This window comes from Dipodomys merriami, unplaced genomic scaffold, assembly GCF_024711535.1.
Source record: "Dipodomys merriami isolate MVZ:Mamm:240054 unplaced genomic scaffold, mDipMer1.0.p SCAF_26, whole genome shotgun sequence".
Classification (NCBI taxonomy): domain Eukaryota; kingdom Metazoa; phylum Chordata; class Mammalia; order Rodentia; family Heteromyidae; genus Dipodomys; species Dipodomys merriami.
In genome coordinates this window covers 16641937-16899063 of record NW_027204048.1, presented here as the reverse complement: position 1 = coordinate 16899063, position 257127 = coordinate 16641937, and the positions used below count along the sequence as shown (strand labels likewise).

Here is a 257127-nt window from a genome sequence, read left to right as displayed (position 1 = left end):
TTTTCCTTCTTTCTTTCCTTCCTTTCTTCCTTCCTTTCTACCTTCCTTCCTTCCTTCCTTCCTTCCTTCCTTCCTTCCTTCCTTCCTTCCTTCTTTCCTTCCTTCCTTCCCTTTCTTTCTTTCATTTTCTTTCTCTCTCTTTATTTCTTCCTTCCTTCCTTTCTTTTCATCTTTTTCTCTCTTTCTCTTTCTCTCTTTCCTTTCTCCCTCTTCTTCCCTCTCTTCACATTCACTTTTCCTTCAATACTAGGCAATTAAATGTTCATTAATCCCCACAATAACACTTACTATATGATAGCATCTAGTGGCATGCTGGTTTATCAATTTAGAGTTTAAAAAAAGTAGAATCTATGCAAGCTACAACATTTTTATCAGCTTGGCCCATGGCAGTGTGTCCTGGGAGGCTTGACTTACAATCTGAAGGTTGCTTGAAAGCACATGGACTAGGAACAAAGAGAGGTAGATAAATCTAATTTTTAATGGAACAGAGTTAAGACATACTGTCTCATGTCATTTCTCCTGAGGGAGCACCCTGCCAGGGTGAGTGGGTTATGAAAGTCTGACGTCCTTCAGCCTCCTTCCGAAGGAGGTGGCAGACTTCAAACACCTCTTGGGTGAATGGTGGGAAGCGTGGGTGATGATGAGAGTATTCTTTCCTCCTCTCCCATTGTTTCTTCTCAGGGTCTTTCCCTTCTTCCCTCTTTCTTTATCTCCTCCCCCTCCATCTCCTTCCTTTATCTGGCTCTGTTTTCCTCTTTCTGTTGTATTTTTTCCCAGCACCCTGCCTGTATGTGTGGACAAGGACAGATCATTAAGTTTGCAAGTGAATCATCAGTTTCCCCAGAAACTGGTAGAATTAAACAAACTTTACAACTTTGGCGATGGTGGGGGGGAGGAGATGGGAGGGGAGGGATGGAGGAGGCTACAATGCTTGATAAGAAATGTTCTCATTGCCTTGCTCATGTCATTGTAACCCCTCTGTACAGTATTTTCACAATAAAAAACCTATTGATAATAGAAAAAAAGAAAAACAAGTTAAAAAGGATAAAGACAAATCAAGAGATTTTACCTCACCCAGAATTGATTTACCTAATGTTAGAGGAGTGACAAGAACTCAGACCTCTAGAGCAGCATTAGTTAGTCTAATAATGAGCACATTTATATGTGTAAACAAATGAAGGTATCTTTTTTTTTTTGTCAGTTGTAGGTCTTGAACTCTTAGCCTGGGCACTGTCCCTCAGCTCTTCAGCTCCAGGCTAGCGCTCTACCACTTGAGCCACAGTGCCACTTTCAGTTTTCTGGTGGTTTATTGGAGATAAAAGTCTCACAGACTTTCCTGCCCAGGCTGGCTTTGAACCATGATCCTCAGATCTCAGCCTCCTGAGTAGCTAGGATTAGAGGCATGAGCCACCAGTGCCCAGCTGAAGTTATCTTTTTATATTAAAGTCCTTCTGTTTACCTGAAAAATATTCAGATGTTTGCATGAGTATGTTTTTAACCTGGAACTTGTAATAAAAGTGTGACTAAGGTGCGTCAAATGAGTTTTTTTTGTCTGTGTTTTGTACTGAGAATATTTTATGAGGCATGTGACTTTAGAATGCTATTGCAAAATGCTATTGAAAATTAAATTATGTTGTTATTTTCCCTCGGCTTGGGTGTGTGCATGTGTTTTCATAAATATAATCTAGCTAGTTAGCTGAACATGGGAGATTTCAAGTCCAAAGATTCTGTAAAACTTGGATTTTAGCCAGGTGTGGTAGGGCAGGCTTACAACTCCAGTATTCAGGAAACGAAGGCAGGAAGGTCATCATTTTCAAGCAAACCTAGGCTCTCGAGTGAGTTAAAAACCAGTCTGGCTAAGCAGCAAGACCTTGTCTCAAAACAAACAAAACACTTAGATTTGTACAGATGCTTCAGATATTTCATTTTCTTTAGAACATTTGACATTACTTCTCATGGTCACAAAAAGCCTTTCAGTCATGAGGAACCTGTTCCTGGATGAGGCTACATGGGTGGGTAGGGAGCGCTGCAGACCTCTGCATCAGACGGATTTGAGTTGAACGAAAGGCTGGTAACTCTGGGGAGAATGTTTAGTTCCCCCCTTCCATCGATCATCTGGAGATGGCAGGATTACCTGCCAGGTGGTAATGTACTACTGATTTGTGTGGCTGCTCGTCACCATCTCAAAAATCGAAGTGCTTCGGGACAGTAATGGTAGATCTTAGAGTTTATGATGCCCCAAGATGACACCTTTTACTCCAAGATACGTGAAACACGGATGGAGGCTGTAACTTCCACTCTGGGAAAGAGAAGAGAGATTGACTCTTGGAGATGAGGAAGAAAATGATTGTTTTTGGAAGGGGGACTGGGTTAGTTCATCAATATCAGGATTAATGAAGAACCATGGTGTAGAAAATGACTGGGAACAATGTGAGACTATGCTAGCGGTGGAGAAGTTGGACAAATGGAGCTATGGGCTGTGTGGAGATTGGGGAGCTATGTTGGGATTTAGAAAAATAAGTTAATATACTATTTATTTATTTATTGTCTGAGACTGGGATTCAGATGCAATCTGATGCTTTTACTTTCTTATCCATGCCTGCTGTGAAGAAAATTTCTCCATAGGGTAATCTAATATATACCAATATATAATATATCATCTAATATATATATGTACTGAGCATAATACAAATTATATGTATTTATCTAAACTATACTGGAACCCAATAGGCATGAGAAGGAAATTTTTTCTTTTTTCTTTTTGTGGTTATGGGGCTTGAACTCTGGGCCTGGGCACTGTCCCTCAGCTCTTCAGCTCAAGGTGAGTGCTCTACCACTTGAGCCACAGTGACACTTCCAATGAGAGGGAATTTTTAATGATAGATTTTGCGGTTTGCTTTTGTTACCATAATGATCTCCCAACCTAAGATGGATGGAAATGGTACTGCCTCTCTCTTCAAACTGCAGACTCAGAAGATCATGACATAGCTCCTAGAATGCTAGAACTGAAAGAATCCTGTTTTATTATTGTGGGGCTAGGCAGTAAGTTCATACTCAAATGTACCATCTTAATACAGCAGACTTTGATTTCTTACTTAAAAAACTCATGTAGAGCCGGGCGCTGGTGGCTCACGCCTGTAATCCTAGCTACTCAGGAGGCTGAGATCTGAGGATCGCGGTTCAAAGCCAGCCCAGGCAGGAGAGACCGTGAGACTCCTATCTCCAATAAACCACCAGAAAACCGGAAGTGGCGCTGTAGCTCAAGTGGTAGAGCGCTTGCCTTGAGCTGAAGAGCTGAGGGACAGCACCCAGGCCCAGAGTTCAAGCCCCACGACCGACAAAAAAAAAAAAAAAAAAAAAAACTCATGTAGAGCTGGACACTGGTGGTCACACCTACAATCCTAGCTACTCAGGAAGCTGAGATATGAGGATCATGGTTCAAAGTCAGCCTGGGAAGAAAATCTGATGAGTCTCTTATCTCTCATTAACCAGCAAAAGCTGGGAATGGAAACAGTAAATGGAAACAAAAGGTTTTTTCCCCCCCTTTGTTGTTGTTTCTGTTTTCTTTTTGTCCTGTTTGTTTGTTTATATGACTTTGGAGGGGTAACAGGAGGCACAGAAATGGAAAGATAAAGGGTAAACAAATGCAGCAATGGTACTTACTAGACACTACGTTACAAATGAACTATGCAACCTGCGGGTTTGGATGGGAAGGAAAAACTGGGAGAGAGAGAAAGGGAAAGCGTAACATTGTCCAAACAGAAATGCATTTTATTTTTTGTTAGTCGTGGGGCTTGAACTCAGGGCCTGGGCACTATCCCTGAGCTATTTGCTCAAGGATAGCCCTCTACCACTTGGAGCCATAACACCACTTCTGGCTTTTCTAGTGGTTAATTGAAGATAAGAGTCTCATGGACTTTCCTGCCCAGGCTGGCTTTGAATCGTGATGGTCAGATCTTGTCCTCGTGAGTAGCTAGAATTACAGGTGTGAGCCACCAGTATGCGGCTCAAGAAATATACTCTTTACATGGCTTATGTAACTGTAACCCCTCAGTACATCACCTTTATAATAACAATAAAAATTACAAAAAACAGCTGGAAGTGGAACTGTGGCTCAAGTGGTAGAGTACCATCCTTGGGCAAAAAACAAAAACCAAGTGAGAGAACAAAGCCCTAAATTCATGCTGCAGGATAGGTACTAAAACAGTAAGAATTTACAGCGGTCTATGATGAATGGTTCTACTTCTCGTGGGAGCAGGCTGGCAAGACCCCTACCAACTTCAACAGATGAACCCCCAGGAAGCCCTGTCCCTAAAAGGGAGAGAAAAGTGGAAGCATCCCCATGGGGGATTTTGTGGATCGGCCCTCTAAGCGGGCGTCCATCCTTTCCTTCACATGTCACTATCCAGAACACAATCACAAGACCATGGCTATCCCCCAACCATGCCAGGAGACATAGTCTTGAAAAATGCCCAAGAAAAAGAGAAAAAGGATTTTAAGGAGCAGTTAGCAACATCTACCACATTAGGAATTATCCATCCTGTTGCAATTCTTCATTTGACAGTGACTCTGGAAGTTGGAATATGGTTTTCTGTAGAAGCACTCAACTACAGTTTCTTTTTTTCCTTTTTGTTGGTTGTGGGGCTTGAACTTTGGGCCTGCACGCTGTCCCAGAGCAGTTTAGTTCAAGGTTAGTGCTCTACCACTTGAGCCACAGCGCCACTTCTGGTTTTCTGGTGGTTCATTGGAGATAAAAATCTCAGGGACTTTTCTGCCTGGACTGGCTTTGAACAATGATCCCCAGATCTCAGCCTCTTGAGTAGGGTTACAGGTGTGAGCCACCGGCACCCAGCTAAAAAGTTTCTTTTATTTAATATATATCACATTTTGGTTTTTTTTTTGTGCCAGTTGTGGGGCTTGAACTCAGGGCCTGAGTGCTGTTCCCAGGCTCTTTTGCTCAAGGCTAACGCTCTACAACTTCCAGCCACAGAGCCACTTCTGGTTTTCTAGTGGTTAATTGTAGATAAGAGTCTTGCAGACTTTCCTGCCTGGGCTGGCTTTGAACCTTGATCCTCAGATCTCAGTCTCCTGAGTAGCTAGTATTTCAAGTATGAGCCACCAGCGCCTGGCAACATCATAGTTTTGACTAACTCTCCATATCTTCCAAATCAGAAATCCTCAAAATCTCCTTAGAGATGTTCTTGTTTACATTTCATTATTCATTTATAATGGTAAATGTATTAGACAAAAAAAGTGACATCTAATTGAAATCGGAGCATGTTGGCTTTGTGACAGCTATAAAATATGTCCATTGTCACTCTTGGCTTGCTGCCTGACCCTCACCCCACCAGCGCCTTTAAGCAGCATCGTGTGAAGTCAAACATTTCGTGCCCTCTTTTCTAAATTGCATGCAACCAGCTAGCAGGCAAATACTCAGTGAGGTAAGAGTAGAAATTTGCATAAGGAGCCTATTAATATACTATACAAATGAGGGTCCTGTGGAGAATGTTAACTCACTTCCTACACTGAATGGTCATGATCACTGTAAATTTCCATCATGGCGAGCGCTAAGATAGAAGTGGAGGGCTTGGGTATACATAAGAGACAGGAATTGACTACACTCTCTGAAGAGAGTTAATTATCTGGTGTTTTTTTTTCTTCTTCTACAAAGTACAAGACTTTAAAGCTTGAATGTTTAAGCCAGAAAGTGATGTCGAAGAATCAGTCATCTTAGATAATTTCTAGAAGGGATATTGATGGGGTGCTGAAATATTTTGTTAAACTACTTTATTATATTTTATAATGGGAAGTGTGTCTAGAGTACTATTGTGAAAATTTATGATCTAACTATTTTAAGGTCCCTGAACTATGATAAAGCACAGGATGACAAGTCATGTGATATTTTTGAGTGGTTACTTGATCCCTTTATTAATTCAGTCATTGCTTTATTGATTTAATAAGATTCATTTTGGCCTTCTCGTTTGCTAAGCACTCTGTCTCGATGATAAGGTGGGAACTCACGGGTCTTGAGAAGACAGTCATGTCTTCTAGCACCAAAAGCTACAGTTGAGACTTTTGTAACATCTTCTGGGAGTCCAGTGAAGGATGGCCTTCTTCTTCCAAGATGGGAGGAGCCACTTCCTAAAGAATGATAGGAAACATTTTATACATGGAGGAAGCCGGATGTGGGAGGGGAGATGTTTGGGGAAATAGCGAGTAGCTCACAGAACACATCCTGGATGAAGTTAGGAGGCAGCAAGAGAAGAAGTTGGAGGAAATGCTTGGGTAGCTTAAAATTAGTTTTTGTATTGGTACTAGGGATTGCAAACTCTCACTTGGCTTTTTTGTTCAAGGCTGGTACTCTACCACTTGAACCGCACTTCCACTTCCGGCTTTCTGCTGGTTAATTGGAGATAAGAGTCTCCTGGAATTTCTGGCTTGGGTTCGCTTCAAACTGTGATGGTCAGCTGTCTGCTTCCTGAGTAGACAGGTTTACAGGCATGAGCCAGCAGTGGCTGGCTATGTTTGGGTAGATTTTTCATATACTCATGCGGTTTTAAGTTTATCAGGCAGGCTAGGCAAGTTAGCAAATGTTTAAGCATAATTCTGGGTTAATTAAATTCATTTAGTAAACACTTATTAATCATCCACTTAGTGCAAATGGCTTGGCCTTACAATGGAATGAGATGCAGTTCCTGCCATAGGAAGGCAATAGTTGGGTAGGTTTTGGGGGGAACCATTTAATCACTATACCATCACCCCCTTTCAATTTCACTGCATGTTGATATCTTCAATGTGGCTGGTGGAAGTTTCCTCAAACTATGTGAAATGTAGCTTCAGAAATCTATTTAAAAGCAGCCAGGTGCCAGTGGTTTATACCTGCAATCCTTACTCAAGAGGCTGAGATTTAAGGATGGCTGTTTGAAGCCAGCTTGAGCAGAAAAGTCTGTGAGACTCTTAGCTCCAATTAGCTCCAATTAACTAACGAAAAGCTAGAAGTGCAGCTGTGGCTCAACTGGTAGAGTGCTAGCCTTATACAGAAAAAACATCCAGGTCCTGGCACACACACACACACACACACACACACACACACACACACACACACACACACACACACACACACACACACACACATGTTATACATAAACAATGAATTTAATTTCTTCAATCTGATTTCTTCCCTCTGACGCCCAACCTGTGCAGAATTTCTGGAGCAGCTAAGGACAGGTTTTACTAAACAGGAAGACATGGTGTTATACTATGGATCTTGTCTGCTAGGTTGGCAATACATTCCCCGAATCAATCCCTTTAGTACATAGCAAAAGGTGGTAAGTGGAGAAGGGGGAGGGAGGGAGAAAGAAAATAAGAAGAAAGAGGAGGAGGAAAAAGAGGAGGAGGAGAGAGATGAACTCCCTGAAGAAACTCTTCTGTGGCCACTGAGTGTGTGTGGTGGGGAGAAGCTTACTGGAGGAGATTCTGGAAGGAGGGGAAAAAGGCATTTTAAACAGAGGGCAAGCCAGGGAAGAGCGCTGGCTGGGCTTGTCTGGCACATCCAGTGTACTGGAATGACTGCTCTGACTGCCCTTGGGAGGTGTTATTGTTCCTGAGAGCGGGGAATGAGGACATCTGGATGAATGAAGGGTTTTGAGGACAGTGTCAGGTGAATGTGTCCAGTAGCGTTCCCCTATCATTATCCCATGAGTTCAAGGGAGCTGTGGGAAGGAGGAAGGCCACTTTTAACTCAGCCGAGCCCTCTCATTGGTTCCCATTCTTGCTCCAAGAAATCTCGTGAGAGCTGATGGTGGAACTTGGTGTGGTGCATGCACCTCACAAGTGTGAGGGCCTGGGTTCAATACCCAGAAACACACACACACACACACACACGTGCCTGCATGCACACATTTGCATTATAGTCAATGATGTCATGAGGGTGATGTCCCCATGTTCATGGCTCTACCAGAAGAGAGACCTGAACTATCACAGGTTCTGCGTCTTTCTGTGAAATGCCCTCCACCACGCTGCTCTTCAGGAAGGTCCTCTGAGCAGGTCTAGCACTTCACACGTGGACTTCTCAGCCTCTTTCACTGTAAACCAGATCAAGCTCCTATTCTTTTTAAATTCCTCAGACTCATTCATTTCATGATAGCCACAGAAAAGGAATAGGAAAAGTGTCAGATGTCTCTTCTGCCATGTGGCAAGCCTGGCCCATTTTACAGATTTCTTATACACTGTTTTAACCCAATGGTTTTGTGGTTACAAAAATAAATAGATAAATGGATGAAGTCAAAGGAAATTTCCAGCAAAACCTGCATGTTCTGTAACTCAGTGGATGTAGAGAAGTTCGGTCAGTTGTTTTTAAATCTTAACAAAGATCTGCTGAGTGTCTCCATGTCCTTAATTATGTGAAAAATCTGTCTCCACAAAAAGCAAATGAATGTGTAAAATGTAAGGTACAAATTATAGCAATCATTATATGCCCAGAAGGGCTTAATGTGAGACAATGAAAATTCTAGATTCGTTGAAAGGTGGCATGTCTTTAGTTGAAGTTGGGTGGAGTTATGGGAAAAAGATGAATCAAGCACAGATAGTATTTGAGATAAAGAGCATAAAGGAGACCCAGCTTTTGGTGAGCAGTATTAATATGTAAAGTGGTAATGTCTGCATGGTTTTGAGTTCGGGATGCTCAGACTTGCCGTACAAATGCTGTAGGTAAAGCCGAGTAGTTTTGAGTGTTGAGCTCTATGCATCCTTCAGTACTCCTGTGTTTTTCCTCAATGGCTGTATCCTTGGAAACATGGTATTCACAGATACCAAGCGTCCACTCTTGTCTACTTTTCAAGGTTTTTAGCATCTCCTCCATGACCTGCATGTCCTAGTCCGAAAAGCTACATTGCGCATTGGACCCTTGCTTCCCTTGCCTTGAATGGACCACCTGGATTAGTAACAAACTAATTTTCCTTGGATCACATGCGTCTGAACCTGGGACTCAGGAGAAGCCTGCTGAGAGGAAAACACACAATAGATATGTACAGCATTTGAGAAGATAGCAAGTGTAGGATTTTTAGAGGAAGCCAAGGAACTGCAGGGTAAGGACACAGGGATGGGTCTTGCCACTGACTGAGCCAGGTTTCCCACAACACCACACACCTCCAGCCCCTCCCTGGTCTCCTTACATACACACACACACACACACACACACACACACACACACATACACACACACACACACACACACACACGGCTGCCTCTGTCTCTGGTAAAGTTGAAGCTTGCTTGCTCTTTTCTCTTGCTCCATGGAGCTGAAGATCAAGTCCAGGGCCCAGTGCATGACAGTCCCAGTTTCCATCTAGACTTCCTTCCCCAAGGCCAGACCAGGTACAAGAATTTGCTTAAAGGAGTGATCAGAGAGACAGTGAACTATTCTTTTCTTACCCCCACCATGAACATCTAACCTGACTGTCTTTCCCTACTTCCAGTAGTGTCTCTTGAACTGCCTGTCTGAACAGACTGACCATCTAAAATGCCTCTGAGTCTTTGGTCTGGTCTTTGGATCTGTAACTCCTAGTGCTTGGTCCTGTCCTTCCCCATTCCTGGGACGGCCAAAGCCTGTCTACTGTGCACGTCCTGTGATGGACTTTTGAGTCTCTCTGGGAAGCATTTCTTTAGGCTTTGAAAAGTAATTGGAGACTCTGAACTGTCTTCTGGGCAAAGGAAGCTTCTCCCCTGCGGGGTTTTCCTCCTCCCAGCCCCTTGTCCCCGCTGGGAGAGGCAGGGGCTGCGTTGGCACTGGAGAGGGGAGAAAGTAGCAGCAGACTCGCTCCTGTCTGTGACACAGAAAGCTTCCGGGCCTTCTCATCTTATTTCTGGCCTCACTCGGGTTCAGTAGCCTCCTGCCGCTCGAGCCACGATCAAGACACTCACCTTAGCTTCCAGTCTTTGGCTGTCAGCCCCCAGCTAGGATTTGAACTCGGGGTCCTGGGTGCAAGGATGAATTCACAGCTCCAGGACTCCCGTCCTGACTCCATCGAAGGAGTGCATCTCCATTATGTCGAACAGCTCTGTTAACCAAACCTATTATCTTTCCCCCTTTGGTTTCCAACTTGAGGAAGGGAAAAGCAACTTCTTTAATGGCCCACAGATTGATGATTAACATTTTACACGTCCCTGTTGCTAAGTAAAAGAACTGCTTTGTGGACAGTGAAAATGCCTGGAGAAGCAAGCGGGAGTCAACTTGGTTTATTAAGTTGTGCCGCTTCATTAATCACAATCTTTTTTTTTTTTTTTCTTTTACGGCAGTGCTTAGAGGCCCATCCATTGTACTCCTGGCGAACTGGGTAGATCAGAAAACCGAGCGCTTTGCGCGCACCTCTGACATCTGGCAGCGCAGCCGGCTCTCTGCGCCATTGCGCTCCAGCAGGACGGGAGCCCTGCCCACCGCGGCCACGCCGGCCTCTCTGATTTAAGCGACTGCAGAGGGTAATGAATTACCTTAAAGGAGCTCCACGGCGCCACTCCAAGGTTTACGCCGGACCCCCGCCAGCTTCCCCCTGGCTTTCTGAGAATGAACAATCAGACAATTGAACTGATTTGACTCCACCACTCCTGGAGTTTCATTGCTGAGCAACCTGGGGGTGTAATGATTCCGAGGCCACGGCTAAGCGCCTGACTAGCGCAGTGCTCTACGTACAAGTAGGGCACCCATTCTTGTTAGCCCAGAACCGCTCTGATTTGCAGCACAGGGGGGGAAAATAGATCCCACGCAATCAGATTAACTCAACTCTGAATGTTATTTTCATTGAACACTGCGGAATCAGGCAGTGTCCCAATTTTTTTTTTTTTTAATGGTAAACTCATTAAAAGGCAGGGATCTCTGGCAAGGAGTCTTTCGGCACCCATGTGGAAGGCACCTGCTAAGTCCCAATACAGATTGCAGACAGACACTCGCCTAGAAACTTCCACGCATAACACACAGTGATATCTCTACCCCAGAAGGCTCAGGCTGTCTGCTTCAAAGCATCGGGACAATGAATCTTTGTTGAACTGATTAATTCAAGAGGACAAAACAATTCCCTTTCAAAGGACAAAAACGGCACTGACTTTTGCAAAAAAATAAAAAAAGTACAATGATGACGATGAATTGTGATCTAGCAATGCTTATGGAAAAAAAAATACCTCTCAAGAATCTTCTAGTCTACCCATCTCTCATATCTATGTAAAAGTGCAAAAAATTCCAATGTGTGAGATTTTGAAAAGATAACCAAGACCTTTCTTGAATAAGAGAAAAAAGCTTTCCTTCAAAAAGGATGAAAAATAAGCCAAAAACAGAGAAAGAAGAGAATAGCAATAATTACTAGTGCTTACTGTGTGTGAGACCTTCTTCTGGGTACATATAGCAAATGGTTTAAGTGTGTGTGGGCAAACCAGTGGTGTAGCTTCTACTACTCAGCGAGGAAATTAAGGCAGAGGGAAAGCTCACCTAATTTCCTGCTCAGTTCAACGTGTAAGAGGGCGTGCTAGGACTTGTACCCCAGCTTTTAGATGTCACATTTCCCATTTAGCCATCTACTGCTTTTTATAACCCTTTAACATCATTCTGAATGGGTGCTTTACGTGTTATTTTCAAAATTCAGTGCTAAAACCAGGGTTTCAAGTTGTAGGATACAGAACCTGAGAGAAAGATAGCAAAGTTAAAAGAAAATATAGTAAGACAGCAACAACAACAACAACAAAACCCCCACCAATCATCTTAGAACACTAACATTATCACTTTGATAGTGATGATTTGATTAATATGGAATTAGGCACATTCTGAAGGGAAAAATGCTTTACTATAACAATTCGTCATGAATGCAAAAGATTGTACTCTACCTACAGGCTTGATCAGACTCCTCTGAAAGGCTCTAAAAATCTGAGTAAAGACATAAGATAACCATACAAGAGTATCAGGCTTAATTAAGTAAGAATAAAGGCAGCTGGGCAGAATGAAACAGGAAACAAAGAAATCAGTCACCGTCACAATTTATGATAATCAATAGGAGCTGAAATTCTCTCATTAAAAGGCAACATACTGAATTTTTAAAACGATCTCACCAAACCAACCAACCAAACAAAAAGACTCATATGTTTATTGACTCATATGTTTATTTCTCTCTATTTCCACCCTGTCTCTGGGGACAGTATCTCACACGGAAAAGGGCATAGATAGTGGAAATGTGAAACAAGATGTATTACACTGGTTCTAAGTATAAGAGCTACTTCTATGCTCTGTGTATGTAGCAGTGACTGAAACCTGTGAGTTGGGGTGAGGATGGATGTGGGTAGAGTTTGATAAATAATCCACAGTGTCAGGTAACCGTAAGGTCTGAGGGAAGTGTTGCCCAGAGACTGCCTTCCCTTTGGACACCACGTGCAAATCTCCAGGCTTCTGGAGACCACTGCTAGGCATAGTCATTGTCTGGGACTCATGGAACTCACTAAGATCACGGTGTTTGGTTTATTACAAGGAAAGGGAGAGTTGCGTAGAGCAGAAGCGAGGAGGGGTTTAAACATGAAGCTCCTGGATTGGTGGAGGTATCACCTCTTCTCTTGTGATGGGTGACAATACAGATGGGATACTGCCAGCCATGGAGAGTCACCCAAGTCTTTGGTATCCAGAATTTATCCTCAGGCTCAGTCACCTACTGCTGGCAAAGTTCTCACTTTCCATGCACTCTAGGAAGAGACTACAATTTGACTTTTTAGTCCTCCTAGAGACCAGCTTTGATAAGGAATGGCCCAAAGTCCCACCTAGCCCTAATCACACGATCCGACTCTCCAATGGCTGACATCTCCAGACAGACCTAGACAATCTGGTCGTTGAGGATTCTTAAGTTCTTTTTTTGGAGGGTGGGTTGGAGGAGGTAAGGTTCATTCTTCACTGGATGCTGATAAAGAAATGTGAAATGCAGTGAAGAATAATGAAGGTAAGGCAAGAGAGAGAGGGAAGAGAGGAGAGTTTGTCTGGCAGATTGAGAGGAAAGGGAGGCGAGCCCTGTGGACTTCTTGAGTGATGGTCCCTGGGTGGGGTGGAGTCAGAGCTGGGGACAGGAGACTCTGGATTTCTCAGACTTTAAACAAAGAACAATCAGGAGTAAATAGCAGGAAGGTTGGATGTCTAGCGATTCTTTGCTGTATTTATTTCATCTTGACCTCCTTTTAGTAAATGCCTGAAACACAGGGACGTCCCTTTGTTGGCAATATCTGTTTTTGGCTTTCCATTGATCATTTGCTTCTTTTCTTTCTTTATTAGCCATTGCTCTGGAGTTGGGCTTTTTTTTTTCTTCGCAGTATTGGTTCATAAACTCAGGGTCTTGGTAGGCAAGCACTCTTCTCATTGAGCCCCATTCATTCCTAGCCCTTTTTACTTTAGTTTGTTTTTCAGATAGGGTGTTGTGGATTTTTTTTTTTTGGCCTAGACTTCAGTCTTCCTATCTCTGCTTCTCATGTTACAAAAACCACCACATTCAACCTCTCTTTTTTTTACTTTTAACTTTATGCAGTTTGCACCAAGAGGTTTCAGTTCAAGAAGTCAGAATATGAGGATAGTGCATCTTAACCAATGTCATTCCTTCCATCATCCTTCCCCACCTTTCTCCAGCTTCTTTCTTTCCTTTTCCCTTCCCTTCTTCCCTCCTCCCTCCCTTCCTTCTTCCTTCCTTTTCTGTCTTTTGCTTTTGTGGATCCTTGGGTTTGAACTCAGTGTCTGGGTGCTATCCCTGAGCCTCTTTGTGCTCAAGGCTAGTGCTCTACCACTTGAGCCACAGAGCCACTTCCAGCTTTTTCTGAGTAGTTTAATGGAGAGAAGAGTCTCACGGACTTTGCTGCCCTGGCTGGCTTCGAACTGTGATCCTCAGATCTCAGTCTCTTGAGTAGCTAGGGTTACAGGTGTGAGCCATGATAGGATCCATTGAGCTCCTCCTCCTCCCATCCCCCAGTCGGGGCTCAAACTGAAATCTCATTTTACCTCTGGTATAGCTGGGATTATAAGTGTATGCCACCATGCCTGGCATTGATTTATTCTTTATACCCAGTTATTATTTTCTCAAATCACTTTTTGCATCATTTCTTATTTTTTTCCCCCTGTATTCTGTTTCCTAGGTTTGTGCCTCATTTTTCTATATTGGTATCTATTTAACTCCTTTTTCTGTAGTGGTATCTATTTAGCTATTGGTGGCTATTTATTTTTGTAGCTGTAAGGGAGATGCGTAGGGCCAGGTGTGAGTTCGGTGGTTGCTTCTCCGCCAGGGTGGGCTGCAGTGTTGTGGCAGGATGCAGGAAGGGCGGGAGATAGACAATAGAGGGCCCCTGCCTTCAATGGGACGGGACACTCGCTGGAAAGGTATTACTTGTCCTATGGATGCTCCTCCTTGAGACAGAGCTCACTCAGACCCAGCTGTTCAGAGATGTAGAGATAGATAAAGGGGTGGGGACTAATGGATTCTATAATTTCTTCTTCCTGAAGACAGGCAGGAATCATTTAAAAATGATGTGGCTCAGAAGCTCAAAAAGAAGAAATTGATAAAACTTCCAGAACAGTTATATATCAAATTAAACCCTCCTACAAATCGTTAATGTCTATGACATAGTTTAAATGTATCCCCAGAACTGATATGTTCATGGTCCACGGAGCCGTTGGGATGTAATTAAGGGTAGATGAGGTCAGGAGGGTGGGGCTTTGAGTAGATTTGTTTTTCTTTTGGTTCAAGTCCTAGGGCTTGAAATCAGGGCCTGGGCACTGTCTTAGGCTCTTTTTGCTCAAGGCTAGTATGCTACCATTTCAGCCATAGCTCCACTTAGGGGATTTTTAGTAGTTTATTGAAGATCAGAGTTTTGATTGTCTCTCTTTCCTTCTAATCTGAAGGTCATCCAGAAGAAACTTTTAGGTGGTTTATTTTATTTTAGAGTGGCAGTAAAGTCTTCTTTTGGTTGTTAAATTTCTACTTTAGTAATTTCTTCTGTTTTGGAATTTATGGAGGGTGTCTTTTTGACCAATACATAACCAATTTTAATGAATGTTCTCTGAGTCTGAAAATAATGTACACTTTAAAATTTATTGGGTACAGAATTATGTATTATCTCTTAGATCAGACTTGTTAACTGAATTATTAAAATCTTCCCTAAATTTTCTTAGAAAAAAAGAATTTGACCTTCTGACCTGAAAATTCTGGTATTTTTATTTCTTGTGGGTTTTCTGATTTCTCCAAGGATCTTTGACTTATTTCTCTTTGTGTAGTTCAGAATTCCAACACACACAAGATTGGTTGAATCTGGTTTATGAGGCACTACTGGCTCAGGCCTATAATCTTAGCCATTCACAAGGCTGAGCTTTGAGGATCATGGTTTGAGGCCAGTAGGGCAGGAAAGTACAGGAGATTTTTAATCTCCAATTGATCACAAAAGAAAGAAAGAAAGAAAAAAGGAAGGAAGAAAGAAAGGGAAGGAAGGAAGAAAGAAAGACGGGAAGAAAGAAAGATGGGAAGAAAGAAAGAAAAGAACCAGAAATGAAGTTGTAGCTCAAATAGTAGAGCACTAGCCTTGAGCAGAAAATGTCAGAGACAGTGTCTAGGCCCTGACATCAAGCCCTAGAACTGCTACAAAAGAAAAACAAAAACAAAAACACAAAAATACAACTACATGGTTGGGCACATATTAAAATGTGCCCAATGTAGGGGACTATTGAATACTCTTGGTGGTGTTGTAACTTTTTCAAATATGTAATAACTCACACACTAGAGTGTCAATTTTATTTTGTCTGATTACTAGTTCTAACATGTCTTTCTGTTAGTGTTTATCTAGGACATTTGCTTTCATTATTTTATTTTCAGCTTTTCTGTTTTTACTTTAACTTTTCTGTTTTGTTTTCATCTTTTCAATTTGCTTTAATGTTCTGTTTAAGAACATTACAAGCTGGCACTGGTAGTTCATTCCTGTAATGCTAGCTACTCACAAGGTTGAGATCTGAAGATTACAGTTAAAGCTCAGCCCAGGCAGGAAAGTTGATGAGATTCTTATCTGCAGTTAACCACCAAACATGGAACTGTAGCTCAAGTGATAGAGCACCAGCCTTGAGCATGAAAGCTAGGGGGCAGCACCTAGGCCCTGAGTTCAAGCCCCAGTACCAGCGCCAGATAAAGTTTCATATTTAGATGTTTTGTAACTATCTTTAAAAAAGGAATTAACACTTGCTACACATTATTAATCTGCACCAACGTAATTTGGTGTCATTTAGTTACATTTCCATCATATTACACATCTATTGTTAGTCTTTGTTCAGTAATGCAGGAGTTTTATTATTTTATGATCAACGTTGATAACTTTGTTCCTATAGTTTCCACACTTTTCTAGTTAAATTTACTTTATGGTGCTATGTACTGTGAGTTTTCTTCTTTCATTTGATCTCATACTGATAAGGGCACTTTTTCTATCCAGGTATTGAGGGTTTGAACTCGGGGCCTCAGGCTTGCTGGGTAGACGTTGAATTTAGGCAGGTGTGGATCGTGTGCAAATAATGATCTTCCGTGAAACCTGTTCACCTGTTGAGGGGTTCCGATGAAGTGTCTGTAAAAGCTGTAAGATACGAGGACCTTGTCAAGAGTTCCATGGTGATTACATAGGTATTTAATCATTGTAAAGTTAATTCAATTTGATACCTAGCTTGGCAACTTTCACCACATTTCCATTTTCAATTATCTGGGCCTTAAAAAGTGAATATGAGATTATGGGCCCAAGGGCATCGTGGAAAGATAGCAAGTATTTATGTAGAAATGAGTTACAACATGCATCTGCCTTTGAAAGGCAGACTTTGTTGTTGTTGTTGTTGTCATTTTCCCTGTGGATTCTGACAACATCTCTGCGACAGCTCAGTTTCCCAGTGGTCACTTTGGTTAGACACAACGCTGAGCAGATGCTTACTGAAGCGCCAGACACCTGGCAGTCCATTATGTACTTGGCAAGAGTCTCCAGACTGGGAAATTGGAGGAACATATTTCACCCTGGCTAAAGACAGGATTATGAGTTGCTGATTTACTGTGAGACCCAAGGTTTACTACAGACGTCATTTGGGATGGAATGGGAGGCTTGGGGGATTTGCATTCATCAGGTTCAAGAACCAGAAGCCAGGAGGTGAGTTACGGACCAAAGCTGTTTCGCCAGCTGGTGAGACTTTAGAATTCAATATTCCAATGCAGGTAGAGCAGCACTCATTAACAAAGGACAATCAGGCAAGCTGGCAGAGATTTTTGTTTTTGCCAGGGTTTTGGACTACAGGGGAAGTATCTGTCTATGGGGAAAGTGGAGACTAAAATACCCTCTGATTCTCCTAAGTTGGGTTCTATGAACTACTTCTCAAGCAGAAAACTAGAATCTCAGAAAGTCTTTTGCTTTGTGGTCCTTGGATGTATTCCAGGGCCACAGTACCTGAAAGTCTTGTTTTTTATACAAAATACTAAATTCTATTAACATTAATATTTATTATAAAAATCTCAAGTTGTGTGTGTGTGTGTGTGTGTGTGTGTGTGTGTGTGTGTGTGTGCGCGCACGCGTACGCGTACGTGCTAGCCCTGGGCTTGAACTCAGGGCCTGGGTTCTGTCCTTAACCTTTTGTGTTTAAGGCTAGGCCTATACCACTTGAGCCACAACTCCACTCTTGGCTTTTTTTTTTTTTTTTGGTAGTAATTGGAGATAAGAGTCTCAGGAGCTTTTCTGTCCAGGATGGCTTTGAACCACGATCCTTACTTAAATCTCAACCTCCTGAGTAGGTAGGATTACAGGTGTGAGCCACCAGCACCTGGCTATATTCAGTAAATATTTTTAAAGAATATTATTCCAAAAACAATTAGATTTTGGTATAAACAATATTTAGCTAAGAGTTGCTTGAGATTCAGATTAAATACACTCAACTAGGCCTGGAGACACCTAACTCTCTTCTAAAGGTTTCTTTGACTTTTAAGATAGTATTTAAATTCATCACTTTGCATAAACCATTTTGAAGTTAACTCTACTGAAAATTTAGGGTTGCATGCAGAGTTGCTCATCCACCCATTGGCCCATGAGTGCCCAGGCTTTACCCTCTGATTGGCTCCTTTCTTGGCATCTCCTTTTGTTTGTACGTTTTCAGAAGTGCGTATGTTTCCTCACGTGGGTCTTTCCTTTTGGAGAGCCCTGGGAACGCTGAGCTCTTCACGACATTCATCAGTTCCATGTGTCATGTCTAAAGACAGCTGAGTGTTTTATAAGTAATGGAAACCATCTGTCTGGAGTGAACAGCCATGAGTATAAATAACACAGTATGTACTTTTCCCCTAGCATACCAATATCCATCACTGGAGCAGTCCCATGGCTTTATAGAAGAACCAGCCCAGGTAGAAAAGTCCCCGCGAGACTCCCAATGAACACACAGAAAGTGGAGGTGGTGCTGTGGCTCTAGTGGTAGAGTGCTAGCGTTGAGCACAAAGAGGCTAAGGACAGTGCCCAGGCCCTGAGTTCTAGCTTCCCAACTGAACAACAACAACAACAAAAAGCAAAAGCAAAAGCAAAAGAATCATGACGGACAGCCTGGTGCCCATGGCTCATGCCTATAATCTGAATTACTCAGGAGGCTGAGATCTGAGAATCACCTTTCAAAGCCAGGCTGGGGCAGGAATATACATGAGACTTATCACCGATGAAACATTAAAAAGCTGAAAGTGGAACTATGCTTCAAATGGTAAAGAGCTAGCTTTGAGGGAAAAAGCTAAGAGATAGCATCTAGGCCCTGAGTTCTAGCCCCAGTACTGGCCTACAAAAATAGAATCATGGCAGGGAACATGAATCAATGCTTTGCTCTGGCTTGTGGGTTGATGGGTGAGGGTGCTGAAGAAATATTGAGCCCTCCTCACTGCATACCAGGTCTTTAGCTGCCCAAGAGACAGGCAGGTAGGAGATGAGTGGAGAGGAAAGCTAGAGAAAACATTTCTAAAGGGAGAGACCTGGGCAGGGCACGAGTCATGTTTTCCTGGTGTTTATGTGGGAACAACGTGGCTAGATCTTCTGTGTTTTTCCTTTTACTAAAGAATCTGGAGATTTTGATTTAATATGAAATTTCCCAATTAGCTGAAAGCCAAGGAAAACATGGGTCATATTTGGAATGTAGTAGTTTCCATTTGCTCCATAATTTTATTTTTTCTTGTTTTTGCTCTATAATTTTAGATTCTCTCTCTGTGTGTGTTTCTCTGTCTGTCTGTCTGTCTGTCTGTCTGTCTTTCTCTCTGTCTCTCTCCCAATCTCTAATGCTTCTGACCCTAGATTTTCTGACTCTAATACTTAGGGTCTAATAGACTTACTTAATCACTGCTTTTCATTTCCCAGAATCCTCTCCTCAACACGTGTTTCAAAATGCCACCACGCTTGTTTGCTGGTCTGTCTGCCTTGTTAGATTATGTTAGCCTCAATGACAGAAATGATGTTAACGCTCAGTCATTGTACAATGCTCACCATGTAATACTCTCTCAGTTAGTGCTTGTTGACTGCATGGCAGAGGTAGATATGTTTTTGACCAGGAGTCCTGTGCTCAGACTTCTGCTTTTCCTTACATTGCATGTTCTTCTTGCCCAAAAGCAAGACCTGGCAATGTACTTTATTTATGTTTGATCAAAATATCTTTTCTCAGGAAAATGTTATCCCTGATCTTCAGGAACAAGCAGAAACATTGCCGTTACAATCAAAGTGAAAAACTAGTGTGAAAAAAAATTCCTAGCTGCTTTGAGCAAATGTCTGGGCAATTTCTTTTAAGGGCTTATTTTTAAAGTTTTTTTTTTTTAACTTTGCAATTCTTGGAGGGTAAGGGGGCAGATATTTGTTCTGACTGAGATGCTGAAGGAAATGAGCAAGAATGCTATGTATTGGATGGAATTGTCTAGAAAACACCCAGGACTTCTTTCTAAAGTGCTCTGACTGCTGTCATAGACCTGGTTGGATAAGATATTTAAATTCTGCTAAGAAGTAGATGATTAAACCAGATGTTGGTGTCTCACACCTGTAATCCTTGCTACTCAGGTGGCTGAGATCTGAGAATTTTGATTCAAAGCCAGCTCAGGCAGGAACGTTCGTGAGACTCTTATCTCTAATTAACTATCAAAAAGAGCTCGTGGGGGTGGGGTGTGGCTAAGGTGGTAGAGTGCCAGCTTTGAGTGGAAAAGCTGAGATGGTACCCAGGCTCTCCCTGAGTTCAAGCCCACACAGAACAAGTAGATGACTCTTGTCCTATAAAATGCTCAGAGTAATTAGTCATCTGAGAGTTGAGGTGTCCAAAAGTTCAGAAAAAATTACTTTAGAAATTTAAGTGCTAATGTCAGAGAGCATTGGTGATTTGGAAAGGAAAATGTAATGACCAAACCATCCTCACTAAGTAGTTCTCCCCATTCTACCCGCCAGCCTCTCTGTTGGCAGTATGCAATACGGGGGTTTGAACTCAGGGCCTTGTGCTAGCGAGGCAAGCATTCTACTACTTGAGACACACCTTCAGCTTCCCCCCACTCCCTTGGTTCTATGAATAAGAATCCCCTTCGCTAAGGATGCAGATGAGTGAACTGAGTGGACATCTGTGCTAATCGAGGTGTGTTAGAGTTGCTACCGTACCCTGAGTCAACCTCGTGCCACATGAAATAGATGTTTAATTTTTTTCAGAGGGAGAAGATCCAAACGTCATGAAAGCTGTGCATGTCTGAGGACTGCAGGGCTGCAGGCTTACAATGTGTGGTGAGCATGGGAAGTACACACAGAGAAGTTGCTAAGCAAGTCTCCATGGTACCCGCGTGGCTCCCTGGGGATTACGGCATGGGGGAAATGGGCTGTCATTTGGAAAATTGCTCCTGCTGCCACTTGGAGCTGTAAAAGGATTACTAATTCCCATCTCCATCCTCCTGGCTGTGAGGAGGTGTGGATTTTTTCTTGGTTTCATGTGGTGTATTTGATCCCTGGGAAAAATGAGGGGAAATTGGGGATTGGTTAGCCATGTTTGTGTTTCAGAATTCCCATGAAACCCAATCACTTCTCAGCTGCCTGTCCTAGCTTTCTTCAAATCACTTTGTTCTTTGCTTCCTCCCGTTGTGTTCTGATGCTGCTTTGATTCTTGTCCTGGGCATAACGAACTAGCTGTACAATTTGTGGAGCTTCAGTCTGTAAGTGATGTTGTTCAAGGAACATTTTGGTGTTCTTGAAATTCATCTGGAGCCTCATCAGCTCATCAAAAGGGCCAGAAGATTCAAAATATGCACGTGATGGTAGGAAAGGAAACGAGTTTTAACCTCTAGAAAACAAGAATGTCATTTTATTTGGAGATAGGTATACATGGTGGTAATTGAATTACAGTGAGCCCCATTAGAAGGTACCCTAAGCCAGTATGAGTTGTGTCTTTATAACAAGGGAAATCTGGAGTCAGAGAGCACACAGGGAGCTTACCATGTAAAAACAAATGTAGGAACCAGGTTCTGTTAGCTCATGTTTGTAATTCTAGCTACTTGGGAGATCTGAGGATCGAGGTTCAAAGTCAGGAGGTAAAGGAAATGTTGTGAAACTCTTCTCTTCAATTAACCAGCAAAAAGCCGGAAGTGTAGGTGTGTCTCAAGTGGTGGAGTACCAGCCTACCTAAAAAGGTAAGGCCCAAGTTCAATCCCTAGTACTAGCGCACACGCACCACACACACACACACACACACATACACACACATATAAGTAAATAAACAAATGCAAAGATAGGGTAATATTTCTTTAAGCCAAAAAAGAAATTCTAAAGATTGCTTGAAAACTAGCAGAAACTAGAGGAAAAGAACCAGTTCCACCAATGGTTTGACCTTGGATTCTCTCCTCCAGAAATGTGAGGCCATATGTTTCTCTTGTCAAATCCATAAGTTTCTGCTCCTTTGTTATAGCACCACGAGGCAAACGAATAGCTTGAGAAAGGCACACTGTCCATCCAGTTCAATGGCTCAGTAGAATGTGCTCAATGAACAAGAGCTGAACGAGTTAGTACACTGATGAACTCATAGGTGAGGCTTTCCTGTGGTAGAAATTGCAATCAAGTGCCTACGTACTACGTCATCATAAGCCAATGTATATTTCTTTGTGTGCCAAGTCTTAAAATTGAGAATTCCTCTCTTTGGTGACTATAGTCTTTGTTGGGGTAGAGAGCTCAAGAATCCAAGAGTCCTACCTTGTAGAAAACCTGAAGATTAACAATTGCAAGGAGGTTTAGATATGAGCTGGCATTTAGAGGAGGGAAAACAGAAAGAGCAAAATACAGATGAATGCCTCATAATATTTTTTCTGCTGCGATGGGCAGGTAGTACTCTGTTCTTCATATATAATGGCATTAGGTTATTTTCCCTCTGTTGAGGCAACATCAAGAAATCATTTTGTATTACGTATGATACTTTGATATCTGGGGGGGTCTTGCTGACCCTGAAGACTGGGCCAGAAAATTCTTTGTGATAGTAAATGCCTTGCCTACATGCCTGCTTTACATATGTGAGCCAGCAATCCAGAGCACAGACCCTCATTGTCTACTGTATTGAAACCTTGGCCTTAGAAATCAAGTGCCAGGTACTACACTGCAGAGGGACACTCTATGACTCTTTGTGCCCATTGTAGTAGAGTTTATAATTACTTCTATCAGGTGTCTATCCCCTGGTAAAACCACTTTTCTTGGACCTCTAGATTCCGTAACGACAGACTTGTTATCTGTTCTGTTCTACCATTGCATGTAGTAAACAGTGCCTGGTGCACAGATATGGTTCAATATGTACACATGAGTGAACAGCTTGAATAAATGTTTATTGAAAATACTGGATGGAATTAGAGACTTTCCTTAATGTGTGTGTGTGTGTGTGTGCGCGTGCACGCGCGCATGTGTGCTGTTACTGGGGTTTGAATTCAGGGACTGTCTGGGGCGCTACCCCTTAGAGTTTTTGCCTTAAGGCTTACACTCGAACACTTGAACCACAGCTTCATTTGTGGATTTTTGGTGGTTAATTGAAGATAAGAATCTCATGGACTTTCTTGCCCTGGCTGGCTTCAAACCATGATTCCTATATCTCAGCTTCCCGAATAGCTAGGATTACAGGCAGGAATCACTCTTGCCCAGCCTCCTGAAGGACTTTTACACTTGAATCAGGGCCATCACATTCAGTTAAGTTTCTCTTCTCTGGAGACAAAGAGCTAGAGGACATCTCTTGGTCATTTTTACTGGAGCCAGGGCATTCATTCGGAACGTGAAATGTAGAGACTCAGCCCCTGTAAACCAACAGTGTAATGTTTTTTTTTTTTTCTGCTTACTTTCCCTTCTAGCCCTACACAAAGACTCTAGTGACTAAGATGACATTTAAACCCCTGGGGCAGCAGAAAACACATGATCCCAGCTATACTGTTTTCCATCTCTTAAAAGATAGGACCTTCTTGCCAGACACGTAGGGCTCATGCCTGTAATTCTAGCTACTTAGCAAGATTCTTCTCAATCAACAATGTAGACATGGCGGTGTGTACCTGTTCTCCTACTACAAGGAAGGCATGAATAGGAGGATCAAGATCCAGTCTAGTCTGGCAAAAACATGAGTCAAAAGCAAAAAAGAAGGGATAGGGGCATGGTTCCAGTAGTCAAATGCTTACTTAGCAGGTGGAAGGCCTTGAATTCAAGCCCAAATAGTGTAACAGTCGAAAGAGTTCAACAGTCTTTTAGAATAACATTTATCCAATCAGTTATGCTTAGCCATCTTGGGAGTTCAGAACACCAGGGAAGAAAACTTGAATAGCATGGTGACTCTGTAACCCCTGCCACGATGGCACTGGAAAGTTAGTTCTACTTCTGCCTCTTCTCTAACGGGATCAGAGGTCTATGGCCACTTGAAGGATGGGGCCAAACCCAGATGACCCCTTTTATACCTGATACGCTTCATGTCTTTCAGTCTGGGTGGTTATGGGAATGTGTTCTGGTTCTGGTGCTTAAAGGCAAGAATCAAGGGCTGAAACAAAGCCTTGAGACACAGGGCTTACCTAACACTGGTCAATGCTTGACATGTCACAGGGTCCAAGATGAACTTAGAAGTAGTAAGAGTTACCTTGTAGGTCAATGCTGCCTAGGTCTGGCCAGCTTTGACTGTCACATGAAGAGCTGACTAGATGCCCAGGGACCTAAGTGGCCCTTCCACAAAAACAACCATGTGCTCTGTTTCTTTGTCCTCTGAGCCGGGCTCTGGATGCCAGTAGACAGACCATTTGGAACGGTAAGCATTTTCACTGGTTTCAAAAGGAAAAGAGTTGAGAGTAAACTAAAAGCCTTTCTAAGCTCATTGTGTTGTTGGAGTCAGTACTTAAAAAAAAAATCTTGGTTCAAGCTTCTTTTCTTGAAACATTTTGGCTCTAGGAATCGTAACCTGTCACAACTTCCAAATACCTGAAAAAAATTTCTGGCCTCTGTTAAGTTTACTCTGAGATTTCCTGCTACCACTACTGGCTACAGTTGGGTGCTAAATAAGATACAGAACATTCTCATGGTATGGGGATTTGCCCAAAACAATGGAAGTCACAGATCCAGGCACTTAATCACCAATGTAGATGTTGTTATGTTCATTTTCAACCTGTTGCAGCTCATTGCAACGAAGCATTTGTGGGATACTAGAAGTGTTGTTGAATGATGTTGCTCTCATTTTAATTGTAACTTCATAATCTATAGGCCTAGAATGGTCTGGGTCTTTTCTGACTCATGACGTGTCTACATGGACACAAGAATTTTTCCAAAGAATGTTGTTATTGTTTACTGGAAAAAGTACCACACTACAGGTCAGAGCCCATAGGAATATGTTTTATTGTTATTTTTGTTGTTGTTGGTCATGGAGCTTGAACTGAAGGCCTGGGCACTGTCCCTAAGATCTTCAGCTCAAGGCTAGCACTTTACCAGCTGAGCCATAGCACCACTTCTGGTTTTCTGGTGGTTAATTAAAGATGATCCTTCCTGGACTGACTTTGAACTGTGATCCTCAGATCTCAGTCTCTTGAGTAGCTAAGATTATAGGCATGAGCCTCCGGTACCCAGCTAGGATCATGTTTAAAAGGCCAAATTTGGCCAGGCATGTGTGGCTGTAATCCAAGCTACGCAGGAGGCTGAGATTTGAAGATCAGGGTTTGAAGCCATCCAGGACAGGAAAGCCTGTGACACTCTTGTCTCCAGTTAAGCATCAGAAGAGCCAGAAAGGGTATGTTACTCAAAGTGTTAGCGAGCTAGCCTGGAACAAAAAAGCTCAAGGACTACATCAGGCCCCGAGTTCAAGCCCCAGGACTGGCACACATACACACAAAAAAGCCAAACTTATTGTTTTTTTTCCCACTTTCTCTTTGTTCCCTGTAGGTTAAAAAAAAAAGCAGCAGACAAGACCTTTTTTTTTTCTTCTTTTAATTTTGTTCAGCATTAAAGGAGGGAACTTCATAAACATTGATTGTCATTTACAGAAAACATTCAGAAATCATCTGTGCATTATCTGGGAATGCTAACAATATTCAACTAATCATTTACAGGACATAAAATAAGGACAAAAACCTATTACATTCTAAAGTAATAGAAAACTCTTTTTTGAATTGTTAGGGTGCGCTGTTTTAATCTAGTATATTTATAATGAAAAAAAGAAAACACAAAACCTCAATGCTTACTTCCTAAGTGACTCAGGCTGCAGTTTTACTCACATACACAGAAATCAGGGCTTATATATGAAACAAGGAGAGAGAGATCAGAAACTGGTAGGTTTTCAAACTATATATGTCACTGGGTTTATGTGTAATTTCCTTTTTGCCTCTCGAGGCTGATAAGAGTACACAGCAATAATATAATTAAGCTCCAAAAAAATCAATGGTTGACTATCAGAGACATTATTCTTTAAAAAAGTATTAATTATTCTGTTCAGAGTGAAGACTTTTATTTTACAGATTGTGGCAATGCAACTTTTGGGGGTTGACAACCGTGCATGCATGTGAATGAGATGTGAACTCTACCCCTTGGTGCTGCTTTTCCAGGTCTGGCTGGGAGTGGCTACAGCACAACCCCAAAACAGTCCCACATTCCTGGAGGACTTAGAGTCACTCTGCACTGTACAGGTGTAGGTGGGAGCTAAGGTAAAAAACATTAAATCTCGGAATGCTGGAAGTATATGAAAATCATTTCTCTCAATCCTAAAAGCAAGGAAGCATTGTCAGGGATTTCAAAAATATTGGAACGTCTCATTTAAATCTAAATCTCTCTTTTTTTAAATTATTATAAATCGATCATCATAAAATACTAGTCTTTTAAAGTCATATTTGGAATGCAGGATAAGCGTCAGTTTTAGTGGACCTGCTCCTGCCCGGGTTTCTAGAGTCATGACACTTTAGATTTTTCACCTCCCTCTCTGTCTCTCCCCATCCCTCCCCCAAAGTTCTTTACAACATTTATTTGGTGAAGGTCAGTTATGGCTTCAGCAAGTGAGTGGTCTGACCTCTGGTTAGTAAGAAGAAATAAACGTGTACAAAAATATTTTGTTCCTCAGAAAGCGGAGTTTGTCTTCCTTCAGTTATTTCATGCACAAAGGATTTTGACCAAGCCATTTGCAATGAGGAAAGGTGATTTCACTTAGAGAATTTTTGCTTAGAACTTTCCTTTCTTGTACTGTGTAGTTTTTGCAGGTCTGAGGCCAATCTTCCATACAAATTCTTTGGAGCAGACCTAATTGACAGCCCTGTCCCTTTCTTGGTTGTATTATAAAAAGAAGAGTACACTTAACACCAATGGCCTGTCAGGATGCTTAAACTGTTACAATCAGTTTTCATTAAAAAAAAAAACAACTGAGAAGTTACATAACACTCAGAAATGAAGCAAGTACGCGTTTGCTCTTTGTTTTTTTCCCCCTCTAAAAAATTTGTTACAAAGTCTTATGCTTAAACAGAGACATAGAAAAATCAGTGTATTCACTGTCTCCCGTTATGTACAGCAAAAATTACAGAGACAGCATACATCGTATTAGACCTTCCACAAGCATATATTAAAAGTAATTACATTTGAAAAAATATTTTTATTTTTCCTCTACATTTCTACAATACATACTCAGTTTTCTGTGGGTGTCATTTTCATTCTTATGTGTGTATTCGTCAGAGGTTGTGGACGGTACTGTGTCTGGGTATGTGAGAGTTGTCGCTGGCAGACATACTTCAGTTGTGTCTACCTGGGGTTGTGACCACGGTCTCAGAATGCTGGCCCTTAGCCACAGCCAGAACTTCTAGAGTTGAATGTCAGAATCCAGCCGCCCAGCTGGGTGGTGGGGGACCAGTGTCTCCCTGAACTGGACTTAGTCATTTCCAGTTGTCCTTGTGCTTTTCTTTTTTCTTTTCTTTTTCTTTTTTTGGCCATGGGAACAAACATTGAGTTGCTCTATCTGACCCCATTGCAGGGCATGCCTATCTCATGCAGGAGGTGAAGATGATGATGGCCAGTTCACACAGGAGGTGGAAGTTCAGCAGCATAGGGGAAAAAAAGTGCATAAACAGACCACCCCATCGGCTGCATAGGAACCCGTGGTCTGCACTCTTCAGAACAGGGCAGAGACATGCAACCAAGGAAAGTGAGAACCTGCCGCAGATAGTGAAGCTGTCTATTGACTAACGCACGTGGAGACTCAGAAACACCAACATCATGCATTTGACTTTTGGAAAAAAAAAAAAAGTGGCAAGAACTTTAGCCCCCTGGTTCATGACAATGGGAGTTTGCACAAGATGAATTCAAAATATCTGGAAGTATCTTTGTTTTTAGGTGGTTATTTTGTTCAAGCAACTTCTTAGCTTACCACATCCTTGAGTAGTGATAGGCAAGTGAAGAAACGAAATGGAGAGCAAAGATCTCTTTCCCCTCAATTCTAGGATCACTCAGGTGTCATTCTTGGGAAAATATGGCCAGTCCTGCACTAGCTGAATGGGCAACCTAAGTATATCAATCTTATAGAAACCATACAGAAACCGGAGGTTGCCAGCTAGCGGGCTGTGGACCCTCTTTTGTTCGGAAATGTGTTGGTTTGGTCTGCGCTATGCGCTGAGTCTACGGCCATTATCCATCTTATAAAACACACATATTTCAACAGAACTTAGCCTCAGGCATAGCTAGTATCCCCTTTTATGGAAGAGTCTGCTTTGCCAGATTTGCTCACCTGCAATGACTCTGCCATCTTAGGTTTTTTACTTTTTAACCTCTACTTTAAATGGTCTGTGTATCTCTGGTCCCACCCTCTCCCTGTGCCCCTCAATTTTTTTTTAATAAATAAAGGAGAAAAAGGCTGTCAGCTGTCTTCTGAAAAAATTCCCATAGTTCCTCTCATCAGGCCTTTGCTCTAGTTACTTCTTGTACCAGCACTTGCCAATCTAGAATCCACTAGCACTTCATCTAAAGCAGATGGTGGGCTTCCCACTCCTTTATGAAGGGACTTTGTGCTAAGTTGCCTTCCAGATGCACACGTTACAGTGACTATGATACTATGGAACCAGGCATCTGTTACCCAGCACAGAGGTTCTTGTCTGAATTTACTGACCCTGGTAGTAACTTCACAGGACATACAAGTTTATAGTGGAAAAAAAAAGAGGAAGAAATGATCTCTTCCAACTTCCAATAACACTAGATTTTTTTTACATGCTTCTGTAATAAACAGAAATGAAGAACATGGTAGGATACTAACATTATTTGCATCTTACTGGTGTTTTTATAAAAACAAAAACAAAAACAAAAAACACTGGGAAGTTTTAGGCAGTCCTTGGAACACAGACTTATTTGCACTGAAGCCTGGTACACATAGCATGGCAGAGTCCTTATGAAGTGGCTATCTATCTGTGTGCTTTTCTATAGGTCAGCTTGGCTTCTGGAAAGGTATCTTTTAAAAGTTACCGGTATCTTTCTGGCTACTGCTAGTTAATATCTAGAGTTCAATACAATTTAGGGTCTCTCAGATTCTGTCAGAATAATGTGAAACTATGACCCAAGAGACCATTTATCTTCTCTATTTTCACATAATCATAGGTTCTTTTAATTCAGAGGCCTGAAGAAAGTGTTAAGACAAAGGAAATCCAGGAAGGATGTGCTTGTAAAGTACGTGTCTATCCTTAATCTTTGGGAATAAAAAGCTACAGCAAAAGGAGTACAAGGACCCAAGTCATAGACAACAGGGCCATCTACAGTTGTCAAAACAGAGTTGGGAATCCTTATTCTTCTTCCCCCAATTTCCCCCTCCCTTTCTTTTTATAGTCCAAAGATACACAGGAATTAGAATTTACATAGCTTCACTTCCCTAGTTTTTCCCCATACTGACTAGAAGGTGGTATTTTCCTTGATCAGGGATTTGGATAGGAAGCCTGGATTGGCTGTAAGAGAAGTCTCTTTTTCTAAGTGGAGCACCTTGTTTATTTGGTGCTCAGCATTTTTTTTTTTAAATAAAAATGAACGCTAAATTGTCCTCACTTGTGTGCAACTATTGATTGAGCAAGTCTGACTAAAAGAATTTGATTCTCTTTACAACATGAAGTTGCTACGCGTTGGCCTGAAAGCCGGGTCAGAGAGGTTTTTATACCATGTATATTTTGTGGTCATTTTCCTGTTGTCATTTTCTTTTTCCCCCTCCTTCTCAAGTATCATTTTTTTTTCTTCGTGAAATATCCCTGAGTGGAGACAGTGCAACATCTGCATCAAGCAGTGATTGTCATTTACAAAGCATGAAGTGAGAAGTTCGGATTACAGGGTTCTTCAGCTCCTGTGTTGTGTTTCTGGGTGGGTGGTGATCTTTCGCTAGCTTGCAGGGTGAGGTGGAAGGGGGCTGGGTGAAGTTCTGGGAAGGCCTGTGGTCGAGGGAGCTGTTCTTACCCAGATTTCAATATGCCAGGGCATGCCACAGGAGATGTTCAGAGGGCAGTGATCTTAAGGCTTTGTTACCATTCTACCCAGGATTTGATTCTCTGTGGAGGGAGGATTTGGCAACTGTAGCGCAAACTGGAAATCTCTTCTCTCCACTAAAGTAGACCGCGCCTGTACCGGTTTCCATGGTTTTGTTCTGCTTGGCTTGCTAGATCTACTTCCTGTCTCTTAGCCTCAAAAAGTTCCTGCCATCCCAGTAAAATGTTTGTATCTAGTGGAAATGACACAAATTCAAAACCAGTACCTCTGGAGGCAAATGGGGGGGAACAATCTTTTTCCTATACCACCCATGGGACCAGGAAGGAAAAAAAAATCTCAACTCCTTCATCAATTGAGCCGATTTAAATCCTCTAAGGTAAATTGGAGGCAACGAATGAATCCCTATGCAACTGAATGGGAATTGAAGGCTGACAGTGGGAAATACTAAGCCAAAAGAAACCAGGAAAACAAAGTTGGACGCGAGTTCAAAGCTCAAAGGGAAACACCAAGTGGACATAGTAAGCATCACCCATCACAAGCCAATCATAAAACAGACATTGCATTTGGAAATGGCTTGGTTAAATTGAGTACCTTCCATTACCCTGTTTTCCTAGCAATCACTAAAGTAATCTTTCCATTAGAAGGAAATATGACTCTTGGAATTAATTCTTTATACAAAGAGCTAGCAGGAGTGACATTTACACCAAAAAGAACTGAGTCCCTGTAGCAGCATAATAAGCAGCCTACAGCTGTCTTCTCAGAACCAAAGGTAATTTGGTTCAATGTAGTTAAATTAATTGAAGATAACAGTAGTTGAGCAAGAGATTCATTATTTTAAAGCCTTTTTGTTTTCCCCCTTGGGTTTGGAATTCATCAATCATGAGGTGAGAAAAAGGCCCCGTTTCTTAGTTTCTTAAGAGGAACAGACTAACGCCACTGTTTTGATCATCAATCAAAAATTCTGAGCCATCTTGCAAATGGCTCTCAACTATGAACTTCAGGAGAGCATCAGAGATAAAAAAAAAAATTCAGTTTCTACTGATGGAAGTTTGCAATAAAGTGTGTGTGTGTGTGTGTGTGTGTGTGTGTGTGTGTGTGTGTGTGAATTGGGGGTGGGCTACACTTACAGGAGATGATCATTTTAATTGTTTTATACACAACTTTCTTCCCAAGCTTTTCTTGGAGGAGTCGGTTCCCAAAGCATGGGCCTCCAGGATAGAACAAATGCCTTGGCATCCATGCAAATTTTCATGTGAGAACACATAGAGAAGAAAAAACTTGTATAAGTCACCCTTGGGTTCTATGTATTTTGACACAGCTAAAAAAATTAAAAGTTCAACCATGTGCCGGTGGCTCACACCTGTAATCCTAGCTACTCAGGAGGCTGAGAACTGACTGGTTCCAAACCAGTCAGGGCAGGAAAGTCAGTGAGACTCTTATCTCCAATTAACCACCAGAAAACTGGAAGTGGTGCCGTGACTCAAGTGGTAGAGCACTTGCCTTGAGCGGAAAAGCTCAGAGAGAGCACTCAGGCCCAGAATTCAAGCCCGACAACCGAAAAAAAAGAGTTCAGGTTGGATAAATGATAGTTTTGGCATTGGGGTATATTAGTTCCAAAGTCAAACCATATGTCCTTTTTTTATTTGGTTAAGTTCCTGCTACTTTTCTTTTTCTAGTAGTGTAGAAATTTAGAGTTGAAGAAAACTGAGGGCAATAAGCTAGGACACGGGAAGTCCTACCTCCCTTTATTGCTGCTCCAGAAAGTATATAATAGGATGAATATCAAGAGCCACTTATTTTCTTTGTATGTTTGATGATACTCTCTTCTTTGCCAAAGTATCAGTAGACAATGTTTACACAAAATGGCATTGGAACTATGGACCATATTTTTAGTTCAGTTTTTAAAAACCATTGCTGGTGATCATATCCCACAGATTTTTTGGTTAAAGATATAATAAGCACCTAAGTCATATATTTTTGTTTTCCTACAATTGGAAATTTCAAATACAAAGAAAAAAGTGTTTGATGTATTCTGGTGAAAAACCAGGAAATTATCTTTTGTTTGATTAAAAAAATATTGGACCTTACAGACATAATTGAAATTCAGTTTCTTTCTTTCTTTCTTTCTTTCTTTCTTTCTTTCTTTCTTTCTTTCTTTCTTTCTTTCTTTCTTTCTTTCTTTCTTTCTTTCTTTCCTTCCTTTTTCTTTCTTCTTTCTTTTTTTTTGCTTGCTTGCTTCCTTCCTTTCTTCCTTCTTCTATCCAGTCCTCCCTTCCTCCCTTTCCTCTTTGATTTGAACTTAGGGCTTTGAGCTTGCTAGGCAAGTGCTCTACCACTTGAATCTCGCCTCTAGCCTCAGCCCAAATTTTAAAACAGGAAAATGGCTCCAAATACTTCCTTCACCATCTCACTATGTACTACCATCTTCACAAGGCTTTGATGTCATTGATAGAAATCGTTTGTATGTTTGTTTACAGAAACCATGCATTATATTTATTCCTTTGTAGGCTTAACTGAATCGGTGCTGTCCTGCTATTGACTATAGATGAAAAACTCTGACTGGAAAAACAAAACCCTGATTGTCTAACATAAAAAAGTAACATAGAACACAGAAGGCAAATAATACAAAGGAGCCCGATTGAACCTCCACTGCTAGTAGGAATGGCATTTTAAGCCACAGTGCATGTGCATGTATATGTAATAGTCATATATAATATTCACCCATATTATATACTCATTACATACATGCACAGGACTTTTCAAGACAGCTACAGATTTACACATGCACCAGCTATCTAAAAACAGAGAAATAGGTAAGTCTATTAAGTGGAATTTTCTTAAATTATATTGGAACAATCAACAGGAAAAGTAACCATGTAAAGTACCGCTCTGTTCTCGAATGTATCTACAATAAAATTCTATAAACAGTTGTCTTCAAAACATACCTGAATAAAATAAAAAAAGGATAACACCCAGTGTCCTATATTGTATATTTATGGTCATTTCCCAAACCAACGAACAACAAAAAGAGCCCCATTCAGGTGCCTATGTACATTCTTCAAACTGTAGCGGTGAAAAATAATTCTATTAAGTGCAGGACATTCCTAACGTTGCAGTAGTGACATTTTTTTTTTTCTGAGGTCTTCATGAACACATTGCTTTTGTCTTAAAAGTGATGCATTCCACGACCAGGAGACAGCTGTCTTGGGCCCTTCATTTGCACACGGTGGCACAGTCAGGGTTAAAGAGCTCCTTGTACAAGGGAGGAAACAGTGTATTCACTATGTCTGGATGAGATTGCTTAAATACCTGCAGCTTCTCACCGTGCAAGTTGCAAACCGCAGTGATGGTTGGTATCTTGGCTATTAACTGCAGAACGGAGAGACAGGGAGGGAAACAAAGAGGAAAGCTCATTAGGGCGCTGACTTCAGAATCAGGGTCTTTGCAACAGCAATGGCTTGGGAAAGACGTTTGGGAAAGAAAGCAGGCTCACTTTCAACTGCTCTTTAGAACAAAACAAAAGCAAACAAAACCACACCCATCTCTTAAAGGAAAAAAAGAAGAAGAAACAAGCAAGCAAGACCAAGCATCCTCATTCCTTGTTCTGAAATAAAGAATATATGGGGAGTGTTTAGCGTAATAGTGGTAGGGGATGCTTTATAAGCAGGTGCTGGAGTAGGAATCCTGCTTTCAGAATAGATCAGGTGGTATGGCTCAGAGATATTCTTTCATTTGTAAAATGGGCTTCCTAATATCTATTTCATTGGTTTATGGTGGGCCTGACTAAAGTAATTTGTATAAAAGTGTTAAGAACACTTAACACAACATAGGCGTGAAGCTTGTTATTATAATTATAATTATTATTATTAGTGCTGGTCCTTGGGCTTGAACTCAGGGCCTGGGCATTGTCACTGAACTTTTTTTTTTTTTTGCTCAAGGCTAGCCCTCTATGACTTCCAGCTTTTTGGTGGTTAATGAGAGGTAAGAATCTCATGGACTTTCCTGCCCAGGCTGGCTACAAACTGTGATCCTCAGATCTCAGCCTCCTGAGCAGCTAGGACTACAGGTGTAAGTCAGTGGGGCCTAGTTTATTATTTGTGTGTGTGTATGTGTATGTGTGTGTGTGTGTGTGTGTGTGTGTGTGTGTGTGTGTGTATGTGAATACAGGGGCTTGGATTCAAAGCCTCTTGCTCTTTCTTGGCTAATTCCCTCAAAGCTAGCACTCTACCACTTAAGCCATTGATACCTTCACTTCTAGCTTTTACTTAGCTGATCAGGTTTGTCTGCTTAGGCTGGCTTTGAATCATGGACCTCATATCTCAGCTTGCCAGGATTGCAGGTATAAGCCATGACCACCCTCTCTACTACACAATTATCACCTATAATTTCCTGAAGATTTGTATGCCACAGATGCCAGACTTCTGAGTTTGGAAAGTGATACTGTTAGGAGAACAGCCCAAGATGCAAACCTTAATTATGTATATTGCCTGGCAAGCCATCTCCCCAATCCCTTTCTTCTACAATATATAAGGTGAAACTATGAGGGAGGGGAAACTGGGGAAGGGAGTAGAGAGAGAGAAAGAGAGAGACACCTTAGGGAAATGAATGGAAGAATATCCATTTATAATCACCGTGATATATGGTTTTGGTAGGTTTGTTTTATCTAGGAAATAACCTGTTGAGGTAAAAATGCTTAGAACCAATGTTTTATAATAATTTTAAAAGCCCACACTAAATGTTCTCTAGGTCTTAAGAGAGGGCATATTTCTAGTTTTTAACATACAAACAACTTAGGATCACTTGAAGCCCATTCTTCAGTGTCAAATTAGCTTAAACAAATGTCCATCTGATGCTATTTCTTTGAGAAATGAGAATACTCTCCTATGGAATGATATTCTCCTAAGTGTGATAGTTCATGGAGCTGGCGGAAGATACACGGGGGAGTCATGATAATAAAACACAATTAAATAAACCTGTCTGGACATCAATTAAGCTCACTGTCTCGCCCAATCCATTCAATAAGAAGAATTCGTTTCAGTCTTTGAAGTCAAAGAGGAAATAGATTATTTGTTCCTTGATGGGTCTGCAAACTCAGAAATTTCTATTAGTTCATTAATTTTCCTCCTCATGGCTAATGATTGTATAATCATACTATGAGCAATTTAAAAGTAACATAAAGATTCGAGCTGTTGGCACACAAAAGGGGTCTAGAGCATTTAGTGGTATTTGAGAGTCAGGCTTTCCAGCCTAGCTGTATTCACTGTTATCCAAAGACGGTACCAAAGCCTCAGTGCAGAGAGATTCAGCTTGTGGGACTGGAGAGAATCTGTTAGCACCTGGATCTCAGTGTAGAAACACCTCTGCTGACAGCCTCTGACTTACTATCATCTCCCAGAGCACCAGTGAGCTCAGGGATTGGCTAGAGTTGCCCCAATAACTTCCTGTAGTAGCCTGTCACTTCAAGTCACAATGGTGTGGAGCATTAGACAAGAGCTTAGACTTTTAATTCATAAGAGAGCTGGTAGAAATACCAATGATGGAATTTTGCTGGTTTGGTGTTTAGCTTTCTTACAATTAGGTATGTGGTCATGAACAAAATGTTTTAATCTTTTTTAGTCCAGGTAAGCAGGACCTTAGGCTACATGATTTCTGAGTTTCCAACTAGTCCTACATTGCTATATTTCTAGATAGTTGAATTATTTTTACCATGCTGTTGCTGGGGATATGAGTTAACAGTTTTGAAGTTACTAAAATTTTATGTTGAGTTTTAAAGTCCATAATTGTTATCTTCAGAAGATATTATTTGACCTACAGTATATCCAAATCAAGTTAATAAAACTACTTTATAACAGGAAAAAAATGAAGGTACTGAGATGGCAAGGGTAGGGAGGTAGAAGAATGAAAAGAGAAAGAGAGGGAGACTGTAGTCATGAAATTCAACACATATCCTACACAATGAAGACAATTGAGGGAAGGGGTGGGCTGGGGAGGAATGGGAGGAAGGATGAAAGGCATGCCATTGATCAAGATGCATGCATTGTATTCATAAATTGCTTTGTTGAATGGCAACTCCTTTGTACAACTACGTAAGGGCGATAAAAATATTAAAAATGTCAGACACCCGTGGCTCACGCCTGTAATCCTAGCAACTCAGGAGGCTGAGATCTGAGCACCACAGTTCAAAGCCAGCCCATTCAGAAAGTCTGTGAGACTTTTATCTCCAATGAACTACTCACAAAAAGCTGGAAGTGGCACTGTGGCTTAGCTGGTAGAGTGCTAGCCTTGAGCAAAAGTTGTTCAGGGACAGAGCCTAGGCCCAGAGTTCAAGCCCCAGAACCAGCACTAGATATACAATGTACATGCAATAATACATGTATATTATATATACATATATGCAATATATGTACATTGTATATCTAGTATATATTATATATTGTATATGTAGTATATATAGTATATATAATATATGCATATTGTATATACATTGTATATATATATTTATATAAAAATCTTTGTCTAGAGGGTGACACTAAGTTTTACCCTAAGAATCAAGACTTTCCAGTGTTATGAATTATAAATTAATTGTTTCATTCATGCTATGTTACAATGGTAAATCATGTGTTTGCTTTGGTAAATCGTTTGTGTAGGCTTTCAGCTAGAAAGCAGTGTGCACCAACAGGTTATGGTTCTCCTCTTCAGTCTACCTGTCGAGACAGCTGGACAGAATGTCAGCACGCTGTGAAAAGCAGATACAAAGCGGTGGGGAGAGCCATAGAAGAATAGCAGACGAGAAGCAGTAGGAAAGAAGAGGCCCTGAGTTCTAGTGACAGGCCGTGGGGCTTGCTGAGCCACACCTGCACTGAGAAGGAAGGATGTGAGCCAGACCTCAGGATGCCATGATGTTTGGGGCCCTGGAATAACTGAGGACAGATCTTCAGGTGACAGGGCAGGGCTGAACACGCGTGGGGACAAGGATGGGAGATGAGCTTGGCCCAATTATGGAAACCCTCTTAGTCCTCATTGTCGTCTTTGATCGGGTTTTAGATGAAAATGGAGGGGATCTGAACCCCCCTGGGAAAATGTGCTGTGAGTTGTGAGAGGAAAACGATGTTTTTTTTTTCTATACTTTTATAGGAGAATGTTCGTAGATGAGTGTCCACTTAACTCGAATCCCTGAGGAAGTTGTTCAAGCTCTCTTAATCAGCTGGCTCACACAGAAGTAAACTGCAATTTAAGGATACTTCTTGCACATTACGATCCCCCTGAAATAGCTATTGAATGCAGAGAGGCTGTGACAGCTTTCTAGAATCATCTGTTGATGAATTGATGATATGCCAAGCTCCTGACACCTCTACATACAACTCCATAATGACTCAATTGTTAGTGTATACAGAAATTATTAAGGTGCATCTTCAAAGTGCAGATAATGGGGATGTGTGTGTGTGTGTGTGTGTGTGTGTGTGTGTGTGTGTGTGTGTGTGTGTGTGTGTGTGTGCGCACCAGTGCTGGGGAATGAACTCAGGGCTTGTTGCTCTTACTTAGCGTTTTCGCTTCATGCTGGTGCTCTACTTCTGGCCTTTAGCTGGTTAATTGGAGATAGAAACTACTGTCCAGGCTGGCTTTGCACTGCAGTCTGCAGATCTCAGCTCGTGGGTAGGATTACAGATGTGAACCACCCGTGCCTGCCTGTCCTGAGGTCTGCTGTTAGGGGCTCAGCTTTGGAAAGTTTTGGTGGAATTCAGATCCCTTTTTGAAACAAACATCCCCTGTGATTCCTGGAGCATTGCATGGAATCGACTCTGAGAAGCGCTGCTTGCTGCAAGAGCTTCAAATTTCAAACAGACTACCACAATCAAAAGATAAATTCTATACTGTATCTCAAACTGTCCGGTTAGAGTGATCAGGTAGCTCCTTTTCAGAGGGCAGATGAGGACATTATTCCATCTAGAGAGGGAAGTGCCCTTGTCTAGTACTGTTATGTGGTGAGGGGCATAATAAAAGACCCTGTGACATACTAACGCTGCATAGAAGAAGACGATGAAGAACACAGACTTTGGAGTTGGGCTGCCTGGGTTTGGACCCTTACTCTGGGGTTAACAGTGATGTGATTGTGGCCAAGTCACTTAACCCCTCAGCTTCCAGCTTGGTCAGATGGCAATTTCCACAGTCCCTATGTCAGAGGGAAGTTGAGCATCTTGTTTGAGGTGTTTGCAGTAGCACGACAGAGATTTTCTTACAGCAATAAAGCAAGTTGCTAATTTTATTGACTCTGGTTTATAAAGAGAGCCCCATGTACTAGAATTCTTTCAAGCACTTTTATACTCATTTTTCTGCAGGGATGGAATGGGGGAGGGGAATTACGCATTGTGAAATCCCTCTGTAGTTATTCATTTGACCAGAAATAGGAAATGGTGGGTCTAGTTTTGGAAAGTAAATGTGACCTCCGGTTCTTTCTGCTAAAAGCTAGTGTCTAAGGAAGAGTCCTCCTTTCGGGGCTTTAGATGGAATCCTTGTTGCTCATCTGTAGAATGGGTCTAATGGTTGAAGATACCCAGATTGTGTCAGCAAAGATCATTGCAAGAAAAGAAAAGGAGCTTCCTCGAACACTATGCTCACAGCTAGAGCTGGATGGTAGGTCCAGTCAGCTGTGGAAATCAAAGTGCTGACCAGGGCATCTGTCACTCGGCAGGGACAATGGGGCAGGAGGCCATGCATGTGGAGGCCCAGAACCCAGCAGCAGCAGCAGCAGCAGGCAGTCACTTACTGCTCATTAATATTATGTACTGCAGCTGGGGGACCCTCCGTTTCAAAGGGAGCTCAGAGCAGCTTCAGCAGCAGTTAATGGCACAACAGCTTTGTAAACAGCTGGGGAGGTGATGCACTTGGGGCTGGGGGGGGGAGTCAATTTCACATCATCAAGAAATTCCTTCGTGATTAAATAATCCCCATTGCAGAAGTAGACGGAGGGTCTATAAAAAGGAATGACCACACCCAGCTCTGTCTTATGACAAACGTTTCTTCTAGGAAGGAAGCGTTAGCTTGTACCTACAGGGGTCTGAAAGAAGACCACACAGCTGTTTGAGGAGACATAATGATCCCGTGCTCCTCTCCAGAGGGCAATTTTATGAGGAAATTCACAATTCTATGATTGGTACATTTGATGTTGGAGAAATGAGACCAAAAAGTGGCTAATCTCGTTCATGTGAGCTTTCTGACCATCGGGATGCCTTCCACCAACAGGACGCAGGTTTGATCCAAGGGGAGAAAACCTCAGGAGATCTGAGAACAAGGTGACTAAAGGCAGGCTGACACGTCGGTGTCACCAGTCCATTCACTTGCTCTGCTTGTTTTTGTTTGGATTAGAATGAAAGGTTGAACTTCAGATATCTTTCTGGGTTGGAGGTCAACTCCAAGCCCTTCTGGCATCCACGTTGTGTCTCGCAGTCTTTCTAGCATGGACAGCCATGGCTAAGGTAGAATTGGACATTTATCTCCAGTAGGTCTGGAATTTGCAATCAGACTGAGCTGTCCAGGGACTTTCTAAATGTTGCTGGGACTTCCAGTGACCTAAGAGCTAAGGGCTGGATGTATTTCATCATGTGGAGCATGGTATTCAGCAAAGAGAGAGAATATTGAAGTAGCTAGTTCAAAACAGAGACACATATAAGACAGAAGGCATCTGAATTCTTTGTCCCAGGACCTGGAATAGTGGCTCAACTTTTCCCTTTAGATTACATGATACATTTCTTATTTATTTTGGTATACACACACACACACACACACACACACACACACACACACACACACACACACACAGAGTTGTTTTCTTTTGCTTAAGCTAGTGGGAATTGGTTCCCATTACTTGTAACTGTAGCATCGCCATGAATACATCAACTTGCAACTTGATGAGTGAGGAGTAATACCAAAACCTTTCTTCTCATTTTACAGACCTTTAATCTGATGGAGAACCCTTGGGATTTGGGGGTGTTGGATTTACAGTGCTCACTAGGAAGCTATAAATAGCTGAAGTAGACTGAAACCATCTGGAGTGCTCAAGGTAACTGCCACGTGCTCTTCACTATTTCCCTTTGCTTCTGGCACATTCTGTAGTTGTAACAAAATGTACACTGACATGGAGAACTATCCCAAGAGACACTTACGTTCCTTGAGCGTTGATTTGAAATTTAAAAATTGGAGGAATCTCCAGAGAGGCATTCTGTTGGGTTGTCTATTCTTGCATTATTTTAATGTGTTCTTTGCTGTGGAGTAGAATCCTGAGGGGGCTTCTGGGGTCCCCCAGATGTAATGTCACGAGTATGGTAACTGTGATAATTCAAGTTTGAAAAGTTTTTTTTTTAATATATGTGCTGTATTTTCAGAAAAGTATAGCTTTTTTGTGTGTGTGTGTGTGCCCATGGTGAGGCTTGAACTCAGGGCCTGGGTGCTGTCCCTGAGCTTTTTAGTTTTGCTCAAGTCTAGCGCTCTACCACTTGAGTTCTGGATTTTTTTTTTTCTGGTTAATTGGAGATAAGACTTTTATGGACTTTCCTGCCTGGGCTGGCTTTGAACTGCTATCTTCAGTTCTCAGGCTCTGGAGTAGCTAGGATTACAGGTATGAGCCACTGGTACCTGGTGAAATTATAGGCTTCTTAAGGTAGAAAACAACTTCCTACTTAAATACAAATGGTCATGGGGAGGCTGAGATCACAAGTCTGCGGAGGAACTGCTCAACGTTGGATTAGACTGCTGACTGTACTAATTTCCTGATGAAATGGAGCCCCAATCTCTCATCCCACCTACCAACAATTCCAACATCATCTTGCTTTAAGCCTAATCATTTCATTATTACCCACAGCAGGGTCCATTTTGATCTCATGGAGAAAGTTAGGAAAATCAAGGTGAAAGACCATTGACTGTTTCCTTGACCAATCAGTGTTAGATCTTACATTCTGAGTCAAGTAGATGTTTCTTCTTCACAGGTATCATAATAGCACACGAATGTATGGTTTCTTTCAAGAAAAATTCAAATGCCAACACATAAAATAGGGTTGATTTAAGCATTTAGTAACCTACTATTGTTATAGTAGGAAGATGGGCTTCTCCTCTCCAATATGGCTTTGTTAACCATTTTTGTTAGAAACAGATTTGGAGGCTAAAAAGTTAGTGAGTCTTTTGGCAAGTAGCTTTTCTAGCTCAACCTACTAGAATTCTCTCTGGGAAGGTGGGAGTTTTCCCTTCTAGATGCCTGAACAGAAGAAGCCTCCTTCTGACCCTCCCAACATATTTTGAGAGTAGCCTATGAATTAATCATTTAGGTACTAGGATTGGCTTAGGTTCAAATTCTAGCTCTTCTTTTTGTTTCCAGCTGGTAAACTCTGGGCAAGTTGATCTTTCAAACTTCTCATTTATAAAGTGAGATATTGAGAGAGTAATATTGAAAATACACGTCAATCTATTTAGACTCTATCAGCATAGAACTTGGCACATGGTAACCGCTCAGTCACTGTAAGCTATCACCAATGGTTTTTTTTTAATCAGTCATGAGATTCTCTTGATTTTTTTTCTTTTGAGAAAGGCTCTGACAGCGTAGTCTAGATGGGCCTTGAACTCAGGATCTTTCGGCCTAAGCTTTCTGCATGCTGTGATTACAGGCATGTATCACCATATCTGGAGCAGGCATGTGATTCTGGGAATACCTTAGGTTTCATTACAGTCATGGAGGTATTGCTTTTTATCTTCCATGTCATGTGATCTTATATCTCACATATGTTTATATATCTTTCATATTTGGCCTATAATAAATAACTGTTGAACAAATAAAATTGGTAAAATGTATACTATCTCATCCTTATTTCCACATGGATTTTTTTTGCAGTATAAAAGCTGTGTTTATGATTTTTACTAAGACAGTGCAGAGTTAAAACTGCATAGTCTAGCGTGTCTCACCTGGAAGGGGAAGCCAATGCTCAGCTCTCTAGATAGGAAAGAGGCTTTTGCTGAGTCAGAATAATGGAAAGGAGAGGTTGTATCTTAAATAGAAAGGAGAGATGAACCTCCTTCTTGTCTGAACTTCAGAGTCTAGATTGGAAATATCCAACAATAATATAATATGGGCCACGGATATAACTCAAAATTAATCTAATAGCCACATGAGAGAGTTAGGAAAAAAACCAGGTGAAATTAAATACTGAAAATGTTGTCATTTCAACACATAATCATAAAAATGTGAACGGGATATTTTATATTCCTTTGTTTTTCATACTAAGTCGTTTAAATTTGTAGACATAGGCCCAGAGACCAAGGAATGAGAGTTTACTCAGAAGAAGATAAAGATAGTGCTGGCTTCGGAAAACTGGGTCAGGAAATGAAGGCTAAAGCATCTTTCCTCCTCTTTCAAAGGCCTCATAGGAGAGTAGTGTGTGTGTGTGTGTGTGTGTGTGTGTGTGTGTGTGTGTGTGTGTGTGAGAGTGTGTGTGTGAGTGTGTGTGAGTGTGTGTGTGTGTGTGTGTGTGAGAGTGTGTGTGTGAGTGTGTGAGTATGTGTGTGAGTGAGTGTGTGTGAGTGTGTGTGAGTGTGCTTCCTCAGCTTGTTTGCTCCCTGCTGGTGCTGTACTACTTGTATCATACTTTTAGTTCCAGAATTTGCTTTTATGAATCTTCTCAATACAACGTTAGGCAAGAAGTTCTAGCCATTGACAGGAGTGCTGAAAAAAGTAGACTAAGTAAATATAAGTATGTATTTTATGACTCTAATTCCCCAAGAGGCACCAAAGGAGAGGTTGGGGTGGATCCCACATCAAACTTTCCCCCAGGTAGGAGGCTGACTTAGAGACTATCTCAGAAAAAGAGCTGGCGACATGCTCCTGAGAGCAAGACACAGATCCAAGCTTTGCCTTGGCTGTGAGTATGTGGTTACATCCGGGTCCTGGCTGGGCTGATCACTTCCTCTTCTGGTCCATTAGTCAGGTCGACCAGAAGGGCACAGTTTCTGTGTGTGTGTGTGTGTTTACTGGGACTTGAACTCAGGGCCTACATACTATCCCTTAGCTTTTTTTTATTTCTGCTCAAGGCTGGAGCTCTACCATTTGAGCCACAGCTCTACTTTTGGCTTTTTGATGATTAATTGGAGATAAGAATGTCATAGACTTTCCTGACCAGGCTGTCTTTGAAGCCTGATTCTTCAGACCTCCTGAGTAGCTAGGGTTACAAGTGTGAAACACCATTGCACGGCCTTTATAGTTTACATCTTCCCTGCTGATCTCCCACCCTTTGCTTTACCCCAATAGCATTGTGGGAAGAAAAAGCACCATGAAAAGGAGTTATGGCAGCTCTCGGGTGCATGAGGCGATGAAGCACCTCTGGTCTGCTTTTCCAGGCTTAATCCACACCGCACGTTTGCAGCTTTGAGGATGGAGAGTAACTTAAACTACATGACTCTGGGGCCCAGGGCACTACCTCCAATTTAAATCTGTAAGGTGTGGTGAGGTGAAACTTTCTCTTCATTTATCATGATGGGAAACCATCTAAAGAAGAGACCTCAAAATAATCACCCAGGACTGAATATTGGAGGGCAAAAGAAGTCAGAAGCAATCTTTTTTTGTTTTTGTTTTTTTGACATCAAAGAATGTTCTACAAAAGGGACCTTAAAGACCAGGCAGTCCAACCCACCCACTTTCTAGACAAAAAAAATGAAGCCCAGAGAACAGACGGACTGCCTTTTTCCAGTCATATGGGGCTTAAAAATATAGACGTATATATATTTTTTTACCCAGAGCTTTAGGGAAAATGACCAATGTTAACTCATTTCCTGTCTCCTCCAAGCCCAAATCCAGCCAAATGATTATTTATAGTCTGAATCTACCGTAGAGTCTCCTTCCTCTCTCCGACCATCTCCATATTCTTCACCTTCTCAACCTTCCAACTCCCATCCCTGGAAAACCCTTCAGATCTGGCCCCCATCGATCACCTTCCTAACGGAAAGAAACTTCTTCTGTCAACGCTAACGATTTCTCTAATGAGGCAATGATACTTATTTATTTCCTCGTATCCAGTGGGAAGTTTTCATACATTTTAAAATCACATTTAGTCCTCCAGGTAATCATGTTTGCTTAAGTCATACTGTGCAAATGAGGAAATGAAGACACAGTTTAAATCCTGTGTTCAGGGCTCTGAACTCATAAGTGACTCTGAACATTTGCATCATCATTAGGCAGACCAGGAAGCTAGATGCTTCCATAGATTTTCCCTAGTCCCCAGTACCCTCAAAACAACAAAACACATCAGCTGATTAATAAAGAGGAACTGAAACTTTCTAGGTAATGGATATAGGATAACTGCATTTCAGAGCCTCCTAGGTTAAAGTTTAGGTAACAATATAAAGTATTGCTACATGAACTTTGATTTCTTTTATCTCTCTTTCTCTCTCTTTCTCTCTTTCTTTCCCTCCCTCCCTCCTTCCCTCCCTCCCTCCCTCCCTCCCTCCCTTCCTTCCTTCCTTCCTTCCTCTTTCTTCCTTTCATTTCTTTCTCTTTCTTTCTCTCCCTCCCCCTCCCTCTCTCTCCTTTTCCCTCCCCCTCCCTCCCTCCTTCCCTTCCTCCTTCCCTCCCTCCCTCCTTCCTTCCTACCTCTTTCTTCCTTCCATTTCTTTCTCTTGCTCTTTCTTTCTCTCCCTCCCTACCTCCCTCCCTCCCTCCCTCCCTCCTTCCCTCCCTCCCTCCTTCCCTCCCTCCCTCCTTTCTTTCTTCTTTCTTTCTTTCTTTCTTTCTTTCTTTCTTTCTTTCTTTCTTTCTTTCTTTCTTTCTTTCTTTCTTTCTTTCTTTCTTTCTTTCTTTCTTTCTTTCTTTCTTCTTGTGCTGTTCCTGGGGTTTTAAACTCAGGGCCTTGTGTTTCACTCAAGGACATCATTCTACCACTTGAGCTACTCCTCTACTTATTGCTTTTTTTATTTTTTTACTGATTAACTGGAGGTAAGAGTCCCACAGACCTTTTTTCCCTGGTTGGTTTCTACCTACGATCCTTCATTCTCAGTCTCTTGAGTAGTTATGAGGACATACTGATATACCTGTGCTTGGTATGAGTTTTAATGTCAAGAACTGTGTGCATGGGAAGTATTCTTTTGCCAGTGGTCAATTTGACCATGAACAGGTAAAATAGACAGAAGGATGAAGCAAGCACAAGGCTCACATTGTCTCTGAATTTGTTCCTGGGAGAGTAGTCTCCAGGATACTTCCTTCAAGTCTGTCATTGTAGCTACTCAGATAAAGATCACCAGTCAAATCCAATCAGGGAGAAAAACTTCATGACTATTAAGTTCTAGAAGCATTTCTAAATAGATGAGAGAATCTGTGGAAGGCTGAACAATTTCTTTCAGACATAAATAAAACTACTGATTTTGAGAGTTTGATGAGAGCTTATCTTTGATCAATTGCATTTTAAGTGTTTCCTGGGGATATGTGTGCTAAACTTGGGTCAGAAGCTTGAGGTGCTGTTAGGAGGTGGTAGAGCCTTTATGGAATATGGCCCAGTGGAAGAAAGTTGGGTTATTGGGATTGTGCCCTTTGAAGGGGCTATTTGTACTCTTGCTCTTTTCTCTTCTCTCTTTCTCTCTTAATCTCTCTCTCTCTCTCTCTCTCTCTCTCTCTCTCTCTCTCTCTCTCTCTCTCTCTCTCTCTCTCTCTCTCTCTCTCTCTCTCTCTCCTTCCTGGCAGCCATGAGATCAGCAGCCTTGTTCCATCATACGCTCTTGACGATGATGCTGTGCTTCACCACAGACCCCACAACCATGGAGCAAGGCCAGGCATCAGTGGCTCACACCTGTAACCTTAGCTATGCAGGAGACTGAGATCTGAGGATCATAGTTCAAAGCCAATCTAGACAGGAAACTCTATGAGACCCTGTTCTCTGATTCACCACTAAGAAGCTGGAAGTGGAGGTGTGACTCAAGTGGTAAGGTGCCAGTTGTAGAATTCCAGCCCCAGCACTGGCAGGCAAAAACAAGCAAACAAACAAAACACCAAAAGCAGTGGAATTAACTGAGTATGCACTGAAATCGTTGAGACCTAAAGCCCAAATCAAGCTTTTCTCATTATACGACGATTATGTTAGGTGTTTTTGTTGTTGTTGTTTAATTTTTGTCTGTCATGGGGCTAGAGCTCTTCGGCTCAAGGCAAGTGCTCTACCATTTGAGTCACAGCACCACATCAGGATTTCTGGTGGTTCATAGGATAGGATTACAGGTGTGAGCCACCAGTGCCTGGCTTTTTGTTTTTTCTTTCTTTCTATTTTTTGCCAGTCCTAAAACTTGAACTCTGGGCCTGGGCACTGTTCCTGAGTGTCTTTTTTTTTTTGCTCCAAGCAAATGCTCTACTACTTGAGCCACAGCTCTACTTCAGGCTTTTTTGAGACGGATTTATGAATGGTGAGTGTGGCAATGTCCTTCTTAATGCTGCATTAATTTTAACAAAACATTGCCATAATGAAGCAGCACTTTTAACTCATGGAGAGTTGTTTTTTAAAATAAATATCAGTCCAGGACATGTGCAATGTAAAATCTGATGATGTCTTCAAATGAAGTCTTTCTCCTCCCTCTCTTTTAAAATAAAGAACCTCCAGGGAAGAGTGGGAGAGCTTAATGATAAAAATTTATAAAGTAGGATTCCTATTATCTTTAACCAAGAACAAACTCATTTCTTAGTCTCTGGTCCTCAAAAACATCCAGTTCTTAAGAAATCAGAGACAGTTTAAAACTTAAAACAATGTTGTTCCTCAAAACATTCTGGTTCTTACGAAATCAAAATCTTTCAGAGTTAAAACAATGCTGAATAGTAACCATTGACAATTACTTCTTCCTTTTCTGATTATGTTAATAACTTTTCTCAGCATTGTGTGTGTGTGTGTGTGTGTGTGTGTGTGTGTGTGTGTGTGTGTGTGTGTGTGTGTGTGTGCCAGTACTTGAGTTCAAACTCAGGTGTGGTCCCTTAGTTTTTTCACCTAAAGCTCACACTCTACCATTAGGGCTCCACTTCTTGCTTTTGATGATTAATTGGAGATAAGAGTCTCATGGACTTTCCTGCCCAGGCTAGTTTTGAACTGGAAACCTCAGATTTCAGCCTCCTAAGATTACAGGGGTGAGACACCAGCCCCCAGCCTGTCTTCTTTTGAGAGAGTATCACTTTGAATTAAGCTCTAGGATACTTTACCATGCTGAAAGCATCTCCAGTCTATCACGAACAGATTAGACTGGAAGGGAGATGTGTGAGTCATCAGTGCAATCCTGTTTCTATACATACGTGAGAAGTGACAGGCAGAATCTACTAGCATGCGGCCTGTGACAAGAGGGTCACTACTTCACATGCTCACTGCCGCTTTGCTCACAAGTCTTAGCATTGAATCCGTCCTCTGAATTGTGAATAAAAATCAGATGGCTCTTCACGTTTGTCCATACCTGGCTGCAGCATTGGCACAAATCTCTGATTTCTCGCGTATGCATTCTGAAGACTTCTTTCCCTGCTTCAGGCTTTAGGGAGGCCATGAGACACTTGCAGTTCTTTGGATTTCTCTGTTGTGCCCTGGGTTCAGCTCTGTTTCCCTACTCTCAGCAAACCCTTTTTCCCACCATCTATTGGAATCCCTGTCTCGCTATACCAGGGCACAGCTCTGGTCACTCTGGGGAAATGCTAACACTGACAAGTTGTGCTTGTTCCAGAAGAAGTTTCCCTCGATTCCCCGCCTTTGGGATGACAGGACTTTATGGTCTAAGGACCTACCTTCGCCAACGTCTCATCATCCAGGTGATTCTTCTGGATCACATGTTGAAGTGCAAAATAAATTTTTTCCTGAAGCTTCTGGACCTTCCTCGGTTCTATCAGCCAGGCTCGGTCTAACAAAGAAGTTTAAAAAAGCAAAGGATAAGAAAGGGGAAGACAGGGCAGAGACCTTTGTTTTATTTCAACCGTTAAGCACTGGGCTTCAAACTTACTTCAAACTCTTCAGTTCTAAATTGCTCCGAAAGTGACATAATAATTCATAGGAAACATAAATATTTCATAAACAAAAAATAGAAGGTGCCAAGATCAAGCCATATAAGGTCACAAGTGAATGCCGTGGGCATCTGGAGAAATGGACACTGTTGGGTCAAACACCTTCATTTCTGTCTGTGGGAATTTTAGCTCTCTTGTGGGAGACATGCTTGTGTTTTCTTTCCAAGTAGAAATTACTGATTTGCAAAGGAAATAAATTATGGTGGAGGAAAAATCTATTCTACAACAATATTGGTGGTTTGATGGACTCCTTTGCTTTTTTTAAATTCTCCCTCAACTTGTTCTTTCATCAGACACAAAGCTGGAGCTTTGTCTTACTTTAGATAGCATAAACATGAGTCATTTTCTAAAACTGTACTCGAGTCTTAATTTTATATACTAATTTTCAAACTAGTAGATAGAAGAATCTTTCCTCCTTCCTCTCACTTCCCTGACTCCCTCATTTCCTTCCTACTCTTCTTTCCTTTCTGCCTAAAAGCTTTATGAACCATGATGACAAAAGGCAGGCTAGTTAGTACTCATGCCTTAGTTAGGTGTTTCAACGAAGAGACATCTAGAGTCTCCAAACACTGGACAAGTACTCATGGAAAAGAACGTGGACACGATCCTCTCAAACCCAGTTCAGGTCAGGTGAGAAACCCAATTCTGTAATCCTAGATAGGAGAAGGGGCAGTCTAACTAAGAGTTAAGTGAACCCTTACGTAAGTGAGCACAAAGGCCCCAGTGACAATTGTCAATCAGAATAAATTAAGCATCCTTCCGTCTCCCTTCCCTCAGCTATGTGGAGGGGAATAGACAGTAGCTGTTAAGTCAGGAGCCAGCAGGGAGGTCAGTGTCTGGCCAGAGACAGACACAGGCTGCAAGTCTGTCTTTCTTCTTTCTTCTTTTGAGCATGGCACTAAAGTAGAATGGCCAACAAGAGTATGTCGAGCGGTGAAGCTTCTGGATGTCGGTCTGGTGGATCTACAGGGCTAAAGTATTCCCCTCTAGGCTGAACAAGTCACATTTCATACTTCCACATTCTGCAAGTTTTGATGATGGCCGATTCTTTCAAGAAAAAGGAAAACAGCTCAGCTGATGTCTAATTCATGAAGCCCAAGCTAGTCTTCCATCTGGGGCTGTCATTCCCACGGCTCGTTCATGTTTGATAGGTGATGTCTTCAGCATTTGCAGCTAGGATTTGTTGACTTACACAAACATGAAACGCCCCCCACCCAAGAAAAGGAGAAAAGAGAGAGCAGTTCTTTGTGAGGCTGTTCCATTGAGCAAGTAGGAAACAGAGGAAAAACACCGCCCTCATTTATACACCCATAGGCTTAGAGTTAGTCTTCTATTGAACTAGCTCAGTAGAAACAATCAAATTCAAGGAGCGATTTGGCCTATGTTGTTATCAGAAAAAATGTATTTCTCATCACTTTTTTATCTATCTTTATGCTTTCAGGTGGGGGAAATTTTCTAGAGCACACACACACACACACACACACACACACACACACGTGTATATACATACATACACATATGCACATGTATATAATAAAGTTCAGAAGAACAGCCCTGATTTTATATAGAGCCATAAAAGAAACTGTTACCAAAACTACTGCACAGGACTACTAATTTCCATTTTTGATAAAGTAGTTAAATAAAAATAAAAGTAGAAATCTAACATCCAGATAAAACTATCCTGGATCCTTCTGAGAGCTGTAGAGCCTACTGGCAAGAAAGTGCAGAGATTTATTTTATGGGTAAGTGTAACTCGAATGACATGTCACAGATCCTAGATGAAATCTTACATCACTCATAAGAATGATGTCTTCCAACCTCACTGAAAAATATGTTAGGGTATTGGAAAAGAGATTCACTCCTGAGATAAATGGGTTATGGAAGGAATGTATCTCCTGACCTTAAAAATCAGACAGGGATGCATTCTTCTTTCAGTAGAGAGCTGTCAACATGGCTGCCATCTAGTCAAATACACAGCTCTGAGGGAGAGACTCTGAATTCCCATTCTGGTTGAAGGCGGAGTGCAAATTTATTATCATAATATTTTAATTATATTACTATGATTATATATGGCATTGCTATTAATTTTAGGCTGGCATATACTTTAAAAAGTATTTTATCTGTACATGACGCATCTTAATTTCTTTGAAAATTGTGGGTTTGGGGGCATTTTATCGCATTTCAGAGGTGGAGGAGGCCGCTGCTCTTATGGAGTGCAATTGCCTTATTTTATAGATGAGGAAGCTGTGGCTTTGAGGGGTCTTGTTGAAGGGCACACAGATCACTGATGGCAAAGGTGGTGCTAGGAGATCTATGTCTGAAATTCTTCTTGTTGCCCCAGACACCTCATTATAGGAGCCATTTTCTCCACCAGCTGCCTTTCCTTTTTGGGTAGCTGAGAAAAGAGGCATAGCATTTCCTGAAGTGAGGATTTTAACAGTAATTTGGATAGAAAAGCTAAATAAAAAAGATAATGTACAAGGAGAAAGTATAACTTTGATGTCTCTGCTTGGTCTTTCGTTTAGATATATTTTGACAACTTTCACTCTTTCACCCTGGACTTCTTCCTTCCTTCCTTCCTTCCTTCCTTCCTTCCTTCCTTCCTTCCTTCCTTCCTTCCTTCCTTCCTTCCTTCTTTCCTTCCTTCCCTCTCTCTTTCTCTCTCTTTCTTTCTTTCTTCTTTCTTTCTTTCTTTCTTTCTTTCTTTCTTTCTTTCTTTCTTTCTTTCTTTCTTTCTTTCTCTTCTCTTTCTTTCTTTCTTTTCTCTTCCTTCCCTTTCCTTCCCTTCCTTCTCTTTCTTATGCTGGTACTGAGGCTTAAACTCAGAGCCTGGATACTGTCCCTTAGCTATTTCACTCAAGGCTGGTGTTCTACTACTTGAAATACAGCTCCACTTCTGGCTTTTTGCCAGCTAATTGGAGATAAGAGTTTCTTATATTTGTCTTCTCCGGCTGGCTTTGAACCACAATCCGAAAATCTTAGCCTCCTGAGTAGCTAGGATTACAAGCATGATCCGCCAGCACCCAGTTTTCTGTCCTTTATTCTTAAAGTCAAACAGAGGAACCTTACTTAGCTGTTACTTGGGCCATCGGTCTTTGCTTGCTTATTCAGGAACAATTGGGTTCATTGGGGTCTGAAGCCATCCCTAGCACATCCTCTCCTTTTGCTTTGGAGCAAAACTGGTCATTTTGATAAACTTGAGGTTACTTCCCTTGACATTGTCCAAAAATATCAAAAGCTTTCTAGAGAAAATAGAGTTCTTTTAAAGTTTCTCCTGAACACTTTGGCGTGGGTGGGTGTAATTGATGTTAAAGATAGTAAAGCAGGTTTTAAAAGAAGGTAAGAGACCCATGGTCCCCCTACCTGGAGATATCAGAACAGCAGAGGAGAACAAAGCAATCTCCTCTTCAGTCAGCTGCAAGGAACACAGATTCTTTGCAAAGTCAAATGCTTCATTCACTAGGTCATCAGAACCTATAACGGAAGAAGAACAATTAGCCGGAAATACTTGGAATTAGAGCAACAGTAAGAAAAGTCTTACTATCAATAAGTTAGTCACAGATTTTTTTCATGCTAGCTATCTAGAAAAGACATTTCTAAAGCTCTTAGAATGTGTTTGGAGGTGAATTCCAGAATGAGGAAATGGAGCACAACCTTGGATCTGGGTCTGAAGTTAGCTTTAGTGATTAAGGTGCAGACACAGTAAGTTTTCAGGGTAACATCTGATGGAATTTCCAGGTAAAGCATGTGAGTAAATGGGAACAGAGCTAGCCTTCACAGAAAACCTAAAACAGTACACATGGAGGCTGAGGACTACTGGTATTAGTGGTACAAGGTTTCCAGGGGCTTCAAACCGAGTTGTAAAAAGGCTTCTTACAGACTGAGCTATGGTTCCATCTGGTGAGTTCCCTTTACATTTTTTGAGGGTGGTAGAGGTGATTTATCTCTACCTTCGAATGAATGATGCTCACCGGGCAGTTGCTTAGGCATTGTGAATTTTGGCAAAAATAACACTGATCCCTGGTTGATGTTTATTTGATGAGGCTGGAAATATACTGAGTTTGCTTGCCAAGGCTTTTCCGCCATTCCTGAAAGTCTAGGATGACATGGATGCGTATCAGCTGTGGAAGGGAGCATCACCAGCCCCAGTGGCTTGGCTGCTGGTGGCCAGATCAGCTAACAGCACAAGAGGTCAAAGGGCAGTGGCTTCTTCGGTGTCCATGAGCAGGATATGGAACAAATGGCCTAATCAAACACTAAAACCTTTCCTGGCCTCAGACCATTTTTGCTGTCATTCTGTCTATGCACGATGCACTGCAGACTATGGAGGATCCAAGCAAGTTCTGTTTGTGTGAACTTCCTGACCTCATGGAAAACCTTAAGGCTAGCATGGGCTACTTGGTGTGATGTCACAAAATACATACCAGATGCCAGATACTGGTGCTCATGCCTGTACTTCTAACTGTTCAAGAGGCTGAGATATGAGGACTGGGCAGGGAAGCCCTTAAGACTCTTATTTCTATTTAACCACCAGATGTAGAGCTATGACTCAAGCGGTAGAACATCAGCCTTGAGCCAAAAAAACTAAGGGACAGCACCCAGGCCCCAAGTTCAAGCCCGAGTACCAGCACAATAAAAAAAGAAAGAAAGAAAAGAGAAAAAATAACCCCAACAAACACAAATAGCCAAGAAAAATTGATCGTACAATGAATGACCTACAATGCAGTGCCAGTTATTTGAGCAACAGGGTTTGCTTATTTACATGTCTCTTTTTTTCCTTTCTGATTAGAAGCCACACTTTTAGGATCCATAGAGTTAAACGATACACTGGAGGCCTACCTTGTCCATCTCTAATTCAGTAATGAGATACTAGTTCATATCAAGGAATCAAGGCATTTCATTTGGCGATTTCAGCCTAGGTGGAGAGGCAGATGGTAGCTAATTGTGTCATCATCAAGGGGACACTTACCTAAGGCTTTGAACATTTGCATTCCTCCATATTTTCCTTCAAACAGGACAGTGTTGTTTAATGGGTTGAAGGCACGGCACATTCTCACCAAAACCACTTCCAAACAACCTAGGGGTTAAACAGATCAAAAACACGTATATATACCCAGTAATAAAGTGGTCATTGGTGCATACAAGGCAAGAGGGAGAGAGAGGGAGGGAGGGAGAGAGAGAAGAAGGGAGGAAGAGAGAGAGGGAGGGAGGGAGAGGGAGGGAACAGAGGGAGAGAACAAAGGGAGGGAGAGACAGGCACTGAGACTTCTCCGTTTCTCCCCATAAAGCTCTATTTTAGAAACAAAGCTGTCTTGATACTTAGGTAAAGAATTAAAGAGAAAATCTACCTTAAAGCTGACAGAAATGGAAGGCACAATGACACTGTCAGGAAAGACTATCTATCTATCTATCTATCTATCTATCTATCTATCTATCTATCTATCTATCTATCTATCTATCTATCTAGTTGTACAAAGGGGTTTCAATTCAACATAACAGTTTGTGAGTACAATGCATCTGCATCAATGTCACCCCTTGATTCCCCTCCCCCATATCCCCTCAATTTACCTGGTCCTATGTTCACCATACACACATTGAATATTACGATTGCATCCACCCACCTTTCTTCTCTCCGTTTATCTGCCTTCCCCCGCCTCAGCCCATCCCTTGACCTCCTCTCCCTCCTCCAACTCATATTTCACCTTCCTGGTATTTATTTCCTAGTTGTATGGAGGAATTATACCATTGCATTCCTCCCATGAAAATACCATACTTTAGACAATATGTTTCTGTACATATGCATATGACTCTGTGTATATATATATATTCATGCATGTTTATAATTTAGCTCTAACTTCCACTTAAGAGGAAACGCATAGACTTTGTCTTTCTGAGCCTGAATTATTTCACTTAGCATCATATTTTTTCTAGGTTGGTTAGGAAAACATTTCTGTTTTTGACTAATGTTCAATTCCTTTTTCATTTTTTTAAATATTTTAGTACTGTACAAAGATGTTTCCATGGGGCTGGGAGGGTGGCTCAGTGGTAGAGCGCTTGCCTTGCATGCCTGAGGCCCTGGGTTCGATTCCTCAGCACCACATAAGCTAAGAGAAAAAAGCCGGAAGTGGCGCTGTGGCTCAAGTGGTAGAGCACTTGCCTTGAGCTGAAGAGCTGAGGGGCAGCGCCCAGGCCCAGACTTCAGGCCCCATGACTGGACCCCCCCCCAAAAAAAAGATGTTTCCATTTAGCATGCCATTTTATAAGCAAAATATATCTTCATGAACGTCACCTGTTCACAATGGATGATACATGGGCTCAGAAAGGTGATAAATGGCTCAGCTGAATGGTCTGCCTGTTAACTTTTGTAAAAGGTTTGCTTCTGGGACTGCTGCTTTCTGCTTCTTTGCAGCATGGAGTTTCTCACAAACTTGCATATTTCAGCAAGGGGTGGCAATAGACACAGGACTTTTGGGGGTATTCCCTGGGAGCCTCATTCGCCTTGGAGACTCTTTGAAATTCAGGTTTCTTAGTCAATTGTGTTTTGACCAATACTGAATGATCTCACTGCAGGAATGATAACAAATATTTATAGATCAAAGGCTCTGAGAAGTCCTGACCTGAAGGATGTGATTAACCATGGTGAATCAAGCTTTCTTGATTTTTTTTAATTCTTCGCTTGTATTCACTACCAGCCAAATGAGAGGAACTATTTACAGCCAGAGCATTCACTTCAACATTTCTGCCACTAAGAAAGCTCTCTGGTGTATAGGACATGCTTAAAAATATTTATCGAATGACTGTATGCATCTATTTTTTCTCCCTCCAGACAGTTATTGGCATTTTGAGCAACTACTGCTGTATAGATTCTTCACATTTTGGAGGAATTGGCTATTGTCCCATTGTTACTGCAACATGATGGATTCCATGTGGGTATCCTACTGGTGATTAAACTACTTCTTTGCTGCTTCTCTTATGCCACTAATTTATATTTATGTCTGTGTTTTACTTCCTTTGCTCTGCCAGTTTCTTTCTCTGGTATATAGGATTATACATAGGAGAGGATTTGCAAAGAGGAACCGAAATAACACTTTTCTGACGTCAACAGAGAGACACCATTCACTGGTGTATCTACACTATGGAAAGCTTTGCCCCTTACATTCATTATTTTATTTATTCCTTGCAATAATCATTTTAGGTGACTTTTATTAGCCATCTGTGTGTGTGTGTGCCTATGTGTGAGTGCGTGCGTGCGTGCGTGTATGTGTGTGTGTGTGTGTGTGTGTGTGTGTGTGTGTGTGTGTGTGTGTGTGTGTGTCTGTGTGTGTGCGCCCATCTTGGGGCTTGAACTCAGGCCTCAGAATGGTCACTGAGCTTTTGTGCTCAAGGTCAGGACTCCACCACTTTGAACCACAGTTCCACTTCTGTTTTATTTTTTTGGTGGTTAATTGTAGATCTTTCCTGTTCAGGCTGGCTTGGAACCATGATCCTCAGGTCTCAGCCTCCTGAATAGCTAGGATTACAGCAATGAGCCACTAGTGCCTGGATAGCAGCCAATATTTTTGCTGCAAACAGAGGTGTTAAAGATTATGAATTTGGTTTTTTGGTTCATTGTGAAAATACCATACAGAGGGGTTACAATGACACGAGCAAGGTCATGAGTACATTTCTTATCAAGCATTGTTCGTTTTCGACATGATGTCTTCTACATCTCCTTGTTGCAATGGGTCCACCAGTGGTCAATGTCTGGATTGGTGATATCTGAGTCTTAGGAGTATAATGAATTGGATTCTCTTGGGTAGATGTGAAGTCGATGGTCTGTGCTGTGTCTGATTTTCTGAGTTGTTAATAAACTCTTTTGCTGCTTCTGATGCTATTTTAATTTGAGAACTTATTATTTCTAGATCATGTCTTTATTGCACAGACGAGGAAGCTACCATCTAGAAGGTTCATTTAAGGTCCTACGAAGTGGGGCTGGTTTTATTTTTCTCCTTTTTTTTTTTTGTCTCCTGTCTCTTTCTCTCCTTTGTCTCCTGTCTCCTAAGCCTTCTAGCCATCCCTTTCTCTCTGTTCTCTCTGCCCATCTCTTGCCTCATGGCCTCTCAGATATCTCTCTCTTCCTTTCTCTCCCCTCTTTCTTTTTTCCTCTCTTCCTCTTCCTCTCCCTCTCTCCCTCTCTCGCCTGTCTGCTTGCTTGTTTACTTACTTTAAGAAACTCCAACACCATCCTGATAATGTGCCTTGCAAACGAAGCTTCCTCTTCTCACAGGCTTTGGAAACTGAGGCCCAACCAGCTCATGTGCTTTCTTAGCAAAGGTGTCTGAACTTGCTCTGTCATCAAAAATTCTGGATTTTGAGTTTTGCCTTGTATTTTGTTTGGTGTTGCTTATTCTGGCACTGACCACATGTTTCATAAAATATTGGACAAAATAATGTCATTTTGCTGCTGGAATCCCAAGAATCTATGGCCAATATTCATTTTTGCGTGCTGTAAAACCTATGTACACAGTGTGTGTATGTGTGCGTGAGCACACGCATGTGCCTGTGTCTGTATGTCTGTGTCTGTGTAAACTTGTTATCTGGCATTGTAATCAAGTCATTTGGCTTAGCAAAATATAAGCCTCTTGAGGACTTAAGTTTTTTCTAATTTCAATCCTCCCCACTATTGAAGGTTTCTTTTTTTCATTCTCTGTGTGTAATTTAATTTGGTCTCAATGTAAGTTAGCATGTGTACCATGGCCTAAAATGGAACCTTAAGTTCCAATACTATTTTGCAATTAGATATTTTATGTAAAAGAAGAAAAATGGTCTGAGATTCCTCAAGTTTTTTCAGTGTGGACTCCTAGTTCAGTGCCCGCCAATCTACATGGAATGTTCCGGTTCTCCCCTCTTTAAAACCAAATGGGAAATACTGGCTTGCAAAAAAAATGTATCTAAGGATTATTATTACCTCACATTAAGAAACACTGTCATCTGAGTTCAAAAGTTTTCTAGGAGTTAATTCAAAACGCAATTTAAAAAGTCAGCAAGGAGTTAAGGAAATGTAAAGGAAGAGGAATTTTAGTGAAGAAAGCCTTGGAAAAAGGGAATTGAGGGGAAAAAAAAGGTTTCCTTTGGATAAGAAAGGATTTGGGAAGTAAGAATTGTCTGAAAAGTTTGTTCCAAAAATGGAAAAAAGATAGAAATTAATACAAACCCCAGAAGGTCCTAGTGGGTGGCAGATGGTATGAGCATGTCTTAAGTTCTTATAAGAAAAAGCCTATTAAAATTGGTAGGTAGTTAAGTTGGCTGTAATTTAAACACTGTTGTAAAACCAGCTTGTTGTTCTTTATGTCCAGCTAAAGTGTATCTGTGGAAGCCAGTGCACTCAGAGAAAGCAACCAGGAAAGTACTGGGAGATTTCAAATGTCTTTGGCCAGTCTGTGTGGAAATATGCAGGCCTCCCAGCAGGATGGAAGTCCATCCAAAGACTGCAGCCTACCCAGATTCCTCCTGCCTGGACCCTTCTGACTATGTCCACCGTGGTCCAAATAGACCGGACTCCTGCCTAACTCCATCACTCACAGCGGACTGCTGGTGAACCACTGCTTTGCATTTGCAAAACCTAAGACTCTTGGGTGACATTCTTTCTGTAATACATAGACTTGTAAAATCTTATCCAGCCTGACCTGGAAAAGACTGGTATGACCATAAGATGATGCTAAGCAAAATGATCTCCAAGATATGGAGGTTTTTCTTTGGTGTTATTGCTTTTGGTGTACTATGTGAAGTTATTACTTTTTTTCTTTTTCTTTCATTGTTCTTGTCCCCCATGGTTTATCTCCTGTTGTCACTGTAGTGGATTTTGGTTCTCTGTGTTTTGTATATATGTTTATCTGATTTGGAGAAGGGAAAGGGAACAACAAAATGGTGAGACAGAGGACAAAGGGTGAACCAATGCAACAATACATTGGAAGTGAACTTTACAACCTGGGAGGGAGCTGTGGGGGAGGGAAAGTGGGAGAAAAAGGAGGTAGAGGGTAACAATGTTTGACAAGAAATGTACTCACTGCCTTGCGTATGGAACTGTAAGCCCTCTGTACCTAACTTTGACAATAAAATTAAATGGAAAAAATAGCTTCTATGTCACATGCTTTGCTAGGCCTTTCTCTGCTTCCTTGGGGAAAGTCGAATCTGTGTCTGCTACTCTTGAACCCAAGCTAGACTTTGTGAGTCCGCTGACTGAGATGTGTGGTGGAAGAAACAGTATGTGACTTCTGAGACAACTGAGAGAAGTCTACAGACTTCTGCCTGTGCTTTGGGAAGCCCAGTGACTCTGCTGTAGGAACTCGAGGCAGACTTGGACTCACGTGGAGAGCAATAGAGACCCCGTCCCAGAGCCTTGGCAGAACTCCAGGCTGTCAACTTTCCCGGCTGTCCAGCCAGGTGAGGAAGGATATTTGAAAATGGATCATTTTGCTCCCAAGGGTGTCTCCTCCGTGCACACTGGGAGAGGCCTTGGAGCAGCAATTATAAACCATCCCTGTACCAAGTTTGGTCAGCAAAGTAAATGACTCTTGTTTTAACTAAATTTTAAGGTAGCTAGATCACTGATGACACTCAAATTAGTGCTTGAGTCATAGTTATAAATGTCTGCATCATTGAGTAAAGAAACAGCAACATCTCAGAATAATTGTAGTATGTAGCTCCAGTCCAAAGGCCAGCAATGAATTGGCTTTTTGATATCATAATCTCTCTTTTTTAAAAAAACCATTAAGCTATTTCATTGGTATGGGATTTATAATATAGACCTTTAAAAACTTCAAGTAGTTGTACAAAGGATCTGTCATTCAACAAAGCAGTTTATGAATACTACAGATCTAGATCAATATCACCCCTTTCAAACTTCTCAACCAACTCTCCCCTAGCTATCCTTTCCCTCCCTCTAAATGAATACATTGAATTCTTGACTGCATCCTCTCTCCCTTCTTCATTTGTCTGTTCCCCTTCCCTTGAACCCACCCACCTCTTAAGTACCTATCTCCTGGTGTTTATTTTGTTGAACCTGGATTTAACCTTTCTAAGAAACTACACTATTTGAGAGCTCCCCTGAATGGACTATATTGCAGTTGGTACATTTGGGTACACTTGCATACCATCTGAAGTATTTACTTATATATTTAAAAATTAATTCTAGTTTTCCTGTATGAGAGAAAACATGTAACCTTTGTTTTTCTGAGCTTGATTTACTTCACTTAATTTTTTTCCACATCTTTCCATCTTTCCACATCCTTTGCAAATGCAATGTCATTCTTTCTAATTGATGAGTAAAATTCCATGTGTGTGTGTGTGTGTGTGTGTGTGTGTGTGTGTGTGTGTGTGTGTGTGTATGTGTGTGTGTGTGTTCTCTCTCTCTATATATCTATCACATTTTCTTGATCCATTTGTCTGTTGAGGGCCATCTGGTCTGATATCATACCTTGGCTATGGTGAATAGTGTTGCAATGAACATGGTTGTATTGGTGGCTTTACTGTATCCTAACTTGGACATTACTCTTTTTACTTCTATAAATCCTTGCCTCCCCTTGCTTTAAGATGGGAAAGTAATGATCTCATGAGATTAAATGAGATATCATAGGCAAAAATGAAAATATGTGTGCATATTATTTTATGTAAAAAGATTATTATAATTACTATTACTATGAACTATGACCAAAGAGTAACTCATACACCACAGTATTCTTTCTTTCTTTCTTTCTTTCTTTCTTTCTTTCTTTTTTTCTTTCTTTCTTTCTTTCTTTCTTCCTTTTTTTCTTTCTTTCTTTCTTTCTTTCCTTCTCTCCTTCCCTCCTTCTGTTCTTCCCTCCTTCCTTCCATCTGTCTCTGTCTCTGTCTTTCTTGTTTGTACTGGGGTTTGAACTCAGGGCCTGGGTACTATCCTTAGCTTTTTTGGTTAGACTGGCCCTTTACCAATTAAGCTACAGCTCCATTTCCAGCTTTTTGTTGGTTTATTAGAGATAAAAATCTCAGGGACTTTCCTGCCTTGTCTGACTTCAGACCAGAATCCTCAGATCTCAGCCTCTTGGGTAGCTAGAATTATAGGTGTAAACCATTGGCACAGGGTATAATTTTCTGTTTTCAAAGGAATATGAGAAAGGGAATGGTATCTGCAAAGTCAACTATGTGTAGATTTTCTTGGGATACTTCCAAAGTGAGTGCTTGTGGGTTAGAGGGTGTATGAGAGGAGGGAGGGAAGAAAGATGAACTTGGTAAAGTTCCGGAGCATCATAGCTGCAGGCTATCCTCATTAAAGGGATTGGAAATGACCACAGTGGCGGCGCTCAGCCAGCTTGAATTGTTTCCTTTCACAGAAGGCAAGGAGCAGGCCTTAGTGCCAGCTCAGCAACTCAGCCACCTTGACACGCTAATTATTTGCACAGCCCGTCAAGCTGGGTATCGCAACCTCCACAATTAATAGCTCTACTTTCAATAAGCAAAACTGTATTTGACTTCAAAGGGGGAAAAATGAATGCGCATCAGGACATTGTTATTACTAAGAGTTTCCTTTGGGACTTAGCTGACAATGTGGATGGCAAAAATGAGATCTAGCTACCTGTTGGAAGAAGGAGATTCTGGAATTGTTAGAAAGCTAAGGATCAAACACATTTGGGTTTAAAATAAAGGCCCCATGAGACTTCTGCTCACCTGACTTCAGAAGTAGAATCTGGTCATTCTGACAGAGCTCCATGAAGCCTGTGATCCGCTTTGCAAACTCAACCACGTACTGGATGGCGTGAGTGATCTGGATGGCACACTGCTGCCACAGAGCTTCCCTGGACTGGAGAGAAGACAGAGTGTGGGAACAGTCAGAAGCGCCACAGAGCGTTGAAGACATAGTCAGTGATACCTCACAAAGCTCACCTGCCACTTGGGGCCTAAGGTGGGAAATTAAGTGATTCTGTTAAATGTTCAGAGCAATGTTGTTTTCTTTTACGTTTATGTTCTGACCTGTCTGAATCTCAATACACCACCGTTGCCAAAATACTAAGGCAAAATTAATAGAAGTATTATTGCTTCCCTCTCTCTCTCTGTCTCTCTCCCCCCACCCTTTCCCTTTTTGGCCTGAGTCTGGGAATTGAACTCAGTACCTAAGGCTTTCACTCATTGGCTAGCGCTCTACCAATGGAGCCTGGCATCCAACCATTGAAGTACTGTTTAAAATAGTTACTTATTTTACTACTTTTTCCTTCTTTTCACCCAAACAAATTCAGTTTCCTAATCTATTAGATAAAAACGTGATTTCATTCATGGCCTTAAAGAATGTCATTTTCATGGGTCCTGGGTGGCCTTTAAACTTTAATATTTTATTTATTTATTTATTTGTTGGTTGGTTGGTCATGGAGCTGGAACTCAAGACTAGGCACTGTCCTTGAGCCTTTTATTTCAAGGCTAGTGCTCTATCACTTTGAGCCACAGCTCCACTTCCAGTTTTCTGGAAGTTCCTTGGAGATAAGAGTCTCATAGACTTTCCTTTTCTGGCTGGCTTTAAACTGTGATCCTCAGATCTCAGCCTCCTGAGTAGCTAGGATTACAGGCGTGAGCCAGCGGCGCCCAGCTCAGAATTCTTCCAAAGGAAAGGGCATCCCATGAAATGAAATCACTCTCATGAATAATATAGCATCTACTCCCATTATACTATAGAATAATATAGAATATAAATGTATTTTAGTTCTTGGGCTTCTTCTATTTGACCTGAGAACCTTAAATCCATGTTGTATGGGTTCTGCTTTTTATTCACCACAGAAATATCTTTACCTCCCCATCCATGTTTATATAGTAGTAATAAAGCTTGTTGTTCTGTGAGAGAAAAATCAGTATGATATGTAAGCCATACATTTAGATACACATATATTTATATATCTGATTTAAAAAAAAATTCCACTACTGAGCTTGGGTGCCAGTGGCTCACATCTGTAATCCTAGCTACTCAGGCTGAAATCTGGGGATCATGGTTTGAAGCCAGCCAGGGTAGGAAAGTCTGTGAGACTCTCATCTTAAATACACTACTCAGATAAAGCCAGAAGTGGTGCTATGACTCAGTGGGAGGGCACTAACTTTGAGCAAAAATAAGCTCAGGGACAGTGCCCAGGCACTGATTTCAAGTCCCAATACTGGCGCACAAGAAAACTCCTTCCTACCCCCCCTCCCCATTCCACTCATTGGTTGATCTTATCATTAAGAATTTCAATCCTGGGGCTGGGAAGATGGCTCAGTGGTAGAGTGCTTGCCTTGCATGCATGAGGCCCTGGGTTTGATTCCTCAGCACCACATAAGCAAAACGAAAAAAGCCAGAAGTGGCGCTGTGGCTCAAGTGGTAGAGCACTAGCCTTGAGCTTAAGAGCTGAGGGACAGAGCCCAGGCCCAGAGTTCAGGCCCCACGACTGGACCCAAAAAAAAAAAAAAAAAAAAAAAAGAATTTCAATCCTGAAGTCAGGAAATAGGAACATCGAACAAGAATCAACTACTTCCCTTTACGAATTCTCCCTTGTGTATATGCAGAAATGTTACCACTAATAATAACATGAGAGTTTTTATTTCTTGTGTCCTTTTCAGTGGGTAGGGCAAGAATAAAAATTTAGAATATTTCCTTTCCTGTGTGTGTGTGTGTGTGTGTGTGTGTGTGTGTGTGTGTGTGTGTGTGTGTGGTAGAGAAGGTTAACGCACAGGGGCTCAAGAAGCCAGCATGAACTATATTAAGACCATGTGAGGAAGGCACACTGTCTCTGGAAGGTCAGTCAGGCAATGCCTTTCACTAAGCCCTGTATGGTACCCAGGAGTGACGTGGACTAAGATATCCCTGGGGCTGAGATTGAAGGTGGCGGATGTGAGTGGATTTCAGAGGAGAGTCTGGTTGTGTGGCGGAGTACCTTGCTTTGATACGCCTTAATCTCCTCATAGGTGTGAGTCTGCCAGGCCAGCTGGTGCAGCTCCTCCATGGTGTACTGACACGTCTCCAGGTGGGACTTGATGATGTTTTGTGCAATTCGATCTAGGAGAAAGCATATCAATTTGAAGGGTTGTAACTGAAATCATGCTAAGAAGTTCACTACAGGAATGTGCTCTGGAGATTTTCTAACAGCACTGGGACAACTTTAACATTTCACAGCACAATCTCTCATAAAATCTCTGAACTCCCCCACCCTCTTATTTTTTTTAGACTGGGCCCTACTACTTAGTCCAGGTTACCGTTAACCATGCTATATAGCGCAGGTGTGCCTCAAACCCACCATTCTGCTTTCTGCCTTTAAATGTTGTGATTGTAGGCCTGAGCCACCACACTTGAGTAAAGTCTGCATTTTCAAAATTTGCAGTCTTTGGATCAATGTTCCTCCTCTTGCCTGTCCCTGTTGGATGACAGCTATGAGATTTTTCATGTTGTAAAGTGTTCAAATAATGCCTTTCTTTAAAGATACGTGAACTTTTTTTTTTTTACCTTATTGGTTTGAAAAGTAGTTTTATTACATTTAAGTAGTTCTACAAAGGGGCTACCATTCAACTGATCAGTTTATAAGTACAAGGCATCTTGATGAAAATTACCCCTTTTGTAAAAGTATCTTGTTCGATTTTGGCCTGAATATCCATTAAAAATCCTACTGCATACCATCTAAATAGTTTAAAATGTTTTGAAGCCTACTAAGATCTCATTTAATTGCATATGTAGAAAGTTTACATATAAATATATTTGCCCATCTTAAAAATGTGTTTATCTTTCACAGACAAGATTATATAATGATGAGCTCAGAAAGAAAAGATTATAGGAATGAAGGGACAGATTAGAAGGACTGAGATAGAAATACACTTTGCAGTTGACACTAGTCAGGTAGATTTGCTTTTAGACCATGCATCCATCTTAAACAGACAAGAACGGAATAATAGATGAAATAATATGGGCCCTTGAGTTGATTTTTGAAGTTGGGTCACGGAGCTATTACATTCAACTTTCTTAACTTTTTATATACTATTTTTTCCCTTTACACATGGACATGACAAATTATACAGGAATCTAAACACACACACAGTGAGACCAAAGAAGGATATTCTTGGGAGAGGATCACAAATGCTCAATAGCTATGTGCATATGATCGTATAAAATGATGTTTATTGAAATTAACTCAAGGAAATGGAAAAAGAGGTATTTTTTTGTTTTTTTTGTGCTTTGTTTTTGTTTGTTTTCTCTTTTGTTGCTTTTTTCACTCTGGTACCTTTTATCTTATATATAAGTTTATCTGATTTGGGGAGGACAAGGGCAAGCACAGAAATGGTGGGCAAAAGGGTGAACAAGTGTAGCAGTGGTACTCACTAGACACTATGTTGAAAATGAACTATACAACTTATGGAGGAGGGGGGCCAGGAGGGAAAAACTGGGAGACAAGGAGGAAAGAGGTGACACTGTTCCAAGAGAAATGTACTCACTACCTGACTTGTGTAACTGTAGCCCCTCTGTATACCACCTCTACAATAACAATAACACCTGGATGAAAAAAGTTATAAATGAGGATATAATTATGCTTCTAAAAAGTGGTGACAAACACAATACTTTCGTGTTGTTTTTGGAGTAGTTTGTTCCAGATGAGTTGTATTTTATCTTGCATTTGATCAGTTTGCATTTGATGTGCAAAAGTGGAGTGAGAGAGTCAGAGGGAAGAGCTTTTCTGCAGGGTTCCGGTGAGGCCCCAGACGCTGGAGAAGCCGGCAGGAGGCCTTCCTTCGTGTCATCTGCTGTTTGAACATCCAGAGACGGGGACAGCTTGAGACACCCAAATACCTGGGAGTTTGGTGTGTGGGGTGTGTGTGGAATGAAGAAGAGGGAATCTTTTGCCCAGTCACTTCTTGGCTTATGCAGAAATGGGATTTTTCTTGTGTTTTCTGGTTGTATCCTTTCAAATGCAAATTCTTTTTTTTTTTTTAACCCCCTAAATGGCTCTCTTTTGTTTTCCTGGGACAGTCCTGAGAACAGTAGTTGGGTTTCATGTCTTTATGTCTCTAAGTTTTTCTGACTGTATGTGATAGGAACTCAATTGAGTTTCAGTGATACAGACAATGAGAAATGTCAGTTAGGATATGAGTGAAATTTCTAAATCCCACTCCTTCACTGGTTCACTGGCACCCCAAAAACACTGAATGGATGCCAGCCATGTTGATCACTGTTAGCATATGTTGTATAATTTGTCTTGGTGGAAGCAATCTGATGCTTCTAACAGACATAGAACAGAGATGTGACTCAAGCAATCAGTATTACCAAAAGAAGCTCTTCCAACATCTGTTAGTTTTTTCCCTCATCAAAACAGGGGAGAGAGGAGAAGATGCTGTAAAAGGTTAACTTACTAGATAATGGTCATACTTTATTGAGCATGTCTAGACTTTCATTGTCTATCATAACACAAAGTGCTTACTTAAAAAAAAATTCCTATAGTACCAGGCAGGGTAGTACATGCCTATAATCTCAGGTGTTTGAAAGGTACAAGAAGATGATCTGAGGCCAACTTCTGTAATAGAACACAAGATGATGGGAACAATATAAAACAATAATTAAAGCAAAAATCACCTGGCTGGTATCACTAAGGTGGCAGAGTATCTGTCTAGCAAGAAAGAGGTCCTAAGTCGAAACCACAGCACCAACAGACAAACAATTCCAAACTCTCCATTTCTCAATTCCTCTACACTTCATACCGCAGAACATTGGTAAATCGTGGTTCAGTATTGTTTATTTTCATCTGTGCATCCCAGCTATTTATATTCTAACGTACATCTCTTCTCTGATTGTTAAGTGAAAACATAAAAGCTCTTATATCTTTATAGTTGTCAAACTTCTGTCTTCATGGAGTAGTTTGTTTTCGGCTTCAAAGATCTGCTGATTTGTTGGCAGTTTACAGGCTCCAGGTTTTGGAAGCAAAACTAGAAATATTCATCAAAATTACATTCTGGAAAAAAACAAACTGTCCTTTTTTATCCTGCTGGTACTGAGGTTAGAGTTTAAGGTCTTGTGCTTTCTCTGCTAGTGATCTAACTTGAGCAATGCCTTTAGCTGGGCTTTTTGCTGGCTGTTTTGGAGATAGAGCTGTGTGAACTTTCTTTTGAACTATGGTTCTCCAGATCTCAGCCTCCAGAGTAGCTGGGATGACAGGCTGTGAGCCACCAGCGCCTGGCTACTATGTGTTCATTAGATTATCTTCTGGGAACCACTAGCCAAAGCTTAAGAACTCTCTGGTCTTCTGCCCTTGGCCACTCAATAGTACTATGGAGTATGAGGGGAGCAGGGCAGACATAATGAACATGTGGGAAGGTGAAAACACGTACGCTCTAGGACTTGACTCAGATATCCGTTCAGTGGGAGGGCTTCTCTGCCTTTGCTATGATTCGCTCTGTGGAAAGGCTGGCCACGCTCAGTGTCCTGATGCCGCCTTCTACTGAGGCTCCTGCTGTGTGCTTCTGCCTGCCTCAGACCTTCAGAGCTGTGAGCTCTCCAGGAACTGCATCATAACAGAGCCTACCACCGCACTGTCCCAATGGCCTGTCCACAAATGGGTTTTGAGCAACGCTTCTATTATATAACAGGGCACAGTGTAGGTTAAAACAAAAGACATTGCCTTTGTGTGGAAGGATCTTGATCAGATCAGAACACATATTCCACATGATTGTGGAAACCTCCAAAACAATGTGTCTTAACTCCATAGGCAAGGAGGCTCAATAATAAATAACCACAGCGGAGCTCAGCTGGGCCTTGAAGGGTTGAATGGGTAGAGAGAACAATATTATAAAGGCGCAGAAAAATGATCTCCACACTGAATGTCTTATACTATCACTGCCCTTACATCTTTATAACCAACCTCCCTTTCATGTATCTTCATCTTTTCCATCTATTCATTTTACTTGCGTGGAGACAAGGTTTTGCTATGTATGTAGTCAAAGCCAGACAAGCTTGTGATGCTCCTACTTCAGCCGTCTCAGTGCTGGGATTAAACGTGTGCTTTACGACAGCTGGCCTCGTTTGCTTTCATTGGGGGAAACAAGGGAGTTTCAGAAAGAAGGCATGGCACTGGACCAGTTTTTACGGAGTTAGGAAATGCAGTGCTGCAATGGGTTCATATTTCATGGCAAGAGTTCTGGTGTGTTTGCAGTAGAGGGCTGGGGAGCACTGAAGGAGGGGTGGATGGATAAGCAATCTGGAGCTTTATCTTGTAGGACTCTAGATCTTATCTCTGATTTTTTTTTAATCTTGAAGGCAAATGGGAAGCAGAGGAAGAAGGGACATGGCAGACAGTGACATGGTCAGTTCTTTAAGGAAAATGATCCTAGCCATGGCAAAAAAGAAGAAATGGCACTGGGGTGGGGGGATGGGGGTGGGCAGGCGGGGAGTGGAATTAGCCAGGCTGTTGTGAAAAGCAGGGTAAGATTTAAGAAGGTCTGCTGGAGATGGAGTGGAAGGTTGAGATTCAGAACAAATCTGAAAGCAAATGCAGGAGAGCAGCAGATAGAGCAATAAGAAAATGAGGGCGTATTAGATAGAGTAGGTGCTTGATCAACGATGAGTCCTTAAGGATAATATTGAGAATGTCCATCCATCCATCCATCCATCCATCCATCCATATATCCACCCATCCATTTTTACATCCATCCATCCTTTCATCTGTCCAATAAACACCCAAATGTCCATCGACCTCCTGCCTTATTTTGCAAGGCATTTGAGAAAGCAAAGATGAACCTTTTTGTTGATAATCTCAGAGCCCAAATACTCAGAACGACTCAGAAGCCTGCACCAAGCACACACTATTTCCCAGGCCTGTGTGGCAAGCATAAAAGACAAATCTCTTGTCACAGAAGCCTTGCAAATGGCAATGGAGGTACAGCTGCAGGAGCTGCGGTTGCAGCTATATTTCCCTCTCGGCTTTCCCCCCATTCTACAGTACAGAGGTGAGTCACATGCAAAAACCGATTGGACCCTGACAAGGCTCAGGTCCTTAAGGCATAAGGTTTTCTGGGTAAAATGAGATGTGGCCTCAAGGGAGCCTGGCTGGAAGTCTCGTTCTGAAGAATAGAAAGGATCTTGAACATCAGAGGAAGAGAGTTTGCTTGGACTGAGAGTCTACAGTTGTGTAAAAGGAAGGACTTAAAAGGAAGGGACAAAAGGAGAGACAAAGAATACAGTATGCAAAGTTTCTTCTGGGAGCCAAAGGAACTTTCAAGAGTCCTTGCCTGGACAAATAGAAAAGGTAATCTTAAACGCAGTCCTCTCCAGGGACCAATCACATGAGAAAGTCCAGACAAAGGAGGTGGAGGCCAAGAAGCCTAGGAGATGGAATCTTTCGGGGCAATTGAACACCCTCCCTCCTCACCGTGACTAGGGTTGCAGCTCTATCTGAGTTCAGTTTGTTGGATTCTTGAGCTTGGGCCGCACATGGTAGTTACTGAAGAAGGAGCTGGCATCCAACAGGCCGGGCAAATGGGCCTGACAGGAATGCAGCACAGACAACCAACTGATGGGAAATTCTGCCACCATTAGAGGTGATGCACTCTGACTAGGGAAAAGGCGTATGAGTTTTTAAGTGGAGGTGATAATGAGCCTATGGGGAGAACATGGTTCCGTCTTCTTAGTAGCTAAAGTTCTAAAGTGTGATCAGTAAGACCGAGATTGGGTTAGCACCCTGGAGTAGGAAAGCTGCTTTGATCATAACAGAAGTACACAGTTACTTATACGCTACTCTTAATTTCATGTGTAGTGTCAGTCTCTCTCTCTGTCTCTGTCTCTGTCTCTCTCTCTCTCTCTCTCTCTCTCTCTGTCTCTCTCTCTCTCTCTGTCTCTCTCTCTCTGTCTCTCTCTCTCTCTCTCTCTCTCTCTCTCTCTCTCTCTCTCTCTCTCTGTCTCTCTCTCCCTCTTCTCTCCCTTTTCCTTTCCATATTCCTATAGGGATAAACATATAAAAGATTGGTTTCTATAAAATTTCTATTGTGTTTTAGTCTTTGACTTATTTACTTATTTTTAGGGAAAGCCTTATTCTAACTCAGGATTTATGTTTGATTAATAGAACCTGTCACTTCATATATGAGCTAACTTTATGGGATGGAAATGAGAATGTATAATTGGAATGCAAAAAAGAAACCAAGAAACTTTAAAAAATAATTGATACAGGCCAGTAAACAAAATGTTCAATGATACACATTTCTCTAAAAGTCTTAAGGATAATCTTTGCTTTTGATATAGGTAAGAAGAAGACAGAAATTAAGTTTTGGAAGGGGAAATGGAATAAAACTGGCTGGTAGTAATTCTCTATAGTGTGTGCAATAATTATAGAACTCATCTCCTTCCTCCAGCTCAAGTCAGACCATATCTTCATACCTATAAGTTTCTCTTTCTCTCTCCTTCCTGCTCCCCTCCCTTGTGCAAGCACACACACACACACACACACACACACACACGAACCTTCACATTCCCTACCCATCCTCAATATTCTTCATTGTGATTGCTTCAATAAATCAAAGAGGGAAAGGAAGTCCCTCTTGAAGTCAAGATGTGACAGACAAAGTTTACACAGCTCAGCGGAGTTTTAAAGGTCAGTTGTATCAGAAGATATCAAAAGACGTAAGGAAAAAAAAGCTTGAAGCAATGGTTAAAGAAATATAGGCAAAACAGCTTTTCTTGCGTATTGATTCAATAGTAAGACAACGTTTGAAAACAAGTCATCCAAATTACCTAGTTTCTATGTAGAAAACAGGCTACCTCTGCTTATTTTGGCAAAGAAAGAAGTAAACTGACAAGGTGACAACTTCTTGTTTATAACTGCGATGTTATAAAAAGAGGAACCAGCTTGCAGCTACTAAAATAGCAAGTGACCTTCTGGGGTTCTGATTTCAACCACTCAGCAGGTTTTCCACCAAAGGGGCTTATTTTAGCTCTCAGTAGACATTTCTAGCAAATGGCGCTCTCCAAAGGCTACAGGGGCTCCGATACAGATGGCAAGGGTGGTTTCTAGAAGCCCCCATCCTGGGAATGGGGAGCGTTGAGGATATCTTTAAAACAGGTACCTTTATGTTTATTTGCAAAGAGCGCTCTGGCCCAGCTGCTGAGATTCAAGCAGGACAGAGCAGTAGAGGGTATTGTGTTTGAATTTCCTGAGTCTCCACCTGCCTACCTCCTTGCCTCTTCTTATGGAATGCTCTTTCATGATGAACTGTACCCCCATTCATTTTCCTCCACAAGAGAGCGCTTTTTTTCCCCCTTTTAGACTTGAAAGTATTCTTGCTAAAAATGCTCTGTCTCAGCCTCAATCAAAATGATTAATGAATTTTTAATTTGTCACTTGCCTTAAGAATCTAGGAAACCTCTGTTTTAGTTTATATGATTATTGTGAAAGTGGAATTCTTAAGGGATTCACTTTGAATGAATGTCAAGATATCTCTGTGGACTTGCTCAAGGCACGCTTTAAGTGCTTGAATTAGGTTTTCATAGTATCACGATTTCTTAGAATCCACACTCAAGGGCTGTTAGCTACATGATATTAAAACAATGAGTTGTAAAGTAAAACATTTCAGCAAATACATTTTAGGTTTTTACAGTGGATCACTAATTTTATGAGTTTTCTGTCATTAGGCAGATAAAGCTTTGTGGCTTGTTATTGATGACAATATCTGAGAAGATAATGCCATGTAAAGGCCTCCTAGAATTTGAGTCTCTATTTAGAGATCATTCCTTTTAGCATAAATAAAACTCTGCTTCAGAATAAAAATATTAACATTTAGACTTAAAACAAAAATGTTTTCAGTGATCCATTAACCTCTAAAGAAAATAGTAGACTTAGCATTTATGGGTTTTGAATGTTTTAGCCTGTACTGGGGATTGAACTCAGGGTCTACTGCTCTCTCTTGGCTTTTTCCCCCATGACTGAAATGGTACCACTTGAGCAACATCTTTTTCTGGATTTATTAACTAGTTAGATTAACTGTAAATAAGAGTCTCACAATTTTCTCTTTCCCAGCCCGGGTCCCAACTGTAAGATTCGGATTTCAGCCTCCTGAATAGCTATTATTACAGGCCCGCGTTACAGTGCCTGCCTTGAATTCTTCTTAGGGGCAACAATAGCCCCTCATTTTTGCTGTCCATGATAATAGCTTCCAGTCTTCTTTTCATGTAAAAATCTAGCCCATCCTTTATTCAGAAACTGGCATCACTGTTTTTTTTCCTTTTATGTATCAAATTATTTTGCATCAAGGTTTTTTTTCAGAAAAAAATATGAACAAAACATAACATTGTATTACTGTCTTTAAAAATGCTGAAAATATGATAAAACACACATTAGTCAAATATGAGAGAAGAAATAATGAAAATCAGATTAATGAGAATAATAACAGTAACTGGACAAAGACTAACAGAATAGATTAAGTGGCTTGAATTCTCTCAAGATTCATGGAATATAGTATTTAAATAAAAAGTGAGGGGTGGCTCAGTGGCAGAGCGCATGCCTGAGGCCCTGGGTTCGATTCCTCAGCACCACATAAGCAAAAAGAAAAAAGCCAGAAGTGAAGCTGTGGCTCAAGTGCTAGAGCGCTAGCCTTGAGCTGAAGAGCTGAGGGACAGCGCCCAGGCCCAGAGTTCAGGCCCCACGACTGGACCACCACCACCACCACCACCAACAACAGCAAAAAAAAAAAAAAAAAGTGAGCTGGGCACCCAGGGTCTTACCCTGTAGTTCTGGCTACTCAAGGAGGCTGAGCTCTGAGGCTCCACACCAGCCTGGGCAGGAAAGTCCATGAAGCTCTTACCTCCAATTGATTACCAGGAAACCGGAAGTGGAACTGCAGCTTAAAGTGGTAGAGTGCTAGCCTTGAGCAAAAAAGCTCAGGGACGACACTCAGGCTTTGAGTTCAAGGACCACGAGCATAAAAAGAGAGAAATGAGTGGGAAGGCAGGAAATGAAAACCCAAAGAAGCCATATAACATTTGTGCCTAAGCAAAGCACATAAAAAATAATAACACACAGAAAAACAAAGCACATTAACTGTAAAAGGGGATGCTTTCTTAATTGTTGAAAAACAGAAAGATGGTTTGGATCACGACTGTTTTGTTTCAGTGCATTAGTGCATGTCTAATTTTGGGGAAAATTGCAGTTTCCTTTCTGAAACTAGTTAATAAAATTGAGAAAGAATCTCTTAGGAAAACATTACATTTCAAAGTTAACTTTCAAGTCAGAAGACCTCTTTCCTAGAGCAATCAGAAAAGGTTAGCACAGGAAATGCCCTACAATTTGGTGAATTCTACAGGAAGCTGTAGGTTAAACGAGGAAGGCCAAAGAAGATCCCTTTCAGACTTGGCTTTGGGAAAGTCATGAACTTCCTAAAGTTCTAAGATTTTATTTTTCTTTAACTCGATTCTCCATTCACGGAGGATCTGACAGCGATGATGTATTCTTTCTTTCCTTTTACTTTGTGCTAGTACCAGGGCTTGAACTCAGGGCCTTGGTCTTTCGTTTGGCTTTGTCATTCAAGGCACTGTGTCACTGGAACCACACCTCCACTTCCAGCTTGTTGCTGGTTAATTGTAGCTAACTGTCTGCCCAAGGTGTCTTGGAACCTTACAGAGTGTAGATCTCAGCCTCCTAAGCAGTTAAGCCAGTGCCTGGACTTTCTACCCTTTCCCTCCCTCCCTCCCTCCCTCCCTCCCTCCTTCCTTCCCTTCCTCCCTTCCTTCCTTCCTTCCTTCCTTCTTTCCTTCCTCTTTTTTCTTTCTACTACTGGGGTTTGAACTGAGGGCTTTTGCTTGCTAGCCAGGCATTCTACAGCTAAGCCTTGCTTCTAGGAATGATGATGTTTTCTAAAAGTTGTGGGAAACGGTGGGTCACTGGGGGAATCCATGGGGATTTTATACTGTTTGGCCCACTCAGGAGATGACATACAGAACTAGGAGGAGGAGGGTACTGTTTCCAATCTGCAAAGCACTTGAAAATCCTTAGATAAGACAGACAATACGGTTTGGACCCTATTAAAATCTTCCCCTCCTCTCTTTTAAAAGCTGCTGTACCTCCATACTTTACCCAAAGGACAACCGGGGGGTCACAGATGATGAAACCTAATTATCACAATTGCTCAGGGCCATCATTAGGATTGATTTTTACTGTTCGAATTTTGTTGACATATGGATTGGTTGTTAATTTAAACAGGAGCAATTCCTCCCTCCCACCTCACTACCCTTTTGGAAATGCAGTCAATGCATTGCCGACCTTTTAGGAAGAAGTAATTTGGAGGTAATCTAGGGGGCCATTTTTACATTTTCAGACACTTAACCTAAACCTGAAAAAGTAATTCGATTATTTAAATAATGCACTTAATTGACTAATGTTTTAAAATAAGTGCTTTCCAAATAGTCCAGCACCAATTGTTCCAGAACAAACTGGTCTGAAAACCAATTAGCATTTCCCCAAAGGCCTCACAGATATCCTCAAAGTTAAATAGTAATTTCACTCTCCTCACTGTTGAGGGAATATTGTCAAAGAAAAGTTTATCTTCAAAGACTAACCAAAACCAAACAAAAACAAGAGTTACATCTGAGAGCTTTCTCAACCAGTGTGTTCACATTTGCAAATGAGAACAGAAATAAAATCTATACTGGCAAAAGCCTATTAAGTTAGCTATATACTCAATTAATGAAGCTAAACGTATATTGATTGACCTCCGTTAACCAGGTGATCAATGGGCATTTCTGGCTTTCAGGGGCCATGGGGTATTTTAACCCTAACCAGCTCTTCCAAAACTGGGTGCCTGAAAAGTAGCAATGCACGTTTACTGCAGCTGAAGCCAAAGTAATTTTGAGATCTGGGGGCCAATGTCAAAGCTTGCAATGTGTTAAAAGCATGTTTTCTTTTTACTTTGTTTCTTTTCTTTCTTTCTTCCTTCCCTCCCTCCCTCTTTCTTTCCTTCCTTCTTTCCTCCTTCCTTCCTTCTTTCCTTCCTCCCCTCCCTTCTTCCTTCTTCCTTTCCTCTTGTCTTTCTTCCTCTCTTTTTTCTTTGCCTGTAGCATAACATTTTGCAATATGATTCTACGTGGAAACTGCCAGTAGGATTATTTCATAGGTCACCATATAAGTAACCAGTATTCCCTTCTACAAAGCCACAGGCAGACACCTTTGAAATCTTTTTCTTACTGCAGAATAGTTTATATCTATTATGGATTTTTGAAATTGGGTGTATTACATAGAATTGGCTTTCCAATAGCTGATCAAAACATCTCTCTCTTTTTTTTCCTGGTAGATTTTAGAATCTCTTCATGAAGTTCTGAATCCTGAGTCAAAATTGAATCCTAGAATAGTATCTCCAGGGAATGTGGCTTAGTGGTAGAGTGCTTGACTAGTGCGCATGAAGACCTGGGTTTCATTCCTCAGTACCACATATGCAGAAAAAGCTGGAAGTGGTGCTGTGGCTCAAGTGGTAGAGTGCTAGCCTTTAGCAAAAGAAACTCAAAGACAGTGCCCAGGCCCTGAGTTCAATCCCCAGGACTGGCAAAAAAAATGTATCTCCAGAAAAGAAGTCCAGTAAAGAAAATTAATTTGCACAATTTCCAGTCAAAACATACAAGGTGATAGATTAGCGAATGCTAGCAGATTAGAAAAGTTGTAAAAACAGAGGAACCAGCCTGCAGATGACTAAGCATTCAGATACTGTGGACAGACAGGCACATTTGGAAGAGCAGAATTGAGCATCTAGGTGTATGTGGTCAACATTGTTGACACCAGAGCCTTTCTAGTCACAATGTTTTATGCGCATCACGCCAGCCATTCCAGTTGTATGAAGTCTGCACTGAGTTCAGTCCTATGAAATATCACTAGTGACCTTCGGTTGTCTTTGGAAGGTTATTCAAAGACACCTAAAGAGATGTGGCTTTGAATGACCCTAAGGAAGAACTGCAGAGCCTCTGCCTCAGGGGTCCTCTGGGGTCATTCCTGCTCAATGTGGTCATTCATGCCATATTCATCCTCACTTTTTTCCTGTTTATTTCCTTAGAGTCTTGTGTGTCCATCTCCAGCTCTTGAGTAGCTGGTATTAGAGGCATCTACCACCACCATGCCCAGCCTATTTCTATATTTTTTTGATATTTAAAACCCCAGACTTTCTAGAGAGGAAATAAAAGCAAAATAAACCTTAGAGATTAGAGATTAAAAAAATAGATGGCAAATTTGGTTGACTGGTCCAGTTTCTGCACTCAGGGAATTGTTTTTGAGATCGAAGATAGGATTCTGGAACTCAGCACCTTTTGAGAAGTATACGGTGGACGACATAGAAACAGACAGCGTATATAGGTCAGCGTAGCTGTGTAAGTCCCTCTTTGGAAATAGGTGACCTTGGTAGGCTGGCTCCTTTGTAGGAGAAGGTGGAATGGTGTGGGCCCAGGAAGGACGGGTAGATTTCCCCCAAAGCTGCATCTCTGTGGTCACTTCATACACGGGTGGTCTATTAACTTGGAGTGGCTTGGCCCCCTAAGCAGTCCCTGCTTGCCTGTAGTGCTCATTTGAATATAATTTGCATATCCCTTTTCATTTCTGAGGTGATGGTGGTTACTAACTGTGTCATTAGTGGGGTGATTTTTTCTTTCTTTTTAACCCCATGAGAGCTCCACCTGTCACTGCCACCAGACTCCCAGGGAGATTGCTCACTGGCTCCTGCCGCAGGCCAGTTCTCCAGCGTCCTTCAGGATTTCCCAGCAGTCCTCTCTTCACCCAAACCCTATGGCTTCTCCTCGTTTCTATTTTCTGCACCAGTCATAAAAGGCGATCGTAACAGCCCATTTGGGTTTCTTAATAGTGAAGAATGGAACCATCGTCAGCTTTTATAGAATTCAGCAAAATAAAACACCACTAGTGAGATCGCCTACATTTCCATATAGCCCTGAGCAGAAAATAGTACCGTAACAAGCTGCAGGTATCTTCTAAGCCAACCTCTTTCTGTAATCTTCTTTAGCTATTAATCATCAGCTTCTGCAATAAGTAACATTGAAAAATGAGGCTTCCTTCTTTCCCCCCTCCCCTTTTTGGGGGGCACTACTGGGGTTTTAACTCAGGGCCTTGTAGTTGTTGGACAAGCATTGTGTCAACGTTTTGCTCTAGTTTAAATTTTTTTTTTACTTTTATCTATATCTGTCTATCTACCTATGGTCTGTTTGTCTATTTCCTTAGGGTCTTGGGAGTCCATCCCCAACTCTTGAGTAGCTGATATTACAGGACTGTACCACCATACCCAGCCCTATTTCTATTTTTTTTTTGCTATTTAAAACTCCAGACTTTATAAAATAGAAAACAAAAGGAAACTAAAAAGAAATCTATGTTTAACATTATATAGAACAACATCAATGAGATCATTTTTGTCTAAAATAGACATCTGCCTTTTGGAAGGAAGATTGCTTAGCCTACTACCAACCGCCAGGTGGTATGGGTTAAGGGTAATTGATTCCCTCAACATCATAGCTAATTTGATGGAGACATTTTTGTTTTATGAAAGCATGCTGCTCAGCTGTTTGAATTGTCTTGTTGGCTGATACCTCCCAGAGACATTGTCAATCACCTTTCAGCCTAAATGAGCTTTCATTAAGAGTATTAGTCCCACAGAATCCCCCTCGATCATCTGAGAGCTATAACAGAGAAGCAAAAAAAGGAAGAGGCCATTGCTCGTTTGCTGAATATCCCTTAGCTAGTTTCCTTTCTCTATCACCAATTGCAGCAAAATCTTATTCCCGGAGATACAACACATCCATCATGTGGGCCTGAAGGAAGTTTCCAGCCAAGCCCTATTAGTACTACTGCCTAAATATTAATTTGCAGCTTTTTTTTCTGTCTGTGATTTGATGACTTCTTTCTCCTTGGGGATTTTGAAGACCTCAAGGATGTAATTCCAGAAATGTTTCATGGCTTTTTCTTTCTCTTCTGTACTTTTGTTTGGCTATTCTCAAAAGTTTGAAAAGAAAACTTTCCTGCTGTCAGCGGAGTCTCAGGATAATGGATCCTCACACCTCCCTCACCTGAGGTCCCCTTAGCCTCTTAATCATCCATGCCGAAGTTTCTTTTCTGTAATTAGTAACTGCAGGCTTGTATATGCAAGGCAAACACTCTGCCATATGTCTTCAGCCCACCCACGAAAATTTGAATCACAATTACTGACTTCGCCAGGTGTCCCTGGCCCAGGGAAGTTGTGAAGCCTGTTTGTCTTGAGTGATTGGAACATTTCAAAAGCTAATTTGGAAAGCTTGCCTGGAAATTTAGGGTCGTGAAATGACTTAGCTCAGCTTTGCTAGTGAACTAACTCTGTGCCCTATTCATGGCTTCTAGCTCTTATTTTCTTTATCAGCAAGAAAAGGTTTATTTACTTCATCTGCACGAGAATGGTTTACTTACAGCTGACAGGATGTGTTGGTGGACATTGAAAAATGACCAGAATGCAGGAAAGGGTTCTCTACATTCTCCTTCCTAAACTAACCATTATTATCGGAATCTTAACTTAGGCAGTCTGAATTCCTATGGCCATTTACAGAAAGATGTGTTTTTGTGGGGTGATATCCCTGACTCTTCCAACATCCCAAAAATTGGTCTTAAAAAGGTGTTAAGATAATTCAATCTTAGTATAAAAATCTGATTGCTCAAGTTTCATTCTTCCTCAGAAAACAGAAAAGGCATATCGGGACTTCTAGGAGCCAAGAAAAATGTTAAAAATTTTCTTTGATGTAATATAATCTTGAATTTGATTTTCTGTTGATGTGTGCAGGGTTCTTTCTGGGACAACTTGTTATCAACTAGATTGGATTTTGATGCTTACAAATCAAATCAAGCTGAAATGTCCACATGCAAACTCTACAAACTCTAGTTTATATCACCTAGAACAATTAGCTTGCAAGGAGTTTCATTTGTTTGATGGGAAGTCATACATTGTAATGGGGCTTGATGTTTCTTGGACCAAATGTGTTCTCTGTTTTTAACCACATATAAAATGGGCAGACCAATATATAACACATACTCAGGGTTTTTTTTTCTTTTTGGTGCTGGTCCTGGAGCTTGCACTCAGGGTCTGGGTGCTGTCCCTGAGCTTTTGTGTTCAAGGCTACCACTTGAGCTATGGTAGCTCCACTTCCAGCTTTTTGTTGATAAATTGTAGATAAGAGTCTCCAGGATTTGCTTGAAATGGCTGGCCTTTAACCACAATCCTTAGATCTCATCCTCCCGAGTATCTAGGATTACAGGTGTGAGCCGCTGGAACTCAACTCATACTCAGATTTTAATAAGAATTAAATATAGGCCATTACTAGTGAACTTAATCAAGCAATAACTATAATATCAGTAATATTATTACATAATGACACTTAGGTATGACAGGTGTTGTCTGAGAAGTCATGAGCATTTACACGTAAGACATTTACAAGTAGATGCAACTTTACAAGCATTCACAAGTGAGTTTCCCAAGGGAAAAGACACAATGAGGTTTTAAACTCTGGAAGTCTGACCTCAGAACTTAACCAATACACTATACCAGTAATGTCTTTCTGACAGTCCTGTTAAGAACTCTGTGTGTGTGTGTGTGTGTGTGTGTGTGTGTGTGTGTGTGTGTGTGCGCGTGTGTGTGTGTGTGTGTGTGTGTGTGTGTGTGTGTGTGTGTGTATGTTTGGCTATACTGATCGTGAACACAGGGTCTCATGTTTGCTCAGCTCACTTGCTTCCAGCTTGGTGCTATACCACTAGAGTTATACTTCCAGTCTGGCATTTTGCTGGTTAATTGGAGATGGAATCTTGAAGACTTTTCTGCCCAGGCTGTCTCCTAATGACCATCCTCCAGGTCTGAGTCTACTGAGTAGCTAGGATTACAGGCATGAGCCAGAGGTACCTGGCTAAGAACTTAGTCTTTTAGTGAAGTAAGTGGGATTTTGTTTGGATAGTGCAGCAGTATCTCCCTAGGTAGATACTCATGAAATGGGTTTGTGTCCACTAGGTGGCATTGGTGTTTTAACAGAATTCAATCCAAGCCATTATTTAGGCTTTGGACTTTGCTAAATTTGGGAGTACTGTCAGGACAATGTAATTGCATCTGATGGTTTTTGCTGTATTTCTCTTCCCATAATACTTTGTACTGATGCTAACTTACAAATACACCATGATTTCTGAACAGTTCAGTGACTTCCCTTCAGGGTATAGGGCAAAGGCTGTCCAACCATTGTTGATAATTAATTCATTCGGAATTTATTTATGTTCTATATCAAGGGTAGACTGGGGAACTTAGATTTTAAGTAACATAAATGAAAATAAGATGGTGGCCTGCCTGCCTGCCTTCCTTCCTTCCTACATTCCTTCCTTCCTTCCTTCCTTCCTTCCTTCCTTCCTTCCTCCCTTCCTCCCTCCCTCCCTCCCTCCCTCCCTCCCTCCCTCCCTCCCTCCCTTCATTCCTACCTTCCTGCCTTCCTTCCCTTTCCTTTCTCTCTCTTTCTCTTTCTTTGTTCTCTCTCTTTCTCTCCCTCTCTTTTTTCTTTCTTTCTCTCTCTTTCTTTCTTTCTTTCTTTCTTTCCCCCCTTTATTTCTTTCCTCTTTCTCTTTCCTCTCTCTCTCTTTTACATTCTCTTAGGAAGATTAGGTGCTTACACTTAAACCCCTTGCAAGTAGCAGGTTGATGGATGGACCACGATGAGAACTCTGGAACCACCCTGCCTGAGTGGTGGAACTAAGTGTGACCACTGTTGGTCTAGTTTTTCCAGACTGCAGTGGACATACAATCCCATTACTGAGGAGGGTCGTGAGGGATGAACAAAGCACACAAGGTCAGAAGAGAGCTTGGGTGCCCTTGATGATCACTCCCTATGAATGGAAAGGCATTATGGCCGAAAGAAGACCACATTGTTGATGCTATGCAGTCTTGCTTGTGACTACCTGAACTGCATTCTTGTGTTCTAGAACGGGCAGACCAGCCTCTCTTATCCGCGTTAGCTCAGAACCCCATGTATATTCGTTCTTTAATGCAGATGGACAGCCTTTGCAGTCTTCTGCTCCACCCCTCCCACACAGAAGGAAACAGATGCACTGTGTATTTGATCTATGTGTGTAGTTATTGGGGAGGGATATTCATTTGGTTATTCCACACGGTTTCTGTATGTTTTCACTAAATCTCTCTGAACAACATCATTTTGGATACTTGCTGAAGTTGTCCTATTGATACCAACCAGTAAGAAACCAGATTCAACACATAGCACCTGTTATTTCTTCACAGTTAACAGCTCGCTATTGACATTCTTTTCTCTCTTTACTTAGAATCAACTTTTATGGGGCAAGGTACCAAATAGCCATTATTATTAGGATTAAGTCGTTAACGTATGTGTTGGCAGTTGTGGGGCTTGAACCCAGGGTCTGGGCGCTGTCCCTGAGCTCTTCTGCTCAAAGCCAGAGCTCCACCGCGTGGAGCCCACAGCTCCGCTGCTGGTTTTGGAGGGGTTCACTGGGGATCCGAGCCTCCTCTGCCCCCCAGCCTGGCCTCCACTGCGATCCTCCAATCTCAGCCTCATCTTTTACAACCCCGAAGCCCCCTCGCAGAAGCAGCCACGGTGGCAAGTGCTTCAGTTCGTCTAGACCCAAGCCAAGAAGGCCTCGGAGGAGAAAACTGGCACTTACCGATCTCTGTCATGGTGATCCCTGGAGCCAACTGCCCGTTGTTGAAAGAGCTGTAGGTAAACAAGTTGGGGACGGAGGTGAGGTCGTAGATGGGTTCTTGCTTGATCTGTTTGATGCCAGTTATGTCCAGTCCGGACTGGTCCGGGGAGGGCTGACCTGAGTCCACGTTGTAGTAGGCCTCGGACTTGGGCAGGTCGATGGCGTGCCCGTTGGCGTGGAAGGAGCCGCCCGTCTCGCCGCTCAGGTGGCTGAGGCTGCTGCTGTACACGCGGCTCAGGGCCTCGGCCTCGCCGCTCTGCTGCTGCCGCTGCTCCTGCAGCCGCTGCTGGTGCTTCTGCACCTCGGCGTACAGACTGTCCCGCTGCTTCTTGGACATCCTGCCGAACTTCACCGCTGCGTGGGGGAGGGAAGCAGAGAGCACCAAGGGTCAGGCGGCCATGCTCACCCCTGCCCGGGCGCTGAGCGGGGCCTGGGCTGGACCGCGTCCTTTCAACGCCCAGTCCATTGGGAGCACAGGTGTGTGCGGGGCAGCGCCTGGCCTGGTGTGTAATGCATGTGTGTGCATTCGTGTGCGTGTGTGTGCATTCGTGTGCGTGCGTGTGCATGTGCATATGCATGTGTGCGTGTGCGTATGCGTGTGTGCATGTGTGTGCATGTGTGTGCATTCGTGTGCGTGTGTGTGCATTCGTGTGCGTGTGTGTGCATGTGCATATGCGTGTGTGCGTGTGCGTGTGTGCATGTGTGTGCACATGTGTGTATGCGTGTGTGCGCATGTGCATATGTGTGTGCATGTGTGTGCATATGTGCGGGTGTGTGCGTGTGTGTGCACGTGCGTATGTGTGCATGTGTGTGCCCGTGTGCGTGTGTGCACGCGTGTGTGCATGTATGTGCGCACGTGTGCATGCGTGTGCGTGTGCGTGCGTGTGCTTTGCATCAACTGTCACAAACACCCCGCACAACGGATCTAAGAAAGAGAAAGGGTTGTCTTTCCCACACACATCCTAGTAATTGCAAACCAGGTCTCTGTGGGCTCGCCGTGAATCCAGGCTTCTGCACCGCGAGGAATGTGAACCCTGTTCGTTCACACTCCCCGAAGAGGAAGCTAAGGAGAGAAGGAAGGGGCTCGGGTCTTCTGATGCTGGGGGGAGGGGCTTGCTCCAGGTGACCTGAGAACCCCTAGCGCCCCTACCCCTAGCGCTTCCACCATCTCCCCCCATGGCTCCAAAGTCTTTACAATATAGGTCCCTGGGAGACAGCTAACATCCAAACTGTATCCTTAAGAGACAAGAAATTTAACTCTGTGTGTGTGTGTGTGTGTGTGTATAGTACTTCTATACACCTATTTGCTCATTCTTTTCCACTCGTGATAAAAGTACTCACACAACATCCTCACACAACTACAACCTACACTCAGCAAAACGATCAACTTGGATCTACGGTTACAACGTCTATTAACCCTTTCTGTTAAGTTTCTCCTGTACGTCTATGGTGACCAGGCTCTTGGGAACAGCCTTATTATTGTGGTTTTAGCACGGTTGTGGACATAATGTGCTAGGAAAGACGAAGAATGCAGGGTAGGTTTAAAACACAATTTTAAGTCAAGCACCGCATTGGCTTCCAGTGGCATGTCAGTCTGGAGCAAATGATAAGAATCCCTGGGAAACAGCAATTTTGTTCCGCGCCCAGCCAGCAAGCTGGCAGTTGCTGCCTTCCCTCTGTCTGCCAGCCTCAGGTTTGATTTTGCTCATCTCCTTGAGCATATTTTTTTTAAGTTTGATTGTGTTCATCTCTTTGCTCATCTCTTGCAGCAAAATCCTCAACTCTTTTGAGGAAAATTGAGGAAGAGTCTTGGCAAATAGTCAGTGTGGTAGAAAGAGGATGGCATTGTAACACACTGTTTCTTTAACTTGTGCAGCTCAAACTCCTGATCGGTTAGGAAATTGACATTTTCCCTGGCACATTGTCAACTCTCATTTTAGCACGTGGACATCGCGGGGGTCAGAACTACCCAGTGTGAAACATCCAACTCTCCACTCTCCTTACAGCTCCTGCTATCTGTGGGACCCTGGACCAATCAAAAGGAACCTCTTCTCTGAGGTTTTCTCTTCTTTGGTGACAGTGTTTGCATAGGCTACTGGGAGCTCACATTACCCAGAAAGATGGACGTAGAAAGCAGAAATAAAGCTAGCTCTTGGATTTAGTCACTAAGATTGTACTCATCTGAGAGTAACTTAGGGTCAAGTGTTGACCATTTTTAGCTCCAAATGTCCATGCTACTTACTCCCTATCAGACTCCTCCAAAATTTCATATTCTCTTTCCTTTGGGTAGAGAGCTACCAAATTCTATCCAGGCTGAGACAGTTTAGAATGGAGACCATATTTCCCAGCCTTCTTCACAAGAGTTGGGGCTAAATGACCAAGTTCTGATGAACAGGAAGCAAATGGAATGGTGGCATACATTTCCAGATGTGGGGACCTGTGTTTTCCCCCGTGTCTGCTTGGGCTGTGAATGTGATGGCTGGGGTTAGAGAAGTTCACACTCTTCCTATTTTCACCATAATGTTTCTTAAAAAAAAAAATCCCAGAGGCTGGGAAGGTGGCTCAGTGGTAGAGCGCTTGCCTTGCATGCATGAGGCCCTGGGTTTGATTCCTCAGCACCACATAAGCAAAAAGAAAAAAGCCGGAAGTGGCACTGTGGCTCAAGTGGTAGAGCGCTAGCCTTGAGCTGAAGAGCTGAGGGACAGTGCCCAGGCCCAGAGTTCAGGCCCCACGACCGGACCCCTCCAAAAAAAATCCCATTTGTTTCTGAGGCTGCCTAAGTAGGAAAACAAAGTGATTATTATCTAACAATTTTTTCTGAATGAAGACAAACAATCTGATTACTTCTCCTTTCTCATCTTACTTGCTGCTTTGATTGGATCTTGAATCATCTAGATCATTGTGTTTAACTTGGTTTGTAGAGACACTGCCTTCATTAGACTTTGTTTCGCAGAGACAAATTTGTCTACTAATTGTAATGATACTGCCAGTTTTCCTTGAGCAGAATTCTACAGTAACTTTCAGGGAAATCTATCTTTTTACCTTATCATCTTTCCAAATCATTAACTACATATTATTCTTTAGGGGAAAAGGTTTGTTTAATAGAGAAAAATTGAACAATAATATTGTTTCCAAGGAAATTTCCCTCCCTCTCTCCTCCTCTCCCTTCACCAAGAAAGTAACATTTTCCTTCCTTCCTTCCTTCCTTCCTTCCTTCCTTCCTTCCTTCCTTCCTTCCTTCCTTCTTTCCTTCCTTCCTCCCTCTCTTCCCTCCTTCCTTCCTTCCTTTGCATTTATGTAGGTTCAGAACAACTCTTTGATGCAGCTGTAGGAGTGAACAAGACCTATTTCTAAATTTTGATCAAGATGTATTTACATATTGAATTGAAACTCCTCCGTACAAATACATAAAGCTAATAACCAACAAACAAAAACAAACCAACCCTAAAACCATGTTTTTGTTTTGGCAATGGTAGGTCTACTCTCGAACGTATTTTTAGCAGTACAGGTTTACATTTGTTTGTCTAAAATTAGAGGACTTAAAATCTGAGAAGGAGAAATCGGTCCCACAGAGCAGTGGAAACACAATCCCTCTTACGCATTCTTTCGCTTTCATCCTTGCTTCAGTGTATGTAACGGCCGTGCACTCTGCCGCAGACTGATTACATTGGTGATCTCATGTCTGGCGCTGTGTCCTCCCGTGTCCTTCCCCCTGTCCATAGTTTGTGTTCTTTCATCCTGTGTGAGGATTGCTCGTCCCTTCACTTACAGTCACATGATTCGCTCTGGGTCAATGGAACATTGACAAGGGCTCGTGGGATTGGACACCTCCCCAAGGCAAGGGCATGCTGGAGCTAGCCGGCTGACTACCATGGGAGGCAGAGCCTTTTCTGCTCTGTCATTCAAGCAAGGCTATGTGTGAGCAAGCCACCAAGCTGCCCTGCAGCCCACATGTGAAGACCTTGCGCTGTTTCCCATAGTTCTCGTAATTAGCGCTAATGAGATACAAAAAATGCACTGGCAAGAGCTTTATCCTGCTAAAATCTGAAGCTTCAATAGATAAAAGCTATGCTTTTGTCCCCCATCAGATCAACTTATGAAGTCACTGAGCCACTGGAATATTTAGAAGGAAACGAAGTTCTACTGCATTTCAGGATTATGAGGCGGCATCCTGAATGAAGGAGTTGGTTGTCAATGACAGCAGCAGTATTCTAGAATGAATTTTCCATTCACATGGGAACCTTCGGATAAACCAGGGTTTCGGTTTTATACTCCTTACCCTGCAACAAAAATGATGGCATGTTTGGGGAGAAATTATAGTACGTGGTAAAAATATGCCTGCCCACATATCCTGACGTATAAATAATTCCTTGTCACTGCGAGTAGAATGGTTGTATTCTTCACTTACTTTGTCAAGGGCCACCTTTCCAAGTATTTGTGATTCTTAGCACTGCCAATTGATGAGAATTGCACATATTGTTAAGTGTTTGTCTTTCTCAAACTTGCGTTCTTCTGTTAATGACATTCACTCCAGTCTAAAGACAACCCCTTGGTAACCTGCTACCTCTTAAAGAAACCAGCATGATTCTGTATACATTACAAGTGCTTTATAAATATTCAACAATCATGCATTTGCTCATGCTATGCTCAGAACCCTCATTTCAATCCCATACAAGCAAAGAACAATTTGATGCATAAGTATTAGACGTCATCTCTTTGGAAGGTGGATTGTGGGATTCTAAATGGAGTGGAAGTTTTCAGAGGAGCGAAACAAGATAAATCCATAGTTCCATGAAAGAGTTCTACACTCTATTAAATGACCCGTGCATGGTGAAATGACAGATAGTCTCAGAGTCAGGCCCAGGGGACAGAGAGCAAGGGCACTTACCAAACTGAAGATGCTACTTTATCTCTGAGGGATTCCAGGAAGAAGCTAAGGGTGAGTCCATCTTACCTTGGCTTTGATACCATTGCTAAAATACTTTGAAAATGCTTTTTGATCGGTAGATGGGAAGGTAATTTTTTTAATAAGTGAAGAGAATCTCCATCTGTTATGTTTCTCTTTTGCTATTTATGTATCTTCAGTTTTTGTAATGGGGTTTAAACTCAGGACTTCACATTTGCTTGGCTTGCTTGCACATGGCTGGTGCTCTACCACTTGAGCCATACCTCCAGCCAGGCTTTTAGGTTGGTTAATTGGAGATAAAATCTCAAAGTCTTTTCTGCTTAAACTGGCCTTGAATTTTAATCCTCTAGGTCTCAGCCTCCTGAGTGGTGAGGATAGCCACCTGGCCCAGTTGTAATTCTATGAAATTCACCTTCAGAGCTTCCTAATCATGTAGTAGGCATGACTTATTAGCCGCACATACCACCTGTCAAGGCTCCTTGAAATTAGTATATTTATTTGGGATGTAGAACTTACACCATTACTAATTCCATAGATTAGTTATACTGTTTATAATTCATATTCTGACCAATTTCCTCTATGACATAATAAAAAGGCCTTTTCCCCACAGAATTGCTTTTTTAATAGACGTTTTCTTCTGAGCCCTCTTTCTCACATTTTCAACCACCTCCTCCTGTAGTCCTTTCCCATTATGAGTACTTTGAGGCTTCTGTGCTCAGGACACAGTTTGAAAAGTGTTCCTGCCAGCTTCAGCATCTCTGGACCTACAGTTGAAACAAATCATTATCCTTACTCCCTCTGCGCCTATTTGTTACTTTCACTTGACTAGAGGTGTATGTGCTGTAGTGACTTTCTTCCTCCTTGAGGATGGTTTATAGCTCTCTCCATTAGGTAATCCATATATATTATATTATATATAATACATATTATATATATATGATCATGTCATTTGGAACTCTGCTAGACTCAGTGGGCTGATGTTACTGAATTTCTAAATCTATCCTGGGCATGTGCCTCAATCTCTCTCCCTTTCTTCCTCCCTCCTTTCTTCCCTCCCTGTCTTCATCTTTTTCTCTATATCTCTACTTTTTTTGTCTCTCTCTTTTGTGCCAGTACTGGGGCTTGAACTCCTGGCCTTGTGCTCTTGCTCGGTTTCCTCACTCTTGGCTTATGTCTACGAAGTGATTCCTCTAGTTCCATTTTTTCCTCTAGCTCACTGAGGATAAGAGTTCTTGGATTTGTTCGTCTGGAGTGGCTCTGAACCTTCACCCTCTCATCTCAGCCTTCTGAGTAGCTAGGGTCACAGGTGTGAGCCACCAGTGCCTGGCTTATACCAGTTAACTCTTGCACATCATTTTGTTCAGCATCACAGATCCACATGGCCTGCCTTTCTAGAGAAGAGATGTTTCTTTTTTTGGGGGGGGTCTGATCGTGGGGCCTGAACTCTGGGCCTGGGCACTGTCCCTCAGCTCTTCAGCTCAAGGTTAGCGCTCTACCACTTGAGAGCGCCACTTCCGGCTTTTTTCTTTTTGCTTATGTGGTGCTAAGGAATCGAACCCAGGGCCTCATGCATGCAAGGCAAGCACGCTACCACTGAGCCACCTTCCCAGACCCGAGATGTTTCTTAATTGTAGGAAGAAGTAACAAAAATAAAGACACAAAATGGCTTATCTCTTTGCATGATTGTACATAAGGCTTTTCAGATACCTTCAATTAATATACTTCATAAAGATGAATATACCTCCTCCCAAAGATTTTCACTGATTCCAGAGAACTACTTAGCTTCCTTCTACTTTCTTTTCCATGTTGAAGAACATTCAACTTTAATGTTTAAACACTATAGTAGTGTGTAAACACTATAACTTTACTCCAAGAACACATCTAGGTAATGAGTGAGCTCCAAAGAAGCAGTGAAAATAATAGTTACTAGGAAAAGTTTGAAAACTTGATCTCTGTAGCTTTGGAAGTGACTTAAACCCTAAAGGTCTCAAGGACAGACTATTTCCTACTCACTGTTTTGAAGGGAGTCATGTTTGTTACAAGTGTACTTAAATGCAAAACAAATTTAGGTTGATTGGGCATAGAGCAAAAGGTTAAAAAAAGCCTTCTAATTCATTAGAAACAGATATCCAAAAACAAGGTATGCTGATTATTTTTTTTAATCTTGGAATTTTCTTTCTTTTAAAAAAATTGTATTATTTTGAAGTTCACCTTCGGTCGTGGGAATGTGATTGGGGGTAGAGAATGCTCTGATTGGTGAAAATCAGGGGCCTGGTTTGTATCTCTGACTCTGGGTTCATTCAGCAACTACTTAGTTGCCTGCTTATAATCAGCCCTTCCCGGTTCAGTGGAAACAAGACGGAAATGTCCCCAGACTCAGGGCCAGTCTATAATCTGCTATCGGAGAGCTGGTGCTGGAGGTGAGTTAGGAAAGAATGAACGTATGTGGGCGGCTAAGGATGGAAGAGAAGCCAGGGGACGTTATGTGTTCATCTTGAGTTTATTCAGCTTCTTTCATTCATGGGAGAAATTGGGTTGGGAATCCAGGCCACCCAATTTGGTTGGGCATAAAGGAGGAATGCAGACTTGCGTCACATGCTGAGGAGTACCACCTACACAAGCCTTCTAAGATGTGGACTCCTTTGTAAGCTTCAATATGACTCAGAATAGTCCAGGTCTTTGTGTGCGCATCTGGGACTAGCCAGCTGAACTTCTGAGCCTCCTATAGACGCACAATCTGTTTTAGTATGCATGAAGCAACCATGTACCAACCAGTCAGACCACTCCAGGTAAAGGACCCATTCCCCTGTCCCTTTCTGGGTTTAGCTCTGCAAGTCTCCCATCCCAAGGACACACGAAGAGACTCTCACTTTTAACCTGCCCCTTTTCTTTTTAGGTCTTAGACAACGCTCCCTTTCCCGTGTCCTTACTTTCCTTCTTAATTCACTGCACCAGCACGGTGTGCTTTTTCTTTTCTGCCCCCCTTCTTGGGATCCCAAATTCCCACATTTAAACTTCTTCCAGTGGCTGCAATAATCTCTCGTGAAGACGCATCCATGTGGAAATGCTAAAGTAAGGAGTGGAAGGCAGTGGCTCACCATCTCTCGACATTCCTAGAGCAAGACACTTCTGCAGTCGGCAGTGTTGGCAACGGTTTCTGTTGGTTCTGTCAATCAAACAGTTTCTCTGCCTTGGGCAGGAATAAGAGGCATTATTCTGTTGGCTCCTCCTAAAGAAACCCTACAGGGAACAAGAGAAGGAGAGAGAAAGGCTCATAAGAAGGGAAATGTGAACGTACACCCATGTTACATTTTCTGGAGTGAACATAACTGAGGGGAATTTTCACAGTTGTGTGAATATGTCACAGATATTCCTGTGTGGGAAATAAATACTATTGAAGAGGTATGATGGTGTTGCTCATTCATTCATTCATTCATGCATGCATGCATGCATTTATGCATTTGTATGAATATCTATTGCAAACATTATGGACTATGCTGATCTTGGCAGAGAAAACAAAGTTTCTGCTCCAGAGAGCAGTAGAAGGGGGTGAGGTGGGGAGGGGGGGTGGATAGAGGAGTGACAAAGAAATGTGCCACTGGGAAACTAAATATGATGAAACTTGACCAAGACAAGGACCAGGTGCTGAGGTTCCGAGGGTTTAATCATTGAAGGGAGAGTGCTTGATATGTGTTACTGCCTTCCTAGTCTTCCGTCCTTCCTTCCTTCCTTCCTTCCTTCCTTCCTTCCTTCCTTCCTTCCTTCCTTCCTTCCTTCCTTTCTTCCTTCCTTCCTTCCTTCCTTCCTTCCTTCCTCTCTCCCTTCCTTCCTTCCTCCCTTCTAACCTCCCTCCCTCCTAACCTTCCTCCCTCCTTCCCTCTCTCTCTCTCTCTCTCTTTCTTTCTTTCTTTCTTTCTTTCTTTCTTTCTTTCTCTCTCTCTCTCTTTCTTTCTTTCTTTTCTCTTTTTTTTGTCAGTCTTGGGGCTTGAACTCTGGGCCTGTGCACTGTCCCTGAGCTCTTCAGCTCAAGGTGAGCACTCTTCAACTTGAGTCACAGTGCCACTTGTAGTTCTCTGGTGGCTATTGGAGATAAGAGTCTTACAGACTTTCTTGCCCGGGCTGGCTTTGAACCATGATCCTCAGATCTCAGCCTGCTGAGTAGCTAGGATGACAGGTGTGAGCCACTGGCGCCCAGCCTTCCTAGTTTCTAGGATGCTTTTTCCTCCATTTGAAAAAAAAAGTCAGTGTGGTCAGCTATATCTAGAAGTTGCTTTTTAAACCAAAGGAGGTATCTTTAAATCAACCACATCTCTGAGTAATTAAAAAATGGAATGCGACCTTTTTAACAACAATAACAACAAATGTAAAACCAAAACAAACATTTTCTGCTTGGTCCTGGTACAAGATGAACTGTGATGGACCATATACCACTCTTAGATTGGAAACATTTAACTAAAGCTCACTTGAACCAAAATTCATTGGATTTACCATCTATTATTATTATTATTGTTGTTGTTGTTGTTGTTGTTGGGTAGCCATCCTGGGTATTGAAATCAGGGCCCAAGTGCTGTCCCTTTGTGCTCAAGGCTAGCACTCTACCATTTGAGCCACAGCCTTTTGGTGATAAATTGAAATGTCTCACGAGTTTCCTGTCCTAGCTGGCTTCAATAAATATTTTCTGATACTCAGTAAAAACAGTATTCCAACATAATGTGTTAAAATCGGATACAAATACGAAAGTAGCAATAGTTGGAAGAGCGACAGGATTGATGTACGGATTCTCCTTCGGTCTTGGACTCCAACGTGGCTGGACTTTGGCACTGGGAAGATGGCATTGCTGGACTGGAATGAGCCCTGGCAATGGCCCCATGGCCTGGGATCCCTCAGAGAGCGAACAGCCCCCGGGGCTTTGTCAAGCCCAACACCATTCAGCAGGAAGCAGTTTCAATTCCCTGTTCCATGTGTACTGGTCATTCATTTGGACCAGTGATGGCAGAATGGGAAACTGTTCAGTTTAACTGGACTCATGGAGCCCCTTAAAATAGAAACCTCGTAGAAGCCCCGGGGGTTGAAGTTAAACCATGAAAACTGTGAGAGTGAAGAGAATTTGAAAATTGTGTTTTAAGAAAGAACTTTTTTTGTTTCTTTGGTATGTTCTTCCCTCTATGATATAACCCCTTTGTCACTGTATTTGATGTCCTGCATCTTGTATATATAACTTTCAAATTTGGGGAGGGGAAGGGAAATAACAAAATGCTGAAACAAGGACACAGGCTGACCCATTGTAACAATGACAGTACAAGACAGTGTGCTGAAAACAAAATTTACAACTTTGAGCGGGGGGGGGTGAGGAGTTGGGGAGGTGGGGAGGAAGGGATGGTAGGGGAAAAACAAAGGAGGGGGTAACAATGCTCGATAGGAAATGGACTCATTAGCTTACTCATGTAACTATAACCATTCTGTACAGTATCTTTACAATAAAAATTTTAAAAAGAAAGAACTGGCTAGTTTTTAATCTTTGAATGCTATCATTCACTTGAGCACAAGATTTGGCAGAAAAAGAGTCAAGTGAAGTCACAACTACAAGCCCTAACTTAAGACCAATGTGATATTACTTCTGAGTCATTTCTTGCTTATCTTATCTGTTGCTCTATATTGCATGTAGTTTTTGGCATGAGCAAGATATTCTGTTTCACGTTTTATTGAATAAATAGGCATTGAAGATGTGTATGAACTGAATTGGCATTATTGAAAATGGGTTGCGTATGTTGACTCAAAAACTGTTATGAAAACGCAGAGGTTGATCTAGACTGTGCTGACATGAATAGCTAATACTGAAGGAGATTTCTTGAAGGAGATTTTTTTTTATTGGAGAAAATGTATCATATTTTAAAATGTACGATTTGTCTGTGAAATTAACAAGAGCTGTAGGAAATAGTTGTTTTGACTAAAACCTCAGAGTGGTCTACAGCATCACAGCAGAATTTCTAGTAGTGGTCCTTTCTTTTAAACTGAAAAGATCACACTTGTCTTCAGCTGTTAATATGTTCTGTTATTTTTGTCCAGCATTTAAATCTTGCAAATCACTATTTCAAATATTTTCTCCTTAACATAAAGATGGATGCATGTTTTGGAATAAGACATGTTTCAACTAGAGGTTATGTAAAGAAGCACCAAATAGTTCTGCTTTGGTATTATATCTTAAGATTGTTTCTAAAGCTAGAAGGTCGTGGCTTATGCCTGCAATCCTAGCAACTCAGGAGACTGAGATCTGAGGATCGTGGTTCGAAGCCAGCCTGGGTGGGAAAGTCCATGAGACTTTTATCTCCAATTAACTACCAGAAAACCGGATGTGATGCTGTGGCTCAAGGTGGTAGAACGCTAACCTTGAAAGCAAGAGTTCAGGGGCAATGCGCAGGCCCTGAGTTCAAGCCTCACTACCCAAACAAAACAAAACAACCCCCAAACAAACACTCCCTCCATTTCTAGTGCATATGATGTCAACTAGACTACCACTCTTGAAATTGCAGAGCCTGATCAAAGTTGTTCTGATTCCAAAGGGACAAGGGTCTATGAGGAAAACCATTTTTCTACACCTGCCTTTATTTATTTAATTAATGTTTAATTAACATTGAATGGATATTGTCATATTGATTTTAATTCTGCTTTTGCTTTGTTGTTTCTTCTTGATGAGTCAGAAACAACCGCAGGAAGGTGGATAACACACGGTTTTACTTCTTGTCTTTTTTTGTTTCCCTGGTATTTGGGTTTGAACTGACGGTGTTGTGTTCTTACTTGTCTTGGTTGCTCTACTGGCTCTACTCTACCACTTGAGTGACACTTCCAGCTCTGCTTTCTGCTGGTGGTTCTGGAGATAAAAGTCTCACAGACTTTTCTGCCAGGGTTGCCTCAAACATTGATCCTCCGGTTCTCAGCCTCTTAAATCTCTAGTGCACCATTGCTGTCTGGCAGTGTACAGTTCTTAATTACAGGTCTGTGGGAAAGGAAAGACTGCAAGGGGCATCCCATGACACCCTCATATGGACAATCACAAACTGTTTCTTGAGCAGGCTGGTGAGTGGATCTTTCTCTCCCTTCACCTTTAGTCTTATTCTTTCACTTTGCTTTTCTGTCCAGTTTCAATTTCAGGAGTCATACTTGGTTCTTAAGACTTTTATGAAGACATAGTTAAATACTACCTGACAGATACTGTATCTCATTTACTCTTGAAAGCATCTTAAGATCAACATTGGATTGTAAGGACTGAGAATGTAGCTTAACTGTAGAGTACTTGCTTAGTGTGCACAAGGTTGAATCACCTTCGTGATTCAATCACCAGCACTAGCTACCCCCCACCCCCAATTATCCTTGAATAGCTTCTGCCTAATTTTTACACAGTAAGTTTCAGGACAACTTGACTACAAAGTGACACCCCTTGTCTCATTAAAAACAAACAGACATACATACAAACAAACAAACAAGACGGGATCCTAGAACAACCACACTCAATCTCCTTCAGTTAACTGACCTTAAATTAAGGATTCACTTTTCTTACATTTGACCGAAAGTATAATCACGCCTGCCAATAACTTTGCCAAGCAAGTCACCAAGGTCCTCCCGGATGAGAGCTGCTATTCCTTGGTGAGCTGTTCTGATTTTCCCCTGAGATGTAGCCTCTCGCTCTTTCCCCTCTAAGCACAGTTTTTACAAACTGCCTGCTGAATTTCAGACGTGTCTTATTTGGGGCTAGGTCTATGACAAAGGGCTCTTCCCTGAGCTCCGTGTTTCCGATGGTCTTTGCTCAGACGCATGAGCTTGACATTGGGTTGATGGCATCTGCCTGTGAGGAACATTGAACCGAGTGTGAAAACCACTGTGGTTTCAGTCGGCTCTTTACTATCTCCATCAATGACATCAATCTCAGGACGTCATAGAGAAGTGAAGAGGCTGGGCATGATGACTTGGAATGGCGTTAAGGATGTTGTGATCTACTTTTAACATCCTGTGCTTCCTGGAGAACAAAAGCATGGCTATGTATATTTCAGCCATCACTGGGATGTCCTGTTCTTCAAGCAGATACACAAATATCTGCCCCGGAACTTATAACCTTGATTTTAACCTTTAGTTCTATTATGAGTGCATAGGATTTACTCAAGATGATACTGCAAAAAAAAACCCCACAAAAAAGAACAGCAAGCGTCAGGAGTTTATACCTGTGTAAATGTGAATAATTCAACCCTTTAAATAGACAGTCCCTCTTCAGAATCTGCCGACCAGCTCAGACAGACATTAAAACAACAACACCCCGCCCCCGCCCCATAAAACAAACCAACAAGCAGATACAAGGCAAAAGAAGGGGAAAAATCACCCCTCACCAGGCACAATTTCTGTGTGTCAGCAGCACAAGCACCCCACAGCAGCATCCTCCCGGGCACCCCCCGGGGGGCACTGTCACCCCAGCAAACACAGGACAGCGCAGGGCAAGTCCCTACCTTGCAACCTTCGCACGTGATAACGCCGTAGTGAATCCCGGAGGATTTATCGCCACAAATTTTGCATGGTATGACTTCAATTTGTGCTGAAAGGGGAAAACAGACATTCAGCATTTACGACGTTGTCTTCTTTTTCTTGCTTTTGCCCTCCCCGCTACGTTTGTGTTTGAGGATCCACCCATTGCTCTGTGTGTGTGTGTGTGTGTGTGTGTGTGTGTGTGTGTGTGTGTGTGTGTGTGTGTGTGTGTGTGTGTGTGTGTGTGCCAGTCCTGGAGCTTGAACTCTGGGCCTGGGCACTGACCCTGAGCATCTTTTGCTCACCAGGCTAATACCCTACTACTTGAGATACAAGCCTAGTTCCAGCTTTTTTAGTCTCATAGGACTTTCCTGCTCCAGCTGGGCTCAAACCGCCATCCTCAGATCTCAGCCTACTGAATAGCTAGGGTTATAAGTGACTTCACACATTGCTTACTTAATGGCTTTCCCATGCGTCTTCAACATGAGAAAACATTCATTCGCCATCATTATTCTCATACCAAAGAAATAACATGACTAGAAAGCAGAACGTTTTCTAAAGTTGTGTTTCCAGTTTTAATTTACTTGGCAGTACTGGGACTTGAACTCAGGGTCTTGTGATGGTTAGGCCGGCACTCTACCACTTGCGCCATACCCCTGCCCTGTTTGTTTCCTTTGTAAAATTGACCTTAAAATAACGTCATACACAAATTCCCCAAGATATGGACACAAGAGGTTTGTTTCTCTTTGGTGTTGTTAATGCACTATGTGATTTTTTTGTTTCTTTTGTATGGTCTTCCCTCTATGGTATATCCCCTGTTGTCACTGTATTTGATTTTGGTACCCTGAATCTTGTATATACATTTATCTAATTTGGGGAGGAGAAGGAGAATAACAAAATGCTGAAACAAAGACACAAGATGACCCATTGTAATGATACCCACAAGACACTATGTTGGAAATGAACTTTACAACTTGGGGGGGAGGATAGTAGGAGAAAAACAGAGGAGGGGGTAACAATGCTAGACAAGAAATGTAGGGGCTGGCAAGGTGGTTCAGTGGTAAAGTGCTTGCCTTGCATGCATGAGGCCCTGGGTTCTATTTCTCAGCGCCACATAAACAGAAAAAGCTGGAAGTGGTGCTGTGGCTAAAGTGGTAGAGTGCTAGGCTTGAGCTGAAGAGCTGAGGGACAGCGCCCAGGCCCAGAGTTCAGGCCCCATGACTGACAAAAAAAAAAAAAAGTACTCATTACTCATGTAACTGCAACCCCTCTGTACAGCATCTTTACAATAAAATGAAATTAAAAAAAAATTCTCAAAGACACAGCTCTAGATTTCTTTAAAATTTAAAAAGTTATTACAAATTAAATTTTAAAGAAGTTATTATAAATGTGATGTACAGAGGGGTTACAGTTACATAGGGGTAAATTTAGCTTTTTGATAATGTCTCCCCTTCCCGCACTCTTTCCCAGAAATTTAGATTTCTTATATTGCACTTGAAATATTAAATTACTAGGAGTCTGATGTGGCCTTAGCTCAGCAATATTTTAATTATGTAAATAAAGCTCACATGGCCTATCTCAACAATATTTAAATATGTCAATAAAACAATGCTAGGACATGGGTACCTGATGACTTTACACATGATGTGGCTGAATACTGAGAATGTCAATAATGAATCAGCCTGACATTTAGCGAGCATGCTCTGTCCACTAAGTTACTGACGGCTAAGGGGACAGAGAAAGATATGATCATAATTCTATTCATCCAATTACTAAAGAGAACTTAAATGGATAAATAAAAAAGAAAGCTATTACTTGATGATGAAGCCATTTCATTTTGAAAATTGTCTGGGATTTGGTTAAAATTGAAGGGAAAAACAAAGGACCTGAATGATAAAAAATGAACATGACTTGTAATCGTATAGCAACAGGGTGATAATGAAAATTTGGGTGGCATGAATGATGTCAGATTTTAGAGCTCCTGATATTAGGCCAAAGGAGTATTCTACCTCATCTCACAGCAGGGTAATGAAATGATGAATGTGGTAGCTTAAGCAGGTTATTTAGAAAATGTGGATGTTAGGGAATGAACGTCTGGACAAAGGGAGAGGAAGACATGTACAAAGATGATTCAAAAGCAGAAGGGAAAGGAAGGATGGAAACGGGTGAAGAATTGAACATGGCTTCCAGTTCTCTAGTGTGGGAAGTAGGATAAAGTAGTACATCTGTAAAGACTGGTGGGACATTGGTGGAAGTTGTAGGCATGAATGTCCATCTTGCATGTGTGCGATTTTCTTGGATGTCTTAATGGGCACCTATATGTACAACCCTATAGACAGATGAGGTTAAGTCAACATTATAGACAATATTTAAAATGCCATAATTTCAGTGTTTTTGGTAGTTAAAATGACATGTACTTAGACGTGCTATTTTCTCTCAATCTAAAGCATTTATGTAAAATTGACCTTTGTACATTAATCTTGCACTGGATATGCAAAACAAATATACAAAAATAATTATACACAAGGTATTATACTCTTTTTTCCTTATTATTTTACATTTTAAAAGATAATATTTAGCTTTTAGGATAAAATATTGAGTTTTCCAAAATGGAATACTTCACGGAAACTTCAAGCTATCATTGTAAGCAAAAACTTCAGGATGGGATGTGGGGGAGGGGAGTGAATATGAGCAGAAAAGGACTTTGTATAAATGCCTGAAAATATCACCATGAAGCCTAGTGCTGTTGTTGTCATTTTTGTACCAGTTTTGAGGCTTAAACTCAGGTCCAAAGCACTGTCCCTGAGCTTTTATGCTCAAGGTTAGTGCTCTATCACTTGAGCCACAGCTCCACTTCTGGTATTTTTTTTTTGTAATAGTAGTAGCTGGTTATTTGGAGATAAGTGTCTCATGAACTTTCCTGCCTGGTCTGACTTTGAACCACAATCCTCAGATCTCAGTCTCCTGAGCATTTAGGATTACAGACATAAACCACTGGTGTTGGGAAAGCCCAGTGTTTTGTATACTTAGCATACATTATTAATGAGAATTAATATTGGTGATACTTTTGAGCGTCCATGAGAAATGATAACCAGAAATCAGCTCCCTTTCCTGATAGTTTGCTTAGTAACCCATTCTCTGACTTGTACAAAACGAGAGTACACTTTTTGAATTACTATACTGTTCTAAGATCAGCAGCAGAGCAGCTAACAATAAAAAGGATCAGAAGACATCATCAACTAAAATACTTATATGTCTACTTGCTTCAGAGCTGCTTAGCTTTCAGATTTCATGAATTTCAAGGTTTTGGGATGGAGAAAGAGTGATATTTGATGTCATCCTGCCCTGGTACCTTGGATTCTGTTTGTTAATCTATTAATGATGAGAGCTATTGCCAAGATAAAAATGTCTGAACATACTTTTTGTGGATTTTAAGTAAAACTTTGTCAACAAGCTTCATAGATCTGTGAGGATCAAATAGATATTTTATGTCAACCTGCCTTAGAAACAGTAGAGATATAAAATCTTTTTCTACCTTCATCATCACCGTTAACCAGTTTTTCTAATGTTGTTGGATAAGAAATATGACAAGCCAGATTAGTATTCCTTTGTTAAAGATCTTGTCATTTGAAAATAACCTAACAAATTACATCATGAGCTTGTATATTATGGATCTTTTAAAAGCAGTTACCTTTCAGGGAGTAGATTGTTTATGATTATTATGAAACGCTCTCGAATTTTTCAAGTATCATTGTATAGGTTTTGGCTTATATACTATCGAGTCAGAATCTCTCAGCATAAATTACTCCCCAGGGAGTAGCTTGCACAGGGGAAGAGTCTGCCTCAATAAGTTCTTAATTATAAAATGATCTAACTTTAAAGGAAATGAAAATAGAGGTAATTTGCCCCCTGGGGTATGAGAAGATATTTTTGAAAGGCACAAAGGTTATCTTACACAACTTCAGAAATATAAATGAGATAAGAGGCATTCCACAGAGCCTCTGCACATTTATACATATTTATAGTCCTGGTTCCACATGTAATCCTGAAGAGCTATAAAAAAAACTTTAACAGCATTTTAAAAAAGAAAGAAGTCACCTCCAAGAGAATATGTATATTGTTGTGTGTGAGAAGAGGTTATCAGCCTGCGAACCTTAAGACCAGTTTTACTTAAGGTAGACTGAATCACTTGAGATTTATTAGAGGTGAAGATAAGCTGAAGTAATTGAAAGTAGTTGTCACTTGCCTTTTCTGTCCGTAAAAACTGCTTCTGAGCTACAACTTCGGAGCTCACACTGTGGATTTTTAAAGAACACATCTTTAAGGCAGAGTTTTTTAGACCCTAATTTGGACACCATCAGAACACATTATAGCTCTAGTGTATGCTCTAGTTTTCTAAATGTCTTCCTACTGGACGTGGCCTGTAGAACTTCTGGCTTATCATCATAAAAACCTATACCACATAGAAATTTATACCACAGATCCTGGGAGTTTTTAAATCCATTTTTGGTAACAATTGTAAATAATTATTTACATCAATTGTAAATATGCTACCGCAATAAGCATTGTAGAATTATCTTACAGTGAATGCAGACTTGGTAACATCCTCTTAAGATGTTTCCACCTGAACATCTTAGAGGAGGAGTTAGTGGTAGGAGCCTCTCCAGCCATGACGATGATGGTAACAGAAGGACACTGAGAAGGGAGTTGGTCTTGCTCTTTTTGCTTGCCTTCTGGAAGGTATCAATGTACCATTCCTCAAGAGACAAAGTTAGAGGAGCCTTGAGACATGGCTTGAGATTTGCTCATTTTCCTTTGTTTAGTTGTCATATCTTCTTCTTGTTTATATATTTTCTATTGGTGATCTTTTTTTCTTCATGTGATGTACAGAAGGGTTACAGTTATATAATCAGCTAAAGAGAACATTTCTTTTTGGACAATGTCATCTCATTCTCCACTCTGTCCCAGATTTTTCCTCCTGTCCCCACCCACAAGTTGTATAGTTCATTTTCAATATAGTGTTTAGTGAGTGGTATTGCTACATTTGTTCACCCTTTGTGTTACCATTTCTGTGCCTTCTCTTATACTCCCAATGACAGATAAATGAATCAACAAGACAAAAAGAAAAGAAAACAAAAAGCAAATGGAAAATCAACTTTCGTTTCCAATACCTGGAGTTCATTTCAATAAATTTGTAGATTTTAGTGAAAATTGTACCCATTAATTCTTGTATTTATAAGAGCAATGATTTATGTATTGCCATCTCCTTAAAACAATATTCTCATCATGTCATTATTATACAGATTTATAATAGTAGGGCGTTGTAGCTTATAATAAAATAACTTACGAAGATGGGAAGGGAAGGGAGGGACATGCGTCAATAAAACTTTTCCAATGGAAGGAAATTCTTAGGAGTGCAACGAATTCTCAATCCTGTGATTTTGCAGGCAGGTACTATCTATCAGTTATCAGTGTGTTGAATTTGTCCTCCTGGCTCAGAGCCACCATCCAACTTCGCTTGAAATCATCAGGCTTTAGTATCATATGTATACGTTCAGTGTCAAATCTTGACTGTTTACAGACATGCTAAGGTCAGATAAACTAATTCAGGCCAATGAAGTAGCCAGAAGTAGCATTTTGGTGCATCAAAATGCCTTATGTCCTAAAGGAATGGTAGAAATGGTAGTAACATGGAAACTTAGAAGTAGTTTTCCGACTGGAGGAATGTTTGACTGTATGTATGTACTCCTGCATCTGTCCATTCTTTTTGTTGTACTTTTTTATTTTAAAAATGCTGCATAGAAATGGGGGGGGAGGGGGGAGGCGGGGAAGGGAAGTGAAGGGTAAACAAAGGAGGAGGCTGCAATGCTTGGTAAGAAATGTATGCATTATCCTGCCCATGTAATTGTAGCCCCTCTGTACAGTATGTTCTCAAATAAAATAAAATACAATTAAAAAAATGCTGCATAGAAAGGTTACAGTTAGATGAGCAAGGTCATGGGTACATTTCCTATTGAGCATTGTTGCCTTCTTTGTTTTTCCCCTACCATCCCTTCCCTCCCACCTCCACAACTACCCCCCCCCGCTGAAATTGCAAAGTTCGTTTTCAACATAGTGTCTTGTACATTTCACTGTTACAATGGGTTAACCTGTATCCCTATGTAAGCATTTTGTTTTTTCCCTTTCCCTCCCCAAATTAGAGACGCAGGGCCCCGACATCAATACAGTGAAGACAGAGGTTATACTGTAGGGGAGGAACAGACAAAGAAACAAAAAAAATCACATGGTACATTATAAATACATTAGAAACAATAGCAAGAAAGAAAAAAAATATTTGTGTCCCTATTTTGGGTCCATTTCGCTTAACATCATCTTATATGGTCATATGCACATAGCTTTTGGCCTTTTCTGCTTGTCTTACAACCAAATGCAAACATAACGGGGATTCAAATAAGGAAAGATGAAGTAAAACTCTCCCTCTTTGCAGATGACATGATCTTGTATTTAAAGAATCCTACGGACTCCACTCCCAAATTACTCGAGCTGATTTGAAACTTTGGCAAAGTAGCAGGGTATAAAATTAACCCTCAAAAATCAATGGCTTTTCTGTATGTTAACAATGAGAAGAACACAGCTGAAATCAGGAAAGCAACTCCTTCTGTAATAGCCCCACAAAAAATAAAATACCTAGGAGTTAACTTAATGAAAGGAATGAAGTACCTCTGCGATGAAAACTTTAAAAACCTGAAAAATGAAATCAAAGCAGAACTTAGAAAGTGGCAAAACCTCCCATGCTCCTGGATTGGAAAGATCAACATCGTGAAAATGGCAATACTTCCTGAGGCTATCTACAAATTCAATGCGTTACCTATCAATATTCCAACCTCACTCTTCAAGGAAATAGAAGAAGCTATCCAAAAATTCATATGGAACAATAAAAGACCCTGAATAGCAAAAACAATACTTAACAGAAAAAATAGTGCTGGAGGAAGATCAATACCAAATTTCAAACTCTACTACAAAGCCATAGTAATCAAAACAGCTTGGTACTGGCACAAGAACAGACCTCAGGACCAATGGAATAGAACTGAAAACCCAGAAATGAACCCACATAACCTATAGCCATCTAATCTTCGATAAGGGAACTAAAAAAATGAAATAGAAGAAAGACAGCCTCTTCAGTAAATGGTGCTGGCAAATTTGATTAACTACTTGTAAAAAACTAAAGCTAGATCTTTATATATCACCCTGCACCAAATGGATAAAAGACCTCGAAGTCAAAGCAGACACTCTGAAAACATTACAGGATGGAATAGGAAAAACCGTAGGTCTCCTTGTTACAGGCCAAAATGTTCTTAATAGAGACCCAGAAACACAACAAATCAAAGAAAGGTTGGACAAATGGGATTGCATGAAGCTGCAGAGCTTCTGCATGGCAAAGGACATAGCTACCAAGATCAATAGAAAGCCTGCGGATTGGGAGAAGATCTTCACTAACCATACAACGGACAAAGATCTCATATCTAAAATGTACCTGGAACTCAAAAAATTAAATCCCCAACAACAAATCCTCACAGAAACAACTGCCCAATAAATAAGTGGGCTAAAGACTTAAAGAGAAACTTCTCTAATGAGGAAATAAGAATGGCCAATAGACATATGAAGAAATGCTCAACCTCCCTAGCCATAAAAGAAATGCAAATCAAAACAACATTGAGATACCATCTCACCCCAGTTGGAATGGCTATAATCAAGAACTCTAATAACAACAGATGCTGGAGGGGATGTGGACAGAAGGGAATCCTACTGCATTGTTGGTGGGAGTGTAAACTTGTTCAACCACTTTGGAAAGTAGTATGGAGGTTCCTCAAAGACTCCACATAGAGCTCCCCTATGACCCAGCAATCCCACTTTTGGGCATTTACCCAAATGATCACAAACAAGGCCATACTAATGCTATCTGTCTTTTCTGTTTGGAGGAGTGTTTGAATATACGTGCTCTTGCATCTGTCTATTCCCACCAATTCAACTCCTCTGATGTCACTTGGCCATTTTTACATTCTGGGTACCTTTTAAACTGGGGCAGAGATGAGGTTATCCTTCCTTTTTGTTTGCAATGGTGTCCTAAAGGAGGCTTTTTTATAACCTCTTAAAGCAGTGGTCCTAAGGAGATTTGACACACTTGCTTTTATGAAGGAGGCTTTGAGAATTACCAATTTTCAGCCACGTGTGGTGAGGTAGCTCATGTCTGTGAATCTTAGCTCTTTAGGAGGCTGCGATCAGGAGGATTGTGTTTTGAGGTTAGTTCTAACCAAAACTCATTAAATTCTATCTCAAAACCTCATCCTCACCCCCTCCCCCAAAAATCCGGGCATAGTGTTTTGTACCTGTCATCCCAGGAACTGTAAGAAGTGTTAATTGAGAATCAGAGTTCAGGTGAGTCTGAACACAAAAGCAAGACCCTATCTCAAATATAACCAGAGTAAAAAGTATGAGGAGTGTGGCTCAAGAGGTAGCGCATCAGTCTAGGAAGCAGGACATTCTGTGTTAAAAAGCTTCAGGAATAACTAAAGAAACACAGATTTTTTTTTCATATTTGGAATGAAAAAAAATCAGAAAAAAGCAGCAGAATCTTGAGACTGCAACTGCAAACATATTTTGGAAAGTCTTCTCTGGTAACTCTGATAGGATGTATTAAATCTTCCTTTGGGAAGTAAATGAAGTGGGCTATTAGCTACGAATGATCTCTACCAGGTAAACGCCCTTCAGAGGCAAACAAATATATAAACAGAAAAAACCCTAAAAATTTAGGGGTTACTTCAGACAGGAAAGCAGTAGGGAGGGCTGGGAAGGTGGCTCAGTGGTAGAGCGCTTGCCTTGCATGCCTGAGGCCCTGGGTTCGATTCCTCAGCACCACATAAGCAAAAAGAAAAAAGCCGGTAGTGGCACTGTGGCTCAAGTGGTAGAGTGCTAGCCTTGAGCTGAAGAGCTGAGGGACAGTTCCCAGGCCCAGAGTTAAGGCCCCACAACTGGACCCCCCCTCCAAAAAAAAGAAAGCAGTAAGGAGTGGTTAGTGGAGCAGAAGTCCGCTTTCTGGCTTTTGGATTGGGACTGTTTTTTTTTTTTTTGTAGCATCATACATTTTATGTTTTATGTTTTTGTTTTTGCTTTGCCTGCAGAGATGTAAGAAGTGCATACCAGATTTACAAGTTCCAGCGGGTATTCTGTTCCTGGACACCCTTTGGGTTACATTCCTGGACACTGGGTTTGTTAGCTTCTGTTTCCTATAATTTTATAGCTATGCTAGAACTGGACGGAGCAATTATATTTTTTGATGTCTTAGTGAAGCACAATTTACACATGTGAAAGTTTCCAATAAAGATAACTATTTTGGTTAAAAAATGCTTTTGTGCAGATGGTCTCAGTAACCAAAGTTGTGTCTCATCTCTCCAAATTGTGTCTCCTCTACCATCTGTGAGAATCCAAGTTAAAAGTCTCTGTTTGCACTCCAACCTTCCCTCACTGGCAGGATGAAAAGCAACTACCTCTTCACATGTGAATTTTCAGGTCACAGAAGTGCAAAGGACTGTGATAGCACAGGTGTTTTTGACACTCCGTCCTCTTCAGTTCTGTTTCATCAGAAGCGGTGAACCCAAGAGGATAAATGGTAAAGATTTCAGCTTCCGTCCTTATGATGTTCTAGATAGTTCTAGAAAGATCCAGACAATTCTAAGAGACTGCTGACATCAAATCAGGAATGTGTCTGCGTAGACCTCATTAGTTCAGAGTGGTCCTACATATCCAATTTGGTGGATGCTGTTCAGAGGACTCTGATAACACTCACTGTAGATCTTTGTTTTGTTATCAATCGATGTATATGGATTATATTTGTTTTATTTTAATATTCATTGTCAATGTCTTATTGTAACTACTTTATTTATTTTCGCTGGTCCTGGTATTTAAACTCTGGGCCTGGGTGCTGTCCTTGATCTTTTGTGCTCCAGGCTAGCATTCTAACATTTGAGCCACAACTCTACTTCTAGCTTTTTGTAGTTAATTGGAGATAAGGGTCTCATAGACTTCCCTGCCTGGGCTGGTTTTGAACCATGATCCTTAGGTCTCAGAATCCTGAGAAGCTATGATTATAGGTATGAGCCACCGGTGCCAGACTGTGCCTAATTTACAAGTTAAATTCTATCATCAGCACACCTAGGAAAAAACATAATGCTTTTAAGGCTTCGTATCCATTATTTCATGTGTTTACTGAGAGTGTTGGAATGTATGCTCTCAGATAAAGGCAGGAGTTACCGTACTGCTAAGAAGTCAAATGGTGTCTTTGATGGGCAGGTTAAATCACTTGTTGTAGTGGTTTTAAACTCATAATTTTTTTTGTTTAATTCTCATTAAACACAGGTGGTACTGAGATGATTCAGGCTGAGAGAAGTTAGTGTCTTCCTTCGCCTCAAACAGTCTTTTTTATAGATGGAGGCCTCTTCCCTGACCTGGATATAGGTTAAAAAGGGAGACTCACAATACTCACTTAAGGCCAACTGAAGCCAAATTTGCTTTTTAACAAGCTCCCCAGAGCAGCCTTACAATTTGAGAAGCGCTGTCCTATGATGCCCAGGTCACCACGGTCACAGCTACTCTGAAAATGGATGAGATTTTGAATTGTCCTGTCATAAAGATAAAACCCCATAGAATTCTAGGAAAATAGTATTTATCGTTGCCTTTTAGACATTTTGTTTTGTTCATAAAGACAGTAGGACAATTGGGTATATATATATATATATATATATATATATATATACATATACATATACATATACATATGTGTGTGTGTGTGTGTGTGTGTGTGTGTGTGTGTGTGTGTGTGTGTGTGTATCCCCAAACTCTGGTCCCTGATTGAATAGTAGAAAAAAGAAACTGGCATATTCCACAAACATCATGCATTGTTATACTTAAGATTCAAAATATCAGTTTTTTTCAAGTTTCATGCTTGTTGAGGACTCTGTATTACCTCCATATTCTAATGATGCTTAACAGTGGTTTGTCCTTGTAGGCTCAGTGTAGAGTGAGCCACAAGCTCATCCCGTTACCAGTAGTATGTTCAGTATGTGTTTAAAGATACAGTCTTGAGAAGACTTTTTAAAATGTAGTTTCCTTTACCTTTCTCCTTTCATCTCTCCTTTTTTTCCCTTTCCCCCCTTTCTCCCCTCCCTGTTCCCTTCCCTTTTCACCTTCCTTCCCTCTTTCTTTTCTTCTCCCTCCCTCCCTCCATCTCTCCCTTGTTCCTTCCTTCCTTCCTTCCTTCCTTCCTTCCTTCCTTCTTCCTTCCTTCCTTCCTTCCTTCCTTCCTTCCTTCCTTTCTTCCTTCATCTTTTTTTCCTTCTTTGTCGGTTGTGGGGCTTGAACTCTGGGCCTGGGCGCTGTCCTTCAGCTCTTCAGCTCAACGCTAGCTCTCTACCACTTAAGCCATAGCACCACTTCTGGTTTTCTGGTGTTTTGTTTTATAATTGGAGATGAGTCTCACAGACTTTCCTGCCCCGGCTGGCTTTGAACCACAATCCTCAGATCTCAGTCTCCTCAGTAGTGAGGATTACAGCGAGGAGCCCCTGACACCTGGTCCTTCCTCCATTTTGAAACACTCTCCACATGTGATGCAGGCTGGTTTCAAATTCAATATAAAGTTCAGAGTGGCTTTGTACATACGATCCTCCTACCTCCACCTCCTGAGTGCTGGGTCTATGTTTCAAACCCAGATGATAAAAAAATAACCCTTTTCTCTTTAAGGACGTGAATGTACGAAGTTGACTTCTTTCGGTGGATGTAGGGGGTGAGCAGCCTTTTTTCTCTCCAGCTGTCTATGGTAATTCTGGAAATGTAGTGTTGGGGCAGCTGCCCCATCTCACTGAAGCAGGTAAGCTAAAGGGTGCACTTGTCACGATGGATATCCATCTCATTCTCATTCTTCCCACAATTTCTTAAAGCTTTCCAGACTTGCTGACCTAAAGTATAGTCCATCACTGGCAGCAGGGGTGTTTTCTGGGCTGTGTAACAATGCAAGTGTTGGCAGATCACGCCGGTAATCCTGGCTATCCAGGAAGCTGTGATCTGAGGATTGTGATTCAAAGTCAGCCAGGGTAGGAAGTCCATGAGACTCATCTCCAAGTAACCATTAAAACACCAGACGTGGAGTTGTGGTTCAAGTAGTAGAGCTACAGCTTTGAGTGAGAACATGAGGCCCTGAGTTCAAGTCCCAGTACTGCACAAGAATGTCATAAAAAAGATAGAATATGGACAACTTAGGTCTTGCCCTGAACCTATATAATCAAAACTTGCAATGCAATAATGACTCTAGAACTCAAAAACCCAGCAAAATTCTTTATAATAGAGAAAGGTAAGCTATTATTCAATTTACTGCTCAGTAAAGTTACATCTAAGCCTGATTCAAGCACAAATTTTCTATGTCAAGAACTTGCTTTTGAAGAAGTACTCTACTTGAGAACTGATTTTTCTAGTTATAAGATGACTAGAGAAATTGTTTTTTTCCCCCCAGTGGATAAGACTTGTCTCTTCTTAGCTCCTCCCCGCCCACAACCTTTATTTCTTCTAGTTTATATGTAGTTGAAACCGTCAACAGGAATCTCAACTTTATTCAGCACCACCATCAGTGAATGGGAGAGATAAAGGAATAAAAATCAAGTTTCTCGGATTGTTCAGAGGGACTAGTCAGAATTTATTTCCTAGAGAATAATTCAAAAAGGGCAAAACATCTCCTTTCAGAGAGAAAAAAAAGCATATGAAAGAAGTTATTTTTTAAAAAACAAATTCATAAGCAGAAAACCTTCTTAAGAGATTTGGGTGTGGGTAAAGAGCAAGAAGTATTTTCACCAAGAAAAGAAATTCTTTTCAAGGTATATTAGTAAGTGAAGGCTCAGAGGAGATGGGATATTTGTAACTATTTTCTTTTTTAAAAAAAATATTTTTTTGGAGGGTCTGGTCATGGGGCCTGATCTCTGGGCCTGGGCGCTGTCCCTCAGCTCTTCAGCTCAAGGCTAGCGCTCTACCACTTGAGCCACAGCACCACTTCTGGCTTTTTTCTTTTTGCTTATATGGTGCTAAGGAATCGAACCCAGGGCCTCAGGCATGCAAGGCAAGCGCTCTACCACTGAGCCACCTTCCCAGCCCACTATTCTCTTTCTTATACCAATGAAAGAAAAAAGAAGAATTATGAGTAATGAAAAACGATGTGCTCTCTCCTCCCCCTATTGAAATGAATAGGAAATACAAATTATTTTAAAAAAACACATTCAGCAGCTGTAGGAATAAGGCAGCAATATGTAGGCATGTCAAGGATTTTTTGCTAAGTACACATCGCACCATACCGAAGGTGTTTACTGGGCAAGTGTATTAGTTTACTTCCTCTTGGAGAAGAAAATGCCAAAGTCAACTGAATGGCTCTAAGTTTTCTCTCTGGCATTGATGCCCAGACACGGTAGAGAACTAAAAATGCCTGGCTGGGGAAAACTTCATCTTTATCATCTCCATCTCCACCTCCACCTCCACCTCTACCCCCATCTCCTTCTCTATCTCTGTCTTCATCTCTCTATGGAGGTACAGCACATAGCAGACAATCTACTACTACGTGTAGAAGGTGCTTTGGCTAGAACAGATTGTAGTTTATATGATGTGGATATTTTTTCCTTTCCTTTCTTTTAAAATTCAAGGAGTTGGAGCCATGATACAAATCTCTGACACAGCACAGAGCAGTTCGCTCTTTGCTAACAACTGAGAATACAGATGTAATTCCCTGACCAAACTTAAAAAAAATCTGAAATGTTCCAAAATCTGAAAGTATTTGAGCTCTAACATGACAACACAAATGGAAAATTCAAAATTTGATCTCATGAAAGAAGGTTGTAGTCAAAGTCAGATGCACAAGAGGCCCTGAAAAGACAGTTTTTTTCTATTTTAAGCATCAAATTACATTGGGAGAATGAAGATATTACAGAATTGGAAAAATATATTGCAAAACACATTTGATAAAGAATATGTGCCTCAAATATATAAATTAGTCCTAAACTTGAAAAAAATGGGCAAAAGATCTAAGAGCCTGCTAACGATACTGCGAAACATGTATTGAGTGACAAATGTAAACAATTTGCTATCTTGCATTTCTAAGGACACAGATCATTCCAAAACCTGGCTATTATACCAAGTGCCACAGAAGATACAGAACAAAAGATCGCGCATTTGTTGTTGGTGGAAAGGGAAAATGTTTATTCACTTTAAAGGACAGATTCGCAGTGTTTTACAAAATTAATCTCAGTCTTTGTAGCCATTGTACTTCTGGTTATTCAAAGCTGAGTTAAAAACTCAGGTTCTAAATGGATGGAGCTAGAAGGAATCATGTTGAGCGAGGTAAGCCAAGAACGAAGAGACAAACAGTACATGGTCTCCCTGATAAGTGGATGATGAATCCAAAATGTTAGGTGATATGACAAAACTAACAGGACTTAAGGAACAAAGAACTCCCACTCATCTGGTTGAACCACTACTAAATATCCCCATGCTGCTGATCACATATATGGTATATAACATATGAGCACCGTTATATATTACAGACTGTGATAGACAATTTGCTCCAGGAAAGTTAGAATGAACTTGTGACTTTAAATGAGCATCATTATTCCACAATACTGTGAATTTCCGGAAATTAAGTAATCACTTAATCACGATCAAAAAAAAAAAAAAAAAAAAAACCTTGGGGAAGGGAGGGAGGGAGGGGATGGTAGGGGGAAAACAATGGAGGGGGTAACAATGTTCAAGAGGAAGTGGAAGTGTACTCATTACCTCACTCATGTAACTGTAACCCTCTGTATAGTATCTCTACAATAAAAAAAATTAAAAAAAAAAAAGACAATGGGAGGACTATGAGCTACACTTACATGAATAAAAAGAGTGCAGTTTAAAAAAAAACAACTCAGGTTCTTAGCAACGTAGTGCATGGATGCATAGCTTGGGTTGGAGAGGCAGAAGATCACAAACATTAAAATGTATCTATAGCCATTTATGTAGCCAATTGGCTTTAGAAATGGATTATAGAATATAAGTATGATATTCACATCTCTTTGTGTAAGAAAGAGAGATACAGGCACAGATAGATGTGTGTGTGTGTGTATGTGTGTGTGTGTGTAGATAAATAGATACAGAGAGGGAGAGACAGAGAAATTTGTGACATCAATGCTCTTTTAGTCACAGCCGAGATGATAGGAATTCTTGTTTATTATCAAAAACAGTGCCACAATTTGATAAATACAGCGTGCAAATGTCTGTCTTGAGAATTATTATTATACTATTTATGTCCTGACAAACTTGCATTTTAGCCTCCATCACTTCAGTCTTGAATTGATTTAAAAGAAATTGTGGAAATAAAGAGACAACATTAAATCTTGTTCACCTGTACAGTGAAATGAGTTCAGAGCTAAGAGACAGGTATATTTGCATCGCATTCACTCCTATTCCCATGGCTTTGTGGAAAAAAAAGGAGACCCAGGAAATTTGAGGGAATAAGTACTCCTTTGCATGTAGCCCCAGACATGGCTTCAAGGGTAAAACAAACACTTAGTATATTATTACAGAAGCTCTGTCCTCTAAATTCGACCCTGGGCTACCAGGTGCTATGTTCTACCACAAAGGCCTCTTGTCAGGGTGGGTCTGGGCCAAAGGGTTAGCCACCAACACAGTGAGAATTCCTTATAGCTCCTTCCAAGACTCAAGGGCCTGTTCTGCTGATACTGCATACTTTTTTCCTAAAGAGATTACCAGCATAATCCTAAATATTATAGGACCCAAGCTATCTTATTTTTGAGCTCATCAGAGCCAGCATGCTGTTCATAATCCCAGGCAGCTTTACTCCGTGTTTATGTAAGCTGGTGAAGTTGTGTGAACACGAGCACATACCTTTTCGTTCCCTGAAACACCACCACTGTGTCATTGTTTAAAAAGATCAGAAGAATAGATAGGAAATTTCCAACTTTTGAATGGTTTTTCCTACAAGAACATTCATAACCGTCATTTGTAACACTTGGCTGTATCTATTTTATTTGATTTTATTGTGCTGAGGCTTGACTTAGTACTTAGTACTAAGTACTTCACACTCTCCTTTTTTATTTTTATTTATTTGCTCAAGTACTTAGTTTCACACTCTCCTTTTTTAATTTTTATTTATTTGTTTATTTGCTCAAGGCTTGCACTCTACCACTTGAACCACAGCTCCACTTGCAGCTTATTGTTGGTTAATTGGAGATAAGAGTCTCATGGACTTTTTTCTGCTCAGGCTGGCTTTGAACTATAATTCTCAGATTTCAGCCTCCTGAGTAGCTAGGATTACAGATGTGAGCCACTGGTTCACAAATGTGATGTTTAAATGGAGATTTTTGTGGTCATTTTTAATGCTGTTTTTTATGTATGCAATAATTTGTATCAAAGGCATTTGGATGCTACCAGGTGGATTAAATTTTTGTGGTTTTTGTTCACCCATTTCTCTGAAGGTCTGAATTAGTTATAAAGCTGAACAGATCCTTAGTTGTTTTAAAAAATGTATTAGAGGAAAAAGACTTGTAAAATATGGAAATTGCTAAGCATAGTACCAAGGATTTTGCAGTAATTAAAAAATTTCTGACTCTTTAAGAATATACCTTTGAATCCCACTACAATTTAAAGAGAATAACATCCTCATTCTCGAACACATTTGTTTAGATGTTTATGTGTCTATGTAAGAAAATCCATAAAATGAAACATTGTGTTTGGTAAAACTACAATAAGAGGTAACAGTGTGTGTAGTGTTTTTGTATAAAATCATGCAAGAGAGAAACATATCTGTTCACCTGTGAGCCTCGACTAATTGTGATTGAGACCCAAAGAGGATTAAGTACATAGATGTTAATGTGTCCAGTGATATTAATTTCTACACAATAATAGCAACAATATCCCAAGTAAATCTGTCAATAGGGAGGATAAATAGTCATTTGAATACTCCATTGATGTCAGAACTACAACCTGTTGTCAATGGCTTCCTTCAATAGCAAAAATCTTCAACTACATAGACTTTGACATTGGTCCCTTGTAGCATAGAGACAGTATCTATTCTTTTTGAAAAATATAGGGATTAGAAGGTCCTAAGCATTGTGGAAATATGTGTTTCTGAGTTTAGAGGTATAAAGAGCCTTAGTTTGATTAGTTCTTTTTTGGGGGGGACAATTGCAAAGTTATCATTGTTTTAAACACATAATTATGTCATTTTACATTTTAATATTTCCAGCTACTGCTATTAAGAAATTTGATGTAAGCATTTTACTTTGAAATATTTTTTAAAATAAGTATGGAGACATACCTATGTTGTCAGGAAATGTGTGTTTATGGAATTCTGTCATGACTTACGTAAAGAAAAATTTAAAAGGAACCTTCCCCCTCCAATTTTTTTAAAGAGTTGATAATTCTTTGACCAAATAAAATGTTTTGAAATGGATTTCTTACACATGATGAAAGTGGCTGGTATAAATCATACATCTCATTGCTTTTTTTAATTATTAAGCAGTTGTACGAAGAGGTTTCAATTCTGTAAGTCTGACTGTGAGTACAACGCACCTTGATCAACACCACCCCTTCGACCAGTCTCCCCGTTTTTTCCACTGCATCCCTAACCTCAGGTTACAGAGTGTAAATTTTAAATAATGTACATTAAACATAATGCTGCATTTGCTTACCCTTCCTCCCTCCATTCGTGTCACACAATAGGTTTGGTTTTTAATTACAAAAGTGATCTTAGCTATAGATATATTAGTGGCTGAAATGAAATAACAAAATGTGACAAGGGTGTTCATGTTGTTAAACGAATGAGAGTATATGATGGTTAAATTCCCCCTGCCCCCTTACATACGTGTGGTATTTCACCTAAGGATACGACAAGATTTGTATTTAAACATCATCTTCAGTATCAAATTAAGCTGGTTTGTAATACATATTCTCTAGTCACAAATGAATTTATTGTCATCACACACACACACACACACACACACACACACACACACACACATACACACACACACCCCTAGCCACCCATGCATATTGCTGAGAGCTTCTAAACACTGACTTTCTTGCCCGACATTCATTCACACAGCTAAACATCGGGAGAAAGAAGCAAATGTCACACTCACCAGTGGCGTCAGCTTTACTTTTGAGGTGGTTCTCACACATTTTGATGTAGCAACTAAAAGCCACACTGAGAAAGATTCCACTTTTCACTTGAGGACTGACAACCGCCCCTCCATTATCCCATAGCTAGATTTCCAACAGACTGCATTAATGAGATTAAATGAAAGAGGAGTTAAAGGCACCAACTGCTCCATTTCATTAACTAAAGGTGAAAGGCTGCTCACTGGAGGAGGCAGGAGGGAGGATCTTCGCTTCTTTTTTGATGACTTATTTGCCAAACAATCCAACATTCGCTAAATTGTAATCAGCAGTTTAAACTCATCCTTCTCCAGAATCTTATAGCTAGCTACACTTTCTGCACTTAAATTCCCTTTGCTTTCATCCTTTTAGAAAAAGCTCTAATATGCATATGCCAACCTAGAAGTCTGACATGGATTTACTCCCAATATTTTGGACACTCTTATTGATGTGTAGCATTGAAGAGTTGCATAAGGACATTAATGCTTCCCTCTTCTCCCAAGTACCAGTTCACAATGATCTGTGAGAGAGTCCACACACATCTTATGGTTGAAGAAATTAACGTGTGACTTATGGCAGAAACTATAGTCAATTTAAGAACTTAACACTAGGCAAGTCACTTGACTCCAATTCTGAAGTCAGATCTGGCTGTTTTCTCCCAGCATGCCTCAGTGCCCTCCCTCCCAAGATAAACAATTTTTTGATCCTCAACCTTTGTCACTGGGAAGGATAAATATATAAAAATGTAAAATTGCTTCGACCTCTACAGCAAAAAATTGTGCTTTTATGTGAGGGCAAAATGCTTACATAAATGTCTGCTTTATTTAACTTTTGCTTAGAGCTGCTATATTACTTTGATGATGAGCCTCAAACCTTTCTCTTCATTCCTTACACCTCTTTCACCTTTGTCTTTGGCAGCATTCATTTTCTCTTCCCTAACTGCTCATTACAAATAGTTTCTCATCTCTCTCCTTTCTGCCTTCTTTCTTAAAAAAAAAATCTCTGCTTTTCCTTGTGACCTACATTATAGTGCAGAGAAGATGCATTCTGTGTTTTGAGGCATTGGGGCTCAAGCCTAGGGCCTTACACCTGCCGGGAAAGCACAGTACCGCTGAACCACATCCTCTGCCCTCCGGACCCCTTTGTAGTGGAACTGGGTTTTGAAGGGCAGGAAGGAAAGAGGTACTGAGATGGGTGGTGAGTTGGTAATTCCATGCAATTACTATGTGGCTCTCAGCTCTGGATGTGCATTGGAGAGCATACAAACATCAATACCCAGGGATTTCTTCTCCCCAACCCCATTCATTGATTTTGTGTGAAGCCAAGTTATCTAGAGCTTTAATCACTGCTAAAGTGGTCCTAACAGATCTCCAGCTATGAAGAACCCTGAACTCTTTCAAAAAGCACAAGAAAGGTAGGTGCTGGTGGCTCATGCCTGTGATCCTAGCTATTCAGGAAGTTGAGATCTGAGGATTGCAGTAGGAAGCCAGCCCAAGCAAGAAAGTTGGTAAGACTCTTATCTTCAAAAAAAGCTTGAAGGGGAGCTATGGCTCAAATGATAGAGCTCTAGCCTTAAGCAAAAGCATCTCAGGCCCAGAGTTCAAGTCCCAGGAACAGAAAAAAAAATCCCACAAGAAATATGATTCTTGTCATGCACCAACTTAAACAAAGAGGATTAACCCTCTAGCCTCATTTGCCTTTTAAAATTTGCTTTTAGTATTTGCTTTTAGTTAACTTTAAACCATACTAATAGTGGACTCACACAGCTGAATAATATAGTCTTCCATTAGCTTTGCTGTAGATAACACTGCTGACGTATAGATCATGATGAACAATTGGCTAATGAATAGCCTGGCTTACTCTTCAAGGATTTGTCATTTCAGTGATTGGTAAAGGTCATGGTGGACAAAGTAGACTCAGTTTGGCAGTAAACCCACTGAGTCAGAACCTAAGGGTCTTGGAACTATAGCAATACCCTTTTGGGTGTTAGTTATGATTAGAAAAATTCTGGGAAAGCTCAACAAAAGTATTGGTCTTGGAGTTAGCCTACCTGGCTATGAATTCTTGGGTAAGCTAATCGATTCTAGAGTGAGCGAAGTTGCGCAGTCTCAGACTGCAAATCTTTTTTTTTTAATTGTGAAAATACCGTACAGAGGAGTTACAATTACATGGGCAAGATAACGAGTACATTTCTTATCAAGCATTGTTGCCTCCTCCTTTGTTTCCCCTTCCCATCCCTTCCCATCCCCCACTCCCTCATATTACACCCCCCCTCCCCGCCAAAGTTGTAAAGTTCGTTTTTCGACATAACGACTTGTACATCTCATTGTTGCAATGGGTCCACCTGTATCCCTACTTAAACGATTTGTTTTTTCCCTTCCCCTCCACAAATTATGCTAACATCAAATACAGTGAAAGCAGGGGTTATATCATGGGGAAGGGACATACAAAGCAACAAAGAAATCATCTTATAAATATGTTAGAAACAATTGCATGAAAGAAAAAAACATTTGAATACTTATCTTGGGGTTCATTTCACCTAACATCAACTTATCTGATCTTTTCTGCTTGTCTCAGATATATACTAGTTATTGCAAATAAGGGAAACCATGGGGCCTATGTTTCTTTGGACCTGGCTTACTTCACTTTCAGACTGCATATCTTTTACAGGAAATAGTAACAAGTCATGTAAGGAGTAAATCTGAGATTGTGTAGCCCCAGAATGTATTGGACATTCAGTAGCTACAGTTGCAAATGAATCTGTCCACCTATGCTTTTCCCATTGGTTGTTCATTGGTTATTGTTCATTAATTCACTCATTCAATATTCATTAATTAGTAAGTGATGCTATTGGCATTTGGTATTGGGAAATAAATCTGATGTAGTACAGTCCTTCATATTACATTAAATCCAGTTAAAACCTATGGAGCTTAGTATCGCCTCTTATTGTCATGCATATCTTTCTGTGTAACACTAAAAATATCATACATGGAAGAACTGTGGAAAATAAGAAAGCTATGTAAGGGTTTCCTCACTCATTAATTTTTGTGCAGATATTGGGTCTTGAACTAAGCGTCTCATACTGTCTTATGGCTGAGGCTCTACTCTCCAGCCACATTTCTAGTTCTGGCTGTTTTTGTTGTTGTTGTTGTTGTTGTTGGGGGAGGTGTTTATCGGAGATAAATAGGGATCTCGAGACTTTATTTTCATGGGTTGGCTTTGAACTATAGTCCTTAGATCTCAGCCTCCTGAATAGCTAGAATTATGGGCATGAGCCACCCAAGTAAAGCTCTTTTGTGAGGAAGCAAGTAGATTTGGGAGTTCGCAAATATTTTGTGTATATAGTTTAAAAGTGGAGACAGAATTGGTCCCTGTGAACTCCTTAAAAGTTGATTCATTCTCGCCTCGCTTGGAGTGGAATTTAAGGCACCATTCACAGGCATTGACAATCAAATCAGGAGTAGTCTCTTGCGCCTTAAAAAGAAAAACCTGCCCTGGTCATCCAGACAGAGATATGGAAAGCTAACTGGCAGGATCTTCTTGCACAGTTAGTTACTAGCCTCTAGAAACAAAGGCAGCCCGGGTGCTGGGAGGGAGGAATCCAGCGCCAGCATTCAGGAAAGAGGGACAAATGGTTGGCATTTCTCTAAAGTCGTAACTTTCGTCGTAAAGCCTTTCTGGTCCTTGAGCATCCACGAGATACACTCAAGCTCCTCCTTGGCTGGGCTTTCCCGACCTGGGACAGCTCTCTTCAGGGAGTCACCTGTGACATTCACTCTTCTGCCTTGTTCATACCACATCTTTTGCCCCTTTAATGCCTCTCTCTACTCTGCTCCATCTATCCGCATTTATCCTGGTCTTGAAGACCCAAGCTTAGCATCTACCACCTCTGTAGCATCTATCCACAGCAATTTCTGTTTACTCTGGGCTCTTAAGTGGTTTTTTTTTAACCATTCATCTAGTCCTGTCCTTCTTCATTAATCCTGTTTATATGCTTACCTTTCACCTTGCATGTAAGCTCCTTAGAGATAAAACCCTCTGTGTGTGTGTATGTGTCTCTTAGCATCTAGCATAGGGATTCATAAACATGTGGAGTGTATGAATGGGTGAGTGTATTCTGGCTGATTCACTATAACATCAAAGGATCAACAAGTCTCACAGAAATCTCATGTTATCTCTGTGCTTCTCTAACTCAGGTTTTATACAGACAAACCATCTTTGTAGTGTGTTTGCTTGCTTGCTACTGTTTAGTGGGAAAGAGGAGTAGGTTAAGAAGAAAAGTGATTGGTTCTTCTTGTTCTTTATCTAATTATAATTGGCTAGTGTAGGAAAAGGAGGTTGGAACAAGGGACAAAAAAAAACCTCCTCTTGACGGATTGTTTTTCTCTTAAATTTCCTTTCATTCCCATTGGCTGGTATTTTACTTGCTTTTTTGGGATGTTATCCCATTGGTTTGAATCTTTCTTACATCCTAGGATGAATTTCTTTCTGGTTAGGGGTGTTTTCAATAGAAGCAAGAGGAAGTCGCTCTGTTCCCTTTCCCTTGACTTCCATTGGAGGTAGCAGCTATTGAACATTGTTGACACCAACATGGTGCGTGGGGTCGTCTCTAATATCAGAGGGGTGGGATAGAAAATTTCTGTAAAACAGAAACAGTCCTCAAGATCTCAGAAGGAAATGAGGGACCAATCTCTTTAACCCTTACGCCATGTCCGTGAAAAACAGCTTGATGCTATAGGAAACCATTCCAGTGCAGTATCTGGTTGATGATGTGTGATCTCTGACCCAGCAGCATCCGTGCTATCATTGAGAATGTATTAGAAATGCAGATTCCTGGGCCTTGGTCCAGATCCACTGCATCTGACAGCCTGAGCCTGGCCCAGCCATCTGTGTTTGCACCAGCCCTCCAGATGGTTTTGATGCATGCTTCTGTTTCAGAGTGACTGGTGTGCAGCCAGGGCTCCAGTCAGAATGAGCTACTTTGAATTCGCAGCTCTGTCACACTACTGTGGGATGAACTGGATAAATTATTTAATCTTCAGATGGTTTGGTTTTCACCATCCATGAAATGGTGATGTGATGCCCTGAATGTTTGTGTCCCCGACAAATGCATTTGTGAAATCTTAAGTCTTGAGGCCAGGCATGGTATTAGGAAGCGATGTCTTGGGGAGATGGTTAGATAATGAAAACCAGAACCCCATGAATGGGATTAATGCCTTTAAAAAGAGATAGTAGAGCACAGTCTCTCCTTCTATGTGAAGATACATTGAAAGACAACATTGATGAACCACAGAGCAAGTTCCAGATACGGAATCTACTGGCCTTTTGGACGAAGCAGCCTCTGGAACTAGAAAAGATACAAGTCTCTTGTTTATAAGCCAAGCTAGTGCACAGTACTTGGTTTTAACATTCCCAAATGGGCTAACATAGGTATACGTGTCCACTTATCTGGTACAAGTGTTCAAGAATTTAAAGTGCAAATATTTCCTGTGATGTATTTACTGTAGTCCAGGCATATAATACAGCATTCAGGAACTGTGAGTTAGTACTCTACTATTACTTTGGTTGAGAATATGAAGTGTTCCCCTGCTTCTTAACATGTCTGCTGTTGTTTTCCCCTATCTATTTCTCAAAATTTGGTGGCACATTTAAAATCACTTGGGGAGCTTTAAAAAATGTGATTCCCAAGAGCCTTATGCTAGACTAATTCAGGAAGAATTTGGGGATGTGACATCTACATCTTTTTTTGTGTGTGTGCTAGTACTGGGGCTTGAACTTAAGGCCTCAAGCTCTTGCTTAGCTTTTTCAATCAAGGCTAGTGCTCTATCACTTAAGCCACATCTCTACATCTGAATTTTGCTGGCTACTTGGAGTTAAAAGTCTATGGTTTTGTCTACCTGAGCTGGCTCTGAATCACAGTTCTCAGCAATCATTCTCTCGAGTAGCTGAGATTCTCGGCATCAGCTACCCGTGCCCAAAGATGTTTTTATTGAACAGAAGATAGCAAGATGATTGACATGCAGTGGAGTAAACTGGTGTAAAGAATCAATATTGCTGTGACTAGGTGCTGTGGGGTAAACTTCATCTCCAATAATGATGTCTTCTTCATTAGTTTTATGATTTTGTCCAAATTTAAAGATGGCAAAGTAGAGAGAGATGCTGACAGGGAGGATCAGGACTAGGTTCTTATCTTTGCTGTTCTTGACAATTTGAACTGGACAAGTCTCCCTCCCTTTGTACCCCACCCCCACCTTTAGGGAGCTATTCTGTAGACTTTAAATATCCCTGCCTTCTAGCCACTAGATGCCAGCAAATCTTCCTCCTCCTACCAGTTATTACAACTAAAAGGAGGTTTTGTGTGTGTGTGTGTGTGTGTGTGTGTTGTCAGTCCGGGAGCTTGAGTTCAGGGCCTGGGCACTGTTCCCGAGCCTCTTTGTACTCAGGCTAGCACTCAACCACTTACATTACAGTGCCACTTCTAGCTGTTTCTGAGTAGTTCATTGGAGATAAGAGTCTCATGGACTTGGATGCTCTCACTGTTTTCAAATCGCAGATCCTCAGATCTTAGCCTCCAGAGTAGCTAGGATTACAGGCATGAGCCACCAGCACCTGGTTTCTTAATGTTGCTAAGCAAGGGACCAAGATTCCTTAGCTGATGGTCTATTATAGTATTTCTGGGTCTGAATCCAAAACCAATCATATTTCACAGTATGATTGGAGCCAGCTACTTAACCCTTGGGCTTCCTTATCCTCTCTCATGAAAGGGAGACAATAACTGTCTCTAATTAATCAGGTTCCATTTTTGCTGTTTGAACAATAAATAAAATGGCCCTACCACAGTAGATATTCAGTATACTTTAGCTGTGCTTCATGTGTGTACTAGTAGCCTTGTTTTTATTCCAAATCACTGGAAAAATGTTTTTTTAAAGGTTTCATGTAGGAATTGTATGTTTATTCACTACTTCCTCCTTTGGATAAAGAATCAGGACTGCTAGATTCTCACAAATATCTCAGGATCTTTGTATAAGGATGGACAAATCCATTTTCCAATTCACAAATGCACCATTTGTACTTGTGAACACTTACCCTATGTAGTCCATGAAGAAACCTTAGCAGTTTAATTTTGGTGTAGAGTAGGGTAGTTATTACTGCTTTCCTCTAAAGCTAAATTATTTTGTTTCCCGAGTTTACAAATATTTTAACTTTGCTTCATGCCCATACTATAAAACCTTTTCAGATTTCTAAGCACTTTTTCTATAATACTCATGTTTATTTTTCATCTAAGAAAAGTTATGAGGAAATAGGACAGGTACAGAGGCCAACACTTAAAAAAATGGATGATATTAGGAGGAGAACCTAGAATTCAAACAGCAGAAATCTTGGCTCAGAGTGTTCATTTACTGCTATGTTCTTAAACTTTCTTCCAACAGCTCAGATTTTAAACATTAAGAAATTAAGAGGTGTAACTTCATATGGTGAGGTACAAGAGACTGTTGTAATTACATGTGTTATCAGGTAGAATAGAAAAGGTGGATGCTTGGGAATTATTACTTTTGATTTCATTAAATGCTAAGTATTTCTGATATTGAGCACATTTCAACAGAAATTCAAACTACGTATGAATACAGAACTGAGCATTAGGAAAGAGCTGACTTGTTTCACTCCTTACATTTTGATCTCTGTGCATTTAGCAAATATTTGTTTAGTGCATAATCCAGCAGCTGACTCAAGTTCTTTGCTTAGTGGAACTCCCAGTCCATACGTTTACTGTGCAGGAAGACCTCTGCATTTTCTTGATGATGTTCAATCATGGTGAGTTCAACACCAGGAAAACCAGTTTCTCTGTTGCATCAACCTACCAATCACTTATTGCTACATCATTGGTATAATGCCCCACCACTAATTATGTATGTATGTATGACTGTATGTATATGTACATGTGTATATTTATATGCATGTGTGTATGACCAAATCATTTTCAAAATGGTAACATAATTTCTGTGTTCTTCCATTGATCTTCTCAATATAATAGACCCTACCAGAAATACTATGGGGGCTATTTGTCATTACTTAACTTCTGGGAGGATCAAGGTGATGACTACACATGGTACTTTATCCCCAGAATGCCACAGTTCTAGTTAGTAACTTGGCCCAGGATCTTGCTTACTTAAATATCTTTAAGTGAGTATGTATATAGAGATAAGCTTATATTTGTACACATTGATGTGTATACACATGTACATACATATAGTCTAGAAGCATTTTCATCCTTCAGGAATCTCAGATTGCCATCAGAGAAGAAATATAACCAGACTCTTCCACTCTGTCTATCTTTCACATGGCACATCAGGCTTACTCACAGCGGGAAACTTTGCCATTGCAATCCTCAATTGGATCGTGAGTTCAATTTTGCTATATTGAAACCTTTTATTGGTCTAGAAGTCATTCTACTAAGGGAAGAAACACTATTTAAAAAAAGACTCCAAGAAGATTGGCCCCACTGACTCACTACTGTAATCCTGGATACTCAGAAGGCTGAGATCTGGAGGAATTTGAATCAGCACAGGCAGAAAACTCTGCTAGATTTTTATCTCCAAAATAGTCATCCCAAAACAGGGCTGGAGTCACGGTTTATATGTGGTAGAGTGTCAGCCTTGTAAGTACAAGGCCCTGAGTTCAAACTCTAGTACTGCTTTAACAAAAGTAAAAAGACTGATCCTATAAGAGTCTTTCCGAAGAAACCCTCACCGGAGAAGTTGATCTTCCAGAACCTGACGAGCCTGTCAGAAAGAATTCAGGAAGAGTCACAGCACTCACTAAACAGACTCCATTCTGCTGCAACACCAGCAGGAGTTGACTTTCACATTTCACATCTTCCAAGGAACACATTCACCCAGAGACATCTTATTAAGAAGGAATAACACAGACGGGTCGATAAGATCAAAGTCCATTGCATGCGTGCATGAATGTAAATCCCATAATGAAACTCCATTGACCAATTAATGTATGCCAATAAAAAACATAAGCAGTTGGGAAAAAAAGAAACCACTTAACCAAGTAGAGAAAATTTACCAAAAATTCTTTTTGGAAAAGCCCAAGATAGCAGCCTTATCTCTATACGTAGCCTAAGTTCGCATTTGCAGAAAGCAATTTGTCCCTGCAGTTTCTGATAAGGTAGAGCCGCGCATGCGTTCTTTCCTCTCACTCGGCTTGGGACGTCTTACAGCATCTTGTAGCCAACTAAAATGATGAATATATTACTGAGCAGAGTGAGAAACAAATGAAGAATATAAAACCACACCAACAAATCGTGTTGCCAGACTAAAAGTAGAGTCAGTATCCTTGAAGAACAAAATCTATCTCAAAATAGGGGTTGAGTGAGATCTAAAGTAAAACAGAAAATCCAGAAGAGCAGTCGAAGGCAAATGTATGAATTTTCATTCCCAGGAGCTTCAAGGCTCTACACGGCTAAGGAGAAACCACAGGTAGCCTGGACTGAGAACTCGCTATGTGCTAGGTATCATGTTTATGGGTTTAATGCCGTCTTTATCACAACAACTGGAAGGCAGATGCTAGTATTATTTTGTAGCTTTTTTTCATGACCACAAGGTGTCTCGATCAATGTCATTCCTTCATCATTCATCATGTTTTACCTGCTAAGTTCCTTTCTAAATCACATACACAATATATGGAGTTACTCATGAGAGGAGTTTTTCAGGAAAGCTACACTTCAAGCCAGATATCGGTGGCTCATGCCAGTAATCTTAGTTGTTCAGGAGGTTGAGATCTGGAGGATCGTAGTTCCGAGTCAGCCTGGGCAAAAAAAAAGTCTGTGAAATTCCATTTCTACAACAACCAGCAACCATGTGAGTCTAAAAGTGTACCACAAGTGGTAGAGTGTTAGTTAAGCAGGCCAGCCAAAGAATGTAGGCTCTGAGCTGGAACTCCAGTATTAGAAAAAGAAAGAAGGAAAGAAAGCAAGCGAACAAGCAGGAAAGCTACACTTTTATATGTTTAGTAACTACAGTATTGCTATTATTTTTCTATTTGAAGTCTTGAAGAATTGTGTTTCCAAGTCCCATAATCTCAGCAGGAGATAGTGGTCTCCACAGACCAAAGAAGGCCATATTGTACAATATGCGTATTTTACAAGTATTTCTTTTTTGGCGGGAAAGGCGGTCGTGGGGCTTGAACTCTGGGCCCAGGCGCTGTCCCTCAGCTCTTCAGCTCAAGGCTAGCGCTCTACCACTTGAGCCACAGCGCCACTTCCGGCTTTTTTCTTTTTGCTTATGTGGTGCTGAGGAATCGAACCCAGGGCCTCAGGCATGCAAGGCAAGCGCTCTACCACTGAGCCACCTTCCCAGCCCTACATGTATGTCTTTATTATTCACTTATTTATTTTTTGCTGGAGCTGAGCATGGGCACTGTCTCTGAGCTTCTTTTGCTCAAGGCTAGTGCTTTACCACTCCAGCCACAGAGTCACTTCTGGCTTTTTCTGAGTAGTTTATTGGAGATAAGAGTCTCTTGGACTTTCCTGCCTGGGGTGGCTTTGAACCGTGTTCCTCAGATCTCAGCCCTTTGAGTAAGCTATGATTACAGGCATGAGCTGCCACTTCCTGACTTACTTTTGCTTTTTAATGTAAGATGCAAGTGGTCCCACCATCTTCTTTGGGACAATTAAGTGATTGCCAGAGCAAGGCAAATGGACAAGATGTTGGGGGAAGATTCCCCCCAGGTCTCTTTTAGGACAGCCCGGTCCACAGTAGTTACCGTTCAGTTGCACCAAAAGTGTTTGGTTGTCAGGACTATCTATGATTCTCAAAAACTTGGGGCTCCACAGCGATCCTCACAAGACACTATGTTGGAAATGAACTTTACACCTTGCGGAGGGGGAGGGAGTCGGGGAGGGAGTGGGAAAGAGAGAAAAATGAGGGGGGGGGTAACGGACGTTTGGTAAGAAATGTACTCCCTGTCTTACTTATGCAACTGTAACCCCTGCGTATAGCACCTTTACAAGAAAATTAAAATTAAAAGAAATTGGGCTACCTCCCACTGATGTGTTGGGGAATGAGAATTGTTACTCTTCTTCGCTATGATGTCAGTCCTAGATTTTCGGTTTTGGTTCTGGCAATGTCTTCCTCCCTCCTCCCTCCTCCATCACCCCTCCCCTTCTCTCCCCTCCCTTATCCCCTCTGCCTCCTTTCCCTTCTTTCCTTCCTTCCTTTTTGTTCTTCTATACTGGAGAATGAGCTCACCAATGCTGAGCTACCACCCCGTCCATAAACCTGTCCCACCCAGTGTTTTAGTTTGTCCTTTGAGACAGTGTCCTACAGGCTGGCCTGGATCGCTTTCCATTCTCCTTTTCCCTCCTGGGATGACAGACAGGTGTGTGATTAATACTTTCATGTATTATCATCATTAATGCCTCTGCCATACTTCATGCCGAATGGAATTACTTCAGGATTGAATGGCACATTAAAAGTGGGGTGTTGGTAAAGAAAGAACAAAGGAATGCATGTTCGGGACACTCTCTTGCCTCGGTTTTCTAGGATTGCTGGTTTGTGAACATAGCTTGAAGGTTTGCTTGGCACTCACAGAACAAAAGGGAAAATACACCATGTGCAAGCAACTCGGTGAATGTGTCAGCATCTGAATGGCCACTGTATTCATCGTCTGTCATCTGAACCCCATACTTATTAGGGGTTCAAATTGCTGTTCTTAGCACTATTAAGTGGTAAATTAAAGTTATTTTCAAACTGCTTGAAAAGCATGATCAAAATATAGGCTTTGGGGGTCAACAAAGCCCGAGGACTTTGCAGTGATAAATGTCATATCAACAACTTAAAAGACTTCTCCTTCTACTCTATTTAGATGATTTTGTTTCTTTCTTTGCTGAGATAAAAATCACCAAGTAGAAATAATTGCTATTTAACATCATCACACTGGCGAACCAATCCTCATTAGGATGATGTAGAGATATAAACATTGGATTATGATCTAATGGTTGGAGATTAAGAAATAGACCCTCATGGCTAAAGGATGGGTGGTGAATGCTGCAGAGACTATGACAATAAATCGAGGACTTTCTCTGTGACCAAACCACTTACAAAGAAGAATCCAATTCGCCTGTGCCCTTCCTACTAATGGGTCCAAGAATAGTTAGGGCTCAGAGTCTAAAAATTCTCTTTTGCTAGCTAGAGGCACTTGAGGGGTGATGGGCTGAGGGAAGAGCCGCCTTAGGTATGTTTGAGAAAAGTGCTTATTCTGAGTTTTTGAAGAGACGAATGGCCTTAACTGAAGAGTTAGTTTGTATTGCTTAGTGTATGAAAAAGATAGCATCATTAGGAGACTTTAGAACAGGCAGGGATTCAAACAACATTCACTCTAAAATGAATCAACACAAAACTGAATATTTAAATGATAACTAGCACAGTTTATTGCCTGCCTTTTTTTGAGATTCTAGATCAGTACTTTATAAGATAAAATAGAATATCATAAAAGAATTTGACCAAGACACATTGTACTCAGAAGTTGCTTTTTTGAATTTAAAAGTCCTTTGTATACCTACTTAAAGATAATTAAACTGTTTTTCAAAGAGAACCTTTTGCTATGTGAATTTAGGGTTAGAGAAAAATAAAATAGAATTAGTAGTGGAAATGCTAAGATAATATTAGTAATACTAAAAGAATATCGGTCTGGTTTTCTCTATTGATACAGGTTTTGCTTTTCATTCTTTCTTGCTTTTTATGGTGCCGGTTCTGGGGTTTGAACTAAGGACCTGGGTGCTGCCCCTGACCTTTGTGCTCAAAGTTAGTGCTCTGCCACTCGAGCCACAGCTTATCTGATGGCTAGTTGGAGACAAGAGTCTCAAACTTTCCTGTACTGGCTGTTTTTGGACTATGATTCTCAGATCTCAGCCTCCTGAGAAGCTAGGATTACAGGCGTGAACCATCAGTACCCATACCGCCATTCACATAATTTTAATGGAAAAGGGGAGAGGAATATGTCCAGAGCTGCTCTGAACACTATAACACCAGTGCGGTGTTTACAACAATGGCAAATGTTGGTTAGTTGAGATGACTTAAGATCAGCAGGAGATGGCAGCATAAAAAGAAAACAAAATGCTATGGCTATGCTGGGCCTTGAACTCAGAGCCTGGGTACTGTTCTTTAGCTTTTTCACCCAAGGCAGTGGGCGCTCTACCACTTGAGCCACACCTCTATTTCCAAAAACTGAAAAGCTGCTGAAGAGAAAATTCAACTTCACAATTCGCTTAGGGCAAACTTTGTCCTGTTAAATTTTCTAACTGATTCTGGTTACTCGCATTACTAAGGATTCTTACTAAGGATTTGGTGCTTTCCAGGGTTGGTAGAGGAAATAAAAATGGTAGATTTGTATCTACCATTATATAATAAAACGAAATAAATGATAAGTAAAAATAAATACACATAAAAATGGTAGGTCATAATGTTAGATCATCTGTGGGTTCGCTTTAGTTTCTTTGAATGGATCATTTGTGTATGTTTGAATTTGATTGCACACTTTTGACCCTGGAGGTCATTGACTAAGAGTTATCATTTCAATTTGTGTACTTTTGTGCCTGGTAGAAAAACTTGTTGGCATTGGAAGTCCAAGGTCTTGGGCAAACACTGTGAAAACAACGACATTCTCACATAGCATGCAGGTAGAAGGATCAGAAGCAAAACTCCATTAGAGCTGTGTGTGTATGACCTGGCGTGTTGTCCTAAGTGGCTTCAGGAAATTCAACCATCATTTTTTTTTCTTTCTGAACTGCAGGTGCAGAGCAGGCTGTCTCTAAAGGAAAACAATTGGCAGGATTGGATTTACAAAAGAAGAAGAAGAAAAGGTATCACCTAGCAGGTTGTCTCATAGGAATCCAGACATATAGAGCTGTGGTGGGTCTAGACAACTCACAAGCCAAGAGATCAAGGTGAAATCCAAGGTCAGTTCAGTCCCACAGAAATATAATGCAAACTACAAAGGAAACTCAAATATTTCTTAAGAACCACATAAAAAAAAAGTATCAAGCCGGGAACTGGTGGCTCTCACCTGTAATCCTAGCTACTCAGGAGGCTGAGATCTGAGGATCATGGTTCAAAGCCAGCCATGGCAGAAAAATCTGTGAGACTCTTACATCCAATAAATTACTCAGAAAACGCTGGCCATAGCGCTGTGAGTCAAGTGGTAGAGCACTAGCCTTGAGCACAAAGAGGCTCAAGGACAGCACCCTGGCCCTGAGTTCAGCATTAAGAATTCTTAATTAGGTAGCGTACTTATTTTCTTTCTTTTTGTTGTGTGTGTTTTCACTTGGACCCCATCTGTTTTTGTTTAAATTTGAATTTTCTCGGTTTGTTTTAATGTGAAAATTCCAATAATTCAAGTCAGAGTTTCGGCCAAAACAATACAGTATACTTAATGGAAAAGCATTTAACGATGCTTTAAAATTTAAATATAAATTGTAATTAATTGCATTGAAATGATGTTAAACATTCAGTTCCTTTCGCACATATTTCAGATGCTAGCTTGCATGTTGTACGGGTTGTGTCGCTTTTGGTAATTCTTTTATTTGGTTACAAAATCAAGGCTGAATATTTGCAGCCTTGCCCTTAATCTTGTACTTTGCATACAGAATATACTTACCAAAGAATTATTGACTAAAGCGAAAAGGAGACTTGGGTGTTCTAATCTAGTGATCAGGTGGCCTGTTTTTCAGTTACCTTCCTGCTAGTAACCCTACTTTCTATAGAACAGTAGTTTTTCCAAATATGGCCCTTGGTCTGAAAATATCAGTATTCCCTTGGATCGTGTTAGAAATGCAAATCCCTGGGCTCCTACTTCAGATCTACTTAGGCAGAAAACTCTGGGGATGAGCCCCAGCAATCTGTGCTTGAACAAGTTCCCCAAAGTGATTCTGATACACACTCAAGTCTGAGTACCACTGTACAACAGTGGTCTACAGGAGTACTTTTTTTCAGTAAAAAAGTTAAGTCATTTTATTGTCCATGCATACAATTGGATATTACACAGATAGGAGAATGAATTACTATTGCATACATCAACATGAATGAATCGAGGTCAAACTAGCTGGGTGCTGGTGGCTCATGCCTGTAATCTTGGCTACTCAGGAGGCTGAGATCTGAGGATCACATTTCAAAGCCAGCCTGGACAGAAAAGTCTATGAGACTCTTATCTCTAATTAGCTACTAGAAAACTGGAAGTGATGCTGTAGCTCAAAGTAGTAGACAGGAGACTTGTTCTCTAGAGTTTTTCACTTGGATGAAATAGATGGTAGAGGAGCAAGACTCTCTAGCTCTACAGAGTTGTTCTGTAGAACTTCCTGCAACGATGCTCACAATCTCTGGGCACGTATCCAATAGGGTCACCAATATTTAATATGGTAGTAAGAAATGTGACCATTTTCTGACCACTGGAAATGTAACTACTGTAAGTAAGGAATTAAGTTTGAAGGGATATTTAATTTTCCTTGGCTTAAATTTTAATTTCGTTAACTACATATGGCTAGGGACTATGTGACAACCCTTTCTTCGACACAGGCAGAGAAGCAAAGGGTTTGGCAGTTGGGATGGGATGTTTTGGATACACACTTGGAGTGAGAGCAGGGTTAAGTCTGAGGCGGTACCTCAGGACTCTGCCTTCTCTACGACTCCTCCATCCAAAGGGCGTGGTGAATTCACCGAACTAGTGTGTGTTCTAAACCCAGGATTAGGGCTACCATAACAACCTACACCCCACTGCCTGATAAACACCCTTGGACTTACTTTTCCAGGTCAGGAGTAGAATCATGACGTCTGACAAGGAGGCCAAGACACACAATGATGACGACAATCATACTTTGTAATTAATTAATGATTGCATAAGCTGCTCTCTTCTTTTGGCCCCTGAGTTATCAGAAATGACTGTCTACTAATTTATTAATGGTACAGGATATCTGGTGGTGATGTGTGGTGATATATGGTAACCTTTTTCTTACTCATTAATTCTTTTTTCCTTCCTTCCTTCCTTCCTTCCTTCCTTCCTTCCTTCCTTCCTTCCTTCCTTCCTTCCTTCCTTCCTTCCTTTCCTTTCCTTTCCTTTGGTCAATTATGGGGCTTGAACTTTGGGCCTGGGCACTGTCCCTCAGCTCTTCAGCTCAACTACTTGAGCCACAGAGCCACTTCCAGTTAGTTTTCTTTTTCTTTCTTTCTTTTTTTTTTTGAAAAAGAATTTTTTAAAATAAGTTTTTATTGTGAAAATACTGTACAGAGGGGCTACAGTTACATGAGCAAGGTAATGAGTACATTTCTTATCAAGCATTGTTGCCTCCTTCTTTGTCTACTTCCGGTTTTCTAGAGATAAGAGTCCTACAGACTTTCCTGCCCAAGCTGGCTTTGAACCAAGATCTTCAGATCTCAGCCTCCTGAGTAGCTAGGATGACAGGTGTGAGCCACTGGCGCCTGGCTAATTCTCTTTTTCTTGAAAGAAGTAAGCTTTGTGGAGCTGATAAGTGTCTCTATCTTTGTCCTGGACCTTTTCTCCCTCCACTGTTGTTGTACAATTACTATGATTTCCTAAACTTCCTAAAGTACAGGAGTTTTCCATAATGACACAGAAAAAGAAAATGACCGGCCTGCAAAGGGTGAGATCGAAAACCCTCAGTCCACAGCTCTTATTACTTAAATAACACTGAGTAAGAAGAAAAGTGACTCATTTTTTTTGGTTGTTATTGTTGTTCAGGTAACACTTAAACCAACTAAAATCCCTACTTTACCCAGACACAAATCCTACTTGGTCATGAAATGGAAGAAGGTTTCAGGGATCTGAGATGTGATTTCCTGGTGAAAATTTCACCAGGTAAAGATGAAGGACTGAAGGACTCTGCAGGACCCCTGGACAACACATCACAGGATGCTTTGAAATTTCGAGACCTCCCAGGAGACAAAGTATGATCCTCAAACAACTCTAGCTCCTGAATCTCTTCCTTATTCACCTACCCTTTTCCTTAGCAAGAAAGCACTGCAGTTAGTTGTAAAACTTTTGCCATGGTTAAACCATTTTTTACTGATAAAACAATACATACTATGTATAGTATGGAATCACATAAATAGGTAAACTGGCAAAAATTACTTCTGTCTGGGACAAAGAGGAAAATGATGGACCACTGTTATCTTTAATGTGTCCACCTGCCATTTTCCTGAAAAGGGATCTTTCCCTACCTCATCTATCTCCGGCTTTAATTGGCAGACAGTAAAGTCTGATGGGAAAATAATGGTCTCTTAAATACCTGAGAATGAAAAGCAAATTAAGTTAGCACAGAGTAAAAGGCAAGTAATTACATAATGTCAATCTCATTTTCTACCATGTAGTCTTAACGACCATGCAAAAGAAGGGCATGTTTAGGAGAGGGAAACAAAATAAGACTGCTTCTTTAGGTGACTTGCACAGAGAGCTTTGGGAAAGCCTCTAGAGTAAGCGTTACCTGTTTCAACGTCTTCAGTGTCTTTGGCTTAATTTGTAAAACCTCTACGACAAGGTGACCCCAATTGTTAGCTAAGTTTTCTTTTCTGTTCCATAGATGTGTTTCAGAATAGCAAGATAACCTGACGGCTTTATGCAACAGACCAAGAAAGCCACAGAGCACCCCGAGATGGATTCCATCTTTGCCCAAGGCCAGCCCAATCTTTGGGCTTCAGGAGATGTTTATCCTCAGTTTTCTTATTCATGGAAAAGGAAAAGGCACATGTTGAGGGATTGTGGGTATAGAATGCCCAATGGCAATGACAGGGAAGCCCCCTTTCATGATGTGGGGTGGGGTGTCCTGCTGGGAGGAAGAGAAAGGGGTCCCATAGACAGGACAAGTGAAAGATCACTGATCAGCTGTTCTTACGCTCCCACCTCTTTCCTCTTCCTTCTTTCCTTTTTCTCTTTCTCCCTTCTTCTCTTTCCCTCCCTTTTTCCTTCTCTCCTTCCTTCCTTCTCCTTTCCTCTTTCCTTCCTTCCCTCCTTCCCTTCCTCCCTCCCTCCCTCCCTCCCTCCCTCCTTCCTTCCTTCCTTCCTTCCTTCCTTCCTTCCTTCCTTCCTTCCTTCCTCCCTTCCTTCCTTCCTCCCTCCCTCCTTCCCTCCCTCCCTCCCTCCTTCCTCCCTCCCCTCTCCCTCCCTCCTTCCTTCCTTCTTTCCTTCCTTCCTTCCTTCCTTCCTCCCTCCCTCCTTCCCTCCCTCCCTCCCTCCTTCCTCCCTCCCCTCTCCCTCCTTCCTTCCTTCTTTCCTTCCTTCCTTCCTTCCTTCCTTCCTTCCTTCCTTCCTTCCTTCCTTCCTTCCTTCCCTCTTTCCCTCTCTCCTTTTCCCTTCCTTCCTTTATGTAAACACTGGGAATCCATATGTTTGTGTTTGCTTGTGCATTTTTTTAACGTGAGCAATTTAGGAAACCTTCACAGAAGGAGAAAAACTGCAAGTGATTTTATTTCCCAGAGAAAAATCAACCTTAAGAGTTTGAAGTGGGGCTGGAAATATGGCTCAGTGGTAGAGGCCTTGCCTAGCATACACGAACCCTTGGTTGGATTCCTCAATACCACATCAATGGAAAAGGCCAGGAGTGGCTCTTTGGCTCAAGTGGTAGAGTGCTAGCCTTGAACAAAAGAAGCTCAGCGACAGTGCTCAGGCCCTGAGTTCAAGCCCCAGGACTGGCCAAAAAAAAAGAGTTTGAAGTATTTTTTTTAATGCATTTCCCTCCATACATTTCCTAGAACTTCTCTCTCTCTCTCTCTCATGTATCTGGGTGATCATGTAATGTAAGCTGTATTAAATGTCAACCTACTTATATGTAGATTGTATCCATGATTCTTTTTTTAATTATCCTTTAAACTCAGACATAAAACTGTACCATTTAAGAATATTCCTGAAAGAACAGGCAAAGGAATTATTGCCTTTTTGATTGGAGCTTACTGAAGGTCTGATGGAATTAACTGTGCAGGACCTGCAAATGGGAGGTGTGGCCAAATGGGTGTGGCCACAGCTCTGAGATTCCCAGCTGGGGACATGGTGCACCCTGCTCCTCAGAGAGCAGCTGGTGCCCTTAATGACAAACCTTCCCCGGGGAAGAGGCACAGAGATAAATTAGGGTTTATTTATATAAACCCAAAGTGTTTACATAGGAAACACACACAGCGAGTGTTCCATATTCCCATCTATTGACAGTATGCCCAGTAAGCTTTACCCTTATAAACATACACGGAAGTCTGAGCTATTCAGAATTTTATCATGTAAGTTTCCAAATTTCCCCTGAAGCACCGTGGCTGCTATTTCAAGCACCCTGATTTATCTACAGGAGTTTCTTTGAGAGATTTTTCTACAGTACTTTACATACCTTTTATTTCTTGAATATAGTATTCTGCACAGGGGTTACCATTTGGTGAAGACAACTCTCTTTTAGGGCCCCATAACTCTGATGCGATATGCCAGTGTTCAGGCATACTGAGATGTGAAGCAATATTGGTATCTGCGTACACAGAAATTAGGTTCCTCAGGCTATGAGTGTGATGCTTTGTGTCTTCTATTAGAAGTGCTCTGTCCCTTGATTTTCTGACAATCTACTGGATCAGTGCATTTTCCTAACGTAACACCATTCTCCACGCAGCCCTTCCATTCCAGATGCTCTAGTTTATTCTTTCTTGCAGAGGATTTGGAAACCAGATCCCCAAGCTTGCTTGGAAGGGTGCATAAAGTAGAACAAAAATATATAAAATAAAAATAAACACCAGCATTGAGCCCAGCCTAATTGTTTCTGGAAGAGTTGTGAGATTTAGGAATAAATTTTGCTGTCTATTTTGGCTATTTTCCTTTCCCCTTCTTTCCCTTCCTCTTTCTTCCTCCTCTCCATTTCCCCCCTCCTTCTCAGGTCATGATTATGGCATATAGCACAACCAATTGATAAATATTAAATAAACAGAATGAAACATAATTTCTGGTAAAGGAGGAATGTTTTCTCTTTACTATTGGCCTTTTCTTCCATTTCAATACTACAACAATGACATAGGGCTATCCCAAAGAAGCTGGGGACCAGCAGCAGGAAGGTATACCATGGTAGTGATTTTGAAAACTTTAATGCATGTATGAATTACTTTGAAAGTGGTTGATTCTATTGAGTAGGCAGAGTAGAAGGTCTTAGAGTTGGCGTTTCTGCTACATTTTATTCCACTCTAACTACAAGACTTTTTAGAGTAAGAAACTGAGCACCTGTCTTGTCTTGTCATTTCTCAAATCTTGCATTCTACAGTTTACTTTCCAGGGATATGTGAATGCTTAAAACAGGATCCAGTGGGTGTCAGGGGAATTGAATATGCATGGTTATGTTCTATTTTGGAATTATCAAAATATGGGTCATTGTATATAGAAATACATTTTCTATTTTCCCATAACCCCCAAATAAATAAATAAATACCCATGAACCATGAGGACAAATAACTATTAACACACACACACACACACACACACACACACACACACACACACACACACACACACACACACAATACAACCTTTCTGTTACTTTCTAAGCCTGAGAACTGATTGGAAACAAATTTGATTACATATGGGATGTCTTCTATTTTTTATACTTTTTATACTTTTTATACGTTAATAAACGAAATATACCTTATCTACTAAAATCTCTGTGATGTACACAGTTTAGTATAAATACATTTGACTTCCAGCTGTCAGTGAGTTTAGATAAATCCAACTTTGAGGAAAACATATTTTATATGAAAAACAATTTCAAGTTTCATGAAGAAAAATCCTTATTTATTATCTCAGTCACACCACACTAGGCAGTGAAATGAATAATCCACGTAGTCACTAGCACATTATGATCTATATTCACTTAGCATCCACTATCCATGTTAAAGTTGAGTGCTTATGCCTTTGTTTTACTTATATTAATTGCCATAAATCTTAAGTTTTCTTTTCTTTTGTTAGACACATTAATTTAAAGGAGTGGCAAATTTTGACAAAGAAGAATCTAGAATGTGAAACTGGAGGCCCAACCTGATAACTATGGTGAGAAAATAATTTTCTGGGGAAGATGTGATACTGGTTTGGGGTGAAATGGAGAAGTGTCCCCAGAAACAGTCTCAGGGAGGAGAGAGGATGGGATTTATTTGAGTGCACAGAACAAACCCTTCAATTCTCTCATTTTGTCTTGTTCTGTTTTTTTTTTTTTTTAAATTTGGTGTTCATGGATGTGGAGATGAAGAAGGAAAAGTGATATTTGTTGAATACTATATACTTTTCTAGACTCATATCATGCAACAAATGATTTGAATCTCAAAAATGTCCTATGAGATTGATCTTGACTTTTTTTTTTTTAATCCGGTGGCTTGATCTAAGGGCCTAACCATTGTTGCTGAGCGTCTTTTGCTCAAGGCTAGAGCTCTACCACTTGATCCATAGCTCCACTTCCAGATTTTTGATAGTTTATTGCAGAGAAGAGTTTCATGAACTTACCTGTGCAGGCTGGCTTCAAACCGCCATCCTCAGATCTCAGCCTCCTGATTAGCTGGGTTTACAGGCATGATCCTCTAGCCCCCAACAGATGCTGACATTTTAAGAGTGAGAAAATTGAGGATCACAGAGTAGTTGCCCACAGCTCCATCATTGATAAATCAAAGCCAGGGGGTAAATCCAGCCGAGATGTGGGGCTTCTCACTGGTGAGTTGAACACTAACCTATGGAGGACACTGCTTGAAGGGAAACTTCTAAACCGTGGTGGATATGTCGGGGTGAGGGTGGATTGGGAACTTTTTCTTAGTCTTATTTTAGCAACGAAAGAAACAGAAGAGAGACCTAGAAACCCAGTTATGTTCCTTTAAATTTACTAATTCTTTCTCTTGTCCTTTGCTTCCCCAACTTGACTTTCTGTTTTTCTTACCCACTTGCAAAGGTACTAATCTTTTGATGGGAGAGCAAGTGAGAACAAGGAATATTCTGACCCCAAATATAAATGTTGCTGAGATGCTCTGTCATTGGATGGCGAAAGAGAACACCTTAGACCACTCTCTGAATGTTAATGTTGCTTCATTCTAAAGGCAAATTATGGCTAGAATCTGTCTTGGGCCAAGTTCACAGGTAATGCGGTCACTTCTTTTTGAATTCCTTTTAAATTTTCTTTTAAATTTCATGTAATGAAGCAAAATCTAGAGGAAAACAAGAAGGTATAAGAAACGTTAATTGTGAAAGCTAGGCCAGAGAAATATACAAGTGTTATCTCCCGAGGATTAAAACCTATCTTGCTTTGAATCACTTTGTACCCATGCAACAAGGTAATACATGTGCTTTAGCTGACTAAACAAGATTCCACTGATAGCTTAAAAGCCCTACTTCTTATGTAATGAATATACTATTTCATGTACTAATGGCCTGCAAAGAATGAGAAATGCTTTTGATCTTTCAGTCAGCAGGAAAGTTAACTGGATGATGAATTAACCATATAATACCCTTGTTTTAAATCAAAGAATCCCCAGCCATAATGAATGATGATCTATAACTATATTACATTGTATATAATGTTATTTATTAGGATGAGAGGTAGACTCACTTCCATCTCTAGCTTGTCTCTTAAAAGCATATTTTATGAGTAGATAAAAAAGGTAGCCATTGATTTCCTTTGAGGAAAACATCATGATTTATTGACTTGAGTTTGCCAAGGTCAATATTTTCCTCATCAGAAAATGTATCATATGTTTAGTGAATCATGACATCAATTTTTGTGTTGTTATACATATTCCAGATGTTTAATAGTTATAGAATATAAGAGCTATGAAGAAGTTGAGCCTAAACTCCTCAATTGCTAGGTGAGCAAATTGAGTCTCACTGAAAGGAAAGGACTTAGCCTAATTATTCCATTTGCTCTTTTTCATGCTGATGGAAAAACATTTTTGCTTAGAGTTAGTCTGCAATACTCCCCTGGTTTTCCTATGTATTTTGAGAATTTGTCTTTTAAATCCAGAGAAACTTGATTGATTGATTGGCTGACTGATTGATTGTGCTGATGACAGAGCGTGAAGTCAGGGCCTGGACACTGTACTTAGCTTTTTTGCTTAAGGCTGGAGCTCTACCACTTGAGCCACAGTTCCACTCCTGGCATTTTGGTTGTTAAGTGGAGATGATAAGAGGTTGTGATCTAAAACCATCAGTGATAATAGCACAGCTTACTCCACTAATGTCCTCATAGACCCTTCTCTACTCCAAATTTAAATAAGGAAAAAAACCACAAGCAAGCTTTGGCAGATTCAGAGAAAAAAAAAGATTCTAGTTTTGTGGAATGGTGTAACTCAGAAGCAGGGATACAGATTCTGAAAAATAAAATTATCTGAAAACACATTTGCTCACTTGCTCACCCCCCCTCTCTCACACACACACACATGCACACACACACACACACACACACACACACACACACACACACACTTACATTTAGTTCCAATTTTTCTAAAGCAATAATACAAAAGCATGAAGCACATTTCTCAATAATATGTTACATGTTTACTCTAGAATCTCACATGTTACTCCATCTGTGGACCATTAGCTCTTTGGTAAATTTTATGGATAGTTTATACTTCAGTATCCTCTATGAAAAAGTATTGTATAGATTATTATTTCTTTCTGAAACCAGGATTTGAACTCCTGATCTAGTGCATTCTCTCATTGGCTGATGCTCTACTACTTGAGCCATGACTCTAAACCTATATTGATTATTATTTTTTAAATAAGTTTTTATTGTGAAAATACTGTACAAAGGGGTTACAGTTGCATGAGCAAGGTAATGAGTACATTTCTTATCCAGCATTGTTGGCTCCTCCTTTGTTTTTCCCCTCCCATCCCTTCCCTCCCATCTCCTCAACTATACTACCCCCTCTCCCTCCCCCGCCTAAATTGTAAAGTTCATTTTTTGACAGTGTCTTATTGCAATGGGTCAACATGTATCCCTATTTAAACACTTTTTTCCCTTCTGCTCCCCAAATTATACCAACATCAAATACAGTGAAAACAAGGGTTATATCGTGGGGGAGGTACATACAAAAAAAAAACCATACAAACACGTGGTACCTTATAAATACGTTAGAAACAATAGCAAGAAAGAAAAAAACCACTTCTGTCCCTATCTTGGGGTTCATTTTGCTTAACACGTATAGATTATTTTTAAGAATCTAAATGCTCACGAACTTAAATAACTTGAATGTTACTATGCACAAGCCATGTGTTCAGCTTCTTATGGTGGGGAAGAAAGGACTAATTGTCAATAGAGTAATAAGGATGCTTGCTTAATATTCTAAAGGCTAAGATGAAGGAAAAGGCACAATTAGATGTGGCTAACACTTCACATTAAGGAGAGCACTTTCTAAAATTTGGGGGGAAAAAAGACCTGCTTACAGTGGGCACATTGTTAGACCAATCCTAATTTGTATTTTTAGACTGTGAATGGGGAAATTTTACAGATACAAAATATTATCAATGCACTCACTGAAGCATTCAGATTTGAAAAATGGTCACATTGATCTACAGAAAATATTACCTAGTGGGTCTTAAGCAATTATCGGTGCACCTGTAGTTTGGGTGGTCTTGCTCTTACCCTTTAGGGCTGAGGTTGGGTTGGGGGAGATGGAGAGCCCACCACAGTGCTAGCATCCCATCATTTTTAACATGCTTCATAGCATTAATCCTTGCATAGTGGTTTCATATCCAATAAGCCACTCCACTGGTAGGCAGTCCTAGTGCTGAAAACTTTGGCTAACACAGCTGTCAATCCTCTCTGAAGTCAGCCTCCAGATTCGTTCTACTTTTACCTCCCCTGTGTCAGGAGCTCATTTGTCTGAGGGTCTCTGATGGAAGCCCCAGAGGAGAGAGCACCATTGGAGACCATGGGTCTCCGTTACCAATGGACAATGACCGTCAGTGTCTAAGCTAAAGTCTGGTCAAGTGGGTTCTTACTGGTTTTCTGCCCTGTGATGCTGAACTGACATGAATACCAGACTCCCATCTCTGAGACTCAGTAGGAGTTCTTCCTGGTGTGATGGACCCCACCGTGAGAGCCCCTTGCTCTTCTTGAGAACCACTGGCCCCATAGTTCTGGAGAATAATAAGAACCCATGATTTAGATGAATACTTTTTACATGCCATTGCAGAATCATAGTTTCATATATTACCTCTTTTCCTCCTCATAACAATTTGGAAGTGGCTATATTATGGTAATACCCATTTTTTAGAATTTCATTGTCAATGAGAAGTACAAGTCGTTATGTCGAAAACGAACTTTACAACTTTGGTGGGGGGAGTGGGGAGGATTGGGTGGGGGGCGTAAGGGGGAGAATGGGAAGGGATGGGAAGGGGAAACAAAGGAGGAGACTACAATGCTTGATAAGAAATGTACTCATTATGTTGCCCATGTAATTATAACCCCTCTGTACAGTATTTTCACAATAAAAAATAAATAAATAAAAAAGAATTTCATTGTCAGGTGGTGTACAGAGGAGTTACAATTACATAAGTAAGGTAGTGATTACATTTCTTGACTCACTTGTTATCCCTTTCCTCATTTCTCCTACTTCCCCTCCTCTCAACCCCCCCCCCCCATGTATAAATGCAGCTCAAGGTCACACAACAGTACAACCCCAGACTGGCTTGAATGAAGCTCAACTATTCCATCATGCTATCTACAGGTGTTTCTGAAATTACACAGGAGTAACACACACATATACAAGTAGACTAGATTTGTGTGTGTATTTATGTCTGGCCTACAGGCGGGGGAGAAAATTCTGCATGACATTGCACCAAGCCAATTGCTAATAATTAGCTTCATAGTATTGTTATTTAATTTCCAACCTGTCCAAGTGAAGTCTGAAGCAGTGGAAGACAGCTATGGCCATCAAAGTTGGCACACAGAGGGACAGCACCAGCTAGAGCCTCTGAAATGCTATCTCACAGAAAAGTCTCTGTTTTCTATCACTGCTACCCAGAGACAATATTTGCATAATCTTGAGCAACACCATCAAAGCAGTGAGCCCGATTCCTGGTAAGTTTATCTTATAGCTTGGCAAATGTTGAATGCTATCTTACAGAGAGAAGAGACATTTTTAACTTGGAGGCTGCCCACCAAAATTAACACTGAGTGTATTTGAATTCAGCTATGGGAATCTCAAAAAGTTGAGAAGTTTGGTGCTAAATAGGATTGCTCCTTAGGTGCTATATACATCAGCCATAATCTGCTCTGCCCCTGCTAGCCTGAGTTGTGAACAAAGTATATGTACTATGGTGCGGTCTTAGGTACCCATCTTCTGTAATGGATCAATCATCAACCTGGAGAACTTTTGGAAGTCTATTAGTTAGAAAATGCTTCATGGCTGAATTAGTTCATGCATGATCATTTTTTTTTATCCAGCAAACCAACCTTCCAATCACTGGCAGCCAGGTCCACAGAAACAGCCACTGAAATATTTCTTAACACATGTAACTGAATACATACAATGATCGAGAGCCACTATGCAAAGCAAACGGGACTGAGGACAATAAGCACTCTCCCATAAGCAAAACCTGTTACCATCATGCATAATTTTATTCACAGGAAGCAGACCCAAGGCTTCTAAATAGTCAAAGGGGAATGTTTGGGCATGCATATCTGTAGGTATGGCCAGATGGGTACAGACCAGTTTCTCTTGAGTCCATGAATTGCTTTATCACCATCTTCTGAGGTATAGCAAATGTCTATAGAGAAACACTTCACCAAACCTTCCATTTGAAGCAGGGGGGGTGGTGTTTATACCAGTCCTTGAAGTGGTAAGTCTTATAGACTTAGGGAAAGAGAGAAGATGGGAACAGGAGCGATTCGTACATCCTCCACACTTCTAGTGGCTCATGACAGGGCCAAGTCCATGTACCACACTACTACCTGATCACAAGTGGAGCATTTGGGACGGACTGCCCTACGCAGAGACCTGAGTAGGAAAGCAATAGGGACACAAGTGTGTGAGTTTTCTCTTGAACAGAGAAGCTCTTACTTTCGTATGCTTCCTTGAAAGCAAGTTTTGACACCTACCAAACCAGTAAATCTTTTTGTTGTTGTTGTTTCACTTTTTAAAGATAAAACTAGTCAGATTCTATTATACGTCATGTGTGTGCAGGAACTTGAGGAGATTGTAAATTTGAATGCTTTTTGGGGTTTGGGTAGGAAATGTGTGTGTTGAAGGAGGAGGACTGGAAAACAGGAGAGTTAGGTGTGGCTGGAGGTGACTCTATGGGAATTTGCTCTGGGCAAAGACATCTTCACTGCTCAGAACTTCCTGATTGCTGCTAAGCAAGAATATAGGATCTTTCAGTCTGGACAATGAGTTCAACGGTGCAATCCAAGTAGCAGAATACCGTAGGAGTTATCTAATAGGTAGCAGGCCAGTTTGTAACTTTTGTAGGGCTTTTTTCAATTTAATAATTTCAGGTGGTATTTTGGAGAGATAATGGCATTCTGAACTACCATTCCTAGGACACAGGTTCCAAACTGCTCTTCTAATGTTGACGAGAACTTCCACAACAGAACCATTTCTTCTTTGGCTAGTTCTTTCTCTTTCTTTCTTTCTTTCTTTCTTTCTTTCTTTCTTTCTTTCTTTCTTTCTTTCTTTCTTTCTTTCTTTCTTTCTTTCTTTCGTTCTTTCGTTCTTTCGTTCTTTCCTGCATGCACACCAAAAGCCAGCTAAAATTTCTTATTGGAGACAAGCCGAAAGTAAATTACCATAAAATGGTTAGCTAGCTCATAATTTCAACACCAAACATTGGATTTATGAGTCAGATGACTAAACAAACTTAGTGTGGTTGTATACTTTAGTCTTATCCTTATCTTCTCCATGTAAAGTAAAACAATATGTTGAATGTTGTTTCTTCTGGCCATATTGTGTACATCCATGCTACTAAGTTCAAGAAGAGATACGAGGAGGTAATTTATATTGTCACCACAGATCCAAAGAATCAGATTCTTCTTAGAACTGATTGGTATAGATGAAGATTTTGTACTTTAATTAATCAATATGAACATTAGGAACCAAAATATCAAGCTTAACATGACACTATCAATATATTTTAAAAATATAGAATAACTACTTACTCTAAACTGAGTAGACATGAGTGCTTGTGCATTTTTGGAATGCTAGAGAAATAGTGTTACAAAATGTAGCACCTAATAATCCCTTAGAGGAAGAGGACTCTCTGATGCTCTAATGGCCGCTAGTGGGAGTGAACTCAAAAGCAAGTGCTGTTTGGCTCTCCGTGGAGAAGGGGATCATGTTATTCTGAAGGGTATCTGTTTGACACTTGGGGAAAGACTGGAATCTATATGAAGAGGAGATTCAGGTTCACATTCTATAGTAATTGCTTCATGCTTCCACTGCCTTTTTGGCTTGAGGTTTGACAATACTTCCTTCCTGAATATGTGCATGAAGGTCCATTCATTTTGGTGAGGTGGTCAAAGCAATCAATTCATTAGTGGCTAGCCTCACCTTGGGTAGAAATTGTCTTTTGTTCTTAAGTTCTGCTTTAAGAGATGACAAGCAAAATAAACCTGGTTTCCTTTGTGAATGGTCTCTTCATCTCCTGTCATTAAGCAGCTGGTGTAAGGGGTGGAGCTTGCAGAGCATGTTTATAACTCAAGGTGTAGACTTTGCGGTTTCTATCTCATGCCCTGCCTGCTTTTCACCACTATCCTTTTTATATTGTGGACACGTTTTTGGTGCCTGACAGTCCATGGGACACTTTCCCTGATGTTTAGATTGTTTAGGAAGGTATGGGTTAAGAATGAAATTATCCCATTTGTAAGGAAGTGGAAAGACTTGGAAAAAATTATATCAAGCCAAGTAAGCCAGACCCAAAGAAACATAGGCTGGATGGTTTCCCTCAGATGTAATAATTAGACTGAGCCTACAAATCTATAGGTAAACCCAAACAATAATACAAACAAAAACAATTACATTTGGACATGATTAATTAAACAAGACTCCAAACATTCACACAATGACCCGAAAGAAGACATCCTTAGGAGAGGATCACAAGGGCTCAATAGCTTTGTGCATACGATCATATAAAATGATGCTTATCAAAATGAACTACAAGAAATGGAAACAGTACGTTTTTAATAGTCCTGTTTTGCAGATCTTTTTTTGAAACCTTCTGTTTTTTCCCTTTTGTTGCTGATTTTTATTTCAGGGTCCTTTGTCTTGTAAGTTTGTCCGATTTGGGGAGGGGCAGGGAAAACACAGAAAAGGCAGGACAAAGGTTGAATCAGGGCAACAATGATATTCACTATTTTGTAAATAAACTATACAACTTGGTGGGAAGGGGGTTTGGGAGGGAAAAAAACAGAGAAAGTGAGGGAGGGAATGAAATGTACTCATTACCTGACTTGTGAAACTGTCACCCCTCTGTATATTATCTTTACATAAAAAAAAGGTCTGGGTTAAGCTGGGAAGTATGGCTCCTGCTTATTTTCCTGGTTACTTGAAAGGCAGAGACAGGAAAATTACAGTTACAGAGAAGCTTGAATAAAAAAAATAGTAAGATCCTTTCTCAGGCATGGTGGGGCATGCCTGTAATCCCAGTGATGCGCGTGAAATAGATAGGAGGATTGTGGTCCAATGTAGTCCCAGGATAAAAGTGGGTGATCCTATCTGGAAAAGAATTAATGTAAAAGGGACTGAGAGCATGCTAGAGAGCTTGCCTGTAAAATGAGCAGCTCTGAGTTCAAACTCCAGTACTGAAAAACAAAGCCAAGGACAAAACACACCACAGCAAGGAAGATAATGGCTGAATGCTCTTCAGATGCTGGAGAGTTCTCCAAGGGCAGAGACACTACATAAGGATACTTAGCTACCAGAGTGAAAGATAGCTCTGGAAGGAGGTATGAAATTAGACTTGGTATGGCTCTTTTATCCCATCTGGAGTGTAAATTGCCAATTGAAATCTGCAAGAGCCATGCCTTTCCTACTGGTTTGTGGACTTCCTCTCTGCTCCTCTCTGTTCTAAGAATTCCCATTGTTCAGTTAAAGTTAATGGAAGCTTTCTTTAAGCCGAGGTTTATTTCAGTCATTTTTCCTAGGTGAGGATCTATCATTATAAATGATTGGCAAATGGATAATTCTTGCCATTTTGTTGGGCTAATTTCTCCCAACTGTTTGCATCCAGTGACTTGCTATGTCTCCCCAAAAAACATTTCTTTAAAAAAAATCACTAATTGTTTCACTGGTAACACTTGATCTGTAATCCTAGCTACTCAGGAGGCTGAGATTTAAGGATTGATGTTTCAAAGCTAATCCTCACAGAAAAGTCTGTGAGACTCTTATTTCTTATAAAACACCAAAAAGGGGAACAAAGGCTCAGGTGGTAGACTTACCAGCCTGGAGTGAAAAAGCAAAGGGACAATGTCCAGGCCCTGAGTTCAAGCCTCAGGCCCAGACCAAACAAATAAACAAACTAAAACTCTTTGCTCCTGGTTTTGTACTTTTTGATGGACAATGATTCTTGGACAGATGATTCTGGATCTTTTGTTGTTTTTGTTGTTGTTGTGGGGCTTGAACTCTGGGCCTGGGCGCTGTCCCTCAGCTCTTCAGCTCAAGGCTAGCTCTACTACTTGAACCACAGCACCACTTGCTGCTTTTTCTGCTTATGTGGTGGTGAGGAATCGAACCCAGGACCTCATGCATGCAAGGCAAGCGCTCTACCACTGAGCTACCTTCCCAGCTCCAATTCTGGATCTTGATTAAAGGGCAAACTCCTCAGAGTAATTTCACTTCTGTAAATATCCACACAGATCTTGCCATGATAACCATGATAGCCATGGCCTAGCAGATCACCACAGGAGAACATTCCAGTCTTCTTTTGTGCAACACAGAGTGTATCTGAAATTGGCTGATGACATTCTCATCAGCATCTCTCATAGGTCCCTGTGTGGAATGCTTGATCTTCATGGTTGTGAGGTTGAGGAGGGCTGGAGAGGTGGGGCTTTGAAGATGGTAGGATCTTGGATTCTCTATCTTCTTTCCTTTGTTTCTTAGCCATTAGGTGAACAGTGTGCTCCCCAATGTACTCCCAACCACTGCGACTGGAGTCCCTATGAGAGTCCCCAGAGCAATGGACCAATCTCATCTTGGAATGGAATCTCCCAAGCCTTGAGTCTAACTGAGCCTTTTCACTCTGTAAGTTAATTGTTTCAGGCACATTGTGGTAGTGAAGGACCAGTGCCCAAAGCACCTGCTAAGGTTATTTTCAACTGCTCTTCTCCTCTTTAGTGATCTGTGCTTCCCCAAGGCTTTCCAAAAGAAAACTGCCCTGACAGAGGAGAGGCTGGGCTAGGGAAGACAAATTGAAATCAAACCTGGTATTTTCAATTTTCTTGCAACTAGAGCTTTACCGTCCACTCCCTGCCATCGCCAGGAGGTACCACAGGAGGAAACAAAGCCAAGGAAAGTATGTCTCAGATTCAGCATGGCAATTTACAATCTTAGGCGAGCAAAAAAACCTCTTTTCCAGAGGCTTTACTTATCATCCATATTTTCAACTTGTGTCAAACCAGGCTTTGTGCTTGGCAACATGGTAGCTTTTAATAAAACCCTGAGAAAAGGGGTGATCCACTCCTCAGAATTCGTTCAGTCCTGCTGTGCTGTGATTCAGGGAGGGAGCTTTTGGGAATTTACTTTAAAATGCTCAAAGATGCTGCCAGCAACTTAAAACAGACAAAGAAAGGAAAAGAAACAGGAAAGAGGCGAAAGTATAATGCACTGTATGAGTCATTACTACAAAATAAATAAACACATGGTCATTTTGCTATTGTGCGTCTCACACTTAACATCTGTCTTCCTGACTTGCTAAAAGTTCTATACAATGAGAATTTCTCTTAAGAATGAAACATTTAATCAGACTTAAATTCTTAATGATGTGAATATCAAACTACTCTGTTCTGATCATCACACACAATATACATGCATCAAGCTATCAAAATCTTCCTTTCATTCCTTCCTTCCTTTCTTCTTTCCTTTCTCTATATCTCTTTCTTTTATATCTCTCTCTTTCCTTTTTAAATTCTTTCACTCATTCCTCCCTACCTCCCTTCCATCCATCCTTCCTTCCTTGGGCTTGAATTTAGGACCTGAGTATTATCTCTGAGCTTCTGTTTTTGGTCAATGCTAACGCTCTACCATTTGAACCACAGCTCCACTTTTGGATTTTTGGAGAGTAGTTTATTGGAGACAAGAGTTTCATGTACTTTCTTGCCTGGGTTGGCTTCAAACTGCAAGCCTTAGATCTCAGCTTCTGAGGTTTATAGGTGTAAGTCACTAGTGCCTAGCTTCTACTCTATGTTTTATGATTAAAGTATGAATGAATTCAAAAACTACTGCCAGACTTTGGTGGTTTATCCTTGTAATCTTAGCTACTCTGGGGTTCAAAACCATCCTATCCAGAAAAGTCCATAAGACCCTTATCTCCAATTAGCCAGCAAAAAGCCAGAAAAGGAGCTATGGCTCAAGTGATAGAGTGCCATCCTTGAGTGAAAAAAAAAATCTAACAAAAGCTCAAGATCCTGAGTTCAAGCCCCACTACACACACCACACACACACACACACACACACACACACACACACACAGTGCTCCAAAAACACTATTTGCAAAATATAAATTATAATTTATTAATCCAGGCAAAGAAATAATAATGGGATAAGCCTTTAAAAAATCACAAAAAGCTAAGAATAATCTGCGAACAATATTCATGTATATCACTAGAATTCAATCTTTAAAGTTATTCTTCAGGAAGAAGTATTTATCTGCTCCTATGTATAAAGTCAAGGTTGGTGGGAGCTTCCCTTCACAGAGCTGGGAGCCGAAGCAGCAGGTAGAAGAGAAAGAGAGGAAGGAAATGATGGGTAGAAGGAATGGAATGATGATGGCAGAAACATACCACCTGTGGAGTACCTGACTGACAACCAGAACTCAGGCTGATGGGTTGGGGGCGGGGAGGGTGGGGAGGGAACCTTTGCCAAAAACATGAACTCTAACCGTGATTGAACAAAAAGATTTTACATTAAAATTGTGTAGAAAAGACTAAGGACATGCATCCTATTTAACCAAGCCTGTGGCATATGGTCCTGATAAATGATCCTCAAAGAATCTATCTTAAATAGGTTTTAGTTGTTGTTGAGATCAGGTCTTGATCAGGCTCACCTCAATCCAAGGTCCTTTTGCCTCAACCTTCAGTCTTGGGATTGTAGGCATGCCTCAGCACATCTGACTTTTAAATAAACTAATAGTCAATGTAATGCCATGTGCTTGTGACTCAAGCCTGTCATTCGAGCTACTCAGGAGGCTGAGATCTGAGGATCATAGTTGGAAGCTAGCTCAGGAGCAAAGTCTGTAAAACACATATCTCCTATTAACCAACAAAAAGCCAGACGTAGAACTGTGGTTCAAGTGGTAGAGTGATTACTTTGAGCAAAAGAAGCTCAGGGACACAGCCCAGGTACTGAGTTTAGGTCCCAGGTCCCGCACACACATGCAAAAATAGTAATCAAATGAAGATCTCTTTTCACTTATACATCTGTTTGTGCACAATTTTATGACATTTGCATGTCCTTCGTGTCATAATTGGCTTTCCAGAGTTCTTCAGGCTAGTGGACCTCAGTACACTTTGCTCAGCCAAATAGTGTGGCACAAGGACCATTCATAGGAATGTATTCAGTACAGCTTATAATAAATAGTGCTCTGTATAATAATGACTGTTCTCGTCTCACATGAGTCATTAATGACCAGCCACAACCACGCTTTCCCTGGCTTTCCCAGCATCTTATTTTATCTTAGTGTCTTGGGAGTGGTGATTGGGAAAGCTATTAAGTAGGAGGATCACTCTGGGCTGACCCCTACTGGTCAACGACTTTCAGTGCACGAAAAAACAGCATTATTATTATTATTATTTTAATTTTTAGATCCTAGGGCTTGAACTCTGGGTCTGGGTGCTGGCCCTGAGCTTCTTTTGCTCAAAGTGCTCATTCTACCACTTGAGCCACAGTGCCACTTTCAGTTTTTTTGAGTAGCTGCTATAAGTTCTTCATTTGTCACAGCACACTTCAGTGTCAGTATCTCTAGTTTACGGGTTGTCGGAGGGGATCAGCTGATCTAAATGACTGAAAAGCAGGGGAGCTGGGGCAAATCCATGTGGTTTGGTTTCTGTGTCTCTGCCACATTAAATTGTGTACCCAGAACAGGTGTGATCTCTACTTTCTCCACAGAAGCATTTGTGCTTGCTTTTGAAGGCCATGTAACAGTCACCTCTCAACTGAAGATTTGTAGCCTTCAATTTCTTCCAGATAGAAATTTCCACACTACTTTTTCTGCTGGTGAGCATTCTTCAGGGGAAGACTCAGGACCTTTGCTGCCTGGCCCCATTCCCTAGATCAAATTTATGGTGAGGTGAAACAAATACAGCAGAGTAGATTCCTAAAAGCAGACTGATGGCCGCTGTGCATGCAAGCTGTTGGCTGTAATTAAGAGAAAACAAGGGAAAGACACCCAGTTCATTCTTAAAAGATGTTTGTCTCCCAGTCCTTTTGATATTGATGAGGAGACTACCACCATTACACAGAATTAATTGTAAAGGTTGGAAAACACAGAAAGAAAGAAGCCAGCTGTCAAGCATGATGGCACATGCCTATAATCCCAGCATTTGGCACAACTGTGGCAAGATGCTCACAAGTTTGAGCAGAGCCTTGTATTCTATACCTAGAGAAGAAAGATGTCAATCAGATGTCAAGTTCCGTAGTGTTTAAGAAGCTATGCAATATGGTTTTAATAGGGCTTAAACAGAAGGTGTAAGCACACATATAGGTAGCATTCTTGTTTCTAATAGCTTTGGAGGTAGTCCGATGTGGTGGGGAAGCGCAAGGATTCTGCACCCAGATTACCAGATCTGCGAACTGACTTCTCCCATTTTAAGCAGCGTGCCCATAGACAAGCTAATTAGCATACAGGTGTCTCAGTTTCCCCTGGTTTCATTATGGGAACAGAGTCAACATCTCATGGAACCCTTGTCAGTGGGTCGTAGTACACGTGGTTACGTGTTACCTATTATGATCACATAGGCAGGTTCTTAACAAAAGGCTTTTGGAACCCTCCCAGCAGGAAAGTAAAGAGGCTTTCACAATAACATTTCCTTAGCTCACCAACCGCTTCCATGGACAAGTTCAAAAACTACACACTGATTAAAAAAAAATTGATTTAAACACGAAGCTTTACAGATCGTTTCCCCAAATGAAATCCAGAGGTTTGCTTCCTTGACTTAAATTAAGGAAAAAGTTTGCATTTTAATCATGGTGACATGGACCAGGATAATTCCATTTCTCCCTCCTACCGAGATCTCTTTTGTCCATTATGAAATCTTGAATTCCCTTCAAGTTCCTTTCTCCCTAAGCCTGGCTGTTACTATGGTCTGCCAGACTTGCCCTTATCTTCACTTCTGTGATGTTTCCATACTTCAAGGCGGGCCAGAGAATGGGCGGCTTGCAACTGGGCATTCCTGCAAGGCTGGCTAACCTAATGGTGATTAGCTGCTTCACATAGAAGCGGAGCAGAACCAGTGCAGTTGGGCCCAAACAATGGAAAATAATGTGCGTTCACAAGAGCTTTCATGTTGAAAACATAACCTCTTGGGAGATATAACCAGAAGTCTCAAAGTAATTGCATTTTACTGGAATCAAACCTAACAAGTATTTTATAATTAAAGATCATGCTGGTTTCCTTTACTGTCACCTGCAACTTAATCATGTACTTGAAACTTCCCACAAATAGCGAGGCTGTTTAATATTTATTGAACATCCACAATTACCTTTACATTTCGTTTCTCTGGAAATGCACTCCCTTGGTTTGGCTTCTAAGGGAACTTGAAGACAAACCATTATTTTATTAAGAACAGAGGCAGAGAACTCCTGCATGATAATATTGGTAACAATGCTCACTTATGTTTTGCAGGATTCTCCCCCCTCCCGAGCCCCCCCCCCCACGCCCAGGCAAAGTGCTTTCATGATTATTGTATCATTTCATCCTCAAAATTCTGAGATCAAATTGCCCTTCTTCCTCTGTGGAGTATAATATTCCCTGCATCATGATATAGGCAGACTGCTCTGTACGCTTTGTCCTTCTGACTTTTAATCCACACAAGTTGTTGTTGTTGTTGTTGGTGTGTGTGTGTGTGTGTGTGTGTGTGTGTGTCGGTCTTGGGGCTTGGGTGCTGTCCATGCGCTCTTCAGCTCATGGAGAGTGCTCTACTGCTTGAGCCACAGCACCACTTCCAGTTTTCTAGTGGTTTATTGGAGATAAGAGTCTCACAGACTTTCCTACCAAGACTGGCTTTGAACCATGATCCTCAGATCTCAGCCTCCTGAGTAGCTAGGATTACAGGCATGAGCCACTGGTGCCTGGTCCATGAAAGTTTTTAAGAGGCACATCTCCAACTTACACAGAGGATACTGCAGCTGTTTTCTGGGAACTGCCAGTTACTTGTAGGAGTCAGATCTTCAGTGGTTCGACTTTTTGAATTAGTCCATTCCAAGGTGAATGTCCATACATGTCCAACTATTTTGGAAGATTGTAATAGTAAATAAAAGCTACTCCAGGTTGAGAGCCTTTTATCTGAAAATGCTTATCTGGAAACCCTTTGGATTTTAGACTTAAACATTTTTTTGAACATTTGCACATATATGATGAAAGGCATTCATTGTGACTGGGACCCAAGTCCAAACAAGAAATTCATGTATGTTTCCCATAAGCCACTGTGTACAGTCATTTTGTGCCATGTATTTTGATGCAGCTCTGTTTTGTCTGTGACATCGCTAGAGGTCAGGTGTGGAGCTTTCTAGTTGGGGCATCATAATGACATGCAGAAGGTTCAGGAATTCAGTGCATTTCAGATTTCAGAGCTTTACATGAAGATATCCCACCTGTCCGTAAGAGCCGGGACTCAGGGAGACAGAGTCACCGTTGACCACGTGACCTGGTGAACGCTGAAGAGGATTTTTTGTTTTTTGTTTCAGTCTCTGGTGAAGGAAGCTCCCCTGCACACCACATCAGCCACGTGAGTGCAGATTGTAAGAACGAGGCAAACACAACACTCTGACGCCTCCATCTTTCTTTGGTGCTTGGCGTGGAGCCGGCCAGTGGATATTGCCACTGGGCGTGGTGAAATCCTCAACCTGATTGAGGCTGAGACTCCATGTCCTCTCTTGTGAAATAAGAGGATCAACCCTTATTCACAGGATGGTGATAGAGTAAGCCAGGTGAAAGCACAAGAAAATGCGGTTTTGTCAATGCCACATTTGCCCTTTTCATGTCACTCTAGATATTTAGGGCATTCGTGTTCACTTTCCACATGGCTTGATCTGGTTTTCCAGGATTTGCAACACTGTCAGTAATTTAAATTGTGTGTGTGTGTGTGTGTGTGTGTGTATGTGTGTGTGTGTTGGTCCCAGCGCTTGAACTCAGGGACTGGGCGCTGAGCTTTTGTGTTCAAGGCTAGCAGTACTTTTATCACTTGAGCCATAGCTCCACTTCTGGATTTATATTTTTCTGCAGGCTAATTGGAGATAGGAGTCTCAATGGACTTTCCTACCAAGGCTGGCTTTGAACCGTGATCTTTAGATCTCAGCCTCTTGAGCAGCCAGGATCATAGGCTTGAACAGTTTGAATTTGTTGTGGTTATTTACGTCTATATTCTTCCTAAGAAAAATCCTGTCTGCCCTTGACCAGCCAGGGCCAGCTGCAGTCCTAGGGCAGTGTGATTGTCACGGAAATGCTCAAGGATTCTTGTGCATTAGCTCTACTGCCTCTGATCCCCAATTCACCATTTCTTCTCTTTATCCAAAATCCAGAAGTCATTATAATTTTAAAATTTTGTCTTGCTCATGAATGTAAGAAATCACCTCAGGGTGCTTTCTATTCCCAACTGGATGGACAGTTTTCATTTTTCAGGCTTCTATGGTACATGTACCTATGATAATGATAGAACAGAAGCTGGGCCTTTGCTGTTTCATAGTGGTCTGTTTGCTGTAGTGTGGATCATTGCAAATACCCGAAGACACACCAGTCAGACTCACCAGATTCCATGCTTGCTTTCCTTTAGGAGCTCTTCTTAAAAGTTTTACTATTGAAAAAAATCATCTTAAAGTAGTTGTACCCAGGGGTTTCAATTCAACATTCATTCAGTTTTTGAGTACTTTCCCTCATCTCTTCCAACCTCATCCCCAAGTTTTTAGGAACTCTTTTTAAATGTTATATCCTTATATAGTTCGTGTTAACGGTGTATTTACATTAATACAGTGATATTAAGAAAAGTAGCTATGCTAAAGAGACAGGATAATTTGGAAATAAACACTGAGGAAAATCAGCAGGATTAAGTTAAAGATGACCTGAACAATGTGGCAGAATATTATTGGCAAATGCCAATATTCTCCCCCCTCCCCTCTGTTTCTGTAGCTCTGTCTCTGTGTCTGTCTCCCAATGAAGATGAGACTTTTTAGTTATTTGCTTTTGTGCCTATAGAGGACTCCTGCGGTGGACTCAGGGCTAGGTCTGCTGGCTGATCTGATAGCAGGAGGCAGACGGGTGAATCAGAGCAGTCCCTGCTGCTTTTGCTGGTAGAACGGGTATGATAATGAGAACGCCAGACGATCGGGAAAGGTACAATAGCAAGGCAGTCAATCAGAGCTGTGGAAATCTAGAATGGACATCGTCTTCATCTTGCTGGGCTGGTGTGTGAGCGCACCATAATGGCTCTTCTGTTCCTTTAAAATGCGGCTGGGAGCTCGGCCTCCCACGCTGGGGTGACTCTAGCTTTACTGAAACCCTATCCTGACCACGGACCTTATTTTCCCTTGCAGCTTTGATACCCTGTCCAGCCAACTTATCCTCCAGAGATGCAGCCGCCGTAGTCTTTGCCACGGGCTCCACAGTGGGTTCAGAGACTGCTTCGAGAGCATCTGAGGACAGAAACCCCTCTCCCTTCCCACCTTCCCTCCTCACACAGGCGTATTGTCAACCCGTTCTTTAGTGAACTCCTTTAACGCTAATCCGTGGAGACAATCTTGGAAGCCAGACTGTAACCAGGAGATGTTTCGTTATTGATTCTCTAGATATTTGGTCAAGGGCTTTGTGCTTGCAACAGTGCTAATCATTAGCAAGCCTATCCTAATGGCATTGGATTTCACATCAGCAGTGTCCCAGGCTGATGGAGTACAACATAAAGCCCCAGCCTGGGTGTCACCATCATTAGGCATGTTTTTTTCTATCAACAAACAAACAAACAAACAACAAAACAGCCTTGGGTGGAAGGCTATCACCTACAGAAGCTCGTTGATGTCTATACACTAAGTGGAACTGAAATGGAGTGGGGAAATCCAGTTGTACGAATGACCTGCCCAGGAGACTGATTGGCTCCATGCTAGTGTTGGATGCCCACTCCCCACTAATAGTCACAATTCATGCTTGAATTCTTCACAAGATGTTCCAGTTAGGTAATTGCCCCCAAATGGTAAGCTATTTTTTTTTAAATGACACTGATAGAGTTAGGATGTGGAAGAAAAATACAAAAAAAAACAACTTTCCAGTCCTTGTAGTAAGAGAATGTAAGAAACCTGTGCTTTCTACATTATGTTCTATTCTTTCCACAATTTATTTTTTATTATCTTTCAGCAGGTGTACAAAGGGGTTCCACTGTAGTGTACAAAGCTTTTTCTTCTTCTTTTTGTGTACTGTGTCTTGATTAATGCCACCCCTTCATTCTGCTTCCTCTTCCATCCTAACCCATGCTTATTGTCATCCTAGATTAGGAAAATGGGATCCTTGTCTGAGTTTCCAGAAGAATCTGATCCAAAGGAGATGAGCTCTTTCTAATCTATGATGAAAAGATCCTAAAGGGTGACTATTATCCCCCTGCACCTAGTTACAATTTGAGCATTTGGGGGGAGTCATTTGATAAGCAATTTCATCACATTTGTGTCCTTTGTGCCACTCCCGAGGGGAGAATTGGGAATATATCTCAGAAGGTGGCACTGGGACTCATTTTAACTTACATTGTCATGTTCCACCTGGATGAGGACGCATGAAGTAATTAAATAAAGCCTACTGAGAAAAAAAGGGGATTTCAGCTGAATTTAGCTAATTAGTCCTAATTCACAGGCCCCTTGTGAAGGAGGAAAAGAAATATTCCAAGGTTTTCTTTCTTTTTTTTTTTTTCTACAGGGTTTAATTGAGCTGTGGGCAACAGCTAGGCGATTCTGCTGGTTTTGTATCTCATTACCCTCAAGAGCACCTGTTTTCCTCCTGTGACCTGCACTTAAGGGGGTGATACCATCACCTCATCAATTGCCAATGCCACCAGTTCAATAACCAGCTATCGGAGTGGGGCATCTTGGTTGATGAGAGCCATCTGAAGGTCTTGGCTTTCTCCAAAAATAGACTGTTCTGCAATGTCAGACACAATTCCCACATTCCCCCAGTCACCTGAGCGCCGGCAAGCGCTCCTCCAGCTCCGTGCTTTCTCCTGCAGATGGCCAGAGTGAAATCAAGATTGTATTTCTCACAGCTTTGCTATGGGATAGAACTCACTCCGCCATTTTTCTTTCCTGGTATCTGTCATTTTCACTTCCCTTTAGGACTAATGACAATCACCTAGAACAATGACGGCAATCTGTGCTTCACGCATCCAGTTGGATTTAGAGACCTGGATTTTGAAGTCAGGGGGAGAGGACTTTCCATTTGGTATCATATGGTAGTAACATGGGAGTTTCTCTTGGAACGGGTGTTCGCTGAACCCAAGCCAAAGTTATGAATTGATAGCTGGTTGGGGATGTGTGAAGAGGTTAGAGTCTTTCTCCAGGTAGGGAAAGAAAGCTCCCTAGAGGATTGTGTGTTATGCAATAGAGTATGGAGTAGAGACCAGATGAGAACCATGGACAGAAGAGACAGACACAGGCAGGGAGCCCATGAAGAATGTGGAGAGGAGGAATCTTTATTTCTCAGTTCTGTGAGGAATGTGGCCCAGTGAGCATTTTCTACCCGTGGGCTGGAAATCCCGCACTCTGCCTTGTCTTTCTCTAGAACAGGGGAACCTCCCATTTTATCAGACTATAGGAGCGCTGAAATTTACTATATTTAACACCAGTTAAATTTACTATATTAAACATCAGTGCGCTCAAGAAATCAAAGTCACAACTTACAAAAAGAGATTGACCCATTTTTTTCTATTCTGAATAGAAAACGGAAACCTAACACTTCTTCGCTTTGGGTATCCTTCAGAAATAATAACATGTAGCTAAAATATCATAGGTAAGAGAGATCATAGTTTTAAGACACTTTTTAAAGCAGTGATAATATTATGAAAGTAAAAACGTGATGCAGTGAACAGGAAATACCATCACCTCTTGAAGGGAACAAACCTTCTGTAGATATCATAATGAAAACTACCAGGTTTCAAGACAAGAAGTAGCAAAACCACAGGGAAAGTTACTGCCACTGAGTGCTTTCTGCACAGAGTAAACTCGTCAGCTCTAACAGATCTGCACCCCACGATCATCTGAAAGAAGTCTAGAGTTTGAGGGTAAATGATTAGGCATGGTAACAGGAAGACTTGCTTGTTTCAAATTTTATCTGGATATTATATATGTAAAAGCTTTTATTTTGCCGACCGCAATTCCAAGCAAGTTTTAAGACATTCTTGGACAGCTGCTGATACCTACATCAGCCACATGATGTCACCAGTAACTACAGCAACGACCCCAGAGCCCCATGGAGACCCTAATGCATACATTTCTCTAAAGGGAGGGTAAATTTCTATTTTCTCCATGAGTTTCCTTTCTACCTACCGAACTGACAAACATTTGATAGAAATTAATTACTTTTTACTTATTCACAATGGTGTGATTTCTAGAACTCACACATTTTAAAGTTTATTAAAAAAGCATGAGTAGTAAAGTTTAAAATACTATTCTTTCAAAAGATCTGTTTGCTTCATAACCTTCATATATGTTAGATAATATAATTCATGATAGGAGACTAAGAAATAATAAAAAAAAGGTGTATTGAATATTATTTTACAGGATCTGTTCTGAGCTGAAAAATATAAGTATTCATCACACACACAGACCCACACACATACATAGATACACAGACACAGACAGACAGACAGACAGACAGACAGACAACACACACACACACACACACACACACACACACACACACACAAAGAGTATACTTCATTCTATTCCCAATTCATGCCACCTTCAAGAATTTTCTTCTTCTGAGAAAGTTAAAAAGACTAGGACAGTCTTACTCACCAGAAATGGTACCAGGAATGACTAATATTTGTGTTCTGTAATTACTCTACTTAGCACAACAAAAAAAACTAATTAAAATAACATTTCACCTTCCTTTACAAAGACAAAGCCAAATTTTCTACCTCCAGTTCTTTTCACAGATGTATTCTGAACATACAAGGTTAAAAAATATAAACATATTGTGATTGTAAGACCAACTTTTTCCCTTGAAATGGTTTATCATAATATTATGCTTAATTATGCAAATATGCTGGAGGCTTTTTTATGGGTGCATCAGCCAAATTCAAATGCATTAAAGATGACAAATGCATATTCATTTACACATTCAGCACATACATGCCTGTATGCAGCATTCTATTAATTTAACAAATAATGGTATGCAATGACACAAATAGTAAAATGTAAGAAAGGATGGAACAAATCAGGTTCAACATATGTTTATGGAGAAATTCCTTTCATTAAAAGTAACTCTTTATTCTAAGAAATTGTGTTTACTTTTCTGGTTACTTTCCATGTAATTCCCAAGTAATATTTTTTTTTGGATGGAGGAATAATTGTAGTCGTGTAACATTGCATAGTTTGGGCTGAGAGTCAGGATGTATACTAGAACTCTTCCCTAGCACAATGTCTGGAGTTAGATCACTGGCCCTGCAAAACAAAACTAAAACAATCAAAGTAACAAATATGATTGGTACAGTTTTACTATCCCTGAGTAATTAATATCACCTGATGTTCTACATTGCTAAAGTGTATATATGTTGTTCTTTATAAGGTGTAATGGTAGGGAGAGGGAGGATTTTAAAAATTATGTTAGTCTGGTGCACTTTAATAAGCTCTAAAAATGTAACAAACATGTCAAATATTTCCGAACTCACAGTTGAATCTCCAATTGAATATGCCAGATATTTATCCTTATTTATGTATATGACCAGATAAGGAATTTGCGATTTTCAGAAGTCATTTGTGAAAGATGTAACACAAAAGTTTTATTTATAATAATAGATTGTAAATAATATCAGACTTTCTCAGTATTTTACCACATTTTTGAGGTCAGTGGTTTGCTACAGTGATGATGATAAAAGCAACATACATTTAACCTCGAAGGCTGAGATTTGTGACTGGTATTTTTGCTATTTTAATACAAAAATGATCAAATTTATTTGTTAATCTTCTCAGCAGACATCAGAAAATACACTGGACATTATTTCTTTGCTATACATAAGAAACACTTTTTACTCAGAAAGGTATCAGTGTAACAAATTATAAGACAACTAGCAATGATATTTTGAACATTTTTCCTATGTCTACACTGTTTACTATAGGCGTTCTTTTTTTGTGGGAGGAGGGGAGGGAGGCTTTAACTCATGGCCTGAGCACTTTTCTTGAGTTTTTATGTGCAAGATTAACACTGAACCACTTGAACTACAGCTCCGCTTTTGACATTTTTAGGTAGTTAATTGGAGCTAAGAGTTTCACAGGCTTTTCTGTATGGGCTGGCTTCGAATCAGGATCCTCAGATCTCAGATCCCTGAATAGCTAGGATTATAAGCATGGACCACCAATGCCCAGGAGTTCATTATTCTTTTAATATTCTTGGTGGAAGATGAAATATATTCTTAGCTCTAGAGCTGTGCTACTACAAAATTTCCCACCAAAATTACAATATTTTATATAGATTTATACTTACAAATGCAATGTTATATTTACATTTTAAATGTTTATCTTACTCTATATGGTCATGCTAATTTATACTGCTCTATCATTTCTAAAATGACTTTCTAGGGCTGGGAAAGTGGCTCAGTGGTAGAGTGCCATGGGTTCGCTTCCTCAGCATCACATAACAGAAAAAGCTGGAAGTGGCACTATGGCTCCAGTGGTAGAGCGCTAGCCTTCAGCTGAAGAGCTGAGGGACAGCGCTCAGTCCCAGAATTCAGGCCTCATGACTGACAAAAACAAATAAAATAAAATGACTTTCTAGATTGAGAAGAGATGCCTACTGTCAATCATACTTATTTTGCTCATTTTCTGTGTCTTATTTTTCCCTGTTTGATGTAATAACTTAAAAATGTAATAATTTTATTGAGTTTCTATTTTCAGAAAATATATGTAAATAAATGTTGCAGGCTAAAATGGAAACGGAATAGCTTCACCTGAATCAGGAAGCTCTCAGGAATGGTGCACAGTGCTGAATTTTATTTCACTTTGCTCAGCAAAACTGTACTTAGAATCTGTTTGCATCACTATGGTTTGAACGAAGGGCTTCATTTTACAAGGCAGGTGCTCTACCACTTGAGCCATGGCCCCATGCTCTTCCTCCTGCTTTTGTTACTGTTTGGACAGGCTCTTACATTTTTTTTTGCCCTGGTACAGTCTTGGACTTTGATCCTCCTCTTCTACCTGTGTTTCTGGCATGACTGCGATCATGGGCACATGCCCTCACACCTGGCCAGCACTGCACATGTCTGACAGATGAAAGGTCTTCTAGAGATTTGGGCTCTATGAGAGAATTGGCAGAACTGGAAATGGTGAATTAGGTTAGTAAGCACTCACCTGTTTACAACATACATTTATGATTAGTGAGCACAGAGAGCTTCTTGAGTTCAAAACCCTCAGTTTTAAAATAAGATGAGGCTTACAAAGACTGTGACACATCACCTGGCAATGGCCAAAGCTTCCTGGGTATCTGGTCACAGTGTTTTGGTTTGATAGCACTTCGTTCCAAAGGAAGCATCCGTGTGTGCAATGCTTTTGAACGAAAGTGTTTGCTGGCTCAGGAAATGGAATAGATGTTGTGGAGTTTTGTAAACAAGACTGTCAAATCTTTGTCCTGCATAAGTGGTTCTATTTTCCTTGCGTGAGGCAACAATATTTCAGAAAGAATTAATATGATATATGTTGATTAATTCATTAATATTCCTGCCCCCAAATTAGCCACTTAGGCCACAGCTTTTGGAAAGCTCAACAATCTAACATGGGCTGGAAACGAGGCTCAGTGGTAGAGTGCTTGCCTAGCATGCGCGAAACCCTGAGTTCAATTCCTTAGTACCACATAAACAGAAAAAGCCAGAAGTGGTGCTATGGCTCAAGTGGTAGAGGGCTAGCCTTGAGCAAAAGAAGCTCAAGGACAGTGCCCAGGCCCTGAGTTCAAGCCCCAGGACTGGCAAACAACAACAATAACAATAACAACAACCTATAGATCCAATTCTTTTCAGCTGAAGATTCTGAGTTATTTTGGATTCCTGCTTTCAGAAACTCATTCATATCAATGACATCAATATGGCTGGGTGACTGGGACATGAATGACTTCTCTGACTTCACTTCGCCACCAGTCTTTCATCTGATCCACTGCCTCTGACTAACCTAGGAAGATGTCATTTTGCATTAAGTGAAAATTTCATGAAGGAATCTAAAGAATGGTTTGAGAAAAAACAAAAATTGATGGTAGGAGACACAAGATAATAAAAATAAACCACTAAGAATAGAAGATAACAGAAGCAACAGGTTATCCAAGCATGAGAAGAAATGTACATGCATGATCTCATATCCTCCCAACAACTATATGAAGTGGGATTATTTGGAGAATTAAAATTTCAAAGTATAAATTAGGTACAGGCTCTCACCTGTAACCCTAGCTAGTCAGAAGGCTGAGGTTTGAGGATCATGGTTTGAAGCCAGCCAGCCTGAGCAGGAAAGTCTGTGAGACTCTTTATCTCCAATTAACCACCAAAAAGCCAGAAGTAGAGGTGTGGTTCAGGTGGTAGAGCATTAGTCTTGAGCAAAGGAGCTCAGCAACAGTGCCAGACCCTGTGTTCTAGCCTTAGTACCCTCTCTCTCTCTCTCTCTCTCTCTCTCTCTCTCTCTCTCTCTCTCTCTCTCTCTCTCTCTCTCTCTCTCATACACACATACACAACACACAAACACACACAACTTTAAATTTTAGAAAGCAGGATATACTGAAGAGCTATAAAAGCATCAGATAAAAGGTGTCAATGGAGAGCATATGTAAGCTATTGCATTTCTGTGGTCCTGGATGTTAACATTTCCTCATTTATCCTTCCATCATGGGGCTGGAAAAAGATAGAAGAGGAAGGCAGCAAAATTACCAGCTCCTCTTTAATATAAAATAGATAAATAGCTGACTATGATCTTTTTTCATTTATACTTTGTCAGAGTGTGAGAGCAAGATGGTGATGTATGAAGTATTTTTACATAACCTTTTTAACAGAATTTTAGAGTTGGAGATCATCAGAACATCTTGTTCAAAGAGCACTTGTCTTTAATCAGGACAGTTTCATCTGAATTAGGCAATTATGATATTCATGTAAAAGACAGGAGAGGGGACTGTGACTTATGCCAAAGATAGATGATAAAAGTTGGAAATCTCACTGGACATGAGCCCATAGGACAACCACAAAAACCTAAAAGGCAAAACAAACACAATGCAACTTGTTTTGTTACCACACGAGCAGAAAACTTCAAATAAAAATGTTTCCCAAAGAAGATGGTTTTGAAGAGACCGAAGAACATTTTTTAAGACGACAAGACATGGTTTTACATTCTACATTTCAAATAAACGGCATGATAATCGTTATGTTAACTTTGAACTCTGTAAATTTAAATACCAATGATGAAATCTTTAGGACAGATATGAGTGAGTTTAAACGCTATACATGTTAAATAAGTGTAAAGATCATCTTTACCTTAACTTCAAATTCTATAAATTTAACTACATATAGGCTGAGTATAAGCTCTCTAAAAATAAAATCACACTGATCTCCAAGATGCAGATACTTAAGAAGAAGTCTGGTGGGATGGATATTCATCAGCAAAAGGGAAAGCTGTCAGACAACAAGGGCCAAAGTCATCAATTATGTGATCCAATTAACATCTGGATGGATGTGGATATGTCTCAAGCCTTCTTGTCTTCCAAGACTTCACCAAATGTTGAACTGAAGACTAGACAGTTAAAACCAATCCTAGCAATGATCAGTAGTTTTATTTGCACTAATGTGTGACTAAATAGATTGTGTATACAGATTGCTCTCTTCTGAGTGAGTGTGCTATTCTGAATCTTGGGATGATTTCAACTAAGAGTTTACCTGATAAGAGGTTTTCATGTCATGAGATCTTGAATACTAGATTCAAAGTAACACAAAACAAGAATCACCATTGAAAGTGATTTGACAATGTGTTGGGAAATGTAAAGAGATGTGTGTTTTCTTCTATTGTATCTGACAAGTGCCCATTACATTAAAGATGACTTTCACGTGATAGCTACCACTGCTTGAAGATGCTAGAAAGTCAGTACTTACTCAGCCTAGGCTGAGCAGTTAGAAGCAGAAAGCTGCACTGAATGTGTGCTGTCAATGCGAAAGACACCCTTTCTCAACACCATCCATTTAAACCTCAGCTCCTGGCCTCTTTATATGTCTTCTTTTTTTGGGGGGGGGTCGGTCGTGGGGCCTGAACTCTGGGCCTGGGTACTGTCCCTGTGCTCTTCAGCTCAAGGCGAGCGCTCTACTTCTTGAGCCACAGTGCCACTTCCAGTTTTCTAGTGGTTTATTGGAGATAAGAGTCTCAAGGACTTTCCTGCCTGCCTGGCTTTGAACCGCAATCCTCAGATCTCAGCCTCCTGAGTAGCTAGGATTACAGGCATGAGCCACTGGTGCCCGGCTTTATATGTCTTCTTAAATAAAGTACTAGAGTAAAGATTCTGTTAGATGTCAGACTGTGAATGCTTTACCTCATCCCCTAAGAAACACAAAAATAAAGATGAAACAATAACAAAAAAAATTCATAGCCAGGGGCCAGTGGTTCAAACCTGTGAGTGACTCACAGCTTAGCTGTTCAGGAGGCTGAGATCTGAGTATCAAGGTTCAAAGCTGGTCAGGACAGGAAAGTCCACTAGACATTTATCTCCAATTAACCACTAGAAAACTGGAAATAGAGCTGTGACTCAAGTGCTAGAACACTAGCCTTGAGCAAAAGTGCTCAGGAACAGTGCTTGGGCCTAAGGATACTCTCTCATACACACACACACACACACATTCCTATTTTGAAATTCTTTAGACCTCTAGTAGATGCTGTGTTTTTTAAAAAATCTCAGACTTGTGTGAAAATCATGTTTTAAGCTGAGTGTCCGTGGCTCACACCTGTGATCTTAGCTGCTCAGGTAGCTGATGAGAGTTCACCATCATGGACAAAAGCCAGCCCCAGCAGGTACTTCTCTAAGATTGAGCTGTAGCTCAAGTGGCAGAGCACCATTCTTGAATGAAAAAAGTTATGGAATGCCACCAGACCTTGAGTTGAAGACCCAGTACAGCCTGAATACTTACTGAGTTCAAGCTCCAGTACAAAATAAATAAAAATAAAAAGATTAGCTTTACTTTTGTTCTATCTACTTCCACCAATTGAATATCGGACAAGTTATTAAAGAACTGTGAGCACTCACACAAAACAATAGCTTCAGAATAGAAAGGGAATTTTTTAAAAAGCCCTGCTCAAATACCAAGAGATCAACCACAAAATATACAGTTCTTTTCGGAAAAATAAGAAAAACCAATTGTGAAATAAGCATGGTCTTTCAAGTTACAATTATTTCAGCTTTATACAATTTTGAAGTTGGAATGCGTTAGATGCCAGGAAAAGTATACTATACAGGAAAATGGTTTTCTTAGAAAATAATTATAATCTGGAAGCACTGGTATCATTCTTTTGAATGTGAGAAACAAAGACAGTATGCTGCATTTGCTTCCACTCTGAGTTGATGAATTCTTACTGACCAAGAGTTCCATCCCTACTTCATAGCATGAGAATAATGTTTGTAACTGCACTTGGAAGGTGATGTTGACATACCTCCTTGCAAAGACTCAGAGAAGCTCAGTGTTTGGCTGAAGGTAAGAGGGCCAAAAGAAGTTATACAAGAAACTGAAATCCAGGTGTTGTTTTTAATTCATTGCTTACCGTGTTTACAAATGTTTTATTTTATAAAACGTTATCTATTGCGGCTCAGTTGTATGTTGTTGATTAGAAGAAGAATGAGAAATAAGAAGAGGGTTTCTGCAGTGGCAATGCTCTCTTGGCCTACCAGATTTAGTCTTTTTGGTTTTGCTGTACTTTGGGCTTTGGGAGGCTGGGATTTCTGAGCTCCATCACTGGTACTTCTTGACTTCTGTTCTCTTGTTATGTTCAGCCATTGGGAGGCGTCCGTATTTACTTCCATGGAGCTTTGTTGTGGGGTTGGCTGGGTTTTTTTTTTTTAAACCAGTCTTCCTTTCCCAGACCTTCTAAGGGTCCAGCTCACAGAAAACTCACCCCAACCCATTTAGGTCTTAACACTTGTTCTGTTATTAGTCCTATTCATTGTTAGTCCTTCATCCTTGCCAGCACTGTGCATGTAATTCCTTTGTGGCAAGTCCTTTAAAAGGCATTGCTGTCAGTAACGCATAACTTCCAGCTAAGAATGAGTAAATGTTAGAGACATCCAAATGTCTGCTAGGACCCTCTCGAAAATGGGTTCCAGCTCTGTGTTCACAGCTAACTGTTAAGATGCACCGATTCCATCATTTCGCCCTTCTATTGCTTCAGACAGCCTAGCCAGCTCTGGATCATGGTAAAGGGTGGAGGAAATCAAAGCTGGCCACGTAGCTTGTCAGAACAAAGAGCAAGCTTATCATCGTCAGAGGGATAGAGACGCTTCCCTCCACATGCAGACTTTTAAATTTCTTGATCTTCTTAGAGTGAAATGCAACATATGAATGCCAAGTATCACACATTTTGTACCATTAACACACATGCATGGACACAAACACACACACACACATACACACACACACTCATACACATACATACATACCCTTAGAAGTTTTCAGGACTCACAGTATATTAAAAATTGGTTAATCTGAGTTTCTGTTCAGTTGAACCTAGTATTGAGATGCCAAGAGCAAAAACTTAACATATCCTTATGGATCAGATAGAGAATCAAATCTATAACCCCAGATCTATGTGCAATAGAAGAGTAGACTCATCTAGGCAGCGAATTTGGGTGCAGAGCTTTTTATGGCTCAGAGATAGCATTATCAAAGTTACTTCTGATTTGGGAGATGACAAATATTCCAGGCAACTTTATTCTATGATCAACATGCACCTCCCTATTTTCACGAAATTTCAACTACCAGACTACTTCAGGCTGCCAAACTACTTCCACAAAATTCAGGAAAAGATGCCTCTGATCAATCCATTCATGAAACAAAACATCAGCCAAACCCAAATGGAATCATGTGATGTTTTACACCACACCTAACCAGTACTCATCAGAAGAGCTAATCTAGGGCCACGAAAGGCAAGGACCCTCATAGACTAAAATGGTGTACATCATCAACTACGTGCCATGTAGGGTTCTAGATTGGACTTTGAAAGATAGAATGATAGAAATATTAAAGGGAAAAATCAGTGAAATCTGAATAGCACCTGCAAAATAGTACTATACCAATGTCAGTTTGCTGGCTTTTAGTCAAGGTACTCCGGCTATGTAAATTGTTAAAGGGTACATGCAATAAAGCTATGACAATTATAGCTTGAACGTTTCCAATATTGTGGCAAAGCACAACACAGTGAGTCCTGAAATGCTATTTTACTACAAACATAAAAAGGCTTGACATTTTTCAACTCATATGCTTTCCGTTGGTTCTTATAGATAGACATCAAAGCCTGATTGTCTGGGCTCATATTGTTTACTCAAAAGTGAAGAATTTGCTTTGAGTATCTTTTAAAGAAATGTAATACTTTATTGACTACTTTCTTTCACATTTCCGTTCTCCTTTTGATTGACATTTAGAACAGGAACCAGAGAAACGCACACCGTAGGAAGTGCCAATTGATGAATTTAAGTACTTCCACTCCTCCTAGCTCTGGAAAAGACTCAATTCAGGCATCTCAGAGAGTTGACGATCTTTTCTGAAGCAATGCGACTCCAGGGTTTATTGTGCTGTTCTTTCCATAGGACTGTGTAGAAGAGTATGTCTTATTCTTTTACACACATTGTTGTGGACAATGTCACAAGGGAACTTGGAGGAGGAACGGCTCTCTGTCTACTTACACTGACTAATGTCCCATGCTGGACTTCAATCCTGATATTAAATTTTCTTTCTTGCCACAGCATCATGAACATCCCATGGCTCTGAGAGCATCATGTGAAGAAACGGAAGCCCGCATGATTGTTGGAAAGAAGCACGTATGTGTGTGTGAGCGTTAGTTTTGTTTAGGCAAGTCATTCTGAAATTATAGATGAGTGGTGGGAAATGTTTATTTAAATTTGTCTTATTACTGGGCTTCTACCTCAGACCTCTACACTGGGCCTCCACTCTGCCGGGGCCTCTCCCCCCCCGGACCTCCATCCTGGGCCTGACCTTCAGGGTCAGGCAAGGTGAGGAGTGAAGGGTTAAGGATACTAGATGGGGGGTAAGGGAGGGGGTTGGGAGTCCCACACCATGGTGTGGGGAGCTCCATAAAAAAATAACACACAAAAATATTTGCCTTACTAGATAAATTCTTATCAGACTGATTTGTTACTAAATAAATTGCAAAGATCTTGTGAATTAGCTTTAAGTTTCACCTCCAGATTTTCGATCTCCTTTGGAAGGACCTCTAATGTTCTTCTTAGAGATCAAAACAGGTGAGAAGCTCTGCATTTTCTTAAATGGATGAATAAGCAACTGCAATCACATTCCCTTCCCTGCTCCCACCCCGTTTCCAGTTCAACAGTCTGGTTAGAGTTGAGGGGCCAGAAGGTGGCCTTCCTCCATTGCAAAAGTATTTACGAGATGGTACCACAGGTGGCTTCGGTCAGCCCTTCCTCTGCTTCTAAGGGCGTGCATTAAATCACACTCACAAGCACACAACACATTAAGAATATCATACGCGTGAAGATATAACCTGAGATTTGACATTATAGACTAGCCTGTAAAGAAAACAACCAAAAGCTGGGTGCTGTGGCTCACACCTGTAAGCCTAGCTACTCAGGAGCCTGAGATCTGAGGATCGCCGTTCAAAGCTAGCCCGAGCAGGAAAATCTGTGAGACTCTTATGTCCAATAAACCACCAGAAAACTGGAAGTGGCTCTGCGGCTCAAGTGGTAGAGCGCTCTCCTTGAGCTGAAGAGCTGAGGGACAACACCCAGGCCCAGAGTTCAAGCCCTACAACCTAAAAGAAAAAAAAGAAAACAACCAAAGGGTTGTTTCCATCCTTAAATGCAAAGTTCCCACATACCCCTGAAGAGCAGTGAATAGAAAAAGTGGATGATAAAGGAAACACACACTCCAATTCTCAGCTCTTAAATACCTTCCTGATGTTTGTCAACGATGGGAACTTCAGGATTCTTTTCATTTGCCTATTCCATTTTAAATCATTCAAATGGGATTTTGTAAATGGCTTGCAAGGTGATTATATGGCACACCCTTGCATTTTTAAATCTTTCATTGGTGGTGGAATTTTAGATCTTTTTTGATTTTTTGTTCCAATTTAGCCACCTGCTGTATGAGCTTGAACAAGGCCCAAAGAGGTAGGACTTCATTTATTTTTTTATCAACACAGAGGGATAATAATATTACATCTAGAGTGGGAAGAATATGATGAATATTTCAATATTGTTATCAAGGTGTATTCATTTTTTGCTAGGAAGATTTCACAGAAAATCAGATATTACTATTATTAATCCCCTCTAGCCAAAGTGAGCTTTAAAACCCAAGTGTCTTAACTTTGAATATAACAATCCAGTCTGAAATATCAGTCAAAGATGAAACTGTGGAATATATATATATATATATATAATTTTTTTTTGTCGGTCGTGGGCCTTGAACTCTGGGCCTGGGCACTATCCCTCAGCTCTTCAGCTCAAGGTGAGTGCTCTATTGCTTGAACTACAGCACCACCTCCAGTTTTCTACTGGTTTACTGGAGATAAGAGTCTCATGGACTTCCCTGCCCGGGCTGGCTTTGAACCTCGATCCTCAGATCTCAGCCTCCTGAGTAGCTAGGATTACAGGCGTGAGACACCGGCACGCGGCTTGAAACTGTGGTGTAATACACAGAAAAATAACTCAAAGAGACTTAGAGACAGGTAAAGTATTGAGGAAGCCGATGTTACTGGGAGTAGGTTTCATGGGTCAGGGTTAGGGTTTGGTTCCTAGTATTTTTTTTAAATTTAATTTAATTTTATTTGTGAACATACTGTACAGAGGGGTTACAATTACATGGGCAGGATAATGCGTACATTTCTTACCAAGCATTGCAGCCTCCTCCTTTGGTTTACCCTTCACATCCCTTCCCAGCCTCCCCCCTCCCCCCCCAATCCCAATCCTTCTCCTTCCCCCCCCACCCCCCCCCCCCCGCACCAACGTTGTAAAGCTTGTTTTGGACATGACAACTTGTACTTCTCATTGTTGCAACAGGTCCACCTGTATCCTTAAACAACTGGTTTTTCCCTATCTCCTCCACAAGTCATACTGACATCAAATATAGTGAAAGCAGGGGTTATGCTGTGGGGGAGGGACATACAAAGCAACAAAGAGAAAATCTTATAAATGCGTTAGAAACACATGCATGAAAGAAAAAAATATTAAAATACATATCTAAGGGTTCATTTTCCTGACATCACATTATCCGACCTTTTCCGCTTGACTCATACATATACTAGATATTGCAAATAAGGGAAACCATGGGACCTATGTTTCTTTGGGCCTGGCTTACTTCACTTAATATAATTTTACTTCATTGTTGGTGGGAATGTAAACTTGTTCAACCACTTTGGAAAGCAGTATGGAGGACTTCACATAGAACTCCCCTATGACCCAGCAATCCCACTTTTGGGCATTTACCCAAATGTTTACAAACAAGACCACGGTAAAGCTACCAGCACAACTATGTTTATTGCAGCACTATTTACCATAGCTCCCTCAGTAGATGAATGGATCAAGAAAATGTGGTATATATACACAATGGAATTCTATGCCTCCATCAGAAAGAATGACATTGCCCCATTTGTTAGAAAATGGAAAGACTTGGTTCCTAGTATTTTTGTTTAGTACAAGTTTTGTTCTCACATTCTGGCAAGAGCTACTGCTCTGAGTCTCCTGCCTTCCAGTAATTTCTGCACCTTGGAACTTGGGAGGCAATGTATAAACATTCCTTCTATTTCTTCCAGGGTATTAAAAGCCTGGAAAGTATTTTAGCATAAATGATAAAGATACGAAACAGGAAACGGAGCTGTGACTCAGATGGGAGAATGCTAGCCTTGAGCAAAAAAGCTCAGGCCCTGAATTCAAGTCCCAGGATTGGCTAAACAAAACAAAACCAAAGAAAAAACCCAAAGACCCAAACAGAGCTGGGAGTTGAACTCACTGGTAGAGTGCCAAGAAAACACAACATAGATGCACAGGAAAAAATTATGATTTCCCGAGATCTTACACCTTGGACTTTTCAAAATAGTAGTGATTTCATATGTTCAGTTTGACTCAGCTATGGCAGCTCTTAAATTCCCATTGTGAGAAATACAGCTACCAAATGTCGCACTCAATACCAGAGACTAAAGTCTTAAGTAAGTCGCACTCTCTTGAGATTTCTCTTTTCATAATTGTTGCTAACAATGACCCCTTGCATGTGTCTGCTTTTAATGAACTCTCTCTGAGGGGGATTTCCATGATAACATACAAGAGCTCAGATCTGTGGTGGAGCTGAAGTCCCAGCATTGCCTCCGTCCTGAGGCTTAGGCAAAACTATATTATGTACGTTAAAAAGCTTCTGAAGAGAAGTGAGGCTTACGGGGGGCTCATTGTTTCCTCTAACTTTTCTTCTCAGCCTCCTGTCCTTATTCTTATTGTATAGATACCTCCTCCAATTGATTGGAAATCTTGAAGGCAGGATACATGGATATGTGCCCTGTGACTGAAGGAAGGCAGGATGTAAGAAAAGTGATTTTTTTTTCTCCTTTGAGTTAGAAAGTCAAAGTATGTGTCTGTTTGATGTTAGTCTTAGAGGAGGCTGAGAGCTAAGACAAAGGGTTAAGAAAAGCAGCACAAGTGCTAGGCAGCCTCAAGAAGGAGCCAACACAAAGCCCAGAGGTCTGCGCAGAGGACTGGCAGCAGTTAGGCACTAGAACTCATCTCTTCCTGCTCAGGCTCCCCTTCTACCCTTCAATCCATAACCGCATTACCTGAGGAATGGCGGCAAAAGGAAGAGATGTTCTAGCTCAGATGCAACAGAACATGTATCAAAGTGTAGGAGTATGAGAAGAACACATTAAAAAAATAGCATGCATGGGGGCTGGGAAGGTGGCTCAGTGGAACAGTGCTTGCGTCTCATGCATGAGGCTATGGGTTCCATTCCTCAGCACCACATAAGCAAAAAGAAAAAAGCCGGAAGTGGCACTGTGGCTCAAGTGGTAGAGCGCTAGCCTTGAGCTGAAGAGCTGAGGGACAGCGCCCAGGCCCAATGTTCAGGCCCCATGACCGACAGAAAGAAAACAAAAGCATGTATGTAAATCTTGAAACATATATATATATATATATATATATATTTCTTCATCAGAAGCATGAGAGTAATCATGTATCTGCTGACAGTAGTTTACTCTTCTTTCTTAGTTAAATACTTTGTGAATTTTATCAATACTTTGTAAATTTTTTGGGGGGGGTCTGGTCATGGGGCCTGAACTCTGGGCCTGGGCGCTGTCCCTCAGCTCTTCAGCTCAAGGCTAGCGCTCTACCACTTGAGCCACAGCGCCACTTCCGGCTCTTTTCTTTTTGCTTATATGGTGCTGAGGAATTGAACCCAGGGCCTCAGGCTTGCAAGGCAAGCGCTCTACCACTGAGCCACCTTCTCAGCCCTACTTTGTAAATTTTATCTAGTAGTTGGGTATTATAACTTCAGCTCCATAAACTTAAAATTTATAGAAAAAAATACAACAGGAAGTAATGAATGTGCCTCACGTGGACAAATGGAAAGAAGTCAAAGCTAATGTTTTCTCTTGGTAAAGGTATCAGAACAGCCAGATAGGATGGTAGACAGTTGTAATCCCAGTACAGGGCCGGGGAGGGGGGGGCGGGTGGAGGCAATGGCAGGAGAGTCGTAAGTTCAAAGGCCAGCTCGCACTACATAGAAAGACCTTGTCTCAAAAAAGGCATCCTAACCTCATCATCTTCATCAGAAAGGAAAACACAGGAAAATCAGAATCAAAACAAAACAAAACCAAAAAACCCGAACGGGACGGAATTTCAGCTTTTCCATTCTCTGTCTGCTCTGTTTGCCGAGGCCCTGAACAATTTTATCTTGGTGATATGAATCGTGAGGGATCTCACCCAGACTTCTCAGCCATTACCATTCATTACAAGTCAAAGACAGAGGTGGAAAGCTAGCTGAGCGATGGCCGTGGGCTCTTCTTTTAAAGCAACATCATTTCCTTCATTCAAATCACATGCGTCAGCATATTACGTGTGTGAGTGTGTAGGTGTCAAAGGCGGCACAATTCACTAAAAATCTCGAGTCAAATTAGCTGAAGCCATTAAGTGTATTGACTCACTTAAAAAAAAAAGAGTTCAAGGCATGATACCATTAGGGTTTGTGTTGAACTCTTGGCATTCTCTCTCCTAAGGCTTGTTCCTCAAGTTGGCCTGCTCTATTGTTTCAAGATGCACATATGCCAGCAGCAATGGGGGCTACTTCTTTCCTTCTTTAAGTTTGGGGCTAGGCACGTGGCCCTTGTCTTCCCTCAAAGATAGGATGAAAATCATTTCTGTCCCTTTCTCTGAGTCAATCATGAAATCAAAGAAATCCCCTGCAATGTTTAGTTCAAGCTTGTTTTCTGCTCCAGTCCTGGACAAGGAGAAGGGATGACTTTGATTCCTGCAGCCAAAGATCCATCCTGATAATAGGAATGGCAATAGGATCGACTTCCTTTGAGTCTTATGATCCACAGAGGAATAGATTTTTAAAAGAGGGCAAATAAGCTGGAGGCCAGTGGCTCATGCCTGTAATCCTAGTTACTTAGGAGGTTGAGAGCTGAGGATCCTGATTCAAGGCCAGCACAGTCAGGAAAGCCCATGAGTTTCTTATCTCTAACTTGAACTATCAAAAAAAAGCAGGAAGTGAAACTCTGGCTAAGTGGTAGGGTTGCTAGTCTGAACACAAAAGCTCGGAGACAGAGCCCAGATCCTGAGTACACACACACACACACACACACACACACACACACACACACACACACACACACACACACACACACACACACACACACACACACACGGGATAGGCAAAGAAGAGATGTAGTGAATAGAAGAAAAAGAATGGTATTTATGAAAGAATGGTCTATCCATTGTTGGAAGAAAAGAGACTTCTCAAGAGATGAGTCAGAATATCCAGGCTCTAGGAATAAACATTAACAAATCACTTGCAAAGCAAGTCACAAAATTTCTGGGTTTCATGTATGTTAACAATAGCAAGATGGTGTAAAAATGGTCTCCTCCTTCTATCTGGTAGACCTACTTCCAAACACACAAAGTACCTCCTACAGCATATAGGTAAACACGTTTAAAGGAATGACGTTCCTGGTGATTTTCTTTTTTTCTGGCCATTTATCTCATGGCCGATCAGCCAAGTGCTCTGACCCAGCAAAGCAAAACAGTGTGTGGTGCAATTATCTGAGAAATATAAGACCATCTCTGCCATCAGATAATGCAGGGAAGGGTGGGCTTTGTTTCCTGAACAATCTGCCTGGTCACTGTGGATGGTCCCCAAATCCTCAGATAAATGAACAGGGCTCCACTTTTCTTTGACTACATAACTCCAGCTCATGGTGAATCAGGATCAAACTCCTTGCTAGTGAGATAAGATCATTTATACCCACATTTTAAAAGGGAAGTTTCCTTTGGAAAGGCTCGTTTTACTCATTTAGTGTCACATGACACTCACTCCCCCAGAGGGTCCTGAGACCTACAGCAGAGGCTCTTGTGTTTCGACAATTACATATATCAATAATAAGTCTAGGATACAAGTGAATTCATACAATCCTCTGTCTTACCGTCAAGTAGTGCAGAGCATTTCAACCACGAGCTATTGCCGAGATGGTCAGAACAAGTTTAATTTCTGACATTCATTATTTTAGATCTGTTTCAAAAACTTCAAAGGCAACAAAAAAAAGGAATACAGACACCAGTGTGTAAGGAAGAACTTGATCTCGGTGGCCATGGATGCAGACGCCGCAAGGCACACACGTAAAGGAGAAATATGTTATGACTCAACTAGTAAAGGGGGGAAAAATCACAAACTATACTAAAAAATGGGAATCCTGCCTGAATAGAGGGATAAACTGAGCGTGAGGGGTAAGGACTCTGAGAAATTTCTGCACTCTTACAGATGCTAATACCTTTGCATTTTCCCACGCTGACATCATATGCAAACGACCGTGTCAAGAACGCATTTGCAGAATACATAAGTAGTGGAAGGAAACATTATTAGTTCTTATTTGCAGCCGCTGCCAAGCCTTGAGCTGACGCTCTAATTGGAGTTAACGGCAAATATTAAAGCAGTGGACACTCCAGGAACTGAATAAGATACTCAAAACTGCCATCCAAAACTTATACTTTTCCTTTTGGAAACACCTACTTGTGAAAACTCAGTTTAACAGATGCCCCAGGTTCCACGATTTGCCAAAGGTAGAATTTGAACTATCCCGTGTGAACAGTTGTGGATCCCAATCTTTTGCAACACTATGTGTGGGCCGGCTGGGGGGAAAGAATGCATTTAATATCTAGAACCCTTCTATATACTTATAGGTAGGAAGGTTTCCTTTCTCTCGCACCATTGGTGATGTTGAAAGAGCTGTCAGTTTCTGGATTCTTCTCCATCGAAATGAGCAAGCTCCTGCTTGAAATGTCTCCTGATTCCTGGCAGCTTCTCAGGCTCATAAAAGCGGCTAAATCACAGTGAGGACAAAGGTCTCCACTGTGAGGCATGAAAAAGAAGATTTACAGTCATATGCTATGCGGTACAGCCTTGTCCAGGGCAGCACAGCGCACTGCGTCGGTGACAGGCTCAAGCAAACCGCATGCCAGATCTGATTTCAGACTTACATAAGAGGCCAGCCTGCCTGTAGCCTAGTGCCCAGGAGAATAAACAGGGGTGGGGGTGGGGGGGTGGGGAGTGGGGGTGGGGGGGCAGGCCATGGAATTTGCACGGGCTTCTTTTTTCATGATGCATTTTCTTTTTCTTTCTTCGGATAGACAAGTTGCAGTGTTGCTTCTGCTAAGTCAGAGTGAGCAACACCCTCCCCCAGGATCTCTCTCCCTTCTTCCTCCTTTGACCCACAGAGTCGCTCTCAATCAAACCCCCCCAGAAACACCACCCCAATACTGGAGTAACTGTATCGCCCTTGGCCATATGAGCAACCACAGAAAGGAGATGCCAGGTAATGTTCTAGGATGACGAGATCTCTTTTTAGCAGGGACTGAATTCGTAATACCATCTTACTGGCAAAGAAAGCAAGGGTGCACTGCTATGGTCCAGAGCTACCAAATATTCACCGCTCATCTGAATTGTCAGGCTAGTGTTTCAACCATCTTTCCACTTGCAGTGGGACTCTGTGAATTCATGCCTTGACAAACAAACAAACAGAAAGCTTGTATTGACATGAGGATCAGATAAAAGCTTGTGAAAAGAGACGGTGGATTTCTATTCTTTTTTTTTTTTAGAGTTTATTCAAATTGCATCTGGAAGAGGCTGAATTTTGGGTAGTTCAACACTTCCTTCTAAAGTGACTAAGCAGGGCTGGCTGTGGCCGCTCATTACTTATGCAGTTTCCAGACAACAAACTCCTGCAACTGTCTAAAAAGAAATGCAAGAGCCGGCGCTTGGGTGCAGCATACTTTTCCCTGATGGAGGATAGGGAGGCACAGACAAAAAAAGCAATGACTGTTGGGCCCAAGCTGGGCTTCTCAGATTGCCTTTTGCAGAGAAAGGAAGGAAATCCAGTTCAGGATGCAAATGCTGGCAACCTGGAGCCAGGAGCCCAAGTTTCAGGGCGGCTTGGGGCCTAAGCTGTCATCCCCAGCCAATCACTTGATTTCACTTTGCTTCTGTGTTTCTCAGGTGCCTTGCCTGTTCAATTAGCGCTTTGGAGAGCAGTGGTCCTCAGAGGGAAGCCTGGGTCCGTTTGGCCTAGCCATCAGAGTCTTAAAGCACACACTCCTGGGTCCATCAGAAAGCTGGGAAGGCCCGGCTGGGGTGGTGCCTGGATATTCACATTTTAAATAATTTTCCAAGTGATGCTGATTTTGAGGGTGAGGCAATCGCTTATTGAGAAAAACTGAGCTGGATGGAAAAAATATAACTAGGTATAATTGTATATGTATATGCATGTATACATGCATAATTATGTTTATTATGTATGTATATTTACTTAATTATACCACACTAAATATATATGTGATTATGTATTTATATGTTATATTATGTATGTACATACACAAATACATGCATATATCCATGCCTTGTATACACGCATGTACACACACACACACACACACACACACACCACATTCTTGCAGCGTTAGAGATAGGCCTCAGGGACCTTGTGCATGCCAGGCAAATGCTCTACCTCTGACCCATACCCCTCGCCCTCCAGAAGAGCTTCCTGTTCTGCAGTATTAGGCAACATTGCATACACCTCAGATCACGTATGCCAGGGTGGTCCTAATGTAGCCTTCTTTGCTTTTAGGGACTTGCAAAGTCCCCATCTTCTTTGGAACTATTTTGCAGAGGGCAATGTCAAGGTCGGCTTAAGAGTGAAAGATGATTGTCTTTCAATAGGCAAACAATCTGCCCATCAATAGCTGTGCAGGTTGGATTTAATGTTAATGGGACGTTCGTGTCCATGGACCACATGCTTTTTCTTTGAATCCATTTACTTTCTTACATTTAAAATCTCACTGGTAGCTAGGTGCCCGTGGCTCATGCCTTTATTCCTAGATACACAGGAAACTAAGATGTGAGAATCACAGTGTGAATGCAGCCTGGGCAGAAAAGCCTGTGAAATTCTTATCTCTAACCAGAAAAAGCCAGGAGCAGGCGTGCATGATCACACGTGCACGGGCATGCACACACGTGCACCCCCTCCCCACAACACACACACAGAGCCAGGCACCTGTAATCCTAGCTACACAGGAGGCTGAGGTGTGAGAATCATAGTTCAGAACCAGACCAGGGAAATAAAGTTCCTGAGACCCAGTTAACCAGAAAACTGGAAGTGCAGCTGTGACTTAAAGTGGTAGAGCACTAGCCTTGAACACAAAACCTCAGAAACAGTACTCAGGCCCTGACTTTATGTCCTATGATGAACAAGAAAACAAAAACACAAAAACAAACAACAAAACCCAAAACAACAGAAACAAAATCCCATTGGTGATTTATATTTCTTCCCCCTGTTGGATGGAACACCATAGTACTTGATCTATGGTCAACCTATTCCATAGTAAGTCCCGTGATCCTCATTCTGATCATCATTCTGTTATTGACAAATGTGACCTTAACTAAGAAATTTCATGACCCCGGATCTTAAAATGATTCATCTATAAAAGAACATTCTTGTCCAGAATCAACCCTACCCATTTATGAATTTTTCAATTTCCAGCTATCCAAGGAGATGAGCTGCTTGGTTCCTGAAATATAACGAAAATATAAATGAAAAGAGGGAAAAGTGTGTGAGTCTCATGCAGTGGGTGCAGAGTTGAGTGTGAAATGATTGTTGAAGCCCATCTGTTTTCCCAAGGACTCCGCCCTCCTGTTCCAAAACCTTCTCATCGTCTCAATAACATTCACCTTGGCTTTGAGACTCCATCTTCACCAACCCCACCTGCCTTGGTAGATTTCTGGTGGCTTCCTGCACTCTAGAGAGTTCTCTTTGGGATCCTCAAGGCCTTTCCACCAACTGCACCTCTTTGATTCAGATTTTCAGAGTGACCTTTCAAGCCTCTCCTGTCATATGCCATTCCTTCCTCTCATGACAAGTGCATAGCACATGGTAGGTTTTCTCCTTGTGGATTTCCATCTTTGTTGTTTATCTCTGTGCTCATCTTTCCTGGACCACTTTCTCCCTGGCACCTGACAGTATGGACGTTGGGCAATGTGTTGTTCATTGTATGTCTTTTTTTCTCTTTGGATATTGTTGAATAAAGGCATGAGTAATATTAGAAACATGATATGAAGTGTTTTTGCTTTCTATGGAAACATAAGCCTACATCATACTAAACATATTGTGTATATTTTTGAAAGTGCGTTATTCGTTCATTTGTACACCACTATTTCTTAGGACATCCTTGGGATGCAGTAGCATCATCAGATTGACAAATGAGGAAACTAATATGGACAGAACTTGCCTGGCTTGCCAAAAAGTCAGAAAGCTGTAAGTACGTGGGGTGAGGGTTCAAACTCACTCTGCTTTCAGAGTCTGTGTTCTTAAACCATATGTTATAAAACCTAAGATGAAAAAAAGAAATTCCCTGTCATGTATGGCAGATGATTTCCCCATGGATGCTCGATCACTCCTATTGATGACATTCTTACAACTTGTATGCATCAGTCCCTTGTTTGTAGTGCAAGCTGTGGTAAGAAATTCTCCCTCATTCTGTGCCCCACCTCCACCCCGGCCTGGCCTCCACTTGTGGGTCCCAGGCTGACTCTTTGAAGACCATAGAACATGAAGAGCCTTTCTCGCACATGCCGGTTCTCTGCCATGGGAAGGCCACCTAGTACAGCTTCTCTTCTTATTCCCACTGTGACCATCCAGGCCTTTGTGTTATCACACTTCAACCCTCTTAGTATCCTAGCTTCTTTTCTCTAAGCAGTTCCCATCTGGACTTTATCTTCTAAAACTTTCATCTCAGCATTGACGATCATATTTCTGGTCTGGTCTGATCATCATGAAAGTGTGGGAAAGCACTCCAGAATAAACTTGTGAAAATCAAACAAATGGTGACCATTATAGCTTTTATTCCAAGATAAAACTTTTTTTTTTGCGTTGCAATCACTCTGGGAGATTTTCCCATACACTATGAATAAACCTAAGATTAAATTAAACGATCTACCCTCAGCTTTTAATTATATTGTATAATTTTAGAACCCTCAAATTAATTTTCCAATCATATAGAAGCAATAAATTTAATTTGCCTCAGTGGGGATGTTTTCATTCTTGATCAGCTTCATTCCATAGACTCTAATGCCAATCTCATATGTAATTTAAAATTTCTGAGTAGTTTCATTAAGAAAGTAAGGAGAGGTAAGTGAAATTTGAAAAGTATTTTAGTTAGCCCAATAGATCCAAAATACTATTATTTTAACATTAGAAATGTGAAAGTTCTTAATGAGACATTACACTTTTCTGTAGTTAATCTTCACATTTGTTATTCATTTCACATCAGCAGAATGCGTCAATTTGGATAGAGTACATTTGCCCCCAATGGCAGGATGGCTGGTGGCACCATTTTGAACAATACCTTTCACTGATCCTAGAAGTGCTAATGCCCAACAGATAATCATTTCTTGGGTGGCCTGTTAGATTTTGCTGTTTATGATGACCAGCACATAGCATTGACCTTTCAACTGCCTTCTTCCACAGGACGTATTATCAGCAGAGAAGAGAAATCCTTTGAAGTGACATCTACTTGTGTCCAATGTACTGTCAAGTAGTCATGGAAAGGGGAAAGGAGCCAAAGTTAGCACGGGCCAATTAAGAGGAAGTTGTAGAGATCTAGAAATTAAAAAAAAAACAACAACCAAAAACAAAAAAACAACTTCTCCTCCATCAGAAAGTAAATGAACACTATTTTTCAACCCTGCCTGGCTAGGGTATAAGAACACTTGACATTTTTCTTTTTTTTTTTTTTGTCCGGTCGTGGGGCCTGAACTCTGGGCCTGGGCGCTGTCCCTCAGCTCTTCAGCTCAAGGCTAGCGCTCTACCACTTGAGCCACAGTGCCACTTCTGGCTTTTTCTGCTTATGTGGTGCTGAGGAATGGAACCCAGGGCCTCATGCATTCAAGGCAAGCACTCTACCACTGAGCCACCTTCCCAGCCCCTAACTTGACATTTTTCAAAGCTTGAAGTTACTGAAGGCACTCCTCTGATCTGCTCAATGAGACTTTCTGGAGAGAGAGTATATGCTCCAGTCTGCAATGCAAATGTCGACTGTCTCATGGCCAGCCATGTTTGCAAGGTGTGTATTCCTCTGAAGACTGAGCTCTACTATCTACAGGGCCATTTCGAAGTGATGTTTCTGTAATCACGTGCTAAAAGCACAGATTTGTGCTTTTCTTTTTCAATTGAATAATTTCAGGGATGAAACTTTAGTTCTCCTTTAAAAACGTTAGAAAAGTTTTTAAAAAGTTACAAAACATTCCACAGCCTTTAAGAAAATACTGGTGTTATTTGAATTGCTGTTTACAGTTAGTGTGCTTACATGGAGGCAATGTCCGTAGTGTTAAAAGTGATAGATGAAATGACAGCGTGAGAGAATGCCACTTTCAGATGAAGAGTGAAACTTCAAAAGTCCTCCAGCAATGCTATCATTTGATTTTGTATTTATGGTTCCCTGGGGCCAAAGATTTAAAGAAAAGATCATAAAGTTAAATATAAAAGGCTAGAACAGCATGATCAGTCATTGATTTTATTTGAAAGAACAGAAATACCCAAACAAGATGCAGTTATTAAGCAAATAGGATGGATGCCTATGATGGAATATTATTTACATGGCTATGAAAAACAAGATCATGAGGAAATCTTTACAATATTTTCTATAGAACAAGTAGAATATTAAGATTTGTGGACAGTTGACGTCCAATGTGAGAAAACAAAGTCAATCTACCTATCCTATCATCTATCTATCTATCTATCTATCTATCTATCTATCTATCTATCTATCTATCTATCTATCTATCTATCTATCTATCTATCTATCTATCTATTTATCTATCTATCTATCTATCTATCTATCTATCTATCTATCTATCTATCTATCTATCTATCTATCTATCTATCTGCCTACCTATCTACCTATTATCTGTCTGTATGCCTATCTATCTATCTATCTATCTATCTATCTATCTATCTATCTATCTATCTATCTATCTATCTATCATCAAGTCAAAAAATAAAGCTGGGGATGATTTTGGTATTTTTGCAAGTGTTCATGGTTGGTCAAGTTTTCTTTCTGTGATCTGTGATCTGCAGTTTTTGTATTCTCGTCAAGGACCCACTGATGATGCCAAACTCCTGCTGCTCCCACGGGAGCCATCTTTTGCCCTCCAGAGAGCAAGAGGCCACAGTGAGAATGGAGTTGTGCCCTGCACTGTTTGTGCAGCTGGAAAAAAATAGCTCTGATTATGCTGCAAATCCACTTATTCTGAACAAGTAAATTGCCAAATAAGAAATATGCAAAGGGACTTAATCTGGACAAGGAAAATAATAGTGAAGTTTATGGGATCAAGGAAATCTTTTCTAACCAGCAAGCTCTACATATATATATATATATATATATATATATATATATATATATATATATATATATTTTTTTTTTTACAACTTCTCAGCCAATTGAAACTGTTGGTTTAGAGAAACAAACTGTGAAAATACTTTCTGGATTGAAAAAGAAAACCAGCAAACGTGTTCTCTCAATAAAAGCAGTACCAGATAATGCACAAAAAGTAAGGTCTGGAGGTCGAGCAGATGCTCACAAACGAAGTCTAAGACCAACACCAACAAGCTCGTACAGGTTAGCTCCTGATCCCTCTCTCCCTTTTTCTCTCCCCTAACACAGTCATGCATTTTTGGTAACACCATGCCCTCAGCTGTTCTTGATAAGAAGTAGAACGGGAGGCCATCCTTCCTTGACCTCTTCTACCCACAGTCAATACACCAGCAATCTGGTTTTGCTCTCTTTCTAAATCACATAGAAAAACTCAACATTAAACCATCTAAAACCCTCGAGAGTTTTCAGGCTGTATTATCGCAGTAGCCTGTCGGTCTCAATCCCCCCCATGTGTCTTTTATTTTTTAAGGCTACTCTTAACAGAGGGAGATTTTTAAAAGTTAACTAAAACTGTGTCTTCTTTTTTCTTCTCTCCCCTCAGGTAGATTCCCAGTTTGCTCAAGATAGACTAAATTTCTTACACAGGTATACAAGATCAAATATCGTCAGGGATTACCAGAATCCATTCCTTTCTTTATTAATTCTCGGAGCTCATTTCCTGGCTTCCTGGTAATCTTTTAACATGCCTAGTGTTCTAACACCCCAGGACCTTTGCATTTGATATTCCTTTGTGCCACTATGCTTCAACAGATAAGCACCTCTCTCAATCCCTCCCCAACTTCAAATGGGGGCACCAATAAAACAACTTCAGTGAGGCTTCTGTGATAACCCTAATTAAAATCACAAGTCCCTTTGGGTTCTTATTAGAATTTCTCAAAGCAAACCCCCATCTTGATTCTCTATACCTAACTCTATCTGCTCCAGTCAGCAGGTTATCTTTGTTCCTTTTGTGAGTTCACAGACATTTGTTTGTTTATTTGTTTTTGTGGAGGGCCCTGAGGTTTGCACTTTGGGCCTACTGTTTATTAAGATTGGTCCACCTCCGGCCTATTGTATTCTGGTTACAACCGACAACTTCCCATTGCTGAGGCTGAAGTCATCCACCTTTCCCTCTCTGTGTCCCTCAGTCATAATATGCATCACCCCTTCCTCCTTCTTCCACCTTTTTCTCCCCTCCAAAGAAGATGAGACTTCCTCCTCATTCAAAACTAGATTCTATACTCCTCAGACATCCTCCCCAGTTTCCTGGAGCCAAGCCCCATCAGCAATAACGCGTACAGATAGTTTCTTACAACGCCCACCCTCTGTACCAGTCGACACACACAGATTCTGCTCTCTCTCCCCAACAAAACAAAACGACACCACTCATTTTGGTCCTAACGCCTTTCTCTTTTCACTGACATTACCACCATTCTCAAGGCCGAGTCCTTTCTTCTATTTCTTTTTGATCCGTTACCTTCACTCCCAGAGATTTTTTTTTTTTTGAAGCCAAATGGACCGGAATTGGTAGGTATTGGCGTATAGTGTCAACATGAAACTACCAAAATGTGCAGTTGATTTGCAGCCATAGCAGAGTGCTGAGCCAACTGGCCCCTGCCTCTCAGTTGGGTCTTGCAGTTGGTCTGTTACCTCTTAGACCTAGTCTTCCTCCTGAGCCTCTCAGTGAGCGCATTCTAATATCAAAACCAGCGGCTGCTTCTTAGCTTTCTTCTTCCTTCTGAAATCTCCATCCATTTGGGGGATGCCATCATTTTCACCCTCCTAAGACCATGTTCATTCCCCTCTGGGATGGTAGACTACACTACGCATTTTCGTTCTCGTTGAGAGTTTCTTTTTGTTGGAGCTCCTTCTTCTTGATGCCTACCTCCTGAATTCAGGCAACCCTCAATGGTCTCACTCCATCTTTATCCCTTCTCTTCTGCAAGATGTAAACACAAATTTCTACTATTTCCCCATTGGTGACTCTAAAGTATTCTATCAGAGAATTAAAACCATGCTGAAAACTGAACTCAGGTTTACATTACTTTATCTGGATCATCTCCAAAGCCCAGAACTCCAACCCTTGCCCCCATTCTTTCCCTTCTCCTGTAGTTAAAAGTATCCAAGCTGGGGGCCCATTGCTCACATCTGTCATTCTATCTACTCAGGAGGCTGAGATCCCAGGATCACAGTTCAAAGCCAGCCCAGATAGGAAAGTCCATGAGACTCTTATCTCCAATTAGCCATCAAAAAGCTAGAAGTCAAGGTGTGGCTCAAGTGGTAGAGCCCTAGCCTTGAGCAAAAGAAGCTCAGGGACAGTGCCTAGGACCTGAGTTCAAGCATCAGGACTGGCGCATACATGTGCACACGTGCGCGCACGCACACATACACACACACACACACACACACACAAATATCCATTGCTACTTCTCTGTTGGCCTAATGCCTATAAATATTCAATTATAGATTCTTCTTCTATGATTTTCTGTATTTCATTTTGGTAGATGAATTTCTGACTCAGAATGCTGACTGTGCCGTGCTGTGATTTAAAAGCTCTACCAATGTCCTTTCATGCTAATGACATGAGGCATAAGTTGGACTGTATTTGTGAGTCAGTATCTTTGAAGGGCCAGCCATTCAGTTCTGGCTTTCAGTCCTTGGAGCTATCAGGGGTTGTGGAGCTTTTAGGAGGTGGGGCTTACTCGGACTGTTGAGATACCATTACCTTATACACACTTCCTAATAAGTATCAAGATCAGTGTCAGACATTGAGGGGAAATTTTCATGAAGTTACACAAAGGTAGCTACAATAGAAAGCCTATGGATCTTTCAGAAGATGATTTTTATGTGTTTGGAAAGTTTAATATCCGAGTACTGTGTTTAACCACATTGTATTAAAGTCTTGCAGAGGTTGTGCATTTGTCTGATATTTTAGTATGTGATAAAGCACATTGGTTTGAGTTTTTTTTCCCTTTAAGTCAAATGAACAGATATTTTTGTCTTTCCTTATTCTTACCATATTAAATGTTGTTCATGTGATGTCTTTCAGTGGACTAGTTGTTTATTCGAGGCACTGAAAATGAGTTAGGAAGAAGTGGTTCCCTTCCTTTTTTTTTTTTTGTAATGAAGGGAGCAGCGGAGGGAGTTGCAGACATGTTTTTGTGAAATTAAAATACTCATAGAAAACACTCCATAAATGTGTGTCTCCTCCTATCATCTTAGGAGACAGTCCTCTTTCTTGGCTTACGAATAAGGAGTGTTTGGGGAGATGCTAGAGGGTGCAGGGTCTTTCTGGTAGTAATGGAAGGGAAGGCGTTGGGCAGGAGTGGTGTGCAGGGTTCACCTGACCTGAGTTCTTTGCCCACACAGATGAAGCCCCATTGCCTTAGAGCTTCCTGTTTGGTAAGGAAACGATTTACTTTAAAGTTACAGTTGAATTGTCAGCACACTGCTTTTATTGTGGGCTGCGGAAACTTCTCTCTCACCTCTGTACGTTATTTTAAATGATCGTATGGGTGTCTCCAGGGAAATTAACACGTTATCAGAAAATTCTTTGCCTAAGATGTGGAATCTTTCAAAGTATTGAAAAGAAAAATAAAATAGTAATTAGAGGAGGGGGGGAAGACAGAAAGAGGGGGAGGAGGGGGGCTAAGTGTTAAGCCGCTGGAGGTGTGCTCTTGAGCGGGACACTGGTCCCCCACTCCTCTCTCTTTCATGTCCTGGCTGGCATCAGGCGACCGGCTTCCGGGATCATGCACAGCCGCACACAGGCTCCAGCCATGGGTTAACCATGGGCCGGAACCTCTGTGATGGTCAGAATAGACCTGTCGATGTATCTCGCGTGTTTGTGTAGTGATGGGGGGTGGGAAGGATTGGGAGAAAATATGGTATCCAAATTAAATCCTGTATTAATTTGCTAATGTGCACTGCAGGTCCCCTAAGTTGATCTAAACTGAGTTGATCTGGGAACTGTTTTTCCCCTCCTAAGGAACTACTTAAGACTTAGCCTATATATATATATATATGTTTTTCCCTTGCTGTCTCCCAACTTCTCATCCCTTTGACCTTGTTATTATTTATATTATGCTTGAAAGTTTTCAACTTCTTCTCTTCCTCTCCATTTTTCCCCCTAAGGTATTTTTCTGTCCCCTTACTCCTTCTCCAAATCACCTAACCTATAGAGTTGGAGTCATCTGCCTGTAGAACCAGAGAATGGCATAGCTATTCTAATGCTAAATGCATACACTGTCAATGTAGACTCAGGGTACCAGAAAATGTCTGCTAGGCCAGTTCTTTGTAGTTAATACTGGAGAGATTTGATTGATATAAAATTATCTCAATTCAACCAATATACTAGAATACCAATATACCAAAAAGTCCCTGTGATTGATAGATCACCATCTAGCTTGTTTCACTACATCCAGAGGGTCTCTTTTGAAGCACAAAATTGGAAGAGAAGGGCTTTTAGTAAATCAAGTTATGAACTCCATCCAACTGACAATGGCTAGCTATTACTATTTTAAAAATCCACCCCAACCCAATCAGTATTGCAAAGAAAACTCGGTGGGGGGGGGAGTAGGCAGAAGTAGAGGGGAGAAAAAATTCATCTTTTCCTTGTACATAACAACTTCCATAGAATTTTCAGAATATTTTCACAGTTGCATACTGTAATACCCTATTTAGCTAACTGCAAATCTAAGATAGGGTAAATGAGTCTTTGAGTTAAATGGCCCCCTACTCCACAAGGCAAATGTTAAGGATCTGTTTCTAAGAGTTACGTTAACATCTATGTTAAGTCATCTGGGTGTGACAGGGACCTGACTGTGACACCGATGGTCCCTCTGTAGGAGTTCTTATTATTTTTATTATTTGGTTTTATTTTGTCAGTTGTGGGACTTGAACTCAGGGCCTGGGTGCGGTCAAGGCTAGCGCTCTACCACTTTGAGTAGCAAACAGCGCCACTTCCCGATTTCTGGTGGTTAATTGGAGAGAAGAGTCTCCTGGACTTTCCTGCAGGGCTGCTTTCCAACTTTGATCCTCAGATCTCAGCCTCCTGAGTAGCTAGGATTACAGGCGTGAGCCACCAGTGTACCTGGGTATGTAGGTGTGTTTTGACTCGGCTGGTCCAGCTGGATCCCTAAGTTGTCCTTTACTCATGGAGGAGCAAGAAATCTATGTACCTGTGTCTGCCAGGCATGCAAACAGAGAGGCAAGTTGCACATGATGCGACTCCCAGACTTACTTCCATGACCCATAGCCCTGCCTGATACAGCAAGAGACACAGAGCAAAAGAAGCATACGGCTTATGTGGAAGGAGACATCTAGGCCCTTAAAGATGGACAGTCATTTAGCACAGAACTAGATCTTGAAACCAGGGCTGCTTCTCCCAGCGGCCATGTGCTTATTTATTCAGGCCCACAGCATGCAGATGAGAAAGTGACCACGCAATCATTAGGGGTCATCTCCGTTGCTCTATACTGGACTTCAACAATGCTCAGCACTGAATTGTGTGCCTAGACAAGCCTGAGGGTCTTTGGGAGCAGGTGAGAAAGAAGTGAAGAAGGTTAGCCTGGCTGTGGAGGTGTGAAGCAGTTCAGACTCCTCTATGGGGCAGATAGCGATCAGCCTCCGCATGGTGGGTGTCCGCACATCAGAAGGGCAATGCTAGAGAACGGAGCCCACGGAGTCAGGAGGCCAAAGGCCAGCTAGAGTGTTTAGGGAGGATGAGGGTCAAAGACAAGCAATCAGGTGAAAGAAAAAAGCAAAGGAAGTGCAGTGTGTGTTGGTGGTACCTGCCACCGCTCTCCACCAAGGTAGAGTCACTGGTACCATCTCCAGAAAGGCTCTATACAACGTAAGCCATAGGTCAGGAGACTGCCAAGGAGACACATTAGCTACTTGAGTCTGCCTTAATGCAAACCTCATAGCTTCCTGCTTTTAACCTATACGTGAAGGTAGATTTTATGTTCCACATTTAGCTGACATTGTGTTTCCAGTCATTTCCTCTTATATCTTGATATTAATTTCCTTTGCATTGCTATAAAGGAAAATAGTCTTCAAATCTCTCCTCTCTCTCTCTCTCTCTCTCTCTCTCTCTCTCTCTCTCTCTCTCTCTCTCTCTCTCTCTCTCTCTCTCTCTCATACACACATACATACCACAAACACACATACTCACAAACTCCTATTTGGCTTTTCTGATTAAGACGGACGCTCTACCCCTTGAGCTTGTGGCTTCAACCTAAGGATTTTTATTCTACAATCAACATTCTTTCAACCCCTCCGTTTACATGGAGTGCTCTTTTGAAAGCAACCGCGCAAACTTCATGGTTCTAATATCGAGTCTAGTACATGAAAAATACTGTTCAATAACGTGTGTGTGTGAGCGCACGTGTGCGTACCAGTACTTGAACGGTGCTTCAGCAGTACTTGACCCTTGAACTCAGGACCACTTGCTCTCACTTGGCTTTTTCATTCAAGTCTAGTGCTCCATCACTTGAGCCACCCCTCCACTTCTGGCTTTTTGCTGGTTCATTGGAGATAGTCTCTAGGATTTATCTGCCTGGGCTGGCTCTAAACCTTAAGCCAGTATCCGGCGTAATAAATTCTTGTTGAGTGAGATGAGTAGCGAAGTAGATTCTCCCACATTAGGAGCAAATGGGCTGCTTCTGCTTCCCCGCAAGTTGTGAATTAGAGCAGTGGCACGGAATGGAGCAAAGGGAGACTGCCACGGGGCATCCTGTGCCATGCTGTGGCTCTGCTGTAGTGCCAGACACTCCAGGGGTGAAGCCATGATCCTCCCTTGGGTTGGTTTTGCTAACTAACTTGTCACCAGCAGTGGAAGGAAGCGTTCTGAGCCCCTTCAAGCTTGTTGATGTGATTAACACCAAAATCGGTGAATGCAGGAGTGTCTGTTAGTACCCCCCAGAAGGACTCCAGGTGGACCTTCTGTCTGAAGACCCTCACGGCTAGGCACCGTTAGGATTAATGATGTGGAAATAGAGCTGACTTGTGCCGAGGATGTAACACAGACAGGCCACGCGCTAGGCATTTTGCATATGCTACGGTATTTAATTTTCATAGCCTGCCTGCTCAGGTAGATGCCAGCATTCCCATTTTAAGCGTAAGTAAAGGTGAAGCTCAGAAAGTTCAAGTTAGTGGCTGATATTACACACACAGGCTATGTCAATACCAGATCTTGATCCAGATTCTTGTGTTCCCAGAAGACTTTAACATCACACTAACCTTTCAGAGGGCTCTGAGATGAGGGGGGTGGGTAGAGGAGGGGGAAAGAGAGAGGGGGAGGGGGAGAGGGAGAGAAAAGAAACTGTAGGATTCTTGGCTAATTAATACTGACACAATGGACATTTGGAATGGTGTTTTGCACAGAATTTTGTAGGAAGAGGCATTGGATAAGATGCTGGTAGGTAAAGGCTTTGCTGAAGCTGAGAAGTAACATCATGTATCAGTTGTGAAGATTGCTGCCAGCATCCTCTTAAATATTGCTTCTCTCTCTCATTTTCTCACTCTTTGTGAATCTTATGCCCTGTGTTAGACTTTTAAAAAAATTAACATACATTAATTGTACAGGGGGTTTCACAGTGAAATTCCCACACATGTGTATAATATATTTTGGATGAGGAATATCTGGCCTGCAGGTTGTATAACGTCTTAGAAATTATTTGAAACAGGAAGGGACCTATCTGTCACAGCCTGTGCCCGGTTTAATAATTTCACATGTTCCTAGAATGATGTTATAAACATCCACATAATTGGGGGAAAAGTTTTCATACACCTGTGACTTCCTTTATTTTCTCCCTCTTTACCTTTTGTGCTGCATTGTGTATTAAAAATCTCCAGTATGTCCCTACTAATTCTCTGTTCAGTTGTGTGTTTTTTGCCATTTCATCTGCCCCTTGTCATTTAATTTCAATCAATACATAATACCCATTTTGGAATATTTTTCCTTTTTCTTCCTCTTCTTCCTCTTCTTCTTTCTCCTCCTCCTCTACTTCTTCTTCTTCTTCTTCTTCTTCTTCTTCTTCTTCTTCTTCTTCTTCTTCTTCTTCTTCTTCTTCTTCTTCTTCTTCTTCTTCTTCTTCTTCTTCTTCTTCTTCTTCTTCCTCCTCCTCCTCCTCCTCCTCCTCCTCCTCCTCCTCCTCCTCCTCCTCCTCCTCCTCCTCCTCCCTCCTCCCCCCTCCTCCTCCTTCTTCTCCCCCTCCTCCCCCTCCTCCCCCTCCTCCTCCTCGTCCCCCCTCCTCCCCCCTCCCCCTCCTCCTCCTCCCCCTCCTCCCCCTCCTCCTCCTCCTTCTCCTCCTTCTCCTCCTCCTCCTCCTCCTCCTCCTCCTCCTCCTCCTCCTCCTCACTGGGGTTGGACTCACAGCGTCACACTTGAGCCATGCTTCCAGTCCTGTTTGCTTTGGCTATTTTTTTGTTTTTGAGATAGGGTCTCATTTTTTTTGATAAAGCTAGCTAGATCCTATGTGCATATACTTCCCACCATAGCTGGGATAACAGATATACAGCACCATGTCTCCTTTTCTCTGCTAAGCTGGAGTCTTGTAGACTTTTCTGTCTGGGCTGGCTATCATCCATCTGATGGTAGCTTGATGATTAACTTGGATTACAAGTATGCACCACTGGTACCTAGCCTTTTGTGTTCTTCACATGTGCTTACTGTTATGTTTTCTTTCACTTAGATATGATGGGTCCTTTTTTATTTTCTGAATCATAGTAAAACATGCTTTTTAAATGTTTGGGTTTATTTTTCTAATATCTGAAGTCCTTTAGGGGTCCAGGTTTTGTGGCTGATGATTCAGTCAGAGTGTGATATTTTCTTCAGTGTTTTGTCAGTTTTGATAGTTAATATATGTTTCCTTAGAACTTTCTGGCATGATTCTTTGAAGTCTGGTGTGATGTCACTTTCCCCAAGGTTACATCTGCATGGTACCATTCACAGCAAACCAAAGCTGTCTGTGTAAGTGGTTTCGGTGTGTTTGTTTGACAGTTTGTGGCCCTGGGGATTAGACCCTGCTGTGGTTCTTAGTGGATTATTTACTTCCAGAAGTTATTGCTCTCCTATGTGAAGTGTTTCCTTGAATAACGTTCTACCAGGATTTGCTTAAAAATTTAACTTAGTCTTTATTTCAACCTCATAGAATATGAACTTATTTGTTTTTATGTTTCTGTGTAATCATGAATGGGGCAGAGCATGTAGGTCAGAATTTTGTGTTTATGTTTAATTGCAGTAGGCTCCATTAGCAAAGACATTTCAGAAATAAAAACACCAGCAGCCACCATTATCTTCTTTGAGGTGGACATTATTTATTATGCCTGTTTTATACATTCAAGAGGCAGGGATCAGGGAGGTTGAATAAATTGTCCAAGGTCACCCAGCTAGACAAGCTTGGATTCAAACCCAGTTTTGTCTGACTCTCAGGACTGTGCTATTAATTATGACTACATTACTTTCCCTTTTGCTGTTTAACTCTTCCTTACCCTTTCATTTATTTAATTTTTGCCTCGTCTTTTTCCATAAGCAACTCAAAGTTATTTTATGAAGCAGATTAAGCAAAACCTTAGTACACACTCACATAACTAAGTGCTTCTTGAAGTTTTATGAGTTTATTTGCCTAATAATTTAATGATTGTCTTTTATGACTTAATCATCATTAGTAAATAATTGGTAGTAAGTGATGTGTGTAGTATTTGTAAGTGAATCCAAACATTTACTTTCCTAAATAAATTGCATCAAATAGACAACCTCTTGAAATTTCTCCATGCTTAATTGTTAAATTCTAAAATTCATTTTTTATGCTGAGCTGGTGATGAGTGGACAAATGCAGATCAATTCTCTAGGGCTAACATTTCTTCTCCTTAGTTCATAATTATTCAGGGCTCCTTTTGAGAACAAAAATACTGTGAATTTCATCAGCTAACAAAAATCTGTCTATTATTTCTGTATCTGTGCTCCTATGATTCCTTAAATAACATTTAAAACTCCAAGTACTGTGTAGCTAGTCAGCAAGGGAGCTCTTTGGAAATGTTCCATTTTGAGCTAATGAATAAAATGCTTCCTTTTGAAGCAGAATGAAAAAAGTTAAATGTCACTCTTGTTTTTTAAGAAAACAAACACCTGCTTGAAGATGTTTTATATTTAAGCAAAATTGAGGGTTTCATGTGGAGGAAACAAATTAGCCTTCTCAAGTTTGAGAAGATTCTTTGGAGATGGGAAGCTTTGCTTTTTTTTTTTTTTTTTTTTTTTTTTTTGTAGGAAAAAAGAAAGCCCGCTGTAGAAAATGTCTTTTCTCTGCTTTTTAGAGGATTTGTCTGTTAATGCTTTATTTTCCTCTGCTAACTAAATAAGTAAGAGAATGCACAGTTTTCATTGTGAAGCCCCCCAAAGAAATGTGTGTGCGTGTGTGTGTGTGTGTGTGTGCGCGCGCGCGCATGTGCACTCTAGAAGCGAAGCTTGAACTTGAAGCCACAAGCTCTTCCTTAGCTTTTTTTACCCTGACATTCTCCCCGTGAGTTACTTCCACTTTCAGCTTTTTCCTTGCTAACTGGAGATGAGTCTCTCAGATTTGCCTGCCCAGGCTGGTTTTAAACTTCAGCATAGGTGTGAGCCACTGGTACCCAGCAAGAAATCGATTTTTGTGCCAGGAAACATGGGCAGAGGTAATGATGAAGCCGGCAACCCTAATAGATGTTCTGCAAATATTTAATTTGGAGAGTAAAGGTCTGCTTTCTATTTTAATTCAGATCTTAGGTGGTTCTGAAATGTGAAGGAAATACTACTTCTGCCTCAGTTTGCTTAGTTGTAAAATGGATCTTATACTTACGTCTATTAACACAAGGATATTTGTAATTAATTCAAATGGGATAAAGGATAAAAGTTCAAAGTCAGCCAGGCTTATGCCTGTGATCCTAGCTACTCAGGAGGCTGAGATCTGAGGATCGCGATTCAAAGCCAGCCCAGGCAGGAAAGTCCCTGAGACTCTTATCTTTAATAAACCACTAGAAAACCAGAAGTGGTGCTTACTGTGTATGTTTTTTTTTATACATTTTTATTAGCATCAACTAGTTGTACAAGGAGTTTTAATTTGACATTTTCATATATGCATATGCATACACTATATCTTGATCAGACCTATCAGACCTGCATCATTCCCATCATCCCATCTTTTTTTTTTAGTTCATTTTGATAAATATAATTTTGTATGATCAGAGGCACATAGACATTGTGTTTCTCCCCTAAGAATATCCTCCTTTGGTCTCACTGTGTGTGAATGCCAAAAGAGCCCTGTATACTTTACCATGTCCCAGTGTATTTTAGATCTAGCTTCTGCCTGATAGAGAAAACATGCATCATTTGTCTCTCTGAGCTTGACTCACCTCACGCATGGACATCAACTATTTTGACCATATTCCCCTCCTTTCACCCTTTCTGTTTGCCCTTCTCCCTGCCATTTGTACATGCATAGCAATGATTTATAATCGTATTATTCATATTCTAATACATTCTACTTGTTCAAAGTTGTTTCACTCCTTATTTCACACACATATCATTTTACTGCCAAGTAATTTGTTCTTAAATGTAACTTCTTATGAATGAATAATGATAAAATGTATTTGATTTGTATACTACGATCCTATACATTCCAACACACACACACACACACACACACACACACACACACACACACACACACACACACACACACACACACCATTACTAGATTTCTTTTACTGCCAAGTTTCAGTCTTCTGAATTCAGCTAATCCAAGAGAACACTTTTGACCTCATACCAGCTAGTGTTCATGTCTCCAAATTATTAACTTAGGTGCTAGCGATGGGAGATTTGTGGATTGCAGAAGAGAACATGGCAGCATCCTGGGAGTACATTGTACTTCAGGAAACAGGAGGGGAAAGTTTGAAAATACATATCCAGCTTTTTCATTCTGTCATTCCAGGCAAAGTTCTGGAATCTCAGACACATGCAGGACTATTCTCACCAGCCCAGTGCTCCCTTGTGTCAGCCACTTTGTGCAACTTAGAAAGAGGTGAAAAAGGATGGAGGGGGAGTAAGAAGATAAGATTCCCATCTACTGGGCTGGGAATGTAGCTCAGTGGTAGGGTGCTTGCCTTGCATACACGATGCCCTGGGTTTGATTCCTCAGTACCACATGAGCAGAAAAAGCCAGAAGTGGCGCTGTGGCTCAAGTGGTAGAGCACTATCCTTGAACATAGAGAGGCTCAAGAACAGTGCCCAGGCCCTGAGTTGAAACCCTAGGATGAGACAAAATAAAAAGGATTTGTGGATTGATTTAATCCCACAGGCAATATAAATCCTTCTGTAGCACCAAGATTTCCCTTTTCCATGTATTATAAAAAAGTGAATAGAATAATGTGTGTCCTTCTGTAGTATGGTACACACACACACACACACACACACACACACACACACACACACACACACACACACACACACACACACACACACCCTGTGTTGCTCGGGCAAAAACTGCACTTTTCCTGCAAAATAACTGCATGTATCACCTTGTTCTCTGGGGCTCCACATTGCCAGTCTTAGGATTCACTGTCACAACTTAGGCATAACTGACTGGCTCCAGAGCTCGCTGATCTATCTGGAGAGGTGAGAATTTGTCACTGTGCATAAGCAGAAAAATCAGTCAGATACAGTGATAGATCTGTTCTTTGCCGAGATTTGTCTGCTGCTATATTAGGATCGCTTGGCAGCTGCCAGATCCAATCGTCAGGCTGCTTTTGTGGTTAAGAAGATGGGAAAAGAAGAAATGATGTCCTGACACAGCCACTTTGGTGGTATCAGTCGCTGAGGAGTAAAAACATTATTGCAATCACGACGTCAAAATCTTCCTGAACTCCTCCAGACCACAAAAAGTGGAGTAGCTACTTCTCTTGGCTTCCTCTGGCACCACAAAGTTTCTGTGTTGTACTTTTGGGGTGCAAGCTGGCATCTGAGGTAGAAGTGGGTGAACAGATCCACACAAAACTCAGTCTGACTTTTTCCGGGCCTGTTAATTAGAAGTAGCATCTGTAATTAAAAATGAAGCCATCACTGGGATGCCCAGGGCAAAATGTGGTCAAATGACCCGTAAACAAGCTGTAATGGTGTTCTATGAAAATATGACAGATTTTGCGAAACTCATTAGCGATGCCACAGACAATGTGCTCATTAGATTGGAGGGTATAAAATACGCACAGTGGCTTATCTGCTTTTGTGTTCATTCGCTCAGCTGTGTTCATTACTATTCATGTGGATTAAAGAGGGGAAAAAAGAAATAAGATCAAAGAAATAATATCAGGCCATTATCAATCATATTTAACTAGTGCCCTTTAACAACCAACCTCTAGGCAGTGTTCCACGTCTGAGAGAAACTTGTTTTTTAGAATTCTCAGAGAATCCTACTGGAGCACTAAAAGGCATTTTGTTTATTCTTTATCCCTGTATGATTCTGGCCATTTTAATCATAGAAAGAAAGCAGGAAACCCAGAAGAGTGATATTGATGAGACCGAGGGTCTTCATCAGGAAAGACATACCTGTATTTGGTCATTTGCAGAACTTGCCCAGAAAAGAGAGGAATAATTTTGTCAATGCAACTGCTTCCTGGATACAAGAGTAAGCGACCACTCTTTGAATAGATCATTTTTCCCCTCTCTACTCTCTGATGAAATAAAGGAGTCAGTTGTACAATGTCCTTTTTAATAGGCCCAGTGCTACAATGCTAACTTCATTGGGAAATTGTTTCATTTTATTTTATTTTCAAGAATGTCACCAACTTTCAACTTTCCAGTAGGAGAACAAAATCAGGGCTCTTTAAAAGTCTAAAATTCCAGCAGCAATGCATACATTAAAAAATAATTAAAGGCATTTCTCTAGGTTTCTCCTAATTAAAGAATCATAACTACTGTAGCTCATGGATATCATAACAAAGCCAAACTTGTGAGAACTGCTGCCATTGTTTCTCTGGACTGATGTTCAGTTCCACTATCAATTTAAATAAATTTGACAGGCCCATCCATATTAAATTAATTTTTAAAAATGTAGAAGGGAGTAGATTTAAAAAAAAATAGGCATTAGAGTTTGTTAACTCCTGGAGAACTGCACTGGGATTTAAAACATTCATGTCAAAGGGACTCTGTGTGTGTGTGTGTGTGTGTGTGTGTGTGTGTGTGTGTGTGTGTGTTAATCATCACTAACAGTACTACAAGTTGGGGATGCTGTCTCTGCCACTGTCAGTATTTTCTCAACATTTTACAGAACAGTAAAACAAAAACAAAAACAAAAAACAAAATGCAGATCATGTTTCCCAAGTGCGAATGAGAATGAGAAATAATGGCTGCAAATATTTTGCATATCTATGAAGGAAGCCACCAGGAAAAAAAAAAAGTTGGACAAGGACTAGGTCCCATGCCAGGAAAGCAGCTATGGTTTTCTCCCATGGGTTAGTGTCGTTGGAGAGACAGTTGTATGAAATGGATTTGTAAAGTTTTGAACTGTGTTTGCATGGAGTGGAAATAGGAAACCAAGTACCTCAGGAGGCCAGGCAGGAAGTGTCATGACCCAGGCAAATGTAACAGGAAAGTGTATGCTTGTCAGTCTGTCCGTCCAAAACACAAGCCTCTGCAGGGGATAGGGGCCCATATCAGCTGACTTTAACAAGGAAAGGGAACGATCTGGACCTTTGCAAAGCTTCCTATTAGTGAAATGAAAGCGACTTTATCCAAACGAATCCAACAGAAATTCAATATACACAGAGTTCATTATATCAACTATCATTTTAACTGACAGAATATCTTGTCATGTCCTTCGTGTTTACTTTGGTTACTCTGAACCTACAGCTCCACATTGATGCTTGGAAGGCTATATTGATATGAAGATATATTAGAAGAAAAGGATTTTACTCCTGAAGTGTATTATATGAACCAAGTAGAGAACGTCACTCTCAGGACCACAGAGATAAGGTGTAACATTGTATTTTTCCTTTTAACAAGAATGAAGATTTTAACTTTTTTTCTTTTTGGTAGGGTGGTGTGGGGTTGGGGATAAAGATCACGAGGAATAAGTGAGACTGGAAAAAGAAAAGCAAACTAAAACAACAACAACAACAAATGTAGCCAGGTGTGAATGGCTGTAATCCTAGCTACTCAAGAGTTTGAGATCTGAGGAGACCAGCTCAAAGCCAGTCTGCATAAAAAAGGCTGTGTGACTCTTCTCTCCAATTAACCACCAACAAGCCAGAAGTGGAGCTGTGGCTCAAGTGATAGAGTGTCATTCTTGAGTGAAAAACCTGAGAGACAATGTCCAGACCCTGAATTCAAGCTCAAGTACTGGTACACACACACACACACACACACACACACACACACACACACACACACACACACACAGATAAATAAATTAACAAAACAAAATAACAAATGAGATTAGTATTTTGAGGCTAGTTTTAAGCCTTAATTCTTGAGGAGAAGGAGAATAGGGTAGCTAATCTGTTAGATTTAAATGATGATCACATACACCTGTCTAGGTACTTTTATTACTCTTGAAATACGATTTACACTTACATTTGGCTATTTCTCCTATTTATAGAAAGAATTATAGAACTATTAGCCAACCTTTGTTCTTACAAAAACAAATATTAACCTTAAAGGTCATGCATGCCCTATCAAGGATAGGTAAATCTTGAAACAAAGTTTCTGATTGCAAACAGTTCCATACAATTATATGCTCTTTTATTTTTATTCCCAGTGACAATGTGTCAAGTTAGATGAAAAGAAACACCGAAGGTTTTCATAGGCTTCAAACATCACATGTCATTAATCCTGGTGAAAAATTTTCAAGACATGACTTCAAATGGCAATAATTTTGACACTGTGTTTCAAGACTAGAAATTCATCACCCTTCCATAGAAACCGCACCCCATCTGCAAAGTAGACGGCAATTTTTATGAAGAAAAATTCTCACATAGGGCTTAGCAGGTTTACACCCAAAATTTACTGGGGAACGAAGGAAAGACAAAACTTATTCTGAGTTCATTTACTTATACTTCAAAATAGATGTAATAAAACAGGTAGAACCTTTCCTCTTTTGTATATCAAGAGCTACCAAGATGACAACAAAATGTGATTGTCATTCTATTTAAAGAAGGCAGTGACACAATGGATTTCATGTATCTGAACTTAGCTATCTAAACCTAAGATATCTGAGTTCTATAAACGGGGCTCCTGTTCTACCCATGCATGAACCGACAGGACAATCAAATGGGATAAAACCACAAGCTTGATATTTCTGAAATGGGAAAATCATGCGCGTACAGAGGGAAATTCAGAATTCTCAGTGCCATCTAGGCCTTACCTTTATATTTGGGCAAAATACATAAAAAAATGGGAGTGTGGAGACCCCCTTCTATTTTGGGGGACATGTGGACCAAGTGAAGTGGGGGAGCCATGCACCCTGTGCTGTAGGTCAATTCAGGGTTAATAATGGTGCATCTTCCAAAACACAGAGGTTGACTTAGCATTTTCACCTGTCACTGGCCCCTTGGTACAACAGGCCATTAACTCCTGAAGTATGGCACCAGCCACAAGTTTAAGGAGGCAGGAGGTTTTAGTCTTTCTGGCAAAAAAAAAAAACTGTTGCATCCAGACCAGAGGGCCCCCATGAATTTGAGTTTTTGGTTTTTTTTTTTTTTTGTCGGTCGTGGGGCTTGAACTCTGGGCCTGGGCGCTGTCCCTCAGCTCTTCAGCTCAAGGCGAGCGCTCTACCACTTGAGCTACAGCGCCACTTCCAAGTTTTTGGTTTTTTTCCCCCACAAAATGAGTATTAGAGTTAAGAGCTCCAAGTTCTAATTGTACAAGAAATCTTCCTTAAATATAAATTATATATGCCTCTTGTGACCATATTTCTTCTCTTTTCTCAAACCATCTTTATGAGTGGAATCTATGTTCTGTTTCTGTGTCTGTCTTTCTGTCTGTCTGTCTGTCTGTCTGTCTATCTGTCTCTCTCTCTGATAACTGCACTTCAAAAGTGTCTGGATGCAGAGGCATTGAGATACCGAAAGGCCTGCCCTCCTTCCTTCCCTGTATGTAGATTCCAGTTTTACTTAAGGCGAGAGATTTCTTGTCCCTCTGCTTTAAAAGTTTCTTTGCTTCTCCCAGTAGTAAAAAAAAATTCCCTTCAAAGTTTCATGTCATGGAAGTTTAGGGGGAAAGGAAGTGACAGATTTAGGGTTTCATTCCAAGGTATATAGATGATCTAAAATCAACTATAACAGACTGTATTTATGACCATCTGAATAGAGTCATCAGAGATCTCTGTGTTGGAAGTGCTATGGACCTGTTTGTAAATCACATACCTAATAGGATGAGAAGTTAGCCAGCTATCCTGTCAACATGCCATTCATGAGCTATATAGAAATCTATTTAGTTAGTCTAAAATCTTATACGTTTTGTCTACGTTTGATTTGTTTGTAGTAAATAAATGAATTTGAGGCTGCAACTCCTAAGCTCCCAAGAAATGCAGATAATACATCACAAAGAGCACTGGCCACATGTGAATGAACTTGAACCCATGACATGGACCTTTGAAGCAAAATCTGAACTGCTGTGGTTTCTGTTCTCTCTTCTCTGAAACCAGGGGGTTGAGTTATGTGACGTAGGGCCTGTGAATTCTAAAATTATTCTGGCTGGAGTCAATAGGATTTTGCTATCCTTGTGCAGGCTGAAAAACACAGTAATTCCCAGCAATTTATCTTGCCAGCCCTCGTCTCCTTCCTTGCTGTACCGTTACTTTTAGAATGAGTCACCGTCGCAAATGCCAACATTGATTGAGACATGTTGTATTCATAAACTGTTTTGTTAAATGGCAACCTCCATTGTGCAATGATTTAAAGAGTTAGAAAATTTTTAAAGGAAAAAGGAAAATATACTGTCCCTCTCCTTTCTGGAATGAAGGATTTCTTCAAATTGTTGTACAAAGTGGGTTTCAGCTTATCATGTCTATTCATGTGTACAGTGCATCCTGATCTTCCATTCATCTTTTCTGTCACTGACTTATTCTAGAATTTTGTATGCGTACTTGGCACAAAATAATCATTCAGTAAATACTAGATGAATGGCTTTTCTACTTGTGCATAATCTGGCACATGGCACCTTGTTTTCTACAGTAGAGGGTAGTAACTAAATCTTCTTATTATATCCCATCTAGATAATGCTTGAGACTAATTTCTAACTTCATATTGAATGATCACCAAAATTTCTTCATGATGAAAGATGTATTATTACTCATGCCACTGAAATACACATGCTCATGCTTATGATTTCTCAGACCCAATTCCCATGAGCTTGAATGGCTAACTTTAATTAATTAGAGAGTCTTGCCAAATTGTGTTTTATGAATAACTATAAATATATTAACATAGATATTATTAGGACTGGATAGAATTTAGACCTTCAATTCCGACCGTCTGCTCAGTGAGGCTTATGTTTGCAAACCGCCTCAAGAAGAAAACATTTTAAGCCCTCTTGTTCACGTGAAAGGACACAGCCACTAAGCAATCTGTGTGGTTGTTTTCTATGTTGTCTTTCTCTTCAAGGAGAAAAGTTTCCAAAAGGCCTATTTGATCACTTGATTCTTCCAATCAGCCACACAGTCTCTCCGCTCTGCCTTAATTGTCTGTTTCATTTATTTCGGATGGCTATTTTAAAATTGGATATAATCGCATAATGTAAAGAGAAATACAGAGAGCATGACAGCAAGACTATAAATCATGGCCCATTGATCATTAAAGGAAGAATCTCTTCCCTAAGTTTCCCACATAAACTTTACTTTTTGTGGTAGTTGACAGGAAGTCAGTACTGAAAATTTTCTCATATATAGCCTAAGTTATTTGAAAAATTATGGGAAATTCTCAAAAATGATTTGAACTCAATTTCTTGGCTTTTATATGACATGCACTCAAGTAACTCAAACAACAATGCAATAAAATCATTATTTGAATAATATTTGTCAATATTTCCTGGTAAGAAGATGAAATCTACCTAGTATTTTAACCAATGCATTTCTAGCCAATGAAAATATATCCACTGAGCTGGGTACAGGTGGCTTAAGCCTGTAATCCTAGCTACTTAGGAAGCTGGGCTTTGGGGAGACCTTGATTCAAAGCAAGTGTTACTGAAAAGTCCAAGAGAGTCCATGTTCAAAATAGCCAGCCAAAGTTAGGGCTGGAGACATGGATCAAATGGTGCAGCACCAACTGAGCAAGAGAGCTCAGGCTCTGAGTTCAAGCCTGGCTCAAACAAAAAGAAAAGAAAGATATATCCACTGGATTGTGGTAGCCTGAGTCTGCAGGTTAGCTTCAAAAAAAGACAGGAGAAACTGGGGAAACACCGCACAGAGTTAGGACTGGACTCCCTGCTGGAATCACTGTCACCCGCTGTTTGGTGGAGTTGGGGTCAATCATCCTCCCATTGGTTGCTGAAACTGCAAAATTAATGTCAGCCTTTCTTTTCTTAAGGGGAAAGTGTGTGCTAAGTAGAATAATCAGTTGTGGTTGTCAAGTTTTGGTCATTTTGAGGTTTTTGTTCAAGTGGAAGATTGTTAAATTTGGGGGCTATCTGGTGATTTGTGTTTTAAACTAATCTCTTGGTGATTCTAATGCAAGTGAGGCACTGACCAAAACTGAAAGAATTCCAAGTTAGGTGAGATTGTATTGGGTTTTTGGTTGTCTTGTGAAAACAAGCATGCATGAGAGACTGGGAGCAAACTCCTTCTTTTTTTTTTTTTTTTTGTAAAGTTACTATATCCATTTTTGCATCTCCCAACTAATTCATGTGCAAAAACTCCCTTTTATTTAATTTAGTAATTGACTTCAATGTTTGCATTTGTTTTTTTTCTATATATCTCATCCCAGTTTTATGTTAGGACTACTTAGAATACTTAAAAAGGGAATTTGTAATTTAGTTGTAGATGATAGAAAGAAAAGGGGAATATTCTTCAGGGTGCTATTGGGAAATGGGAATGCAAAACAAAAATAGTAGAATTTTACTTATAGCCAAGCATGGGGGGGCAAACTTATAATTCCAGATAATTTAGTGATAGAAGCAGGAAGACTGCAAGTTTGGGACCAGTCTAGGCAAAGGTAAAGAGATACTGACTCACTAACAAGCGAAAACAAGGCTGAATGGGTAGCTGAAGAGATAGCTTATTTAACATGGTCAAGGCCCTAGGCTTAATCCCCAGGTATATTATCTATCTATCTATCTATCTATCTATCTATCTATCTATCTATCTATCTATCTATCTATCTATCTATCTATCTTATTATATCTATCCTCAGTAATACATATAATAAATATAAATATTACACTTAAATGTATGATCTTCATTCTCATCTTCCCCTGGGAACATCTGAACTGAAACTGAGTTTCCTACATTTCTCTCTTACAGAGTGACAATAATCATACATGGGCAAAGAATCCTTGCATTATTCTGTGAACAACTCGGCATTATTGGTGAGTTTAATAAAAAAGTGAAATGGAAGATGACAGAAGATTATTTGTCAATTATAAAGAGAAATCTATTGCTTTTCTCTATGTAAGTATAATAGTGAAAGTTCTAGTACCCTACTGCTTAACTTTATTAACTGGACTATACAACTGTTTGCTTCCTACTGATTATTTTTAAACAATGGTCTTGAAAAAACAACTTCTCTCAGCCCTGATGTTTAAATCCACTTTATATGGCCGGCAAGCCTTTAGCTGGTAATGAAAAATCAATGTAACCTCCAACTCACATGATGTCTGTGTTTTTCTCACAAAAAAATTAATGTCACAGTAAGGACTATAGCACATAAACACACTCCATTCAGTGGACAAAATGAAATATGGCTTGTTTTGAAAATCAGGGGTTTAGAATTGTTTTTCTTGATCTAAAGATTATACTGCTTGACTAATCTTCTGTACTTACTTACCAGCATTAGGGATATAGATCACTAAGTAGACTTAGCATTAAGTAAAATTGAACATAATTTAATGAATATTTTTGAGTACAATAAATTTTGTGATGACAATAGTGATTTCTGTTTTTAAATGTCTTTGTTATTAGATCATTAGAATATTAGATTAATAGGCATTTGATAATTAGAATAAAAGGTATTTGATTCATAAATATTTTTAAAAGCTGAAAGAAAAACCATCAGTTTTCCAGATGTGACTTTTGAAGGCTATCTAATACTATCTTCATTTTCCATTTTCATTATCGAATATAAGAGAAAGAAAAAAGAAAGATGATAAAAAGTTTTTTGTTGTTTTTTTTTTAGTTTGGACATTCATATTTGAGTTATAATGGTTGATCTAAGCTCTGATTACCAGACAAGAGAAGACTCAACAAAGGTTTTCTAAAAAGTATTTACATTATGCAAATAAAGAAAAAAATGACAGAAATATAGCTTGATCAAACAATAGGATAAATATTTAAACATTATCTTTCTACACATCAGTTGAACCTTTTCATGGATGTGTTTAAACCAACAGCTCATCTATCTTATAGGAAGGAAATGAAAAGGTCAGCAAAATTAAAACTAGCTCTTCAGCAAAAGCCAAGACCTTTGGATTTCCTTCAAGATCTCTTAGAACTTAGTAGTTAAGAGATGATAATGACACAACTGTAATATCAAACTTGCTTTGCCATGATGGATTTCATAATCCTGTGGGTGATGGGATGTTTATTTCATTTCTCTTTCCTTTCTCAACAATAGCACAAGTCTTGGAACATCATACAATAAAAATGAAGTCATGGCAAAATTTCTATGTTGCAAACTTGTTATTCTTGGGAATAGGTTACAGCCCTGGAATTAAAGAATAAGTATAAACACAGACATCTTCAGCTATATAACTGATTCATCAAAGTAGACCACACTTAACACTGATGATAGAACGAAGTTCAACAGTGATAGAAAATAAGATAACCAAAACTCTATTAAAGGAGTTAGGTTTGAAACATTTTTGGATTAACTGTTTTCTAGATGAAAGGTGTAGCTAGAGATCTAGCTTAGAAAATAGCACAGTTGATTTTTTATTTGTTTGTTTATTTATTTGTTAGTCATGGGTCTTGAACTGTGGGTCTGGGCACTGTCCCTGCATGCTTCAGCTCAAGGCTAGTGTTCTACCCCTTGAGCCAGAGAATCCCACTAACAGTTTTCTGGTTGTTAATTGGATGTAAGAGTCTCACTGATGTTCCTGCCCTGGCTGGCTTTGAATTGTGATCCTCAGATCTCAGCCTCCTGAATAGCTAAAATTACAGTTGTGAGCCACCCACGCCTGGCTCCAGCCACTTTATTTTAAAGCTCTGGCTGGAGTATTCTAGTTGTGAAATGTTCACATATATACTGTAACGTCGATGTAAGACTAGTATACCTTTAAATCACACCCATAAATGGCCTGAAATGTGGATTTATACTTTGCATCTGAACCAGTTGAAGAAGGTATAAGGAGGTGGTGTTGTTCTCCTTCTCTTCCTACAGCAATGTAAGTTTTGATAAACTCTGGCCAAAGGTGGAGATATTTAAAAGAAAGAATGAAAGGAAAAGGGGAAGGAAGAGGTAAGTTAAATAAACTTTAGGAAAAAATAAACTCTAAAGGACTAGTAAAATAAAAGAAGCCCCCAGGAAGCTAGAAGAGAAGGAAGAAATATCATATGGGCAAGGAAAGGAAAAAGAATGAGGACCATCAGGAGTGGGCGCTAAGGGATGATTGGGGGAAGGAACAACAAACAACAACAGAAAATGTCTGGGTGGCAGGGGAATGAATGTGCTAAAGATCAAACATAGAATAAATTAAAAGACTTATACAAAAGAAATCCTCAACAAAAATCTTCAATCAAACCTCAAGAAATATCTACCTCAAGAAATATGCTTGTTACGCATACAAACTCAAATGGCACTGACCCTACCTTATAAATCAGAGTGATGTGCCTGCTTAATAAGGTTTTACTAGAGCTCAGAGCGAGGAAAGAGGTACTTGCATGCATTCTACAATCTCTTTCTATTTTGGGGTCTGCTAGTGATTTGCAGTGATGTCTCTATTTCTCAAAGCACTTCCTTCTATCCTTTAGTTTATTATCTGGGTACAGTGGAGGCCCAAATAATGATTTCATCTTACACGTTGTCCCTTGGGGGGGAAAATAACCTACACAGATTCTGATTTACACGATTCCTTTTTGTTTTGGTAACCATTTGAAAGTACTGAATATCAGCTCTGTCCTCGGGAGGCAAGTGATAGACTCTCACAACTGAAGACCTGATTTAACAAAATCAAATAATTAGGCTTTGCCCTCCTTGAGAGGTACATCTAGCTGAGGCCATTTGCCCCATGGTGAGGATATCTTGGGCTAATAATGTGAATACATCACTGAGAAAATAATATAATACAGATCATAATGCAGAGTAACTGTAGTCAATATTTTCGGACAAGAAGGTGAATTCTACCTATTTGTTTTTCCTAATGAGCATGAAATTTCGATGACAGCAACTTGGGAGACAAACATGTCTAAGCCTGATTATTAGTGATTATGATAGGTGAACGTATTCAACATGCTGATGGAAATCAATAAAATAAGTTCAGCAGCATGTAACTGCAGAAGTGTTCAGTTTTTCAACATAGCTGAAAATGTAAAACTGAAATGGCATGTTTGCCAAGATTCAATAATTTTTAAATCAAATTTATTGCTAAAATTCAGTACAATTCATCATCCATCTATTCATCTTCTGGTTTTTTTTTTTTTGCATAAAGGTTAAGGTCTTAAGTGATAGATCAATAGATCTATATATAGATCTATTGATCTTTCATAAATATATATGTATATATACATACATATATATACATATATGTGTATATATATATATATATATATATATATATATATATATATATATATAAAACATGCTACCAGTGTGACAACAGGAAATAAAAGACAGACAAGAACCAAAGTCTAACACAGCCAAGAGCAGGAATTAGAAGACATGGGGAATAAAGTATGTAAAGCATGTTTATGAAAGCCTGGGGATTTCAGTATTGCTGCTTCATAGTCCTTATAATTTCATAGTCAAACATTTAAGGGGAGTTAACTGTGTTTCTATCATATTACCGATTGGAAAATGAAGTATGTCTTTATTTCCTTGATGTACTCATTCAGTAAGGCACTTCAATGGTGAAAATTTAGCCTTAGGAGACTATAACATTAGGAATAAACTGTAGAAATCTGATTCTCTTGATTTATGTCATCAACTCCAGATTTTTCCCAGATGACATGTCCAACAGGTTTTGAGGATTCCCATGGAAAGGGTCTACGATGTATTATTAAAAGATATGCTATTTATATGCTAGCCAGATGTGGTCCATTGTTGACATTTTTATTTTGTGTGAAGATTTCTCTCCAAGTTGGACTTTCTTTTTACTGTTGTTATTGTTATATTTTGAAATCTGAATTAAAGTTTGAACAGCAGAGTAAACTCTGGCCTCCTGATTTATCCAGCTAAAGGTCGAGGACTAATCCGTTTGGATTATGGTGAAGGAAAGGGAACACTTTAGTTAATTATAGAATGAGTTTGCATGTTTTATCGCCCCTTGATCTGTTGTGGAAAACTTTCAAAGGATTTAATCAATATACATGTAGTTCTTTTTCTGGATGACACTGTTGTTACAGCTGGACTTTACCATCCGAATTTATCTTGGGCTTATGAGTAGACCCTTCAGGGAAACATTATTCTGAATAAAGCTTCTTCCCAGAATACAAGCAGGAGCTTCAGCTCAAGTTTGGTGATTAATGCAGTGACACAGTCAAGTTTTGGTCAATGACGGATTTTGAAGCTGGAGAGATAATGCTATGGATATGCAGTTTTCTAGCTGGCAGGGAATTCCACTTATCATCTCATTGGCTAATTAAATATGTTTACTGCAGGAAGATCACTGCCTTTCTGATCTGGTTAATTAATCTTTCAAATTACAGAATTTTACCTTTTGGTTTTGTTTTCATGACCAACAGGCTGTAGGTTAAAAAAAAAAAAAAGACTCGAAGATTAGCAACAACACTAGCTTGTTAGCATGCAAAATGCAAGATCAACAGAGCTATGGGCAGGTTCACAGTGTGCAGATAAGAAAGCAAGTTCCAGCAATATGAATGAACATGTTAAAAGCAAGGGAGCTCTTTGAGGTCAAGTTTGAAATGCACAAATATTATATATCATTGCTGCTACACAATGACACCATACCATACAGCACAGAACAACTGTTTAGGTATGCACAAATTGACCTGTTGAATTAAAAGATCTTTATCTAAGAATGTAACGGTAATTAATTTAAAAGAAAATAGCAAAGCAACCAGTTAGGTGCCTGCTAAATTTGATAGTTATTGCCTCAAATGATCACTCCTATCCAGTGAGGTAAATCCCAGTCTTCTGTTAAGATAGATGAAGGAAGAGGGGCTGGGGCGGGGGTGGGGGGGTGGCGAGGAGATCTAAAGGTGTGGCAGAAAAACACCTGATTTGAAAGCTCAATATTTCAAAGGTTCTGTTTTGTTTGCTTTGTTTTAAATTGATCTTTCTTTCACGACTACCTTGCTACACCCATTTACAAAAGTAAGTTGGTCACTCTGCACAGATAACTTTATGCTGATGTGGCATAACTGCTTGTGAATGATAATTTATTAGATTTTCCAGCTGTCAACAATAAAGGTGAATAAGAATTTTTAGGTTCTGGCTCAACCGTTCCATTGATTGCCTGGGTGAGCCACTGATTTTCTTTCTTTACTTTTTTTAAGCATTGAAAAAAAGTGTCTTTCTTCATTGTGAAATCTTTAAATGTAACCGTTCCTTTCCTTTCCCTTTTCCTTTCCCTTTCTCTTTCCCTTTCCTTTTCCCTTTCTCTTTCTCTTTCTCCCTCTCTTTCCTCTCCTAGTCTCAATGTGCTCCAGGTAGCTGTTAGCAAAAACTCAGGCCTTTAACTCCTCAAGGCGGACAATAAATGGTGCGAGAATTGTCCGTGCTTCTCGAACGTATTTCGATGCTGTGGAGTGAGCAAAGGTGGTGGCATTGTTCTTGGAAATCGCAGTGGGCTGTGAATGAGAGAGGTTCAACCCGGAGAGGAGAGGGCGCAGGTATGTGGGGAGTGTTTTGCATGTGCATTTATGTAAACTTCCTATGTCTGGCCATCCTTGGGTGGATGCATTTAAGAAATTAAAAGCGGACATTCGTCCCCCCAACCCCCTGAAATGTTTCCTGACCTTCACGCATTAAAAAAAACCCACGAAGCCGAGCCTCTGAAGGCGGGCAATTGTAAAGATGATTCTCTCTCCCCTCTCCCCCACCCTCCACTCCCGCATTGTTTGGCGGGAGGAACTCAGGAAAAGTCTTCAGTCAGCATTTACTTAGAAATTTTCTTTTCAAAGAGTTACAGAAGCAGACCACAAGTATCAATATTCCCTGTACAAACCCCTAGCTTTGTTCTGCGCTCCGGCTCTTCTGCCGTCTCTCTCTCTCTTTTTGATTTTCCTATAAAAGCTAAATTAGGTCTCAAGGGCTCTGCACCACTGAGCAAGGATCTCTTCTAGTCCATTGTGATGGAAGTAAATGTACTCAGGAGGGAGATGCACTTGAAGGAGAGGCTAAAGTGTCTCCCTTCATTGAATTCCCCTGTCTCCCGCACAAACTACCCATTCTGATTTCTCCAGATATCTCCCTTGGTGCATGCGCACCTCACACTCCAACCAGCCCTCAGCAACACAGGTTGGGTATTTTTTTCTTAAATCGGCTCCACCTTCCCTTGCTTTTTCTTGATAGAGGAGATGGGAGGATTTTTTCCTAGGTTCTCAGGTCTTCAAGCTTTCTCCTTGAAACCTTGTGAAGATGTGTTCTTGGGGACAGCATTTGCTGAACTCACCTGGTATGAAGGCTCAAATGTCCCTGTAGCATTTTCATTTAAACAGAATTCAGGACACCTGGACTCCATTTCCTACAGTTCTAAAAACAATCTCGGTACATTGCAAGAGGAGGTGGACCCAAGCAGCCCACTGTCATTCCAATCAGTTAGAACGCAGGTACACTTTAGGGGCAGACTAAGTCTATTTTAAAGTCACCAAGGACGCTCAGTTCAGGGTTTTGGAATCACATGGTTCTGGGCTGGTTTTGCACACAACCAAAGTGAAAGTCAGTTTCCACAAAGCAACTGGCAAGCACTTCTGCCAACACAGTACCAAAAAAAGTGTTTAACACAGTGCCAAAACAAAAGTGTTTAAGGGCATGGAAAATGTAGGTCTCCAATGTTCAAACAACAAAATTTCTCTTTTGACATGTTGGCATCTCTCCATGTTATTTTTTTTCTTTATCTAACCAGAGCTCCACTTCCTAGCCACATTTCCCTTGGAAGCCTGACATATTTGCAAAAGGGCGCACATTTCTAGATCTTAGTCTGTGACTCTAGAACCCCAGCTTTCTCATGGGGAAAACACATATATCAATACTTCATATTTTTTTGTGTGTGACCATACATATTCAAGAACAATAATAATTCATTCAAGGAGGGCTAAATACCAAGCGCTAGGCTAAGTGCTTTCTATTACCTCATTTAGTTCTGACAATGTCCCTAGGATGTAGATAATATTTATCATCCCTTTACAAACACTTGAAGTACGGAGAAGTTTTGTAACACAGTAAGTAGAAGAGGAAGACTGGAACCAAGCTGTCTCAGGTCCTTCCCTGGGTTACTAACCACCCAGTTGGATCCAGATCCAATTGTAGGATCCTAGACAAGCTTCTGGTCTCTGTGGCCTTCCATTGGAAAGGTTTCTCTGTGATTTCTTGCCAATGAAATCCAACATGATCTGAAGAGTCGAGTGGCTTCCATGATGCTCTTTCCAACTACTGCACCCTTGACCTCCTTTCTGCTTGGTTCATCTAGCCTCTATCATATTGTGCTGTAGTCTTGTTAGCAACTCATACCTGTCATTTTGAAATTTCGGAGGCAAAGTTCTCCAGAGAAGCAAGATCATGGGTAAGAGCACACACTGTAAAGGTAGGAGCCTGAATCTTTACTCTAGTCTTGCATTTACCAAATGTGTGACTTGGCATAAGTTACTTGAATCTTCAATAATAACTTAGCTTTTTCCTTTTTAAATCTATCCATGAGACCTGATAGCAGACATGAGTTTATCAGACATTTGCTGTGAGGATTAATTGCATTAATATTTATTGGAGATTTAATCAGAACATTGAAAATAAAAGTGTTACGTCGTATTTGTTTTTTAATAAGTAAAATTTCTCCAACAAGGCTCCAAAAATGACATAACACTTACTGTACACTAGATCTACCAAATATTTGTTGCCTGGTTAGTTCATTGACTATTTTTATTTTGCTTACTTTTCCTCATCCATTACTAACGTGAACTTTTAATATGTTATGGATAAGCTATAGATTTTGGTAAGAGAAATAAACATGTCTGATCCAATGGATTCAGAAAATAGTGAAGATGGGCTGGGAAGGTGGCTCAGTGGTAGAGCACTTGCCTTGCATGCTTGAGGCCCTGGGTTCGATTCCTCAGCACCAAATAAGCAAAAAAAGAAAAAAGCCAGAAGTGGCACTGTGGCTGAAGTGGTAGAGCGCTAGCCTTTAGCTGAAGAGCTGAGGGACAGCGCCCAGGCCCAGAGTTCAGGCCCACGACTGGACCCCCCCCCAAAAAAAAAGAAAAAAAAGAAAATAGTGAAGACAACATATATGAGATATAATATGAGTTAATTATATAAATATAAATAGTAAATATATATTATATACATATAAATAATATCCTGCAGCTCCAATCTGTTACCTGTGGCAGAGCTGGTACTTCTAGAAACAGAACTCCAGGCCAAACAGAACTTCAGCCACATTATGTTTTTTTAGTCTTATCATTCATTATATTTCAATACATATTTAATATACTCCACCTCCTATGGCCTGAGCACTTGAATTCATTTATTCAACACTGATGATAAGTCAGGCTTCATACTGGGTGATGAGAATACCAACTTCATTAATATATATATCCTGTGCTCAGGGATTTCATAATGAAGCGTTGGGGTTAGGAAACTATTACACACTGAAATCTAGTCCTCCAATTTTTGTCAGTAAAGTTTTATTGGAACACTGCCATGACAATTCATTTACATCTTGACTATAGCTCTATTCTACAACTCTGACATTTTGCGCTTCAATCAGAATAACAGAGTCTCAACTATGTATTACTCAGAGTTTTACCAAAAAAAAGATTATATAATCTTGTAACTAGAATACCTCTTTTTAGAGAACAGTGGTGTTTCTATGTCACAACTTCCAGAGAGAACAGATACTTCAAAAATATGAGTGCAAATAAATAATTGCTTATTGTCTAAAGCTTAGGAGATATGACTATACCTGGTCATCTAAGAAAAGTTCATGGAGAATGCACTATCATTCAGAATTTAAAAATAGGTGTGCATAGATATTTCAATAATGCAGTTCCTAAGCAATTCAGAACCTTGGTAATATTAATCTAGCAATCATGTTAGACCATAGCATGGTTTCATGGCATTGCTTTTTCATTCCAGGACTAGTGTAAAAGCACACTTTGTTGTACATACATTATCACTGCAAAGCCTGCAATTTCCAGGGCATTTGGATATTTTTTTTCCTGTGAATCCTGGAGCTTGAATTCAGGGCCTAGGCTGAGCTTTTTTGCTCAAGACAAGCACTACTACTTACGCCACAGCTCCACTTCGATCTTTTTTGATATTTAATTAGAGATAAGAGTCTCAGAGAGAAGTCTGTGCCCATTTTTTTTGATTGGATTTGGGGGGGTTATTTTCTGGGGAGGGGGTTAATTCTCTAAGTATATATTAGAGATAAGGCCCTTGTCTGAGGCATAGCAAGTGGAGATCTCCCATTCTGTGGACTGTGAACCTTGCTAGCTATGTCCTTTGCCATGCAGAAACTCTTCAGTTGGATGCATTCCTAGTTATTCAGTCTTTCATTGATTTAATGTGATTCTGGATCATTACTTAGGAAGTGTCAACCTTTGCCTAGAAGGCCTAGTGTTTTCCCTACCCCTTCCTATATTATCTGGCCTTACATAGAAGTCTTTGATCCATTTAGAATTGATTCTGGTGCAAGGTGTTCTATGAATAGCTAGCTTCAGTTTTCTGCACGTAGATAGCCAATTTTGTCAGCATGGTTTATTGAAGTGGCTATCTTTCTTCCAATCTGTGTTTTTGGCTCCCTTACCAAATATTAGGTAGCTATATGTTTATGGGTTTATTTCTGGGTCTTCTATTCTATTCCATTGGTCCTCAAGTCTAATCTTGTGAAAGTACCGGGCTGTTTTTACTACTATGGCTTTGTAATAGAGTTTGAAGTTTGGTATTGATATTCCTCCAGCACTGTTCTTCCTGTTGGGATTATTTTTGCTATTCCCAGTTTTATTATTTCATATGAATTTTGCTTTGAAGAAAATTGTTGGGATTTTGATGGGTATTGCACTGAATTTGTATATTGCTCTGGGAAGTATTGCTATTTCTATAATGTTAATTATTTCCATCCAGGAGCATAGGAGGATTGAGTTTCCATTTCCTTAAATCTGCTTCAATTTCTTTTTGAAAAAAAGAATTTTGAAGTTTTCACAATAGATATCCTTCACATCTTTGGTTAAGTTAATTCATAGATTTTTTTTGAGGCTATTACAAATGGAGTTGCTTTCCTGATTTTAGACTTGCTCTTTTCATTGTTGGCATACAGAAAAGCTATTGATTTTTGTGGGTTGGTTTTATATCTTCTACTTTGCCAATGTTTCAGGTCAACTCAAGTAGCTTGGGTGAGGAATCTACTGGATTCTTTAAATACAGGATCATCTGCAAAGAGGGATGGCTTTACTTTTTATTTTTCTTTTCCTATTTGTATCCCCTTAATGTTTTTCTCTTGCTTTATTGCTCTTGCTAGGAGTTCAGGAACGATGTTGTAGAGGAGCAGAGAGAGTAGGCATCTCAGAAGAATAAATAAGAACGATCAATAGACCTATGAAGAAATGTTCAACATCTCTGGCCATCAAAGAGATGCAAATCAAAACAACATTGAGATTCCACCTCACTCCAGTTAAAATGGTCATTATAAGAAAACTAACAATAACAAATGCTGGTGGGGATGCAGCCAAAAGGGAGCTCTCTTGCACTGTCCATGGTCTTATAAACCTGTTCGACCACTCTGGAAAGCAGCATGGAGGTTCCTTAAAAGACTAAATATAGAGCTTCCCTATGACCCAGCAATCCCACCCCTGAGCATTTATCCAATAGAACACAATGCCACACTAAAACGACTAGCACAACCATGTTTGTTTGCAGCATTGTTTATCATAGCCAAGATATATATCCAGATGCCCCTCAGCGGATGAATGGATCAAGAAAACATGGTATATATACACAATGGAATTCTACTCATCCATCAGAAAGAATGACCTTGTATAATTCGTAAGGAAATGGAAAGATTTAGAAAAATTATATTAAGTGAAGTAAGCCAGACCCAAAGAAACATAGGTTACATGTTTTCCTTTTATTTGAGGTAACCTGATTATGCTTATCTACAACTAAACATGCTGAATGATTTAAAACACACACACACACACACAAAACACAAAACACACACACACACACAGACACTGGGACATAATAAATTATATAGGTCTCTAGACATTCACACATCCAGTCTAAAGGAGGCTATGCATGGGTGTGGTTGACAAAGGCTCGATAATTCTGTTCATATGATCATGTAAAATGATATTCTATGAAATACACTCCAAGAAAAGGAAACAAGAGAATTTTTTAAGTTGCTGTTGCTGCTGTTTTTATTTCCTTTTCCTTTTGTCTTGTTTGTTTGTATTTGAGAGGGTCAGGGGGCCACAGAAAAGATGGAATAAATACAATAGTTGTACTCACTAGATACTATGTGGAAAATGAACTGTACCTCTCATGGGTGGGGATGGGTGGGAAAATTGTGAGAGAATGAGGGAAGAAATGCTTCAAAAAGAATTATTACCTGATTAAAGTAACTGTAATCCTGCTGCACATCAACTATACAATAATAATAAAAATGAAAACACATTAAAAAGAAAAAATAGGAGTCTCACAGACTTCCTTTCAAAGTACAATCCTTAGATTTTAGCTTCCTGAGCAGCTAGGATTGTAGGTATGAGCCACTGACATTGGATGGCATTTTGGATTTTCTATCTTAAGGCAAACCTGATGAATCACTCTGTGAACATACCAATGAAATTAAAATTTCAAAACGTTTTGGTATCCATAGCCTGTCTTTGAAAAGAAAATGCATAAATGAGTTCTCGAAGACAAACTTTTCACATGGCTTACATTTTCCCTAGAATTCTTACTTTTATTCCATTTGCATCACAGTATTTTATTCTAATGTCAAGATTGTTATGTTTGAGTGTCCTTATACTTCACTAATACAGCAACAAGAAAAGGGTTGAATTTCACCTCTTATTTTATCCATGAACACAGGTTCTGATGAATTTTGCTCTGGATAAAGTTATCATTAGTGATAAAATGACCGAAGTAGGTTTTTAATTTACAAAACATAAAAATATGTATATTTAAAGGAAATTCAATGCTTATGCCAAATAGGTCTTTTCTCTCCAGTTAATTCTGATAATTACTTTTGACTACTACTTGTAATTAGTACAATAGAGCAGGATTTTGAATATATTCTATTTTTCTTTTAAGAAATCCTACTGTTGAGAAACTTACTCATATAAATATGTAAATGGAACGCATCTGCCATAGCGTTTGAACTCATTTCTTTAAACTTCTGAAATCTATATTGCAAATCACAAAGCATTCTGTCATAAACTATTTTTAATTATCTATAACTGACAGTCTTAATAGGTTTCTCCTCAGTGTTGTTGAAAGTAAAGAAATAGAAACTATATGACTTGTGAAAGAATTTTTTGCTCATTTATTAAAATCAGTCTTTTTCCTTAGAATCAAAATCAATATTTTGAATTCTCTCTTTCTGTCTCTTTATTTTTAAACACAGGGGAAGTTTTTTTTTTCTCTCCCATTTGGGGAACCATACGAAATAAGTAAAAACTTGTTTTTCCTTTTCTGGAGAGCCACTGTGCAGGCGAGGGTGGGTATATGAGAAAATGGAGGGTGTGTGGAGCTACTCCATTCAGAAACCTTTTTCATGAGCCTCAGCAGTGTTTCTCAGCTCTGGGGATATGGCTAAGGGTAATGACTTGCTTTATAAGATGTCCTCGCACCACAGGATACTCAGCCACATCCCTGGCCAGTCCTGGCATCAAAATGTTTCTCTAGATAGATAGAGCCACCTCTTCCCTGCTGGGTGTCTTGGAGGGGGTGGTAAGATCATCACCTGTTTTAAACTGCCTTCCTAAGGGTCTGAGACCATCACATTGATTTTGGCTCTGAATGCCCAGGAATTTCCAATTGTCTTAAGGCCAATTTGAGTTTCCTCATCAATACCAGAGCATAAGAACATTTCAAATATGACTGCAGTTGGGCACTGGTGGCTCACATTTGTAAGTCATAACTACTCAAGAAGCAGAGAGATCTGAGGAGGGACTGCAGTTCAAAGCCAGCCCAGACAGGAGAAACCATGAGACTCTCATCTCCAATTAACTAGCAAAAAAGCCAGAAGAGGAGCTGTGGCTCAAGTGGTGGAGTGCTAGCCTTGAGCACAAAAGTTCAGGAACAACACCCAGATTCTGTTCTGAGTGCAAGCCCCAGGAGCAGCGCGTGTGTGCACGCGCGTACGCACGCGTGTGCGCACACACACACACACACACACACACACACTAATATGACTGCAACTTTAATGGTAAGATTCATCTCATTTCCTAACTTCTTATATATTTGGAGATCAAAGTTTGTCAGTGTTGACATTCATTTAACATCCTTGGGAATTATGAAGCCTGGCAGTTTCTTTGGGGGCAGATATGCTTTAGTTTAATGGAATAAGATAGAAACAAGCTATCATCTATAAGGATAGTCTTATATTTTCAAATGTTCCAGCATTTGAAATAGTACATCCCCAGAATTAATATAGCCTTCAGAGACAAAAGGTTGATATTAACCCATGCTGAATAAGAACTTGCTATTAATAGGACCCTACTTCTTCTGGATGGGAAGGTGGCTCAGTGGTAGAGCGCTTGCCTTGCTTGCATGAGGCCCTGGGTTCGATTCCTCAGCACCACATAAGTAGAAAAAGCTGGAAGTGGTGCTTGGCTCACACTTGAGCACTAACCTTGAGCTGAACTGAGGGACAGCGCCCAGGCCCAGAGTTCAGGCCCACAACTGACAGGAAAAAAAAAAAAAGAGTGAAGTTGGGCACTGGTGATCACACCTGTAGTCCTAGCTACTCAGGAGGCCAAGAGCTGAGGATGATGGCTCAAGGTCAGCCCAGGTAGAAACTATGAACGATGAAACTGGTACTCCAATTGACCATCAAAACAGCCAGAAATAGAGCTGTAGCTAAGTGGCAGAACACTGGCCTTGAGCTGAAGAGCTCAGGGACAGTGCCCAGGCCCAAAGTTCAAGCCTCATGACTGACCAAAAGAAAAAAAGCTCAGGTTGTTTTTCAGGATTCACTATGTATATATCCAATATACATAATTTCCTATTATAGAATATGAGATTATCATATTTTAATCTGTCACACCTGCTTTAATTTGACAGATTAAGTTCTTTATTTCCAAGTAAGTACTAATCATCTATATTTGCTCTTTTCATACACTTTTGGTTTGAGACTATTCGGAAGAGTAGAAGCTACAATATTAAAGTTGTTTTAAAGCATGTATTTTATTCTGGGATTTTCTTTGCCTCAGCTACCCTACGAATGTTCCATTTCATACCTGACTTGCATATACTGTGCGATTTTTTTTGAGTAAATCCTCATGACATAGTCTACATAAACTCATTGAGAACTATAAAGCAGGAAGCAGACAGGATATTAGTACGAAATTTCCCTGCTATTACATTTGTGAAGAGATGAGAATACATCTGTCAGCCCTTCTCCGGTTTACATAGTTAGTTTCTTCCTTAAATGTTTTCAGAGTTTCCTGAACAGCAGCTGCAGTACAAATACAGACAGAATTAACAAGTATGAGGCAACGTCACTATTTTCTTAAATAAAGCAAGCAGAGAAGGTATTTTACATCCCTATGATGTAGACTTTCTATTATTAAGCTTTCTATTTTTCGATTTCCAGCTTTCTATTATTAAACTCAGTGGATTCAAAATATGAGATGAAGATGACCTAAAATACTCCATTTTCTTTGGAGTACTATCTGTGGTCAAATTTCCATGACTCATGGGCATCAGCATCCTTCAATAATATGATCAATTCTACTTTTCAAGAATAAATAACAGGGCAGTGTCAGTGTATACATAAACAAAACTATGCTTTGTTTAGTACAGGTTATATGGATACCACCTAAAAATAATCACTAACAGTGGACTAATACTCATTCTTTTCAAGAAATGTGAATGGTTTTTAATGAGAAAGCATAAACATTTGCTGTATAAATGATAGCTCCCTGTAAAGTCTATTGTGTTTCAGCCAAAATGCAAAACAAATTAAATTGCAATGTTGTTAAGGAGGAGCAAACTCTGCATTTCTTTAGAATTAATGTCAAATTAAATCAGCTTTTCCCTTTCTGTTGCTGGGCACAATTAGACATGGCACCCTCTTATTGCTGTGAAAGATTCTTTCTTCAGGGAAACAACAGTAGGCTCTTAAAAACCGCAGGCTGGTTAGAGGTCTTTCAGGTAAATAAGGTGGTGATGAGATTTTCAATCCCAGTCAATCAGACCAAATAAATCAAACTCAGGTGAGTAAATCGTGATGTTCTAGGCTCAGGTACTCATTCTTTTGCTTAAAATTCTGGTGCTTCAAGATATGTAACTCTCCCCTTGACAGATATATAAATCAGAGTCAGAACTGACAACTTAATGGACAAATAAGCATGTTTACTTCACTGGCTAAAAGTTGGTTATTGAATGGAGAGGAATTTTTGTATCTAGTTTTCAACAGCTCTTTCTTATCGAAACACTTCCTGTAGGTAGATGCTGGTTCTAAGCGGGGAGAAATTTACAATTTCACCTCAAATTTGAGGTCTTTATAAAAGGAAATACATTTGAGTTCATAAAAGGAATGATTTGAAGCCTTTAAGGGAATAATTAGAGTAAGAAAAAATACTCTTTGTACTTTGAATTTATTATTATGGCCGGACAGTGCCCATTCAGAGCATATACATTTGCCATGTACCCATGGATCATACCTAGAACTGTAACCACTCACGAGGCTGAGGTCTGAGAATCGCCACTGAGAACCAGCCTAGGCAGACACAAGAGATATCCAGAAAACCAGCAAAAGGACCGATATGAAGATGTGGCTCAAATGTGGCTCAAATCAAAAGTCTAGTAAAAGCGTGAGACTCTGAGTTCAAGATCCAGTACTGGTAAGTACACACACACACACACACACACACACACACACACACACACACACACACATATACACATACACAGATTTTTGCATAAAGTTTTTCAGGTATTGACAAAGCATCATCATTATTTTGAGAGTGAAAACTATGAAAGTATGCTTTTCCAAGGGGCTATTATAAATGAATTGTTTTACCATATTATTCTCACAGAGTCTAAACACTGGTGAAAGTTTTGGTGAAATCTTTATCTTGAGAATACGGGTCCAATGATTGAGGAGGCTGTATCCAGAATGAGTAAATGATGAATATCATACTTGATTGGTAATGTCCGCACTGTGTGAAAGAGTATGTTCTACGAGAGCAGGCGAGTGTGAGAGAGAACACAGATGATTGAAAACAGATCTGTGCTCAGAGTCACAACCCCTTGTCTCAAGTCAATATCAGGTATCCATCTCTTTAAATACATAATCATGTCAATTCTTTTTTTCTCTTAATTAGGAAAATGATATATAATCAACTGGACATTTTATAACTTCTTATGAAACAAATATTATCTAGGGAAGTCTCAATGGAATTTATAAGAAAGTCACTTTTTGAGTTTGATACTCTAACATTCTCCAATGAGTTTCATGGATACATTTTAAGTAGTCCATAATCAAGGTTGAGCGATGGCATTTAAACCTAATCTACTATGGGAGGTACAACATACAACTTTCTCATATTGCTTTTTCTTTGTGGTCATTGTACTATGAGAAAAAGGTCTGTCTTTGACTCTATATCAGCATTCAAGTCGATCATGTTAGACAACCTTTCAAAAGCTGTTAAATAAAGGAAGAGAATACACCAAAGTTTTGGTGGAAAAATCAGAATCAATTTATCTCTTTACAAGATAACATTTTCTAAAACTAAAAGCAAATTTTATTTATTTTTGACAAAGGTAGCAGCCAGAATTGATCTTCAGTAATGCCAATCAGCCAAACAAAATAAAACAAAAATCACAACTGGAAAGGTATTAATGCAACCTTATTAATATTCGTATTACTTGTATTTTTCATATGTCCTGAGGATGACTAACTTCACTGTTCTTCCCTTGGCACTTGACATATTTTTGTAACAAGAATGAAAATACATATGTAAGGACAAGAGTACTTAGAACTAAGCCTTTTAAAAAGCAGTCCACTTCTGGGTGCTGGTGGTTCACAGCTGTGATCCTAGCTACTCAAGAGGCTGAGATAGGATCAAGGTTCGAAGCCAGGATAGGCAGGAAAGCCCATGAGCTTCTTCTCTCCAATTAACTACCAAAAAGATAGAAGAGGAGCTGCGGCTCAAAGTATTCAAGCAATAACCTTGAGCAGGGATAGTGCCCAGGTCCTGAGTTCAAGCCCTATAATTGACTAAATAAATAAATGCATACATACATAAATATGTAAACAAAAAACAGTTTGCATTGAAAGGGGAAGACCCAAATTGCCCTGTTCACATGAAACTTAATTTTTAAGAAAATTGATTAGTAAAACTGAATTATTGCCGGAGAGTAATGTAACTTCATGATACCACGTGTTTTTCCCGAGCAAATGTTCCTCTGTTCCACCAGACGGCGTGGCATTTGTTCATGTTCAACAACTGTGGAAATTTGGATCAAGGTTTTCTTCTCCTTTCTTTAAAAGTGTTTAATTCCTTTGCATGTGCCAGGCACAACTTATGTACAAGTTAACACGAAATCTTCTGTGTAATAATTGTATTATTCAATCTGACAATGATAATAGCAGCCAATTACTCATTAGCAATCCAAAGTGTCAAAGATCTTTAAAGCTGTGTTATTGTTTGATTTTGAAATCTAGAAGGCAACAGCTGCTGGATTGGTTAGATATGATTCAAGTGTTCACGCTGGCTCGTTAGGTAATGAAATATTTGCTTGGGAAAGTTGAAAATATAGGTTTTCATGGTAATATAGTATAATAAAACCCATATTTAACACTAATTCGTTCCTTAAATAGGTGAAATGAAACTTTTTTGGGGGGTCCGGTCATGGTGCCTGAACTCTGGGCTTGGGCGCTGCCCCTCAGCTCTTTAGTTCAAGGCTAGCACTCTACCACTTGAGTCACAGCACCACTTCTGTTTTTTTTTTTTCTTTTTGCTTATGTGGTGCTGAGGAATCGAACCCAGGGCCACATGCATGCAAGGCAAGCACTCTACCACTAAGCCACCTTCCCATTTTTAATGCAGCTTGAACTCAGGGCCTGGTTGCTGTCCCTGAGCCTTGTTGTGCTCGAGGCTAGCAATCTACTACTTGAGCCACAGCACCACTTAAGGCTTTTTCTGAGTATTGACATATTGGCTCATGGACTTTTCTACCCAGGCTGGCTTCGAACTGCAATCTATAGATCTCAGTCTCCAGAGTAGCAAGCATCACAGGCATGGGACACCTGAATCTGGCTTAATGTAGCTGCAGATAGAAGTAGTTCCACTTATTTCATTAGACTATTTAGGCCAATAAGTATAGTATGGCTGTCTGAATTTGATGTCCTCAGAGGGAATAACAAGCAACAACATATTCTCATCCTATATTAGAAAACTCCCTTTAACTAGTCTTAAGCATAAAGATCAAAGTAGTAAGTTTAATGTTTATTAAGCCCAGGCATATTTCCATGTAAGCTAAAGGAAAAACAAAACAAAACTAGATTTATGTGTGATTTATCAGTACAAGTGAAACCACTGTAATTCAAAGGCTCCTGTCCACATTCCCCACTCAGACTAATCAACTGGCTCAGGTATAACAAGAAAAGGGGGCATTAAAAAAAGAGGTGCAGAGAAATTGTACTAAGCAGTAGGACAGGATTTGTCCATAAAACCAACTGCCATTTTAAGTAACTGTTCAATCAAGGCAAGTAAAAGTTAGAGAGGTCTTCTAAACCTTGTCCTTTTCAGAAAAGTTCCAAGAAATGGATCTTTCGGGCACTTCCTGAGTTCTTCCATTTCCAAGAAATAAACGGATGGAAATCTCCTAACCATTGTGTTACGTGGAGGTTGTTGAAACAGAAGAACACAATTATTTAGTATAATAAATTCTTGTTAATACATAGCATTAAAGAAAATCGTCACAGAACAAATAGGCTTCTGTGGACTCATTCACTATGTGGAAATATTTGAAGATGACATTTTATGGCAATGCCAAGGGTTATAGCCAACTGTGATAATTTGGCTTCTTGAAAGTTTCAAATGGTGGCATTGATTCATGTGAAGTCTCCCCATCCCCAATCTGTGTTTCAGCTTTATAGGGTCACCAACTCACCAGAATTGCAGAATGGGTTAAACACGCCTATCAGGGCCTGGGCTTAGGAACTCGCACGATCTAATGTGTAAGATCATAATGACAAATTATTATGTCACAATGAGTAGCCCTGACTGTGAATTGCAGTGGCATTGGTTTAAGCCTGATTCATGATTTACTTACAGATCATGTTGCACAGGACCTGGTGGGTATTTTCCTCTCTGACTTAGGTTTTTCCCTTTTCTCAGATTTAGAATTTTCCTTAGTTCAGATGCTTGCGAGATAGAAGCACTAAAAATTCAGCAAGACTATTATGTTGTACTTTCTACTTTGAGATTTTCTTCCAGAGTATAATTTCATACCCAGGTTCTTGGAATGGAATAATTGTAAGAATATTCCTATTGCCCTCAGACATTGCTTAAATGCTCTATTACTTCAGTGGAGTCTATCCTCCCTGATTTCTGGTAATCTAAAACATTCTCCGGAGTAACTAGCGCTGTGTTCGGATAATAGTTTAAACATTAAAAGAAATGAAATTCAATATGTATCAACTATTTCCTTCCGGGGATGAACAAGAGTTTCCCTTAGAAAAACAAATGCAGAAGCACTTTCACATTGTTTTCATGCAGATATGTTTTTCTTTAGCAAGTTATACTCTTCCTCATGCCCACATGTCTCCAGAATATTTTTCTTTTGTAAATTTAAGGAGTCAAATGGAGTTAATTTTTAAATTGTTACTTGAGAATCCTAGTACTACTTCTGGTACATTGGGATGTGTTCTTTTCTAGATAATTGGATCTTAATAACTCAATTTCACATAGTACAAGGGACATAAAGCAATAGGGAATACAACAATAATTTAATATACTGTATTTATGATGGATGCTTTGGGCAAAAGAGGGACATGCACTCATGCTTGGAGGGCATCTCAAGTACTACTTCCCCTGTGAGAAGCTACTCTGACTTCTGATCGCATCCCTGCTACATCCTGTTCTGCTCTAGGTTGGAACACAGCTTGGACCACACCAAATGACTGCTGTACCAACTTCCACATACTCCAGGTTCAGTCACGTACCTGATTTTCAGTGGATGCCCAATACATTTTGGACAAGTGTTCAACTCACAGACATTTCCATTAGTATCTACAAGGGTATGCAAGATGATAGCCTTGAGCTGCCCCTTTTAAAATAAGAGCCAAAATGAAAACAACTTCGAGAAGATGATTTCATTCTCATATATAAGAGCACATCTTATTTTGAGTCTCTAGAAATGGGTTGATCAGTGCGTTTGACAATCTTCAGAAATGGAAAGAATCATGGTTAAGGAGCATTAAATGAGGGGAGGAATTTGTAGTTGGGAACAAAAATCTCCAAAATTTTTATCAGAAAGCTAATCTAAGAGCTTATATTTAGTGGGGGTAGGGGACTACAAATACTTATCAATTACAAGTTGAGATCTGGTTTTGAATAAATGCCAAGGCCTTTTAGCAAAACTTTTACTATTCCCATTTTAAAATAAAAGATAGTGCTCAAATCTAGAGAGCATTGTTTATAGTTTTAACTTGAAATCAACCTATTGTTTATCTGCTGTTGTGACAGGATTGTCATATAATCTAAGCAATTCAGGTAATGGTGTAGAAGTCTTTAAAAGAAAGATGTTTCATAAAAATTTTTAAGTATGGTTCAAAATTTATGCTTAGCAATACTGTTTTTTAAGATAAGATTTACAAAGTAAATCTGTACTCCAGTATTCTTTAAGCACCTCAGTTTTTCATATATACCATGATGCTAGGCTATTTGACTTACATGAACTCACAGCAATAAATAGGCTAGTCACCAAAAGCAGCATTTATTTAAAAAAAAAAAACCAGATTAATTTGTTCTTTTTTTTGCTTATGCTGATGATTTATCTAAATTAGAGAAGTATGGCCCAGGACCACCTAATATGTGACAACTAACCACAGGAGAATATGACATTAATAAAGTAATTTACAAAGTTAGCATGTCAGTCCAGCCAATGAAATGATTCATTATGCAGAGAAGAACCAGCAAGTCAAAGCAAGTTACCTTCCCTCTTTTGATAGGAGCATGCGTTTGAGTAAATATTTAGCCTTGAGTTTTGGCAAAAGCTGACATCTTCATTTTGGCTCTTGAAAGACTATATCTATGCCAAAAACATCCTAATTTTGTTTTAAATATGATATATAATTGTTACTATCATCAAGTTAAAAATGATTACTAATACTTATAAGTATTTTCAAGCATGCTATATTAACTGTAAAATAACATGCCTTCTAAGTGTTATCTAAAAATGTTTACTCTGTAAGGTTTATAGCAATATTGGTAAATATGTATATTGACTAGCATTATTTAACAAAGCAGATCTATATATACATATATATATACAAATATATATATATAAATATATATAATATATATACAAATATATATATATATAAATATATATACTAGCATTATTTAACAAAGCAGATGAGTATTCATCAAACTGTACTTATTACAAAGTCACCAAATCTGGACGTTAAAAACACTGATGGCCATGTAGATATATTTTAAAGATGACTTGAGAAAGCCAAATTTTAACCGCTTTGAAATACACAATAATAATTTTGTGCCACGAATGAACACAACTTTCCTTTTATAAGAATCCACGCACCCAATGCCATTAGTTACCCACATGGTTACTATATTTAGCTTGATTTACTATAAATGCCGTTATAACACCTGTGGTTCCCCTCATTAAGAGCTGAATGATGGGGTCAGGGGTTGAAAGAGCAGCATATGTGCCATGAAAGGACTGGTTAACATAGCCTATTATATTGGTGCACTGTTAAATCTCATTTCTATTCATCCGATGATTAGTTCAATCAATATTTATTCCTCCATGCTTCCTTTGTCTTGTGCTACAAAGGAGACATCCTTCAAATTCATACTATAAGCCTTGTTATCTATGAATGTGTTGCTTAATTTGAGAGGGAATATTTTATTTATTTGGCAGTCCTGAATCCTTTGAACCCCCTTCCCTCTAATTATCATTAAGTTGTATAATGGAGTTTTGTGTAGATTGTTCATAAATAGATGTTAATAACAGTTGCTTTCCCATGCGACTCAAATACTATGTCTACTCGTATGCTTTCTCTGAATGCTTTGAAAAGTTGTTTCTGTTTCTCTGAATGTGTTGCATTTGGAAGTCTGGATAGTGAAAGCAAAGAGAAGAATGATTTTCCTCTCTCAAATATTCATTCTTTGTGTCTGAGTGGGTGGTTACAGGCATGTATATATATCTATATTGCGTATCAGTGAGTATCAACAGACGCCTCCAAGGACTGCTATTATCTGCTGGGGAGTCTGTTAACTCAGAGATTCTATTGAAAGTAAGATAAATATTTGTAAGAAGCCGTAATTGAAAGATGACTGCAAAATTATAGGCATAATGCTTTTTGTGTAGATTGCTCATTTTTATCAAAGGTCATCATTCATTACATCACAAAGGACTCATTTCATTAGTCTCCTAATGTCTATCCTTCAGTGAAGAGTGAATGGAACCGTAGAACTACTTCTGGAGTATTAGTAATGTATTAGTAATGGTTTTAGTTTTCAATATTTACCTTTCCATTTATTTTTTGGGTGATAATATTTTGTTAATATCAAATTTAATTAATTAAACAAATTAATGCCAAATATAATTAAAAACCATTGCTTCAGAGTCTGTGTTTTTTACTTTGTGGGAATAGGAATTTAGTCTTAAGAAATTAATATTAGAATGATACAAATATTATTTTTGATCGTCTCAATTACTAAGAGCCTTTGCCCTCATACTACGCTCATACTATGTACTCATTTACATGTAATTGTTTTAAGTTTGTCCAGAATTTGATAACCTTCATTTTGATATCTTTTTTATTTCTTTAAAGTGTAAATCTTAGACTTTGCCAATACACACTGGACCTTGATTATTATTCATAAATTTGACGAATCCCAGCAGACTCAAACATACCCAATTTTCTAAGCTCAAAGACATACATACTGGGATGATTCTAAACTCTTTGTTAATTGAATGGTATGTAACAGTCACTCTAAATCAGAGCTATGCTATTAATCAAAGTGACAAAAAGTTCCTTATGGTATTGTAATTCACACTTTTATTTTTTGAACTATTTTATTATAAAAACTTTAGAGGCTATCTTCTACCCCTGAAAAAGAGAATGTAAGCTTATAAAAAGTGAAGTCATAGCTGAGGAACATTTTCTTCTTTTTTTTAAAATGTAGAGAACCTTCCTGTATTCAGCCATTTTAAAATTCTAGTGTCAATCTTGTATATTACTTTTAGGGGGAAAAGTAGGTTTTGCTTTTTTTTTTTTTTTTTTTTACACAATTTAAATTCTACTTGCATGAAGATCAAACCCAAAACTTCATAATTTCATACTGCTACAAAATTGTTGTTGCTGTACAATTAGAAATACTTAAAATTTAAGGTACATGTATTAAAAAATTCAATCTTGAATAGTTCCTTAATAACTTTGACTGTTAATTATTTAGTACTTAGCACACTGTTACCAAGATAAGCAAATGCACACATCCCTATGTAGTTGAGCATAGAATAATGATTTTTTGATGGCCAACTATCACATAAAATCACTTTGAAAGGATGGAAAAAAACCATTTCAAAGGCTTCTCTAATGATCAAATTTTGTTAATGAAGGTGTATAAGAACTTCTGGGTTTTTAAATGACTGATAATAAAGGAGTTTTAATCTTGTGGTCCTTGTCTATAAAGCTTGTTGACCATTTCTCCCCTATACATTGCCATCCTGTTTGTTTTTATCTTGAGTCTCTGAGAGTATACAAAAGTATAAGCTATGGTGGAATTAATATGACTTTTAAATGTCAAGCCCTTCTGTATCTCAGTACTTGCTACAAATCCACCCTGGAAGGAAAAAGTCACTAGGTGCAATCACTTAAGAAAATACTGTAGATTTTGGACTCTTTTCTCTCTCTCTCTCCCTCTCTCCATATACATAGTTTTGACATTTTTCTTTAAATTGTTACAATGATTACTTTCTTGGGGGAGTGAAGACATTTACTGATAATTATTTAATGTATACTTATTAATGAACTCCTGATAACAATGCTTATTTTTTAATTGTGGGGAGTGAAACATTAGTTAGAAATATTTAATTCGAACTATCTGACTGGAGTTTGTGGTGAAAACTAAGAGCAAAGCCGTGTTTGAAAGAGAAATCTAAAGACCCTTTTGGGTAGAGCTCTCTGCATTTGAAGCATAGCCACACCTCGGCGAGCAACGGCCTCTTCCCCCCACCTTCGAGTTTAGTAGTTAATAGAAATTAACTACTTGTAAATAATAGGCAAAACCTGGACTTTAGAAAAGCCAAGCCCATCTTTATCTACAGCCAGCATAAAGCCAGATTCCTAATCCTCCCAAGCGCCCATCAGCCATTGATTGGGATGGCATCTGTGCCCCTGTTTTTGGAAGCAGGGTTGTCTTAGGAGGAAGCATCGTCGAAATGTCCAGTCACGTCAGTGCTCCGTGTCATAAACGGCTGATAGACCTTTCGAGAAGGGGGCTCTGAAACCCACACCTGGATGGCACTCCTGTCTGACTGATGATTGGACACGATTAAAAAGCCCTCCTTTCGGCCCCCAGGAGTTACTCCTTTCAATACTGCAATTCGTGCAGAAGTACCTCTAGAACTCCTGTGGTACCCGCCCGCAGACAAAGAGTGAAGGGCTTTGGGAGCCCCCAAACACAACCTCCCCTGCCCCAGACCTGAGGGAACCCCAGCCCTGCTCAGCAGAACGGGGCCAGAACAGGTCTCCATTGTTACCCAGATTGTCTCTGGGAATTAGAGTCTGTGAAATACCCAAGGCGCTCGCATGCTGGGGGCGGGGTGGAGGGTCAGCTAGGATGGGCTAGGATGGGGGTGAACTTGTGTCTTGACCTCACAGGAGATCACGCAATCCTAGGCCATGCTTGCTTGCGTTAAAGTGCCCGAACTCAAGACATTTGCCAGACGCCAATCTTCCTGATGCAATTTCACTGACAGGACCACCTGGGGTGGAGATCACGGGACTCTCTCTCTCTCTCTCTCTCTCTCTCTCTCTCTCTCTCTCTCTCTCTCTCTCTCTCTCTCTCTCTCTCTCTCTGTGTGTGTGTGTGTGTGTGTGTGTGAGAGAGATGGAGACAAGGAATGTGTAAGCCAACTGGAGTTAGCATACTGAAAAGCCAAGTTCAAAACCAATCCTCCCTCCCCTCGCTCCCCCGCGCCCCTCCTCCCCAAAGCCGTCCTTCGAACTAACCCTGCACAAGGGCTGCTTTTCCCAGCTCTCACTTCTCAAGTTCACAATGAAGTTCAATTGCCCAGCGCCTACAGGACACCTAGCTAGCCCCGATCTTTCCTCCCTTCCTGAAGGGCCGGGTCCCGATTCAGAGGAGAAGCGTTTCTCCCCACTCCCTGGAGGTTGGGAGGGGCAGAGTGGAGACACAGAGGTCGGGAAAAGAAGGGCCAGTGATCACCAAGAGGGGCTGGTTCCCTTCTACTTTGTTTTGCTCTTAGAAGTTCCCCTCTGCGGGCCTCGGGCCGGAGGGTGGAGGAGTCAGGAGGGAGCCACCTGAAGTTAGAACCTGGTATGGTCCTGAGCCAGCCTGACAGGCCGATGCTCTCGGGGTAAAGCTGTGGGCTCACCTTGGATTTCGAAGGTGCTCTGGAGAGTACCCTCTTATTTTCCACCCTTTCATCTCCGGAGCCAGTTAACTCTGGCTGCGGTCAACACACCACAGCGGCTCCTGCAGGAGCAGAATGATGGATGGAGGCAAAGCCCAGCCCTGCTGCAGGTTTCCTTCAGATTCTCAGGTGTAGGAGTGTGCAGGTTTTATGCTCAGGTCTTACTTGGTACTCCTGAAGGGCTGACCCTCTGAGAGCCGTGATCTAGCTGTGATGGGAGAGGTGGTCAGGGAATGAACCAGAGAGAGAGATGGAGAGACACAGAGATAGAGAGACACACGGACAGACAGATCAATTGGCAGTTTCAGATGCGAATAAGGGACAGAGGAAGGAGAGTGTGTGTGTGCTGGTGTGGTGGGACAGGAAAAGAAAAACAAAGAGCCAAGAGGGAGGCCTTTCTCACCGAGAACAGGCACCTTTTAATTTCCCTAATCCAGTGTCTGGGAAGAGTTTGATAGTGAACAATGTGATCCTCCCCTAGCCCTGGGCTGGGATAGTCACACACACACACACACACACACACACACACACACACACACACACACACACACACACACACACACACACCCTGAGACCCTTCCAGCAGAATGCCCTTCACGCGCAGCTTCCAGTGCTCTTCCTTTCTCCTTTGCTTTCCTGCCACAAGCAAACCTCTGTCCAAGCTGGCTAGCCCAGGATCCCTTTTCTGGGGGTGGGACGGGGTGGGGAGGGAAAGCTTAGAGAGAAGTGTGGGCAATGGTCACTGCCTCTCTGGCACTTTCTGGACTGTGATGGGGAGCATGGAAGGGACACAAACTCTACCCGGTTGAAGGTGGCAAGTTCTTCTGGAGGCTTCTTGCCTAAAGCACATGTCTCTCTGGGGCCAGGTCGCAGGCAGGTGCTGCGCTGGCTGGTTCTCCCTATCTGTTACCCCAATCCAGAGCGACATGTGGAAGGCAAGACGAAACCCCGCCTGCCCCCCACGCACCCCCATCCACCAGGAAGTGAGCTTGGAGGGCAAGTGTGCCAACTCAGAAACGCCTGGGCCCCTCCAAGCCGGCCGGGGTGCCAGCGGCCTTTCCAAGGAAAAGTGAAGTTGTGACCATCCGGAAGGGGAGGGAGGAGAGGCCCCGAGGTTCACAGCTCAGGGAAACCGCTCCACGGGGCAGCGCCCCCCCAGCCCCAATCGGTCCCCCCCTGGCGCTGCCCTGCCCCGTGCACACTTCAGCTCACCCCGCAGTCCCGCCGCCGCCTCCTCGGGCGGGCATCGGGGGGTCGGGGTCTGGCAAGGCACCCCAGGCGAGCCTTCCTTGGACAACGGAGTCCCGGGGCCCGGGGCCCGGTGGGCGCCCTTCTCCGCCCGCGAGGCTGGGGAGGAGGGCTCGGTCTCTTAAACTTTCTCCGTGCAACTTGTGTGTGTGTGTGTGTGTGTGTGTGTGTGTGTGTGTGTGTGTGTGTGTGTGTGTGTGTGTGTCCAGTCCTTGGGTCCAGTAGCTACACACTAAAGGACGCTGGGGGTGGGGCGCTGACCCCCCGGGTCCAGGTCCAGTCCCTCCACACCGTTCCTCGGTTTACCAGTCTGGTAGAGAGATGCGCCCGCCAGGCCGGCCGGCTGCTGCGCCGGGACGCTGTCAAGCCCGTGAGTGCTCCCGCCGCCGCCCCGCGCCCCGCGCCCCGCGCCCCGCGCGCCCGGCCTCCCTCCCAGCGCGGGAAGCCTGCACGCCCGGCGCCGGGCTCTCCCTCCCGCACCCGCTCGGCTTCTGCACCGAGAACGACGCGAGAGGGAAAGACAGACAGACAGACAGACAGGCAGGCAGGCAGAGCGCAACTGCAGAACTGAGAAGAAGCAAGTAGCTCTGCGCCCCTCTCCAAAGTAAATAAATAAATAAAAAGTGAACAAGAAGAAGAAGAAGAAGAAGAAGAAGAAGAAGAAGAAGAAGAAGAAGAAGAAGAAGAAGAAGAAGAAGAAGAAGAAGAAGAAGAAGAAGAGGAGGAGGAGGAGAGAAGGAGGAGGAGGAGGAGGAGGAGGAGGAGGAAGCGCCTCCCGCGTCCTCGCACAACTCCCGGGAGAGGCATCGCCGCCTTCGCACAACTTTCTCGGCCCCGGGCCCCCGGCAGCTCCGCCGCGGCCGCTCGCCTCGCCCCCCGCGCTGCCCCGCTCCCCCAGCGCCCCGACCCCGGGCGCCCCGCCGGGGCCGCCCGCTTACCGCGCATGGTGTGACCGCTCCCCGCCGCTCCTCGTAGTCATGAAGCTGCTCCCCAGCCCCGAACCCCGGACAGCCCCGAAATCCCGCTCAGCACGCGGAGAGGAGGCGGTGGTGGTGGGCGAAGCCGAGCCGCGGCGCGGAGACAGCCATGCCGGTGGCGGGGGCGCGCAGGCCGCCGCGCGCGGGGCGGCTGGGGCGGCGGGCGGCGGCGCGGGGCGGCGGGCGGCGGCCCGGCTGGGGTGCTGCTGGTTTGTTTGCACGCAGGGCGGACAATCACGGGTGTCCCGGCGGCGGCGGCCGGGCTGGCGCTGGCTGGGGGCTGCTTTTTGTGTTTTTCTGTGTTCTTTCTCTCCAGGGTGGTTGCTTCCAAAAGGAAGAAAAGGAAGGAAAATGCCACCGCCTCCGGCTGGGAAGGAAGGTCTCTTTTGTGATCACTTGGACGGAGGAGGAGGAGGAGGAGGAGGAGGAGGAGGAGGAGGAGGAGGAGGAGGAGGAGGAGGAGGAGGAGGAGGAGGAGGAGGAGGAGGAGGAGGAGGAGGAGGAGGAGGAGGAGGAGGAGTTGTTGGTAGCGCTGCTGTTAGTTACAAAGAAGCGCTACGAGGGGCCGGAGGGGTGGAAGGGAAAGAAAGGAAGGCGGTGTGGATGGCAGAGCATGTGCGTTTGCACAGGACATCTGTGCCGGTTCGCGGATCCACGCTGTGAATTTTCACTGTTCAGTTGCGGGGAGGAAGGCGGCGGGAGAGAAAGAGAGAGGAGAGAGAGAGAGAGGGAGAGGGATGCAGACCCGGAGCCCAGCCGGGGGTTTATACCGGAGGGAGGGGCCGGGCCCAGACTTCCCGGCCACGCCTCCTGTCAGCGCCTCGGCCAATCAGCGCCGGGCCAGCGCGGGGCGGGGCTGGATCCCCGGGGGGCGGAGCCGCGGCGGGGGACCCGGGCTGGGGCCGGGGGGGCGGAGTCTAGGGACGCGGGAGAGCGTCCCGGTGGCAGCCCGCGTCCCACCCGGGCGGGGGAGCGCTCCGGCCCCGCGGACTCGCGGGTCGCGGGTCGGAGACGCTGGCCAGTTCGTGGGCAAACCAGACGAGCGGGACTCCCAGGGTCCCAAGTTCGTGACTCTTCTCGCGCTCCCTCTCCCCCTCCTCTCTGGGTCTCTCTGTCTGCCCGGGTGTGTCTGTCTGTCTGTCTGTCCGTGTCTGTCTGTTGGTCTGTCGGTCTGTCTGTCTGTCTGTCTCTCGCCCTCCCTTTCTCTTTCCGTCTCCGGACATCTGCCGGCCCGCTCAGTTGTTGGTGTTTGATGGTGAATTCTGCCGAGTCCCCGGGCGGTGACCCCCGGCCGCAGGCGGGGCCGGCCAGGTGCGGGGGGCGGGGCCGCCGACCCCCCTCCGCGCACCGCCGACGCCCCCGGGGCGGCCGGGGCTGCCGGGGTCCCCGGGGCCTCCACCCCAAGTAAGATCAGCGCTGCCTCCCACTCTCAATCTCCCCCTCCCCTCCTCCATCGCTCCCCGCTCTCCCTTCCTCCCTCCCTCCTTCTCTCCCTCTCTCTTGTCTGTGTCCCTCTTCCCTCCCTCCCTCCTTCCCTCCCTCTCTCTGTGTCTCTGTCTCTCTCCCTCCCTCCTTCCCTCCCTCTCTCTCTGTCTCTGTCTCTCCCTCCCTCCCTCCCTCCCTCCTTCCCTCCCTCTTTGTGTCTCTGTCTCGCTCCCTCCCTCCCTCTCTCTCTGTCTGTCTGTCTCTCTCTGTCTCTGTCTGTCTCTGTCTCTGTCTCTGTCTCTGTCTCTGTCTCTCTCTCTCTCTCTCTCTCTCTCTCTCACACACACACACGTACTGTTCCTTTTGCAAAGTTTTCCCTTTCCGTGGATGAAATAAACACACCACGCAGAGCAATTACTTGTTTCTTTGCGGCAGACAACTTCCCGAACACTTTGGTGACTTGGATGCCCAGTGACAGGGGGATGGGAAACTTTGATTTGCTCAGTCTAGAGGCGTGGGGACATCTACTGACCAGCCTACCTGTGCGCAGCCCGGGCCTAGCCTTCCTGTTAGGGAATCACACGATCTGGGTTTTGGTCCTGTTAGGTCACACCACGTCAGATGTGATTTAGAATTGGGATTGGTGAACTAATGAGATCAGTGCCAAGTAGGTCTCCTCCATTAAACAAAAAGCCAATTCCTGGCTACATCTTCACCAGGGTAAAGTTGACACAGCCCTACTGTAAGTCTTCCATGTGTGAGCCAATTGTGGAAGATAGTGACAGTGGAGGCAGTATTTAATGAAAGGAACATGCGAATAGTTACTCCCTTATAAATACCTTTCCCCTACATTTGTAATTGACATAGTAGTTAATCTTTTAAGATAATATTTAAGGCTCCTTGGTTTTATCATTTTAATCAAGTAAAATATATTCATCATAACTACATTAAAGCTGCAGTAAGTTATGCCTAATTTAGTTGCTTCATTAAAAATTACTGCATATAAAATAGTCAAGAAACAAATTGTGACTATCATTTTAATTTTATGCATTTCAAGCAGAGAAACAAAGATATTGAAAAATTTGAAGCCTTTGTAAACACTGTAATTATTATTGTTGTTATTTTAGATTTCTATTTCTCCTTAGAGACAAATCTCAAAATTCAAGAATTTTAACTTTTATTTGAACTCTTAAATTTCTTATCACTTATTGAATTCTGGGTTTGTATTAACTACTGCAGTATCTACAGTTCTGCAATATCTACAATACTGTAGCACCTACAATTACAATGTAAGTACTTTCCTCAAACATGTCTTTATATGCCCTTTGTTTTGTGCATTTCAGCAATACATAATTTTTAACAATATATTTTTTATTCTCCTCCAAACAGTTTTGACAAAACTTGTTAATTAGAAATGCAGATTTCAGTTGTACTATTTTATTTTTTAAAAGCTGTATCACACACATAGCAATGTAAAAATACTTATTTTTTTCTTACAGAGGAAAGTAAATACTGATCATTGGTTATTATATGGTGATTTTGAAAATTCCTAAAACATAAAAATACTGAGTTCATCAGTGTTACACATTTATTTCATCAGAATGCAACCATTTATGTAATAAAACAGTCAAAATGTAAAGGAAAGATGTCAAAACTTTCTAAGAAATTACAATATATATTGCATACATATAAAAGTTATAATATACACAATATATGCAATATATATGAATATATAACACATGCAATATATTGTGTATATATTACATATTCAATAATTCTATATATATGTACAATATATTCTATATATACAATATTGTACATGTACAATATATACAATATACAATATGTACAAGATATATAATATATAATATAATATATACAACATATACAATACACAATATACAATGTATACGATATACATTGTATACAATGTATACTGCAATATATACAATATAAATCACTATTGTATATATTGTATATATATTGCATACATATATAATACATTGTATATATACAGTTTATATATGTACAATATACTGTATATATTATGAGAGATTTATAACCTTTCAAAGTTTTCAAATTGCATAATAATATACATTAAGATAATATTCTTGTTCAGATGAAATACAATATTTTTATTTTTATTTATTTATTCATTTTGTCGGTTGTGGGGCTTGAACTCTGGGCCTGGGTGCTGTTCCTCAGCTCTTCAGCTCAAGGCTAGTGCTCTACCACTTGAGCCACAGCGCCACTTTCGGTTTTCTGCGTGGTTTATTGGAGACAAGTCCCATGGACTTTCCCGCCCAGGCTGGCTCTGAACTGTGATCCTCAGATCTCAGCCTCCTGAGTAGCTAGGATGACAGGTGTGAGCCACCAGTGCGTGGCATATTAATTTTATTTGACTTATTTTGGAGCTGTTCTCCTATAAGCTTGAAATCCTACTATTGGCTCTGGGTCTTACAGATATTCTGAATTAGGCAGTCACTATCTACTAATTTCAGTTGTCACACAGCATTGTGCTCATTCTCAAGAACAGATGGACTTTCACTTGGGATTACGTATGGACTTGCTTTCCCTGCTCAGTGGCACTCTTCAGGTAAGGACTTGGAGTATGGACAAGAAGTATCCTCAAGGAGACAGGATTTAATATGAGCCAACCATGTAGGGTGATTATAAAATTTATAATTATTTCAATCTGAAATGTTAGAAGCAAAAAAAAGAAGTCATGGTTTATTATATTCTGAGATAGTTTCTGCAAAGAGAGTGTTTTAAATAATTATAAATCAAGGGCAACACTGAGAGAACTGACAGCATTGTACTAGGAATAACCGAAATATTAGGTATATTGGCCCAGCTCATAAAACTAGAGAGTTGCATTTAAAAAGAGAAAGAAAGAAAAAGGAGAAAGATAAGCTTCATAAGCCTCATTTAACTCTTGGAAAGGCCAGAAATATAATAATTTTCTTTTTCTTCCTTCCTTTCTTTCTTGCCTTCCTTCCTTCCTTCTTTCTTTCTTTCTTTCTTTCTTTCTTTCTTTCTTTCTTTCTTTCTTTCTTTCTTTCTTTCTTTCTTTCTTCCCTTCCTTCCTTCCTTCCTTCCTTCCTTCCTTCCTTCCTTCCTTCCTTCCTTCCTTCCTTCTTTCATTCTGTGCTAGTCCTGGGATTTGAACTCAGGACCTAGGTGCTATCCCTGAGTGTGTTTTCTCTTTCCTCCTCCTCCTCCTCCTCCTCCTCCTCCTCCTCCTCCTCCTCCTCCTCCTCCTCCTCCTCCTCCTCCTCCTCCTCCTCCTCCTCCTCCTCCTCCTCCTCCTCCTTCTCCTCCTCCTCCTCTTCCTCCTCCTCCTCCTCTTCCTCCTCCTCTTTCTTTCTTCCTCCTCCTCCTTCTTTTCTTTTTCTTCTTTTTGCTCAAGGATAGCATTCTACCACTTGAGCCACAACTGCCTTTTTTTTTTTTTTTGAGTAGTTTATTAGAGATAAGAGTCTCATGGACTTTCCTTCCTGGGCTGGCTTTAAACAATGATCCTTAGATGTCAGCCTCCTGGGTAGCTAGGATTTCAGGTGAGAGTCGCTAGCACCCATCAAGAATATTTAAACTTATTACAAACAACAGAAAGAATGAAAACGAGGCTCCCTGTTGCAGAAGGCATGCAAGAAGTGCTTGAGAAAGATTCTGGAAGTTTTGCTCCACTGTGATTTCTGCACCAGGTTGGAAATTGACTAAATTTTCTCCAAGATTTTCTAAGTGTACTAAGGTTGTGCCGTCTGCCAGAGAAGTCAGGGTTTGGGAGAGCAGGAGAAAGGCTTTCGCTAGAGTTTAGAAGAGTTATGGGTGTCTGGCCATTATTGATTGACAGAAAGCATCTTTACTCTTTGGTCCAGTTGATTTGAACCACAAACTAAGGGGAAGATAAAGAGAGAGAGGGTTGGAAAGAAACAGATACAGATAAATGATAGGTAGATACTCTTTGACTTTTAAGCTATGATCATTTGAGGGAGAAAACAATAACAATTAACAATAGGTCCATAATTATAAGAAAGCTAAATCTAAATGTTTTCATATTTTTAAAATAGGAAAATAGTTCACATTTGTATTTCCATTTTCTTCCTCTTTTTTGTCTTGGGGTTTGAACTCACTGCGCATGAGCTTTTTTTGCTCAAAGCTAGTGCTCTACTCCTTGAGCCACAGCCCCCTCTTCAACTTTTGTGGTGCTCAGTTGGGGATAAGAGTCTCATAGATTCTCTGCCTGGTTAGCTTTGAACCACAATCCTCAGATCTCAGCCTGGTACCCGGCTTACTGGTTTTGTGTGTGTGTGTGTGTGTGTGTGTGTGTGTGTGTGTGTGTGTGTGTGTGTGCATGTGTGCGCTCGTGCTGGGGATTGAACTTGGGCCGCCTTTGTCACTTGGCTTGCTTGATCCTAGCTGATGCTCTATCACTTGAGCCAAGGCAAGAATCTTACTGGTTAAATGGAGATTGACTCTTGCAGACTTTTCTTCTTGGGTTGTCTTTGAACTAAGATCCTTCAGGTCTTAGCCTTTTGAATAGGTAGGATTTCCAAGGTGAGCCACTAGCTCCCAGAATTACACCCAATTTAATTCACACACTGTATGGAGTCTCCATACAGTATTAGTATTTTAAATTCTGGTTTATTTTAAAGTATGGGTACAAGTTCAACAAGTATTCAAGATGAGAAAAAAGCATGTAAATACTTAAATACTTGTCTCTGCTTATTTAATAAGCAGAGACAAGTGTCATACAAATTAACCCCAGTATATGAAACAGAGAAGAAAGCTAGGTTAAGAAAGGGGAAAAATATACACCTTCCATCAATCTGTCTAATTTCTATTTGTTTCAAGGTGCATAGGTTATAAATTATTTCTTTCTCTCCCCACTCTCTTATAGAACCAGAAGATTAAAAAGATAAGCAATTTCTCTAGCAGCACAAATATAAAAATGCTGGCTCTGGAATACAAAGTAAGGTTTAAAACTAACATGTAAATTCCATGAGTGGAAATTTCCTAGATTGTATTTTTTTCAGTGCTGAATAAACAAAATCTAGATTCATTTCTGCAAAATGAAATAGATGTCTTAAATATACTTGTGAATGAATAAGAGTACATTTGAACCCTTGTCTTCTATGTAGCATTATACTTCCTCAATCCTTTTTTGCTAAATACAATGAATTTTGACTTTGAAAATAAAGAGAGAATGTGAAAAATTGATGGAACAATAATGACCTGATTTGGTCCATCATAGAGTTTAGGAAAACCCTTTTCTAATATGTGTTTCATGCCATACATAATGTGAGCAGGGCACTAGCAAAAATAGAGAAAAATATAGAAAGGTTGGATGCAGGACACATTTGCAGGCAGAAGCCATGATAGATAGTGGATGATGGTGTGCTGTGGATATTGGGGTGAGGTGAGGGCCAGGGAGCAGTCAAAGCAAAGCTTCTGGAGTAAGCAGGCTGCTAGAACGAATATTCCACTAACAGGCTTAAGTAAGGGAGTAGATTCTTTAAACAGGGAAAGGTGTTGAGATTAATTTTAATTTTGGTGCATGGTAACGTTAATATCCAGCATATACACATGCACCCATATCTCCAATTATATACATGTATATACATATATACACACATGTATTTTTATGTATATACATATATACCTATATACAACTATATACATACATGTATATAGTTGGAGACTGGAAATTGCTTACAAGGGAAATAATGATGAGACATTCAAAAGTGTAAAGGAAAAGAGAAAAATATGAGACTTAAAGGTAAATTAATGAATACCAGAAACAATAGAATTACATTTTTGAGTGTTAAGGGCAAACAGTTCTCAGCCAGGAAACCCAGAACCCATAAAGAAAATGCTAAATTTACTTTCCCCAAAATGTAAGTTAATAAGTAAATACTTTAAAAAGCAGAAGACCTTAAAACAAAGTCAACGGACTGGAAAAAAAATGTTTCTGTCATATGTGCCAGCAAACAATTAATAGCCTTTATAAACAAATATACATCAACTTAGAAAACAAACAAACAAAAAAACCTTGGAAACTGTCCTTTGTTAGAAAAGAGAGTGGCAGATAATTTAGGGAGATAATTTTTTTTCTTTCTGATATTTGCTACTATAACATATCTCATGTTATAGGTCAAGTGAATACATGTGTTCATTTCTTCCCGCCTGTGGCAAATGTACGTGCTCACAAAGGTCTTTTGTTTTTCTTCACTGATGGTTTCAGGTTTCAGTCCATCATAGAAGGACAAGGTAGAACAACTCACATCATGGTGGCCAGGAAGGAATGAAAACACCTGGGCGACTGGCCCATGCATTTTATCCCTTCATTCTGGCACCTACCTAGGGGATGTTGCTGTCCACACTCTGGGTGGGTCTTTTCCCTTTTGTAAGTCCTCTCTGGAAACACCCTCATAGACTCAGTGTCAATTACCAAGCTAGGTACCTCTCAGTCCAATCGAGTTGAAACTCACAAGCTTACCCATTCTTAACTGGACACCTCAAATCAATGCCTTAAACCATAACCGACCCCCCCCCCCACACACACCTGGGCTTCCAAAGCTCATGTTTATCACCTAATGCAAAATACATTCAATCTAGTTCCCAGTGTCCCCATCGTCTTAACCGTTTCAACATTCTCCGAAACCCCCACACGTCTGTTGGCGGGCTTTCCTTAGCGCTTATGACTTTCCTCGGTGTCCCACATTTCTGGCATCTCCAATTTCCTGGGGACTCCATTGCCACTTTCAGAGCTTGCTGCATGACCTTCTCCTGGGCTGCGGGCCATACATTGCCTAGCTTTCAGGCTTTCGCTTGAGATCTGACCCAGTCCCTCTTCCATTAGGCATCCTGGCAAACCCCTCCTCGCATTTCTGACACCATGGACTTCCACCAATAGGCTGCCTGGTTGGGCTGGTCACTTCTCTGTGGATGCTCATGTGATCAGGGGCACCTGCAGGGCTTTGCTCCAGAGACAGTCTTTCAAAGGAATTTACCCCTTTACAGCCTGGGTCCTGATAGCTTCTCAGAAAACGTCAAGGCATCTTTCCTATTATCCGTGGATTCTTTTTTAATAGGAACCATCTTCAGAATCCACACCTTCCTTGCTCCTATACTAGCCTCTATTGTGAGCAAGCTAGAAGTTTTAAAAAACATTTCTGCTATCTATCTATCTATCTATCTATCTATCTATCTATCTATCTATCTATCTATCTATCTATCTATCTATCTATCTATCTATCTATCTATATCTGACTAAAAGAACCCAGAAATCTATCTATATCTGACTAAAAGAACCCAGAAATAACCACACCACAGCCTGACTACTGGGAACCTTGAAATTGTCTCTGCCAAGTTAACTAACGTATCACCCTTAAATTCAGCTTTCCACAAAGTCTCAGGCCATGGATAAGCTTGGACAGCTCTTTGCCTGCATGCAACAAAATGACCTTCCTTCCAATTATGGAGCCCTCCTTTCTGCCTGAAGCCTCACGAGAATGGCATTTACACTATCTCTTTTTCTGAGCATTCCGTTCTTCTGCGTTCCTGCTAGAATCACCCATGAAGTTCTGCTAGAACCACCCATGAAGTTCTGCTTTCAGCATGATGGGGCTTCCCAAGCCTAAATTTCAAACTTTTCCAAATTCCCATCACGGAGCAGTTCCAAACGCTTCCAAACCAAGTGGCCCAGACCATCACAGCAGTGACCCAATTTTCTGGTATCAACTTCCAGTATGAGTGCTGTGTGGTTCCTCTCCTTCCTCCCTCTTTCTGACAGCATACTTGACATAACCGGTTTAAGGGGAAATGATTTAATTTGGTTCACAATTTCAGATCTTGGAGTCCACCATGTCAGAGCAGCATGGCAGCCAGCAAACACAGAGAGAGAGACAGAAAGAGAGAGAGAGAGAGAGAGAGAGAGAGAGAGAGAGAGAGAGAGAGAGAGAGAGAGAGAGAGAGAGAGAGAGAGAGAGAGAGAGAGAGAGAGAGAGAGAGAGAGAGAGAATGTCTGTGTTGGTAAGCTTGCTTCGTTTTTCTCTTCTAGTTAAACTTAGGGAATGGTGACCCCAAGTTCACAGATTACCCCTAGAACTGTCTCCTGTTGCTTTTCAGTGTAAGCACAATGACAAACACGATTACCCATCACAATGCCATTGACGTGTTTTTGCAATGGTTTCTCTTATTTTTTGCATGTCTTGAAATACGAATCACAATAAATGCAGTATTTTTATAACTTCCCCAGTGTGATTTATACCCTCCCAAGTTGATCATGCATTGTCCATTGTTCTTTCTTCTGACTCATCAATCCATTTTGCCATTTCTTTCTCCTTATGTGGAATAATATTTGTAGAATTTGTCTCTCTACATCTACACTTATTCCTTACTCCATCAATTTTACATTTATATCGATTTGTACAGTTGAAAGTTGGGAAGAACTTTTTAAAAGTGAAGTCAGACCATAAGTGTTCTATTGCTAGGACATTTAGAAAAACAATTCGTGCTACTCATCGTGGTTTAGAATTATAGTTTGTCTTGAAATCTCACATAATTGTTTAAGTTATCTGGCAAAACCTGCCATCTTGTCTATATTTTCTTGAACATGAGAACGCATAGTTATTTGAAGTCCATGACTGATAACTGCATCATCTTTTCAGTTCATGTTTCATTCATTCACTCTCCAGGATTTTAAAAGTTGAAATGTTGGTGATGGTTTGTAAACCTTTTAGAAAGCCTCTGTATGATGGTTGTCTCTGTTCACCTCCCATTGAGTATCTTAGCTCTCTCTGTTCAACTCCCAGGGAGTATCGTATACTTGATAGTGTATGAAGCAAAGGGGTTTATTTGGTCCACAATTCTACTGAGTGAAAAGTCCAAGCAGTATGGCTGGATCACAACAGGAGAGGGAAGTCGGCTAGAACTGAATGCATGCAGCGTTTGCTCCTTTAAAACAAGTCACTCAGGAAGGAATAAATGGCAAGAAATACATTTATCCCTTCCAAGGTTTCCAAGAGCAAATCTTCTCTCAGAGGCTTACCTCTTCTTAACACTACCATACCAAGGAAAGAAGAAAGAGGGTATGGATTTTAAATATTTGAGCTAAAACATAAACCAATTCTGACTGGCCATTTTCCATTAGGAGCAAAGAAACTTCTTACATTTTTCCATTTCTCAGATATCAAAATCCTTATGTTACCCATGGCTTGAGATCATTATTCCTTCAACCCACTCACCAAAATCAGATCATTCCTTACTCCAAGTTTAGTTTCATCTTTTCCATTGGCCCCAAGGGGCAGTAGGAATCTGGATGTTTTTCTTAAGATCCTACAAAGTTGTGAGATTCCATCCTTGGAACATACTGCTTTTTACACACTCTAAACATATCCTTATGTACTCCCCAGTGTGGTGCTTAGATTCTTAGTCAGCTGGTGTCAAAAAATGAGGAAAAAGTTTATTTGAATGTAAATTCTGCAAAATCAAAAGCTAGGTCATAGAAGGAAAAAGGAGAGAAAAACGAAATAAATGCAATAAAGAAAATAAACCACAAGAGTGACACAAATCTAAAAATAATAAAGTATGATAAAAATGGAATGAGGGCTTGGCACTGGTGGCTCACGCCTGTAATCCTAGCTACTCAGGAGGCTGAGATCTCAGGATCACAGTTCAAAGCCAGCCTGAGCAGACAAAGTCCGTGAGACTCTTATCTCCAATAAACCATGCAGAAAACTGAAAGTGGTGCTGTGGCTCAAGTGGTAGAGCACTAGCCTTGAGCTGAAGAACTGAGGGACAGCACCCAGGCCCAGAGTTCAAGTCCCAAGACTGACCAAAAAAAAAAAAAAAATGGAATGAGGATGAAGGAATTTAAAATGATCTCTTGGCACCAGCAGGACAATGCCTAGGCCTGAGTTCAAGCCCCATAACGGCACAAAATGAAAGAACAAAACAAAACAAAACAAAAACACCTCAAAAATAAAATGGATTTGGCAAGATAGAAAAAAAAATAGATGTCTTTACTAAACTGATAGCTAATTTAGTAGGCTACTTCTCAGATTAGCCATTTTCTGAAGAAGCAACAAAACACGTGTTGGAACATGAAAATGGGAAATAGCAAAGGAGAAAGAGGATAAGGGAAAGAAGAGGGCAAAGGGCAGGGGAAATTTGGCCTTGCTTATTGCTTTCTGCAAAGAGCAGTTTATCACTGAGGACTGGAATTGATTGCTTGGTTCCCTGAGGAGGGTTACCTGGGTTTTATTTGTGTCTTTGTATTTTTGGCTATTGAATCCGTGAGTTCTGTCACAATGGCACCTCTAGACACCCAATCTTTGCCTTTTATTTAACCACAGTGGTCCACGACAGGAAAAGGAAGTAAGAGGTCTTTCTGCTTTGATTAATTTAGTTCACAACATCTAAGTACAGACATAGTCCTCCAATACAAGAGCTGGAATGAGCTTTGTCTTTCCTTACTGCAAAGCAAACACAGCCAGGAACTAAATAGTGCTTTTGAATTTAAGAAATCACTTTTGTAAAGTTAAGAGTATTCACTTAGGGATTACATAAATACAATTAGTGGTATGAACATCTGTATATTAAAAGAGAAAAATGTTTCCAAATACCAGTGAATTGACAGAAGTACAATGTATTTAAATATTCATAGGTGTCCCTTTTCCTTTCTTCTTTCATTTCTTCTCATCTTTCCCTCTCTCTCCTTCCTTCCTTCCCTCCCTCCTTCCCTCTTTCCTTTCTTCTTTCTTTCTTTCTTTCTTCCTCTCTCTCTCTACCTCCCTGCCTCCCTCCTTTCCTTCCTTCCTTCCTTCCTTCCTTCCTTCCTTCCTTCCTTCCTTCCCTCCTTCCCTCCTTCCCTACTTCCTTCTCTCTTTCCTTCTCTCTTTCTCTCTTTCTCTCTTTCTTTCTTTCTTTCTTTCTTTCTTTCTTTCTTTCTTTCTTTCTTTCTTTCTTTCTTTCTCTCTCTCTCTCTCTCTCTCTCTCTCTCTCTCTCTCTCCCTCCCTCCCTCCCTCCCTCCCTTCCTTCCTTCCTTCCTTCCTAAAACTCAGTTACTAAACTATTCCAACATTCAAATAAAATGTAATTTTCCAGGGGAAAAATTAATACATGATTTCTTAGGTAGCCTATGAGGAGGGACTATGAAAAGAAGAGTATAACTGACTTTTGTCATACTCAAAAGCATTTCCCCATAGCATTAGTTTTATGGGCCACAAGCCTCACAGGGTTATATGAATAAAATTGAGAAAGACAAGTATGACTTTCAAAAGGACTGGTCACATCATGCCTGACCACGTGGGAAGGTGTGTCTCTAGAGGAGACCTGTGGGGCATGTCATGGATTTAAGCTTGAAAGGAAGTTGATAAAGATCTGCGGCGATTTGCTGACAGCCTTGTATCTGCTCTGTTTGTTTCCGGAGCTATGGAGAGTACACGAATGAAATGGGTAAGCGGAGGGGCGCTGCACAGCAAATCAGGGCCCTGTTCTCTGGCTCTAGCTTCCAGTCCCAACTGAGTTGGAAATGGAAGATCGATGTCCAGCAGAGGGCGCAGTGCTGGTGGACAGCCTCTCGTTTAGCGATCAGCCATTTCAGCCAGAGCCAGAGAAGTTGAGCATCCAGAAGAAAGAACAGCCAAAGGCAACAGAACCTTTCCACCTGTGGGGAGCTAGGTGTTCATTAGGAAATAAGTATTTCAGTTTCAGGCTCGTTGGACTAAAAGTTAGAACAAGCCATTCTCATCTGCCTTGAGTTGTTTTATTATTACGTTCATTCCCACCCAGGAATCCAGTATAACCAAACCACTGATGTTTTTCCACCCTTCATAGTTTTTTTTCTTTACAAAAATGTTATATAACTAGAGCCATCATGACAACCTCAAGCCTTTTTAGATTGACCTTTTTCTCCCACTTAGTAATACTCATTTAAGTTTACTCTTTATCTCTTTTTGTGTTTTCCTTTTTATGTATAGTGAATGCATAATAAGAGATTTCCTTATGACATTTTTCTCCTCTTTTATCCATATATATTAGTTGTACAAAGGTGGTTTATTGTGACATTTCCAAATATGAATATAAGATTCTTTGATCATATTTACTCCTCTACTGCTTGTCTTATCTTTATTCTTTCCCTTTTCCTCTTTCATCTCCCTAATAGTCTCCCCCTATTTTTAATACCTCATTTTTGTTTTTGTTTCTCCCCAACTTCCCTTCACAGATGAGAGAAAATACACTATGCTTTTCTTGGTGGACTGGCTTCCTTTCCTTATAATGATCTCCAGTTCAATCTAATTTTTGTTTTTAGCAGACAACGTGATTTTGCTATTTTTTTTAATGGTTTTGTAAGACATGCTAGGTATGTTTGTGTGTCTACCATAATTTCTTTATTCACTTTTCACCTGACTGGCACCTAAATTTATTCCGTAATTTGGCTATTGTAAACAATGTCATGATACATGAAGATATGCAGGTATCTCTACAGAAAGCTGATTTTGTTTTGGGTATATCCCAGAAGTAGAAGGTTTGGGTCACACAGGAGTACTGTTTGTATTTTTTTTCGGGAACTTCTGTGTAGTTTTCCATAGTGGCTAGTAGTTGTACTACTTTATATTCTAGTAAGCAGTTTCATAAGAGGTCCTTAGCTCCTTGGACCCCCAGCTTCACATCCTGGTGATCATTTGTTGTTTGTCTTCTCAGTGATAGACATTCTAACAATGGTGAGAAGAAATCTTCATGTAGCTTAGATTTGCATTTCCCTCATGGTCAAGGATGTTGGACTTTTTTTCCCTTACAAATTTACTATCCATTTGTCAAGTATCTGTTCAGTTTATTTCCCTGTTTAGTCATTGGATTATTTGATACATCGAGTTTAATTTTCGGAAATTTTATATGTCAGGATATTGATTCCCTGTTCAAGGAATATGTGGTAAAAATCATCTCCAGTTCAGTATCTATCACTTATTGCTTCTTTTTAGGTCAAAGCTTTCTAATCTGATTAAATATCCTTTGTCAATTCTTACTACAGTTTACAGAGTTGCTGGAGTCCCATGGAAAAAGTGTTTGTGTTTCCCATGTCTTGAAAGTTTTCCTTTAGGTTTTACTCTAGTAGTTTCAAGGTTTCAGGTAGTTGACATCATTGACATACGTTAAGGTAGTTAAAGCATTTGGGGTTGATGTTTGGTGCAGGGTGAGATATAAGAACTTCCACATGAGGTTTTCCCAGCCCTACTTATTAAAAAGGCTGTCTTTTTCCAAATGTGTTTTTATGTTGTACCTATCTCTGGATTTTGTGTTCTGTTCCATTTGTCTGTGGGGTGGTATGAGGTTGTTTGATTGCTATAGCCCTGTAGCATAATTTGAAATCAAGTCTTGTGCTCTCCCTTGGGATTAGTTGGGCTACTGGAGTCTTTGTGTTTCTGTATAAATTTTAGTATTCTACCTTTCTGTTTTCAAAACTTTTTACTATCATAACTTAATTGTATGAAGGGACCTTGTTATAATATGTACAATATGAGATGCATTTTGATCAAGTCTACCCTATCTATATTATTGTTCTTTCAGTCTTCTCCTTCTATTCCTGAGATGAGTATCATTGGATTATTGATGAGGATTGAATTTGTATGTTGTTTGATGTATTGTCATCATATTTGTATTGTTTTTTTTCCTGATCCATGAACATGGAAGGCCTTTAATTGTTGAAAATGACAGAATTTTATTCCTTTTTAGTTGAATAATATTGAAAAATATTCCATTATGCATATGTCTACATTTATAATACATATATAAACTATTTAATCCATTCATCCTTCAATAGATACCTTGTCTGACTCCATCTCTTGACTATTGTAAATCATTCTCTCTATATACTAGTATCAGGTGCTTCAGATATATACCCAGTAGTGGGATTACTGTGATATATGGTAGTTCTGTCTTTAATTTATAGTTTTCTTTTGTCGTGCTCAGGATCAAATATAGGGTATCCCAGACACCTCAAATTCAAAACTCTTTTGCCTCCATATCCCAAGTACTAATATTACAAGCATGCACCCATCACCTGGCTTATCTTAGCAGTTTTATATAGTAACCATACTGTTTTTCATCATGGCTGTGCTAAATTATTGTCCTACCAATATGTCTGAAGAGTTCCCTTTTCTTCATATCCTTGCTAGCACTTAGTCCTTTTAATCTTTTTGATGGTAGTATTTCTATCTAGAGTGAGATAATATCTTAGTGTGTGATTGGTTTGAATTTAATTAATGATTAATGATGGTGAACATTTTTATGTACTTATCAGTTAGTCCTATCTTCTTTTGAAAAAATCTATTCAGATCATTTTTATATTCTTACATTAGTTTGTCTTTTTTTCTTTTTTCTTTTGGTAGGTCATGGGGCTTGAACTCTGGGCCTGGGCGCTGTCCCTCAGCTCTTCAGCTCAAGGTGAGTGTTCTACGGCTTGAGCCACAGTACCACTTCCAGTTTTCTAGTGGTTTATTGGAGATAAGAGTCTCACAGACTTTCCTGCCCGAGCTGGCTTTGAACTGCGATTCTGAGATCTCAGCCTCCTGAGTAGCTAGAATTCTAGCCAGTGGCGTGAGCCACTGGCGGCTGGCTGTTTGTCTCTTTTACCTAACAAGAACTTGTGAATTTATCATATATGAATGTATCCAGGATCAATTATTACTATCTGAATCTTCATCTGTTTCTTAAGAGTATTACTCATATCTATTTCTCTTGGTGTAAGGTTTGTTAAAATTGTAATAGCCAAAGAAAATACATATTTATGAATAAGAAGGATTTTGAGGCAAAGGTGACAAAGGTGGCAAAGGACAGAAATAGGATTCATGTTATTATGAACCATCACCAGGTCTAAAACCAAGGGATTTGCTGGCTTATGGCCAGAGGTGACATGTTTGACTCCAGAAGCTCCCAAGAATTACTATGTCAGCACTTCTCACCTTTCAGTATTGCCTTCTCTCGTGAAGGACCCAGGAGGCGATGAAGGTAGTTATCAGATGTCCAAACTAACATTCCATCACCTGAATGACTCCATACAAACAGCAGCTTTCTAACAGCTTCGACAAAATCCTCAGATCTGCCATCAGCTGGCTTGGCTTGTATCATATTCTTGTTTTTGAACCAATTATTGTGGTCTGATTACAGGTCTACATGATGTTTTTGGTGACCTCGGAGGGGGTCAGTCCTTCTATTATTCTGTGGAGAAGAAGGCTGTCTTTACCCAGCCCCTCAGGAAAACTTGCAAGAAAAATAGCTGATTATGATTATGATTATTGTTATACATTCCCATAAAGTTTTCAAGACCTTTTCTTCACCATCCACATCAAGACGGAGCAGGAGGCAGAGGGTAAAAAGGCCATGCTAGCTAGCTAGCTAGTTGCCCTCCTTTGGAGAGAGAGGGAGAAAAGGGACTCTGGCAGCCAGGGACGGGTCTGGGGTTGTCAATGGGGCTTGTTGCTAGGAGCTAGCTTGGCAACTAGCGTGGCATCCAGAGCTATGCCTTGGCAACTCAAGGGGCAACACTAGCTCTACCAGAATTGTAGACAAGGTTGTGGGGTGGGGGAAAGGAAAGGAAAAAGAAGAAGAAGAAGAAGAAGAAAAGAAGAAGAAGAAGAAGAAGAAGAAGAAGAAGAAGAAGAAGAAGAAGAAGAAGAAGAAGAAGAAGAAGAAGAAGAAGAAGAAGAAGAAGAAGAAGAAGAAGAAGAAGAAGAAGAAGAAGAAGAAGAAGAAGAAGAAGAAGAAGAAGAAGAAGAAGAAGAAGAAGAAGAAGAAGAAGAAGAAGAAGAAGAAGAAGAAGAAGAAGAAGAAGAAGAAGAAGAAGAAGAAGAAGAAAAGAAGAAGAAGAAGAAGAAGAAGAAGAAGAAGAAGAAGAAGAAGAAGAAGAAGAAGAAGAAGAAGAAGAGAAAGAAAACATTTCCTAAGTCACGAGCTGAACGAGGTTTGACCTTACTCTATAGTATACTATCCAAATCAACCATTAGAAATATGGTGAACAAAGTTACATTAGCTCTCTGTCTTGTAGTCTCAGAGAAGCAAATGGAGAACACACATGGCAGAACTAGCTATATTTACAAAGAACCTAGCTTCCACAGTTTCTTAAATAACCATAAACTAATCTTTAAAATCTTGAATAACATAGATGATACACAAACACAGCATTATAAAAAAAAAACCCTCCAGTACTCTACGAGCATATGGAAGAATATTATAATCCTCTTGTTTCTTTCCTTCATGATCTCTCTCTAGCAAGAACCACTGCTAAAATATTAGTGTACTCATTAAGGAAAAAACTTTATAACCTTACTCAGTGTCAGTTTTTCTGGGGTATGTGTCTGTGTGTATGTTCATTCCCCTTATGTATTTGAATTACTTTCTTAAGGTAACATGTATAACTGAAGAGTGTTTGATTTAACATTTAGCTTTTTGGTAGATGTGGCCAGACACCAAATAACTTTGTTACAACTTTGTTCGCCACAAATAGTGTATCATAGGATGGTTATCCTGTGGTATCTTTAGGGAAGTCATTCCAGGCCCCTCCTCCCTATAACGCAGAATCCACGATTCTCAGGTTCTTACATCAGACGATGTGGTGTGCATACGTACAACATGTGGACATTGTCTCAGGACTTTGAGTTACTTCCATATCACTTATAATGCAGTGTAAATTCCCTGTAAACAAATACAATGTAACTGCTATTTCAAGTTGTTATCCTGTAGTGTTTAGGGAAGAATTAGAAGACCAAAATGTTTATACATGATCTGTGATTGGTTGAAATTGTGGATGTGGAACCCAACAAACAGAGGTATGTCCCCTCTTCCTTACTGAAGTGCTCATTTAAGATCTTGGCATATCAGTATTGGATCTTGTGTGTGTGTGTGTGTGTGTGAGGGGGGGGAGAAGAAGAGAGAGGGGGAGAGAGAGAGAGAGAGAGAGAGAGAGAGAGAGAGAGAGAGAGAGAGAGAGAGAGAGAGAGAGAGAGAGAGAGAGAGAGAGAGAGACAGAGAGAGAGAGAGAGAGAGAGAGAGAGAGAGAGAGAGAGAAACAGAGAGAGAGAGAGAGAGAGAGAGAGAGAGAGAGAGAGAGAGAGAGAGAGAGAGAGAGAGAGAGAGAGAGAGAGAGAGCATGTCATGGGGCTTGAACTTGGGACCTGGGTGCTGTCCCTAAAGGATAATGCTCTACCACTTTGAGCCACAGCTCCACTTCCAGTTTTCACGTGGTTAATTGGAGATAAGAGTCTCATGAGGACTTTCCTGCCCAGGCTGGCTTCGGACAATGATCCTTAGATCTTAGTCTTGTGAGTAACAAGAATTACAGGCATGAGCCACTGGTGACTAGCCCATTATTATTTTTATATATTATAAGGACTTCCATGGTTATAGACCATTGGGAATTCTTACTTTGGTATAAAAATACATCTCTATCTGATGTATATGAGCTGTTTATGCAGAATAGTTATTTATTACAAACAGGTAAGTTCTAGACATGTTTTCTAGCTCTGAGAGTTTCTGGTGGTCCTGAATTACTAATATTCTCCACAGCTCCGCTTCCTTTTTCCATGTATGGATAACACTTTTACCTACCTCATAGTCTTGGAGAGGTGAAGTGAATTACTACATGGGAAATACTTATACAAGAGTGTCAGGAACATTGCAAGCCCTTCTTAATATATGCTAACAGCGGCAACCAACCAACCAACAAAATAAAATAGAAATGAAAGCAAAAACATATGAAACCAAACAAAGCAACAAGAGCAATTAAACAAATCTGTATTCTTTCCAGGGAACTGTATGCCATATTTAATATAATTTATATACATAAGTAGAACTGCTTGGTAATTTTATGCTGTTCATTGATGTTGTACTGCCAAGTCTCTATCTTAATGACTATAACTTGTATGTTTGCTCTCTGGAAAAGCATATGCCCCTTTTTTAATTTTTAAGGCATATTCTTCCATGTGTTTTTGGTACAGAAGAGCTTTAGAATTAGCCTCCATTACATTGGAAAATCCCGTTGCGTTCAATAACAACAACAACAACAAAATCCTAGTCCCCACAGGAAAAATTTTAGGGTAGAGTTTTATTTATACATTACTTTAGGGAGAATTAATGTGTTTATGATACTGTGTTTTCCTATGAACGTGAGAAGATGGTATGTTACACTACAAGTTTAACTCTTCTTTTGTTATTTCTGTAAAATGTATGGCTCTCTGCAAATCATAAGCCCCTGATTACAAGGGGAATGATTTTAGTACTCCAGTTGTTGTTGCTGAGTGGACAATGTGAGACTCATTGTGTCTCAATAATGTTGGACTGATTGAGTTATCATCATTCAATCATGTCCAGCAAGTAGGTGGGTGTAACACATAGCTGGACTGAACTTAGTTCACCTGCTGTATCTGGAATCTCTGGGCAATATGGAAATTATCCAAGAAGGTAGAATGGGTACACATGTCCAGAGTCCCACTTGTAGGCTTCATTCTTTCCCTGTATTGATATTTGGTCTGCTTGAATTCTTTGCTGTTTCTTTGTTTTAGTTTCCTTCCAGATTATACACTTACTGAGTCTATTCCAATTAGCAATTGTCTTTTCTCATCTTTCCTATAATCTGTTTGAAATGTTGACATTGACTTCTTTTATGTTGGGATAGTAGATGAGACATTTGATACTTTATGATTTCTCTTCTCCTTCTAAGAACTCTTCATTTTTCTATAGAAACATATTTCCCATTATCCTTGGCTTTAGGCATTTACTGCAAAGGCTAAATATGTGTCTTTTCATATGCATCTTATCTAGTATCTAATGTGTATTTTTAAAACTGTGGGTTATTTTTTAAATTATCTTTGAGTAGTTGTACAAAGGAGTAAGCATTTAACAAAGCCATTTATGAATACAGTGCATCTTGATGAATGTCACCCCTTCCAACATTCTAGCCCATCCCTCCCAGCTCGCCCCTTCCCTCATTTTTCTTAATTTGGTAGCGTATGTGTTGAATTCTTGACTGCATCCTCCACCTTTCTCCCTATTACTTGTCTCCACCCTCTTCCTTTATCCTCACCCCAATCCTTTCAAGTTCCATTTCCTGATGTTCATTTTGTTGAATTTTGACTTTGCTTTTCTAAGAAATGACAGTATTTGAGTTCTCCCTTGGATCTGCCATATTTCATCATATTTGTTTACACTTGGATAATGTGCATTTCCTATGAATCTAGTATTTAGTGTAAGAACGTTTCTTCTGCAGGGTGTGTGTGTGTGTGTGTGTGTGTCAGTTCTTGGATTTGAACTCAGGACCTGGGCACTGCCCTTGAGCCTTGTTTGCTCAAGGCTAGTGCTTCAGCCACAGCTCCACTTCTGACATTTTTTTTTTTTGTGATTAATTTGAGATAAAAGTCTCATGGACTTTTCTTTCCAGGCTAGCTTCAAACCTTAGATCTCAGGCTCCTGCACAGTAGGATTAGAGGTGTGAGCCACTGACACAGAGTAAAATGTTTCTTCGAACAGCTCTGGGATTCCTGCAGTTCTGGACTCTTTCTGGAATTTTTATTATGCACATCTAGATCTATCTTCCATGTAATGTATCTTTATCCATAATTTTCAGTATATACGATCAAACCCATAATGCCATATGTGAACTTAATTATGTAATGGAATGTACATGTGTTTCTGCGATGTGTTTATAATATTCGTTTATCTCTCATGTAATCTCACTTAATCAATGCCTTGCTATCTTCTTCAGTTCCTCTACAAAGAATTTTAAAATGGAAGTTCTGGTTTTAGGAAACCTCATTTCTGCTTTATTAACGTATTTTCCCATTTCATGTATGAAGATAATTCTCGGTGGCCATGCTGACACACGCTTGTCATCAGAGCTACCTGAGGAGCAGAGGCGGGAGGGTGGACAGCTCTCAAAGCTGGTAAGATTATATCCCCCAAACCAAAGATAAAACCAAAACCCGAATCCGCACACAAAGGGTTGGGAGTGCGACTGAAATGGTAGAACAGGGGACCAGGCGGAGGCAGGCAGGCCCAGGAAAAGGTTTAGAAGATGTAGGGGTGGGAAGGGATGGGAGGGGAGGAACAAAGGGAGGGGGTAACAATGCTCCATAGGAAACGGACTCATTACCTTACTCGTGGAACTGTACCCCCTCTGTACAGTGTCTTTACAAAGAAAAAAATATTAAAAATAAAGATTTACTAGAATGGCCAAGTCTCCCCCGGAGAGGGAGCAATATGCTGTCTGTCCCATCAGGTGGTCGTTCTGGGGCTAATGGGAGAGGAGGTACTCTGCATGCACAGGTAGGTCGGGGGGGTCAGAGGGGCCACAGGGGCCAGCTATCCTGGGGGGTACTCTAGGGGAAGGAGGGCTCAGGTCAGGGTGGAGCTGGGGGCTCCATGCAGCTCAGCGAGAGGTAAATGGGAGCGTCCCCGGACCTGGGGTGCTATCATATCCCTGGTGTCTGCATTTCCTCCAGGCTTTCCCAGAAGCCCACACCAGCTCCCCCAAGCTCCCCCAAGGCTCGGCTTGGCTTGTGTCAGCTGGGCAGTTGGGTTGGCTGAGCGTGGACGTGAGCAGGGGCCACACTTCGAGGTTATCTTTGGGGAGATGAGATTCCAGAGCATCGGGGGTGCGCGCCATCCTTCCTCCTCACACCAGAAATCATAAACCACGAAAACAGTTCTTTTTAACTAAAAGGTGATTGGACTTCCCAGTGGTGGAACCTGCAGCCTACGGTCATAGACCATGGGCTGCATGAGAGGGGCGTTTTGCGACCCTGGGCTGGGGAGTTGAAGGGGACAGAAGCGGGGGGGCCAGGGCCCCAAGATAATTTTTGAGAAGATGCCCAAAAACCTGACTTCCTTCCGCTAGGCTCTGCTGCTCAAGGTTCCACCCCTGCCTGATAATGCTAAAGCTGATGTGGGGGGTGGTCAGCCGATGAGGGTGTAAGGGGGGCTGGGTGGTCAGCCGATGGGGGTTGGGGGGTGGTCAGCCGATGGGGGGCGGGGGTGGTCAGCTGATGGGGTGTGGGGGGGTCAGCACATCTGTCCCAGGCACCCAAAGTCTCATATTACAAAACGCATTTTGTATGTCTCCCCGAGGACCCCCAAAGTCTTCACTGTGCCAGCGCCAATGCGAGACCCTGTCGACATCTCTGAGCCTCCAGGCAACCTCAGCCACGCACTCCTGTAGGAAACAAACCACCACACACCCGTGAAACTTCCAGAAAACAAAATGGCGCCAGGTAGGCAGGCCTTCCTGTCCCCCAAAGTAAAAAACAGGAAGATAACACGAGGAATCAGACACAAGGAAGACTAACACCCACCAGGACAAACACTGACTCCTCTAGGCCCTTGCTCCACATCTGGGTGCAGGATGTGAACTCCTGAGGAGCTTGGGCAGCCCTTACCTGCGGCCTGGCCTTACCTGCGACACGCTCACGGGCTGGCTGTGCCCTCCGTGTCCCGACAGACGCTCCCTGGTCCGAACAGCTCCATTGCCTGGGTCTTCAATGCAGATTCAGCTTTGCTCCCGTTAGGAGGTGCATCTCAGAGGTCTCACCCTGCCATACACTACCTGGCCTGCCAGGCTCTCTGAAATCTCAACAGAAGGCTCTGTGATCTCTTAACTCTTGTGAATTCTGCCTACTTGGGAAACCACTCTCTCAGGCTCCAACGTCAGCCACTGGCATGAAGTTAAATGGGGACGCTACTGCAGCCACCGCCACTATGGTGGTGTCCACTTGACCACGAATCCTGGGCACAGAGAAGGCCATGGTGCTCTGTTCAAGGAAAGTCTCTGCAAGGAGTTTACAGTATTTTTTTTATAACCTCTTTGAGCCCTGAGTCAAAGTGGGGCCTTGCTAAGTCTAGAGATACCCTCAAACTGTATTCCCTTGGATGATGGCTATTTTGAAGAGAGTGAGATGGAATCTCAATGTAAGTTTGAGTTGTGTTATCCTGGTGGCTCAAGATCTTAAATGTTTTCACCCCTTAATTGGCCACTTTTTTCCTCCTCCTCCTCCTCCTCCTCCTCCTCCTCCTCCTCCTCCTCCTCCTCCTCCTCCTCCTCCTCCTCCTCCTCCTCCTCCTCCTCCTCCTCCTCCTCCTCCTCCTCCTCCTCCTCCTCCTCCTCCTCCTCCCTTTTGTATGATTACTTGGCCCACTTATCAATTGTATTGTTTGGATTTATGTTTAGTATTTTGTATTTTTGATACTAATTCTTTGTTGGGTGAAGAGCAAAACATTTCTTCCATTCTGAAGAATCTGTTCACTCTCCTAATCATTTCCTTTGCTGTGCAGAAGCTTTTTAATTTGATGTGCTCCTGATGATTAGTTCTTGTTATTATAACTTGAGCTACTGGGGTGTTTTTAGAAATAATCTCTATTATGCTATCAGCCAAAAAATATTAATAGCAGGTAAAATGTTTTGAACATTTAGTTTATTCTAGCTTCTGTGGTGAGTACAATGTCTCATTTAATTGCACCAAAGAATTCTATGATTCCCAGTATACACATGAGGAAATTAAGGTTGTAACATGGAAAATAATTTCTCTAGGTCCTTCAGCTAGTAAGATGCAACACTGATCATTTTACTTCTCCACCCATTCCTTATTCTTTTCTTCAAGTAGTATCTCAAATAATTCTTACAGAATTTTATCTGAACATTTATATACCTCTCTTTGCTTATTCTTATATTTAGTTTTTGTGTCACTTTCAAATTTGGCAAAATTATATTTAATTCATGTTTGTAACTCTTATAGATTTTTTGGAAAATAATCAACCTAGACAATACATGAATGGATATATTCATAATATTGGCAATGATTCAGTATCCATTGCCAAAAAGATTTAAGAGAACTTAAATCTTTTACAATGCAAGTTGAAAAGAAAAACATATATAGTGAACCTGTAGGTAAAATTGATTCAAAGCCATCATGTTTGTGTGATTTGCCATGAGTGGACCTTAAACCTGTTGGTGAATGTGGGCAATAATCCATTGACAGTAGGAATAATGTTCATGAGATCAAATTATGCAAGTTACTTTTCAGAACACCAATTTCTCCTGATATAGGAATTGAAAGATATTTTTCTCCACTGTTTTCATTAAAATGATTTTTTTTGGTGGACCTTAGGTTTGATCTCAGGGTTTTGCCAAAAGCCAGGATTATTTTGTTGAACCATAGAACATTCTTAGCAACATAACACACAAACTATGTGTCACCTTAAACCCCAAACTGATGCTCAGTGCTACATTTTCTTTTACTATATTAATCATTTTCATTGTTATTATAAAAGGGATATGCAGAAGGATTACAGTTACATAGGTCAGGTAATGAGTACATTTCTTTTTCTTTTTTTGGGGGGGGGGGTCTGGTTGTGGGCCTGAACTCTGGGCCTGGGCGCTGTCCCTCAGCTCTTCAGCTCAAGGCTAGCATTCTACCACTTGAGCCACAGCGCCACTTCCAGCTTTTTATTTCTTTTTTATTTTATGTGGTGCTGAGGAATCGAACCCAGGGCCTCATGCATGCAAGGCAAGCACTCTACCACTGAGCCACCTTCCCAGCCCCTACATTTCTTTTTAACAATGTTACCCCTTCCCTTTCTGTCTCCTAGTTTTCCCCTCCTGTCACCACCCACAAGTTGTATAATTCATTTTCAACATAGTGTCTAGTGAGTACCACTGCTGCATTTGTTCATCGTTTGTCCCTCCATTTCTATACTTCCCCTTACACTCTCAAAGACGATAAATGTACAAACAAGACAAAAGAAGATAGAAGAAAACCAGCATTGACTTAAAAATGTCTTGCTTCCATTTCCTGGAGTTTATTCTGATAAATATTGTTTTATATGCTCAGATATCACGGTTACATTTTCAAGAATGACAGGTTATCTCCGAGCAGAAGTTATCTCAGAATAGAAATACTTGCACAAGAGGATGGAGAATATCACACAATATTCAGGTGACAATTGCATTGAGCTCTTTCATACAAAAGTTAGAGGCTATGATGATATACCTTATGTACTATTTCTTCTTTCTCCTCTCTTTAAGCCAAAAAATGAAAAAGTGGTTCAGTGTCATGGTGGGCTTCTTCGCTGCATAGGGTGTCTTGTTACAATGTTTCCAAATAAGATAAGGAAGCTCTTTTCCAATATAATTACATGTAATTAAATATTTGCATAAATATATGTATGTATATAGTATATATATGATATATACATTGATTTTCTGTAGGTGGATATATGATGTAAAAACCACAGGGAGAGGCATACTCAGTATAAAAGTAGTCAATAACTTTATTACATTAATAGAAATACGGAATATTACACAGAAACCCATACTCCATGCTACATAAAACATTTCCTCGCTGCATACTTAAACTCAGCTTTCTTCTCTCGAAGGTCTAATCCTTTTTGTCAGATAATTGTCACTTTTGGTGCCTAGTATGCTCCTGAGATGATTAGACATGTCCTATTACTACAAATAAGAGATCTTTTTTAACAAATTTCTCCTTAAGGGTAAATAAGAATTGTATGTGGTGACATAAAAAAAAACCCCAAAGCTTTGAATTTCTTACCTGTCCAAAATGCACACTGGGCATGCAAACAGGTTCTTGTAAGGAACAATTCTGTTTGCTTTGTCATTCTTTTCCCATTAATTTAAACATCAGTGAAAGCCTGAAAACCCTGGGCACTGTGCAAAATAGCCCCCAATTTTAACTTTTCAAAATGCTCTTGGGAAGCACGTGTTGTGGATAAGTGCACATGCTTTGTGAGAAGGCGTCTGAGTTATAGGGGCTTCTGGATTAAGTATATATCATTGAGGAGCCCAGCGAAGCTCTCTTCTGCTCTCTCTCCCACACTTTGTGTGATGAGCCTCATCAATAGCTGACAGGGATGAAAACTGATCTGCACAGCCAAACAGTTCTATAATACTTGTTAGTCAAATAGTTCCTAAAAAAATCACAAAAATGAATGGCTTTCAGAAGTTCTGGAAATTAATCATCACCAAAAAGTCTGGAAATGATCCCAAACAGAAACAACAGCCACAACAAAAATGCCAACGCTTTATGGAAGCATAGTTTTGGTGAAATTTGCATACTTATAAATAGCTGGTGGTATTATGGAGTGACAGACACATTTGGAAAAGCAGTAGGGAGAAGCATCAAATTGTATTTATTGTTATGTAGCATAGAGTGTTTCTAAATGTCAAACTGTCTATTGTCTTCAATATGACAATGTCTTTGTTGACAAGTCCTTAGATTTGGTTAGATGACCAATACAAAACCTCCATCCATTTCCTTGCCTCTCTCCCTTTCTTTGACCTCATCCCTCCTTTCCTCCCTCCCTCCCTCCCTCCCTCTCCCTCTTCCTCCTTTCCTTCCTTCCTTCCTTTCTTCCTTCTTTCCTTCCTTCCTTCCTTCCTTCCTTCCTTCCTTCCTTCCTTCCTTCCTTCCTTCCTTCCTTCCTTCCTTCCTTCTTTTCTTCCCTCCTTCCTTCCTCTCTCTCTCTTTCATTTTTTCTCTCTGTATCTGTTTCTCTCTTTCTCTTTCATGCTCTCTCTCTTTTTCTGGAAATCCTGGGGTGTGGTCTCAGAGCCTCATGCTAGGTAAGTGCTCTACCACTTGAACTAAATCCAATCCTTTTTACCTTGTTTTTCAGATAGAGTCTCACATTTTTGTTCCAGGTTGTTTTCAGACTGATCTATCTACCTTTTTCTCTAAAATGGCCACCCTAAGCCGGGTTCCTCTCTCCACATTTCTTTGGGATTTAGTGCTAAGTCTTCTCCCAAGCTGTTGAACTAGATGTGTATATGTGTGTGTTTGTGAGTGTGTATGTATGAATGTGTTTGCTTTCTGGATAATATTTTCAGTAATTTAGCAGCAATTATCACTAAAGAGGGCAATATAGACTTATACACATTACCTTTGGGTTTCTATAACCATTCTGTTTGGTCAATATGATAATAGTAATTTTGGACACAATGAAGCTTGACCTCGGATTAATTAATCTGGCCAGGGTTAATTATGACAGCTAGCACTGTCATAGTGTAACTCTGACCCAAAACTATGAAGTATGAACTACTGAATTCATTTTTTTTCTTGCTCAGCTGATGCTCTATATTTGAGCCATGTCTCTAGTCCAGCATATTTGCTAACTAATGGGAGATGGAGTCTCAGGGATTTTTCTGCATGGGGTGGCTTCAAATTGAGCCACATCACCTACCATTTTTTAAATTATATTTTTAAATTATATTTTTGAAGTAGAGAGGTATTGGAGATTGGTTATCTCTTACTGCACATCTTACTTCCCTAGATGAAGATCAAAGAATACTTGGAACTGTCACTCAAGATCTGAATTTCAAATCTTCCATGTGTGGAAATCCTTTCCTTCTTTTTCCAACTGTCTGCACGGCTCCCAGAACTTGTCTTTGCCCCCTTTTCCAGCACTACAGAATAAGAGTACAGCACACACCGGGGCAGTATGTCCCCACGCGGTGCTGCACTGTGCTTCAGTATGGCTGCAATGCTGTCATTTCTGCTTGCCTACCTGGTACGTACCTTGCGTACTTCGTATGTACTTTGCATACCCTTGTACCTTGTGTGCCCTTTGGCCATTGATTCAGATGGGTCCTTCTGTTGCTGGTAAGTCTACAACGCCCAAGCAACATTCACTGCCCTTTGTTTGATTACAGACACTTTAATAAACCTAACTTAGGGCTGTACCTGGTCCCTTTTCCTTACTTGGGGCTATCTCTGTTTAAGGCCAGACTCTGAGAAAGGCTTCAAGTAGATACAAAGAAATGGCCAACACCCAGCGCCATGAAAAAAGTACTTCTATTAAAGTAGCAAAAGAAAGGTAACCAAAATACCTTTGTGCAGTGCATTGCAGTGTGCTTGCTAAGTTTGGGAACTCGGAAGAGTCTAAGTATCATGCTCTACCTACAAATGGCCTCATTCAGTCTTTATAACCTCACCACGGGGGGCTAACTTGTTTATTCCCTTCTCCAGAAAGTATTTCACTAAGTGAATATGCCTACAATTGATGTGACAATTCTGTTCATGGACATTGTTGTTGTTTCCAATCAGATAATTTCAAATTGTGCAGCTATTAAACTCTTTCATGAGTCCATAGTGGGCGTACATGTATTGTGCATTTTAAAGCAAAAAGCAAAGTCTTTAGACAAGGTAAGTTTAATAAGTGAATGGAGGTGTGTGTGTGTGTGTGTGTGTGTGTGTGTGTGTGTGTGTGTGTGTGTGTGTGTGTGTGTGTGTGTGTGTGTGTGTGTATACGCCAGTATAGGGCTTGAACTCATTTGGCTGTTTTGCTCATGGCTGCTGCTCTACCACTTGAGCCATACCTCCACTTTAGATTTTTGTTGGTTAATGGGAGATATGAGTTAGGTTTTTTTTTTTCCTTGCTGGGCTTTGAACCATGATTCCTAAATTTCAGTCCCTTTGAGTAGCCAGGATTGCAGGTGTGAACGTCCACACCTGATGATTTAATGGAGTTTATTAAGTGAAAAATGATGTATGGTGTAAGAAAACACAAAGCCAGAAGAGATTCAGAGAGCTGAAAGACGGTTTTACAGGCCTAACCTAAAAAGCAAGGTAGAGAAATGACTGGATTTGCCACAGAGGGGCATCTATCCAATTTTGACTCCGAAGATGCGGCATTTTCTTGGGCATGGTTTTATCAGTTCTTTGCTCCCACGTTGATGAAAAGGTAGGTACATTTTAGGACTGGAATTGTATGTCATGTCTCCCCTTAGACATATTGCGGAACAGTTTTCCAAGTGGTTGTATCTGTTTAACTTTTGCCTTTTAAATTTGCTGGAAGTGCTTCTCCACACTTACTTAGTATTGTTAGTTCCTCTTAGCTCATCTGGCACTTGTGCTCTATAGACATTTTGTTGCTTTAATTTGCATTTTCTCAAACATTATTTAAGACAAGCATTTATAGTCCCCCCTTTTTATAGAACTTGTGTGTGTCTCTTCAAGTCTTTAGCTTGCATTACTGAAGGAGTTTTGGGTGCTTATGTATTGTGGATATAAACATTTGCATGATTTCATGTACTGCAATTTTTTTCCTATTTTTGCTTATTTGCTTTTTTTTTTCAGACTTGTACTGGGGCTTGAAGTCAGTGCTTCAAGTTGTCACTTAGAATTTTTGCTCAAGACCAGCACTCCACCACTTGAATCCAGTTTATCATGTTTTCCTTTAGACATACTAAACATTATATTATTTAAAAACAATGTTCAGAGGTTTTAATGTTTTGTTTCCTAGATGCTTTATTACTGACTGATTATTTTCAATTCCACTATTCATCTGAAATTGGTATCTGTGTGTGTTGTGAAGTAATAGTCAAATTTCCCTCTCCTTTATCAATATAATCTGTCTTATCGAACCAGTACCATTTAAGGAACGATTATTGTTATTGCTTTGGCACATTGATTTTTTTTTTTTTGTCGGTCATGGGGCTTGAACTCTGGGCCTGGATGCTGTCCCTGCGCTCTTCAGCTCAAGGT

General features: G+C 40.7%; 1 protein-coding gene and 1 long non-coding RNA gene across 2 annotated transcripts; one reads left to right on the top strand and one right to left on the bottom strand.

Annotated features, from left to right (window-relative positions):
* Positions 1-31524: 31524 nt before the first annotated feature.
* Positions 31525-227186, bottom strand: Rorb (RAR related orphan receptor B). The gene is made up of 10 exons (XM_070035755.1): positions 227116-227186; positions 94075-94160; positions 88681-88822; positions 80638-81030; positions 62893-63014; positions 60671-60803; positions 52959-53066; positions 51353-51463; positions 47717-47829; positions 31525-33321 (listed from the first exon to the last, which is right to left on the bottom strand). The coding sequence occupies exons 1-10, from the start codon at positions 227120-227122 to the stop codon at positions 33166-33168; spliced, it is 1371 nt and encodes a 456-aa protein (XP_069891856.1). The 5' UTR covers positions 227123-227186; the 3' UTR covers positions 31525-33165.
* A 22037-nt stretch (positions 227187-249223) lies between these two features.
* Positions 249224-250491, top strand: LOC138836847 (uncharacterized). The gene is made up of 3 exons (XR_011375089.1): positions 249224-249296; positions 249701-249843; positions 250071-250491. It is a non-coding gene; the product is annotated as an uncharacterized lncRNA (long non-coding RNA).
* The last annotated feature ends 6636 nt before the right edge of the window (positions 250492-257127 follow it).

Bases quoted from the DNA above. Each gene is read 5' to 3' on its own strand.
- Rorb (XM_070035755.1), bottom strand. The intron at 88,823-94,074 runs GTAGGGACTTGC...TGTTCCCTGTAG, and splicing joins TCACGTGCGAAGGTTGCAAG to GGTTTCTTTAGGAGGAGCCA. The intron at 53,067-60,670 runs GTGAGCAGAAGT...TTTAACCCCTAG, and splicing joins GATTCTACTTCTGAAGTCAG to GTTGTTTGGAAGTGGTTTTG.